The sequence below is a fragment of the Coregonus lavaretus genome, assembly GCF_964263955.1.
Source record: "Coregonus lavaretus genome assembly, chromosome: 6".
NCBI classification, from domain to species: Eukaryota; Metazoa; Chordata; class Actinopteri; order Salmoniformes; family Salmonidae; genus Coregonus; species Coregonus lavaretus.
The window spans coordinates 50,801,084-51,063,583 of NC_139993.1; the positions used below are offsets into that span (position 1 = coordinate 50,801,084).

General features: G+C 43.7%; 4 protein-coding genes across 4 annotated transcripts in view; 2 read left to right on the top strand and 2 right to left on the bottom strand.

Moving 5' to 3' along the window:
• LOC311130496 (pre-B-cell leukemia transcription factor 1-like) overlaps positions 1-43,644 on the top strand; it is a 112,182-nt gene extending 68,538 nt beyond the window's left edge. Inside the window, exons 3-8 of the mRNA XM_084163251.1 lie at positions 30,105-30,352; positions 34,655-34,845; positions 37,006-37,141; positions 38,092-38,251; positions 39,855-39,944; positions 42,691-43,644. Of these exons, the coding sequence (XP_084019377.1) occupies positions 30,105-30,352; positions 34,655-34,845; positions 37,006-37,141; positions 38,092-38,251; positions 39,855-39,901 (782 nt within the window). The 3' untranslated portion in view covers positions 39,902-39,944; positions 42,691-43,644. The remainder of the gene's footprint in view (positions 1-30,104; positions 30,353-34,654; positions 34,846-37,005; positions 37,142-38,091; positions 38,252-39,854; positions 39,945-42,690) is intronic.
• A 21,925-nt stretch (positions 43,645-65,569) lies between these two features.
• LOC311130498 (mediator of RNA polymerase II transcription subunit 8-like) lies at positions 65,570-71,562 on the bottom strand. Its single transcript, XM_084163253.1, has 7 exons — positions 71,009-71,562; positions 70,690-70,811; positions 70,201-70,345; positions 69,876-70,016; positions 69,267-69,354; positions 67,129-67,365; positions 65,570-66,889 (listed from the first exon to the last, which is right to left on the bottom strand). The coding sequence occupies exons 1-7, from the start codon at positions 71,012-71,014 to the stop codon at positions 66,822-66,824; spliced, it is 807 nt and encodes a 268-aa protein (XP_084019379.1). The 5' UTR covers positions 71,015-71,562; the 3' UTR covers positions 65,570-66,821.
• On the top strand, positions 71,397-191,963 carry LOC311130499 (KICSTOR complex protein SZT2-like; the record flags this gene model as incomplete). The annotated part of the gene is given in 79 exon segments (XM_084163254.1): positions 71,397-71,492; positions 72,478-72,603; positions 77,436-77,609; positions 79,458-79,628; positions 80,190-80,324; positions 85,683-85,848; positions 86,064-86,170; positions 86,579-86,789; positions 87,899-88,069; positions 91,728-91,959; positions 92,187-92,316; positions 92,632-92,777; positions 97,556-97,708; positions 100,314-100,428; positions 100,827-101,014; positions 101,414-101,650; positions 101,885-101,963; positions 102,283-102,371; positions 102,685-102,853; positions 103,102-103,324; positions 103,551-103,748; positions 104,021-104,118; positions 105,022-105,160; positions 105,501-105,788; positions 106,354-106,561; positions 107,013-107,060; positions 108,332-108,459; positions 110,403-110,661; positions 111,115-111,289; positions 111,407-111,499; positions 113,781-113,853; positions 114,263-114,435; positions 114,439-114,583; positions 114,891-115,029; positions 117,136-117,252; positions 118,605-118,674; positions 118,823-119,008; positions 119,256-119,531; positions 121,245-121,659; positions 122,489-122,563; positions 122,712-122,850; positions 123,069-123,099; positions 123,101-123,196; positions 126,005-126,125; positions 127,701-127,853; positions 128,665-128,767; positions 128,978-129,095; positions 129,444-129,531; positions 130,635-130,753; positions 130,991-131,155; positions 132,689-132,773; positions 140,032-140,082; positions 143,301-143,474; positions 144,828-145,025; positions 147,257-147,462; positions 148,017-148,525; positions 148,792-148,889; positions 149,153-149,285; positions 150,034-150,161; positions 151,157-151,204; positions 155,287-155,408; positions 155,664-155,846; positions 159,579-159,837; positions 162,045-162,124; positions 165,618-165,746; positions 167,252-167,457; positions 167,928-168,021; positions 168,223-168,303; positions 171,368-171,442; positions 173,613-173,636; positions 173,639-173,671; positions 176,583-176,796; positions 177,083-177,269; positions 177,339-177,461; positions 178,297-178,627; positions 178,904-179,113; positions 186,808-186,918; positions 189,388-189,456; positions 189,590-191,963. Coding segments are annotated over 79 exon segments (11,859 nt in total). The 3' UTR covers positions 189,734-191,963.
• An 89-nt stretch (positions 191,964-192,052) lies between these two features.
• Positions 192,053-206,063, bottom strand: hyi (hydroxypyruvate isomerase). Its single transcript, XM_084163252.1, has 8 exons — positions 205,600-206,063; positions 205,287-205,398; positions 197,667-197,781; positions 197,480-197,558; positions 193,838-193,887; positions 193,203-193,272; positions 192,860-192,994; positions 192,053-192,416 (listed from the first exon to the last, which is right to left on the bottom strand). The coding sequence occupies exons 1-8, from the start codon at positions 205,796-205,798 to the stop codon at positions 192,361-192,363; spliced, it is 816 nt and encodes a 271-aa protein (XP_084019378.1). The 5' UTR covers positions 205,799-206,063; the 3' UTR covers positions 192,053-192,360.
• Positions 206,064-262,500: the final 56,437 nt, after the last annotated feature.

The window sequence follows — 262,500 nt, forward strand, 5'->3', positions numbered from 1 at the left end:
GTCAAAGATTTCCTTTATTTTGGGTCAGTCTCAGTGGTCAGGTATTCTGCCACTGTGTACTCTCTGTTTAGGGCCAAATAGCATTCCAGTTTGCTTAGTTTTTTTGTAAATTCTTTCCAATGTGTCAAGTAATTATCTTTTTGTTTTCTAATGATTTGGTTGGGTCTAATTGTGTTGCTGTGCTGTCCTGGGGCTCTGTGGGGTCTGTTTGTGTATGTGAACAGAGCCCCAGGACCAGCTTGCTTAGGGGACTCTTATCTAGGTAAATTTCTCTGTAGGTGATGGCTTTGTTACAGAAGGTTAGGGAATCGCTTCCTTTTAGGTGGTTGTATAATAGAACGTCTCTTTTCTGGATTTTGATAATTAGCGGGTATCGGCCTAATTCTGCTCTGCATACATTATTGGGTGTTTTACATTGTACACAGAGGATGTTTTTGCAGAATTCTTCATGCAGAGTCTCAATTTGCGGTTTGTCCCATTTTGTGAATTCTTGGTTGGTGAGCGGACCCCAGACCTCACAACCATAACTGTTTCAAGTATTTTTTGCCAGATCCTAATTGGGATGCTGAATTTTATGTTCCTTTTGATGGCGTAGAAGCCCTTCTTCCCTTGTCTCTCAGATCGTTCAAAGCTTTGTGGAAGTTACCTGTGGTGCTGATGTTTAGGCCAAGGTAGGTATACTTTTTTGTGTGCTCTAGGGCAACGGTGTCTAGATGGAATTTGTATTTGTGGTACTGGTAACTGGACGTTTTTTGGAACACCATAATTTTTGTCTTACTGAGATTTACTGTCAGGGCCCAGGTCTGACAGAATCTGTGCAGAAGATCTAGGGGCTGCTGGAGACCCTCCTTGGTTGGGGACAGAAGCACCACATCATCAGCAAACAGTAGACATTTGACTTCAGATTCTAGTAGGGTGAGGCCAGGTGCTGCAGACTGTTCTGGTGCCCTCGCCAATATATATGTTGAAGAGGGTGGGGCTCAAGCTGCATCCCTGTCTCACCCCACGGCCCTGTGGAAAGAAATGTGTGTGTTTTTTGCCAATTTTGTTTGTGTACATGGATTTAATAATGTAATATGTTATTCCCCCAACACCGCTTTCCATCAATTTGTATAGCAGATACTCATGCAAAATTGACTCAAACCCTTTTTTGAAATCAACAAAGCATGAGAACACTTTTCCTTTGTTTTGGTTTGTTTGTTTGTCAATTAGGGTGTGCAGGGTCCCTACGTGGTCTGTCATACAGTAATTTCGTAAAAAGTCAATTTGACATTTGCTCAGTAAATTGTTTGGACTGAGGAAATGTACAAGTCTGCTGTTAATGTTAATGCAATGGATTTTCCCAAGGTTGCTGTTGACGCATATCCCATGGTAGTTATTGGGGTCAAATTTGTCTCCACTTTTGTGGATTGGGGTGATCAGTCCTTGGTTCCAAATATTGAGGAAGATGCCAAAGCTGAGGATGATTTTAAAGAGTTTAAGTATAGCCAATTGGAATTTGTGGTCCGTATATTTTATCATTTCATTTAGGATACCATCAACACCATACGCCTTTTTGGGTTGGAGGGTTTGTATTTTGTCCTGTAGTTCATTTAATGTAATTGGAGAATCCAGTGGGTTCTGGTAGTCTTTAATAGCTGATTCTAAGAATTGTAACTGATCATGTATATGTGGTTTATCCATACATCTCCGTTTTGGATAGATAACTCTTCATGTTGTTGTTTGTTTAGTGTGTTACAATTTTCCCAGAAGTGGTTAGATTCTATGAATTCTTCAATTACATTGAGCTGATTTCTGACGTGCTGTTTCTTCTTTTCCCGTAGTGTATTTCTGTATTGTTTTAGTGATTCACCATAGTGAGTAGACTCAGGTTTTCTGGGTCTCAATGTTTTTGGTTGGATAGGTTTCTCAATTTCTTTCTTAGGCTTTTGCATTCTTCATCAAACCCTTAGCCGTGGTATGTTGGCCATATATCACTAACCCCCGAGGAGCCTTATTGCTATTATAAACTGGTTACCAACGTAATTAGAGCAGTAAAAATACATGTTTTGTCATACCCGTGGTATACGGTCTGACATACCACGGCTGTCAGCCAATCAGCATTCAGGGCTTGAACCACCCAGTTTATAATGTACTGTATTCACTGTGACGTGGCTGAATAACATGCAGCGGTCCCAGCGGCAATGTGTTGTGTTGCTGTGTGATGTTTTAATGACAGAGAAATAGAGAGAGAGAGAGAGAGAGAGAGAGAGAGAGAGAGAGAGAGAGAGAGAGAGAGAGAGAGAGAGAGAGAGAGAGAGAGAGAGAGAGAGAGAGAGAGAGAGAGAGAGAGAGAGAGAGAGAGAGAGGGGAGAGAGGGAGAGAGAGAGAGAGAGAGAGAGAGAGAGAGAGAGAGAGAGAGAGAGAGAGAGAGAGAGAGAGAGAGAGAGTGAGAGATAGAGAGAGAAAGAGGAAGAGAGAGAGAAAGAGAGCTGCCTGGAAGGCCCTGCTGCCGTAGCGATGTGATGCTCATCACTGACTTCTCTCTTTCTCTAACGCCAAGTAAGAGACCCATTAATAATGCAGCTCATTAAAGTGTGTAATTAATCCGTGGCTGTGTAACAGGGAGAGACTGGGGAGCACCAGGGGAGAAGCAGGGAGGGAGCTGGAGTTGTGATCTCCAGGGGTGCAAGAGAGGGAGGAGAGGGAGGCACAAGGGAGGAGACAGGAGCTGTGTAACAGGGAGGGAATGGGGCGCACCAGGGGAGGAGGAGGAGGCACAGGGAGGAAGGCTCACCGGGGGAGCAGATTATATTACATGGGGAGGAGGGGGAGGCACAAGGGGGAGAGAGATGCAACACCCCCCACTGTGAGGGAGCCAGCCTCCACAGCAACACAACCATGCCTGATGCATCATTTATGTCTCAGAGCAATAATAAAGATAGATGGAGAAAGAGAAAGAGAGTGTGTGTGAGAGAGAAGGGGAGTGTGAGAAAGAGAGAGAGACAGCGAGAGAAAGAGAGAGAGAGAGAGAGAGAGAGAGAGAGAGAGAGAGAGAGAGAGAGAGAGAGAGAGAGAGAGAGAGAGAGAGAGAGACAGAGACAGAGACAGAGACAGAGACAGAGACAGAGAGACAGAGAGAGAGATACAGCAACAGAAAGAGAGAGAGAGAGGGAGACAGTGAGAGAAAGAGAGAGAGAGAGAGAGAGAGAGAGAGAGAGAGAGAGAGACAGAGACAGAGACAGAGACAGAGACAGAGACAGAGACAGAGACAGAGACAGAGACAGAGACAGAGACAGAGAGAGAGATACAGCAACAGAAAGAGAGAGAGAGAGGGAGACAGTGAGAGAAAGAGAGAGAGAGAGAGACAGGGGAAGCAGGAGGAGGAAAAGGGGGGAGAGAGGAGCTGCGTAACAGGGAGAGATTGTGGCGCACCAGGGAAGGAGGAGGCGAGGAGCAACACAATTAGACTCAACCAAATCATGAGAAAACAAAAAGAGAATTACTTGACACATTGGAAAGAATTAACAAAAAAACAGAGCAAACTGGAATGCTATTTGGCCCTAAACAGAGATTACACAGTGGCAGAATACCTGACCACCATGACTGACCCAAATTTAAGGAAAGCTTTGACTATGTGCAGACTCAGTGAGCATAGCCTTGCTATTGAGAGAGGCCACCGATGGCAGACCTGTCTCTCAAGAGAAGATAGGCTATGTGCACACTGCCCACAAAATGAGGTGGAAACTGAGCTGCACTTCCTAACTTCCTGCCAAATGTATGACCATATTAGTGACACATATTTCCCTCAGATTACACAGACCCACAAAGAATTCAAAAACAAACCCAATTTTGATAAACTCCCATATATATTGGGTGAAATACCACAGCGTGCCATCACAGCAGCAAGATTTGTGACCTGTTGCCACAAGAAAAGGGCAACCAGTGAAGAGCAAACACCATTGTAAATACAACCCATATTTATGTTTATTTATTTTCCCTTTTGTACTTTAACTATTTGCACATAATATGACATTTGAAATGTCTTTATTCTTTTGGAACTTTTGTGAGTGTAATGTTTACTGTCAATTGTTATTGTTTATATCACTTTTGTTTATTTTCTACTTCACTTGCTCTGGCAATGTTAACATATGTTTCCCATGCAAATAAAGCCCTTAAATTGAAGTTGAAATTGAATTGAAATTGAATTGAGAAATAGAGAGAAAGACAGCGAGACAGTGAGAGAAAGAGAGAGAGAGAGAGAGAGAGAGAGAGAGAAAGAGAAGAGAGAGAGAGAGAGAGAGAGAGAGAGAGAGAGAGAGAGAGAGAAAGAGAGAGATAGAGAGGGGCACTACTCTTCCAGTCTCAGCTCTAGTGATTAATCTTCAGCCTGCCCTAGCACCATGCTGTGCACATTTACATACTCACTCTTAAGGGGACTCTGGTGCAGCATGCACAGACACATCTTCAGTCATCACAGAAATCAAGAATGCAGCATGGGCATGACAGTGCAGAGAGTGAGGGGTGTGTTTGAAAGTCTGTGAGTGTGAATGCATGCGTATGCACAGGTTTGTGGCCTTGTTCAATAATGAATGTGGGGGAACATGCTTTGGTGTGTCTGTTTGTAATGCATGCTGAAGGTCAGTATATCATTTATAATGTGGATATGGATTTAAAAGTAGTTGGGTTAAGAAAAGGTGATGGGATCTCTGATGTTTTCTCACTTTAGAATCTCTAGAGATATGCTCTCTTGGGACACACAATTACAACATGTGATGTATGTACACTGAGTGTACAAAACATTAGGAACACCTTCATAATATTGAGTTGCACCCCCTTTGCCCTCAGAACAGCCTTAATTCGTCAGACATGGACTCTACAAGGTGTCGAAAGTATTCCAATGCTTCCCACAGTTGTGTCAAGTTGGCTGGATGTCCTTTGGGTGGTGGACCATTCTTGATACACTGTTGAGTGTGAAAAACCCAGAAGCGTTGCAGTTCTTGACACACTCAAACCGGTGCGCCTGGCACCTACTACCATACTCTGTTCAAAGGCACTTAAATCTTTTGTCTTGCCTATTCACCCTCTGAATGGCACACATACACAATCCATGTCTCAAGGCTTAAAAATCACTATTTAACCTGTCACCTACACTGATTGAAGTGGATTTAACAGGTGACATCAATAAGGGATCATAGCTTTCACCTGGTCAGTCTTTCATATAATTTTTTTTTTTTTAACATTTTTTAGTCATTCAGCAGACGCTCTTATCCAGAGCGACTTACAGTTAGTGAGTGCATACATTTTTCATACTGGCCCCCCGTGGGAATCGAACCCACAACCCTGGCGTTGCAAGTGCCATGCTCTACCAACTGAGCTACAGGAGGCCTGATAGTCACTTTACCTCTCCCTACATGTACATATTACCTCAATTACCTCGACTAACCTGTACCGCCGCACATTGACTCGATACTTGTGTCCCCTGTATATAGCCTCGTTATTGTTATTTTATTGTTACTTTTAATTTTTTTTACTTTAGTTAATTTAGTAAATATTTTCTTAACTCTTATTTTTCTTAAAACTGCATTGTTGGTTAAAGGCTTGTAAGTAAGCATTTCATGGTAAGGTCTACACCTGCTGTATTCGGCGCATGTGACAAATAAAATGTGATTTGATTTGATTTAGTGTATAGCCTATATATAGCTAGCAAGACAAGGGGATTACCTAATGCCAAAACCAATGTGTGTGATTATATACAGTATATGCACAATAGCTCATCAAAACGCAGCAACACTTCCAGTACTAGGTAGGCTTCATTTCAGTAAAGGCTGCAGGCTAGCCGGACTCAGACAGCATCCCAGCCTGCCTCTACTCTCAGACTCAGACAGCATCCCAGCCTGCCTCTACTCTCAGACTCAGACAGCATCCCAGCCTGCCTCTACTCTCAGACTCAGACAGCATCCCAGCCTGCCTCTACTCTAGGACTCAGACAGCATCCCAGCCTGCCTCTACTTTCGGACTCAGACAGCATCCCGGCCTGCCTCTACTCTCGGACTCAGACAACATCTCAGCCTGCCTCTACTCTCGGACTCAGACAGCATCCCAGCCTGCCTCTACTCTCAGACTCAGACAGCATCCCAGCCTGCCTCTACTCTAGGACTCAGACAGCATCCCAGCCTGCCTCTACTTTCGGACTCAGACAGCATCCCGGCCTGCCTCTACTCTCGGACTCAGACAACATCTCAGCCTGCCTCTACTCTCGGACTCAGACAGCATCCCAGCCTGCCTCTACTCTCTCTCACTCTCTTTCACTCACAGGCCCTCATCTGCTCCAGATGTGGACTAATTTATTGCGACTTGGCTAATCATGGTGATTAAGGATTAATTACTGTTAATCACTTTTACATAAACTGGTTGGCAGTAAGAGAGCTGTGCTGGATGAGAAATGCCACCCAAGTGAACACAGTCTGCATCCCAAATGGCACCCTATTCTCTTTATAGTGCAGTACTTTTGACCAGGGCCAATAGAGATCTGGTAAAAAATAGTGCACTACGTAACGGGAATAGGGTGCCATTTGGGACCCACCACAGTCAGATATATGGAATGGGCTGGAACAGAAGGAGGCGAGCAAGCCCTGCTCTGCTGCCGGCGTTTCAGAGAGAGGATAACGGTTTGTTTCCACTTTACCCATGAGCACTCCACTCACACTCGTGTGACATCTAAAAGACCCTACCCCACACATTCAGGATACCCTTGTAAACTTCATACTTTATGCAGCAGCACTGTCAGTCAGTCAGATATTGGTAATTATTCTGTATCATTAATTGCTTTCAATCCATTTATGGTGTATTCCTAAAGAAGGCTGATCCCAAAAGCACATCTGTCTCTGTCCTTCAGTCTCTGTCATTCTGGGTGGCCCAGGGTCAAAGGGACGTGTACAGTGCAAGGCTTTGTGACCGTCCACTCACCCTGAAGGACAGAGAGGAGAAAGAACCATTAACTCACACTGACAAGAGGATAACAGAGATCTGGTAGAGGCCAAACATTGGCTGAGTGCTCATCTCTCTGCTTGGTCTCTGTGCTCATGGTGGCAGTGTGCATGGTCACCTTTAGTGCTCTGGCCTGGTTTGGGGCATCAGTGACAGTAACAGTGACATGCTCGTCTGATCTCCTCAAAGAATGGCTTTAATAAGGGGCGGCGGTTAGGGAGTGGTGGGGAGGCCAACATGAATGACATGGCACAGTGACATGGCACAGTCCTAGTCAACATACCCCCTCAGGCTCTTAGATCAGGGCAGACGCCCCAGTCTGGTGCATGCTGCCTGGACGCTAACATGGAAAACACTACAGAGAGTTGACTGACTGGCTACTCTATTGACTGGCAACTGGGATATGTTGACATGTAGAAGAGAGTTGATGTATAATATCATCTGTCATCATCATCATCATCGTTCGGCTGCAGAACAGTCGACCAACTGTCAATATCAGCTACAATTGAAGTCGGAAGTTTACATACACCTTAGCCAACTACATTTAAACTCAGTTTTTCACAATTCCTGACATTTAATCCTAGTAAAAATTCCCTGTCTTAGGTCAGTTAGGATCACCACTTTATTTTAAGAATGTGAAATGTCAGAATAATAGTAGAGAGAATGATTTATTTCAGCTTTTATTTATTTCATCACATTCCCAGTGGATCAGAAGTTTACATACACTCAATTAGTATTTGGTAGCATTGCCTTTAAATTGTTTAACTTGGGTCAAATGTTTTGGGTAGCCTTCCACAAGCTTCCCACAATAACTTGGGTGAATTTTGGCCCATTCCTCCTGACAGAGCTGGTGTAACTGAATCAGGTTTGTAGGCCTCCTTGCTCGCACACGCTTTTTCAGTTCTGCCCACAAAATTTCTATAGGATTGAGGTCAGGGCTTTGTGATGGCCACTCCAATACCTTGACTTTGTTGTCCTTAAGCCATTTTGACACAACTTTGGAAGTATGCTTGGGGTCATTGTCCATTTGGAAGACTCATTTGCGACCAAGCTTTAACTTCCTGATTGATGTCTTGAGATGTTACTTCAAAATATCAACATAATTTTCCTTCCTCATGATGCCATCTATTTTGTGAAGTACCCCAGTCCCTCCTGCAGCAAAGCACCCCCACAGCATGATGCTGCCACCCCCGTGCTTCACGGTTGGGATGGTGTTCTTCGGCTTGCAAGCAACCCCCTTTTTCCTCCAAACATAACAATGGTCATTATGGCCAAACAGTTCTATTTTTGTTTCATCAGGCCAGAGGACATTTCTCAAAAAAGTATGATCTTTGTCCCCATGTGCAGTTGCAAACCGTAGTCTGTCTTTTTAATGGCGGTTTTGGAGCAGTGGCTTCTTCCTTGCTGAGCGGCCTTTCAGGTTATGTCGATATGGGACTCGTTTTACTGTGGATATAGATACTTTTGTACCTGTTTCCTCCAGCGTCTTCATAAGGTCCTTTGCTGTTGTTCTGGGATTGATTTGCACTTTTCGCACCAAAGTACGCTCATCTCTTGGAGACAGAACGCGTCTCCTTCCTGAGCGGTAGGTCTACAATATGTTTTCTGAGGTCTTGGCTGATTTCTTTAGATTTTCCCAAGATGTCAAGCAAAGAGGCACTGAGTTTGAAGGTAGGCCTTGAAATACATCCACAGGTACACCTCCAATTGACTCAAATGATGTCAATTAGCCTATCAAAAGTTTCTAAAGCCATGACATCATTTTCTGGAATTTTCCAAGATGTTTAAAGGCACAGTCAACTTAGTGTATGTAAACTTCTGACCCACTGGAATTGTGATACAGTGAATTATAAGTGAAATAATCTGTCTGTAAACAATTGTTGGAAAAATTACTTGTGTCATGCACAAAGTAGATGTCCTAACCGACTTTCCAAAACTATAGTTTGTTAACAAGAAATGTGTGGAGTGGTTGAAAAACAAGTTTTAATGACTCCAACCTAAGTGTATGTAAACTTACGACTTTAACTGTATTATGACTAATGAAAAATTATTTTCATGATGTTTTGAACAGCCCTTATTAAAGTGTACTGATCAGCCTTTAATTGCTTCTCACTGAAAACCAGTCAACAGGACTGATCGGATGGATAGAATAAATAGTGACTACCTGCTATTCCCTTGTTTCCTGAACAACGTTGTCACTCTTAAACATCGCTCCATAGATGTTAACATAGCAGGACTCTCCATGAAGCCTCAGGCTTCTTCTTATTGCATTAATGGCTTGTACTGATTCTAAATACCATTATTAGAGGTGGCTGGGCTGTAGGGAAAGATGAGGGTCAGCGGTCGCCCCTAACAAAGTGTAGGCATGCATCCCAAATGGCACCCTATTCCCTATATAGTGCATGACCTTGGTCAAAATAAGTGCTCTATGTAGGGAATAGGGTGCCATTTGGGATGCACACAAAGTGTAGCTAACGCTCGCTGCGATCCACTCACTTTGGAACTGCTGGTCACAAACTCGTGGGACCACGTTAAAGTACAAGAAGGCACCAAAGCTAATGGTTAATGCGACGCCTGTCAGCTCCTCTGCTGCGCCCTGTCACCTTCTGAAGAGCACATGGGATTATTATTTTAATTGAGCCTATATCTTATTGTAAATATCACCTTTAGTTCAATAGCCTTCATCTAGCATACCTTTAGTGTGTCTGCTCTAACATCGTCCTGGACTAATGGGCATTGAAGAGGCATGAGTAGGCTTTTTCTCTCACTGCTGTTACACTAGGTCTACTGTTTAGTATTTACCATTTAAAAAACGGTAGGCCTTTATGAATTTGAAATCCTCCTTAAGAAATCAAATGTGGTACCCTGTAAAAAAAAATGCTATTGACTTAGCATAATTGATCATGATCATGATCATAAATAGATAAGTGTTTTATATGTCTGTATATTTGTATTTTTCATGGATGTATTCTGACTAAATTATACTGATGATTAATGTTTTAATCTGTAGCTCAACTGGTAGAGCACGGCGCTTGTAACGCCAAGGTAGTGGGTTCGATCCCCGGGACCACCCATACACAAAAATGTATGCACGCATGACTGTAAGTCGCTTTGGATAAAAGCGTCTGCTAAATGGCATATTATTATTATTATTATTATAGACTATTGTCTGTATCACCCATGAGCTGCAGCCTCACCTCTGATAACTGGCTCAGTTTACATGCTTCAGCTTTGTAGGGAGAACAGACCACACTACTAAAGGGTTGGCCTGGCCTAGTTATAACAGGCCTGTTGTTGTCCTCCCGGTGTGTGTTGGTTCCCTTTCCGTTCCACTACCCTTGTGACTGTATAATGAATTATGCCGATGTTGAATTAGCATGTAGCTGTCGCTTCGGCTCTGCTGCCTGCCTTGTGACAGGACCACCATAGCACACACTCCTCGCTGGCGTCGGGAGAGAGGGCGGGGGCTGCTGTGATTTATTAACTGTTAAAGCCACAATGAAGTGTGCTCACTGAATCACCAATGCAAACACATAGGGCCAATGTTGTCACTGTAAATTAATCTAGACAGGCCCACCACACCACAGGCCCCCAACCACAAAGTGTTAATTATGCAAAAGCCCACAATGTTGTTGTTGTTGTTTGGTTTTTTATACTTAATGAAACAAAGTGATATTTTTATGAGTTGTCTTCAGGAGGGGGAGAAACATTAGGAAACATACACATTATGCCTTTCAATACAATTATTGGACAATGTTTTAATTGTAAGTGCTGATTTTTTTATTTATCTGATCCTACATACGTTTGTTTCTAAATGATGCTGAGCTTTTAAATATAGTTTATATTTTTTGATCTTATCTCTTTTAAACAATTAATATGATATATTATCAAATGGAGATAAAACATACTCTAAATCATTTGCATATGCAGTACAGTATCACTAATGTGTAGAAATGATGTGTATTTACTCTAGTGAACATGACCCCCATCCATCTCCCTAACTGCTTCTTAACACATCCTCACCCTGTTTTCATAATGCTATCCACAGCACTATGTATGCTAACTGTAATGTCAGATTCTGTGCCATACTATGCCCTAATCATTATTCAGTGTGAGTGGCAGAGCAGAGCATAGTCAGTGTTAAGCCCAGACCAGATTAGTATACAGTGCCTTCGGAAAGTATTCAGACCCATTGACTTTTTCCACATTTTGTTAGGTTACAGCCTTATTCTAAAATGTATAACATTTTAGAATCTACACACAATACCCCATAATGACAAAGCAAAAAATTACAGCCTCAAGTCTTCTTGGGTATGATGCTACAAGCTTGGCACACCTGTATTTTGGGAGTTTCTCCCATTCTTCTCTGCAGATCCTCTCAAGTTCTGTCAGGTTGGATGGGGAGCGTTGCTGCACAGCTATTTTCAGGTCTCTCCAGAGAAGTTCGATCAGGTTCAAGTCCTGGCTCTGGCTGGGCCACTCAAGGACATTCAGAGACTTGCCACTCCTGTGTTGTCTTGGCTGTGTGCTTAGGATCGTTGTCCTGTTGGAAGGTGAACCTTCGCCCCCAGTCTGAGGTCCTGAGCGCTCTGGAGCAGGTTTTCATCAAGGATCTCTCTGTACTTTGCTCCATTCATCTTTCCCTCAATCCTGACTAGTCTCCCAGTACCTGCCGCTGAAAAACATCCCAACAGCATGATGGTGCCACCACCATGCTTTCATCGTAGGGATGGTGCCAAGTTTCCTCCAGGCGTGACGCTTGGCATTCAGGCCAAAGAGTTCAATCTTGGTTTCATCAAACCAGAGAATCTTGTTTCTCACGGTCTGAGAGTCTTTAGGTGCCTTTTGGCAAACTCCAAGCGGGCTGTCATGTGAGGAGTGGCTTCCGTCTGGCCACTCTACCATAAAGGCCTGATTGGTGGAGTGCTGCAGAGATGGTTGTCCTTCTGGAAGGTTCTCCCATGTCCACAGAGGAACTCTAGAGCACTGTCAGAGTGACCATCAGGTTCTTGGTCACCTCCCTGACCAAGGCCCTTCTCCCCTGATTGCTCAGTTTGGCCAGGCGACCAGCTCTAGGAAGAGTCTTGGTGGTTCTAAATTTCTTCCATTTAAGAATGATGGAGGCCACTGTGTTCTTGGGGACCTTCAATGCTTCAGAAATGTTTTGGTACCCTTCTTCAGATCTGTGCCTCGACACAATCCTGCCTCGGAGCGCTACGGACAATTCCATCGACCTCATGGCTTGGTTTTTGGTCTGACATGCACTGTCAACTGTGGGACCTTACATAGACAGGTGTGTGCCTTTCCAAATCATGTCCAATCAATTGAGTTTACCACAGGTGGACTCCAATCAAGTTGTAGAAACATCTCAAGGATGATAGAATATGAAAAATGTATGCACTCACTAACTGTAAGTCGCTCTGGATAAGAGCGTCTGCTAAATGACTAAAATGTAAAATGTAAATGATCAATCGAAACAGGATGCACCTGAGCTCAGTTTCGAGTCTCATAGCAAAGTGTCTGAATACTTATGTAAATAAGGTATTTCTGTTTTTTATTTTTCATAAATGTGCACAAATGCATACAAACCTGTTTTTGCTTTGTCATAATGGGGTATTGTGTGTAGAATGCTGAGGAAATTGTTTTATTTAATCCATTTTAGAATAAGTCTGTAACGTAACAAAATGTGGAAAAAGTCAAGGGGTCTGAATACTTTCCAAGGACACTGAATATACTGTATAATTGTGTGTGTGTGTGTGTGTGTCCTTTGCATGGTGTCTGGTACGGGGCATATCTGGACCGTCACCTGACTGGCCGGATCCCCATGCTGCCGACCCTGACGTAACACAGCAGATCATGTTACAGTATCGCTATGTAAACTGGAGAGGCTCCAAAGGTGTCTGTCAGTCTGTCTGCCAGCTCACGCAGCTTGAGACCGCAGCACAGCGACTCATCATCTCTGTCAGAGGCACCCTGGTCCAGGGGGGGCCCTCTGTCACACACACTCACACGCACACACACACACACACACCCTCAGCTTGACCATACATCACTCTAACTGTGACAGAACGACCCAACATCATTAATTAAACATCAGCGTTTCCCATATCATCAGACTGCCATGGCAGGCTTCCACACCAACCTTCCCTGTTATCATGTTGGAGAAATCTAGAATGGGATTACATATGTTACAGTCTTTCTCCATTGGTTTGGCTCATTTCTTGAAACAGAAATTACATTCTCAAAACTCTAAGATCATTTGGCAAAACAGTCTTACAGTTCAGCACAACACTATAGCTCACTTGCAAAAGCTCATATCTCTCCTAAAACTGTTCACTCATGCTTCAAAACTAAATTCCTTTCCCATATAAGGAGTCAGTGCCACGAAAATGGCAAAGATCCTTCTCAATTGCTTTGGCTCATTTCTTGAAACAGACCGGACGTTCTCAACACTCTTGGTGCTTTAGCCAAAATAACGTGGATGGTTCGGCACAACACCATGGTTCACCTGCAAAAGCTCATACCTCTCCCAAAACAGTTCACGCATGTGTCAAAACTAAATTTCCTTCTCATTTAAACAGTCAGTGCCCCCAAAATTCTTCGTCCCTTTGGCATTGTGTAAGCACTGCAAGTCAAAATGTTTAGATGTTTTGTCACTATGGCAGAGGACCATTGAAATATCCCTCATGTCCACCTTTCAGTCTTAGCCCAGTCCTTCATTGACAATGGTTACTGTACTGTTTTTTGTCTAGCTAACAGAATACAATTGTGTATAAAACTGAAAAAAATAAATAGGATTTTAGGGTAAGAGTAGCCTCCAAGGTTTGACATCACACATTGCACTCATACTGCCAAGGAAATTGTAACCATTATCATTCACACACATAAAGTAACTTCCATACATCAGAGTAAAAAGAAAATGTATACAGCATAATATACTGTAATATAAACACACAAACAAAAAACAATGAAAATTATATGCAGCCTACAGTGCTGTAAATAAAGCTGGAGTTTCACAACTAACAGTTCTTCACTGGTCGCTGTCCTCACCCTCCTGGCCATCCACACGCTGCTGTCTGTCTGGCCACAGATTCTCGTCCACATCACAGCGTATATTCTCCCTTGCGATGCAACGAGGGAAGAAACGGCGTGCATGTCGCAACCATCCCCTACACTGATCTGCTGTAATATCCTCACACGCAGCGTCCATTGCATGGAGCAGGGACCTCTGATCTTGAGCCCGATGCTCATACACTCTCCACCTCCAAGCGGAGAAATACTCCTCAATAGGATTGAGGAAAGGAGAGTAAGGTGGTAGGAACACCATGACCATCCTTGGATGAGTAGTGAACCAGGCCCTGATGAGCGGGCCACGGTGGAAATTCACATTGTCCCATACAATGACATATTGTGGTAGGTGAGGCCCTACGAGACCGCTCTCATTTTCAGGGATCAAATCAACATGAAGGCGGTCCAAGAAGATGAGGAGCTTCTGTGTATTGTATGGGCCAAGACTGGGGATGTGAGTGGCCACACCATTCTCCGATATGGCAGCACACATAGTTATATTGCCCCCTCGCTGGCCTGGGACATCCACCATGGCCCGGTGGCCAATAATATTACGGCCACGTCTTCGGCCCTTGGCCAGGTTGAAGCCAGCTTCATCCACAAACACGAGGATGTGATGGGTCTCGTTTCCTTCCAATGCCATTATTCTCTACAATAGCGTAAAAAAAGAAAACATCAAATCAGTCATACAGAAGAGTCATACACTACAGTTACAGACAATTACATAGGAATGTTCTATGTTCTCCACAAGTTCAATATACTACTGGCCACTACTCCAGTGGTTCCAAACCTGGGGTACATGTACCCCTATGCAGAGGTACTACAGGGGGTATTTGACAGAAAGGGGAGGGGGGAAATCATCAATGACTAGACTTACTGAAATGTTACAGTAAAACCCACAGTATTAGATAGATTTACATGGGAGGCACTAATTGCAGCTCTTTGACCCCTTTTCTTATTGTATGTTATATTCTTCAAAATAAGGATTATAATGATAATTGCGTCATACAGTAAGCTGCAGTTTTTAGGCGAAATGTTGAAGTCAGATAAATCAAATACTTCCATACCTGGATTACCTGGATACACAAATCAGGTAAAGTGGGTACTGAAGCCAAAAAAGTTTGGGAACCACTGCTTAATTGTAAAAATGTTATAATGATGGACAACCAGTAACTGACTTACATGTACATACTGGTACCGCAGCTCTTTCACTCTATCAGAGTTCCTCTCAAATGGTACCCTGTAAATTTGCTTCATTGTCATCTGATGCTTCTTCAATATCCGGTCTATTGTGGAGATGCTTATAGAGTTGACATTTTGGAATATGGCATTGTCTTGTAGGATTGCAGCGCGGATCTGTCTCAATGTGATGGCATTATTTGCCATCACCATGTTACAGATCTCTTGTTCTTGTTGTTCATTGAGAAGTTTTCCTCTGCCACCTGTGCAAGGTTGTCGTCCAATCCTAGATATAGAAGTCAAAGGACAACACTCCATTCGTAATGTATACCTTATGTATTCCTTACAGAATGAGTTACCTATGTAATTGTATTGTTGTTTTACTTACAGTAACTTTACCACAATTCTAATGCATCACTGCACAGTGACTGGAATACTACTGTAAACTGTATCATCAATACTGTAGAAAATAAACTATTCCATAGTTTATTTTCTCCAATGTTTTTCTTGTCATTTTTAGTATCATAACATCCCATTGAGGTAAGATATTACTGTAGGCCTATCACACACACACACTAAATGAATAGGTAAATATGTAAATAAATATATTTCTTGCTCTATGCACAGTGTCCTGTCCTATACAACATATAATTCCATCATTGACTGACTACATACCTGTTTTCCCTGCGAAAGGTTTGGATGATGGAGGAGACTGTTGAGCGAGGCACATTAGGCTGCACTCGGCGACCTGCCTCCGCCATTGTGAGGCCATGGTTGATGACATGGTCTATAATTGTGGCCCGAATGTCATCCGGGACAGCATGGTGTCTTCGTGCTCCTCGGCCTCTTCCCCCTATTCCACCACCACGCACCCTTACTCCTCCTCCTCCTCTTCTTCTTCCTCTTCCTCGAGCAGGCAGTTGCCCTTGTTCATTTACTTGGCCAGGTGCCTCCATGTTCAGAAATTGTACTGGTCCTGCATGGTCAAGCTCTTTACATACATGTTTGGCAGCATTCACAGTCATGGACAGCACCTGTCAGGTAACTAAACATACTGTTTGATTGGTCATCTGAGATGTGTGAAACTCCTCCTTCGTTAGTCAAGTTCTAGTTTCACCTGACTGTCAATTGCTGTAATAAATTTATCAAATGTTCCAAGGGATTCATATATGGTATTCATGGTATTATGTTCTTGACTAATTTTGACAATTGAACAGACTATTGTGCATGTGATGACTTATACAATGAAATGACGCTGACACGTTTTGGAGCGAACAACCATTAGACTGAGAATCAACAATCAGTTTAGATCAACAAGATCTATTCACTTGGAAATTGTGCTAAATGTAGGCTACCTGTACTTAATCATTTGCAAAGATGTACTGAGACATTGAGACATGTACTTAGACATTTGCAATTTGATGAAATGAATGACAAATTCAATTCTGTTGTGAACAATTGCCAAGTGGTTTGGAGGTTTGTCCATGTAGTTTTGAGAATGTAATTTCTGTTTCAAGAAATGAGCCAAACCAATGGAGAAAAACTGTAATAGCTTTTGACAGCCCCGCTCGCTGTTATTGGTGTTGGTTTGCCTCCCTCCCCTAATCCGATGAATATGATATCTGGACCGCGGATGGCGGTAGGTACAGGGTGTACTGTGCTGTAACTACCAGGGCCGGGTATTGTTATGCCATTTAAAAAAAGAGCTGAATCAGTTGAAAAAGGACTGCAGGCACGCAGGCACGCAGGCAGGCAGGCAGGCAGGCAGGCAGGCAGGCAGGCAGGCAGGCAGGCAGGCAGGCAGGCACGCAGGCAGGCAGGCAGGCAGGCAGGCAGGCAGGCAGGCAGGCAGGCACGCAGGCAGGCAGGCAGGCAGGCAGGCACGCAGGCAGGCAGGCAGGCAGGCAGGCACGCAGGCAGGCAGGCAGGCGCTGTCCTGGAAGAGAGCTAGCTAGAGCTTAATCCCCCCTCCAGAAGGCTTTGATACACTCCCAAATATTGTCCAAACACTGACAGACACAAAGCTAGTATATTTTGGGAGGATGGAAGTTATAACCTCTATTATTCATATGTATTATATGTTTTTCAATCTAACTATTTTGGATGTCCATTATTGTTGTAACTGTGATAAAACACTTGGAGGATATTTATTTGGTCAATTACACATACAGTGGCCTATAGAGTCAAGTGAATATTTCCCTTACTGTACTAGCTGCCTGGTTATACCCTGCCTCATATGTCCTCCCACAGCTGATCCCCTCCTCTCCTCTTCTCCTCTCCTCTCTGACACACTTCAGTCTCTCTCAGAGAGAGGAGGGAGATTTGTTCCTTGTCCTTGCTCAATTAAGGCTGTCCCCAAACTCAGGGTTAAGCTGAAATGATCTACTGCTCCATTCTAGCAGTTCAATTAATATTTCGACATCCAACGACGGTGTCATCACAGAAAGCCACTAGCCAGTCTGCACCTGGGTAATTTATTAATGGAAAATACAGGGAAATGGAGAGAGTGTTACACGTCCTACTGTTCAAAACAAGGATAAGAAAGTCAGTGAGAGAGAGATAGAGAGAGAGAGAGACAGAGGGAGAGAGAGAGGGAGCGAGAGAGAGATAGAAAGAGGGTTTAGGGAAGCAGACCTCTCCAAATAAAGGTGTGTAAATCACCCCCATGCCTAATATTCCCAGCTTATACTCAAAGAATAAACCACCGTGCTTCTACATCTGCATTGCTTGCTGTTTGGGGTTTTAGGCTGGGTTTCTGTATAAGCACTTTGTGACACCTGCTTATGTAAAACGGGCTTTATAAATTAATTTGATTGAATTTGATTGAAAGAACATGGCTGTTTCCTGAGTGGCTTCTTAGAAAGGAAATAAATATTATCCAATAAATTACCAGACAGTCAAAAATCCATCTCCCCGAAAGCCAAGTGCTGCGAGAGGGTTGAATAAATGTCATGGTCTCCCATTGGTTTAGTTTTAGTTTAGTTTTAATTTATTTTCAACGGATGACATTTGCAGTGACGACAAAACCAACCGATGGTTGTCATCATTCTGGCCTTCCTGGCTTGATCCATTGATCCTCCGCTGCGAACAGAATGCATCCATCCACGCTGATGCCTGCCTGCTCACTGTCTATATAGGAAAACACAGAGACTATCTGCCAAGAGGGAATCGCTTAGACCTAAACACTGTAGACCTAAACACTGTAGACCTAAACACTGTAGACCTAAACACTGTAGACCTAAACAATGCTCTCTCACTGTTTTCTCTGACACTTTTCCTTTTCCTCTATCTCTCCAGAAAGAGAGCGATAGATAGAGAGAGATAGATAGAGAGAGCAAGAGAGATAGAGAGAGAAAAATAGAGAGAGAGATATATATAGATAGATAGATAGATAGATAGATAGATAGATAGATAGATAGATAGATAGATAGATAGATAGATAGATAGATAGATAGATAGATAGATAGATAGATAGATAGATAGATAGATAGATAGATAGATAGATAGATAGATAGATAGATAGATAGATAGATAGATAGATAGATAGATAGATAGATAGATAGATAGATAGATAGATAGATAGATAGATAGATAGATAGATAGATAGATAGATAGATAGATAGATAGATAGATAGATAGATAGATATATTACAGAGAGAGAGTGAGTTTGAGTTTTATAAAACCTTTATTTCATTTAATTCTTAACACAAATAATGGCACATTATGCCTTTTTAAAAATTAAACAACAAATGAGTCATTTCTAAATAAATAAATAAATAAAATTACATTAAATAAAAAATCTTATTTATACATTCAACTCATTTCATCGACAAAAAATAATTTATCATCCTCTACAAAGCACAACACTCCTTCATAAGCCCAACTTTTCCTCAAACAATTGGAGATATTTTACAGCCAAAGAAAACTTCAAATCTACTTTTATTCTTGCTTTGACTAATCCTTTAAGAACACTTCTTACATCCTGCCCATATCCCGTATCTATTTTATGTTTCCTACTCAGAAAAATCGACATCTTAGCTTGTCCCAAAATAAAATTTAACAGTTGACACTTTCTATTCTTTTGCTTACAATATTGAAACCCCAAAATAAAAACAGTTTTATTGAAAATCTCCCCTCCAGCTGTAAACAAAGAGTCTAGTAATTCAAAGAGAGGCTTAATCCTCTCACACTCCATAAAACAATGAAAAATGGTTTCTCTTATATTACAAAAATGACATCTCTAACATCTGAGTTAATAACAGAAACTAAAGCATTAACTGCAATGATGCCATTCAAAACCCTCCATTGCATGTGACCAGTGCCTTTTTGTAACGGTGGCTTGTACAGTGCTCTCCATGCTGGCTTCACCTTGTTACCAATGCCCAGTTTTACCCTCCAAGGAGTGTCTTTTCTATTCTTCAATTTATCTTTCTTCAAAACCTTGACACACCCCTATATAAATCTTTCCCATTCACCTCATCCAAACCCACCTCTTCCAACCTTCTCAAATCCAGTAATAACTCCTTTCTTTCTGACTCTGGGATATTGGGTGTAATCCTCAGTCTTGGAAATGGAACGTAAAGCAACCTTTGAATAAACTGAAACCGGAAAGAAGCAGCCCTACTAGCAAGATGTACAAGACCTTGTCCCCCCTCCTCTTTGGGCAATTACAAAACACTTTGTGGAACCCAATTATATCTATCCCAAAATATATCTACAATACTTGCCTGTATCTTAGCCAGAAGGCCAGATGGTGGCTCTAAACATGACAACCGATGCCACAGTGCAGAGGCAATCACATTGTTAACTATAATAGTGCGGTCCCTAAATGACATACGAGATAACAACCAATGCCATCTCCTCATCCTCCCTTCCACCATTTCAAGCACCCCATTAAATTTTTTTCCCATTGTCTCTTCATTCCCTAAGTACACTCCAAGATACTTAAAACCTCCCTTACACCATTCCAGCCCCCCTGGCAAAGCCATGATCCCTCCAGACCATTTTCCAAATTGTCAAGCACAACTTTTTTCCCAATTTACCTTTGCAGAGGATATTCCTTTAAACCTATCAACCATAAGACTCAAACTATCCACCTCTGCTTGATTTTTCACTAAAATAACAACATCATCAGCATATGCTGAGAGACGAATAGGAGGAATATCCTCTGAAAGGTGCACCCCTTCAATTCGACTTCTAATGCTATTTAGTAGTGGCTCTATAGCGATGGCATATAACATTCCTGACAAAGAACACCCCTGCCTGATACCTCTACACACTTTAAAAGGAGCACTCAAGCCACCGTTAACTTTCAATACACTCTCAATATTACCATACATCACCCTGATCATGGCAATAAAACTAGAGTTGAAACCAAACGCCTCAAAAGTGTGCCATAAGTATTGATGTTCAACTCAAATGCCTTTTCCTGATCAATTGAAATTAGACCAGCATCCAACCCAATAGCCCTAGAGACGTCCAAAAAATCTTGAATCAGAGAAATATTATCCCATATCTGCCTGCCGGGAACACAGTAGGACTGGTCCGTATGATTTGCCCCATCACCTTCCTCAGCCTGTTGGACAAAGCCTTTGAGAGGATCTTATAATCAGTGCACAATAAAGCCACTGGCCTCCAGTTCTTCACCTCCTTAGGGTCACCCTTTTTTGGAAACAGAGGAAGGACAGCCCTTCTACAGCTTATCGGTAGTAACCCTCCGGTCAAACTATCATTAACTACTGCTAGCCAATCCTCTCCCAACATAGCCCAAAATGACTTAAAAAAGTAAACGGGAAGCCCATCAATGCCTGGTGCTCTTCCATTTTCCATGTATTTTAATGCAGTGTATAGCTCCTGCAAAGACAATGGTTTCTCTAGCTCAACCTGAGCTTCTGCAGCCACCTGTGGGAGCCCATCAAGGAACTGCTGTGTCACTGTTGTATCCTCTTTGGACTCACACTTGTAGAGCTCAGCATAGAACTCTACTGCCCTTTTCAGAGTTTCACTAGGGCTAGTGAGCTCTTGTCCAACAGCTGATTTGAGGCAATTCATAATTCTTATTTACCCATTATTTTTCTCTAAACCAAATAACAATTAGGATGAGACATCCATTTCAGAGATTCCCTGAAACGTAGTTCTCACCAATGCCCCCTGTGCTCTAATACCCAGCAGGTCTGCCAATGCAGCTTTTCTTCTCCTGTGGGCCTGAGTATGGCCTCGATCTCCTGTGGTTTCAACTAACTTCAGGAGTTCTACTATTTCAGACTCTAGGGCTACCATTGGTCTGGTGATGTCTCTAGTAACATTCATTGTGTATTGATTACAGAATTGTTGAATCTGTTTTTCCCTATATCCCACCACTGTTGAAATGATACAAAACTGGCCTTTTGAGACTTCCACTTCTCCCAGAAAGAACATAAACATTCCCTGAAGTGAACATCACTCAATAAAGTTATATTAAAATGCCATTATGCGCTTTTGGGTTTACAGCGTTGATGAACACCACCTCTATTAAACAATGATCAGAAAATCCCACTGGGGTTATCACACTTGATTTGCAGACCTGAGATTGATGGTCAAAACAATAAAACCTATCTAACCTGGCCATAGAGATTATGTTCTCTCTCACTTGGGCACATGTATACTGTCTCCTGCCTCCATGTTGGCTCCACCAAATACCACACAGTTAATGTGTTACAATAAGACGTTTTAGAAAATTCCTTGAGGCTATATGAGGTTCTTTGTGGTTTCTATCTAAATCACTGACTGTACAGTTAAAATCTCCAGCAAGAAGTAAATAATCTTCTTTGTTACATTTCTCAATGGTGTTTGATAATGTCTCTAAGAAACCTACCCTCTCAACTGCCACCATTAGGGCATATACATTTATCAAACACATAGTGATGTCTTCAACCTCATTCGCCAAAGGCAAAAACCCTTTTGAGAACAGGATAGCTACACCCCCACTTGTTGGGCTTTTGTGACTACACACCACTGTACCCCCCCCCCACTCCTGTTGCCACAAAACTTCATTTTCAATATTACTATGCATTTCTTGTAGAAAACCTATGCCACTTCCCTTTCTCTTCATTAACTCATATACTACGTCTCTTTTTTTAACGTCTCTCCCCATTTACGTTTAAAGAAGAAATCTTAAAACTGCAGAAAACACATATCTTTACAGAGTTAAGGCTGCGACTGAACTCTTTCATTTCCATCAGAATTATCACTCTCGTGACAACTTTCTTAAGTCTAGCGATTTCAGGGCTTGTCAAACCTCCTCCGTTACTTTTGACATCAGAAAATTTGCTGACTTAATAAACAATTCACTTTCAACAAAAAAATATGTTACATTATAATCCTGCATATACTTCTTCCCTTTTGTCATTTTCAGAAATTGACGTACCTTCTCAAGCCCATACCTGCCTTCCACTCCATTTTTCTACCTATTTTGTTGTGACGCATCAGATGACTCACTCTCGCTATCCTCCCCAGAGGAAAACTCCACCATCTCTACAACCTGTTTATCCTCAACTAATTTATCAATCACTACCATCCTCTTAGAATTAGAACCTTCACCACCCCTTGCATTTTTCCTCTTGCTCCTTGGTACTTTGAAAACAGCTGCTTCATTTTCTATTGTTTCAGTCTCTTCTTGAACTTCAATTTCCTTTTCTAGTACCGACTCAGCGACCCCAATTGCAGTCTCACCAATTGTTTCCCCTCCCTCTTTGTTCTGATCTACCCTAATTGCCTCCATATCCACCCTTCTTTCCTTTCCTACTTTTCCAACCACATCTGCCCACCTTCTCCCTTACCCTGAACCCTTAGTATGTTCGTCCCTTCGCGGTGGTGCATTACCTGCACCAGTGCTTGAACTACTACCGGGCTCTGCACTCTCATTCTCGGGACAAAACCGTACCAAATGTCCCTCTCTTTCACAGCCAAAACATTTAATTGATTCAGTAGAAGCTTAGCACACATAATCAAATCCGTCAATCTTAAAACTGAATGCTAAAGTCAGTTCGTCAGTATCCTTCTTTAAAATCATATGCACTTGTCTCCTATGAGACACGACATGTTTCAGCAAAGGAGACTTGCATCCAAAAGGAATCTTTATTATTGTGGATACAATTTTACCATGACGAGCTAACTCTCGCTCCAACACTTCATCTCTAACAAATGGTGGCACGTTAGAAAGTATAACTTTCTTCTCCAGATTCATTAAAGGAAATAACGACACCTGCGTCTCTTTAAATACAACACCACTCTCAACTATCGTATTCACCTTTTCAATGGAATCTAAGAATATCACTACAGCGCTATTCATCCTTGAGGATGATTTTATGCTATCATACCCAATGATAGCGCCAACTGCTAAACTACATTCTTCCACCGAACACTCTGCCTAAGCAGGAATCTTTACTCCATGCCACCGACTAAGTTTTTCCAATCCCAAACCCTCCTGAGTGGCCATTGCAACCAGCCTCACCAGCTGGTTGCGCCCTCGAGAAAAACAACCTCAAAAGATCCCACCACCCCTATACATGTTTAGTGACAGTGAAACAAAATAACCTTAAAACAGCTTAATTAATCAATATATACAGTACCAGTCAAAAGTTTGGACACACCAAATCATTCAAGGGTTTTTCTTTATTTTTACTATTTTCTACATTGTAAAATAATAGTGAAGATATCAAAACTATGAAATAACACATCATGTATTAACCAAAAAAGTGTTAAACAAATCAAAATATATTTTATATTTGAGATTCTTCAAATAGCCACCCTTTGCCTTAATGACAGCTTTGCACACTCTTGGCATTCTCTCAACCAGTTTCACCTGGAATGCGTTTCCAACAGTCTTGAAGGAGTTCCCACATATGCTGAGCACTTGTTGGCTGCTTTTCCTTCACTCTCCGGTCCGACTCATCCCAAACCATCTCAATTGCGTTGAGGTTGGGGGCAGGTCATCTGATGCAGCACTCCATCACTCTCCTTCTTGGTCAAATAGCCCTTACACAGCCTGGAGGTGTGTTGGGTCATTGTCCTGTTGAAAAACAAATGATTGTCCCACTAAGCCCAAACAGGATGGGATGGCGTATCGCTGCAGAATGCTGTGGTAGCCATGCTGGTTAAGTGTGCCTTGAATTCTAAATAAATCACAGACAGTGTCACCAGCAATGCACCCCCACACCATAACACCACCTCCTTTACGGTGGGAAATACACATGCGGAGATCATCCATTCACCCACACCGCGTCTCACAAAGACACAGCGGTTGGAACCAAAATCTCCAATTTGGACTCCAGACCAAAGCACACATTTCCACCGGTCTAATGTCCATTGCTCGTGTATCTTGGCCCAAGCAAGTCTCTTCTTCTTATTGGTGTCCTTTAGTAGTGGTTTCTTTGCAGCAATTCGACCATGAAGGCCTGATTCAATCTCCTCTGAACAGTTGATGTTGAGATATGTCTATTACTTGAACTCTGTGAAGCATTTATTTGGGCTGCAATTTCTGAGGCTGGTAACTCTAATGAACTTATCCTCTGCAGCAGAGGTAACTCTGGGTCTTCCATTCCTGTGGCGGTCCTCATGAGAGCCAGTTTTATCATAGCACTTGATGGTTTTTGCGACTGTACTTGAAGAAACTTTCAAAGTTCTTGACATTTTCCATATTGATTGACCTTCATGTCTTACAGTAATGATGGACTGTCATTTCCCTTTGCTTATTTGAGCTGTTCTTGACATAATATGGACTTGGTCTTTTACCAAATAGGGCTGTCTTCTGTATACCCCCCCTACCTAGTCACAACACAACTGATTGGCTCAAACGCATTAAGAAGGAAAGAATAGATAGTTGTTTATCCCTGGGAGAACCCTCAATGTTTGTCTGCGGGTGGCTAAGTAAGTTCAGCAACACTATTGTACAGGGAGAGGAGAACAGAGCAGACCTGGGTTCAAATGCTATTTTAAATCTTTCAAATACTTTCAGTGTTTGCTTTAGCCTGCCGGGAGTTAGCAGTTTTGTGTTGGTCCATTGCGCCAGACAAGCTCAATCAAGCCCAGCTACATTATTTCAAATAGTATTTGAACCCAGGTCTAGAGCAGATCAGAACAGACCCATGGCTGGGAAACATTAGGATGAATCAATTAGCCTGCCATTAGCCAATAAAGTGGCTCTCATTGACTCGTGTAATTATGACCCACAGCAAAGACCATTTTACAGAAGCATGTTGTTGTCCCCCCCTCCCTTCTTTCTTTATTCATTTTATTTGTTTAAGATAATCCGTTCCATGGTTTTAATTATGTGCTTTAGGTTCAGGGCGGAATAAATAAATCATAATTTGCCTCCATCAGGGCAGCATCCTCTTCAGACCAGGCAGGGCAGCCAGACAAACAGCAGGTCCCAGCTCCCTGGTTCTGCCTGCTACTCCTATGGGCTTCCTGTCTGTGGAAACCAAATAGCCAAATAACTCCAATATTGTACATTATATTACACATACCTAAATATACTCCAATATCCTTGGAGGCAGACACACACTGCAGCAGGTTCTTTGGTTCTGTCTCTCATACTGCCTGATAATGCTCCTCTGGGGTTCCTGGCTGTGTAAAACAAATGGCCAAACAACTCCAAGGTGAAACCAGGAGACAGATATTAAGGGGGAATTAAGGGGTTGAACAGTGACAGCTTCTTGTAGCTATTGTTTTGCTCCAAAAACAATTATGTCTTTGCAGCACTTGTTTAAATACGCTAAGGGAATGTTCAGATTATGCTAACTAAATGACACATTTTATATTTATTCATACAAAAATATTATTATTCATGTATCCCTAGCCTATAACCTTCCACAAATAAATACTTTATTCTACAGTATCAACTACATCTTACATTTTTCTGCCGCATTTTGTAGCTGACCTTTTTTCTTAGTTCACTCTCTAAATGTGGATCAAGTATTTCCCCTCTCTCTGTTTTTTTCTCTGAGCAAGATCTTAGAAGCTCTGACCTGCAGTGGAACGGTCGCTCTCTTATAAGACTGATGGGGGAGGTACTTCAGGCCAAGTAAAATAAACACTTTGTGAATGTTAAGCTCGAGACTTGGCAGATGAGAATCGAATCATTGCGTGAACGCAGGAGGGAATTTTTGGTGTGTGTCCCAAATGGCCCCCTATTCCCTATATAGTACACTACTTGCTCTGGTCAAAATTTGTGCAGTATAAAGTGAATAGGGTGCCATTTGGGACACACACTTTATGTTCCATTTTCATTTGACAGTCTAGACATTTTATGACTTTGGGAAGAAATCCGTGAGCCTTAGTTTTCAGCTGCAAACATCTGAGAAGAGGAGAAGAGGCGAGGAGAAGAGGTTCCTCCCTAGCTTTTGTGTGCTCTTTGAGTCCCAAAATGCTGTTAAATGTGTGATTTAGTGGGAACTCTTTATCCCTGCCCTTTAACCAAGGGACAGGAAAGATCATGTGAACTGGCAGTAAACAAAAGACTTGGTTTAGTCATCCAGGTTTACTCATAGTCCAAAATGTAGTTTACCTTGCACAGTTACTAGTAAATGAATGAATGAATGAATGAATGAAATGAAGGACATTTTATTTTCGTGTCAAATCGCCAATTGGCAAGCAATCCCTTATGGGATTAATTGACACATAAACAAACATTACAATAATTCACTGTGGTAATTCAATTATAATTCTTCTTCCGGTGTTCTTCCAGTGTTGCGCATTGCATAAAGAGTGAAAAATATGTATGGTAAAAATCTATACATAATAGTAAATAAGGTTATCCAAACAATAATTATATCCCTAGAGCAGTAAAATAATATACATACATACATACATACATACATACATACACACTATCTGTTCTCTGAATCTTTCCCACTATTTTACAAATGTATTCCTGTGGTATTATCCTATGAACAATTATAGGTGATAACGATATTGTACAACACATTTTTCCACCGGGTTATTTTACAGTCTCTCAACCCTGTTTCACACTCACTTTACCCATTAGGTATTTATGAGGTGGTGGTCACCAGAGGAAATGTGTTGCTCTAGCACACTCCTCTGTGTTACTGTGGTAGGGGAGCAGGTCCTGCGGTAGGGGAACAGGCCCTGTGGTAGGGGAACAGGACCTGTGGTAGGGGAGCAGGCCCTGTGGTAGGGGAACAGGCCCTGTGGTAGGGGAGCAGGTCCTGCGGTAGGGGAACAGGACCTGTGGTAGGGGAGCAGGCCCTGTGGTAGGGGAACAGGCCCTGTGGTAGGGGAGCAGGTCCTGCGGTAGGGGAACAGGCCCTGGGGTAGGGGAACAGGACCTGTGGTAGGGGAGCAGGCCCTGTGGTAGGGGAACAGGCCCTGTGGTAGGGGAGTAGGACCTGTGGTAGGGGAACAGGACCTGTGGTAGGGGAGCAGGGCCTGTGGTAGGGGAGCAGGACCTGTGGTAGGGGAGCAGGGCCTGTGGTAGGGGAGCAGGACCTGTGGTAGGGGAACAGGCCCTGTGGTAGGGAAGTAGGACCTGTGGTAGGGGAGTAGGACCTGTGGTAGGGAAGTAGGCCCTGTGGTAGGGGAGCAGGGCCTGTGGTAGGGAAGTAGGACCTGTGGTAGGGGAGTAGGACCTTTGGTAGGGGAGCAGGGCCTGTGGTAAGGGAGCAGGACCTGTGGTAGGGGAGCAGGTCTTGTGGTAGGGGAGCAGAACTTCTACAGATATATGAACAAGTATGGACAGGCCTATTAGATTTTTGGATGACATCATTCCTGTTTAGAAATGCACCTGGCAGAAGTAGTCTAGCCAGGAGACAGAGAAACGTAGTGACCGTAAAAGACAATGGCTGCGTCTAAAATGGTACCCTATTCCCTATATAGTGCACTCCTTTTTACCAGGGCAAGGAGTGCACTATATAGGGAATAGGGTGCCATTCCAGATGCACACAGCCAGGGGGATTTCCCTCCCTCCATCTCATCCATACATTATCAGTGTGATGAAAGACGTTCTCTAATGAGACAGGGATGTTCCCTACATATTTCTGACACTGACAGGATGTTTGTACAGCAGTCCTGTTAGTCCCAGGATGATCCCCCCCCCCCCCTTAGACCAACACTCCCCAATGCTCCCCCCATCTACTCAATCTACTTGGCAACGCGACTCAATCTATCTCCCGCTGGGCCCACAGCCTGAACCCCTGACCTCTAGGTCGGGGGTACCCTCCCTCTGGCTGTACAGCTGGCCTCTTTCTCATCCCGCTGACCCCCCACACAGCCCAGCCACCCCCACCCTAGCCACCCCAGCCAACCAGTCAGCTAGCCAGCCCATCCCAGAGCTGGGGCAGTGGTCTAGTCTGGGGTTAATGTACCAAACTACTCCCATTGTCTCTGGATTAATGAAGTGTTCCCTGCCTGTCCCCTTTCATTCAGAGACAAGGAGACATGTAAGGAGTGTTACATTTTAAATGGCAATCGACACACATTGGCCTTCAAGTCAGTAAGTCATATACAGACACTGCATAAGTGGCTGTAGCCTTAGAAGTAATGACATTGTGTATGCTGCTTTTGATGCACTTGTCTTCCCTGTTATCCATTTCAATTCATGGACAGTGGGAGAAGGTGGCTCTTGAATAATAGGAGGAGGTAGCATCTGTGTCATTTCTGAAGATGGAAGGTCGGCCATGTCTACCCTAAAGAACAGCGAGGGAGACCTCTAGAGGAAGGAAATGGAACAGCATGAATATACCTTCTCTCTGCCGCTCCACACACAGTCCAGTGCTCTGTTTCTGACCTCACACTGTCCACTATTGCTCAATGACAGGCTTTAGTTGTTGCCCAGATCCTTACGCCTTACACAACATCACTGCTAGGGTATTGTAAGAACAGTAACCAACCACCACTGTAAGAGCATCAATAAGTGTGTGTTTGCAACGTTAAATTTACAGACTGAACTTGAAATTATTCAAGTACAAAACCACCATTATCCACAGTTCATTGTGTCCCAATACTGACATATGGCATCTAAGATACCAATGATGTCACCGACACTGAGTGTGTGTCCCACATGGCACCCTATTCCACAGGCGGCCGGTGGCACCTTAATTGGAAAGGATGTGCTCATAGTAATGGCTGGAACTGAATAAATTAAATGGTATCGGACACATCAAACATGTGGTTTCCATGTGTTTGATACCATTCCATTTATTATTGAAGTTGTATTTTAAGTTAATTAAATGATATAAAGTGAGTTTGATTATGTGCAGTCTTGCCAGAGTCTTTAGCTGCATAGCCTTTGTTCTGGCAGAGAGATGAGCAATAAAGAGGCAGGTGATTTATCAACTGGATGAACCCCGTCCAGACAGGGAGGTCCTACTGCCAGCTACACTTCAGCTACACTACGTACTGCTACTGCCATTTATACTACACACTGTACTCTAGTAGTCTCAGTCTGAGCCTGGTCGTTACTCGTTGCCAGTTGCTTTTACAGTCCACATGGATGCACCACCAGGTGTTACTGTGGTGAAAAGAAAACAATTCTGCTGCACCGTTGCTCTTCAGACCAGAGGAGGAGGGTGTGTTAGGCGTGGTGTGTGTGTGTGTTAGGCATGGTGTGTATGTGTGTTAGGCGTGGTGTGTGTGTGTGTTAGGCGTGTTGTGTGTGTGTGTTAGGCGTGGTGTGTGTGTGTGTGTGTTAGGCATGGTGTGTGTGTGTGTGTGTGTGTGTGTGTGTGTGTGTGTGTGTTAGGCATGGTGTGTGTGTTGCGTGTGTCAGGTGTGGAATCAGGCAGGGCGTGGAGCGCTGCCTACAGCCGACAGCTTGTTACGGTGTTACGATGCTGTGATTGGTGACCTGCGTAATTGACCTCTAACCTCTGACCCCTTCCTGTCGTTTGCAGTGCTGAGTATCCGTGGCGCCCAGGAGGAGGAGCCTCCAGATGCCCAGCTCATGCGATTGGACAACATGTTGCTGGCGGAGGGCGTGTCTGGACCGGAGAAGGGAGGCGGTTCTGCAGCGGCTGCGGCTGCAGCTGCAGCCTCAGGAGGCGGGGCAGGAGCGGATACTTCAGCGGAACACTCGGACTACAGAGCCAAGCTCTCTCAGATCAGACAGATCTACCACACAGAGCTGGAGAAATACGAACAGGTGAGGGTTGACAGGATGCACTCACCCTTCAGAGAACTACTGGTGCCTTTTACCATAATCACATACTCTAACCCTGTAACCCAAACACACCAGCTCCTCCCATCACAGTGATTATTTATTACATCACAACTTCAGGCTAAGGATTCCTTTAAACCCATCCAAGCCCTGCTAACCCCACTGCAGGAACACAGTGTTGTAACCCACTGACTCATGTCCATTCATGTTGACGACGCCTCACCAGAGTCGGTAGCTGAGAAACAATAGAAACTGCAAGGTCATTTCTGATATTTACATACCAAATTAGGAAACTTTCTACATTTATGGTGTCCATCTAAAGATGTGAAAAAAACATTGGACTGATTTTCTCTCATCCCCATGTAATGTGCAGTTTCCTTCTGTTCTCCATGTCATTATCTACCATGCCAATAAATCAGAGTGGATTTTACTGCATAGCGTTATGTCTACTTTCTAACCAATATTCACACAGTCAAACTGTGACTGGCTGGAATGAATGCATGCCCTGTTAGATGAAATGCAAATGTTTTTTCCGTATAGCCCTAGACACTGCTTACATTTTCATTCATATAAAAAAGCAAAGCCAAAGTGTTGTGATGTTAGTCTATAGACAGGGTTGCCATCCTGAAACATACATACAGTGGAGTAGGGTGAAGTTGCCTCTAGACGCTGATCTTGGGTCAGTTTTACATTTCCCCCACTATTCGTTAAGGTTAGGATTGGGGGAGGGGAAGCTGATCCTAGATCTGTACCTAGGGGAAACTTCACCCTGGAGCCACATATAATAGGCAGGGCTGTAGCAGTTAGGAGTAGTGTGGGAAACAGTCCTGTGACTATGCCACCATCACATGCTGACAATGTACTATATAATAATATATCATATGTAATATATATGTAATATACTGTATTTAAGATGGTATCCCATGGCGGATGGAGGGGGGAGAGTTACACAGGGAGTCATGGCAACGGAAACAAGGTACTCCTCCACTGCAGACCACTGCCCTCCCATACACTTTATAGAGAGATACTATATTTTATAGTCATAATATCATTAATTTAACAACATTATTATTTTACTTTGGTTAGGTTGTTTACCAAATAGACACCCTTTATTCAGGATGTCTTGAATCAAGTAAATATTTTCACATCTGACAAGTTTTAATAAAGCTGGGTTAGTAGTAACTGAATCTAGTCAGAATCCAATGTGAACTTGGCTCCTGTGATTTTATTTACAACCCAGAGCTTTCAAACCCAGCATTTTATACCACACTTCCCTCCCTTGCAATCTCAGCGATAGTGAACAGACTCCCACTGTCAGGATCAGGATTAGGAACTGGATGGCAACCCAGTCTTGTAAAGCAGTAGTGTTGCTTAAGGAGAAAAAATACTGTAACTCACTCATGATTTATTACCACAATTTATTAGTAGCTTTGCTAACAGCTTTACCAGGTTTTTTATTTATTATTTTTCTATTTATTTATTTCTATACGTTTATTTGTAATTTATGCAATGCGACAGGCCCTCAGGGAACAGAAAACGTCTGCAAGCTTTTAATACTTCCTGTAGAATCCCAAGCATTAGATTGTACTCCCTCTACCATGTTTGCATGTGTTTTGTTTCAGATAAGGCCCACATACACATGAACCATGATGTACGTTTCTGTGCTTGGTCTGCGTGTGTGTTAACCAATGTTGTAATGATGACATACAGTGCCTTCAGAAAGTAGTCACACCCCTTGACTTTTCCAAATGTTGTTGTGTTACAGCCTGAATTTAAAGTCACTGGCCTACACACAATACCCCACAATGTCAAAGTGGAATTATGTTTTTTGACATTTTTACAAAGAAATTAAAGCTGAAATGTCTTGAGTCAATAAATATTCAACCCCTTTGTTATGGCAAACCTAAATAAGTTCAGGAGTAAAAATGCACATAAGTTGCATGGACTCACTCTGTGTGCAATAATCGTGTTTAACGTGATTTTTGAATGACTGCCTCATCTCTGTTCCCCACACATACAATTGTAAGGTCCTTCAGTCGAGCAGTGAATTTCAAACACAGACTCAACTACAAATACCAGGGAGGTTACCCAATGCCTCGCAAAGAAGGGCACCTATTGGTAGATGGGTAAAAGAAAAAGCAGACATTGAATATCCCTTTGAGCATGGTGATGTTATTAATTACACTTTAAATGGTGTATCAATACACCAAGTCACTACAAAGATACAGGCGATCTTCCTAACTTAGTTGCCGGAGAGGAAGAAAACCGCTCAGGGATTTCACCATGAGGCCGATGGTGACTTTAAAACAGTTACAGAGTATAATGGCTGTGATAGGAGAAATGGATCAACAAAATTGTAGTTACTCCACAATACTAACCTAATTGAAAGAGTGAAAAGAAGGAAGCCTGTACAGAATACAAATATTCCAAAACATGCATCCTGTTTGCAACAAGGCACTAAAGTGATACTGCAAAAAAATGTGGCAAAGAAATTAACTTTTTGTCTTGAATACAAAGTGTTATGTTTGGGGCAAATCCAATACAGCACATTACTGAGTACCACTCTCCATATTTTCAAGCATAGTGGTGGATGCATCATGTTATGGGTATGCTTGTAATAGTTAACGACTGGATAAAGTTTTTCAGGATAAAAAAGAAACTGAGCACAGGGAAAATCCTAGAGGAAAATCTGGTTCAGTCTGCTTTCCACCAGACATTGGGAGATTCATTCATTTTCAGCAGGACAGTAACCTAAAACAAAAGGCCAAATCTACACTGGAGTTGCTTACCAAGAAGACAGTGAATGTTACTGAGTGGCCGAGTTACAGTTTTTACTTAAATCTGCTTGAAAATCTATGGCAAGACCTGAAAATGGTTGTCTAGCAAGTATCAACAACCAATTTGACAGAGCTTGAAGAATTAAAAAAATAATAATGTGCAAATATTGTACAATCCAGGTGTGGAAAGCTCTTAGAGACTTATCCAAAAGAACTCACATCTGTCATCGCTGCCAAAGGTGATTCTAACATGTATTGACTCAGGGGGTTGAATACTTATCTAATCAACATATACTGTATTAGTGTTTTATTTTTCATATATTTTTTTTTACAAATGTTATAATTTTTCTTCCACTTTGACATTAGAGTATTTTGTGTCGATCGCTGACAACAAATGACAATTAAATCAATTTTAATCCCACTTTGTAACACAACAGAATGTGGAAAAAGTCAAGGGGTGTGAATACTTTCTGAAGGCACTGTGCCAGATGGCTTCACTGTCATCCCCATGCATCACTGTATGACACCAACACCATGACCACTCTGCACCTTACCTCTCATATCATCACCACCTATTCACTGTCATTTACATTCATTGTACAGTCATGTTTGTGTTTATTGTCTCTCTTCATTCACATCCCTGCTGCTTTTATAACTATTGCTTTCGTGTCAATAAAGACCTTTGAGATGTGTGAATATGGCAGACATATTGTATAGTGACAGGGACAGAGAGAGAGAGAGAAAGAGAGAGAGAAAAAAAGAGAGTGGGAGAGAGAGCGATTAAAAGAAGGAGAATGAGAGAGACAAGGAAAGAGGGAGAGAGTTAGAGAGAAAGAGAAAAAGACAGGGAGCGAAAGAGGGAGCGAGACAGAGGTATACTGTAATATCATGTCAGGTTCACGCCTGGTGCCACACAGGAGGATGAGTATAACATCATGGCATGTTCATCTCTCAAACCTCTCGGCTGCGGTGAGAAGAGAAGGTGTGCTGCTCGTCAGCAGGGACTAGCAGCTGTCAGTTCCCCATGTCTCCTTTTTTTTAAAGACGACACTTACAGTTGCCATCGCCACTTCTGTTTAATATGAAAAATGTCACCACTTATATTCCCCCTTGGCTTCCCAACGTGGAAGCATTCCCCAGAACTGCATGCATTAAACACTGCTTGATTTCTATCTCATTTTTCCTTTCTGTGTATGTGCAAGACATTGATTCATTTAGAATACCATATATAATTTCCCTCTACATGCAGACACTGGCTTTAGTCTAACGGTAAAAGATATGGCCAGCTCTTACAATAGCCATGCAGTATTTCTCAACCATGGTGAGGCTGCTTTGGGCACTCTCACACACAACATTTATTTTGACTGTCTAGATAGAATAAACTGAAGTCACGCTGGATAACAGTGTCTGCTAAATTACTAAAATGTAAATGTAACAAACCACATTGTTCTATCTATCTATCTATCTGTTGACCTTCTCTCTCTGTTTGTCTCTTCCCCCCCCTCTGCAGGCTTGTAACGAGTTCACTACCCATGTGATGAACCTGCTGAGGGAGCAGAGTCGCACGCGGCCCATCTCTCCCAAGGAGATAGAGCGCATGGTGGGCATCATCCACCGCAAGTTCAGCTCCATCCAGATGCAGCTCAAACAGAGCACCTGCGAAGCCGTCATGATCCTGCGCTCACGCTTCCTCGACGCCAGGTGTGTGTCTCTGTGTGTGTGTGCTTACAGCTGTACAAATTACCACATACAAAGTCACTGTACCACTGCAATGTTTTGTTGACTTGCATAGCTAGCTACAGTATGTCCCTACCTGTAACTGCAATATTCACATTAAGTGTTTTTACAGTAGCATACAGAAAACAAGTAATATCCACAGCAGGTTATTCTACAGCTTACCACCACTCTATACAACATCATCACAACTGATCTTCCAAAATCTTCCAAGCCTTTGAGCCTACCTACAGTACATCTCTGGGTGCCATTTGGACCAGCACATACGAGGTTGCTGCTTGGCCACTGACAGTCCTCTCCTCTCTCCAGGCTCCATAACGCTAAATGTTGCCCTTTTTTAATATAATGGCTTGTTTCTTTTGATGCATGTTTTGGATTTGCATACATTTCTCCAAGGATAAATCTCACTCCGTGTCGGAGTTGGAGGCATAACATTTAAATGAGGCTTGTGCTCTTCTCACAAAGCGGCCCATCTATTATTTTGCAAATGGGGAAGGAGGGAAGGGCTTTCAGTGAGAGAGAGACAGAGAGAGAGACAGAGAGAGAGAGAGAGAGAAGAGAGAGAGAAGAGAGAGAGAGAGAGAGAGAGAGAGAGAGAGAGAGAGAGAGAGAGAGAGAGAGAGAGAGAGAGAGTGAGAGAGAGAGCGAGAGAGAGAGAGCGAGAGAGAGAGAGCGAGAGAGAGCGCAAGAGTGAGAGAGAGAGGGAGAGAGAGAGAGAGAGAGAGAGAGAGAGAGAGAGAGAGAGAGAGAGAGAGGGAGAGAGAGAGATAGAGTGAGAGAGAGAGGGAGAGAGAGAGAGAGAGACAGACAGACAGACAGACAGACAGACAGACAGACAGACAGACAGACAGACAGACAGACAGACAGACAGACAGACAGACAGACAGACAGAGAGAGAGAGAGAGAGAGAGAGAGAGAGAGAGAGAGGGAGAGAGAGAGAGAGACAGACAGACAGACAGACAGACAGACAGACAGACAGACAGACAGACAGACAGACAGACAGACAGACAGACAGACAGACAGACAGACAGACAGACAGACAGACAGACAGACAGACAGAGAGAGAGAGAGAGAGTGAGACAGAGAGAGAGACAGAGAGAGAGAGAGTGAGACAGAGAGACAGAGAGAGAGAGGGGCACTGCTCTACCAGGCTCAGCTCTAGTGATTAATCTGCAGCCTGCCCTAGCACCATGCTGTGCACATTTACATATTCTCATTCAGGCTTTTGGAGTGCGGGATGGAGATTTCAGCACAAATCTCTCTAACCAGTCAGTTGATGCGATGCATGGAGTCAAGCATTTTACAGGGTTCCCTTCCCAGCTTATGTAAAACCCTCTCATGAGACGTGGCACATGCAGACATAACCTAATAGAGGGTGGAGATGGAGAAGGAGGAAGAGATGGAGGGGTCAGTGAACTGAACGCGTCATGTTTACAGCACATTGTCTATCCTTTAATAAGGAAGTGTAGTGATCTGTTGTTTGTCAGGATTTGCAGGCAGTGTTCATTTCTATTTGTGAACCTCTGAAAACATATTTTATACCAGTTTAGGCAGCTGTATTTAATGTATAAATGTTATTTATTTTGCTCATTTGCACCCCAGTATCTCTATTTGCACATCATCTTCTGCACATCTATCACTCCAGTGTTAATACTAAATTGTAATTATTTTGCACTATGGCCTATTTATTGCCTTACCTCCATAACTTACTACATTTGCACACACTGTATATAGATTTTCTATTGTGTTATTGACTGTATGTTTTTGTTTATCCCATGTGTAACTCTGTGTTGTTGTTGTTTTTATCGCACTGCTTTGCTTTATCTTGGCCAGGTCGCAGTTGTAAATGAGAAATTGTTCTCAACTGGCTTACCTGGTTAAATAAAGGTGAAAAAAAAGAAGAAAAAAAAAAGAAAATGTTTTTTGTATTGAATTGGGTGGCAGTTGTATTGTTACTGTATGGGGTGCCCCAGTTTAGCTGTTTTACCGCAAGTGGCTTTGACGCATTTACTCTATGTAGGCATTAGATTTGTATATGCTTCTTTGACCAGGCCCTATGAACGGTATGTATTGTACATGGTGTTTCTTCTGGTCCTAACTAACCAATCTCTATCATTCTCCTTGCAGACGGAAAAGACGGAACTTCAACAAGCAGGCGACAGAGATCCTGAATGAGTACTTCTACTCCCACCTGTCTAACCCCTACCCTAGTGAAGAGGCCAAGGAAGAGCTGGCCAAGAAGTGCTCCATCACAGTTTCACAGGTACAGTACAGTACAGCACAGCACCAACTGTCTGAAGGAAGACCACACTACACCTAGAACAGGACTACAGAGAGTAGTGGATTATTTATTATAATTTTCTTCATTCAAAGGCTGCATCGCAGGGACTACATTGATAGTGTAATATGATGATTGATAATGTTATTAAGATTTCAATAACAATACCAAGGTAAACAGCAGTAAGGTTATGTGTTTTTCATCCATCATTCGGAAATGGGCAATCTCCTCAAACGGTTTCATGAAGTTTATGCAAAATTATTTTGAGGATGCATCTGGGCGTTGTTTGCTTCAGGGTCTGAATGATTAGTTGAGCGTCTGTGTCCCAAATGGCACCCTATTCCCTATAATGCACTACTTTTGACCAGAGCCTATAGAGAATAGGGGTCCATTTGGGACACAACCTCTGTGTTCCTGGGTCTGTAATAAAATAACCTACCTTCTGTCTGCGTTCGTTTCAAACTTTGCAACAGGATTGATTATTTTTTTCATTTTAATGTTGTTTATCATTAGTGCTAGCTGGCTTATCCCGGTAGCTTCATCGGGGAGTCCATTAGCTGTAATGGGTGTTAGCTAGCGGGTGTTGACTGATTGGTGCTAGCGTGAGCTCTGATTATAGCTGCAGTCATACTGACATAATTAGACTATTATTGGCAATCATTCCCTTCTGCCACTAATGTGGAATCACAGCACTGGTCTATGGAGCCATCGGTAGCACTCACTACTACCTCAAAGGCTGTCCCAAATGGCACCCTTTTCCCTTTATACTGGGACGCTGCCAAAGTCTTCCTTCACTGTCATATATTTGATATGCCAGACAGTGGAAGGCCATGCATGCAGAACTCATTCTGATTCTGATTTCACACTCACAATTAGAAATGTGGGAAATGATTTGTGTAACAAAATAATTAACAATTTGCACATTGTTTGTACAGGTTTCCAACTGGTTCGGAAACAAAAGAATCAGATACAAGAAAAATATTGGAAAGTTCCAGGAAGAAGCCAATATGTATGCTGCCAAAACTGCCGTCAACGCGACCAACGTATCCTCACATGGAAGCCAGGCTAACTCGCCCTCCACTCCAAATTCTGCAGGTAAAGAACCAATGGGTTACCCTTTTTACAGATAGGTTACACTATTTGGAAGGCTCTGAATAAACTCTCCATATCAAAGGACATTTTTCTTCAAAAGAGAAAAAGGAAAAAAGGCTTTGTCCAAGAGTAGGATACCTGGGCCCCATATCAAGTCACCCATTGCTTTCTGCCCTGTTGTTTTCTTTTCAATTAACACAGCTTTTCGCGTATTTTATCTCAATACTTACTCTTTTACACTGTCAGAACATTACATTTTTGTTGTACCATTTTCATTTACTAAATTCATTCATTCATTAATCTTGTTGACCATGAATAACATTTGTACAGAAACACATAATAACGTATCATGACGCTAAGCATTTTGACTGTAGAAACATACTATCATTCTACTTTCATATTGACAAATGGGCACAACAACAACAACAACAACAACAACAACAACAACAATAACCGCCCCTGGCGGCGGTGCTTGACTCACCTTTCCCTCAGCTTTATGCTGCCACTCTCTAATCTGTGCTCGCTCTGGCCCTAGCCCTAGCTCTATATTCTAACTCTAGCTCTATATTCTAACTCTAGCTCTATGTTCTAACTCTAGCTCTATATTCTAACTCTAGCTCTATGTTCTAACTCTAGCTCTATATTCTAACTCTAGCTCTATATTCTAACTCTAACTCTATGTTCTAACTCTAGCTCTATAATCTAACTCTAGCTCTATATTCTAACTCTAGCTCTATATTCTAACTCTAGCTCTATATTCTAACTCTAGCTCTATATTCTAACTCTAGCTCTATATTCTAACTCTAGCTCTATATTCTAACTCTAGCTCTATGTTCTACTTCTAGCTCTATATTCTAACTCTAGCTCTATATTCTAACTCTAGCTCTATGTTCTACTTCTAGCTCTAACTACAGCTCCAGCATTAGCTCTATTAACACTTTGCATGGTGCTTCTCCGGGTCTAACCCTGGACGGGGCCAAACGGCTGAATCCTGCTCTGCTCGCTCTCTTCTCTCGCTCTGCTCTATGATTCCAGTGCTCCCTCTCTCCTTTTCCAGGTTCTGCTGGCTCTTTTAACATGTCAAACTCCGGCGACTTGTTCATGAGCGTGCAGTCTCTCAATGGGGACTCGTACCAAGGTGCTCAGGTTGGAGCCAACGTGCAGTCACAGGTAGGGCCCTATAACTAAGCAGTGCAGAAGATACTACTATAGAAACAGACCCAGACCCACCTCCCTAAGAACAGGCCTTGTAATCTTAATCTTAATCACACCACAGGCATCTCAGTACTCCTCTAGTGTCTGGATCACTTTGGGCTCCTAATACCACCACTACATAGGGTTTTCAAGGTATCGTTTTCCACCATTGTTCCTAAAACATGCTTATAGTGAGTGTAGTGATGAAAATAATTAAATACTCTCTGCAGCTCTTTTTATATGTCACTAATTAATCCTTTCGACAGTCTTCTAAATACGTAATAACATGTTTTGGTTATCTTGCTTTTTCTTGTCCATAGCTGGATGTAGTTTATGTACGTTTTCTCTGCCTGTACTGTATTATAATACTACTCTGACCTTGCTTTGTCTGTGTTCCTGTGTTGTGTTTCAGGTGGATACCCTTCGCCATGTTATCAGTCAGACAGGCGGATACAGTGAGGGCCTCACAGCCAGCCAGATGTATAGTCAGCAGAGCATCAATGTAAGGAGAAGAAAACACACAACCTTTCTCTTCCCCTACCAATTATTTCAAAGCCATAGGGCTCAGAATGATACTTAGTAGGATTTGTCTCAGCTCCACCACAGTCACCTAGTTGATTGCTTCAGTATCGGTCACGCCACGAGCAACGCGCTGGCCAGCAGAACGGCGTCGGGCCGGCCACACACACACGGCGCGGCCGCCTGAGCCTGTCACGTTCAATCAGCTCTCCCGCAGCACCTGCAGCCACTCACGGCCATGTAGCCGTGCAGGGACCGCACAAACAGGTGACACCTCCTGCGACGCGTGGCTTGGGCACCTGACCCTGATTATCACTGCAGGTCCAGAGGCCCTGTTAAAATCCTATCAGAACAACCCCAGAGTAGTCACATAAAAAATACAAATAACCAAACCGCTAACCCCTAGATAAAGCACTGGGGGGCGTAACATGGGGGCATATTTCCATCATGTTATATTTAATTCTTATTTTTTAGGAGATGGGAAAGGAGTGTGTGTTTTGGGTGAGGGTGGGGGAAGAAGGGGGAGGTTAGCTGGCGGCTGCAAACAGCAGGGAAATTCACAGCGACAAGCCATGTCGTAAAAGGGGAAATCGATAAGACAGACACAAGGAGAGCGGAGTGTGGACTTAGGACAGCAATCCAAGCGCATTGCTCAGATCATGCTCCCACCACTCTAATGGCCCTGACAGCGAGCTGCGGCGGCGTGCCGCGGTGAAAGCTACGACGAGGACGAGAGAGGACGGTCACAGTCACACACAGACGCGTGGCTCGGCTGCTGGCTTCCTCTCCCGTCCCTACGCCTCGCTTGTCGTGCCTCAATGGCCGTATGATAATGAGATTAAATGTCTCCTGTGAAAAAAAACATGTATGTAGTGTATTCAAATCCCCCTCCCTGGCTCGCTCTCCGCTCGTCTCCCTCCCACAGAACAGGCTGTGATAACCCTGAGAGAGCACTACTAAAGTATTCAAGCCCTGTTCTCAGACAGCACTCTGACCTCATGGATATCGTTATCCTTGGACGCCTGCTTGCTCCACCATATCCTAAAATGCCACAATATGCTATTTTCCACACACTTTCATAGCCTTAAAAGAGACTCTTACTGCATAATAAGAGAAGGATATAATCTTATCTGTATGGTAAGCTGTTCTAACCAGTGATTTTTGGAATTAACATTTAAGAGCAGAGGAAATTTTTATATTAAATTTTTTCTAATAAAATAGTACATAAAATATGGTTCCCCGTTCTTAATATAGGATTTGGGGAGATATAATACATTGTATCATATCTTACAGAAATTATTTATACATTTTAGCATTCTGGAGTGGTGTTGTAGTTTATTTAATTGCCTCTGCAGCAATTTACTACTTATTTGTGTTAAAAATGACACATTTACCTCAGTATCAAACCTATTCACAAAGCAAAGTCCAAGAAAGCTGTCAGCTTAGAAACAGTGAATCACCTTTGTGCTCGTCCAGCTTTACAGACGGAGAAGAGAGAGAGAGAAAAAAAGAGAAAGAGAGGTCGGAAATATGTCCCATCTATCGGTTACACGATGAAAAGCCTCCCCTCTCTGTGTTGATAATGACTGAGCAGATGCATAATGTGATTTGTGGGAGACTAGAGCAGTAATTACAGTTTGGAAATAGACAAAGAGAGTGTCACCAAAGTCAGACATTTTAAGACTTTTCTTTTTCCTCCATTTTTTATTACAGATTTCCTTCTGCCTGAAATAACAGGCTTTGAAATTAAAGGCTGTCGAGGACCATTTTCATTTTTTCTGATGGCATAAAATGTGCTATTAATATCCCAAATGCTCTTTAGCAGGCTCGTCTCCACTGGAAATGGCCTACACGTCTCTCATTGTGTTTTTATTCAATCTCCCAATGTCATAATTTGCTACCACTGATTCCTCTTAGGACTGTTTCGTGACTTTTGTTTTAAGGTCCTTTCCAGACATTGTCACTGTTATTATGTGTGTCATTAAATGTGACAGGCATTTATATCAATCCCAGTGATACAAGATTGCAATCATATTGGTTTTGAAGTGAAGACAACATTTTTTCATTATAGAAATTGTACCATACTGTACGTGATCTGATAGTGATATTTGTGATTTACAGAATTTTCAGTTGCTTCAAACAAGTAAATTTTTTATGACAATTCCGTTCTGAAATATGAGGTCTAAGTTACAGTAATTTGAGTGAATTAGATGTTCGTCCAATGCAGATTTGGTTTGAGGCTGTAGTGGATTATAGGTTGAGTTGTTTAGGAATTGTTCTAGCATTAGGAGTAAAGCTCATACCGTAGCTACTACATGTGCCATCAGGACTTCACAGATACAGCATTCAATGCTGCAGATGAGATGATATAATGATCTTATTGAACTGTACAGTGAATATGTACAAGAGAGAAGAAAAAACACATAGAACACCTTTATTTAAAAATTGTATTTGATACTTTTACTCCTTTTTTTACTCCCTAATTTCGTGATGTCCAACTGGTAGTTACAGTCTTGTCCCATCGCTGCAACTCCCCTACGGACTCGGGAGAGGCGAAGGTCAAGAGCCATACATCCTCTGAAACACGACCCTGCCAAGCGCACTGCTTCTTGACACACTGCTCGCTTAACCCGGAATCCAGAGAAAATCTATGTTATGGGTACATGCCTGTGTCCTATGCCTGTGCTCATCTTTCCTCTCTCCTTCTGTCTCTTTTGTCTCTCTCTCAGGCAAACGGAGGCTGGCAGGATGCTACCACCCCCTCATCAGTGACATCACCCACAGAAGGACCCGGAAGTGTTCACTCTGACACGTCCAACTAATCCCTCCACCCTCCTCCTCCACCACTGTCCAGACACCCCCAACCTCAACCCTCGATCAGCCAGCTCGCCAGTCAGCTCCCCATCAGAACTGGAGATGACACTAGACTTGTCACAGGGCAGGAGACCTCTCTCTACAGGTGGGGACTACAGGATGAAACGCCATCATCACCACCACAGACAGTTCTTCACGTGTCATGTCCCGTCTCTACAACCAGCTATGACACAGTCAGTCAGTACCCTGAGTAGGGCTCTGTTCTCCCATCTATCTACGACCCCATTCACTGTCTGTTTGTACAGTTTTCTTCACCAGATATCCATGTTGCCTCTGTGTGATCATCTGACAAACAGGTACAACACGTATACACAGTATGGCCCGTATCTTGTAGATTGAAATGCTTTTCTCACTATCTCTATTGACGATAACAACAAAAAAACAACTGACAACAACGGAAAGTCTTCCAAAAAAGCGTAGTGTTTTGTTTTTTACTTTGTAATTACTGATATTGACAGTAGCTCCCAATCTCCCTTATACTGCCTCAAGGCTTGTTTCGAGGACAGTTTTGCCTTTGTGACAAGTTTTACCCTATATAATTACTTCATTCACAACATTTGTTTTGTCCATAGTGCCAAAGTTCAACACAGGAGGTTAATTTTTATAATATGACATTGTGCACTTGTAGAAAAATACATATCCATCTGACGTTTCACATCACATACCGTAGCTTAATTACATTTCTTGTTAGTAGCTAACAATGGGATGCTTTGAAAGGAGAACCTTGAGATTCAAATGTTCCTCCTCATTCTAGCCATTCTGTTTCAGAGCTTCTACAATGGGTAATAAAACATGACACATTTTTACTGCAACAATGGCGTGTGTTCTTGTTCATACTGAATGAGTGGTCAACAATGCATAAGCAAAACATATAAGAGTAACGGTATGCTCCAGAATGAATGGAAGGAATGGTTTTGAAGGTTATGAAGAAATGGATCATGGTGATTCTGGCTTCATGGTGATTATAGATTATAGCTTCATGGTGATTATAGATTAATGGTGATTATAGCTTCATGGTAATTCTATTTACTGGAATTCTAATACATTTCCTGCTCTTGACATATTGTTTGTAGTGTGGGCTGAGCATCAGTTTAAAAAATGTACCCGGAACACTTAATCAATGAGTACATTAGCATCAATTATAATAAGCTAATATGTCTTTAAGCACAGTACCTTCCAGTGATTACCCTATGAAGGGTAACATTTGTATTTGTCAAAGAGAAGAACAAAGTACAGAGAACATACATGAATAATATGCTTATATAGTTTTCATTCATGGAACATAATTTATGATGTGTGTACATACACATAAATACACTACCATCATCACTATCGATCAGTGTTATCATAATAGCCAAATACTGCTGGTAACCAAAACCACTTGTGTAAGGTGTAAGTGCAAAAAAGGCATTTTAATGTAAATGTTAATTCTGATGTTGTGGTACCAGGTGGTAGTCATGGAATACACAACTAAACACAATTATGAAATCTTTCTCAAAGTTACTCTTTTCCTCATAATTTCATGTTATTGGTACTAATTACAGTGGCTTGCGAAAGTATTCACCCCCCTTGGCATTTTCCTATTTTGTTGCCTTACAACCTGGAATTTAAACGGATTTACACAACATGCCTACCACTTTGAAGATGCAAAATATTTTTTTGGGTGAAACAAACAAGAAATAAGACCAAAAAAAAGAAAACTTGAGCATGCATAACTATTCACCCCCCCCCAAAGTCAATACTTTGTAGAGCCACCTTTTGCAGCAATTACAGCTGCAAGTCTCTTGGGGTATGTCTCTATAAGCTTGGCACATCTAGCCACTGGGATTTTTACCCATTCTTCAAGGCAAAACTGCTCCAGCTCCTTCAAGTTGGATGGGTTCCACTGGTGTACAGCAATCTTTAAGTCATTCCACAGATTCTCAATTGGATTGAGGTCTGGGCTTTGACTAGGCCATTCCAAGACATTTAAATGTTTCCCCTTAAACCACTCGAGTGTTGCTTTAGCAGTATGCTTAGGGTCATTGTCCTGCTGGAAGGTGAACCTCCGTCCCAGTCTCAAATCTCTGGAAGACTGAAACAGGTTTCCCTCATTAATTTCCCTGTATTTAGCACCATCCATCATTCCTTAAATTCTGACCAGTTTCCCAGTCCCTGCCGATGAAAAACATCCCCACAGCATGATGCTGCCACCACCATGCTTCACTGTCGGGATGGTGTTCTCGGGGTGATGAGAGGTGTTGGGTTTGCGCCAGACATAGCGTTTTATTTGATGGCCAAAAAGCTCAATTTTAGTCTCATCTGACCAGAGTACCTTCTTCCATATGTTTGGGGAGTCTCCCACATGCCTTTTGGCGAACACCAAACATTTTTATTATTTTTTATTTTATTATACATTTAGCAGACGCTCTTATCCAGAGCGACTTACAGGAGCAATTAGGGTTAAGTGCCTTGCTTAAGGGCACATCGACAGATTTTTCACCTAGTCGGCTCGGCGATTAGAACCAGCGACCTTTCGGCTACTGGCACAACGCTCTTACCCACTAAGCTACCTGCCGCCCTTAAACATGTTTGCTTATTTTTTTCTTTAAGCAATGGCTTTTTTCTGGCCACTCCTCTGTAAAGCCCAACTCTGTGGAGTGTATGGCTTAAAGTGGTCCTATGGACAGATACTCCAATCTCCGCTGTGGAGCTTTGCAGCTCCTTCAGGGTTATCTTTGGTCTCTTTGTTGCCTCTCTGATTAATGCCCTCCTTGCCTGGTCCATGAGTTTTGGTGGCGGCCCTCTCTTGGCAGGTTTGTTTTGGTGCCGTATTCTTTCACTTTTTTAATAATGGATTTAATGGTGCTCCGTGGGATGTTCAAAGTTTCTGATATTTTTTTATAACCCAACCCTGATCTGTACTTCTCCACAACTTTGTCCCTGACCTGTTTGGAGAGCTCCTTGGACTTATTGGTGCCGCTTGATTGGTGGTGCCCCTTGCTTAGTTGTGTTGCAGACTCTGGGGCCTTTCAGAACAGGTGTATATATACTGAGATCATGTGACACTTATATTTCACACAGGTGGACTTTATTTAACTAATTATGTGACTTCTGAAGGTAATTGGTTGCACCAGATCTTATTTAGGGGCTTCATAGCAAAGGGGGTGAATACATATGCACGCACCACTTTTCCATTATTTATTTTTTTGAATATTTTGAAACAAGTTATTTTTTTAATTTCACCACCACCAATTTGAACTATTTTGTGTATGTCCATTACATGAAATCCAAATAAAAATCAATTTAAATTACAGGTTGTAATGCAACAAAATAGGAAAAACTCCAAGGGGGATGAATACTTTTTTTTTTTCAATAGTATATTTCTGTCCATTTATTATTGTCACCGAGTTTGAACATCCGTCATATCATCCTGTTTTTACATTTTGTTTATCAAGGTTGGTCTCTACTCACTCTTATATTTCAGTTTTCCCCTAGCATATGACTTGAGTCTAAATTACGCAAATAAATATAAAATGTGAAATTAGATGTATTCATTTTGTTGTAGCTACAGTATTTGCTTACACACAATTACACATTGCCTTCTTGGGCAATTCAACATATATACCCTACAATTACCTTGATACCAAAAAATAACTGCAGAAGCTTCAGCTCTATAGATTGGAATCAGCTTTACCAACTTTGCTTTGTTTGTTTTGTAAAATGGTGTATTATCTGAAGTATTCATGAACACCTCATAGGAATGTTCAGGTACTCTCTCTGTACTACAAAACCAAAAATACAGTAGTGTTTGTTTATAGATATGAAATGGAAAAGACTAACCCTGATGGCACACAGACAGATACAGAAGATGTTTGGATATATTTGTATGTCCTTGTGTTGTGAATAACTTGCATCATCATTGTTTTCTCTATCATTTTGCTTTTATTTTGCGTGGTTACAGGATTTCCAGTACGTTATATTTACTTTTCTTGCTAGCATAATGTGAATTTGCAGAAGAATGCTCTATAGAGTATATGTAGATGTGCACCTTTATTCTTATTTTGCATTTTTTGGGGGGAATTAGACAATATCCATTTAAAAAACAAAGCAGCTACAGTAAATGTTTGACAGACACAGACAGATAGTAGGAAAGAGTTCCTCTCACATTACGGATAGAATCCACTCACAGTTCACTTTGTACTTTCAGTCTAAAGCATTGACACACAAGCTTGCTTCTAAAATGTTTACTGTCTTGTTAATTAAAGGTGATGTGAAAAGTTAGTGTCCAACCATATCCTCATACCATGGTAATAGATAAACATTATACAGTGTAACTACAATACCACACAGCTGAATCCACCATAGACTGAATATCACAGAATGTAGATAGCCCTTCTTTCACAAACAGTATATCTTATAGTTTTTGGAGACGTGGACGTGTACTATGATTTTTTTTTTTTTATAACTACAAATTGCTTCATTTTCTCCCACACCCGACAGTCCAGTTGACGGACAACACGTGTACCCTATGAGTGGACTATGTTTGAGTGGTGTACCCTGGCCTTTCGATCCAGATGTATATATATTTTTTTGAACATTTTAGCCATGTGGCCAGCAGAACAATAGCTTTTGTGATGCAGTGCCCCCCCCCAAAAAAAGTTACTCTACATTTCACAATGCCTGTCCAGTATCACCGTATTATTGAAAGCTTCATGTAATGATGCTTTAAGTTTTTGAATATAAAAGGAAAAGATTACTATAAAAAAAGAAAGAAGAAACTGTAAAATTTGTCAAACATAACATGTTTTCTTTGTTGCATGTATTTTGTTCTTTAATAAAATACCGTACTGCAGTGTTTTTGAATGTTACTTCTTTTTTTATAAAGATTTCAGAGTGAAATCGTGGAGCCTTTTTCTTGACAGGTTTTATCTTTTAAGATCTCTGCATATGTAAAAAAGGTATAAAAATGGAAACCGCAAAACTATTGTCTTTTTAATTCCTATTTAAAACCTGTTTTCGGTGGAGAAAAAAATAGCTAACAAGGTGTAGGTTTTATGGTCTCTTTCTTTGTACTAATAATACATATTCCAAATAAATTGTTTCTTTTGCTGCATAATTTTGTATTGTCCTCATTGATTTTCCTTGTCACACACATACTATGGATATTTCCATACATTAAAAGGCACAATCCTTAATTCATTTCTCCAGTTCCATCCCTCAGCTTTATAGCAAAACCAAGTAGTGGGGCTGCAGTTGACCGAGAAACAAATCAAAGATTGTGGATTTAAGACATGCCAAGAAAAAAGTTAACTGTCTTTTTTTTACATTATGTTTTGGTGTGGTTTCTCCTCCAGACTTCAGTAAAAGAGTCATGGTCATGAGTTACTGTAGGACACAAGTTTACATGTCTCAGACGTGTCAGTCCTTCACCTCTGGATAGCATCGCACATCACACTTCAAAAACATGGTAAAGCATCAGGCATTTTCTCACTATTGACATAGCATCAGAGCTGGGGTGAGCTAGAGAGGGTGTGAAGGGGACATTTTCTCCGTTTTCTAAGTGAGTGAAATCTGTGTGCTTATGGCCAGCAGACAGACACTCGCTCCCTTCCCCAGCTCCCTTCACTCATCCCCCTTCTCTTCTGCCCCTCCTCCCTCCACACATAGCAGAGGGAGCCTTCAAGGCACGGTTAATGTGCGTTCCCTGAGAGAGGCGGGGTGCTCACTTATCGCTCTCTTCCAGATAAATGAGACAGGATGTCTGATTCTACTCTTCCAATGCATCTATTTCTACATACTGAAAAAAGGAAAGAGAGAAAAGGGGTTGAAATCAACTTTTGGATTAGGAACTAGGAAGGTTTTCCAAAACGATCAGAGAGAGCAGCCAAATCGCAGAGCGTGACGGAGACTGTGGGAGTGACATATGCAAACATGATCAAATATAATTACATGTGGATGTCTCCTTGCTTCTATCAAAGGGTTTCTTGTAGGCTCTGTTAGGAGGATGAAAGAGAGGAACTGTTGGACGTGTACTGTATGCTTTAATATATTCACCATGGCTTTACAAACCAAAAAGGCATTGTGAGTTTAAGTAATTACTGTAGGTTCTCAGCAGCCTCTTGAAAAGGCATAAATTCCATACTGAGTAGCAAATCGGTTGAACTTTCTATTCTGTTTAATCATTAGCAAATAGCCTGGTTAATGGTTTTCACCTGTACTAAGCCAGTAACGAATACTGAGTATACGAAGAGGCAGACGCAGGAATTAACAAGGTAAAGGTTTACTTAACAATAAAAAAAAGAGAATAACAAAGAGAGTAAATGACACAACGCTAACAATTACACACAACAATGAACGAACAGTCCAGGGCTATATAGTGGTTGTGATGAGATGATGAGGTGCAGGTGTGCTGTAGGTGATTAGGGTGTGTTGGGTTTCCATTCCTGAGTTTTCCGAGGTGGTGCGCTCAGACCGGTGGCTCAGTAGACTGGCAAATCAGAGCGCTGGAGGGGAGCAAAGGGAGGAGACGTGACAGTACCCCCCGGGACGTCGCCGGCCAGGAGGACGACCCCGAGGACGAGGAGCGGGCCGGTCAGGGCGGCGACGGTAGAAGTCCCGAATTAGGTTGGGGTCCAGAATGTCCCCAGCCGGAACCCAGCTCCTCTCTTCAGGGCCATACCCCTCCCAGTCCACTAGGTAACGGAGCCATCCTCCACGGAACCTGGAGTCCAGCAGATCCCTCACGGCATACGCCGGACTCCCGTCAATGTCCAGGGGCGGAGGGGGCATACCCCGGAGGACGGCATCCACCAGAGGACCAGGAACCACCGACCTGAGGAGAGACACATGAAAAGTGGGTGAGACACGGTAGTGAGGGGGAAGGAGCAGCCGGTACGACACCTGATTAATCCGCCGGAGGACCTTAAACGGCCCCACAAACCTGGGGCTCAGTTTCTTGCAGGGCAGGCGGAGAGGGAGGTTTCGAGTAGACTGCCAGACGCGATCACCAGGCTGGAATATGGGAGCCTCACTGCGGTGGCGGTCAGCTTGGTCCTTCTGCCGATGAATGGCCCTCTGGAGACGGACATGGGCGGTGTCCCAGACCTGTCTGGCCCTGCGGAACCACTCGTCGACAGCGGGCGCATCGGTCTGGCTGGGTGTCCAAGGGGCCAGGGCCGGCTGGTACCCCAGGACGCATTGGAAGGGAGTGAGCCCTGTGGAGGAGTGAACAAGGGAGTTCTGGGCATATTCTGCCCAGGGATGAAACCTCGCCAACTCACCCTGCCGGTCCTGACAGTGGCAACGAAGAAACCTCCCCAGCTCCTGTTTCATGCGCTCCACCTGCCCATTTGACTGAGGCCTATACCTGGAAGTGAGGCTGGCTGTGGCCCCGATCTTCTCCAGGAAAGCTTTCCACACTCGGGAGGTGAATTGGGGGCCATGGTGCGAGACGATGTCCTCCGGAAGTCCATAGTGCCGGAAGACCTGTTGGAACAGGAGCTCAGCGACCTGGAGAGCAAAAGGAAGACCAGTTAGTGGCAAAAAACGGCATGATTTTGAGAACCGATCTACGACCACCATGACTGTGGTGAAGCCGTCAGAACGTGGGAGGTCGGTGACAAAGTCTATGGACGGGTGTGACCAAGGTCGCTGAGGCACTGGTAGAGGAACTAGTTTGCCTGCCGGGGCGTTCCGAGGTGTCTTCGTTTGGGCACATACGGAACAGGAGTTGACATAGCGAGAGACATCAGAAGCCAAGATGGGCCACCAGTATTTTTGTGCTAGAGAATGCAGGGTGTGCGTAATACCGGAGTGCCCTGCATAAGGATAAAGTGCGCCCAGATCAGCAGGCGGTCACGGACACTGGTGGGTACATACACGCACTCCGGAGGGGCGTTGGCAGGTGCTGGTCCTCCTGAGCCGCCAGGCGGATGTCTTCGTCCAAATCCCAAACAACAGGTGCAATGATGAGAGATGGGGGCAGGATAGGACCCCCCAGATCCTTCCTCTCTCCGGTATGGTGCATCCTGGAGAGTGCGTCGGCATTCACATTCTGGGATCCTGTGCGGTAGGACAGAATGAATTGAAAGCGAGTAAGAAATTGGGACCACCTGGCTTGACGAGAGTTAATCCGTGTCGCTGCCCGTATGTGCTCCAAATGCCGGTGGTCAGTAAGAATCCGGAATGGATGGACTGCACCCTCCAGCCAGTGTCTCCATTCCTCCAGAGCGAGGACCACCGCCAACAGCTCCCTGTCTCCAACTCCATAGTTTCTCTCTGCGGGGGGTAAGCTTTTTAGAGAAAAAGGCACAGGGATAAAAAATGTTTGGCTTACCGTGCCACTGGGAGAGGACAGCACCCACGCACTCCTACAATGCGTCCACCTCCAGGATGAAAGGACAAGATGGATCTGGGTGTTTTAGGATGGGCGCTGTGGTGAACCTGTCCTTCAGCCTCTTGAAGGCAGCGTCAGCCTCAGGGTTCCAGGCCAGCTTCTGAGGCCCACCCTTAAGGATAGAGGTGAGCGGGGCGGCTATGGAGCTGAAGGACCTGATGAAATGCCGGTAGAAATTGGCGAAGCCCAGGAAGCTCTGTAGGCCCTTGATGGTGGTGGGGACTGGCCATGACCTGACAGCGTCCGTCTTCGCTCTTCCCATGAACACCCCCTGAGGACTGATCCTGTATCCCAGGAAGGAGATGGCCTGTTGGTGGAATTCGCATTTCTCCCCCTTCACCAACAGGCTGTGTTCCCGGAGGCGGTGTAGGACAGCTCTGACGTCCCTGACGTGCTCCTCGAACGTAGCCGAGTAGATCAGGATATCGTCGATGTACACCATCACATGTCTACTCAGCATGTCTCAGAACACGTCATTGACAAAGGACTGGAACACAGAAGGTGCTTTGGCGAGGCCGCAGGGCATGACGCAGTATTCATAGTGGCCTGAGGTAGTGCTGAATGCCATCTTCCACTCGTCTCCTTCCCGGATTCGGATCAGGTTGTAGGCACTCCTCAGGTCCAACTTGGTAAAGTACAGGGCCCCTCGTAGCTGCTCAATGGCACCAGAGGGAGAAGGGGTACCGGTACTTGGTGGTGACTGCGTTCAGCCCCCTGTAATCAATGCACGGCCTCAGTCCTCCGTCTTTTTTGGCCACGAAGAAGCTGGCGGAGGCAGGAGAGGTAGAGCGTCAGATGAACCCCTGTTTCAGGGTCTCCGCCACATACTTCTCCATGGCCTCAGTCTCCGCCATGGAAAGGGAGTAAATGCGACTCTCCGGGGGGTGTTGTCCCTCCAGCAGGTCAATGGCGCAGTCCCAGGGCCTGTGAGAAGGGAGACACATAGCCTTTGATGAAGAGAAGACGTCGGAGAGATCTGCGTACTCACGTTGAATGTTGGGCTGGAGGGCGGACTCCGGACTCGCCACTGACGTGGAACAACAAACCACCGGCAGGCAGGTCTTCCAGGCTGTGATCCTCTTGGTGATCCAATTGATGGTGGGGTTGTGTAGTCTGAGTCCCAAGACGATCCAGTGAATGGGTGATGTGACGATGTGGAATGACAGCTCCTCGTGCTGCTCCGGTAGTGTGGGAATGGTGATGGGGAGAGTGATGTGCGTAATGGTGCCTGATCCAAGTGGTTTATTGTCCAGCGAGGTGACGTGTAGCGGAGAAGGCAGTGGCATGGTGGGTAACCCCCATTCAGAGACCAGCTCCCTATCTATAAGGTTCCCCGCTGATCCGGAATCTATAATTGCAGTGGAAATGGTAGAGAAGGCATAACCAGTCACCGTTATGGAAACTAAAAACAATGGTTTTGTGATAGTAGATCACATAACACTCATGGAGCGGCTACGGGAGTCATAACGCCTAGATTGGGAGCCACCAGGAGATCTGTGGTCCGTGGTGGTGGTGTAGGGGGTGCTGCCCACCTCCATTGGTGAGGACTCGGAGGCAGGGCGGCTTCAACAGCTCAGATGGGGTGAGCGTCGAGGCTCCGGGAGGTGTTGGGAACGCCGTCTGTCTTTCAACATGTCGTCAAGATGGATGGATGTGGCGTTGAGGGTAGCAAGGTCCATCTCGTCGTCCCGACATGCAAGTTCCGTCTTGATGTCCTCCCGTAAGCCTCTCCTGAAGGCCGTGCACCGCCACTGTGCGAAAACTCAGAGCATACTCGGACACCTCTCCCTGTTGTAGCTGGATGAGACGCTCACCCCCGTCCTTTCCCTCCATAGGATGATCAAACACCGCCCTGAACCAAGCGAGGAAGGTGGAGTAGGGAAGCGCCACGGCCTCAGCTCCTTCCCAGACTGCCGTGGACAATCCAGCGCCTTTCCTTTAAGTAGCGAAATCACCAGCGCTATCCTGGCTTGGTCAGATGGATATGCCCCAGGCTGGCGCACCAGATGAAGTGAAACCTGTAGCAGGAAGCCCCTACATATAGTAGTTTTACCGTCATAGCGCTCCGGTAGAGCGAGGGTTCCCTCAGAAGTGGGTGATAGCACGGGAACAGGTGGATTGGGTGCACTCGCCGCTCCCTGAGGTGGAACCAGAGCGCTGGGCAGATTATGCAGTGTTTGGAGCACTTCCTGCATGGTGGCGTTCAACTGGGCAAGCTGCTGCTGGTGCTGGTCGAGGCACTGAGAAACTCCTGCTGCATCCATTTTCGTGAGTGGTGTGTAATTCTGTGACGAATACTGAGTATAAGAAGAGGCAGGACGCAGACACAGGAATTAAGTAAAGGTTTACTTAACAATAAGGAAGAGAATAACAAAGAGCGAGTAAACGACACAACACTAACAATTACACACAACAATGAACGAACAGTCCAGGGATATATAGTGGTGGTGATGAGATTATGAGGTGCAGGTGCGCTGGAGGTGATTTGGGTGCGTTGGGTTTCCATTCCAGTGTTTGTGAGGTGGTGCGCTCAGATCGGTGGCTCAGTAGACCGGCGAATCAGAGCGCCGGAGGGGAGCAATGGGAGGAGACGTGACAGTGCCATCCATATTCATTCACTTGTTGTGCAATAATGTGTAGTGACTAAGCAAAGCCTACTGAATTAACCAGAGGTGCAGAGGTATCAATATTCTTTATTCTAATAAGAGTAAAATGTCTTATAAATATTCAGTAGGTATAATCCCCTTGATGATCACTTGGTTTTGAGGTGGTACTTAGATTTACAGTATCTAAGAGGGGCAGACGCTTGTCATAGTATCTTTGGCAAATTGAAGGGACATATAGTGTAAAAAGCATGGCATTCCTCTAGTTCTGGTGTCTGGGAACATATTAAGTTAGGAAGAAGAACAATGCAAATCAAAGTGGTGCTGTTTATTGCTGGCCAGTATTTAAAATCCCTCACGATCCATCCCAGCAATTCAGAGATAACAAAATATTTATATTTTTCCAAAAATGTTTCTAAATGACATATCCTTGGAATGTTCTCCTGACATTCACTAAAATGTTGTGCACAACATCTTTAACAACCACCACAGAACATTCCCCAAAGGTTCTCATTAGGTTTACAGGTAATGTAATAACACAATGTTCCAGTAATATTTTCCCAGCAAACCAAAATTGGTTCTGTGAAAGTTCCCAGAATATTTGTTAGTTCGCGGCAAATGTTCTCATAACACAAAAACTCACCATTCGTGGTGATGATTATATAACGTTTGTTTAAAACATTTGCCTGCTGTTGCAAGAACGTTCCTATAAGACATTTAATCTGTTCTTTAAAGGTTCCCAGAATGTTTCATTAGGTTGTGGGAACAGTCTGGTGAGGAACAGGAAGGCTGTTTATACTCCCAATTCACTGCTGTACTGAAAACGTTTTGATCTGAAACAGATCTTCGTTAGGTCAAACAGACTGAGTGCTCACATCAAAATATACACATTTCACCTCACATAACCATTACGCACATGATGCATGGTGGGTGTGGAAACAATTCAATTCACTTTTGCGCATAGTCAATCATAATTAACCACAGAGGCACATATGATCATAAAGGATTATATACATACAAATCTAGGCAATGGTAAAAAAGATTACCTTGGAAACTGTTGGAATAACCACCCATATGACCATTATGTGCAGGATGCGCAGTGGCCGTAGACATAATTACAGTGACCTATTTCAAAAACGTCTTAATCATTTGATATCAATGAGCAGTTACAGAAAATCTAATATATATGTACAAAATGACCAAGACAAATCAACGTAACATATTCATGTAAGAAATTATTTGATATCAAACACTTGGTTCAGATCTTTAGGAGACATGGCAGACAAACAGTAATTCCAATACAATTCTCTTCTCAGTAATATATTATCAGTATCTCCCTACCTCCTAGGAATATTAACATGTTCGATACCAATATATCTCAGAGAGCTGATGTTGTGACGAGCCTCTGTCTGATGAGAACATTTTGGGGACATCACAAAAGATTTTCCCAAAACACAAAAACTGTCCAGTTGTGCAGATTATTCTACAATGTTTCTTTTAGGATGCAAAATACATTCACCTGATGCTAAAATCATGTTCCCAGAACACATTTAGGCTGTTCTTTAAAGGTTCCCAGAATGTTTCATTAGGTTGTGGTAACATTGTGGGGACATAAATGTAAATGTAAATGTAAATGACAAGAGATATGTTCCCAAAACACAAAAACTGTCCAGTTGTGCTGACATTCAGATAATGTTTGTATCAGGGTGCACAAAACATTCCTTTTATGTTGCAAGAATGTTTACAGAACAGCCTTTCAACGTTCTTTAAAGGTTACCAGAACATGTAATTAGGTTGTGGGAACAGTGTGGGTACATTAGAAGAGATAGGATCCCAAAACACAAAATATGCTCAGTTGTGATGGCATTCATACAATGTTTAAGTTAAGTTGCACCGGACATTTCTATAATGTTGTAAGAATGAAATAAGGACGTTTTTATGATGTTCAATTTCATAGCTTATTTGTTTTAGGTTTAACATAATGATGTTCACACAATATACATTTGACCTTGTCTTAGAGGTCCTCAGAACAATTCAAGAACATAAAAAAATATATATATTGAAGTTTGACCTAATATTACCACAACATTCTCAGCATGCAAATGAAAGCATATTAGAATATATCTGTCACGTATACTCCCTCTCCGGTGCTCGAGGTCGCCAGTCTGCTGATTATTATGCACACCTGTCACCATCGTTACGCGCAACTGCGCCTCATCAGACTCACCTGGACTCCATCACCTTCCTGATTACTTTCCCTATATATCTCACTCCCTTTGGATCTTTCCCTAGGCATTATTGATTCTGTTCCTGTGTTTATGTCTGTACTCGTGTTTCTTGTTTTGTTCCTTGTGTTATTTATCATTAAATGCACTCCCTGTACTTGCTTAGAGACACATGCCATTTTAATTTAATCATACAAACAGAACCATATATTTTATGCTTCACATGTTGACAGTCTGCACATGTGGGTTTGAACCTGTAACGTTTGGGTCCCAAGCCAGGTCTTTTATCCTCTGTGCCACCAGGGAAGCTCTCTTACAATTATTGTAATTATAAGTTTGGACACACCTACTCATTCAAGGTTGTTTTTTTTAAACTATTTTCTACATTGTAGAATAATAGTGAAGACATCAAAACTATGAAATAACACATAAGGTGTTAAACAAATCAAAATATATTTTATATTTGAGATTCTTCAAATAGCCACCCTTTGCCTTGATGACAGCTTTGCACACTCTTGGCATTCTCTCAACCAGCTTCACCTGGAATGCTTTTCCAACAGTCTTGAAGGAGTTCCCACATGTGCTTAGCCCTTGTTGGCTGCTTTTCCTTCACACTGCGGTCCAACTCATCCCAAACCATCTCAATTGAGTTGAAGTCGGGGGATTGTGGAGGCCAGGTCATCTGATGCAGCACTCCATCACTCTCCTTCTTGGTCAAATAGCCCTTACACAGCCTGGAGAAGTGTTGGGTCATTGTCCTGTTAAAAAACAAATGATAGTCCCACTAAGCCCAAACCAGATGGGATGGCATATCACTTCAGAATGCTGTGGTAGCCATTCTGGTTAAGTGTGCCTTGAATTCTAAATAAATCACAAACAGTGTCACCAGCAAAGCACCCCCACACCATAACACCTCCTCCTCCATGCTTTACGGTGGGAAATACACATGCGGAGATCATCCGTTCACCCACACCGTGTCTCACAAAGACACGGCTGTTGGAACCAAAAATCTCAAATTTGGACTCCAGACCAAAAGGACAAATGTCCACCGGTCTAATGTTCATTGGTCGTGTTTCTTGGCCCAAGCAGGTCTCTTCTTATTATTGGTGTCCTTTGCAGCAATTCGACCATGAAGGCCTGATTCACACAGTCCCTTCTGAACAGTTGATGTTGAGATGTGTCTGTGACTTGAACTCTGTGAAGCATTTATTTGGGCTGCAATTTCTGAGGCTGGTAACTCTAATGAACTTATCCTTTGCAGGAGAGGTAACTCTGGGTCTTCCATTCCTGTGGCGGTCCTCATGAGAGCCAGTTTCATCATAGCGCTTGATGGGTTTTGCGACTGCACTTGAAGAAACGTTCAAAGTTCTAGAAATGTTCCGTATTGACTGACCTTCATGTCTTAAAGTAATGATGGACTGTCATTTCTCTTTGCTTATTTGAGCTGTTCTTGCCATAATATGGACTTGGTATTTTACCAAATAGGGCTGTCTTCTGTATACCCACCCCTACCTCGTCACAACACAACTGATTGGCTCAAACACATTAAGAAGGAAAGATATTCCACAAATTAACTTTTAAGAAGGCACACCTGTTAATTGAAATGCATTCCAGGTGACTACGTCATGAAGCTGCTTGAGAGAATGCCAAGAGTGTGCAAAGCTGTCATCAAGGTAAAGGGTGGCTATTTGAAGAATCTCATATATAAAATATATTTTAATTTGTTTTGATGTCTTCACTATTATTCTACAATGTAGAAAATAGTAAAAATAAAGAAAATCCCTTGAATGAGTAGGTGTGTCCAAACATTTGACTGGTACTGTATATAGCCATGGCAGTATGGTCAATCAGGAATTCCATGCTTCCTTTTTAGCCTTAGACATACAGTAACTAATCCAGGGAAATACTGGTAACTGGGTTATTCACCATCCTCTTTACAGTGAGGGAAAAAAGTATTTGATCCCCTGCTGATTTTGTACATTTGCCCACTGACAAAGAAATGATCAGTCTATAATTTTAATGGTAGGTTTATTTGAACAGTGAGAGACAGAATAACAACAAAGAAATCCAGAAAAACGCATGTCAAATATGTTATAAATTGATTTGCATTTTAATGTGGGAAATAAGTATTTGACCCCTCTGCAAAACATGACTTAGTACTTGGTGGAAAAACCCTTGTTGGCAATCACAGAGGTCAGACGTTTCTTGTAGTTGGCCACCAGGTTTGCACACATCTCAGGAGGGATTTTGTCCTATTCCTCTTTGCAGATCTTCTCCAAGTCATTAAGGTTTCGAGGCTGACGTTTGGCATCTCGAACCTTCAGCTCCCTCCACAGATTTTCTATGGGATTAAGGTCTGGAGACTGGCTAGGCCACTCCAGGACCTTAATGTGCTTCTTCTTGAGCCACTCCTTTGTTGCCTTGGCCGTGTGTTTTGGGTCATTGTCATACTGGAATACCCATCCACAACCCCTTTTCAATGCCCTGGCTGAGGGAAGGAGGTTCTCACCCAAGATTTGACAGTACATGGCCCCGTCCATCGTCCCTTTGATGCAGTGAAGTTGTCCTGTCCCCTTAGCAGAAAAACACCCCCAAAGCATAATGTTTCCACCTCCATGTTTGACGGTGGGGATGGTGTTCTTGGGGTCATAGGCAGCATTCCTCCTCCTCCAAACATGGCGAGTTGAGTTGATGCCAAAGAGCTCGATTTTGGTCTCATCTGACCACAACACTTTCACCCAGTTCTCCTCTGAATCATTCAGATGTTCATTGGCAAATTTTAGACGGGCCTGTATACAGTGGGGAAAAAAGGATTTAGTCAGCCACCAATTGTGCAAGTTCTCCCACTTAAAAAGATGAGAGAGGCCTGTAATTTTCATCATAGGTACACGTCAACTATGACAGACAAAATGAGAAAAAAAATCCAGAAAATCACAGGATTTTTAATGAATTTATTTGCAAATTATGGTGGAAAAGAAGTATTTGGTCAATAACAAAAGTTTCTCAATACTTTGTTATATACCCTTTGTTGGCAATGACACAGGTCAAACGTTTTCTGTAAGTCTTCACAAGGTTTTCACACACTGTTGCTGGTATTTTGGCCCATTCCTCCATGCAGATCTCCTCTAGAGCAGTGATGTTTTGGGGCTGTCGCTGGGCAACATGGACTTTCAACTCCCTCCAAAGATTTTCTATGGGGTTGAGATCTGGAGACTGGCTAGGCCACTCCAGGACCTTGAAATGCTTCTTACGAAGCCACTCCTTCGTTGCCCGGGCGGTGTGTTTGGGATCATTGTCATGCTGAAAGACCCAGCCACGTTTCATCTTCAATGCCCTTGCTGATGGAAGGAGGTTTTCAGTCAAAATCTCACGATACATGGCCCCATTCATTGTTTCCTTTACACGGATCAGTTGTCCTGGTCTCTTTGTAGAAAAAAGAGTTTTTACCAAAAAGTTCTATTTTGGTTTCATCTGACCATATGACATTCTCCCAATCCTCTTCTGGATCATCCAAATGCACTCTAGCAAACTTCAGACGGGCCTGGACATGTAGTGGCTTAAGCAGGGGGACACGTCTGGCACTGCAGGATTTGAGTCCCTGGCGGCGTAATGTGTTACTGATGGTTGGCTTTGTTACTTTGGTCCCAGCTCTCTGCAGGTCATTCACTAGGTCCCCCCGTGTGGTTCTGGGATTTTTGCTCACCGTTCTTGTGATCATTTTGACCCCACGGGGTGAGATCTTGCGTGGAGCCCCAGATCGAGGGAGATTATCAGTGGTCTTGTATGTCTTCCATTTCCTAATAATTGCTCCCACAGTTGATTTCTTCAAACCAAGCTGCTTACCTATTGCAGATTCAGTCTTCACAGTCTGGTGCAGGTCTACAATTTTGTTTCTGGTGTCCTTTGACAGCTCTTTGGTCTTGGCCATAGTGGAGTTTGGAGTGTGACTGTTGGAGGTTGTGGACAGGTGTATTTTATACTGATAACAAGTTCAAACAGGTGCCATTAATACAGGTAACGAGTGGAGGACAGAGGAGCCTCTTAAAGAAGAAGTTACAGGTCTGTGAGAGCCAGAAATCTTGCTTGTTTGTAGGTGACCAAATACTTATTTTCCACCATAATTTGCAAATAAATTCATTTAAAATCCTACAATGTGATTTTCTGGATTTTTTTTCCTCATTTTGTCTGTCATAGTTGACATGTACCTATGATGAAAATTACAGGCCTCTCTCATCTTTTTAAGTGGGAGAACTTGCACAATTGGTGGCTGACTAAATACTTTTTTTCCCCACTGTATGTGCTTTCTTGAGTAGGGGGACCTTGCGGGCGCTGCAGGATTTCAGTCCTTCACGGCGTAGTGTGTTACCAATTGTTTTCTTGGTGACTATGGTCCCAGCTGCCTTGAGATCATTGACAAGATCCTCCCGTGTAGTTCTGGGCTGATTCCTCTTCGTTCTCATGATCATTGCAACTCCACGAGGTGAGATCTTGCATGGAGCCCCAGGCCAAGGGAGATTGACAGGTCTTTTGTGTTTCTTCCATTTGCGAATAATCGCACCAACTGTTGTCACCTTCTCACCAAGCTGCTTGGCGATGGTCTTGTAGCCCATTCCAGCCTTGTGTAGGTCTACAATCTTGTTTCTGACATCCTTGGAGAGCTCTTTGGTCTTGGCCATGGTGGAGAGTTTGGAATCTGATTGATTGATTGCTTCTGTGGACAGGTGTATTTTATACAGGTAACAAACTGAGATTAGGAGCACTCCCTTTAAGAGTGTGCTCCTAATCTCAGCTCGTTACCTGTATAAAAGACACCTGGGAGCCAGAAATCATTCTGATTGAAAGGGGGTCAAATACTTATTTCCCTCATTAAAATGCAAATCAATTTATAACATTTTTGCGTCTTTCTGGATTTTTTTGTTGTTATTCTGTCTCTCACTGTTCAAATAAACCTACCATTAAAATTATAGACTGATCATATCTTTGTCAGTGGGCAAACGTACAAAATCAGCAGGGGATCAAATACTTTTTTCCCTCACTGTATATGCTGAGTACTTCTGAGCCCATATATAAAAGGTATCCAAGACAATGAGTGCTGATCTAGGATAACTTTTGCTTTACAGATCATGTAAAATAAGCAAGAGGGGACCATATCAAGCGTCTTAATGTAGGAATTATATCGGGTGCGTTGTTTAAAAAGTTGAACAGTCCATTTTTACACAATGTTTAATTTTTTACAGATACTCTAAATTCTGCATTTGTTACTGTTATACATCTAGACAAAATAAATACATTGTATCTTTTAATAGAGTCGATGTCCGCACCCCGCGGAAATCAAATTAGCATAATACAAAATCCCCATAAACATCTGTCAATTTAAACTAGAGATATGTCCACCGCATCCGCCTAAAGACTTCCGCATTTGCGGTGAAAGGTGACAGAGCTAGAGTGGTGTTTTGTCAGAGCACGAGAAATCTCAAAAATTGTGCAATTGTTTTTGCAAATGTGTTACAAATAAAAAACTGAAATACCTTATTCACATAAGTATTCAGACCATTTGCTATGAGACTCGAAATAGAGCTCAGGTGCATCCTGTTTCCATTGATCATCCTTTAATTTTCTCTTGAAATAATGTCTCTGGGCACAGTTTTGAAGAAGAGGATAAGGTCCATATCTGGCTCATTAAGAAAGCTTTAGGCTAACATCATAAAGCAACATTATAGCCTACAGTACAATATCAAACTCCCACACCAGAAAACAAGCCAAAAGGAAAAGGTTTCATCCTTGAGATATTTCTATAACTTGATTGGAGTCCACCTGTGGTAAATTCAATTGATTGGACATGATTTGGAAAGGCACACACCGGTCTATATAAGGTCCCACAGTTGACAGTGCATGGTCAGGCAAAAACCAAGCCATGAGGTCGAAGGAATTGTCTGTAGAGCTCCGACTCAGGATTGTGTCGAGGCACAGATCTGGGGAACGGTACCAACATGTTTATTGAAGGTCCCCAAGAACACATTGGCCTCCATCATTCTTAAATGGAAAAAGTTTGGAACCACCAAGACTCTTCCTAGAGCTGGCCGCCCAGCCAAATTGAGCAATCGGGGGTGAAGGGCCTTGGTCAGGGAGGTGACCAAGAACCCGATGGTCACTCTGACAGTGCTCCAGAGTTCCTCTGTGGAGATGGGAGAACCTTCCAGAAGGACAACCATCTCTGCAGCACTCCACCAATCAGGCTTTTATGGTAGAGTGGCCAGATGGAAGCCACTCCTCAGTAAAAGGCACATGACAGCCCGCTTGGAGTTTGCCAAAAGGCACCTCCAAACAAGATTCTCTGGTCTGATGAAACCAAGATTGAACTATTTCACCTGAATGCCAAGCGTCACTTCTGTAGGAAACCTGGCACCATCCCTACAGTGAAGCATGGTGGTAGCATCATCATGCTGTTGGGATGTTTTTCAGTGGCAGGGATTGGGAGACTAGTCAGGATCGAGGGAAAGATGAACGGAGCAATGTACAGAGAGATCCTTGATGAAAACCTGCTCCAGAGCGCTCAGGACCTCAGAAGGTTCACCTTCCAACAGGACAATGACCCTAAGCACACAGCCAAGGCAACGCAGGAGTGGCTTTGGGACAAGTCTCTGAATGACCTTGAGTGGCACAGCCAGAGCCCGGACTTGAACCCAATCTAACATCTCTTGAGAGACCTGTAAATAGCTGTGCAGCGACGCTCCACATCCAACCTGACAGAGCTTGAGAGGATCTGCAGAGAAGAATGGGAGAAACTCCCCAAATACAGGTATGCCAAGCTTGTAGCGTCATACCCAAGAAGACTCAAGGCTGTAATCACTGCCAAAGGAGCTTCAAAGTACAGAGTAAAGGGTCTGAATACTTGTGTAAATTTTTTACTTCTTTATAAATTTGCAAAAAAATCTAAAAACCTGTTTTTGCTTTGTCATTATGGGGTATTGTATGTAGATTGATGAGGGGAAAAAAAACAATTTCATCCATTTTAGAATAAGGCTGTAACGTAACAAAATGCGGAAAAAGGGGTCTGAATACTTTCCGAATGCACTGTATATATACTTCCAACCTAGTATAATGCACGTTGCACACAAATATCCCTTGCCAATGCCCACACTGACTGTATCAATGGCAAAACAATACACAATGCACACTCCTCATATCAAGGTTAGTGTTATTCACAGTGCATAATGTGTGTTAACAAAACCAATGCCTGCCAGTATAACTGACATACACTGTATGAATACAATAACCCTCATACACCGTATGAAGGGCTGCAATGAAAGCCTGAGGAAATGGCTGAGGAAGCAGAGACATGGCAGGCTCTGAGGGGCTGGGGTCTGATTACAGGGACTGAGGGGCTGAAGGGTTGTGGTCCTGGAGGGCAGGAGATAATAGAGCCCCTTTGTTTCTAGGAGAGGGGATCGCTATGGGAAGGGCCTTTCTCTGGGTCCTGCTGGGCAGGGGGTGATATGATGATGGGCAGTTGGAGATGGACACCTCATGGTGAGGGAGATACTGCAGTGTTGACCAGGGTTGGGGTCGATGCCATTTCAATTCAGTCAATTTAGGAAGTAAGCTGAAATTCAAAATGTTTTCCTCCTGAATTAACTGGACTGAAATTGAATAAACTCTGGTCTAAGTTTTTGTGTATTCAAATTGGTTTAGGTCTACAGTTTTCATATCTGGAAATTGTTCAGTTTGGCAAAGGCACTAATTCTTGTTCGAAGGAATGCTTACGTCTTTCCTTTTCCTCCCACAGATCTGTAATAAATTATTCTGATCCCTCTGGTACTCAAAGTTTCATAAAGGAGACATGTTGGAAGCATTTTAATCAGATTTCACAGCTCAGTGTGTGTCATCATGGTCTTTCATGTGACTTAAACCTTTTCCTTTTGGCTTGTTTTCTGGTGTGAGAGTTTGATATTGTACTGTAGGCTATAATGTTGCTTTATGATGTTAGCCTAAAGCTTTCTTAATGAGCCAGATATGGACCTTATCCTCTTCTTCAAAGAATGAAGAGCCTATATTTCCCTCCAAAACTGTGCCCAGAGACATTATTTCAAGAGAAAATTCAAAGCCAAAATTCAAAGCCAACCCATAAGAAAAACCATCAATCTTCTCCAGAACATAAATCCAAATCGAACCGAGAAATTCTAAACATTCTCCTCTCTAGATGATCAAGGACATAGATATACTGGCATTGCAATCACCTCGCAGACAAAGTCAGAACCAAGTGAGCATTGCAAGACTATCTTGCTAGGCTAACTACATACATTCACAAAAATGGCCTTTGTATCTACAGAGGTGTTTTCGAGGGAAACTGTGATTTTCAGAGAGGATCATGGATATGGAGGAAGCTGTCACGTTGAGTTACCCTGCCGTCCCAAACACAACTATCCCTATGCTCAGAGGCTAACACCACAGGATGTCTCCTACCCCCCATTGAGTCTATAGGAGAGATGCTCTGTTTGGGTCCATAAGTATTTATGCACAAACCTCGGGGAGAATAAATGTGTAATTATCATGTAACATATGTAAGTATCATGATAATTGTCAGAGAAAAGGCAACAAAATCTCTAAAATATCGCAGTCACAGAGTGTATGTTTGGACCATGAACTTGCATCCTAAAGACTGAAGGATTTACTGTAGATTGTGGAATATTGTCACAAGACACAGCTGTGAAACACTGCTGACCCCTTATGGTCAGTTCAAAGTTCAACACCACATTTATGAAGACTAATCCAAAGAGAGATGGCCTGACGGACACACCAGCAGCGCGACATACATTTACATATTAGTAATTTAGTAGACGCTCTTATCCAGAGTGATTTACAGGAGCAATTAGGATTAACTGTCTTGCTCAACGACAGATTTTTCACCTAGTCGGATCGGGGATTCGATCCAGCGATCTTTTGGTTCCTGCTCCAACTCTATTAACCGCTAGGCTACCTGCCACTACCTAGAGATAATGGGTTTATGTTAGGTGGCATTCAGTGATGTCCTGAAGCTCATTGTATCCTAGAAAATATTGAACACTTTCTCTTAAATGTAAATTGCAGATCTCACCCTATCAATAAAGATAAGAATCAAATATCTGAGGGTGAATCCGAATCAGATGGAGCATGTGATTGAGGAAATATGAGCAAATCATGAATGTAAAAACAATCAATAGGAGAATAATAACAACAATGCACCTCTCTCTAAATTCACCACAAGACCATTTCATTGCTTATTTTCCACACGAAGGCACTTCTGGTGCACCATGCAATTAATCTTGTGACACATTTTCTGTACACATTATTAATGAAATATTTAACAGGAGAATTAATCTTTACACATAATATTATCCTCCAGTAAGTGCTAATTGAATGTGGGTAGAGGTCAGCCCAACCCTCAACCCACTTCATTATCACCACGTTTCTCACGCTCTACCGGGACAAACAAAAAAAAAGGGGAAAGAAGAGAAAGTGCAAATATGTAATTTGACAAGGAACTCACATCTCCGGGAAACACTTTCTTTATTGAATAAAGAGTTGTAGCCCTACATTTCTTTCATATAAAGAGGGAGCTGCAGTAGGATCAAAACAAGGTAGTAACAGCCTGTTCAGGAGTCTCTCTCAGAGTTAGGCCAATTGGACACAGGCTGGACAATGTCCATCTGCCTGTAGTCCATTGTTTATAAGACATCTATAGACACAGTCTGACCCTGTGCATCTTCTAGCTGTCTCAGCAGACTCTCCTTTCCTACCACGGCATTGAGGCTGACACAGCGAGATGTCAGGCCGGCAGAGGACATTGTGTGTGTGTGTATGTAGGTCACCCAGCGACCTGTGTCATATCGTGTGACAGCCACAACGGTCATTGTCCCTGTGCTGTGGTGCCGGCCGCCCAGCAGGAGGTGGGATAGGGATTGGAGTGGACAGACCACGGTGGGGCAGAGCACAGAGGCCCCCAACACGTCAGCGTGAACTTTCTCATCTCCTCCCTTAACGACTTTGACGTTATCAGGCCAGACAGTGCAATGTCCAGCCACATTACTCTCACTGGTCCTACATTATTCATAATGGCCGGAATGGTGAAGGGATAGGAGGCATTGCTAGGTTTCACAAGACTGGAGAGACAACATGGTGAAGCAGTTTTGAAATATATTCATTTTCTGACTGACCCTAAACCCCACAATTGTATTATATATTTCTGAAAGACATAACTCAACACAATGCAGACTTGCTTACATTTACATTTTAGTTATTTAGCAGACACTCTTATCCAGAGCGACTTACAGGAGCAATTAGGGTTAAGTGCCTTGCTCAAGGGCACGACAGATTTTCACCTAGCCGGCTCGGGGATTGGATCCAGCAACCTTTCCGTTACTGGCCCAACGCTCTTAACCAGCAGATTTTATTTGTGTGACAAATTAACATATTAGGATAAAGATAAATCTTAAAATAAATGCCCTTTATTCAATATTAATATCAAATCTCAATTCAATTTTCTGCAACAATGACCATGTTCTCAAACTGTCTCTCGAATATAAATGGTAAGACAGTGCACTCTAGTGTTCACTAATGGAAGTACACATCTCTTTCACTACATTCTGCACTTTCACTGACACATTGATACTTTCTTTTCAAAATGATTTATTTAATCAAAAGATAACATAGCATATATCATATGAATACTTGCATTGCTTTGCACTCACTCACTCTCCAGGCCTCCTAAAGGCTTTCTATCAGTATGGGATAGAGAGAGGATCTTATCGGTTGTAAGGATGCATTGAGGAGGCAGCCTTGATGTTTGTCTTGATGTTGCTTGGCATTTTCCCTGAAAAATAAAATGTAAAAAATCTGTCAGTTACAGAGCAGTCATTTGCTCAATACCTTAAGGGCCGGGTCCATTTAAACTTATTTTTTGTCCAGGACTAGGTATAATCTGTGTCTGAGAAACCAACTGCCCTTCTTATTCTGGTCTATAGAACCTTGAGTTATGGCCTTCAAGTGAATAAAACACTTAAAAATGTAGCAAATCAAGACTCAGGTCTATGTCATTTAGGATCTTCATACCTGGCTGTCCCTGCTGCTGAGGAGCACCAGGCCCCATGCCTTGCTGCTGGCCTGAACCCCCACCGATGGTGACCTGCTGTAAGGTGGGACCTCCGCTCATCATGGGCCCTTGTCCTGTGTGTCCCGGGGCCACAGGCCCAGGGGGCCTGCACTTCGAAAGCCCCTTCCCAAATCCCACCGCTGCTACGAGTGCATTGGTGTCAGCAGGGTTGAAAGATGGTTTGGTCTGCCGTATAGCTAAAAACAGAGAGCATAAGTATAAACTCCATAACATGGATTTTAGGTTAGACCATTTTTATTTTTTATTTTTTTTATTTAACCAGGTAAGCCAGTTGAGAACAAGTTCTCATTTACAACTGCGACCTGGCCAAGATAAAGCAAAGCAGTGCGATAAAAACAACAACACAGAGTTACATATGGGGTAAACAAAACATAAAGTCAAAAATACAACAGAAAATATATATACAGTGTGTGCAAATGTAGTAAGTTATGGAGGTAAGGCAATAAATAGGCCATAGTGCAAAATAGTTAAAATTTCGTATTGACACTGAAATGATAGATGTGCAAAAGATGATGTGCAAATAGAGATACTGGGGTGCAAATTAGCAAAATAAATAACAATATGGGGATGAGGTAGTTGGGTGGGCTAATTTCAGAAAGGCTGTGTACAGGTGCAGTGATCGGTAAGCTGCTCTGACAACTGACGCTTAAAGTTAGTGAGGGAGATAAGAGTCTCCAGCTTCAGAGATTTTTGCAGTTCGTTCCAGTCATTGGCAGCAGAGAACTGGAAGGAATGGCGGCCAAAGGAGGTGTTGGCTTTGGGGATGACCAGTGAGATATACCTGCTGGAGCGCAGACTACGGGGTGGGTGTTGCTATGGTGACCAGTGAGCTAAGATAAGACGGGGATTTGCCTAGCAGTGATTTATAGATGACCTGGAGCCAGTGGGTTTGGCGACGAATATGTAGTGAGGGCCAGCCAACAAGAGCGTACAGGTCACAATGGTGGGTAGTATATGGGGCTTTGGTGACAAAACGGATGGCACTGTGATAGACTACATCCAATTTGCAGAGTAGAGTGTTGGAGGCTATTTTGTAAATGACATCGCCGAAGTCAAGGATCGGTAGGATAGTCAGTTTTACGAGGGCATGTTTGGCAGCATGAGTGAAGGAGGCTTTGTTGCGAAATAGGAAGCCGATTCTAGATTTAACTTTTGATTGGAGATGCTTAATGTGAGTCTGGAAGGAGAGTTTACAGTCTAACCAAACACCTAGGTATTTGTAGTTGTCCACATACTCTAGGTCAGACCCGCCGAGAGTAGTGATTCTAGTCGGGTGGGCGGGTGCAAGCAGCGTTCGGTTGAAGAGCATGCATTTAGTTTTACTAGTGTTTAAGAGCAGTTGGAGGCTACGGAAGGAGTGTTGTATGGCGTTGAAGCTCGTTTGGAGGTTTGTTAACACAGTGTCCAATGAAGGGCCAGATGTATACAAAATAGTGTCGTCCGCATAGAGGTGGATCCGAGCGTCACCAGCAGCAAGAGCGACATCATTGATATACACAGAGAATAGAGTCTGCCCGAGAATTGAACCCTGTGGCACCCCCATAGAGACGGCCAGAGGTCCAGACAACAGGCCCTCCGATTTGACACATTGAACTCTATCTGAGAAGTAGTTGGTGAACCAGGCGAGGCAGTCATTAGAGAAACCAAGGCTATTTAGTCTGCCAATAAGAATGCGGTGGTTGACAGAGTCGAAAGCCTTGGCCAGGTCGATGAAGACGGCTGCGCAGTACTGTCTTTTATCGATCGCGTTTATAATATCGTTTAGGACCTTGAGCGTGGCTGAGGTGCACCCATGACCAGCTCGGAAACCGGATTGCATAGCGGAGAAGGTACGGTGGGATTCGAAATGGTCGGTGATCTGTTTGTTAACTTGGCTTTCAAATACTTTCGAAAGGCAGGGCAGGATGGATATAGGTCTATAACAGTTTGGATCTAGAGTGTCACCCCCTTTGAAGAGGGGGATGACCATCTGTACATCTTGAGTACATAAGCATCAATAAACTCCATATCAGTTCTTAGGTTAGCTTATCTGTAAATGTTCTCAAGTAAAAAGGGAATCTTGGTTCAATCAGTGTACCTGCACTGTCCGCATCCCTGTCATCGCGAGGATTGTTCAGTTTCTCCAGTAGATTTGAACATAGCTTGTTTAGTGTCTGGATTTGTTTCTGTTGGGAGAAAAACAAGGCATTATTTTGTTACTCATTGCTTCCAACTTGAGATGTGGGATAGATAGACTCCAATGTGCATGGGTGCATTACATGACAAGCACCATTTTACTTGGAATTGCGTCTTCTCACCACACACCATGGGGTCGTGTTCATTAGGGCATATGTAACAAACTGTTATCGTACCGTAAACTCACTCCACAGCTTGAAATGTATGCACAAGCGATCACAAACAGTCACGTGTGTTTGAGAGGCAGATGATCTTGGTATGAGCCGTTGTACGGCCATTGTGCCGAGATAGAGAGGTAGCTTACCTGCTAAGCAAGCACAGTGACGTCCGTCACGCTGGCATGAAGTGGCGTCAATATTTTATTATCCTTTCCAGCAACGGGTGGATGTATAATTTCACTCAGTAGTATGAAAATGATACAGGTTTCCTTATGTGAACCAGGGAGCTGCTTTCCTCTCAGACTGCTGCCATAAAGAACCTGTATGAATAGATGAAGACCAAGTCGGTTTACCTGTGCCACCTCAGGTCCTATCCGGGCAGCTTCCGCACTCAGCTGTTTCTCCTGCTCCTCCACCTCAGGATCAGGCTTGGTGCGCAGGTGATCCGGCACAATCTCATGGCTGAACACAGGCACGCGTTGCTCTGTCAGTTTCTGGAGAGTGGGGGCAGTGTGTATGGAGGTAAGCAAAGAATAGGGTATGTGTGTCTGTAAAACTATCCTCCTCTAGCCTGGTTAAACCAGACTCAATGCTGTTCTCACTGTTGTTTCACTGGCTGAGTACAGCATTCAGTCTGGTTTACCCAGGCTAATCCTCATCCACGGAAAAGATACTCACAGCTAATTCCTCATCCCTGTCTGGAGACAACAGCAGGGGGATGATGATCTGCTGGCGGAAAGATGGCGTCTTCTCATTCCTCAACAGTTTATTGATGGTGTTCAACTGACCGGACAAGAGGGCAAAGTTGTCCAACACAGAGGGCCTGTTGTCCAATTACAGAGAGACAACAACTTCATGAATTAACTGGTAGAGTACATTTGTTTTCATACAATGATATTAATTTATCCAAATAGTTAACCAAGTCTCGCAGATTGCATTCAGTGATGCCATCCAAAAGCAACACTGGGACCTAGCTAGCTTACTCCAAACGTATCATATGCAAAGTGGTGTAAGCCGAATACGAACTAACGTTAGTGTTTAGCTCGTCACTTACTAGTTAGCAGATTGTAACGGGCTAATGTGATGCTGTATCAGCCAGCTGGGAACAGAGTGGCTAATGGTCTGACTAGGCGATATTTTTAATAGCTAGCTAAGTTAGACACTTACCATGTCAGTCGTTCATACTCGTTTTCCAACTTGTAGATGAAACTGTGAAGAGCATTTTTGAGATGAGCTACGTGGGAAATAAGCGATTCCACGGATGCTTCCAGCAATTTTTCTTCCCGTTGCTTGACAGAAACAAAAAAGATAGATTTGATTAACGCGTTAACTTAGCTACATTTGGCTGTTAGCGAGTCGCTAGCAGTGACCTGGGGGCAACGTTAGCTGAATACAAATAATTATTTCATCCGCTATGGTGAACTGTATTTAATTTAAGACAATCGACTGGTTGAGAATTTTACATTTTGTAGAAAAGCCACCTTACCTGCATTTTTATTATGGTTGCGAACCTGCCAGCTAGCGAAATAAATCTTTACCGGAAGTAAACAATGAGTGCAACAGTGGGCGTGCTCCGGTCAGAATCATTTTGCTTTATGTTTCACACCTTTCTAATCAGACAGATAATCGTGTCTTACTTTGAGTCATTATGCCGTAAAATTCTCAATCAAATATTTTATATCACTTATCTGCACTCTTTTTCAGAACGCTGGCATATCGGAAACAAAAATAGAACTACAAAACCGTCGATGGCCTAGCTGTTGTACTCCGGTGGAGAGACGTAGACATCCAGGTCACGTGTGGCTTATAACCAAAGAAACAAAATACAACAACGACTAGTCAGTAGTCGTGCATGAAAATGAACAAGTCGTTATATGTCAGCCGGGGCCTGCAGATACCCACGGACTTTCATAGAACCCGCTAACGTTAGTTATGCCATACAAGGCATGGCAGACAGACAGGACAATGAGGTAATTAACTGAGGTTCATGTTTTTGTAGCCCTGAGCTGTCACTAGTGCTAGCTTGTTATGCTAACTAACTAACTTCTCCAATGAATTTCAAGTAATTTGAGCTGGGGGTGTTGCAAAGCGCTCGCGCATGAGCTGACCTAGCAGACTATGGTGAAGGAAGTGGAGTTTAGTCCGCTAGAAGTGAGCATACCAAAGATAATGGACACACATATGCTGTCGAATACAGGGGACAATTACAACAATTAGCTAGCCATATCAAACATATCTTATGCATTAGCTTGACAGGCCATATTAAGCAATAGACAGGGTGTTTTGCCAGTGTCATGCCGTGCGTCACATGATTCGAATTGGAATCAGATTGCTGCTCATTCAGCTTTGCAGTGATGTCACCCACCGTATGGCATATGATATTGTCAGGAAGACTTCACACCCAGAATATGCAAATTATTTTAATGTAGTAATGTAGTTTAATGTGATTAAGACACGTTATAACATAAGTCAAGTCTCTTCTTGCTAATATGTAGGCTATTAAACCACAATACTGCACAAAGGGCACAGAGTCCATCCCTTGCAGACGAGATACATACATTTCCATTTTAGTCATTTAGCAGACGCTCTTATCCAGAGCGATTTACAGTTAGTGAGTGCATACATTTTCATACCCCCGTGGGAAACGAACCCACAAACCTGGCGTTGCAAGCGCCATGCTCTACCAACTGAGCTACAGGGGACTGACTACCTGTCTGTAGTCAGAACTGTCTGTGACCTCTGTACTCATTAACACAATTTATTATTTTTGTTCATGAGAATGTCAAAGTTCATCAATATGTTAGCAGAAGCAGGGGCCAGGACAACATCCTGACTCTTCTCAAAGGGCTCTGTCATTTTTTCACAAGACAACACCATCTTTTTCTTCTTCTTCTTCTTCTTCTTCTTCTTCTTCTTCTTCTTCTTCTTCTTCTTCTTCTTCTTCTTCTTCTTCAGGTGGAGGAGGCAGACCAGGTGTACCTGCTGATGAAGGAGGAGTACCGTATCTCACGCAACGTACGTCTGGCCTGGTTCCTGGGAAAGCTCAACCAGGTCATCTGGCCTGCCCCAAAGTCTGAACTGGTGGGTTAACTAGCTCTACTGGAGGAGATGTAGCTAGACTGGTCCTAGATCTGTCGTGCTGTCGCTCCAATGACAACGACTATAAGTGTTGGCAAAACAGCGTAAACAGATCTGGGACCAGACCAGAGGAGATGGTCTAATCACAATAATATGCCAATATTATGATGTTTCTGCATGGGCCACAGCACATATGGGCCTTTCTATAAATAATGGAGCCAATGTGTGACATTGGGATTAAAGTTTCAAAATGGTTTGAAACAAACTAACAAAATATTTGTATGCAGTTCCACATGTGTACTTAGAGGAATATATATATATATATTGGCCCATAACTCCACCTATACAACAACGTAAGCCTAGGACTATACACCCTTTAAGCAGGGTTCATACAGACATTGGGAAGTCAAATTCAAGGCATTTCAGGGACTTTTTCAATCACTTAATTGTAATTTTCAAGGACTCAATGTTATACAATTGTATAATTTATATAATTGTACATAATGGGGCCTAATATAGTAAAAAAAAGTAGGCCTTTACCACTTTAAGAATAATACATATTTTAGGCCTTGCCAATGCATTGATATTCAAATTATTATTACATTCTACAATACTGTATGTGAGAATAATGTGGACTTGCCTGACTAAATAGATTGGATGCATGCATGGTGATTCTTCTGTAGCCTATGTGGCAGACACAGGCACACATAATAAAGCCATGAATAGCGGTAACATTAATCTCACCATTTGAATCACACCATTGCTGTTTTTATAATCAGAAAGCAACCAAAAAACAGGTTTCTTTTGTAATGGATGGATTTGTATGGAAAGCCAAGTTGAAGCAAGCATTAGATATATTGTCGTCCTCATAATAACCACATGTGGTTTTACTGCAACAGAGTAGCGGAGGGAAACAAACAAAAGTGGCCACATCTCTCACAAAAACAGATAAAAAATGAAATCACAGATAATTACAAGGGAGCAGGAGAACTTATAAATTGCTTACAATAATTACAAGGACTTTTCAAGCACCAAATTGAGTAAATGTCTGATTTTCAATGTAAGCCTATACCAGTACTTGAATTTCTGAGCTCCATATTCAAGTTCAAGTAGGCTACTTCAAGCCCCGTGTATTGTTTAAAATTGCAGGTGTAACCAGGGGTGAAAGTAAGGTGGTACGGTCCAGTACAGCGTCCCTGCAAAATACAGTGCCTTGCAAAAGTGTTCATCCCCCTTAGCGTTTTTCCTATTTTGTTGCATTACAGCATGTAATTTAAATTGATTTTTATTTGGATTTCATGTAATGGACATACACAAAATAGTCCAAATTGGTGAAGTGAAATGAAAAAAATAACTTGCTTCAAAAAATTCTAAAAAATAAATAATGGAAAAGTGGTGCGTGCATATGTATTCACCCCCTTTGCTATGAAGCCCCTAAATAATATCTGATGCAACCAATTACCTTCAGAAGTCACATAATTAGTTAGATTGCACACAGGTGGACTTTATTTAAGTGTCACATGATCTCAGTATATATACACCTATTCTGAAAGGCCCCAGAGACTGCAAGACCGCTAAGCAAGGGGCACCACCAGACCAAGGAGCTCTCCAAACAGGTCAGGGACAAAGTTGTGGAGAAGTACAAATCAGGGTTGGGTTATAAAAAAAGATCAGAAACTTTGAACATCCCACAGAGCACCATTAAATCCATTATTAAAAAAATTGAAAGAATATGGCACCACAACAAACCTGCCAAGAGAGGGCCGCCCACCAAAACTCACGGACCAGGCAAGGAGGGCATTAATCAGAGAGGCAACAAAGAGACCAAAGATAACCCTGAAGGAGCTGCAAAGCTCCACAGCGGAGATTGGAGTATCTGTCCATAGGACCACTTTAAGCCGTACGCTCCACAGAGCTGGGCTTTACGGAAGAGTGGCCAGAAAAAAGCCATTGTTTAAAGAAAAAAATAAGCAAATACGTTTGGTGTTCGCCAAAAGGCATGTGGGAGACTCCCCAAACATATGGAAGAAGGTACTCTGGTCAGATGAGACTAAAATTGAGCTTTTTGGCCATCAAGGAAAACACTATGTCTGGCGCAAACCAAACACCTCTCATCACCCTGAGAACACCAGCCCCACAGTGAAGCATGGTGGTGGAAGCATCATGGGGGGTGAATAGTTATGCACGCTCAAGTTTTCTGTTTTTTTTTTGTCTCATTTCTTGTTTGTTTCACACACAAAAAATATTTTGCATCTTCAAAGTGGTAGGCATGTTGTGTAAATCAAATGATACAAACCCACCAAAAATCAATTTTAATTCCAGGTTGTAAGGCAACAAAATAGGGAAAATGCCAAGGGGGGTGAATACTTTCGCAAAACACTGTAGACTATTGCAGTATAGATACAGGAGGCTGAGACAGGGGAGATCGGGGGACACTGTGGCCCCGTCCGACGATACCCCCGGACAGGGCCAACCATGCAGATATAACCCCACCCACTTGGCCAAAGCACAGCCCTCACACCACCCGAGGGATATCAACAGACCACCAACTTACTACCCTGAGACAAGGCGGAGGATAGCCCACGAAGATCTCCATAAAAATGTAGCTCTATAGGAGAAAGCCCTGCCTCCAGGTGTTTGCTTATAAATTCTAGGAACAATAAGGAGGCATGAGTCTTGTGACCGTAGCGGACGGGACAACGATCCTAAGCACACTGCCTAGACAATGCAGGAGTGGCTTCGGGACAAGTCTCTGAATGTTCTTGAGTGGCCCAGCCAGAGCCCGGACTTGAGCCAGAGCCCGGACTTGAACCCGATCTAACATCTCTGGAGAGACCTGAAACTGGCTGTGCAGCGATGCTCCCCATCCAACCTGACAGAGCTTGAGAGGATATGCAGAGAAGAATGGGAGAAACTCCCCAAATACAGGTGTGCCAAGCTTGTAGCATCATACCCAAGAAGACTTGAGGCTGTAATCACTGCCAAAGGTGCTTCAACAAAGTACTGAGTAAAGGGTCTGTAAAATGTGATATTTTAGTTTTTTATTTAAAATACATTTGCAAACATTTAGAAAAACCTGTTTTTTGGGGGGTATTGTGTGTAGATTAATGACGGGAAAAAAACTATTTCATTCATTTTAGAATAAGGCTGTAACATAATAAAATGTGGAAATAGTCAAGGGGTCTGAATACTTTCCGAATGCACTGTATGTACGGCAGGACTAAATCGGAGAGATGGGTAGGAGCATGTCCATCTAATGCTTTGTAGGTTAGCAGTAAAACCTTGGAATCAGCCCTAACCTTAACAGCAAGCCATTGTAGAGAGGCTAGCACTGGAGTAATATGATCAAACCTTTTGGTTCTAGTCAAGATTCTAGCAGCTGTATTTAGCACTAGCTGAAGTTTATTTAGTGCTTTATCTGGGTAGCTGGAGAATAGAGCATTGCAGTAGGCTAATCTTGAAGTGACAAAAGCATGGATGATCTTTTCTGTATAATTTCTGGTCAAAAAGTTTCCGATTTTTGCAATGTTACGAAGATGAAGAGGCGACTCCGGGATGCTGACCTTCTAGACAGAGTTGCAAAGATAAAGCCATATCTCAGACTGCCCATCTTAATATTTTATTTTTATTGGCCAGTCTGAGATAAGGCTTTTTCTTTGCAACATCCCGGAATCGCCTCTTCACTGTTGACGTTGAGACTGGTGTTTTGTGGGTACTATTTAATTAAGCTGCCAGCATGGAATAGCCTTCATTTCTCAGAACAAGAATAGACTGACGAGTTTCAGGAGAAAGTTTATTGTTTCTGGCCATTTTGAGCCTGTAATCGAACCCACAATTGCTGATGCTCCAGATACTCAACTAGTCTCAAGAAGGCCAGTTTTATTGCTTTTTTAATCAGCACAACAGTTTTCAGCTGTGCTAACATAATTGCAAAAGGGTTTTCTGATGATCAATTAGCCTTTTAAATTGATAAACTTGGTTTAGCAAACTCAACGTGCCATTGGAACACAGGACTGATGGTTGCTGATAATGGGCCTCTGTACGTCTATGTAGATATTCCATAGAAAATCAGCCGTTTCCAGCTACAATAGCCATTTACAACATTAACAATGTCTACACTGTATTTCTGATCAATTTGATGTTATTTTAATGGACAAAAAAATTGCTTTTCTTTCAAAAACAAAGACATTTCAAAGTGACCCCTAACTTTTGAACAGTAGTGTACATTTTTGGGGATTTGTGTGCCCATGAAAACAGTTTTCACCCCGTAACATAAGGACACATGAAATGTTACGTAGTTACACTGTGTTTCTGAGATCTCTATACAAAAAAATGCCCGACAGCTAGATCCAGGATTCTTACAGGGTTCAAATTCAATGTCTAATTTAACTGATTAATGCTTAATAAATTATATAAGGACAATTTACACTGACATAAATGCAAGGACAGAAAGGTAATGTTTTATGTCACAAGATTTTGGACAAATCCGTCAACACACCAACCGTGATAAAGGTTGATCTAAAACATAGGTTTTAGATCAACTCGTGAATTTTATTGAATATAGCTATGTTCCCCCCTTATATGTTAATGTAATGACATGAAAGAAATTAGCAGATTATTATCAATGACTTATCAACAGCTGTAACAAGTTGTCCAGCGTAGGAAATCCTCACTGGTACCCTAGTTTATAAAAAAGACCAACATACTGAATTTATGTGTCACTGGCAATGCTGACACATTTTTATATTGCTTTGGATGAAACATAGCATCTGTTAAATTACCATATTTCCATGAGGTTGTTGATGATGATTGTTGTGGTTCCACCTCTTGTGTAGCTGAACTCTGAGAATGAGCTGGACCTGCTCAGCATCCTTCCCAAGGGATGGCAGACAGATTTCTCCCCCTCCACCCTGCCGTACCTGCTGGTACCCTCCACCCGGGTCACCTTCCTGGCCCGCAGGTACCGCTTCATCATCGAGCTGGACCTCAGCCCCTCCACTGGCATTGTGGTAAGTAAAGAGGCTTCTTCAGCAAGATATCTAGTACTACACAATATACCTGGCAAAACAGTATGACCACCAGTTCAATGCACTGACTGTAAGTAGCTCTGGATAAGAGCGTCTGCTAAATGACCAAAATGTAAACATATAAATATAGCACCAGACCCAAATGATAATGTGTGCTTTATAAGTATTTAACAAGCATCTATGAAGGAATACTTTTATTTTGTGGATACTTTTTTTATGGCAATAATTAGGCTAACAACAAGAGGAAGTTTACAATCCCTTGTGAAAATCATGCGCTACATATCACACTTTCATAACACTGCTATTTTGGTAGACTGTCAAGACCCTACCAAGCTACTAATTGTTCTTCCTCCTGATGTGTTGTTTGATGTGTTAACTATATCAGGTTAGTTTTGCCCATAGAAATCAAATTACTATAACAGACATCCCCAATGTTCAGTGATGGGTGGACCGGCGGCCATATTGAGTGTGCTCATGAGTGTTCCAGTTAAACTTGGGCTTCTTCCCTTCTAGGAATTCCATGTACACTACCAGTCAAAAGTTTGGACACACCTACTCATTCAAGGGATTTTCTTTATTTTAACTATTTTTTACATTGTAGAATAATAATGAAGATATCAAAACTATGAAATAACACACATGGAATCATGTAGTAAACAAAAAAGTGTTAAACAAATAAAAGTATATTTTGTATTAGAGAATCTTCAAATAGCCACCCTTTGCCTTGATAACAGCTTTGCACACTCTTGGCATTCTCTCAACCAGCTTCACCTGGAATGCTTTTCCAACAGTCTTGAAGGAGTTCCCACATATGCTGAGCACTTGTTGGCTGCTTTTCCTTCACTCTGCGGTCCGACTCATCCCAAACCATCTCAATTGGGTTGATGTCGGGGGATTGTGGAGGCCAGGTCATCTGATGCAGCACTCCATCACTCTCCTTCTTGGTCAAATAGCCCTTACATAGCCTGGTGGTGTGTTGGGTCATTGTCCTGTTGAAAAACAAATGATAGTCCCACTAAGCCCAAACCAGATGGTATGGCGTATCGCTGTAGAATGCTGTGGTAGCCATGCTGGTTAAGTGTGCCTTGAATTCTAAACAAATCACAGACAGTGTCACCAGTAAAGCACCCCCACACCATAACACCTCCTCTTCCATGCTTTATGGTGGGAAATACACATGCGGAGATCATCCGTTCACCCACACCGCGTCTCACAAAGACACGGCGGTTGGAACCTAAAATCTCAAATTTGGACTCCAGACCAAAGGACAGATTTCCACCGGTGTAATGTCTATTGCTCGTGTTTCTTGGCCCAAGCAGGTCTCTTCATCTTATTGGTGTCCTTTAGTAGTGGTTTCTTTGCAGCAATCCGACCATGAAGGCCTGATTCACACAGTCACCTCTGAAAAGTTGATGTTGAGATGTGTCTGTTACTTGAACTCTGTGAAGCATTTATTTGGGCTGCAATTTCTGAGGCTGGTAACTCTAATGAACTTATCCTCTGCAGCAGAGGTAACTCTGCGTCTTCCATTCTTGTCGCGGTCCTCATGAGAGCCAGTTTCATCATAGCGCTTGATGGTTTTTGCGGCTGCACTTGAAGAAACGTTCAAAGTTCTTGAAACTTTGAAAGTTAAAATTATATAAAATATATTTGGATTTGTTTAACACTTTTTTGGTTACTACATGATTCCATATGTGTTATTTCATAGTTTTGATGACTTCACTATTATTCTACAATGTAGAAAATAGTAAAAATAAACAAAAACCCTGGAATGAGTAGGTGTGTCCAAACTTTTAACTGGTACTGTATATGTTTTCCCTTTGTTCACAGGATGACAGCACAGGCAAGATTATATTTGACGAGGTGTTCCATGCCTTGTCACGATGCTTAGCTGGACTTGTCCGACGCTTCAAAGTTCCAGGAACAGATCTATTATTTCAGTCGGAAATCTTCGTCACTATCCTGGCTTATTCCTCCATCATAGGGCTCAATACACACCAGGTGATCATAATAATAGTATTCATATGAATATTAATGTATTTCTTGTTTAGTTAAGCGTCTTTGTCAAGCTTCTTATAATCGTATGTAGTGGATCTTTCTTAGACCATTCTTGTTGATTGAATGATGGAAAGACGAGGCCGTTCTGATTCATGTGCAGTAGACAGTACCACCACATTGATGGTTGGACACTCACTGAGCAGTTGAAACAATAACAAAGCGTTCTCCATGTTTCTGTAAAAAAGCTGAGGGGTGTGGCTGGAGAAATGCAACCACTCTCAAATTCATAGATAGCACTATGGATGCAAAGACTGACCATCCATGTTTTCAGGCAATATAGTGTTTGTTTACATTAACTTATTTTGATGGGGTATGACAGTTGAATTAAGCTCATGAGGCATGTATAAGTTATATTCTTCAAGAATCAATGGGTACATATAATTAATTTATAAGTCAAAAAATTGATGTAGCAACTACAGATTGTCCCTTTAAGGGAAAGGAAACTGTACATTCTAATTATATGTGCCTCTAATGAGACTGTGTTGTGTCTGCTCTGCTGTGTAGGTGTTGGTGCAGGGTTGTCAGCTGGATCGTACAGACATGGACAGTTTCCTACACCAGATCTATCAGCAGCTTCGGGCAGTGGAGAACAACATAGCAGAGGTCCTACAACAACAGCACGGCCATCTTCAACGGCAACATGACCTTCTGCAGCAGCACGGCCATCTTCAGCAGCCCGACCAGGCAAGAGAACGCATGCTTATTACAGTACTGTGACCATCACTTGAACTAGTGACAACCTTTAGGTCATCTGTCAATCTTTTTGCACTTGACCAGAACCATACAGTGCCTTCAGAAAGTATTCACACCCCATGACTTATTCCACATTTTGTTGTGTTACAGCCTGAATTTAAAATCGATTACATATGGGATAAACAAAATGTACAGTCAATAACACAATAGAAAATCTATATACAGTGTGTGGAAATGTAGTAAGTTATGGAGGTAAGGCAATAAATAGGCCATAGTGCAAAATAATTACAATTTAGTATTAACACTGGAGTGATAGATGTGCAGAAGATGATGAGCAAATAGAGATACTAGGGTGCAAATGAGCAAAATAAATAACAATATGGGGATGAGGTAGTTGGGTGGGCTAATTACAGATGGGCTGTGTACAGGTGCAGTGATCGGTAAGCTAATTCGTTTTCAAAAGTCATTGTGGAAGGTTTTGAAAACGAATTAATAAAGTATTCAACTCCTTTGTCATTGCAAGCCTAAATAAGTTCAGGAGTAAAAATGTGCTTAAAAAGTCACTTAAGTTGCATGGACTCACTCTGTGTGCAATAATAGTGTTCAACATTATTTTTTAATGACTACCTCATCTCTGTACCCCAAACATACAATTATCTGTAAGGTCCCTCAGTCGAGCAGTGAATCTTTCAAACACAGATTCAACCACAAGGACCAGGGAGGCTTTCTAATGACTCGCAAAGAAGGGCACCTATTGGTAGATGGGTAAAAAAAAAAGCAGACATTAAAAATCCCTTTGAACATGGTGAAGTTATTAATTACACTTTGGATGGTGTATCAATACACCCAGTCACTACAAAGATACAGGCGTCCTTCCTAACTCATTTGCCGGAGAGGAAGGAAACCGCTCAGGGATTTCACAATGAGGCCAATGGTGTCTTTAAAACAGTTACATAATTTAATGGCTGTGATAGGAGAAAGCTGAGGATGGATCAACAACATTGTAGTTACTCCACAATACTAACCTAATTGACAGAGTGAAAAGAAGGAAGCCTGTACAGAATAAAAATATTCCAAAAAATGCATCCTGTTTGCAACAAGGCACTAAAGTAATACTGCAAAAAATGTGGCAAAGCAATTCACTTTTTGTCCTGAATACAAAGTGTTATTATTGGGGCAAATGCAATAAAACACATTACTGAGTACCACTTTCCATATTTTCCATATAGTGGTGGCTGCATCATGTTATGGGATTGCTTTTAATGGTTAAGGACTGGGCAGTTTTTCAGGGTAAAAAATTAATGAAATGGAGCTAAGCACAGGGAAAATCCTAGAGGAAAACCTGGTTCAGTCTGCTTTCCACCAGACACTGGGAGATGAATTCACCTTTTACCAGGACAATAACCTAAAACACAAGGCCAAATCTGCACTGGAGTTGTTTACCAAGAAGCCGAGTTTCAGTTTTGACTTAAATCTACTTGAAAATCTATGGCAAGACATGGGAATGGTTGTATAGCAATGATCAATACTTTTTTACATAATAATGGGCAAATATTGCACAATCCAGGTTAGAGACTTACCCAGAAAGATTCACAGCTGTAATCGCTGGCAAAAGTGCTTCTACAATGTATTTGACTCAACATTTTCTCCCAAATTTTGTGATATCCAATTGATAGTTACAGTCTTGTCCCATCGCTGCAACTCCCGTACGGATTCGGGAGAGGCGACGGTCGAGAGCCATGCGTCCTCTGAAACATGACCCTGCCAAGCCGCACTGCTTCTTGACACATTGCTCGCTTAACCCGGAAGCCAGCCGCACCAATGACCAAAGTCAGCGTGCATGCGCCCGGTCCGCCACAAGGAGTCGCTAGAGCGCAATGGGACAAGGACAAACTAGCAAAAGAGTGGGTGGAATGTACAGTAACATCCTCAGAAAAAAGGTTTTTGAACATGCCCGAACCAAGGCGCATTTGGTGGCAGCAAGCCTTGTAGACAAGGCTAAAGAGGAAACCCAGGTTATAGTTAACACTCAAAATGAAAAAATAGAATCTACAGACAGTCTTCCCAACAGCCTTCGAAGGAGGCTAAACATCACAGCCACAGGCCCAAGAAATTGACTGTCAGGAGTTAATTGGGTTTGACATGGGAAAGTAAATTTGGGAGGTTTTGAAAACTAAGGTAGGATTTGTAATTTTATTTAAAGTTAATGTGAATATGTGCGTCATATTATCACATAGGCAGGAGGCCTAAATATTCTCATATGTGTGTTCTGCTGTAGCCTACATTGATTTATTTTATTTGAAGTTATCTTCCAATATTGTGATCTACTGCTGCATGATGTCTTGAAAATTATATGAAATTCGGGTCTTGTAACCCCCACAGCTGAGTATGTGTGCATATACATATGGCCGGTGTTCTGCAGTGACATCTAAAAATGTTGTTGTACATTGATGTCTAGAAATGTAGGCTATAAGAAAGTCTGACTTGTGTAAACCCCGCAGCTATACTCAAGTTTGTGGGCATACTGCAGTGACATCTAAAATGCTTTGAATTAATCAGCACCTTGGAGAGCGCTGTCCGTTTCACCACCATAGATAGTAGGCTACTTGGAGAGTGCTGTCCGTTTCACCACCATAGACGGTAGGCTACTTGGAGAGTGCTGTCCGTTTCACCACCATAGATGGTAGGCTACTTGGAGAGTGCTGTCCGTTTCACCACCATAGATAGTAGGCTACTTGGAGAGTGCTGTCCGTTTCACCACCATAGATAGTAGGCTACTTGGAGAGTGCTGTCAGTTTCACCACCATAGACAGTAGGCTACTTGGAGAGTGCTGTCCGTTTCACCACCATAGACAGTAGGCTACTTGGAGAGTGCTGTCCGTTTCACCACCATAGATAGTAGGCTACTTGGAGAGTGCTGTCCGTTTCACCACCATAGATAGTAGGCTACTTGGAGAGTGCTGTCCGTTTCACCACCATAGATAGTAGGCTACTTGGAGAGTGCTGTCCGTTTCACCACCATAGATAGTAGGCTACTTGGAGAGTGCTGTCCGTTTCACCACCATAGATAGTAGGCTACTTGGAGAGTGCTGTCCGTTTCACCACCATATATAGTAGGCTACTTGGAGAGTGCTGTCCGTTTCACCACCATAGATACAGTGGGGAGAACAAGTATTTGATACACTGCCGATTTTGCAGGTTTTCCTACTTACAAAGCATGTAGAGGTCTTTTTAATTTTTTATCATAGGTACACTTCAACTGTGAGAGACGGAATCTTAAACAAAAATCCAGAAAATCACATTGTATGATTTTTAAGTAATTAATTTGCATTTTATTGCATGATGTAAGTATTTGATCACCTACCAACCAGTAAGAATTCCGGCTCTCACAGACCTGTTAGTTTTTCTTTAAGAAGCCCTCCTGTTCTCCACTCATTACCTGTATTAACTACACCTGTTTGAACTCGTTACCTGTATAAAAGACACCTGTCCACACACTCAATCAAACAGACTCCAACCTCTCCACAATGGCCAAGACCAGAGAGCTGTGTAAGGACATCAGGGATAAAATTGTAGACCTGCACAAGGCTGGGATGGGCTACAGGACAATAGGCAAGCAGCTTGGTGAGAAGGCAACAACTGTTGGCGCAATTATTAGAAAATGGAAGAAGTTCAAGATGAAGGTCAATCTCCCTCGGTCTGGGGCTCCATGCAAGATCTCACCTTGTGGGGCATCAATGATCATGAGGAAGGTGAGGGATCAGCCCAGAACTACACGGCAGGACCTGGTCAATGACCTGAAGAGAGCTGGGACGACAGTCTCCAAGAAAACCATTAGTAACACACTATGCCGTCATGGATTAAAATCCTGCAGCGCACGCAAGGTCCCCCTGCTCAAGCCAGCGCATGTCCAGGCCCGTCTGAAGTTTGCCAATGACCATCTGGATGATCCAGAGGAGGAATGGGAGAAGGTCATGTGGTCTGATGAGACAAAAATAGAGCTTTTTGGTCTAAACTCCACTCGCCGTGTTTGGAGGAAGAAGAAGGATGAGTACAACCCCAAGAACACCACCCCAACCGTGAAGCATGGAGGTGGAAACATCATTCTTTGGGGATGCTTTTCTGCAAAGGGGACAGGACGACTGCACCTTATTGAGGGGAGGATGGATGGGGCCATGTATCGTGAGATCTTGGCCAACAACCTCCTTCCCTCAGTAAGAGCATTGAAGATGGGTCGTGGCTGGGTCTTCCAGCATGACAACGACCCGAAACACACAGCCAGGGCAACTAAGGAGTGGCTCCGTAAGAAGCCTCTCAAGGTTCTGGAGTGGCCTAGCCAGTCTCCAGACCTGAACCCAATAGAAAAGCTTTGGAGGGAGCTGAAAGTCAGTTTTGCCCAGCGACAGCCCCGAAACCTGAAGGATCTGGAGAAGGTCTGTATGGAGGAGTGGGCCAAAATCCCTGCTGCAGTGTGTGCAAACCTGGTCAAGACCTACAGGAAATGTATGATCTCTGTAATTGCAAACAAAGGTTTCTGTACCAAATATTAAGTTCTGCTTTTCTGATGTATCAAATACTTATGTCATGCAATAAAATGCAAATTAATTACTTAAAAATCATACAATGTGATTTTCTAGATTTTTGTTTTAGATTCCGTCTCTCACAGTTGAAGTGTACCTATGATAAAAATTACAGACCTCTACATGCTTTGTAAGTAGGAAAACCTGCAAAATCGGCAGTGTATCAAATACTTGTTCTCCCCACTGTAGTAGGCTACTTGGAGAGTGCTGTCCGTTTCACCACCATAGACAGTAGGCTACTTGGAGAGTGCTGTCAGTTTCACCACCATAGATAGTAGGCTACTTGGAGAGTGCTGTCAGTTTCACCACCATAGATAGTAGGCTACTTGGAGAGTGCTGTCAGTTTCACCACCATAGATAGTAGGCTACTTGGAGAGTGCTGTCCGTTTCACCACCATATATAGTAGGCTACTTGGAGAGTGCTGTCAGTTTCACCACCATAGATAGTAGGCTACTTGGCTGTTTACTCTGTCTGCTGCGCTGCTATGTTGTGTTTTGACACTTTTAAGTGGCGAGGAGTGAGAAAAACATATATTTAATCCATTTTGAATTCGGGCTGTAACACAACAAAATGTGGAATAAGTCGAGGGGTGTGGATACTTTCTGAGGGCACTGTATATTTATGTATCTATGGCTCTAGACTCGACCATCATTATGAATCAAGATGTTGTTTGATATCATTTTCAGGTTGATCTCAGTTGATCATTAATTTTCTCTCTCATAGTTTGATGGGCCAATCCCATGCCCCGGGTTCGGCAGTGACATCATCGTGGAGGAGGTGCCTGTGAGGAAACATGGCATTTCCATGGTGACTGCAGATGTAGGGCTGGTCAGCATGGTGCGACAGGGCATCCTAGCTCTACAGCTGCTGCCCCCCAACTCCAGCGCAGGTTGGTTTAGACTGTCCATACTTACTGCATTCCTCTGTTCAATCGAACAATCAAGGTTGGCTTTCCACACTGTGCCTATTTGCCTTTGAAAGCTTTTTAACGCTGCTCCCTAGAGAAGAATGCCATTTGTTTCAGTCAGTTTTACCTGCCTTAACCTGAGATGATCCTGTTTTGTTGTAACCCATTAAACTGAACTCTCAATCAAACTTCTCCAGGCTTAATCATAATTACAGATGGGGTGACCAGTGTGCCTGATGTGGCTGTGTGTGAGACCCTTCTGAACCAGCTCAGGAGTGGAACCATCACCTGCTCCTTCATTCAGGTACTGAAACATGCCACATCATAGCCCAGTGGGTCAAACTGCTGTGTATATTCAGTGTACATAGCAACATACTGACACACCATGAGAGCTTCTGTCTGTCGTCTACTGTATGGATTGTTGTATCTTCTCAACTGAGGCAGACAACTAGCCTGGAAACCAAACTGAATCCATGCTCTGTTTAACTAAGTGAAACTCAGCATGGATTCAGTTTGGATTTCAGGCCAGCAGGCAACTGCCCTTCAGAAAAGTCAATCTACTAAATACTGTCTATCTCTCATTCAATAACAGTATTTTTGTAATCAAAGTTTGTTCTGAATATATCTTTATGTAATTTACATATTGTGGATAATATATGGTTATGATTGGTTTCATATTTTGTTTCCATTCTCTGTGTCTGTCTGCTGTCAGGTGGGCGGGGCCTACTCGTACGACTGTAGTTTTGGGTACATCCCTAACGTTGAGCTGATGAAGTTCATCTCCCTGGCGACCTTTGGCTCCTACCTGTCCAGCTGTCCTGAGCCTGACCTGGCCAGTCAGGATATGAATACCTACCACAAGGCCTTCCTCACATACTCTTTCCTCAAGACCAGCGAGTCCATGAACCCTGAGTACTACTGTGGTAATAAACAGCATGGTATTTGTTTGTTGTTTTGTTCATTCATTCACTCTAGGATTGTTGTTTGCCATTACAGTTTGGCTCAATGTCCTGAGCCAAAACAGGATTTGAGTAGATCACTTTCATATTCTCAGATTTTTTTAATATCCCGCCATCAGCTTTTAAATTACACGGCACATTGGAACATTATGTAGGCCTGCATCATGTTAATACAGACATGTCATTACCCTTGTCACATAGTTATGCTGGCATTGTTATGCCGGAAGTTAAACATTAGTCATTTGAATACTTTAGTTGGTGTCATCCACTTAGTGGTCACTGATTATCAATTACAGATTGCGCTATGACTATGCTAATCAATGTCTCTATAGCAGCTCTGCTGTCTGTTTTGCTGCACACAATAGTCTGAGAGCTGAGGACATTATCTGTTCTCTTTATTTGAAACAGTTTCCGGAACATGTCTATGATCATTTAGTTGTCTGTCGTCTGCTGTGTCCCCGATCCCCATCAGAGTGCAATTTAGGCTGAAACAAGTTATTTTATAGATAGTGTTCTTGATTGAACTCCTTAGTGCTCTCTGTGACAGTCCAAACACAGTGGCTTTTGTACGATTCTCTTGTCATTTCCAAACACCCTGTCATTATCTGTGTGAATCATGATGTGTTGAAGACACCCACAGAGATGTCTGGCTGCTCTCTGAATAGAAGTCCATCTTTATAATGTGAGGTTTAACATAAAGAGATGCTGATGAAAGAACAGGCTTTAATGGCTGGCTAGACTTCACATAGACAAGATAAAAATTGGTTGTATTTTTGTCTGTTTCTGCTGCTTTTCAAAGTCGGGGAGACCAGAGTTTTGGTTGAGCAGAGTTAGTCACAGTGGATATTGCAACATGGAAAGTGAAAACACATGATGTTGATAATAGTACTTTCTTTACTTTGTCCATTCACTGCTTCTAAATAATAACATAAGCTACTGTATATTGAATCACACGTCAGGGCCTTTTTGTTGGTGTTTCTTTAACACTGTATGAATGAATGCATGCATGAATTAATTAATGATGTATGAATTAATGAATTAACTTACTATTTATTTGTATGTGTGCTTCACAGTGTCTCAGCACAAGCTGTTCAACGAGCACCTAGTGTCAGCCAGTGGGAACCCTGCGTTAGTGATGAGGAGGAAGAAGCACACAGAGAAGGAGGTGCGCGCCCACCTGGTCAGTGTGGTGTCGGTCAGACTGAGAGAGGGATACACCATCCGGGAGATCAACCTCACCAAAGGTACAGGACTCTCTCAGACGAGTCACATTACCTCACAGCAGTATTGTAGTCGCGTCACTAAACCTTGAGGTCGAGTCCCTTGTGCCCAAGTCCGAGTCGAGTCACGAGTCATCCATTTTTAATAGGTCTTATTATTTTACCAAACAAATGTGCTATAGGTATAATGACACCAATATTTCATTTAGTGAAAACCCCTGGAATTAGACCTTTAAGGTTGGGGTTGGAGAGTAGACCTTTAGGGTTGGGGTTGCAGAAGCTTGTGCAGTAAAACAGTTGCAGTAAATGTGGTGTGGATGCTAGATGGTGACTTTGAGTTATCACAGGTTTAAGAGTGTACCTTTTGAGGTACTGGTGAGGTACTGTGAGGTAGTGTTGTAGTACTCGAGTCCAGGACTTTTTCATGACTTGTGACTCAACTTGGGCTCGGCCATTGGTAACTCGGACTCACTTTCTCGTGACTTGGACTGGATAGGCTGCTATGATAAGCAGAATATTAGCAGCACTGGGTGTGCAGAGCAGCAAGGGTTCTGTTCTCTAGCAGTGGGAAGGATGCGCCACACCGGCACACACAGCCTACATCAGCTGGTGAGCTGCAGGGGAGCAAGCCATGATTGTGGGCAGGCAGGCTCCGCTCCGCCTCCGATCAGAGGCTACACATCGCGTAAGCGACTCTCTTGCTTCCCCGTAACAACCAGTCACCAGCCTACCTGAGTCCGAGTCGAGTCCTCGTTAAGAAACACAAACTGCTTTAAGAAATTGAAAACAATACTAGTATTGAGTGTAATAGTAATACAACAGTCTTAGCTATTTGTCTCTCGCACCCCTTGAGTATAAAAAAGTAGGTGCGGAACAGAACAGGGTACTGTCTACACTTGGTTTGTTGTTTTTATGAAATCGTTTTCATTAAATGGTTTTAATCATAGCTAAAGTTTTTATTGCTACGGATTCTGCGACGCGGTTAGCCTTTTTACGGCTGGGACCGCAAGTTTGTGTTCCAAATTCCTATTAAGTAGCAGTGAGCTGCTAGCCGTCATGAAAACAGAGCAGGCTAACGCTAGCAGTGCTAGCCCACCTGTGTTTTTATCCACGTCTGGGCACAAATGCTTTAGGCGTGAGATTATTTCCACACAATCATAAGATGGAACTGAAAAATGGAAAGGGATTTGTCTGCCCTAAATGCACCACCATCAAGCAGCTTAGGGAAGAGAACCTCTGGCTGCTCGCTCGGCTGTGAGAAAAAGCTAACCTGCTTTCTAAGTACGCCGACTTTGCTGTAGCCCAGGCAAACTGAATCTCAGTTATAAATGCCACCTATAGCAAAGCTGTCGGTGAGTCGGGCGGCGTTGATCTGTCCCAATCCAACAGACAGATGTTAAGCTCAACTCCGCGGCCCATTGGAAACTGGACACTCGCAAGGCGTAGGAGATCGGGAGGCAGTCTGGCAACCCTTCATCTATCCGAGAAGATCCGATCCAGCTATCAAACAGCTTTGGCTCGCTTGAGACGGACCTACCAGCCCTGGAGTCAGCACGGATCCTGGTAGTATACCACCAGCCGGCAGCAGCCCAGTGGCACCCTCCCCCACGCCCACCACAGTTCAGCAGGTTGCTGACTCAAGACAGAAGGGTCTCGGGCCATCTTCCACCTTCCTGGGGTTTCCAACGCCATCCGTTGTTGCTGGTGTGAAGAGTCAGGCTAGTCTGTCTCGAAGCCTCCATCCCCCCTCCCCGAGGCAGTCCCATCCCGCTCCCCCTCTTCCTTCACCATCGGATTCCATCACAACCACCATCATTGAGGGCAGCTCGATGGTGAGAAAGTTTGGCCTGCCTACGGTCCGTGGAACGACCAAGGTCACACCATCACCTATTCTGCCTTCCTCTTGTGATGATTTAGTTGATCACTTTAATAGTTACAGTAAGGTTGGAAAGAAACATCCAAACGGAGAGCCCCTTGGAGTAGTGAGGAAATAAATAAATTAGACAAATTGCAGAAAGGCAGAGCGGAAGTGGAGAAAGTAAAAGTTGCAGGTCCATTATGATATTCTGAGGCAGCAACTTGGCACGTATAAGAAGTCAGAATAATTTGAGAGTGCTCTTCTCGACCATTGATGGCCTGATAAATCCTACCCCCGTAAACCTATGTGAACTTTGTTCCACATCTAAATGTGATGAGTTTACTGCATTTTTTTTTTTTGAGATAAGATAACAAACATGAGGCTGGGTATCAGTCAAGCAAGACCTGATGAGAAGTTTGATATGTTCCCTAGCCTTCCATGCAAAGACACTATGGAGTTATTTTCCCTAGTTGACACAGACATGCTCAGGAAAGTGATATCACTACTTAAGCCTTCTAACTGCCTTCTCGATTCTATCCCCACCAACTTCTTCAAAACAGTTTTTAATTGCATATCTGAAGAAGTGTAAGCTATTGTTAATCACTCCCTGTTTACAGGCACTTTCCCCACTGCTCTAAAAACTGCTATGGTGAAACTCCTTCTGAAGAAAAATAATCTAGATTCTTCAGCTATTAGCCATTTTTGGCCAATCTCCAACCTTCCATACTTAAGCAAAATACTGGAGAAACTGTTTTTCAAACATCTAAAAAAATGTTGGTGCCAACTTTCTTTTTGAAAAATTCAGATCTGGTTTTTGTGCCCACCACATCACAGAGACAGCCTTAGTTAAAGTGGTAAATGATCTTAGAGCCAACAGATGCCAAACAGCTCTCTGTCCTTGTACTCTTGGATTTAAGGGCTGCATTCGACACTGTTGACCATTATGTCCTTCTGGAGAGGTGGGTTGACCTTTCCGGTCCAGTTCTAAATTGGTTTAGGACCTATTTAACCGGTCGAGAGTTTTTTGTCACCCGTGGTGAACATAGCTCAGAGAAAATAGATATCACAAGTGGCTTTCCACAAGGTTCGATTTTGGGTCCGGTACTGTTCAGTTTATATATGTTACCCCTTGGCAGCGTTATCAGAAAGCACAGAATAGATTTTCACTGCTACGCTGACGATACACAACTTTACATTTCTGTGTCACCAGAGGATTTTAGCCAAACTGTGGACATATTTACAAAAGATCTTAAAACACCTTTTTAGCTTTGCTTTTCCTTAGGGTGCTTTTTTAGTCTTTCAGTTTTTGTTATTATTTTGTTTTTTTATCCTCTTATGTTTGTGTAGGAAATATTTCTGTTTTTATTGTCCTAGTTTTTTTATTTTATGTTTTTTCCTTTAAAGCGCATTGCGTTGCATTCATGTCTGAAATGTGCTATATAAATAAAGTGTGATTGAGGGCAAAATGTGTAGAATAGCAGGATTACTGCTGGTTGTCATTGCGCAGCTCGTGAGCTGCATGTGGCTCTCAGGAACTTAATTGGCAGCTTGCGAAAATATTAATTTTTTAGTAGGGGGTCCTCGCCCAGGGGCTCAAAATATTTGGGGGTACTTGAAGTTAAAAAGGTTGAAAACCCCTGTACTATCCATCCCCCAAGTAACCTCAAGTTACCATCTACTATTCACTTAAAACCCACCATATAGATCTGTTTTACTGCAAAAGCATTCACAAGACCAACTTTTCCCCCCCAGTTTTCCCGACTAACTGTATACATTTCTAAAAATGCTGTGTTTCAGTGTCCGTTCTGCTCACTTTCCCCCTAGGTGGCACGCAGCTGGAGGTGAAGCTGGTGTTGCTGTGGAAACACAACATGCGTATAGAGTACCTAGCGGTGGCCCCATGGCCCCTGGACCCTGCCAAGAGGACCACCTGGGTAGAGGTCACCATGGAGGGAAGCTACGACATCCTCCATGATATCAGCTGTACTCTGAGGAAACCCATCACCTCCCCATACCGCACCTCCATCATACGACGCTTCTGGAACACACTGCAGAGGTCAATAGAATAGATAGTCTATTGGCAATTTTGTAAGTGTGAGAAAATGAGATTTGTCTTCTGCTTATCTCAACCTCCCTCAACTACACACGTTGAGAGGCACAGGGTCAGCCACGGAGCAGTACCTCAGGATAGAGGGTCGTTTAAAGTGCCTTGCTCCAAACAATTTTGTGAGCATATACTGTGCATTTCTCTTGTTAACACACATGTTATTCTGCCCTCTGTAGTATAAACCAGACAGATCAGATGCTGGTCCACATGCAGTCCTTTAACTCTCTCCCAGAGAACTACACCATCCCTGAGAGCACCAAGAACGGAGTTCCTCTCTTCTACATCCCACCTGGATCCACCATGCCGGTATGTACTCTGTCTGGCTTTCACATAATGCATTGTCACAGGAGGGACTGAACCTAGTTGGTTTATTTAGCCTTTATTTTACCAGGTTGTAGGTACTCTGCCTGCTCTTAGTAGCACTGATTCAATAGCGGCTATTTTGAAGGTTTTACTTGCAAATATTGTAATTGTGATCGTGATTTCCTGTACTGCGTTGTCACAGGCCTCACCGACTCTATTTACCTCAGGACAGGTAGTCAGTCACAGCCTGTGTCCCAAATGCCATCCTATTCCCTACATAGTGCACTACTTTGACCAGAGCCCTGTTCTGTCCTCCAGGTTCTCTCCCTCCAGCACAGCGGCTCTAAAGACTCCTCCCAGTCCCAGTTTGCGTCATATTGGAAGCCCATCCTGTCCATGGATGCCAACTTCTGGCAGAGATGGCTTCACATGCACCGCATCGCCATCATCCTGGAGCACGACATGTGAGAGATGCCTTACAGTTATTGTACCTTTTTCGATTTCAATAGAGTTGTCAATTTATCAATATCATCACTGGGAGCAGTCTTTATGGTCGTCTCCCAGTCAATAGTAGAGAAAGAGAACTGGGTTCCTTCTTTGTTCCGCTACTGACTGTCTACGCACCAACTATTGTATACTGAACAAAAATATAAACGCAACAAGTGTTGGTTTCATGAGCTGAAATAAAAAATCCCCGAAATCTTCCATATGTACAAAAAGCTTATTTCTCTCAAATTTTGTGCACAAATTTGGTAACATCCGTGTTGCCAGAGAATTTAATGTTAATTTCTCTACCATAAGCCGCCTCCAACGTTGTTGTAAAGAATTTGGCAGTACGTCCAACCGGCCTCACAACAGCAGACCACGTGTAACCATGCCAGCCCAGGACCTCCACGTCCGGCTTCTTCACCTGCGGGATCGTCTGAGACCAGCCATCTGGACAGCTGATGAAACTGTGGGTTTGCACAAGCAAAGAATTTCTGCACAAACTGTCAGAAACCGTCTCAGGGAAGCTCATCTGTGTGCTCATTGTCCTCACCAGAGTCTTGACCTGACTGCAGTTCTGCGTTGTAAAATATTTCAGTTGGCAAATGCTCACTTTCGATGGCCACTGGCACGCTGGAGAAGTGTGCTTTTCACAGATGAATTCCGGTTTCAACTGTACTGGGCAGATGACAGACAGCATGTATGGCGTTGTGTGGGCGAGCGGTTTGCTGATGTCAACATTGTGAACAGAGTGCCCCATGGTGGCGATGGGGTTATGGTATGGGCAGGCATAAGCTACGGACAACGAACACAATTCCATTTTATCGATGGCAATTTGAATGCACAGAGATACTGTGACGAGATCCTGAGGCCCATTGTTGTGCCATTCATCCACCGCCATCACCTTATGCTTCAGCATGATAATGCACAGCCCCATGTTGCGAGGATATGTACACAATTCCTGAAGCTGAAAATGTCCCAGTTTTTCCATGGCCTGCATACTCACCAGACATTGAGCATGTTTGGGATGCTCTGGATCGACGTGTACAACAGCATGTTCCAGTACCGGCCAATATCCAGCAACTTCACACAGCCATTGAAGAGGACTGGGACAACATTCCACAGGCCACAATCAACAGACTGATCAACTCTAGGTGAAAGAGATCTGTCGCGCTGCATGAGGCAAATGGTGGTCACACCAGATACTGACTGGTTTTCTGATCCACACCCCTACCTTAAAAAAAAAAAAGTTATCTGTGACTAGGGCTGTGGCGGTCATTACATTTTGTCATACGGTTACTGTCATGCAAAAGACTGTCGGTCTCACGGTAATTGACCATTAATTAACATAAACATGTTTAGCATCTCCAGGCCTCCACACATACAAGCCGCTAATGCGTGCCTTTTGGAACATCTACATTTAAAAAGTCGAATAAATCAATTTAATATATACCATCACAATAAATCCGTCATAGGAGACCACCTAGACCACAATTCTAAGATCACCATGCGCAATGCCAAGCGTTGGCTGGAGTGGTGTAAAGCCTGCTGCCATTGGACTCTGGAGCAGTGGAAACGTGTTCTCTGGCGTGATGAATCACGCTTCACCATCTGGCAGTCTGAAGGACGAATCTGGGTTTGGCGGATGCCAGGAGAACGCTACCTGCCTGAATGCATAGTGCCAACTGTAAAGTTTGGTGGAGGAGGAATAATGGTCTGGGGCTGTTTTTCATGGTTCAGGCTAGGAAGCTTAGTTTCAGTAAAGGGAAATCTTAACACTACATTATACAATGACATTCTAAAGGATTCTGTGCTCTAGAATGTTTGGGGAAGGCCCTTTCCTGTTTCAGCATGACAATGCCCCCGTGCACAAAGCAAGGTCCATACAGAAATGGTTTGTCGAGATCGGTGTGGAAGAACTTGACTGGCCTGTACAGAGCCCTGACCTCAACCCCATCGAACACCCTTGGGATGAATTGGAACGCCGACTGCGAGCCAGGCCTAATCGCCCAACAGTACCGACCTGACTAATGCTCTTGTGGCTGAATGGATGCAAGTCCCCGCAGCAATGTTCCAACATCTAGTGGAAGCCTTTCCAGATTAATGCCCATGATTTTTGGAATGAGATGTTCGACAAGCAGGTGTCCACCTTTTGGCCATGTAGTGTATTTCACTGAACTGTTGACAGCCTGTCTTCATGCTCGAGAAAGAAATAAAGGAGAGAGAGGAGGAGATGGAAATGCATGGTGGTGAGATATTCTGTATAGCTTAAGGTAAGGTGTCCCCCAATTACTTATGAAAATAAATAAAAATCCCTATTACTAGGCTATTCAAAATCATATACAATTCACTATTTGTAAGCTAACTGTAAGCCACCCTGCACAATCAATGAACCAACAGCATCACCTAGGGCTATACGTTCTCTCCCAGACTCATGGATATACATTTTGGAGCATAGCATAAGGTAACCAGTCCATCCATTATGCATAATAATACAGTCCACACTCAAAGGCCATTACTCGAATTTGTGTAATTTTATAGGCTAGCCCAATTATGTACCAAAGACATCTTAACTCAGTTTTGTTATATGTTTTTCTGCCATGTGTAATATGCCGTAGGCTATACAGTGCATTCCGGAAGTATTCAGACCCCTTCCCTTTTTCCACATTTTGTTACATTACAACCTTATTCTAAAATTGATTAGATAATTTTTTTTCCTCATCAATCAATTTTTTTAAAAGAAAGAAAGAAAGACCTTATTTACATAAGTATTCAGACCCTTTGCTATGAGACTCAATTGAGCTCAGGTGCATCCTGTTTCCATTGATCATCCTTGAGATGTTTCTACAATTTGATTGGAGTCCACCTGTGGTAAATTTAATTGATTGGACATGATTTGGAAAGGCACACACCGGTCTATATAAGGTCCCACAGTTGACAGTGCATGTCAGAGCAAAAACCAAGCCATGAGGTCAAAGGAATTGTCCATAGAGTTCCGAGACAGGATTGTGTCGAGGCACAGATCTGGGGAAGGGTACCAAAACATTTCAGCAGCATTGAAGGTCCCCAAGAACACAGTGGCCTCCATCATTCTTAAATGGAAGAAGTTTAGAACCACCAAGACTCTTCCTAGAGCTGGCTGCCCGGCCAAACTGAGCAATCGGGGGAGAAGGGCCTTGGTCAGGGAGGTGACCAAGAACCCGATGGTCACTCTGACAGAGGTCCAGAGTTCCTCTGTGGAGATGGGAGAACCTTCCAGAAGGACAACCATCTCTGCAGCACTCCACCAATCAGGCCTTTATTGTAGAGTGGCGAGACGGCACATGACAGCCCGCTTGGAGTTTGCCAAAAGGCACCTAAACGACTCTCAGACCATGAGAAACAAGATTCTCTGATTCCCTACAGTGAAGCATGGTGGTGGCACCTTCCAACAGCACATCGACCCTAAGCACACAGCCAAGACAACGCAGGAGTGGCTTCGAGACAAGTTTCTGAATGTACTTGAGTGGCCCAGCCAGAGCCCTGACTTGAACCCGATCTAACATCTCTGGAGAGGCCTGAAAATAGCTGTGCAGCGACGCTCCCCATCCAACCTGACAGAGCTTGAGAGGATCTTTTTTTATTTATTTTTTTACCCCCCTTTTTCTCCCCAATTTCGTGGTATCCAGTTGGTAGTTACAGTCTTGTCCCATCGCTGCAACTCCCGTACGGACTCGGGAGAGGCGAAGGTCGAGAGACGTGCGTCCTCCGAAACACAACCCAACCGAGCCGCACTGCTGCTTGACACAATGCCCGCTTAACCCGGAAGCCAGCCGCACCAATGTGTCGGAGGAAACACCGTACACCTGCCGACCGTGTCAGCGTTCACTGCGCCGGCCCGCCACAGGAGTCGCTAGTGCGCGATGGGAGAACATCCCTGCCGGCCAAACCCTCCCCTAACCTGGACGGCGATTGTGTGTGTATCTTGATGAGGGGGGGAAAAACTATTTAATCAATTTTAGAATAAGGTTGTAACGTAACAAAATGTGGAAAAACTGAAGGGGTCTGAATACTTTCCGAATGCACTGTAATTTTCAATCATAATTTTGATTTAGTTATTTATTTATTTTTTTATTTTTTTTGGGGGGGGGGGGGGGTTTGGGCTCATAAGCCTTTGCATATGCATAAGCTCTAATATGCATATTCAAGTTTTTTATGAATCATCACCTTAGAAAGCGCTGTCCATTCAGTTGTGTTAAGCTTTGAAACAACACCCACAATGACCATGTTTTACACTCAGTTTCAACGTGCTGTTGAACTTCGTTCTTCAAATTCATCATCACAGTGAGGTGATTTTTGAAAGTAGGATAGGCCTACTGTTTTGATGATGTGATTTTCGATAGCATTTGCATTGATGTCAAAGTGGTTAGAGGGACAATAGAGCAATGAGTACCAGGCCATTAGGACCTGATGGTAGTTATCAAGTTGGGTAAGCATGTCCAGAGTACATAAAAGGAGATTAGTATGACCACAACAGCCCTATCTGTGATCAACAGATGCGTATCTGTATTCCCAGTCATTTGAAATCCATAGATTAGGGCCTAATGAATTTATTTAAATTGACTGATTTCCTTATATGAACTGTAACTCAGAAAAGTATTTGCAATTGTTGCATGTTGCATTTCCCCCCCCCCCCAGTGTAGAATACTATGTACAGGGATTTTACATAAAAAAATGTTCTCACAGTCATTATAATAGTGATATTTTCTCTCTGCAGGCCTGTGCCCAAGCACCTCCACACTGCCGGTAGTAACGGGCGTTTCAGCACCATCCAGTGTCGTATCTCTCACTCAGCCCTTACCTCCCTACTGAGGGACTGGAGCAGCTTCGTACTGGTGGAGGGATACTCATACGTCAAGCTCATATACAGGTAAGGAGGAATAGAGACTCATGGGAAATGTAGTTCACAATGTGGAATGAGACAGACCTGAGTTCAAATAGTATTTGTTTTTTCTTTGAAATACTTAAAGGGATACTTCGAGATTTTGGCAATGAAGCCCTTTAGCTACTTCCCCAGAGTCAGCTAAACTCGTAGATACCATTTTTATGTCTCTGCTTGCAGTTTGAAGGAAGTTGCTAACTAGCGTTAGCGCAATTGCTAACTAGCGTTAGCGCAATGACTGGAAGTCTACAGCATTGGCACACGAAACTACCTCTAACTTCTGTACAACCATTGAAATATCTAAGTTTGACATATTATTTTACTACACTGATTCCACAATTGAATGTCAGTATGTCATAAATATCTTTATTTTATTAGGAACATTTTTCATACACAAATCAAAATCTATGTTGAAAAAAGCTCTTATTTTTTTACTGATTTGGGAAAATATTTAGAATCATTAAAACGTATGCAAAACAAAATGTCTCAAAAATGTATTTGCTACATGTGTCTATTTGATTTGATATATAATACCGTTCAAAAGTTTGGGGTCACTTAGAAATGTCCTTGTTTTCCATGAAATGAGTTTGAATAGGAAATATAGCAAAATGCATAGGAAATGTAGTCATCGACAAGGTTAGAAATAATGATTGTGTCCTTCAAACTTTGCTTTTGTCAAAGAATCCTCAATTTGCAGCAATTACAGCCTTGCAGACCTTTGGCATTCTAGTTGTCAATTTGTTGAGGTAATCTGAAGAGATTTCACCCCATGCTTCCTGAAGCACCTCCCACAAGTTGGATTGGCTTGATGGGCACTTCTTACGTACCATACGGTCAAGCTGCTCCCACAACAGCTCAATAGGGTTGAGATCTGGTGACTGTGCTGGTCACTCCATTATAAACAGAATACCAGCTGACTGCTTCTGCCCTAAATAGTTATTGCGTAGTTTGGAGCTGTGCTTTGGGTCATTGTCCTGTTGTAGGAGGAAATTGGCTCCAATCAAGCGCCGTCCACAGGGTATGGCATGGCGTTGCAAAATGGAGTGATAGCCTTCCTTTTTCAAGATCCCTTTTACCCTGTACCAATCTCCCACTTTACCACCACCAAAGCACCCCCAGACCATCACATTGCCTCCACCATGCTTGACAGATGGCATCAAGCACTCCTCCAGCATCTTTTCATTTGGTCTGCGTCTCACAAATCTTCTTCTTTGTGATCCGAACACCTCAAACTTCGATTCGTCTGTCCATAACACTTTTTTCCAATCTTCCTCTGTCCAGTGTCTGTGTTCTTTTACCCATCTTAATCTTTTATTTTTATTGGCCAGTCTGAGATATGGCTTTTTCTTTGCAACTCTGCCTAGAAGGTCAGCATCACGGAGTCGTCTCTTCACTGTTGACGTTGAGACTGGTGTATTGCGGGTACTATTTAAAAAAGCTGCCAGTTGAGGACCTGTGAGGCGTCTGTTTCTCAAACTAGACACTAATTTATTTGTCCTCTTGCTCAGTTGTGCACCGGGGCCTCCCACTCCTCTTTCTTTTCTGGTTAGAGTCAGTTTGCGCTGTTCTGTGAAGGGAGTAGTACTCAGCGTTGTACGAGATCTTCAGTTTCTTGGCAATTTCTCGCATGGAATAGCCTTCATTTCTCAGAACAAGAATAGATTGACGAGTTTCAGAAGGAAGTTCTTTGTTTCTGGCCATTTTGAGCCTGTAATCGAACCTGCAATTGCTGATGCTCCAGATACTCAAATCATCTAAAGAAGGCCAGTTTTATTGCTTTTTTAATCAGTACAACAGTTTTCAGCTGTGCTAACATAATTGCAAAAGGGTTTTCTAATGATCAATTAGCTTTTTAAAATGTTAAACTTTGATTGGCAAACACAACGTGCCATTGGAACACAGGACTGATGGTTTCTGATAATGGGCCTCTGTACACCTATGTAGATATTCCATAAAAAATCAGCCATTTCCAGCTACAATAGCCATTTACAACATTAACAATGTCTATGCTGTATTTCTGATCAAAAAATTGTTTATCTTTCAAAAACAAGGACATTTCGAAGTGACCCCAAACTTTTGAACGGTAGTGTAATGTGGATTTGTTTAGTTTTTTTCCTCTTCATTATTTCTTTATGTAATCCCTCTGGCTGTTCAGTTTTTTTGTGTTTTGCATGTTACTGTTGTTTAAAATTGTTTTAAAAATTATACAAAAATATATATAACCTCTTAACTTCTTTCATACTTGGCGCAGAGACATAAAAATGGTATCCACGAGTTCATCTGACTCTGGGGAAGTAGATAAAGGGCTTCATTGCCAGCATCTCAAAGTATTCCTTTAAGTATTTGAAAGAAAAAAACAAATACTATTTGAACCCAGGTCTGTCTCACTCCTTCATTGCCAAAATCTCGATGTATCCCGTTAAACTGTGATTGAATGACCCAATGGAATAGTCTCAAAAAGGCAATCCCACTTGAGGCATATTCAATCACTTGCACAAAGTATTTGAAAGAAAACATATTCTATTTGAACCCAGGACTGGATTGAGATACAGTACATGACTGGAGTAAGGTTTAATGAATGTCCTGTCCCCAGTTCCTCTGACCAGCCCCCCAACTCCTTCTATCTGGTGCGTCTGATCTCCAAGGTCCCCTGTATAGTTCTGAGGCTGGGCTTTCCTATCGGCACCCTGGCCCACACCAGGAACAAGGTACTGGACATGGTCGACACACCAAAAATACTTTTAACCATTGTTGAATAGAGAATATATTTTTAATCTCAAGAGCAAGAGCTGTGCTATTTCTCCTCACTGTAAACGGAACTAACAAGCAGGGAGAAGTATTCAGTAAAAACTTGTGTGAATAGTAAAAGATGTCACTCACTAAGTGAAAACATGTCACCTTTTCCTCAGAATGTGTTGGTATGACCTTTTGTTGCCATTTGTGTCGATGTTGTCTGTAAATGTTGATTGTTAACTCATGGCTGAATATGCAAGACTAATTCCTGAAAAGGGCCAATAAAGGGAAGTGAACTAAAGTGAACTGTCTGTGTGGAAACTAACCCATCCTATTCTTCAGCTCCACCTTTTCTCTGCCCTCCATCTTCCAGATAGTGGATGAGCTGCGGGAGCAGATCCTGAGGCTTCACTTCCCTCAGCGCATCCAGAACAAGGAGGCTACGCCCAAGACCAAGAGGAAGATTCTGGGGTCCCCTCCTCTCCCTGCTCCCAAACCTGCGTTATCTGACCGGCCATGTGTGGTGGTCCTCAACAAACCTCTGGAGAAACTGCTCATCAGGTCAGTGGAATGTATTCAGATTTGTGCCTTGAGCATGGAAGCTACCCAGCAGGCACAACTGGTTGAAATAATGCTGGGTAACTTGCCATACCAAAGCAATTGGATGGTAGCATTTAATTTTACCGTACTGTTCAAAGAAACAAATAAGGTTATTGATTTACTTATTGCTGTGTAATTACCATTTTACCATGTCATTTCTCAGGAAATATCTGGTTTCTGTACTGTAAAATTAAGTGATTCCAATTGATATTTTTTCAGTCACGTGGCTTATTACTGTAGATGACAATTATTGAGGTCATGAGACATAAGGCATCAGACTTTTGTTTGGATTATGAAGGCGTTTTGTCCTTTATAAACGTGAGTGCTCTGAATCTAACAGTGTCCAATCTCTCCCTGTAGCTACAATAAGCTCCCGTCAGACTTCCGGACGCCCTTCATTCTGAACATGGAGAACTTCCCCCAGCCCCCCAGCATGACCGCGCCACTCAGTATGGCAGCCAATCGGACGGCTTCGTCCACCCTAGCGTCTCTTTCGCGCTACTTTCTCCACCAACGGTGGGTGTGGGCGGTGCAGGGCGGCCTGGGATCTACCGTTCCGCTGCAGGCTGTGGCTCATATACTGTCCATGCTGTCTGAGTGAGTCCCCCTGGCATGTCTGTTACCTGAATCATGCACTGTGAAGGTAATGTTTTTGATGTGCTTTACACCTGTTTACCTGAATATCTATATGCTGGCATGCTTTATGACACAGAAAGACTTTCCTGATGGATACAAGTCATCATTGTCATATCAGGGAGCTGTTAGGAAGTTCTTAGGGGTACTAACGTCTTGTGACTTGTTGCCTGAAAGTGTGTTTTGATGTTCCCCCAGGATTCGCCTCTCTGAGGGCTTTCATTTTGCTGCCAGTGGAGATGGCATAGTCAACATGGTGACTGAACTACCAATGAAGGTGAGAGTAGAATGCTGACTGGCTGGGGCAGTTAGGGACAAAAAATATTTACTAAACCCATATGAATTCATTACATAAACCCTCATGGTCCTTCGAGCTGGATAAGAACAATTTTACACACATTTTACAGAATATGAAGTAAAATTGTTAAATCTAAACCAAACAAAACTCATATAACATTATCTACATTTACACTGCAAAGATTAGGCCGCACACATACACATATTTTAATCTGGAAATATTTAGGCCAGACAGTTTATTACTGTACAGTGTTTGCATTGAATTCCTATACAAATCCAATAGTAAGAATTACTTGTAGGGGATGCCAGAGGCGGTGGACAGAGAGATCCACACCTGTATTGTCCAGTATATCCTGTTTCCACCTCACTCCACCTCTACCAAGGACAGGTAAGACTGAATTCCATTAAGTATTTGGCCACTGGTTCTATTGCTTTATTCCACACGTTCCATAAATTCAACACATTCTCCAACATTATCTTCATATATTATCCAACAGTTACATTTATAAGAACAGTTACTTTTATTTATAAGAACAGTTACATTTACAATAACTGTTTTTTAAACCTTTTGAGCACTTTGTTGCACATTGCTATTGGGTATATTTTGCTGGTTATTTAGTCAGTAAATTGTGCTATTGCTGAATAGGCTTCCATATGTCTCCTCCTGTCCTGACCCCTTGTCTTCCATCATGGGTCTCCAGTTTCTCCACAGACGATGACAACGATACAGAGGTGGAAGCCATCGATGTGGACACCGAGCTCAACCTGGTGACCGAGTGTTGGGTAGAGCCTCAGAGTAGGACAGTATGGAGCACCAGAGACCAACACAGACACTTCCAGGAGCTCACCTACCAGGAGATACCCCAGGCGGTCAGTAGCAATCGACCAATTGCTCAATCAATCAATGAAATTCGTTTTCTTATATTAGCAGTTGTCAGCTGTTGTCAAAGGTAGCTATTCATTAGTACAATCGCTGATAGTTCCAATTCATGCATTTGTATAGTATTACAATACTTATAAATAGATGAGGTGAAGTTGAAATGTGTGTACAGATACAGCCAGAGGACTGGTTTCTCCCTCATCATTTGATTGTAATAGTGAGTTAACTTTGTCCACAGATTTTTCCCCGGGATCTGGCCTGTATGTCCACCATGATGACGTTTGAGTACCTGAGCCAGCTGTGCCAGAACAAGGAGCAGGTGTACCCTCCCATCGGGGCCGCTGCAGGGGGACCCCTAGCCTCTGAGGACTGCATCCACACCGTTCCCTTCCAGTTTGACCTCATTGAGCTGCTGCCCAAGTGCCAACAGATAGAGATCTTCTTCCTCACACTCAGCAGAGGTGAATGTTATCATGTGATAATGTCCTCAAGACCTAATTGTTTTTTTAAACATTAATTGATCAATTGTAGTAAATTCAGGCAATAGTCCAAACCTGGGTCCCTCCTATTCTTAGTCCAACACCTTAGCCATTTTTACCCCAAGAGGTCCAAACCTCTTGACATGGTCACTACAATATTATGAAGATGGCGACTGAAGTAATGAAAATGTATTTGTGTTTATTGCAGTGGAGAATGAGGTGTCCCAGGGCGCCCCCTACTCGGCCAACGAGCTCCTGCTTAGTCTGTTTCACAGCAGCTTGCAAAACGAGCTCAGTGACCGCGAGATCACATTGGCTGATTATGAGAACGTCACCTTCATGCATCACATCCTAGACAGGGAACGAGATGGACATGTTGCACCCTTCTCTCTACCTGTCATCAGAGGTAGGCATTCTAAATGTGTGCTTCTGCTGTACATCTGCTTGTTCTTTGGAGTCTTGACTGAGTTAATGTAAAGCATTTTGTGACAACTGTTGATGTAAAAAGGGCGTTATAAACACATGACTGACTGAAAACAACAAAATCCTGCTAAAGATTGTTTTAATTATGTAACATTTTATACTCCTGCACAAAATGACTTTTTTCTTTGTCTTTGCCAATGTGGTTCCTTTCAATGTTTTGATTGATTGATTGGTATTGTTACTTTCCCTTGACAGAAGAGTGCCTGAAACCTCCAGAGAGACAGGACACAGTGATGTCATTCCAAACTATAGGGAGCAGTAAAGAAGTGACGGGGTCCACCTGTACCCTACAGGTAATAACCAGTACCCTTCAGGTAATAACAGTACCCTACAGGTAATAACCAGTACCCTACAGGTAATAACCAGTACCCTTCAGGTAATAACCAGTACCCTACAGGTAATAACCAGCACCCTACAGGTAATAACCAGCACCCTACAGGTAATAACCAGCACCCTACAGGTAATAACCAGCACCCTACAGGTAATAACCAGCACCCTACAGGTAATAACCAGCACCCTACAGGTAATAACCAGCACCCTACAGGTAATAACCAGCACCCTACAGGTAATAACCAGCACCCTACAGGTAATAACCAGCACCCTACAGGTAATAACCAGCACCCTACAGGTAATAACCAGCACCCTTCAGGTAATAACCAGCACCCTTCAGGTAATAACCAGCACCCTATAGGTAATGACCAGCACCCTACAGGTAATGACCTGCACCCTATAGGTAATGACCTGCACCCTATAGGTAATGACCTGCACCCTATAGGTAATAACCAGTACCCTACAGGTAATAACCTGCACCCTATAGGTAATGACCTGCACCCTATAGGTAATGACCTGCACCCTATAGGTAATGACCTGCACCCTATAGGTAATAACCAGTACCCTACAGGTAATAACCTGCACCCTATAGGTAATAACCAGTACCCTACAGGTAAACCTTTTAACCAGTATGTGTTCTCTCTTCGGGAAGAGAGATCCAGAAGGTTCCTCCTTGGCATTGATATCAGTTTTATGCAATGTAAAACCACCAATGGGCCAGAGGTTCTGCTTTTGGTGTCCAGGCATGGTTTACACTACCCTCTTGTTCCTCTCATTATTGAAGCTTTGTCCACCTTGGGCAATACTCCTTTTGTCTATTTTGTAACACTTGTCATCTCTGTACGTTTGTCCCCTCTTTTTCTCAGAGTTTCAGCAATGCTGACCTGGTGGACGAGGAGTCAGTCCCAGTTGAGAGGGATGGGTCTACCCCTCAGTGGAAGTGTTACGCCAAGTACATCAGCCCCCAACAGATCCTCCTCACCTTCCTCCCTGACACCTTCACAGGTAGGCCTGGTATACTATACCCCCTTCTCCTTTCTGGGATCTGGTCTAGTAACAGGTCAAATCCACTTCTGTTCTCTGTGCTCTGCTGTAGTTTCTGATGTGCAAATAGGACAGAACTACAGCTCTTTCTACTCATTACTCAAGTGGGGGCTCTGCTCTAGTAATAGTAATCCTATGTATTTAGGCTAGCTACCAGCCTAGTATCATGTGCTAGTTTTAACTGATTGTGACATGCTTATCATCATAAAGTTGTATTGCTACAGTGATGTGTATTTTATAGATGTTGGTAATGTTACTATGTTAATAAAGATCTTTGAACATTGTTGTGTGTTATCTGCAGATGTCCAGATGTTGATGTCATCTGGGCTGGACACAGAGCCCCAGGGTAACGGAGAGGATGATGACACCCTGACAACCAGCAACAAATCACAGGCCGATTCTCACTCTGTCTCCACCAATGGGCTGGATGGTGGGTTGACTGGCGATCTGATGTCCCCCCTGCTCTCCCCTGGTGGTGGTGGTCCTGTGGGACCCAGGTCGCGCCTGCTCTCCCCTGGATCTGGGAGCTCCATGGTGGAGCAGGACAACTGGGAGAGCCGGCCCTGTGAGCCAGAAAATGGCACCAAAGGTGCAGTTAAGTACTATAGGATTATTGTATTCTTAGTCTGTTGCTACCAACATACCTTCTCACCAACCCTCTCTGTCTCTCTGTCTCTCTGTCTCTCTGTCTCTCTGTCTCTCTCTCTCTCTCTCTCTCTCTCTCTCTCTCTCTCTCTCTCTCTCTCTCTCTCTCTCTCTCTCTCTCTCTCTCTCTCTCTCTCTCTCTCTCTCTCTCTCTCTCTCTCTCTCTCTCTCTCTCTCAGCAACAAAATAATATTACTGTTTTGGAAGGGATGGGGCTCCCAGAACAAATTCTCTTTATTTTGCTGGCTGGCGTCACGCTGAAATGTATCCCCTATCTAGTTGTGCTTGTAAATTATTCTCTCTACCAATTTATCTCTCTACCCCTCTCTCTCTCTCAGCAATAACATAATATAACTGTTGTGGAAGGGATGGGGCTTCCAGAACAAATTGTGTTTATTTTGCTGGCTGGCGTCATGGTGTAATGCATCCCCCTCTCTAGTTGTGGTTGTAAGTTATTCTCTCTCTCTTTCTCCCTCCTTTCTCACTCTCTCTTTCTCTCCCTCTCTCAGGTGTGGATGAGAGGGATGGGGTGCAGTTTGCTGAGCCCCAGAAGGGAGACTTCCACATCACGTTCAGTCGCCAGGTGTGCCAGCAGAGCTCAGGGGACTTGTCCCGTCCGTGCTTCCCTGTATACGTCTATAACTGTTCCCTGGACTCTCTGAAGAACCAGCTAGTCCATCCCCATTTCAACAGGCAGCCAAGGGACATCTTCTTCAGGTATCCAGTAACACACACACACACACACACACTTGGGCTACTGATTGGGAGCACATCTAGGTTCAATAGTATTGGTTTTCTTTCAAGTACTTTATCTGCACTTGATTGTGGATTGAGCTTGCCTGACACCATGGAACTAATGGAATATTCTCAGCAGTGGAAATCTAGCCATCTGGGACACCGGGCAGGCTCAATCAAAATCTCCCAAGTATTATGAGGAACAGATACAATTTAAACCCAGGTCTGGGGAGGGGAATAGGGCAGATCCAAGGCCCTGTTTATGTGACTGACTCTTGAAACTCTCTCAGTCAAAAGTCCTACCATGTCATACCTGATTATACCCTTCATACCCTTCATAAGTTTACCCTTCACTCAACATTGGTTGCCAGCAAGGTCATTGTGGTTACCTGAGCCCCATGCTAATGTTTTCCTTTACTATGGTGATAAATAGGCCTCAAGACGCTGACTCCTGGGAGATGCATCAGCAGATGAAGTTCAGGTAGCACAGCACTGCTAGCTTACTACTGCTTCCATCCTCCTGCTGCTCACCTCCTCCTCCCCCCTCCTCCTCTGGTGAGATCCATCTCAATTCATCTTTCCTAAATTCCTTGCATCTTTGCTCTGAGGGAATGGGGGATGGGACCAATACGGTTGAGAAGGAGGTGAGGGGAAAGCATGCAAGGAGTCATGGAAAGATTAACTGAGCCGTGGTGTTTCGGATCGGCGCATGTGGGAGGAGCTTAGGCCTGATTACATGCTCCTATCTCCTCTTTTTTCAGACCAGGGAAAGGATCCTCCTCCTCTCTAAGTGGGTGGGGTTGAGGAAATCACTCTCTCACTCATTCCTTCCATGCTTGTGTTGCTATGGGGATGTTGGTATCTGCCTCCAGAGAAGACTGTCGCCTCTAGACATTTTGACTTGAAATTCATTAACATACTTGAAGGCTTGACTCCACAAAGCATGACCCTTATATTTGCTAGAGCTCATAGCTTCTTGTAGGAGGCCGTCTCTCTGTCTGCAGTCAGATACTAATGGGTGAAACTGTCAAAAATCAACATGTCTGCTGTGTGAACTGACAATATCTTACTTATTGTATGTTCCCAGTAAACCAAATTTGGTTCATGCAGTTAGGGTAGTTCGTTCAAGCTTCTCTGAGTTTTGTATACCCTACTTGATGTCCTGAACATTGTGCTATGAAAATCTCTCCTCTTAGCCTATGATTTTTAAAAGAAATGTAATGGATAAACAAGTTTCTTGGTACTCTTTTTTTCATCTGTGAAATATGGGAATTATACACTTGTGTATCATGGTACAGGACTGACTATGTTGACACATAGTTTTGACATATTGGATACATTTTCTGAACTGCTTATTTACCCCCTTAAAACTCATGCTTTGGAGCTCTAATGTTGTGGAGTGTTACCTTATCCTCAAGCTAATAGACTTTAACAGCAGCCTCCTCACCTCAATGCATAATGCAGCATTACATGGAGCTGGACCGTGTGTTTATTTTCTAACAGAGATTAAAGATCATCAGAGATTTGTGTTTTTTATGACATGAGATTAGAGACTGTGTTTGTAAAGGAGATATGCAGCATGTTAATATCGCCATGTTATATTTGAGGATGAGTCTATGCTCCTTCCTTTCTATGGCTTGTATGGTTCTCTGACAGATCTACTGCCGGGCTGAGTGTGGTTCTCTTCCTCCTCTTCTGTAACAGTGTTGGGGTGTTTGTCTGTCTGATGTCTGTCTCCTTCCCTCCCTACAGGTCCCTATCTCAGGAACGCAGCAGCACCTCCTCCTGGACAGACCTGATGTCGCAGCCTCATAAATACAAGGAGCTGGCCAACTACTGCAGCCTGCTACAGGAGCACTACCACCACAGCTACGTCAAAGGTAATGCACTACCACCACAGCTACGTCAAAGGTAATGCACTACCACCACAGCTACGTCAAAGGTAATGCACCACCACCACAGCTACGTCAAAGGTAATGCACTACCACCACAGCTACGTCAAAGGTAATGCACTACCACCACAGCTACGTCAAAGGTAATGCACTACCACCACAGCTACGTCAAAGCTAATGCACTACCACCACAGCTACTCAAAGGTAATGCACTACCACCACAGCTACGTCAAAGGTAATGCACTACCACCACAGCTACGTCAAAGGTAATGCACTACCACCACAGCTACTCAAAGGTAATGCACTACCACCACAGCTACGTCAAAGGTAATGCACTACCACCACAGCTACGTCAAAGGTAATGTACTACCACCACAGCTACGTCAAAGGTAATGCACTACCACCACAGCTACGTCAGAGGTAATGCAATACCACCACAGCTACGTCAAAGGTAATGCACTACCACCACAGCTACGTCAAAGGTAATGCACTACCACCACAGCTACGTCAGAGGTAATGCAATACCACCACAGCTACGTCAAAGGTAATGCACTACCACCACAGCTACTCAAAGGTAATGCACTACCACCACAGCTACGTCAAAGGTAATCTTGATTTGAACCAAATCTATATTCAAATCAAATCTTGATTTGATTCTGGGGGCGGAAGTTTTCAAATTTGAACTAAAGGAAACCGGAAAGGAAGTCTCCATCCCTCTCAAAGCCTCTGCCAAAGACTGTCTCCAGTCCCTTCCTTTTCCCGTATGTCAGATTATGCAAGTACAGTGAGGGGGAAAAGTATTTAATCCCCGAGGGAGATTGACAGTTCTTTTGTGTTTCAGCTAGTAGCTGGTTATCTTTCACCCTCTCTGTGTGTCCCAAATGGCACCATATTCCCTATATAGTACACTACTTTTGACCAGAACTTTATTCCCTATATAGTACACTACTTTTGACCAGAACTTTATTCCCTATATAGTACACTACTTTTGACCAGAACTTTATTCCCTGTATAGTGCCGTACTTTTGACCAGAACTTTATTCCCTATATAGTGCACTACTTTTGACCAGAGCCCTATATGCCTGTGAGGTATTGACGCACACACACACAGGCAGGCCCTTCGATAGCGCCTCCACTTCTACCGAGGCGTGTTCATGGCAAACGCAAAGACAGACCGATCTCTCACCTGTGTCATCTCAGTGAAGGAAAAATCAATTAGAGGAGTGTTTAAGCTGTCATTTCAGGATTGGCTGTTCTGCTGCGTCGCAGAAGCATCTGTAAACACACACATACACACACACACACACACACACACACACACACTAGAAGACTCTGCTGAGGAAAAATATCTTCTCCCCTCTGACAAGCCTGATGGATTTACATTGATGCACATTTCAGGTGCTGACTGTCTGTCATGCAGATATAGTCATGCCATGTCAGCATCTTTTCTCTCACTGATGACTTAGTCGAAAGGTTAACACAAAATCTATACCCTGTGGTACTGAAAATGCATAATTCAAGATACATTTTATATAAACTACATCCAGATAAAAGTATTGACTAATTTGTTATGGTTTATTATTTCCAAATGTTTTAAATAAAATATAGACGTGTTGGATTTATGTGCTGTACTTGACTGAACTAAACGTAGAATAGTTTGCCAGATTCATATTTGAGAATGTAGGGGAAGGTTGTGATGATGTAGTAGCTCTTTCTCAATTAATCTTTCCTCAATTCCTCACATCCTCTCTCCTCGCCTCCTATTCAGATCACATTGGAGAAGGTCCACTTGTAAGTTCTCCTTTAATACAGTTGAGAAGGAGGCGAGGAGATAAGATGAGAGGAATCTTGGAAAGATTAATTAAGACACAGCAGGCGTGTATATGAAGTGTGTGTGTGTGTGCGTGTGATGTGTTCTCTCCGTTCCTCAGGTGTGTACCGCAGCCTACAGCAGTCCTACAACATCAGTTCCCAGGACGTGCTGACAGCCATGGACTACTGTGAGGAGTCTCTCCAGGAGATAGACATCACTTCCTTCCTCCAGACACTCTGCGGACACATCCGGGAGTTCCGGGAGAGCCATGGAGACGGAGGGGTCAGGGGTCACAGCAGCACCCCCTCCACCATCACCTTCGGAGAGGCAGAGGAGGAAGGGCTTGCCGAGAGGGGACCCATGGCCTCCTCATCCAGGTACTACTGGGACCTACAGAGCTTTTACCCGTTTCAAATATTTGAAATACTTGAGGTGTGTTTTGACTGGTGTGCTTGACTGGCATGTTATCTCCAGCTGGAGCAGCCTTCTACTTGTAATTATCAAATAAATTCCATCAGTCAAACAATCTGGAGTTTGCACTTTTGGGACTATCCCTGACAAATTAAATCAAGGTCACCTGAAGTATTTAAAATATTTGAAACATATTTGACCCAGGTCTGCTACAAAATTATCCTCATGGACACATGGGGAAAGAGCATGTTATCTGACCTTGGTCCAGAGCTTAATTTCCCACAAAGTGGGTACATACAAGACCTTTGGGACAAAAATAAACATTTTTGTTTTGTTTTGGTACGTGTTGGGTTCAGACCATTGATTGCCAGTAGTGAATGGTGCTCTATAAGTAAACATGATGACCTTGTATCTGCAAGTATTGAGATGGAGGATGTGAATGAGGCAGAGTCCAGATGGAAGACCTCGGCCCCCACCTCCCGGCTCGGCCTGGATGAAACCCCCAGGACCACCAGGATACCAGAGTTCCCTCTGTCCCTTCTCCACCTGCAGCAGAAGTGTGAGGTCTACCCTGACCTGCACAAAATCATACAGGTAAACAACCGAAGAATAGATGATGTTGGAATGTAAAGAAAGTAGAAATGGATTGTTACAATTTGATATTCTTGTTATAGAACCGTTTTAAAGATAGCTAATGCCTGTATTCAACAGGACAAATTCATGCAAATTGGGGCTCAGTACTTCAAGACCGTGCCTTCCAATCCCCACTACTTCTACTACTGCCCACCATCATCTAAGAAAGTGGTATGTGTATGTTATAGTGTTGTCACGATACCAAGATTTTATTAATGATACAATACCAGGCCAAGTATCGTGATACCCAGTAGTGTCGCGATACCACGGAGGGAAAAAATTCAGAGTGGCCTAGCATCCTGTTCACTCTGTCCCCCGGACGCTTGTTCCCGTTTTCTATGCAAAAAACCTGTCACTGATATTCACACTTCTACTCAATACAACACATATTGAATTAACTTCACACTGTTCACTATATAATAGAATACTTCAAAGGGTGGCTGATTTGCTCATATTTGCGAAGACCTACCTGTGATTTGGCTGGGGGAATGGGAGCAAGGAATATATACTGTACATGCATAATGATCTGCATGTCATTGTGAAAACACTGCATGAAACCTTCTTTACTCTTCAGTTAACCCTCCCTCCCTCCCATAAACACACACACTCGCACACCACTCTCGCTTTCCCACAAACACATACACACACTGCTCCCAACTTAAAAAAAGTTAGGCACCAAACAGAATTTAAGGAGCACCAGAAAGAGTATTCCCCCCTGCCCCCCAAAATAAAAACTTTCCTGAACCAACACTGGCACAAGACCCCCCTCCCTCCCCCCTCCCCCCTCCCCTTTCTAACTCTGACTTTGCTGATACCTACTTTATTGAGGAAAAGTGTACTTACTATGCCTGTGATATGTGGTTGTCCCACCTAGCTATCTTAAGATGAATGCACTAATCTGAGCGTCTGGTAATAAAAATAAAAAAATGACGATGTAGTTTAGGCTTACATTAAGCCTATATGGATCCTACCTTTGAAACACATCTCATGAGTTAGCAGCCTCTTTTCCTTCCACTACCAATCAAATTTGCCTGCTGTCAAGTTACCAGGTTGTTAGCTAGCTAGGTAACATGACTGAACAACGTTGTTTGTTATCAAAACAATTATTAGCGACCCGGGGTTAGTTTAAAACAGCCCACGACATGTTTTGTGAAATTATATACAATTCGCTCAGGAAGAGAAATGGTAGCTCTGGTAATACACTGAGTATACCAAACATTAGGAACACCTTCCTAACATTGAGTTGGCTGGATGTCCTTTGGGTGGTGGACAATTCTTGATACACACGGGAAACTGTTGAGCGTAAAAAACCTGTGCGCCTGGCACCTACTACCATACCCCGTTCAAAGGCACTTAAAAAATTTAAAAAATACCCTCTAAATAGCACACATACTCAATCCATGTCAAAATCCTTCTTTAACTTGTCTCCTCCCCTTCATCTACACTGATTGAAGTGGATTTAACAAGTGACATCAATAAGGGATCATAGCTTTCACCTGGATTCACCTGGTCAGTCTATGTCATGTTTTGTATACTCAGTGTATGTCGCTCAGGGGCTGTGCGACAGCGGACTTGTGATTGCAAAGCCTACTCAGACTGGCCTGTGCTCTTGGTGCTCAGGGATGTAGTTCAGTTGGTAGAGCATGGCGTTTGCAACGCCAGGGTTGTGGGTTCGTTTCCCACGGGGGGCCAGTATGAAAATGTATGCACTCACTAACTGTAAGTCGCTCTGGATAAGAGCGTCTGCTAAATGACTAAAATGTAAAAAATGTAAAATGTAAATGTAATGGTTATACCAGGCGATGATGAAATTATACCATATATCAAATTTTTCTTGCTCTGCGCGCTGCTCCAATGTAACAAATGTGCAAATGTAATAACAGAAGATTAATCAGGGTCTGCATCCCCGCTCACCATCACGGCTCAAATTATATTTAAAAAACTGAGGAATAGATGCGCAGGAAGAGCGGACGGAGAGAAGCAGGTAAGTGAGGGCTGGTAGGGGATGTGGCAGGGCTGATTACAGCTGCCACACATGAGATGCGCATGAAAGTAGATATTTTTGGACTGGGGTATACAAGAGACTAGTTGCTGTTGCTTAAAAAATTTAACTGAATTCATAAACAAAACTGACTGTATAAACAGGCACCAGCTGGTTATTTAGATTGGTAGGGCTGAAGAATGTGGTAGTGTCATATGAAACGGTACTACGGTATTCTAAAATGTTGGGATCATGACGTTTTAGTACTGTGATATTACCGTGGTACCGGCATACCGTTCAACACTAGTATGTTATTTTCTATCAATTGCTCTGTCTCTGCAGTATGTGTGTATCCACTCTCCAGGATACTGAAGAAAGCACTTGGTGCCGACACGTTGGTTCAGCACTAAATAACTTGGATTGGGAATAACACGGTGCTCTTCCTCCTTTATTTATTGTTCTCCTCATGAGGACTCTGATGGGGAAGAGAAGAGACAACCTAGTGAAGAGGTTGTATCAGAGGCTGAGCCTGCTACAGAGGACGGTGAGGATCCTTGTATTTTAGTTGCTTGGATTGCTTGGTGTAACCCCCACCTAATATCATCTACTTAACAATACATCAGATACTCTATACTCATCCTGTGGACCACAGAGTACATGTAGTTAAGGATACATCATAAATCCTGTGTGCTATGTCATAATACTGTGTACTATCTCACCCTTATGTGGGCAGCAGGTAGCCTAGCGATTAAGAGCATTGGGCCAGTAACCGAAAGGTCATTGGTTTGAATCCCAGAGCTGACTAGGTGAAAAATATGTTGATGTGCCCTTGAGCAAGGCACTTAACCCTAATTGCTCCTGTAAGTTGCTCTGGATAAGAGCGGCTGCTAAATGACTATTATTATTATTATTATTTTTATTTGTAAAAATTGTAATCCACCTGTGCACCTCAGAGTACATGTCGGGCTGTTGCATCGTGACAGAGAGCGACACAGACCTGGAGGTAGAGTACCAGGAGAGGCCTGGAGGCCGGAGATCCCTAGGGGCAGACGGAGAGGGGGAGGCAGACGGAGAGGGGGAGGATGAGTCCCTGTCTGACTCCAACACCGTGAACCAGGACGAGGACTAATTCAGCATCCTAGAGGGAGACAGCCTGTTGGAGCCAGAGGGGCCACAGCCTGAGATGCCCCCACTGTTCATCCACCTCACCTGCTCTGTTAACATGAAGAGCTGCCATGGATCCATGCCCATAACCACGCTACCCACCTGCCTGGGTGAGTACACACTGCCTCTGCTCTGTACCTGGCACCCCTCACAGCCCTCACAGAATAGACTCAAGACAATAGACAGCATGTGAATCAGACCTGGGTTGAAATAGCTGCACTTTATTGAGTTTGTCTGGCACAATGGAACCAGTGGACTAGTACCAAAAGTGCTAACCCTTCCCATCTGGCAATACAGGCAGGCTCACTCCTACGGTCAAAGTATTTGAAAGACAAAAAATACTATTTGAACCCAGGTCTGGTGTAAAAAGTCTATATTAAATGTCCTGCAGTTTATGTTGAGACCGTGTTATTGCAGGTGAGGTGATCACGTGTCTGGAGAATGCAGAGACCCTGCAGGCTGTGAATCTGAATAATCTGTCTGTCACACTGGACATCTTTGTCCTCACCTTACCCCTGGAGATAGAGGACATGCAATCAGACTTGAGACCCAACAGGTTAGATCCTACTTAAAAATTATGTGGAACGAAAATAGCCCTTTACACTCATACCCGTACAAGGGTTGAAAATGACAGATTTGGCCAATGATAAGCGCCTAAATTGGAACACAGTGGCTGTACAGTAACATGCTATAAGTGACATCAGAGCTCAGGCTCTGCGCTGTATGTGTCTTTTGTTGTTGTTTTTCTATGGTACTTTTACCCCTTTTTCTCCCCAATTTCGTGATATCCAATTGGTAGTTACAGTCTTGTCGCATCGCTGCAACTCCCGTACGGACTCGGCAGAGGCGAAGGTCGAGAGCCATGCATCCTCTGAAAGACGACCCTGCCAAGCCGCACTGCTTCTTGACACACTGGTCTCTTAACCCGGAAGCCAGCCGCACCAATGTGTCGGAGGAAACACAGTACAACTAGCGACCGAAATCAGCTTGCAGGTGCCCGGCCTGCCACAAGGATTCGCTAGAGCGCGATGGGACAAGGACATCCTGGCCGGCCAAACCCTCCCCTAACCTGGACGGTGCTGGGCCAATTGTGCGCCGCCTCATGGGTCTCCCGGTCACGGCCGGCTGCGACACAGCCTGGGATCGAACCCGGGTCTGTAGTGACGCCTCAAGCACTGCCTTAGACTGCTGCGCCACTCGGGAGGCCCCACTGTATGGGTTTTGACTGACGGACATTCTGAACTTGAGCACTGCTTGCGACAAGAAGTTGCCCCCATCCCTCCCGCTAATTAGGCAACTTTTGCAAATGTTTTGTTGTCCAAGTGAGGGAAATGTTGTAAATTAAGAGGACTCGATGCATTACAAAAGATGAGACGTTGAGGATTATAATAAATACTGTTTTGATGTCATACAACAAGCAAAACGCACATGAGTCCAAATGTGCACTTCACATTTCCATGTCATAAAACTAATGTCATATACAGTGTCAACGTTTATGATCACTATGTTTGATGTATAGTTACAAGATGATATAGCGTTATACCTGTTGTTCTGAACAGAATGAGCCTATGTTTGTCTATTGTGAAGAACATTTGCTGTGGAACACGCACCTGAATGCACACGTCTCCTTTCTATGCGCACCAAAATTACAATCTGTTTCTCTGAATTGCACTGTGAAAGCCTAACACTGTAAGATCGTATATAACTTAGCTAGTCATGTTGGCAATAGAACAAGTTTTCAAATGATTCACACCTGACCCAGATTGCGATTTATAACGGGCCGTTTTTGGATTGCGTAAACAACAACAGTAACTGTTATGACGGGGATGCAGGGCTGTGTTCCAAAGAAAACAACTACAAGTGTGCATGCTTTAGTTCCTACAACGCACAACTAGGAAAGCTCAAAAAACACCTTATAGTTTAAGACTGTTCTTTGAGTCATAAAAGTGCATTGAAATGACTTAGGAACTGTGCCCACTTTGGAGAGGTGTGTGGCCACTTGGAGCCACCAGTTAGTCCTCTCACTTAAACCCTTCTAAGTTTTTGGCCTTATGTTGCACCTACCCCACATTTTCCACGAATATTCTTATCATGTTACTGAATGTATCCTGAGTATTTTCAGATTTCGTTATCAACAAATGCAGTGGAAAGTACAGTAAATGTAAAATGCACAAAATCAACAATGTAATAATGTTTGGATTCAGTCTTGTGTCAGGTGAACTGATGTGTCCTCAGTTTTGGTCTAATCATTTTCACATAATCTCCAAACAGTTCCCTTTCAATTTCTACCATGCCAATGCATATGATTTTCATATTTATTTTGTAAGAAACATTTCAATTTAGCCCTATCCATATAGGCCAAATCCAATGAGTGTAAAGGGTTAAATGACAAAACCAAAAATAATTAGGATTAATTAGTGTTCATATGGGAAGGTGCTCTTTGGTTCACTAGGTTTGTGAATAAAATTGAAAAGAACTTGGAGCTTAAACTTGTAGGATATCACTCATCCAAACACACAAAGGTGCTCTTACCGGATACATTATCATTGGATTGATAAGGTGCAATGTGGATGAGCATAACCCTGTGCTGTATACGTTGATCAAACTGCATTTCTTTCACTAGAAGGTGATCATGTTAACTAACGGCCTGCACTCTCTCCAGGTACACGTCAGAGAGCAGTGTCTCTCTGAACCGTTCTCCAGGTCAGCCCTCCTCCTACTGCTCTGATGAGGATGTGATGGGCAACCTGGACAGCCTCAGAGGAGGAGGGTTCGACGGGTGAGTCATTGGGAAGGATGAGAAGAGGAGAAGCCTGGTCCTATATCTGTTTGTGCTGTATAGCCATTGTCAGTTGGCTTTACAGCACAAACAGATCTGGGACCAGGCTAAAGGAGTAGGTGTTGACGGGTGAGTGATCTAAAGCGGCAAAATTTTCCTGAGTCAAGATCACTTGCAGTAGGCCTAATACATTATCACAGCATATTGGCTACATGCCTGGCCTGCCAATATTGTTCTTCTCGGACCATATTATATTTAACAACTTTTTTTTGGGCGAGGCACAGCTGAGCATAAATGGAAATAATGTAGTTTTTCATTTTACTGGACTGATGGTCATGGGGCTTTCAAGACAACTGGGACTCTGAAAAAACAAGGTCAAATCATGACGTCAGTGATCTTCAGGTCTGAAAGTCAGAGGTCCGACTTGGAATTCTGAGTTGGGTGACCGTTCAAAATATTTTCTCCATGTCGGATCTTGTTTTTGTCAGAGTTCCCAGTTGTCTTGAACGCACTGAAGTCGGAAGTCAGAGATTTCCTAGTTCCCTGTTGTTTTGAACACGGCATTAGTCTCCCCGCTCTATCGTTCCTTTCCTCCGGTGAGGCTGACCAGAGAAAGGGGACACCCTCTTCCGCCTGATGGCGAAACTCGAGTCGCACCGCATCTGCATCATGCACAAATTCATGTTGTTCCAATGAGCAGAGAAAGTTAATTATTCCTTGATATTAAAATAGACACGATGAGCTGCTAATAATAAAGTGTTGACAGTGCTGAATATTATTTTTCACGTGAACTCACTCATAAAAACAGCAGCTCTTTGCTGTATTCTTTGACGGTCTCTCTGTGGTCATGGTTTTAAATCTTATGTAAGCTACTATCAAACTTTGCTGTGGCCGGTGTCGTGGAAGCTCTGTAGGCACAGTGATTTGAGCTATCCGATTGGCCAGTACAGTAGGCGCACTTGATTTGGCCACAGATCTCTCGGTCCGCCGGGTAGGTGGAGTTTGTCTTTTCAGACAAATTCAATTCTTAAAAATGGGAACACTTTACTTACCCGGTGCGCAGGGCTTCTGAATCAAGGGCACCTACCGCCAACAGCACAACACTAATAAGAAAAAAGGAGCGCAAGCCTTTGTCACAGACTTTATCGTTGGCTTTTCTACAGAAATGATAGGTGTTCGACTAGGAATGCCTTGAAGGTCGACCAGTCAATCGCAATCGACCGGTTGGTGACCACTGATCTAAAGGGTAGATTAAAGCATGTTGAGGAGGGTTTGGCTGATGATGACATTTGTCAGCCTGCATGACGATTTCTCTGACCTTACAGTAGTTCATTACTTCTTTATTTCAATAGGGTTGGAGGAGACCCTTTGTCCAAACTCCCAATTCCCCATAAACTTGCCGTGTTAGCCACCATGGATGAGGTAAGTTCAGTCTCTGTACTCTCGATCTTGGAACTCGATCTTGATATGATTTGAGCTAGTCGACCGCTAAATAGCCGGAATTCCTCTGTCACTGAGCTACAGATTTCAGGCCCATTCACTCAGCTCTCCCTGTTGCCTCTCGCTTTAGATCCGTTGGCTCCTGGAGGATGAGATCGTGTCAGCTCTGCGTCACTCCCGGGTCATCAGCTCGTCCACGCTACAGAAGGTGGCGGATCACGTGTTTCGCTCAGGCGGGCGACCACGCTGTCACTGTGAGGTCGTTCCCCTGCAGTTTGTTTTCGGCCCTGAGCAGTCCCTGGAAAAGTTCAAAGAGGTAGGCTGGGAGGGTGACCAGGAGGTGTGACAACTGTTCTTCTTTCATATGAGAGATGAATTTCTGTCGTTTTTTCTAGTGGGGTCAATACGTTTTTCCCATCATTAGGAACCTTGCATGTTTGTTGCACACCCAAGTTCTACTCTGTCAATTGCTTTTAAATAAGGAAAATTGGTATTGGAATTTCAGTTTACTTCCTGGATTGAGATGGAACTGATCCTTAACCCTTGAATCTTACCCTGAACAGGAGTTCCATAGCATGTCATTCTCAGGTTACCTGCTGAACAGAGAGCAGGACAACTTCCACTACATGTCTCAGAGTAGGCTCCACCCACAGAGGATCCAGGCTGCTAAGAGGCTGTCTGAGAGCACTGTTAACACTGAGGGGGCAGGACAGGCCTCCCAACCCACCAATCACTGTGCTGATGTGGATGACAGTACCAGGGCTCTGTCCAATCATGGTGCACCAGGAAGAAGACCTGACCACGAAGCAGAGGTGGAGAGGGTGGAGCTAGACAGTGAGGTTTGTCAAACTTTTGGGGGGGAGGTTCAACCTAACCAACTAAACTCAGCAAAAAAAGAAATGTCCCCTTTTCAGGACCCTGTCTTTCAAAGATAATTCGTAAAAATCCAAATAACTTCACAGATCTTCATTGTAAAGGGTTTAAACACTGTTTCCCATGCTTGTTCAATGAACCATAAACAATTAATGAACATGCACCTGTGGAACGGTTGTTAAGACACTAACAGCTTACAGACGGTAGGCAATTAAGGTCACAGTTATGAAAACGTAGGACACTAAAGAGGCCTTTCTACTGACAAAAGAAAGATGCCCAGGGTCCCTACTCATCTGCGTGAACGTGCCTTAGGCATGTTGCAAGGAGGCATGAGGACTGCAGATGTGGCCAGGGCAATAAATTGCAATGTCCGTACTGTGAGACGCCTAAGACAGTGCTACAGGGAGACAGGACGGACAGCTGATCGTCCTCGCAGTGGCAGACCACGTGTAACAACACCTGCACAGGATCGGTACATCCGAACATCACACCTGCGGGACAGGTACAGGATGGCAACAACAACTGCCTGAGTTACACCAGGAACGCACAATCCCTCCATCAGTGCTCAGACTGTCCGCAATAGGCTGAGAGAGGCTGGACTGAGGGCTTATAGGTCTGTTGTAAGGCAGGTCCTCACCAGACATCACCGGCAACAACGTGGCCTATGGGCACAAACCCACCGTCGCTGGACCAGACAGGACTGGCAAAAAGTGCTCTTCACTGATGAGTCGCGGTTTTGTCTCGCCAGGGGTGATGGTCGTGTCAGTCGTTCGCGTTTATCGTCGAAGGAATGAGCATTACACCGAGGCCTGTACTCTGGAGCGGGATCGATTTGGAGGTGGAGGGTCCGTCATGGTCTGGGGCGGTGTGTCACAGCATCATCGGACTGAGCTTGTTGTCATTGCAGGCAATCTCAACGCTGTGCGTTACAGGGAAGACATCCTCCTCCCTCATGTGGTGCCCTTCCTGCAGGCTCATCCTGACATGACCCTCCAGCATTACAATGCCACCAGCCATACTGCTCGTTCTGTGCGTGATTTCCTGCAAGACAGGAATGTCAGTGTTCTGCCATGGCCAGCGAAGAGCCCGGATCTCAATCCCATTGAGCACGTCTGGGACCTGTTGGATCGGAGGGTGAGGTCTAGGGCCATTCCCCCCAGAAATGTCTGGGAACTTGCAGGTGCCTTGGTGGAAGAGTGGGGTAACATCTCACAGCAAGAACTGGCAAATCTGGTGCAGTCCATGAGGAGGAGATGCACTGCAGTACTTAATGCAGCTGGTGGCCACACCAGATACTGACTGTTACTTTTGATTTTGACTCCCCCTTTGTTCAGGGACACATTATTCAATTTCTGTTAGTCACAAGTCTGTGGAACTTGTTCAGTTTATGTCTCAGTTGTTGAATCTTGGTATGTTCATACAAATATTTACACATGTTAAGTTTGCTGAAAATAAACGCAGTTGACAGTGAGGGGACGTTTCTTTTTTTGCTGAGTTTAGTTTATTTCCATGCATCCTCTTTTATGGTCTTTCGAGCTAGATTAAGGTTTCCTATCTTTTTAATGTTTTATTTTTGAATAAATGCAATTTGTATGATTTAATGAATGGATGGATGAATGTGTATGAGTTTGAACTGAATTCATTATTCTATATGTTACCTTCTTTCCCTCCATGTGCAGGGAGAAGAGAAGACGCCTGCCGTCGGGGCTCTTAGTGAATCTGGTAGTGACCCAGCCCAGGACCCCAGCAACCCTCCCGCCAAACCCACCCGGGCTGATTCAGAAGAGGGCCCCAGACCTCGGTTGAGCTCAGTCGGTGCCACCTCCACAGCGGCGGGGGATAGACCCCGGGTGAGTTCTGTTGGTGCCTCCACCGGCCGACCCCGACTGAGCTCTGTAGGCAGAGGAGGAGAGGTGATGGGACCTCAGCTGAGCTCTGTAGGCTCCTCCTTCACGGCCATGGGGGATCGAGGCCAGCTCACCACCCCTCAACTCCAGCCCAGCACCAGCACCGACCGCTCCTCAGAATACACCACGTCCCCCAAGACCCCCTCCACAGTCAGCCTGGCCGAGTCGGTGCAGTCCACCACCCACAGTGAGTGTTCCTGTCCCCCAGAGCCCAGACCCAGACAACATCTAGGACCTTTAGTATTGAGATGTTACAGCTACACTGCTGGGTGGTGTTCAGTAGGGAGGATTTTTTTTTTAAACAAAGTGCAACAGGGAGGCTCGCTGTTTTGCAACGGTGTGATACTGAATACAAACCTGTGGTGTAGAATGACAGAAACTAATGATACATAATGACAGAAACCATTCACATGGTGGCTTCCTACAGTCCTGTATGTTTGCCCATACTGTGTTTTAATGGAACCATGCTGTGACCTGCCATATCTCCCTGCAGAGGAGAGATTACTATTTCAGTGATCATCAGCTCTTTGACTGTGTGTGTAAGTGTGTATATATGTGTATATGTGTGTGTCTGTGTGGAGTGTCTCTTACGAGGCTGGCTGTGTGACAGATACTGACACACCAATGAGGAGTGTGTGAGTGAGTGAATCTTCGGCAGTCTCTTAAGTCTGTTGGCTGAGCTGGCAGCTTTACCACGTGTCTACCCCTAAGGCTGTTTTTTCCCTCTCCCTCTCCATTCCCAAATCAACAGGCTGAGCTGACAGACATAATATTACTTGAGATGACCCCCCCCCCCCCCCCCCCCCCACTCTCTTCTCTCTAGGGTACGTGTTCCAACACTGAGGTGGGGAGACTCCGAGGGCCTTCCAGAGTAGAGGCGGAGGGAGGAGGAGAAAGCCCTGAGGGTCTTAGTCATGTCTCTGACAGTCTAAGATAGTGGGCTTCTGGAGATGAATGTCTGCTACCTCAGGTGAATTTGTTGTGGTGTAAAACTGTAAAACCTGTCTCCTCCTCAGGTAGTGGGAAGCTGAGGCCCAGCAGAGTACAGAGTGTGGTCTCCAGTCAAGGCAGCCTGGACTCTGACATGCTGGGTAAGAGATGGACATTATAGTGATGATGATGATGATAGTGATGATCTTTATCACAATGATGATAATAATACCGATGGTGGTGACAATCATGATGATGATGATGCTGCTAATGAAAGCTAATAAAACATTTGTACCTGTATATTTGTAGGTTATGATGGTGGCAGCAGTGACTCAGAGTGTGAGAGCCCCACTATGGAAGAACAAGAGTCCCAGTCCCCCCTGGTGCCTGACTTCTGGCTCATCGTTAAGATCCACCAGGACAGAGTAGAGGTGTACTCCCACTCCAGGTGAGAGAGGGGAGGGGCTTAGAGAGGACACTGATCCAGATCATAACTGCTGCTCACCTTCAGCCATTTAGAATGTTCAGTGTGCCATCTTACATGACACGATTGTTACATAATGATTCCATAATTTATTTATACAGGTTATTCTCATTGAGATAAAAATCTATTTAGTAAAAGAGACCTGTAAGATATATATATTCGTCATGGAATATTGTTTACAGGAGCTTCAACGAAGGGAAGGAGGACGGAGTAGGGGGGGGGGGAGGAAGAAGAGGAGGTGCCAGAGTACTTACGGTTGCATCAGATGGTGGTGAGGAAGATTGGGGAGATCTGCCGTATAGTCAATCAGGTAGGTTACACTCCTTTATGTGATTGTGATCCTCTGTTTGTTTGACCTTAATAAAAACGTTTCAATTGTTCGAAAAAGGTAGGTTACACTCTCACCCATGAAGACATTTCTGCCATTTTAATGCTTATATATAGAGTGTCCACCCATTCTGCCCAGAGTGGGTGAAAACGTGCTTTGGTGATGAAATGTTACTTCCTTATGTTATCAAATACATTTTACCAAGACAAATATGATTATTCATGTTCTGAATCGTTCGTCTTTCTCTAACATATCATTATCGGATTTCATAACCTAATGCATCTGATAATAAACACCAAACTCGGTTGACATAGCAGTGCAGGTTTCTCGTAAAAACTTTTGAGGATTTTACATCTTGTGGTGGTCGTCTTCAAAGTTGTTTCCGTGGGTCGCAAAAAGCTAAATTAGCATGACACAAGCTGAATAAAATAAAATAAAAATGTAAATAAAAAGCTTGGTATAAGCTCAGTGCTCCGTTGACATTTCAGAGATACATTTGTTTTTGTGAGAAATCTTTCAACTTAATATGAAAAGCGTATACTAAAATATGAAAATACTACATGTCATGTCTGGAAATCAATATACATCTTACATCTTACCTCTATTGTTTTATGTCCTGTTGATTCGAGAAGAAAGATGACGAGTTCAATGGGAAAGTGAGCCTGTCAGCTAGCCATGCAGCCTTAATTCTTGCAGAGAATCCACCTAGATGATGCGATGCAATTTTTCAGATTTTTGAACATCTTTTTTTTCTTTGACCTCCATTGATTTAGTCACCCTAATTCTGGCCATCCTACAAGGGTAAAACCACCAATAACTTTTGAACTGATTATGATAGAGACATGAGGTTTGCACCATTGGCTTTCTTAGAGGATTCTCAAAATTAACATAGTATTTTACCCATTGGTCAAAAAAATATTTTTGATTGGACACCCTATTACAGTGGGGAAAAAAAGTATTTAGTCAGCCACCAATTGTGCAAGTTCTCCCACTTCAAAAGTTGAGAGAGGCCTGTAATTTTCATCATAGGTACACGTCAACTATGACAGACAAAATGAGAAAAAAAATCCAGAAAATCACATTGTAGGATTTGTAATGAATTTATTTGCAAATTATGGTGGAAAATAAGTATTTGTTCAATAACAAAAGTCTCTCAATACTTTGTTATATACCCATTGTTGGCAATGACACAGGTTAAACGTTTTCTGTAAGTCTCACAAGGTTTTCACACACTGTTGCTGGTATTTTGGCCCATTCCTGCATGCAGATCTCCTCTAGAGCAGTGATGTTTTGGGGCTGTCGCTGGGCAACACGGACTTTCAACTCCCTCCAAAGATTTTCTATGGGGTTGAGATCTGGAGATGGCTAGGCCACTCCAGGACCTTGAAATGCTTCTTACGAAGCCACTCCTTCGTTGCCCGGGCGGTGTGTTTGGGATCATTGTCATGCTGAAAGACCCAGCCACGTTTCATCTTCAATGCCCTTGCTGATGGAAGGAGGTTTTCACTCAAAATCTCACGATACATGGCCCCATTCATTCTTTCCTTTACACGGATCAGTCGTCCTGGTCCCTTTGCAGAAAAACAGCCCCAAAGCATGATGTTTCCACCCCCATGCTTCACAGTAGGTATGGTGTTCTTTGGATGCAACTCATCATTCTTTGTCCTCCAAACACGACGAGTTGAGTTTTTACCAAAAAGTTCTATTTTGGTTTCATCTGACCATATGACATTCTCCCAATCCTCTTCTGGATCATCCAAATGCACTCTAGCAAACTTCAGACGGGCCTGGACATGTACTGGCTTAAGCAGGGGGACAAGTCTGGCACTGCAGGATTTGAGTCCCTGGCGGCGTAGTGTGTTACTGATGGTAGGCTTTGTTACTTTGGTCCCAGCTCTCTGCAGGTCATTCACTAGGCCCCCCCGTGTGGTTCTGGGATTTTTGCTCACTGTTCTTGTGATAATTTTGACCCCACGGGGTGAGATCTTGCGTGGAGCCCCAGATCGAGGGAGATTATCAGTGGTCTTGTATGTCTTCCATTTCCTAATAATTGCTCCCACAGTTGATTTCTTCAAACCAAGCTGCTTATCTATTGCAGATTCAGTCTTCCCAGCCTGGTGCAGGTCTACAATTTTGTTTCTGGTGTCCTTTGACAGCTCTTTGGTCTTGGCCATAGTGGAGTTTGGAGTGTGACTGTTTGAGGTTGTGGACAGGTGTATTTTATACTGATAACAAGTTCAAACAGGTGCCATTAATACAGGTAACGAGTGGAGGACAGAGGAGCCTCTTAAAAGAAGAAGTTACATGTCTGTGAGAGCCAGAAATCTTGCTTGTTTGTAGGTGACCAAATACTTATTTTCCACCATAATTTGCAAATAAATTCATAAAAAATCCTACAATGTGATTTTCTGGATTTTCTTTTCTCAATTTGTCTGTCATAGTTGACGTGTACCTATGATGAAAATTATAGGCCTCTCTCATCTTTTTAAGTGGGAGAACATGCACAATTGGTGGCTGACTAAATACTTTTTTCCCCCACTGTATATAGCAACAATAAAGTGCAGTCCTAGCCATTAGACCTCCCTCTCTCTGTCTAGTTGGCGCTGTTCAACCTCTAAAGCTATTCAAATGTCCACAGTAGCATACCACTTATAACAAAGCAATCACATTCTAAGTAGTATGCTAGTGTGGATATTCGAACAGGCACGAACTCTCTCCTCTATCTGTCTCTCCTCTATCTATCTATCTCTCCTCTCCTCTGTCTCTCCTCTCTGCTCTGTTTCTCCACAGCGTCTGCTACTCCAAGACCTTAATGACAGCCACGTGTGTAACTCTCTCCTGGTGGCAGAGAGTGAAGAGGATATCTGGAAGAACGAGTCCCTGCACAGACTGAGACTGGCAAACTCTGACGGTTAGTCAGTCAACACTCACGATCACTATTATCTGCACACACTTATACACATGCTACAGACACACTTGCCAACTCTGACAGTCAGTTAGTTAGTCAACACTCACCAACACACACATACATAGTTCACCCTCCCCCCCAAAAAAAAATATTATGGTAAGGAAACAAATGTCATTTAGAAATTTGGTCTAACTTTCTTTAGGACAGGGGTGGGCAACATATGGCCCACGGGCCGGATCCGGTCCACTGGCCATTCAATCTGGCACACAGGAAGTTTGAGTAAATTTTTTAAATATATTTTGGGTTTTTAAAAAACACCAGGCCACTTTTGAACGTCTAAACTAGATTTAAAGTATGTAGAAATTATAATGGATCTATATATTTACAAATAACTGTATTTGTCTGGCCCGCAAATTGCCCCTAAAATACTTGTACCCCCCTTTTTCTCCCCAATTTCGTCATATCCAATTTCGATCTTGTCTCATCGCTGCAACTCCCCAACGGGCTCGGGAGAGACGAAGGTCGAGTCATGCGTCCTCCGAAACATGACCCGCCAATCCGCGCTCCGTAACACCCGCCCGCTTAACCCGGAAGCCAGCCGCACCAATGTGTCGGAGGAAACACCCTTCAACTGACAACCGAGGTCAGCCTGCAGGCGCCCGGCCCGCCACAAAGAGTCACTAGAGCACGATGAGCCAAGTAAAGCCCCCCCGGCCAAACCCTCCCCCTCCCCCGGACAACGCTGGGCCAATTGTGCGCCGCCCTATGGGACTTTCGGTCACGGCCGGTTGTGACACAGCCTGGGATGGAACCCAGGTCTGTAGTGACCCCCCAAAGCACTGCGATGCAATGCCTTAGACTGCTGCGCCACTCGGGAGGCCCGCTGAATTTTGTTTATCCCGATATGGCCCTCGAGCCAAAATGATTTCCCATCCCTGCTTTAGAAGGGCTCTCCAATAAATTTTTGCAAACACCATAAACTTAATGTGCATCATATGTATGCCCTTGATGGCACCAAGTTTGTCATTGTACAGTACACAAGTTAATAATGCATTGCACTTTCTTGGCCCTGTGAGCTCCAAACTGTCACAGTGATAATGGAGCACAATCAATACAGGGCCAAGGAGAAGGAAACTCACTCACACTCTCTCTCTCTAACGTACGCAAGGTTACAGGGAAGAGCATCAGTGACAGGCCAGTGAAGTATGCTTGGAGAGGGGAGCAGTGGGAACGCTCATTAGATTCACTTTATATTTTATGGCAGCCGTTAAGCCAGAATTACCAACTGTAATTTCCTAATATCGCTGATTGTTTTGCTCCAGTGTGTGTAAATGAATTGGATCCTGTAGAGGGTATAGACATCAGAGAGGGCTTGTTGTTTGTGACTGCAGTGCAATAACATAATGTTACTGGGGAAGGGAAGAGGCTCCCAGAACAAATTGTGCTGTTTCTTTTCCTGGCTGGCGTCACACTGAAATGCGTCCTCCCTCTCTCCTCTGCAGTTGTGGTTGTAAATTATTTTATCTCTCTCTCTCTGTCGCTCGCTCGCTCGCTCCCCTCTTCTCCACCCACCAGCAGATTACAATGCAGAGGAGACCTACCAGCCGCGGGACTACCTTGCTGCCACCATGCAGTTCATCCCAGGTCACTTTGCCTGTGAGGTGGTGTGGAGCACTGTCATCCACATCCACCCTCGCCTCAAGATGGGACCCAACATGGGTGTGTCCAGGGGTAAGTCAGTGCCACTCGCAAAATATAGAACAAAAATGTGTTTGGGCATGCAGAGAAATAAAGACCACTGACAGAGTAAGACGTAATGTCTTCATGACCATTAACAATAACATGTTGATCCTGAATTGTACTTTAAATATGCCAAAATTACTATACATATGACAATTATGTGGAAATGATGATGAATAGGAAAATTAATGAGTTCCTTTACTTAAAGGAGCAGTGTGGTCAAAAACATGATTTTTCTGTGTTTTATTTATATTTCCACACTATGAGGTTGGAATAATACTGTGAAATTGTAAAAATGTTGATAATGCCCTTTTAGTGTAAGAACTGTTTGAAAATACCTCCTGAAATTTCAGCCTGTTTGCATGGGTGGGGGTTTTGGACGGCCTGGTGACGTCACCAGGCAATATAAGTTAATAGACTAATAACGAAGAGAGTTTGCCCTCCTCTCTGCCAATAACAGTTAGTTTTCAGGTTACATATCCCTCCCATTACGCTCCTCCAATTAGGCCCTTAACTCAGGCCACTCCTACACAGTCCTAGCAATATTTTTGCTTGAGAAATTGCTTTTTGCTAAGAAGCTATTTTTGTTTCTTTTTGACCATTTTAATTGGAAGAAAATCACAGTACTTAATTGTTACCCACAAATAATTTGAAATTGAGATAACTGCTGCGTTGGTCCTTTTTAAAATACTTATCATTTTAATATGATGGATTCAATACAATCAGTGTCAGTATAATTGAGATGGTTTGCTCAGTAACTTTATTTGTGTTGAAAGACTCTCTTCTCCTCTCCATATCCCAGCTATCCAGGCTCTGCGGTCAGTGCTCAACGCCATGTGTGTGGTTAACAGGAAGAGCATGTTTGTCTATCAGGAGCGCACCACCAAATCAGTCTTCTACCTCCGGTTAGCCCTGGTGCCCCCCTTATTCTTACGCCACTGCCTCCCCTCTCATTGTAGAACAGTCCCACCTCTTCATAGGCACTTATCTCTGCTGCATCCAACCCTGCACCCAAAGACTTGTTGAAAGAATTGAGTTGAGCATGCCAATTCTTGATTATGCATCTTAAAGTTCCCTCACCCCCAACATATTCCCATGATCTCTCTTCTTCCCAGACTTTCTGAGACGTCACAAACAGGGAAGTACTCTGACCTGGATGGCAACCTGCGCCCCATGTCTCGCTGTGTCGGCCTCGCCCGGAGCCAGGAGCCCCTCTTCTCTGAGGACCTCACGGTACAGTAGCACACTTACAGAGGGTTTCTCTATTGGTCAACAAGAAACTGTGGCCCTGAAGAACCATTAGGGCTCTATACTCTGAGGATCCCAATATACAGTAGCTCATAGTGGATTTCTCTATTGAAGTGTAGGCAGCTGTGGCCCTGAGAAACCATGAGGGCTCTGAAGTGGTGTCACCACTACATGATTTATCTGCTGTTCCCGGAACTGTGGTAACCTGCCCTTGGGTTAGAGAGGATTGTGGGTTGTTACTGTCAAATATCTGCAGTGGTCTGACGTGTGTCTGCGTGTGTGTCTTTCTGTGCGTGCGTGCGTGTGTCTGTGTTTTACTCCGTCCGTCAACAGGGCTCCCGGTCATTTCTGGAAGGTGCTCGGCCAGTGGGACAGGTGGACAAACACATCCTGTTGCTGGTGCATGGAGTGGGAAGTGCTGGTAAGACAGGGATTTGGAGAGAGAGGGGAAGAGAGGGGCTCAGGGGGCTCGGGGAACATTGGGACAGAATCCTGCAGTGTATGGATTGTGAGCAGAGGTAGCATAATGAGAGATTGACTGAAGGAAAGGGCTGAGGCTGGAGTTAAAAACTGAAGTTAGGACTAAGAAACCTCTCAGTGCACCTCTGTGTCACCTCTCAGTGCATTCCCACTCTGAGATAAATGTGCCCACACTACTGTCCTCCTGACAAACTTAAGAGTAAAATATATTAATTGTGGGTTGCAAATAGTGTGAACATTCTGTACGCTGTGCTGCAGTACCTCTAACAGCGTGCTAGATGGCACTGTTGATCTTGCTCCATCTAGCTCTGCCCAGGCTTCATCTATGACGTCAGCTGTTTCTCTCTGAAAGTCTTTCTGAGCTTCAACAACAAGAGTGACTTATTAAAATCTGCCCAAGTTTTTTTTCTCTCCCCCACAACTGTTCATACAGCTCAACTTCTTTATTTATGAATTCCTTTGTTTACAGAGAGTTGAACATTTCTTGAAGTGTGTGTATGTGTTTCTATGCAACGTTTGTTTCTAAGGCTCCAGATACCATTTGGATGTCTCAGTGTCCAGAATGAAGGAAGTTAGCGGTAGTTTCGCGAGCCAATGCTAACTAGCGTTAGCGAAATGACTGGAAGTCTATGGGTATCTTCTAGCATGCGCTAGCGCTTCAAACTGCACGCAGAGACCCACAAGTTCATATGACGCTGGGGAAGTAGATAAAGGGCCTCATTGCCAAAATCCCGAAGTATCCCTTTAAAGAAGCAGCTGTTGTAGAGCTGAAAAGAGGCAGCCGAGTCAGGTCTGAGGCCAGGGTGACAGGCTTTAAAATCTGACCTCTCCTCATCTCCTCCCCATCATCTGCACTGATGGGAAAAAGACTTGACAGGTGAAAACAGTATGGTGGACGCTCATCATTAGGCTGGCTTTCACCTGGTCAGAGCGATGAAGCAGAGGAGGTGAGGAGAGGATGGGTTTTTTGGGGGGCAATTGGAAAAGAGCCATGGTTTGAGGTCTATTCTCCTGACCCCTGCCTCTGCCTGGTCTGCAACACAGGTCCGGAGATCACAGATGAGCTGGTGAAGGTTCTGAAGAAGCGTCTGGATGAGACAACCCTGGACATCATCACCATCATGCTGGGCAGGAACTGCAAACTCACCCCCGCTGACGTGGAGGTAAATTATTTGGTGCATTAGCGTCACTTATTCCTTTGATGAATCAAGTTTGGGTCATTCTGTGGTGGGGAGGGGCTAGTTCAAATCTAGCTACTTCCAACCCCAGAAGTAGAGTTGACTTGTACACATGCGATGTGGTTCTGAATCTCTCGTGGAAAGACCACGTAGCATTACACAGTATTTAGTAGGAATGGGAGAGACATGGTGGTTGATTATGTGTTGATGTTCTCCCCTCAGTTTATCCAGCCGTCAGGCTCTCCAGCCACTGAGGTGATGGAGTTTACTCTACCGCAGTGCTTCATTCCCTGGACCCATGCTGTGGCCCACTACCTCAGGCAGAACCTGCTGATCTTCCGCCACATCCCCAAGTACACAGACAGCTACGTAGAACACCACTTCAAGGTAGGCTACACCACTAGTATACTATACTACACTAGTACACAGACAGCTACGTAGAACACCACTTCAAGGTAGGCTACACCACTAGTATACTACACTACACTAGTACACAGACAGCTACGTAGAACACCACTTCAAGGTAGGCTACACCACTAGTATACTACACTGCACTAGTACACAGACAGCTACATCGAACACTACCACAAGGAAGGCTACAGCCAAGCCTACAGACAGTAGGGGCAAAATCCAGAAGTGAAGGTGTGTATATAATGTCCCACCTCAATCTAAACCGACTTCTGTCCCTCCAACATTTTCTGGTGGGCTCGGGTTGGCTGGGCAAAGCAGAACACGTTACCAGATTCAGAGAAAATAGATTTGGCCGGAATAGGAATGCCCGTTTGCCATGGTAGTCAACGCAGATTCCGCCGCTGTAATAAGTGCGACTGAAAAATGTTTTGGTGCAAGTGTCCGAATGCAGGGTAACATTACTCACAGCACAGTGTCTAAGATTGCCTTAGGATGCAGCTTTAGACTCATATCGGAATGGTCTGACCTACAGTTTATGGCAGTACTGTAGCTACTAGGTGAAAAATTATTGTTTTACAGAGATGTATCTGTCAGTTTAAAGGATGGTAGAAGAGGACCATTCAAATTATTCAAGTGTGACATTTTGATGTATGAAATCAGCTCTCCCCAAAATGTGCTGACTTCTTCCTTCTCTTTTGTTTTGTCGTTGGGGCTAATTATCTTTCTCTGTCTCTCTCTCTCTGTCTGTCTGTGTGTGTGTCTCTCTCTCTCTTTCGCTCTCTGTCTCTCTCTCACTCTGTCTGTGTGTGTCTCTCTTTCTCTCTATCTCACTCTGTCTCTCTTTCTCTCTTTGTCTCTCTCTCTCTCTCTCTCTCTCTCTCTCTCTCTCTCTCTCTCTGTGTCTCTCTCTCTCTCTCTCTCTCGCTCTCTCTTTCTCTCTTTCTCTCTTCTCTCTCTCTCTCTCTCTCTCTCTCTCTCTCTCTCTCTCTCTCTCTCTCTCTCTCTCTCTCTCTGTCTGTGTCTCTCTTTCTCTCTATCTCACTCTGTCTGTGTGTCTCTCTTTCTCTCTTTGTCTCTCTCTCTCTCTCTCTCTCTCTTTCTCTCTCAATTTCAATTCAATTCAATTCGCTTTATTGGCATGACGTAACAATGTACATATTGCCAAAGCTTACTTTGGATATTTACAATATAAAAAATAAATAAAAATGAGAATCAAAAATCTCTCTCTCTCTCTCTCTCTCTCTCTGTGTGTGTGTGTCTCTCTTTCTCTCACTCTGTCTGTGTGTCTCTCTTTCTCTCTTTGTCTCTCTTTCTCACTCTGTCTGTGTGTCTCTCTCTCTCTCTCTCTCTCTCTCGCTCTCTCTGTCTGTGTCTCTCTCTCTCTCTCGCTCTCTCTCTCTCTCTGTCTGTGTCTCTCTCTCTCTCTCTGTATGCGTGTGTCTCTCTTTCTCTCTCTGTCTCTCTCTCTCTGTCTGTGTGTGTGTCTGTGTGTGTGTCTCTCTCTCTCAGCACTACTTCAATCAGAGCAGTGAGCTTCCTGACTCTGATATCTACCTCTACAATAAGCCTGGGGGCCAGGGGACCGGAGGTAAAGGTAATGACGTTTTCTCTCTCTCTTTCTCGTTCTCTCATGTCAGCTATTCCTGCACACACACGTCTCTCTCTCTCACTCTCCATGTTTTCAGTGTGCGTGCACATGTTTTTTTAAGCTGCTGACTTAGGGGGAGGGATATCACGTGTTGTGCTGACAGCCTCTTTCCCTATTTCTACCTCCCACCACATTAAATAAATGCACAGCAAATGATCACTGCCTTGCCTTGCATAGCTAATAAACACTAAGCTGATTTATCCTGTTCTGCTAAAATGCTAGGGGTACAGAATGTTCATTTCTCTGGTTACTGCTACAGTCATTCTCCAAAGGTGACTGGACAGTCAGACTCTCCAGCTTCCATATGCAGTGTGTGTTGGTGTGTCGTGGTAACTTGGCTTGCAAAAAACTAGTCTGAATAAGAATGATCACCTGTTGTGTTTTGCATTACTCTGTTCGAGGATCAGATATTATTTATCTGTTGACAGGCAGCACATACTATTGTCACGTGTGTGTGTGATATGTTCTCCTGTCAGTTATGATTAGCCTATAGTAAGACAATACTCCAGTTATGATTAGCCTATAGTAAAACAATACTCCAGTTATGATTAGCCTATAGTAAGACAATACTCCAGTTATGATTAGCCTATAGTAAGATAGTTATCCTGTTCCTTATATAGTGTGTTGACAGCTACAGTATAATGAATTACATTTTCTACCTATATTATCCCCACCGCATTCCTGTTGTTATAAATCATGTTTAAAAACCGGTGGAATTTAATAGTTGCTGATATTTCACTTAAACTGACCTCTTTCTGTAGTGTCAGAATCAAAGTACCAAGGCTGATGTTCGTTCAAGAGGCTTTTTTCTCTCCAGGGTACGTCCCAAATGTCAACCTATTTCCTATAAAGTGCACTACTTTCGACCAGAGTCCATCAAAACTAGTGCACTATAAAGGGAATAGGGTGCCATTTGGGACGAACACAAACCAGGCCTTGCATTCATTTCCCATGCAGTCTAACTACTTTTTAATTGCTGCGAAGGGAAGCTCTGACTTCATCTCATTAATTTGAAGAGTTGCACAACAAGGTGCTTAAGGTATTTGATATTAGTTGATCCCTGCCCGGCGTGAGATAATTATGTCAGGTGCAGACTGCTGCTCAGGCAGTTAGAGCAGTTTTTAGTCTTGCACTGTTCTATTCCACTGCCAGCTAATTAAGAAACTGTTTTCTAATGTTTGCCACATTAATCTTGTCAAAAACTCAGAGCCTAAAATACACATGTCTACTGTGCTTGAATACCAAGGACTGCATCAGTGATTCCATCTCAGAGAGCTAATAGACAGTTTTATTGCAGAATGCAGACAGAGACATTTTCCTCTTACTAATAGCTGTGCACAAAGGCCCTGTGACAAATAACTCCTATTATAACTCATTACATTTACATTTTTGTAATTTAGCAGACGCTCTTATCCAGAGCGACTTACAGTTAGTGAGTGCATACATTTTCATACTGGCCCCCCGTGGGAAACGAACCCACAACCCTGGCGTTGCAAGCGCCATGCTCTACCAAATGAGCTACACTGTATGTGCTAAAATAGTAGCAATGTCCATGGATAAAGGATAAAGTAAAAGAGTGGAGTGCCAGGCTAGCTCTGGTCCAGGGCATAAGTGCGGATCGTTAATGCTGAGCCTTCCTTCAAGCCTCACTAACGCCCTAGACCAGAGCTAGTGGAGGCCCAGCAGAGGGTCTCCTGGACATTTGAGTTTAATTGGTAGATCAATTAGAGATAGGGTTGCAAAAACAGCTGGGAATCTGAAATCCTCTGACCAGTATTTTGGGAAAGTTAGCGGAACCCTTTGCAACCCTAATTAGAGATGATGTTATGATGCTGTTCCACTGACTCCCTGTCAGTCACTCCTCATCATTTTTTTTCCAGTTTGCACTACTTTGTACACAGTTTGCAACTTTCCATACATTTCATTAGCAGTTGATGCACCATCTGGTTTTCAGAAGGAGCTGATGAGAAACACCTCTCATAGCATACAGTGCCTTCAGAAAGTATTAACACCCCTTCACTTTTTCCACATTTTGTTGTGTTAAAGCCAGAATTTAAAATTGATTAAATTGAGATTTTTTGTCACTGGCCTACACACAATACCCCATCATGTGAAAGTGGAATTATGTTTTTAGAAATCTTTACAAATTAATAAAAAAATGAAAAGCTGAAATGTCTTGACTCAATAAGTATTCAACCACTTTTTTTATGGCAAACCTAAATGAGGTCAGGAGTAAACATTTGCTTAACAAGTCACATAAAAAGTTGCATTGACTCTCTCTGTGTGCAATAATAGTGTTTAACATGATTTTTTCATGACTACCCCAGTTGAGCAGTGAATTTCAAACACAGATTCAACCACAAAGACCAGGGAGGTTTTCCAATGCCTCACAAAGAAGGGCACCTATTGGTAGATGGGTAAAAAAAAAAAAAAAAAACAGACATTGAATATCCCTTTAAGCATGGTGAAGTTATTAATTACGCTTTGGGTGGTGTATCAAGACACCCAGTTACTACAAAGATACAGGCGTCCTTCCTAACTCAGTTGGCGGAGAGGAAGGAAACCGCTCAGGGATTTCACCTTGAGGCCAATGGGGATTTTAAAACAGTTACAGAGTTTAATGGCTGTGATGGGAGAAAACTGAGGCTGGATCAACAACATTGTAGTTCATCTACAATATTAACCTAATTGACAGAGTGAAAAGAAGGAAGCCTGTACACAATAAAAATATTCCACAACATGCATCCTGTTTGCAACAAGGCACTAAAGTAATACTGCAAAAAATGTGGCAAAGCAATTAACTTTTTGTCCTGAATACAAAGTGTTAGGTTTGGGGGCAAATCCAATACAACCCATTACTGAGTACCACTTTCCATATTTTCAAGCATGGTGGTGGCTGCATCATGTTATGGGTATGCTTGTAATCGTTAAGGACTGGGGAGTTTTTCAGGATAAAAAAGAAACTGAATGGACCTAAGCACAGGCACAATCCTAGAGGAAAACCTGGTTCAGTCTGCTTTCCACCAGACACTGGGAGATGAGTTCACCTTTCGGCAGGACAATAACCCTAAAAGACGAAGCCAAATCTACACTGGAGTTGCTTACCAAGAAGACAGTGAAAATCTATGGCAAGACCTGAAAATGGATGTCTAGCAATGATCAACAACCAATTTGACAGAGCTTGAAGAATTTTGAAAAGATAATGGGCAAATGTTGCACAATCCAGGTGTGGAAAGCTCTTAGGGCCCGATTCCGATTTAGGAAATTATGCCTTTCTTACGCATGCCTTTCCTACGCACTTCTCAGTGGTTGGTATTCAGAGTTACCTTATGAAGGTGTGTAACAGGCTTCGCAGGCGTGGTTCCCTTGCGCATGCTGAATAAATGTAATTCAACCACTGAAAAAACCCTCCCACTTGCTGACGAACAGATTTTCTCGTGGAGTTTTCATTCAATAGGGTTTTCAGTACATTTATCTTAAGCCATCCCTTTAAATACGGTGTACCTTTGAGTTAGAATTTTGTCGACAGACTCAATAAAATATATCAAGAGAACAGGTTCAGAATATTAGGGATCAATGAAAGAAAGCCATCTAAATATATGCATATTCGTCTCCGTTTCAGCACCAATAGGTAGATTTTAAAAAAGTATATACTCTGATCTTGTAGATTATTTAGGGTTAGAAAAGTATTTATGAATAATAAAAAAAACAGGTTTGAGAGCCTTTACGCATGAAAGAAAGAAAAGGGTGGTTTGAGTCATTCTGAAAATTGCAACGTTCAGTTCTTTAACCCATGGTAATGTTGGAAGATTAGTGTACATATAATTATAATAGGGAGACTAGTGTACAATAGTAGGCTATACCCTCGTCTATTGCCAGCACTAACCATGGAACTGTGTGATGAAACAGCTAAGTATTGGATATGTGTTGTTATTAGGCCTGTTGACGGTCAATACTGAGTGGCGCAGTGGTCTAAGGCACTGCATCGCAGTGCTAGCTGTGCCACTAGTGATCCGGGTTCGAATCCAGTCTCTGTCGTAGCCGACCGCGACCGGGAGACCCATGGGGCGGCGCACAATTGGCCCGGCGTCGTCCAGGGTATGGGAGGGAATGGCCGGCAGGGATGTAGCTCAGTTGGTAGAGCATGGCGTTTGCAACGCCAGGGTTGTGGGTTTGATTCCCACGGGGGGCCAGTAAAAAATAAATAAATAATGTATGCACTCACTAACTGTATGTCGCTCTGGATAAGAGCGTCTGCTAAATGACTAAAATGTAAATGTGTATTGGCTAATATTTAACATGATAGAAACAGGAGAGAGCATGTCTGGGTAGCCTATAATTAAGACATTCGAGAGTGCCCATCCCTGCAAGTTAAAAGGCTGTACAATTTAAATGATGCGTAATGGCACAGCATTTCATAAACTTTACTGTGGGAAAGTTGATGTGATTCAGTTTGCTGCCATATGACTGGTTTCACCTTTGTCTCCAGCGATTATAAGGTAAAATATTTCTAAAACAAGTGTAATTTTATATTAGCAATTCCCTTATCCAAACAGATTACTAATTTACCTAGCTCTTATCAAGTTTTAAATGAATGCATGGAGAATGGTGTTATTTATATCGAAAAAAAATAAAGTAGATGCTTTTTCCACTTGGAACTGGTAGGAACACTAGACCTTATTCATAATTTCCTTGCACGTAAAGGTGGTGGAATTATGAGGGAGTGAAGTCAAGGTCAGAATACGGCGTATCTGTAGACACACCTCCGCCACACGTTCATTTATTCCATCTCCACCCAAAACGAATAGCAAGTGAATAGCACGCTATTCTCATGCTTAAGTTCAATGTCAGAATAGAGAGAAAAGTGCATAAAAAGGAATTCCATTCCATTTACGCCGGCTAAACTCGGGTCATAATCGTGCTCTTAGAGATTTACCCAGAAAGACTCACAGCTGTAATCGCTGCCAAAGGTGCTTCTACAAATTATTGACTCAGGGGTGTGAATACTTATGTAAGTTAGATATTTCTGTATTTCATTTTCAATAAATTAGATACAGTGAGGGAAAAAAGTATTTGATCCCCTGCTGATTTTGTACGTTTGCCCACTGACAAAGAAATGATCAGTCTATAATTTTAATGGTAGGTTTATTTGAACAGTGAGAGACAGAATAACAACAAAAAAATCCAGAAAAACGCATGTCAAAAATGTTATACATTTATTTGCATTTTATTGAGGGAAAAAAGTATTTGACCCCTCTGCAAAACATGACTTAGTACTTGGTGGCAAAACCCTTGTTGGCAATCACAGAGGTCAGACGTTTCTTGTAGTTGGCCACCAGGTTTGCACACATCTCAGGAGGGATTTTGTTCCACTCCTCTTTGCAGATCTTCTCCAAGTCATTAAGGTTTCGAGCCTGACGTTTGGCAACTCGAACCTTCAGCTCCCTTCAGATTTTCTATGGGATTAAGGTCTGGAGACTGGCTAGGCCACTCCAGGACCTTAATGTGTTTCTTCTTGAGCCACTCATTTGTTGCCTTGGCCGTGTGTTTTGGGTCATTGTCATGCTGGAATACCCATCCACGACCCATTTTCAATGCCCTGGCTGAGGGAAGGAGGTTCTCACCCAAGATTTGACGGTACATGGCGCCGTCCATCGTCCCTTTGATGCGTTGAAGTTGTCCTGTCCCCTTAGCAGAAAAACACCCCCAAAGCATAATGTTTCCACCTCCATGTTTGACAGTGGGGATGGTGTTCTTGGGGTCATAGGCAGCATTCCTCCGTCTCCAAACACGGCGAGTTGAGTTGATGCCAAAGAGCTCGATTTTGGTCTCATCTGACCACAACACTTTCACCCAGTTCTCTGAATCATTCAGATGTTCATTGGCAAACTTCAGATGGGCCTGTAAATGTGCTTTCTTGAGCAGGGGGATGTTGTGGGCGCTGCAGGATTTCAGTCCTTCATGGCGTAGTGTGTTACCAATTGTTTTCTTGGTGACTATGGTCCCAGCTGCCTTGAGATCATTGACAAGATCCTCCCGTGTAGTTCTGAGCTGATTCCTCACCGTTCTCATGATCATTGCAACTCCACAAGGTGAGATCTTGCATGGAGCCCCAGGCCGAGGGAGATTGACAGTTATTTTGTGTTTCTTCCATTTGCGAATAATCGCACCAACTGTTGTCACCTTCTCACCAAGCTGCTTGGCGATGGTCTTGTAGCCCAATCCAGCCTTGTGTAGGTCTACAATCTTGTCCCTGACATCCTTGGAGAGTTCTTTAGTCTTGGCCATGGTGGAGAGTTTAGAATCTGATTGATTGATTGCTTCTGTGGACAGGTGTCTTTTATACAGGTAACAAGCTGAGATTAGGAGCACTCCCTTTAAGGGTGTGCTCCTAATCTCAGCTCGTTAGCTGTATAAAAGACACCTGGGAGCCAGAAATCTTTCTGATTTGAGAGGGTGTCAAATACTTATTTCCCTCATAAAAATGCAAATCAATTTATAACATTTTTGACATGCGTTTTTCTTGAGTTTTATCTGGGGGGGGGGTAGAAGGATTACTTTTATACTATCCCAGGTATTCCTTAAAGAGGTAGGGTTTCAAATGTCTCCGGAAGATGGTCTGTAATTAAAATTATAGACTGATCATTTCTTTGTCAGTGGGCAAACGTACAAAATCAGCAGGGGGTGAAATACTTTTTTCCCTCACTGTATATATATTTTTTTGTTTTCTTGTTTTCACTTTGTCATTATGGGGTGAGAAATAAAATATATTTAATCAATTTTGAAATCAGGCTGTAACACAACAAAATGTGGAATAAGTCAAGGGGTATACTTTCTGAAGGCACTGTATCTGATGATAGCAGAAGGTAATTACATTTACATTTTAGTCATTTAGCAGATGCTCTTATCCAGAGCGACTTACAGTTAGTGAGTGCATACATTTTCATACTGGCCCCCCGTGGGAATCGAACCCACAACCCTGGCGTTGCAAACGCCATGCTCTACCAACTGAGCTACATCCCTGCCGGCCATTCCCTCCCCTACCCTGGACGACGCTGGCTAATTGTGCTCCCGGTCGCGGCCAGCTACGACAGAGTCTGGATTCGAACCAGGATCTCTAGTGGCACAGCCTTAGACCACTGCGCCACTCGGGAGATGTATTAAGGGTATGTCTGTCTATCTGTCTCTCTGTCTGTTGACTCAGGTACGATGTCGGACCTTGTTCAGCACCTCTTCCCGCCCTCTCAGTTCCAAGGTATCACGTGTCATTAACCTTTAGCTACCTTGGCTCCCATTCCGCAGCCCTGCCCTGTGTACAATAGTGCCATCTACTGGCCTGGCTGGCTGGGTGTGCTTCTTGCTCTTGCCTCATCTTACCTATGGCTTTATTTGGCAGTGCTTTACTCTTTAGGTAGATTGGCTCTTTACAAGTAAATTGGCTGTACTTCAACAGCAGTAGTCTTTAATGTGGACCGGATTGCTTATTGGAGTTGCGCTTTGCTCTCCCTGCATGACTTTTTAAGTGGCATGCAGAGTGATGTGTTCTCTCTCTCTCTCTCTCTCTCTCTCTCTCTCTCTCTCTCTCTCTCTCTCTCTCTCTCTCTCTCTCTCTCTCTCTCTCTCTCTCTCTCTCTCTCTCTCTCTCTCTCTCTCTCTCTCTCTCTCTCTCTCTCTCTCTCTCTCTCTCTCTCTCTCTCTCTCTCTCTCTCTCTCTCTCTCTCTCTCTCTCTCTCTCTCTCTCTCTCTCTCTCTCTCTCTCTCTCTAACCCCTGACATTTCATGAGTCACTCACACACTTCATAAGGATGACTTCCACTTCGGCTGGTTACTGTACGTGTGGCATGGTCTTTCTTTCTTTCATGTAGTCCAGTAGTAGTACGTTGCTGCATTAAAGCTTAAATGTGTGTGTTTAACTGGCTTTGGTCTCGGTTATAATGGCTTCTCTAGCCTATCAAGAGATGCTGCTCAATGAGAAATTGAATGGAAAATAATCTAGCATTTGTATGTATACAAATTTTATTTGTCACATACACGTGTTTAGCAGATGTTATAGCGGGTGTAGCGAAATGCTTGTGCTTCTAGCTCCGACAGTGCAGTAATATCTAACAATTTTACAACATATACCCAATACACACAAAAAAGTAAGGAATGGGATTTAAGAATATATACATAGATGGACAAGCAATGACAGAGCGGCATGGACTAAGATACAGAATAATATTATAGAATAGAATGCAGTATATACATATGAGATGAGTAGTGCAAGATATGTAAACATTATTAAAGTGACTAGTGTTCCATTTCTTAAATTGGCCAGTGATTTCAATAGGCAGCAGCAGCCTCTAATGTGCTAGTGATGGCTATTTAACAGTCTGATGGCCTTGAGATAGAAGCTGTTTTTCATTCTCACGGTCCCAGCTTTGATGCACCTGTACTGACCTCGCCTTCTGGATGATAGCGGGGTGAACAGGCAGTTGCTCGGGTGGTTGATGTCCTTGATGATCTTTTTGGCCTTCCTGTGACATCAGGTGTTGTATGTGTCTTGGAGGGCGGGTAGTTTGCCCCCGGTAATGCGTTCGGCAGACCGCACCACCCTCTGGAGAGCCCTGCGGTTGTGGGTGGTGCAGTTGCCGTACCAGGTAGTGATACAGCCCGACAGGATGCTCTCAATTGTGCATCTGTAAAAGTTTGTGAGGGTTTTAGGTGCTAAGCCAAATTTCTTCAGCCTCCTGAACATGTGTGCATTACTTTAATAGCATCCAGTTCATTTAATGGTTTTCCAATTAGGCAGTGATATTTACGGCTGATGAGACTTGTCCCATGAGAGATATATGCTGGCTAAACACAGAGCTACTGCAATGTACTCATGCATAGTGGAATAACTCTGTTGAGCAGAGTTAAAGAATAGTCTTATATTACCCATCTTTACAAAAAAATAAAAATAAAGGTTATCTTTAGAACTGTGGAGTTCTATTCGTTCTGAGAAAGGCTATGATTTGTAATTTCTGTAAAATGTAATTTTTCGATGCCTCCTTTTTAATTACAGTTTGAAAATGTCACTCCGGTCCTGTCTTTTCGGTCTAGTACAGTGGTTCCCAACCTTTTATGATTACTGTACCACCAATTGAATTATGCTCTGCCCGGAGTACCCCTGAAGTACCCCCTCATGGATTTTACCAGTAGGCCTATGGTCTTATGAGTCTTATCAAGTACCCCTTGTGGGCAGCCGTCACGGAACCTGGACAGCTTGTCAGATGTTCGTCCCAAATGGAACCCTATACCCTATATAGTACACTACCAGAGCCCTATGGGCCATTTGGGACACAGCCTGTCAGAGTAAAGCTGCCGTGGAGGGACGGATAGAGAGACTGCTGAGCCCAAATGGACTCTTGCTGAGGTGTGTGTGTGTGTGTGTGTGTGTGTGAGTGAGTGTGACTCGCAAGCGACGGCCTGTCAGACCCTGCTAAAGTAACCATAGCAAAATGGACGCAAAACACAAAGGGCAAACACATCAAGTCACTCGCTCCGACTGACTCGTTCAGTCATCAGAATGCACAACCACGTAGTATTACCAGTAGCCAAACCTTCTGGAGAGAATCAGTAACATGATAAGTGGGTTTAGTGGTTTGAGAATGACATGTGGCGGCTTTGTTGACTGGCTGACTGCAATAAGCAGATACACACACACACACACACACACACACACACAGGCACAGGCACAGGCAGGCAGTGTGAAGCCCAGCCCAGCACAGGGTATTGTAGAAGAGATGGTTGTGTGTCTGTTTTGCTGATTTATTTCAGGTGATTTCTGTAATGCATCTCTGTCTTCCACACGCCTGCCTGCCAGGCTTCCAGGTACACCAGCACATCCATCACTACTCCATGCATGCCTCTATCCCCACTAATGGTGCATGCTAATAGCCATATCAAACCAAATATGGGCCCGGGCGGATCGACGGTGATATTATTAAACGCAGGTGTCCTGTACAGTTGAGGAATGCCTGCCTATATGGTGCAGGGTTTATGAGGTGATTAGCTGAAGCAAGGCTTTGGTGAGAATCAGAAGACAAGGCGGTCTGGGTTTATGTGTTGGGATGGAACATCAACTGTGTTGTAGTAGGAAGGTCATGGTTTGTCTGTTTGGATTTATACTGTCGTTTCTCTGATGTTGATGCAGAACAATATCAGACAGAATCTATGGAGAATATTTGTATGTTTTATAATGGCACACAAAAGCATTGTCGTTTCAAAACTGCACTTAATTGCACTTGAAAAATATGTTTAGAGTTTAGATAAAAACATAATCCACAATAATCAAAGTTATTGTTAATGAACAAAAAATACTATCTGGCTCGAAGGACCGTTAGCACCACCTTGTTGTTGGAGGACTCAGTTAAACCTGATCATGTCTTCTCTATTCATCCTCTAGTAAGTCTATCACCCTGTCCTCCACATTTCACCTGTTCCCTTCAGGTATTGCCTCTATCGCCCTGTCGTTCGTGGACCCTCAAGGATTCCCCCTGCAGGTTCTTGCCCAGGACTGCACTACACCACCCAGAGGAGACCCCTCCACCATCCTCCTACAGCCAGAACAGTTTGACGCCCTGACAACTGTCATCAAGGTGGACTCCAACAACCTCAGCTCAGGTAAAGCCCAGTAGGGTTTCTCTAGAGATCCGGGTCCGGATCCGGTTTCTTATTGGACTTTCAGACTATACCTCTCTGTTTTGTACCTATGAACATGACCCAGCCAGGGTAGCCAGAGCAACCATTGGTGGAGTTGTTGCTGTGTATTTTTCTTGTTGAAGAGTGTCATAAAATGTGTTTTCTATTGTGTGCTGCATTGTCTATTTCTTCTATTAAAAGTGCACTATGCAGTAATCACTCCGCCATTTCCTGGTTGCAAAAATTCTAATCGTTCGCCTAATTTCAGTTTATGTGACAAAACAACAAAGTATAGTGTAGTGCCTGCATCATTGTACCATCTAAACTGCTGTGAAATATATTTTCCATAACCAAAGATATTGTATTTTCAGTTGTTTGAAGATGGTGTACAAAACCGAAAGTAAAAGGCGCAAAAACTAAACTTCAGAACGGGAAGCATAGAAATAGTGCACGTTCTTAGACTTGCTCTCAATGAGAATGACAGATCTATAACTCCCATTTCTATGTGAATTTGGTCAGGTCGCCCAAAAAGTGACACATTGCAGCTTTAAGCGATTTAATTAAATCAATTGTTGACAAACTCAAACTTCTTAAAGCACCATTTCACAAGATGGATTCGTTAATAAACAGAGCAATAAGTCCTACGTAATGGTCTCACTCTGGAATTAAAATGCGAAGTCACCTTGAGCAGGACAGCTACATCTGTCTGCATAATGATGGTCATTGCATAATGTTACAAAGAGTTTTAATTCCCTCTTTCTTTTGATACAGGGATTGTTTTTTGTCAATGTGACATTGAATACATTTAAATTACACTTTTTTTTGTTTAAAGAACTTCAGCAAAATAATTCAGTGCATAAAACATTTCTTATTTGCATATAGCTAACGATTTTAATTGGAAAATATGATTTCTGCTTCCTAGTTTGTTTGAGAAAATTAAATGAGTTCTGAAAGTAAAAATAGCCTCCTCTCTCGTGTGGTAATCTAGTGAATCATCATGTGTTTGTGTAGGGTTAGCAATCAGAGGCCCACTACCTGAACTGTTTAAATCTGCTGGGCCTTGCTCTACAGGGCTGTCATCATTAATCAGGTGTGTTCTTCGGTCTGCACTAGCCTGGTCCCAGATCTGTTTGTGCTGTATAGCCAACTCCTATGGTCATAGTCACAATGTGCTCATTGCCAAGACAGCACAAACATAATTGGGACCAGGCTAGTTCAATGACCATAGGAGTTGGCAAGACAGCACAAACAGATCTGGGACCAGACTAGTTATACACATGCTCAGTGCTATGTTCATCAGTCCGTTGATCATCTGTTCTTCCTTTTTCCTGACAGGGTCAGAGATGAGGGTACGATTTGACATCTGGGAGCAAGATAACGTTTCCCCCCTCCAGCTGACTGACAAGCTGCGAGGAGTCCTGCGCCATGCCCTCTGTGATGTCATCATGGAACTGAGGGTCCTGCCTAATCCGCTGTGTCTGGAGACTTTCTATACCACACCTGGGAGAGATCAGAGAGAAGACACAACTAACGGTGAGGAATTACTACTTTTACAGTACCTGCACAACAAATGTGAATGCATTATTGTGAATTCAAATTGTTGTTTAAAATGGTAGTCTATGTTATTAATCAATCAATCAATCAATCAATGTTATCGGGCAGCCGAGCGGAAATGGAAGAAAACTAGACTCCCTGCGTACCTGTCATCTTTCCACTCCCTCCTCTCTACATTCTCTTCCTCCGTTTCTGCTGCTAAAGCCACTTTCTACCACTCTAAATTTCAAGCCTCTGCCTCTAACCCTAGGAAGCTCTTTGCCACCTTCTCCTCCCTGCTGAATCCTCCTCCTCCTCCCCCTCCCTCCTCCCTCTCTGTGGATGACTTCGTCAACCATTTTGAAAAGAAGGTTGACGACATCCGATCCTCATTTATTAAGTCAAATGACACCGCTGGTCCTGCTTACACTACCCTACCCTATGCTTTGACTTCTTTCTCCCCTCTCTCTCCAGATGAAATCTTGCGACTTGTGACGGCCGGCCGCCCAACAACCTGCCCGCTTGACCCTATCCCCTCCTCTCTTCTCCAGACCATTTCCGGAGACCTTCTCCCTTACCTCACCTCGCTCATCAACTCATCCTTGTCCGCTGGCTATGTCCCTTCCATCTTCAAGAAAGCGAGAGTTGCACCCCTCCTCAAAAAACCTACACTCGATCCCTCCGATGTCAACAACTACAGACCAGTATCCCTTCTTTCTTTTCTCTCCAAAACTCTTGAGCATGCCGTCTATAGCCAACTCTCCTGCTATCTCTCACAGAATGACCTTCTTGATCCAAACCAGTCAGGTTTCAAGACTGGTCATTCAACTGAGACTGCTCTTCTCTGTGTCACAGAGGCTCTCCGCACTACTAAAGCTAACTCTCTCTCCTCTGCTCTCATCCTTCTAGACCTATCTGCTGCCTTTGATACTGTGAAACATCAGAACCTCCTCTCCACCCTCTCCGAGTTGGGCATCTCCGGCGCGGCTCACTCTTGGATTGCGTCCTACCTGACAGGTCGCTCCTACCAGGTGGCATGGCGAGAATCTGTCTCCGCACCATGTTCTCTCACCACTGGTGTTCCCCAGGGCTCAGTTCTAGGCCCTCTCCTATTCTCTCTATACACCAAGTCACTTGGCTCTGTCATATCCTCACATGGTCTCTCCTATCATTGCTACGCAGACGACACACAATTCATCTTCTCCTTTCCCCCTTCTGATAACCAGGTGGCGAATCGCATCTCTGCATGTCTGGCAGACATATCAGTGTGGATGTCGGATCACCACCTCAAGCTGAACCTCGGCAAGACGGAGCTGCTCTTCCTCCCGGGGAAGGACTGCCCGCTCCATGATCTCGCCATCACGGTTGACAACTCCATTGTGTCCTCCTCCCAGAGTGCAAAGAACCTTGGCATGACCCTGGACAACACCCTGTCGTTCTCTGCTAACATCAAAGCGGTGACCCGATCCTGTAGGTTCATGCTCTACAACATTCGCAGAGTACGACCATACCTTACACAGGAAGCGGCACAGGTCCTAATCCAGGCTCTTGTCATCTCCCGTCTGGATTACTGCAATTCGCTGTTGGCTGGGCTCCCTACAACTCATCCAGAACGCTGCAGCCCGTCTGGTGTTCAACCTTCCCAAGTTCTCTCACGTCACCCCGCTCCTCCGCACACTCCACTGGCTTCCAGTTGAAGGTTGCATCTGCTACAAGACCATGGTGCTTGCCTATGGAGCTGTGAGGGGAACGGCACCTCCTTACCTTCAGGCTCTGATCAGTCCCTACACCCAAACGAGGACATTGCGTTCTTCCACCTCTGGCCTGCTGGTCCCCCTACCTCTGCGGAAGCACAGTTCCCGCTCAGCCCAGTCAAAACTGTTCGCTGCTCTGGCACCCCAATGGTGGAACAAGCTCCCTCACGACGCCAGGACAGCGGAGTCAGTGACCACCTTCTGGAGACACTTGAAACCCTACCTCTTTAAGGAATACCTGGGATAGGATAAAAGTAATCCTTCTAACCCCCCCCCCCCCACACAAAATATATTTTATAATAATAATAATAATAATAATAATAATAATAAAAAGATTGTAAAGTGGTTGTCCCACTGGCTATCATAAGGTGAACGCACCAATTTGTAAGTCGCTCTGGATAAGAGCGTCTGCTAAATGACGTAAATGTAAATGTAAATCAGGTTCATCCTTTGTCTATCTCCACATCTTCTCTTTAGGTCGTTTAAGTTCTCCTCCATTGGAAGTGAAGGAATTTAAGCACAGCTTCCTGCCTCGTAGTGGCATTAGGAGTGTTAAGAACAGCCCCTCCCCAATCACTCTGATCCCTCCCCCCTCTGGGACCAGCCGCAACACCGGACCAAGCACCCCCGAGTCTACCACACCCACCGGCAAAACCACCCGCCGAAGCTTCTGGGAAATACTGGTGAGTTCTCTTTCATTGAAAGTGTGACGTGTAGTCTCCCGAGTGGCGCAGTGGTCTAAGGCACTGCATCGCAGTGCTAGCTGAGCCACTAGAGACCCATGGGGCGGCGCACAATTGGCCCAGCGTTGTCCAGGGTAGGGGAGGGAATGGCCGGCAGGGATGTAGCTCAGCTGGTAGAGCATGGCGTTTGCAACGCCAGGGTTGTGGGTTCGATTCCCAGTATGAAAAATAAAAAAAATAATGTATGCACTCACTAACTGTAAGTCGCGTCTGCCAAATTACTTAAATGTAAATGTAAATGTAAAAGAGGATTGTGTCAGAAATGGCACTCTATTTCCTAATTAATAACTTTTCTATTTCTGGTAGTAGTGTACTGTATAGGGAATAGAGTTCAGAATATTTCATCAAACATGTCTGTTTCTCAACTGAGTTGGTTCTGTCAGTGCTACATCCATCCGAGATCAACATTATATCGATATTTGGATTATGAACCACCATGTTGCTGTTTGATTCACTAGTAAAGAGTGATGACGAAATGTTGATCCTCCCTGCAGAGCAAGCCAGATTCATCTGAGCTGGGGATCCCTAAGACGACTGAGGACATCGTTCAGGAGAAGGGGGAGGAGGGTCGGACACGTAGGAGACACAAGACAGAGAACATGAAGCAGCAGTGGAGCCAGGAGAAGGGGGAGGAGGGTCGGACACGTAGGAGACACAAGACAGAGAACATGAAGCAGCAGTGGAGCCAGGAGAAGGGGGAGGAGGGTCGGACACGTAGGAGACACAAGACAGAGAACATGAAGCAGCAGTGGAGCCAGGAGAAGGGGGAGGAGGGTCGGACACGTAGGAGACACAAGACAGAGAACATGAAGCAGCAGTGGAGCCAGGAGAAGGGGGAGGAGGGTCGGACACGTAGGAGACACAAGACAGAGAACATGAAGCAGCAGTGGAGCCAGGAGAAGGGGGAGGAGGGTCGGATACGTAGGAGACACAAGACAGAGAACATGAAGCAGCAGTGGAGCCAGGAGAAGGCCATGGCTGTAGAACTGGAGCAGGCCCAGAGGTTAGCAGAGACACAGAAGAACACAGGCTGGATTTAGATCTGGGTTAAAATAGGATCTGTTTTCTTCCAAATACTTAGAGCGTTTTATTTGGGCAGAGTTTGAACTATTCTATTGGTTAAATTGCGACAGGCAAGCTCAATCAAGTGCAGCTGAAGTATTTGAAAGACAGAAAATACCACTTGAACCTAAGTCTGGTCACCACTGTTAAATGTGGAGTTTGTCAGCAGTATTGCACTGTTTAATGGGTGTGTGTATGTTCCAACAGGAGACACGTGTCCCAGCTAGAGGAGGGGAACGTTGGGACCCTACACCCTCTGTACCAGGTCACCTGTCAGCCCTGGATCACCTTCATGGCTAAACTTGGTGAGTGGCTGCTCTGCCCTCTCCTTACCCCTCTCCTTATTTCTGCTGGAGTGGAGAGGAGACAGGAGAGGAGGTAATATAAAGGATTGTCTGCTTCCCAAACTGATTGTCTGCGTCCCTTGATGGGCTCTGGTCAAAAGTTGTGCACTGTAAAGGGAATAGGGTGCCATTTGGGACAAAGCCATCATCTGCTATCTCTTCTCAGTGAGAGGCTTTCCATTTTCTCTATTTCTTCTCCTTTTCTCTCGCTCTGGTGTAAACAGGATGCCCGTCCATTCAGCAGTGCACCGCTGAGATTGCCTCCCAGTTCCTGCTTCCTCCCATCCTGACAGATATTGTCAATTTGGTCAGCTCCCTGGCCAGTGACACCACAGTCAAGGTGTTCGAGAGGATGAGGTGGGTCATTTTAAAGAATCAAGTCAATCACTGGAAAGAATCACGCATACGAATATGTGTGCATTATTTTAAAAGCTTCCAGCTAGTTTGGAAAGACTGTATATCAGGAATGCATGTAATATACATACCGTATTTTCCGCACTATAAGGCGCACCGGAGTATAAGCCGCAGCAGCGAAATTGAATGATATTGAATGATGTGTACATATATAAGCCGCACTGGACTATAAGCCGCAGGTGTTTTAATGTTTAATTACCATATGTAAGGGTTCATGCACAGAGGGGATTGTCGGTAAAGAGACAAACTGTCTCGCTCTCGTAATGTCTGTCTGTCTTGCTCTCGTTCTGTCTCTCGTACCACTCTCGGTTCCACTTTTACTTTTGCGCGCTACCTGTCTCACTCTTTTCCGGGCTCCAGCTTTTCCTGCTGGAGCCCGCCGCTTAAAGGTGGGGGGCGCAGACCGGTCATAGAGCCCATAGAGTTAAAGTTGGTGGACTGTAACCTGTAAAATCCATAGATTTAGGAGGTCTTCTAGTGGCCGTTAGCTGTAAAAGTCCATAGATTAGCCGCACCGTTATATAAGCTGCAGGGTCGAAAAATTGGAAAAAAGGCGCGGCTTATAGTCCGAAAATTACGGTACATAAGCTCATAAACAGATTTTACAAACTTTATCTTTCAAGCCAGTTTTGTAAGGATATGTTTTTATATATAATTACTTTATCATTTGTGTTTTTGTTTGGTCCCCTAGTTGTCCCCAAGGAGACATCTTTGTTCCCCTGCCTCTGAGCCAACACCTCAGCCAACCACCTGCCACCTCTAGAACCTTCATCCTCATTGGACGGAACTTCCACCAGTGGCATTGCAGCACAGAGCAAGGTACCTGCGGTAGCCAGAGTTCTATTATCCCTGTGCTCTGAAAGAAGTCACTGTTAACTGCTTGCTTGATCCATGATTTTGTTTGCTTATTTGATTCATGGAGTTAAACATAATCATTGCCCTTTTAAAGTATTTGATGCTCATTTTATTCACCTTAAATTATTTTAGAAAGAAAAAAATGTGGAGGTACCTTTTTCCTCTCTGTAACTTTGGAACGTGTAGTTAAAAATCTGGATTGTGTGGTCAAACATGCTTTACTAAATTACTTTATGAAAGCACCAAATTGAGAAATGAAAGTAATAATACATCAGTATAATAGAGAGATATTATTATGATGCTAACAGCTAACATGCAGACCATAGCAGAACTGGGCACAAACCCAAATACTCTATTCTAACCCAACCTGGAACATTTCTAGCCATTTCCAAATTACTCGTCTCATCAACTAATTTCTTTACACTTCAGAAACCGCATGCATTTCAATGGCATGTTTCTAATAACTATTGCTAATTATTAACTGTAGATGAGGGTAGAAGTACATTATATACACACAGGCAGCATTGTTTCTAAGCTTAGTGTGACATGACATGCTTTCTCTGCTACTGTTCTGCACTTGGGTTTTCTCTCTCTGTCACTCTGACAATCAAAGCAACCCATTTCAAACTTTTAACTGTCTAACATTTCTTTATTTTGAAAGCTTCTTTGTGTCTGTAGCTTTAGCTTAGTGTGTCTGTGTAGCTAGCACCTATAGAGCTGTCTGTTGTCAGTGCCTGCATCCTGTCAGTGCCTGCATCCTGCCAGTGCCTGCATCCTGCCAGTGCCTGCATCCTGCCAGTGCCTGCATCCTGTCAGTGCCTGCATCCTGCCAGTGCCTGCATCCTGCCAGTGCCTGCATCCTGCCAGTGCCTGCATCCTGTCAGTGCCTGCATCCTGTCAGTGCCTGCATCCTGCCAGTGCCATGCTGTTTGTTTGTGCTCATCTCTATTTGCCCACAGAAGACTGTTCAGATGATGAGAACACCCCTGTGCTTAGTAGGTTCACACGTAAGTCTGACTCTGCCCCCCTCCTCATAGTAGGTTCACACGTACAGTTGAAGTCGGAAGTTTACATGCACCTTAGCCAAATACATTTAAACTCAGTTTTTCACAATTCCTGACATTTAATCCTAGTAAAAATTCCCTGTCTTAGGTCAGTTAGGATCACCACTTTATTTTAAGAATGTGAAATGTCAGAATAATAGTAGAGAGAATTATTTATTTCAGCTTTTATTTATTTCATCACATTCCCAGTAGGTCAGAAGTTTACATACACTCAATTAGTATTTGGTAGCATTGCCTTTAAATTGTTTAACTTGGGTCAAACGTTTCGGGTAGACTTCCACAAGCTTCCCACAATAGGTTGGGTGAATTTTGGCCCATTCCTCTTGACAGAGCTGGTGTAACTGAGTCAGGTTTGTAGGCCTCCTTGCTCGCACACACTTTTTCAGTTCTGCCCACAAATGTTCTATAGGCTTGAGGTCAGGGATTTGTGATGGCCACTCCAATACCATGACTTTGTTGTCCTTAAGCCATTTTGCCACAACTTTGGAAGTATGCTTGGGGTTATTGTCCATTTGGAAGACCCATTTGCGACCAAGGTTTAACTTCCTGACTGATGTCTTGAGATGTTGCTTCAATATATCCACATACATTTCCTTCCTCATGATGCCATCTATTTTGTGAAGTGCACCAGTCCCTCCTGCAGCAAAGCACCCCCACAGCATGATGCTGCCACCCCTGTGCTTCACGGTTGGGATGGTGTTCTTCGGCTTGCAAGCAACCCCCTTTTTCCTCCAAACATAAAGATGGTCATTATGGCCAAACAGTTCTATTTTTGTTTCATCAGACCAGAGGACATTTCTCCAAAAAGTACGATCTTTGTCCCCATGTGCAGTTGCCAACCGTAGTCTGACTTTTTTATGGCGGTTTTGGAGCAGTGGCTTCTTCCTTGCTGAGCGGCCTTTCAGGTTATGTCGATATAGGACACGTTTTACTGTGGATATAGATACTTTTGTACCTGTTTCCTTCAGCATCTTCACAAGGTCCTTTGCTGTTGTTCTAGGATTGATTTGTACTTTTCGCACCAAAGTACGTTAATCTCTAGGAGACAGAACGCGTCTCCTTCCTGAGCGGTATGACGGCTGCGTGGTCCCATGATGTTTATACTTGCGTACTATTGTTTGTACAGATGAACGTGGTACCTTCAGGCGTTTGGAAAATGCTACCAAGGATGAACCAGACTTGTGGAGGTCTACAAAAAAAAGGAGCATTTTTTTTTTCTGATTTATTTTGATTTTCCCATGATGTCAAGCAAAGAGGCACTGAGTTTGAAGGTAGGCCTTGAAATACATCCACAGGTACACCTCCAATTGACTCAAATGATGTCAATTAGCTTATCAGAAGCTTCTAAAGCCATGACATCATTTTCTGGAATTTTCCAAGCTGTTTAAAGGCACAGTCAACTTAGTGTATGTAAACTTCTGACCCACTGGAATTGTGATACAGTGAATTCTAAGTGAAACAATCTGTCCGTAAACAATTGTAGGAAAAATTACTTGTGTCATGCACAAAGTAGATGTTCTAACCAACTTGCCAAAACCATAGTTTGTTAACAAGAAATGTGTGGAGTGGTTGAAAAACGAGTTTTAATGACTCCAACCGAAGTGTATGTAAACTTCCGACTTCTACTGTAAGTTTACCCGCAGCCAGCCCCAACCAAGCAACACTAGCTCTGGGCTATTCTGGTTTCATTGAGATTATTTACCTGTTGAGCCTCATAGAATTTGCCCAAAACATAATGGTGAAAAAACGGAATCTCTGAATCAGAAAGTATTCATACCCCTTGACTTATTCCACATTTTGTTGTGTTACAGCCGGAATTCTAAATTGATTCAATAAATAAAAAATCTCACCCATCTACACACAATAACCCATAATGACAAAGTGAAAACATGTTTTTAGATTTTTTTCAAATTGATTGAAAATGAAATTCAGAATGATCTAATTTACATAAGTATTCACACCCCTTTGCTATTACACTACAACTTGAGCTCAGGTGCATCCAATTTCCTTTTGATAATCCTTGATGTCACTACAACTTGATTGAAGTCTGCCTGTGGCCAATTCAATTGTTTGAACATGATTTAGAAAGAAACACACCTGTCTATGTAAGGTCCCACAGTTGACAGTGCATGTCAGAGCAGAAACTATACCATAAAGTCCAAGGAACTGTCCGTAGATCTCAGAGATACAGTAATAATTGAGAAATAATTAATCTGAGAAAGGGTATAAAAAAATGTCTAGAGTGTTGAAAGTTTCTAAGAGCACAGTGGTCTCCATCATTGGGAAATTGAAAAAATATGGAACTACCCAGACTGCCTAGAGCTGGCCGTCCGACCAAGCTGAGCAACCGGGCAAGAAGGAGCTTGGTCAGGGAGGTGACCAAGAACCCAATGACCACTCTGACAGAACTACAGAGTTCCTTGGCTGAGTTGTGAGAACCTGCCAGAAGGACAACAGTCTCTACAGCACTTCACCAATCTGGGCTGTATGGGAGAGTGGCCAGACGGAAGCCACTCCAGAATAAAAGGCACATGACAGGACGCCTGGTGTTGCAAAAAGGCACGTGAAAGACTCTGAGAGCATAAGGCAAAATATTCTGTGGTCTGATGAGACAGAAAATCAGGCACAACTCATCACCCAAGTCCTTGAGTGACCCAACCAAAGCCCAGACTTAAATCCCATTGAAAAACTGTGGAAAGACTTGAACATTGCTGTTCCCCATCTAACTTAACAGAGCTTGAGAAAATCTACAGGGAAGAATGGGAGTGAATCCCCAAATCCAGATGTGCAAATCCGATACAGACATACCCAAGACGACTCAAAGCTGTAATCACCGCCAAAGGTGATTCTACAAAGTATTGACTCAGGGGTGTGAATACTTATTTAAATGAGAGTTCTGTATTTCATTTTCAATAAATTAGCAAAAATTTATAAAAACATGTTTTCACTTTGTCATAATTTGGCATTGTGTGTAGATGGGTGAGAAAAATAATCTATTTCATCCATTTTGAATTCAGGCTGTAACACAACAAAATGTGGAATAAGTCAAGGGGTATGAATACTTTCTGAAGACACTGTAGGTCATTTTTGGAATGTAAAGCTTTGTACTCAATGCTTAGCTGTATACATGGTGTGAGCTGTGCATCATATCATGTTGCTTAATACGGATGACCTTATACCTGTGAATATGAAGAGTTCACAGTTTCCTCTGTCTCTTCTCCCTCAAACTGACTTCATATTTAAATTCCAAATATCAAATCAAATCTCACAATTTCTGCTTTCATAAATGGCTGCATTTTATCTTAAAGCTTAACTCTCTGGCTGTCTGGAAAAGTAATTTTTTCTGCGACACTAAGTCTATTTCTTAGAAAATGAAAGGTTTTCTTCTTCTCCTGCTCTAAAAGCAGTAGCAGACTAGCCCCATGCACGCCTCTCAGGGTGGCTCGGTGAATAATTTTATGCAACTAGCCCTGGAGGCTTAGAAAACCTTAATGAGATATTTTGCTGACTATGTCCTAAATGGCACCCTATTCCTTACCTAGTACACTACTTTTGACCACAGCCCATAGCCTCTGTCTGCTAGGATGTAATGAGAACCGTTTATGATTTGAATTTTAATAGCTTCATATTTAAAATTCACTTTCCCACCATAGGGTAGCTGACTATCCGTTTAGTCATATACTCTATGGTAAATAAGATATGAAATATTCTGATGCAAGGCATTAAGGTCCCCTTGTTAAATTGATTCTCAGCCTGTCTTATCTTAGAGACAGGGTTTGGCTCCGCTCAGGTCTCTCCTGTCCACTGTCTGTATGCTCCAGGGTTGGTTATGGTCAATTATATTTAAATTAAGAAGTTAAATGGAAATTCCAATTCCAATTGTCCTCATTGCTTTTCGATGAAGAACATTTGGAAATTAAATGTTGGTTGATTTCCTGAATTGAAATGGAATTGACCCCAACCCTGGTCTGCGTTCCCCCTTGTGGCCCACTCTCACTGTCTTCCCTCCCTGTATGTCCAATCAGCTCATAAAGGCTTCCAGCGCTTCGAGGCCTTGGATCAGTCTGATTGGTTCAGCCCAGGGCAGTCCTGGAGGGGCGTGGCCCCAAGGCAGAGGATTCTCCTAATACACATCCTGAAGAAGAAGGTGAGGAGAAGAGGCGTGTGGGGGAAGTGTGTTATTATTATAATTATTATAATTTTTGTTATTATAATTTTTTATTTTATTCGGATCCCCATTAGCTTTTGCCGAAGCAGCAGCTATTCTTCCTGGTGTGTGTGTGTTCCTGGTGTGTTCGTGGGAGTTGCCTATAACAAGAGATGGCACAATTTATCGGGATGTTGCTCCATTTTCACTCAAAGGCTGTATGGGGTGGGTTGATCTCTCTCTCGCCTTCTCCAGGTGACCCTGTACACCTATAACTGGTCAATGGACCTAGGAGCCTCTCTGAATCGTGGGCTGGTGAGGCTGGTCCAGTGGCAGAACGCCAGGGCCCACGTTCTCCACTGTCTCCTCAACCAGAAGATGGGTCTCTTCCACCACTGCTGCTTCTCTGACACACCGGCCCACGAAGACCTCAAACAGGTCAACTTTTCTCACTCTCGTGATCAGAATCACCTTTACTCACCAAGTACAATTAAATGTACCAGAAATTTGAAGTGGTTCTGACATCACCTTACAATCCACTGTCAATCTCACACACAACAATCATACTTGAATGAGTGTTAGATTGTAACCACAGTCTAACACTCATACACACACACCAAGACTATCACTTAAATCAGACACACCTGCCCACGAAGACCTGATAAGGTAAACGCTCAATCTCACGCACGGCACAGCCATCTGCTTTAATTCATCACAGTCTAACACCCTTTGATGCACCATAACTGTGGCCTATAAGTATACATTATATTAAAGTTATGCCACACACAATCTATGGATGGTACAATGTTAGGATTGGGACCATTGTCCTGGTGGCTTATAAAGGTTAGGTCAGTCAAGGGGAATCAGTCTGTTAGTTATGGTGCATCATGCAGGATTTACCCCAGTGTTTTAACCAAAATGCTCAGACTCTTTCCATCTACGCGGGCCAGCACCCTTGTCTCACTGGGCCATGGCTCCGGAGGACCTGCTTTCACCTGGGGCCAAAGCCAGGCCACTGGTACATTTCAGCTTGCATTTACATAACAATGGCCAACTGTGAACTTTAACACCTTTTCACAAAGCAACTGTCTTGGCGTTGTTGATTCTGCTCTCCCGAAGTTCTTAGTGTCACACGCCTAATGGTAACACAATTACCAGAGTTTAGGTTAACATAAAACACTGGCAACACACTGGTGTCGAGGTAAGTCTCCATGGAAATACGGCATTAGTGTTAGTGGAGCATCTGGTGGTACAGCAGGTATAGCCCAGGCCACTCCCGAGGCAGGTTACACACAGCTGTCAGCTCCTGATGGTGGGACGGGGATTCCTTCCACACTAGCATGTACTGTACCTGCTCATTGCTTTTCTTTTATGTCCCCTTCTCACTCTCCTCTGCTTTGTCGCTTCTCCTCATAGCTAAACTTGGGAGGCAGGGTGTCTTGTCACTAAATCCCCTCCTTCATCTCTGTTTCTCTCTGAGTTTTAAACAGCAGTAGTTTAAAACCTCTGCTATCAATAGTTTGTCACTTCTTTTCTTTGTACTTTACATTCAGTTCTTTCAGCCCTCATTGGAATTGCATTGCAAGGAGCTGCAGTGTTAAGCTAAATGTGGAACTACAGTTACAATATGTACAATATCATATACTTGGAATCTCCAAGACGTATGCATCTGATCTTCCTGAATCCATTTGCACTGTTTTAATATTCATAGTGCACTACTTTTGACCAGAGCCTTTGATCCCTGGTTAAAAGTAGTGCACTAAATAGGGAATAAGGTTCCATTTGGGATGTTAATTGTACTGAGTAGATTCCCCTTGGTCTTTAATACAGAACATCACCATGACCTAGTTTCCCCCCTCTCTCTGATCATCTCCCTCCCTCCCTCCCTCCCTCCCTTCCTTCCAAGGTATGACATGTGAGCACCGAGGCCTTCATTCCATCTTCTATTCCACTTTTTCACCTTTTCAGCAAACATCCCCGTCAGCCTTGTATCTCTGAATCATTTTGATAAGCTCCAGGAGAGGAGTGGAGAGAATGACTGTTTCCCAAATAGCACCCTATTCCCCTATGTAGTGCACTGCTTTTGACCCGGACCCATAGGGAATGGGGTGTCATTTGGGACACAGTTGAGGAGCGGAGAGAATCACTCAGCTCTCTGACTTCACGGCCCGTGTTTTTAGTTCCGTAGCTCTAGGGTCAAAAACAAAGAATGCCTATAATTTCTGAGCAGTCTGCCTGAATACAAGAGACGAAAGATAGGAGAGAGGTATTTTTAGGGCTTTTAGATGATTTTTCTAAAAGAATAGGCACTGTTCTCTGCCACGTTACTTTTCCCTGGGAACATAAGAGGATACACATATTGCATTTTTGTTTAACAACAGTGTTTTTGAGGTCATAACTGTGATATATGGGAGAAACATCCTTCCAACATTTTGTCAGTAAATAAGTGCAAGACAACCAATTACAGTGTAAAAAAGTCAACTAAAATGAAAAGAAAGGAAATGTCCCAAACTTTTTCTCTATTTCCCTCTCGATGCCCTCACTCTTAATCGCCTCTCCACTAATGAATGAGGACAGAAGGCAGAGTCAGAGCGGTGGAAAATTTGCCCGCGCAGACCGTCATCTGTCACTGTCCTGATGAGGAGCACAGTGGGCACCAGTGCCCAGTTCAACCCCCCTCACCCCCTGGGCACGAGACAGACACTGGACAGAGGGCTCTGCCCATAGAGATCCTATTAAATTATTATTCTAATTTCTAATTCTATGGCTTTGCCACACTGGGGCATCTGGGCCGGGCCCTCTTCTTCCTCCTAGGCCATTGCCCCGGTCCTGCCCAGCAGCCATTAAGCTGCTCTCTTGAGCTAACTTGCCCAAAAGTTCCCTTTAGTAGAGGGGGGGGGGGCATGGGGATGAGAGCATATTAGCTGTGCAGTGTAAATCAGGACATGCTGTCCATGAGTCCATGCACCATCACCAAAGCGTCACCACTCCTTTGGGTTAAGTATAATCCCTGCTACAGTTTGAGTCAAGGGCTCAGTCCAGTTTTATAAGGCTTTTAAAGTAGATCATGGTTTCAGCCCTACCAGAGTTGGTCTGTACATTTGATGTTGATAAACAGATACTGTAGTTTATAAAAATATGGGTTTATGGTGTGTTGTTCTACCTTTAGGTTTATCTAATATGTATGTACAACTTGTCTTCTGATTAGTTAATTTATTACACAGAGGAATATGGAGTTGGAATTCGGATTTGTCAGATATGAGTTTGAAACCCAATGGCTTTGGCTCATTGTGTGTGTTTAATACAAAAATAATGTTCATGGTATGTTCACCAGAAAGTTACTTGTTCAGTAACTTGTAGAAAACCTCACAGCTTCTCCGCCTCCCTCACTCACTCCATCTCTTTCATTTCGCCTCTCATTTTCTTCTTTCTTGCTCTCCCTCTTTCTCATCTCTCCATCTCTATCGCTCCCTCTCTAATCTCCTCCTTCTTTCTATCAATTCCTCTCTGCCTCTCCCTCCATCTCTCTGCCTCTCCCTCCATCTCTCTGCCTCTCCCTCCATCTCTCTGCCTCTCCCTCCATCTCTCTGCCTCTCCCTCCATCTCTCTGGCACCCTCTAGTCGTCTTCTCCTTTTCTTCTCTCCCTCTCTCCATCTACAGTATCTCTCCCTCTCTCCATCTACAGTATCTCTCCCTCTCTCCATCTACAGTATCTCTCCCTCTCTCCATCTACAGTATCTCTCCCTCTCTCCATCTACAGTATCTCGCCCTCTCTCCATCTACAGTATCTCGCCCTCTCTCCATCTACAGTATCTCTCCCTCTCTCCATCTCTCTTCATCTACAGTATCTCTCTCTCTCTCTCTCTCCCTCTCACCATCTCTCTCCATCTACAGTATCTCTCCCTCTCTCTCCCCCTCTGTCTCTCTTGCTCCTTTCTCTCTGCTTCTCTTTACATCTCCCTCTCATCGAGATGTAGTTGTCCCCGATTGCACTGACTTTGCTCACAACTGCTTGTTTGAAGAAGTGTACTTACTGTGATCAAGATGTGGTTGTCCCACTGGCTATCCTAAGTTGAATGCACCAATTTGTAAATCGCTCTGGATAAGAGCGTCTGCTAAATGACTTAAATGTAAATGTAAATCTACTTCCTCACTCTCTCTCCCAGCAGGAGCCCAACCCGTTCCTGAACCCGACCATGGAGGCGGATGCCCTGCTGAGGAGCCCGGTGCCTAGCAAGGACCAGGGCAAGCTGTTTAGCGCCGTCCGCTCCCTGGCCCCACTCCACTTCCACTCGGAGCTGGTGCCCTTTGACGAGGCCCTCAGGGACTTGGGGACGGGCCTCCCCCTGGCCAGTGCTCAGGACGGGGCTGACGTGGTGGCTCGGCATGGGACCCAGCTACAAGAGGTCAAGGCTTCAGAACGCAGAGGTCAGATATAGTCCCTGTATATGAACACTAATGATGTACACTACCAGTCAAAAGTTTGGACACACCTACTCATTCAAGGGTTTTTCTTTATTTTTACTATTTTTTAGATTGTAGAATAATAGTGAAGACATCAAATCTATGAAATAGCACATATGGAATCATGTAGTAACCAACAAAGTGTTAAACAAATTTTAATATATTTTATATTTGAGATTCTTCAAATAGCCACCCTTTGCCTTGATGGCAGGTTTGCACACTCTTGGCATTCTCTCAACCAGCTTCATGAGGTAGTCACCTGGAATGTAATTCATTTAACAGGTGTGCCTTCTTAAAAGTTAATTTGTGGAATTTCTTTCCTTCTTAATGCATTTGAGCCAATTGTGTTGTGACAAGGTAACGGGGTATACAGAAGATAGCCCTATTTGGTAAAAGACCAAGTCCATATTATGGCAAGAACAGCTCAAATAAGCAAAGAAAAACAACAGTCCATCATTACTTTAAGACATGAAGGTCAGTCAATCCGGAAAATTTCAAGAACTTTGAAAGTTTCTTCAAGTGCAATCGCAAAAACCATCAAGTGCTATGATGACACTGGCTCTCATGAGGACCGCCACAGGAATGGAAAACCCAGAGTTACCTCTGCTGCAGAGGATAAGTTCATTAGAGTTACCAGCCTCAGAAATTGCAGCCCAAATAAATGCTTCACAGAGTTCAAGTTACAGACACATCTCAACATCAACTGTTCAGAGGATACTGTGTGAATCAGGCCTTCATGGTCAAATTGCTGCAAAGAAACCACTACTAAAGGACACCAATAAGAAGAAGAGACTTGCTTGGGCCAAGAAACACGAGCAATGGACATTAGGCCGGTGGAAATTTGTCCTTTGGTCTGGAGTCCAAATTGGAGATTTTTGGTTCCAACCGCCGTGGCTTTGTGAGACGCGGTGTGGGTGAACGGATGATCTCCGCATGTGCAGTTTCCACCGTAAAGCATGGAGGAGGAGGTTTATTTAGAATTCAAGGCACACTTTACCAGCATGGCTACCACAGCATTCTGCAGCGATACGCCATACCATCTGGTTTGGGCTTAGTGGGACTATCATTTGTTTTTCAACAGGACAATGACCCAACACACCTCCAGGCTATGTAAGGGCTATTTGACCAAGAAGGAGAGTGATGGAGTGCTGCATCAGATTACCTGCCCTCCACAATCCCCCGACCTCAATCCAATTGAGATGGTTTGGGATGAGTCGGACCATAGAGTGAAGGAAAAGCAGCCAACAAGTGCTCAGCATATGTGCAAACTCCTTCAAGAGTGTTGGAAAAGCATTCCAGGTGAAGCTGGTTGAGAGAATGCCAAGAGTGTAGGGTGGTATTTGAAGAATCTCCAATATAAAATACATTTGGATTTTTTAAACACTTTTTTGGTTACTACATGATTCCATATGTGTTATTTCATAGTTTTGATGTCTTCACTCTTATTCTACAATGTAGAAAATAGTAAAAATAAAGAAAAAGTCCAAACTTTTGACTGGTACTGTATATGAGGTCAGATATGGTCCACTCCACTCCATACCCACCTACCGCTCTGAATAGTACATACTGTACTGTCTAATAAATTATAATGTACATTATCATGTAGTAAATTGATTTCTTTGTAATGGTTGTCTTGTATGTTTCATTAATGAAACCTTATTTGTGAATTAAGGTTAATGTTTTTCTAACACCCAATGTCAATGTGTTGTTAAAGGTTTAAGGAGGGTGCTTAAAGCACAGGATGCACTAGCTATGTTCATTTGATACAAGGTGAGCCACAGCAGTCCATCCGCAGCCAGGCAGGCAGTAACCGAGATGAAGTAGCCAGCTATACTGATTGAGGAGATGTGGGTAGTCAGTCCTTGGCTCTAACAGAGACAGACAGTGCCATGCAGATCCAGGCAGGAGGCTCACGGCCTGGCTGATAGCTGTTAGCTGCTGGCTCTGAGCTTTGAGGGATGGTTACACGTGCTACATGGCCCTGGGTACACTAGGTGTCCTAAATGGTACCCTATTCCCTTTATAGTGCACTACATTTGACCAGATCCCTATGTGTAGTGCCCTATAGGGAATAGGGTGCCATTTCTGACGCATGCATACTTATCCCCATTCCCCACCGCTGTGCTGTGTGACTGAAGAGTGTTTGTGTGGTTTAATCTCCATGTTGACAGAGATGGAGAAGCAGATGAAGATTGAGAACCTGTTTGTGACTTGGCAGCAGAGGTCAGCGCAGTCCAACATGCCCATCTCAGTAAGTACCACAGCCATTTTACACACACCAGAGTACTACAGCCATTTAGCCATTTCCCTCCCCCATCAAACGCCTATGGACACACACACACACACACACACACACGCGCACACACACACACACACACACACACACACACACACACACACACACACACACACACACACACACACACACACACACACACACACACACACACACACACACACACACACACACACACTAAGCATCTGAGCTATCTATCTTGCAAATACATAGTTCACACATGCTGGCGGAGTACACACACAGCGACTCTCATTCAAATCTCAGAAAATGGCATCTCTCCATCTCAAACACATTTACACACATTTGCATGTGGGCGCAAGTGCTTGTGTGAAATTGGTAAGAGATGTATCGAAGAGCTGCTATGCTGTCAGGAATATGGGGGTTTTATGCACTGTAGCTAATTGATGTATATTTCACTCTTGCCATGTTGTACTAGTCTGGGACTTTGGCACAGAGAAATAAATAGGAGATTATTTTTAAGTAGTCCCCATTTTAAATATTCCAACTAATTCACAAAGGTTGCAAGCTGGCAAGGAGCATTTGAAGAGCTTTAAAGGAGAGACGTTAACTTTTAAGTTGATATTACAGCAGGCATCATGGGACTGTAGAGTTGATATTACAGCAGGCATCATGGGACTGTAGAGTTGATATTACAACAGGCATCATGGGACTGTAGAGTTGATATTACAGCAGGCATCATGGGACTGTAGAGTTAAATTACAGCAGGCATCGTGGAACTGTAGAGTTGACATTATTGTAGGATTCCTAGGACTCAGAAACACAAGCCCACCAGTGGTTTCACCAGAGGCACTGCAGCTGTAGATGTTTTTAAAACACTACATTAATTTCACAAAAATGCAATGGCTACCTTCATCATAAAAGAAAGATTGATGAAAACAACAGTCTCTTTCGTCCCTAAATAACCACTAGTTACAGTATAGACCCCTCAAACTCAACTCTGGACCTCGAAGCCAGTTCCACTGCTTTTTTTCATTATTGCTCTCTAATCAGGGGGACACCAGGTGGATGCAATTCATTATCAGATAGAACAGAAAACCAGCAGGCTACGGACCTCGTAGTGTAAGTGTTGAATACCCCTGGTATAGACAGTCAAGAAAACACCACCAGTAGGCCTCATAAGTCACTCACACACCAGTCAGTCCCACTCAGACTCAGTCTAATGAGCTAGTGGTGGATGATGACATCGTCTATGTTCCATTTGTGTGCTCCTGCTCCCTCTCTCATTATGTCACCGCTCACCAGAGCAGGCTCATCCATTACTGGTCAGTCAGATGACTGTCTGGCTGCCTGACTTGGCCCCTCCACAGTGGGGGACCCCTCTCCCTTCACTGGCCCCTCAGGTTCCCAAGCATTATGGCCGTTGATCCCTGACTCAATCCCTGACTTAGATACAGTGAGGGAAAAAAGTATTTGATCCCCTGCTGATTTTGTACGTTTGCCCACTGACAAAGAAATGATCAGTCTATAATTTTAATGGTAGGTTTATTTGAACAGTGAGAGACAGAATAACAACAAAAAATTCCAGAAAAACGCATGTCAAAAATGTTATAAATTAATTTGCATTTTAATGAGGGAAATAAGTATTTGACCCCCTCTCAATCAGAAAGATTTCTGGCTCCCAGGTGTCTTTTATACAGGTAAAGAGCTGAGATTAGGAGAACACTCTTAAAGGGAGTGCTCCTAATCTCAGATTGTTACTTGTATAAAAGACACCTGTCCACAGAAGCAATCAATCAATCAGATTCCAAACTCTCCACCATGACCAAGACCAAAGAGCTCTCCAAGGATGTCAGGGACAAGATTGTAGACCTACACAAGGCTGGAATGGGCTACAAGACCGTCGCCAAGCAGCTTGGTGAGAAGGTGACAACAGTTGGTGCGATATTTCGCAAATGGAAGAAACACAAAATAACTGTTAATCTCCCTCGGCCTGGGGCTCCATGCAAGATCTCACCTCGTGGAGTTGCAATGATCATGAGAACGGTGAGGAATCAGCCCAGAACTACACGGGAGGATCTGGTCAATGATCTCAAGGCAGCTGGGACCATAGTCACCAAGAAAACAATTGGTAACACACTACGCCGTGAAGGACTGAAATCCTGCAGCGCCCGCAAGGTCCCCCTGCTCAAGAAAGCACATATACATGCCCGTCTGAAGTTTGCCAATGAACATCTGAATGATTCAGAGGAGAACTGGGTGAAAGTGTTGTGGTCAGATGAGACCAAAATGGAGCTCTTTGGTATCAACTCAACTCGCCGTGTTTGGAGGAGAAGGAATGCTGCCTATGACCCCAAGAACACCATCCCCACCGTCAAACATGGAGGTGGAAACATTATGGTTTGGGGGTGTTTTTCTGCTAAGGGGACAGGACAGCTTCACCGCATCAAAGGGACGATGGACGGGGCCATGTACTGTCAAATCTTGGGTGAGAACCTCCTTCCCTCAGCCAGGGCATTGAAAAAGGGTCGTGGATGGGTATTCCAGCATGACAATGACGCAAAACACACGGCCAAGGCAACAAAGGAGTGGCTCAAGAAGAAGCACATTAAGGTCCTGGAGTGGCCTAGCCAGTCTCCAGACCTTAATCCCATAGAAAATCTGTGGAGGGAGCTGAAGGTTCGAGTTGCCAAACATCAGCCTCGAAACCTTAATAACTTGGAGAAGATCTGCAAAGAGGAGTGGAACAAAATCGCTCCTGAGATGTGTGCAAACCTGGTGGCCAACTACAAGAAACGTCTGACCTGATTGCCAACAAGGGTTTTGCCACCAAGTACTAAGTCATGTTTTGCAGAGGGGTCAAATACTTATTTCCCTCATTAAAATACAAATCAATTTATAACATTTTTGACATGCGTTTTTCTGGATTGTGTTGTTGTTATTCTGTCTCTCACTGTTCAAATAAACCTACCATTAAAATTATAGACTGATCATGTCTTTGTCAGTGGGCAATTGTACAAAATCAGCAGGGGATCAAATACTTTTTTCCCTCACTGTATGAGAGGAGGTCACATCAGCACAGCAGACAGTGTTGTGTTCTGTCTGTCTCCCACTGCCTCCTCTAACACACACAGTCCTATCTACATCTCTGTCTGCCTGTCTATCTCCAGGCTGCACAGGGACGATAGATGATAGATGTGTCAATAAGAGTGATTTATAAGAGAGCAACAGATTAAAGACCGGATGAGATGAGCCATAACATTTAATCAGTCCTATTACTCTGTAGTATGCCCTGTCTGTATAGTGTTTAGTAGACGGTTTGATTGTGTCATTAGGAAACCGGTCATTGATTCTCGGTGGTTGTGACGGTGGGTGGGTGTTTGTGTGTGTATTTACATGCTGGGGCTTTTGGTATCATTAACTAGAAGAATTCTCATTCGGCTCCAAGGACCATTAAATAAATAAAGAGATGTTTCCTTACTTTCCACAGGTGGTGGACTTGGACACTCTGAAGCAGTCATCCAGACTAGTGCACTATTGCGTCACCCCTCTGCTCTTTGACCCCGTGTTCAGGAAGCAGATCCAGGAAGAGCAGATTGTCCAACCTCAACAGGTCAAGGTACAGAAACCATGGCTGCTTTCCCTTGGGGCCTAACTAAACAAAGCTTTCTTAGTGTCGAACAAGCTTTCTCTGCCCTTAACCTTGTTCTGAACACCTCCAAAACAATGGTCATGTGGTTTGGTAAGAAGAATGCCCCTCTCCCCAATGGTGTGAATACTACGTCTGAGGGTTTAGAGCTTGAGGTAGTCACCTCATACAAGTACTTGGGAGTATGGCTAGACGGTACAATGTCCTTCTCTCAGCACAAATCCAAGCTACAGGCTAAGGTTAAATCTAGACTTGGTTTCCTCTATTGTAATCGCTCCTCTTTCACCCCAGCTGCCAAACTAACCCTGATTCAGATGACCATCCTACCCATGCTAGATTACGGAGACGTAATTTATAGATCGGCAGGTAAGGGCGCTCTCGAGCGGCTAGATGTTCTTTACCATTCGGCCATCAGATTTGCCACCAATGCTCCTTATAGGACACATCACTGCACTCTATACTCCTCTGTGAACTGGTTATCTCTGTATACCCATCGCAAGACCCACTGGTTGATGCTTATTTATAGAATCCTCGTAGGCCTCAGTCCCCCCTATCTGAGATACCTACTGCAGCCCTCATCCTCCACATACAACACCCATTCTGCCAGTCACATTCTGTTAAAGGTCCCCAAAGCACACACATCCGTGGGTCGCTCCTCTTTTCAGTTCACTGCAGCTAGCGACTGGAACGAGCTGCAAAAAAACACTCAAATGGACAGTTTTATCTCCATCTCTTCATTCAAAGACTCAATCATGGACACTCTTACTGACAGTTGTGGCTGCTTCGCGTGATGTATTGTTGTCTCTACCTTCATGCCTTTGTGCTGTTGTCTGTGCCTAATAATGTTTGTACCATGTTTTGTGCTTCTACCATGTTGTGCTACTGCCATGTTGTGTTGCTACCATGTTGTTGTAATGTGGTGTTGCTACCATTCTGTGTTGTCATGTGTTGCTGCCATGCTATGTTGTTGTCTTAGGTCTCTCTTTATGTAGTGTTGTGGTGTCTCTCTTGTTGTGATGTGTGTTTTGTCTTATATTTATATTTTTAATCCAAGCCCCCGTCCCCGCAGGAGGCCTTTTGGTAGGCCGTCATTGTAAATAAGAATTTGTTCTTAAGTGACTTATCTAGTTAAATAAAGGTTAAATCAAATTTAAAATAAATACAACTCAAACATCTCCTCATATGGTTGTTCACTTCTCTCTTACTTAGAAAGATGCCCTTAGTTGCAAAATGGAAACCATCCCAAACTTCCCAAGTTTTTGAGAAATCCTGGTAGGAGAATTTCCGTAATCAGGATGGAACAATCAGCAATCTTCCAACAGTCTTTCAACCAGAACCTCTGAAAAACCTGGGAACTTTGGAAAAGGTTTCGGTATTTTGCAACTTTAGACAAAGGTGGTCACAGTCTGATGAAACACCCCAGTTCACCTCTCCACTCCCGCTCTCCTCTCTCCTCTCCCCTCCCTCCTCTCCAGAAGCCTCATCGCTCCAGTGACTCCACGGCGTCTGGCAGGGACCGTAGCTACAGCACAGACTCAGCTGACATGCTGCCCAGCCGGCTGAGAGAGGAGCCCTGGCTGCAGGACATCTCTAACACCTTCCTCCAGCAGTATGTTCAGTACCTCCAGAGTATGGGCTTCATCCTGGTCCAGGTCCGGCCACAGTCCCCCGCAGCAGGTACGTCTTACTGACAGTCCATTGGTCCTCAACTCTCTAAACTATACTAGTAACCTATCTTTCTACACCATACTAGTTCAAGTTTATTTACCATGTTTAATGAATACATTGGAAATCTAACTCACCCGATCTCTCACCCCAAAAAAACACAGTGAAAACACAATACAACTCAGGGCAAATGTCCTCTTTCTCTGAGTTTCCCTCCCATGATCCTCTATGTGACTGTGAGCAGAACTGTGAGCACTATTCATCCATTAGTCATCAGATGTGTTGTGATCCCCTCCTAGCCCCCAATAGCCACATCCCTCTGGTCATGCATGTGATATAACTACAGTAGACACTGGGCAGACACACGCGGACGGACGGACGGACGGACAGACACACACACAGACAGTACACTCTCTCTCTCTCTCACGTTGGTCTCTCCATCCCTGCCTAACCCTGCCTGTCTCTCTCTCTCCTCTCTCCCTGTAGCATCGCCAGGGCCCGGGCAGCCATGTTCAGCTCATTGTCGTCAGAGAGGCAGTCCTTCTCCTATAACAAGACCAGGAGCGAGGACAGCCCTAAGGTAAGTAGTGTTGATGAAAGGGATGAGGATATTCACACACACACTCTTTCTGGCGAAAGGCACATAGGGATATATTTACTCCAACTCTCTCTGTCTGACACACATACTCTCTCTCTCTGACAAACACTCTCTCTCTCTCTCACACACACACACACATCCCTTCATCATCAACTCTTGAGGTAATGTTGTATTTCTCCGCAGAGCACAGGGTCGGGCACTACCGCATACCACCTCCAGAGGGCGATAACAGGGGGCATCGTATTGATGGAGCTTGCCTTTCAGGTGAGACTCTTGTTCTCTCTCTTTCCCTGTCTCTTGCTCTTTCTATCTCTCTCTTTCTCTCTCGCTCTCTATTTCTCTTTCAAAGGGGCTTTATTGGCATGGATTTTTTTTTGCCAAAGTAATGAAATAAACAAAAGTGAGTATACACAAAACAACATCAACAAAAAACTATACAAATGTAACCTTAAATATTGCACTCAAAAATGTTTTTTTTTAAATCGACATTTCAAGTGTTATATTATCAGCTATGTACAGCTTTAATATTGCAGATAGATTGTAGTTTCCATCAATGTAATTGTCTGCATCATTTCCAATCCCCCATATATATATATATTTTTAAATATCATTTTTACATTTACATTTTAGTCATTTAGCAGACGCTCTTATCCAGAGCGACTTACAGTTAGTGAATACATGTTTTTTTTTTTTTATACTGGCCCCCCGTGGGAATCGAACCCACAACCCTGGCATTGCAAATGCCATGCTCTATCAACTGAGCTACATCCCTGCCGGCCATTCCCTCCCCTACCCTGGACGACGCTGGGCCAATTGTGCGCCGCCCATGAGTCTCCCGGTCATGGCCGGCTGCGACAGAGCCTGGATTCGAACCAGGATCTCTAGTGGCACAGTTAGCACTGCGATGCAGTGCCTTAGACCACTGCGCCACTCAGGAGACAAATATATACACTACCGTTCAAAAGTATAGGGTCACTTAGAAATGTCCTTGTTTTCGAAATATATATATATTTTTTGTCCATTAAAAGAACATCAAATTGATCAGAAATACAGTGTAGACATTGTTAATGTTGTAAATGGCTATTATAGCTGGAAACGGCTGATTTTTAATGGAAGATCTACATAGGCGTACAAAGGCCCATTATCAGCAACCATCAGTCCTGTGTTCCAATGGCATGTTGTGTTTGCTAATCCAAGTTTATCATTTTAAAAAGCTAATTGATCATTAGAAAACCCTTTTGCAATTATGTTAGCACATCTGAAAACTGTTGTGCTGATTAAAGAAGCAATAAAACTGGCCTTCTTGAGACTATTTGAGTATCTGGAGCATCAGCAATTGTGGGTTCGATTACAGGCTCAAAATGGGCAGAAACAAATAACTTTCTTCTGAAACTCGTCAGTCTATTCTTGTTCTGAGAAATGAAGGCTATTCCATGCGAGAAATTTCCAAGAAACTGAAGATCTCGTGCAACGCTGTGTACTACTCCCTTCACAGAACAGCGCAAACTGGCTCTAACCAGAATAGAAAGAGGAGTGGGAGGCCCCGGTGCACAACTGAGCAAGAGGACAAATACATTAGAGTGTCTAGTTTGAGAAACAGACGCCTCACAGGTCCTCAACTGGCAGCTTCATTAAATAGTACCCGCAAAACACCAGCCTCAACGTCAACAGTGAAGAGGCGATTCCGGGATGCTGACCTTCTAGGCAGAGTTGCAAAGAAAAAGCCATATCTCAGACTGCACATCTTAATCTTTTCTTTTTATTGGCCAGTCTGAGATATGGCTTTTTCTTTGCAACTCCAACTAGAAGGTCATTTATTTAATGAAGCTGCCAGCATTAATGATGCTGGAGGAAACAGGTACAAATGTATCTATATCCACAGTAAAAACGAGTCCTATATCGACATAACCTGAAAGGCCGCTCAGCAAGGAAGAAGCCACTGCTCCAAAACCGCCATAAAAAGCCAGACTACGGTTTGCAACTGCACATGGGGACAAAGATCGTACTTTTTGGAGAAATGTCCTCTGGTCTGATGAAACAAATATAGAACTGTTTGGCCATAATGACCAATGTTATGTTTGGAGGAAAAAGGGGGTGGCTTGCAAGCAGAAGAACACCATCACAACCGTGAAGCACGGGGGTGGCAGCATCATGCTGTGGGGGTGCTTTGCTGCAGGAGGGACTGGTGCACTTCGCAAAATAGATGGCATCATGAGGAAGGAAAATTATGTGGATATATTGAAGCAACATCTCAAGACATCAGTCAAGAAGTTAAAGCTTGGTTGCAAATGGGTCCTCCAAATGGACAATGACCACAAGCATACTTCCAAAGTTGTGGGAAAATGGCTTAAGGACAACGAAGTCAAGGTATTGGAGTGGCCATCACAAAGCCCTGACCTCAATCCTATAGAAAATGTGTGGTGCAGAACTGAAAAAGCGTGTGCGAGCAAGGAGGCCTACAAACCTGACTCAGTTACACCAGCTCTGTCAGGAGGAATGGGCCAAAATTCACCTTATTGTGGGAAGCTTGTGGAAGGCTACCCGAAACGTTTGACCCAAGTTAAACACTTTAAAGGCAATGCTACCAAATACTAATTGAGTGTATGTAAACATCTGACCCACTGGGAATGTGATGAAAGAAATAAAAGCTGAAATAAATCATTCTCTCTACTATTATTCTGACATTTCACATTCTTTAAATAAAGTGGTGATCCTAACTGACCAAAGACAGGGAGTTTTTACTAGGATTAAATTGTCAGGAATTGTGAAAAACTGAGTTTAAATGTATTTGGCTAAGGTTTATGTAAACTTCCGACTTCAACTGTATATATGTTTCTTAATATATATATGGGGCTCAAGCTGCATCCCTGTGTCACCCCTCATTCTCTCGCCCTCTTTCTCTCTCTCCCTATCTCTTTGTCGCTCTCTTTGTCACTCTCTCTGTCTCTCTCTCGCTCTCACTCTTACTCCATATTACACATTAACCCTTCCTACTCCATTAGCTTAACATGGGCCTCTGGATTAGATTGTGTAATCATTATGTGTAATCTGTCTCAAGGCCTTAAAGACAGAAGAGTTTAGTTGAAATGGGTCTTTCCTACTGAGTATTTTATGCATCATCATTCTCACCGTGTAGGAGATGTGTTTAGAACAGTTTCAGTCATTGTAACCACACACCCACCACATTATTATTCATGACTAATATTATCTGTTGAGCCCTGAGTAGTATAGTAGCACATTGTATGATATTCTATTCTATCCAGTATATGATATCTCTCTCTCCTTCTTCCCTCCATATTTTGTTTTTCTCTCTCTCTCTCTCTCTCAGGGTTGTTACTTCTGTGTGAAGCAGTATGCTCTGGAGTGTTCACGCATCCCCATGGGACAGACCGTCAACTCTCAGGTAACATTATGGCATCTCTATCTCTGGTGCTGTGAGTTAGACCACAGAGCTGGGCCCAATGAACCAGGCCATAGCGCTCTCTCTCTCTCTCTCTCTCTCTCTCTCTCTCTCTGTCTCTCTCTGTCTCTCTCTCTGTCTCTCTGTCTCTCTCTCTGTCTCTGTCTCTCTCTCTCTGTATATATAAAGCTGGAGTGTCCAGGTTTTGCTCTAAACAAGGTTTAATTCAGTGTAAAGATGTGTAAATGACTGCTGTGTGTTTGCTGAGCGTCTCCAGATGTTGTCTCTCAGCTGGGAGGGAGGGTAAGCCCCAACAGATGCCTCACTCTCTTCAGCAGCTGGCCATCTACAACTATAAAGCCATCTGAAGATTATTATTTTTTGGCCATTTATTTGTTTGTAAATGTGTGTGCTAGAAGCGTGTGTGTGCTAGAAGCGGGAAGCGAAATAATGAGTGATTGGTGTAGTGCTAAACACTCATTTTAATGTCTGACTCTTTCAGTTGTAACATTTTTGTTGAAATTACATACAACACATACAACTAGATTGCCAAGAGAGGAGATTTGAAACAGTCTTTCCTCCATTTCCTTCTCAAGCCGAACTGTCATATTATATGAAAGAAATCAATGGACTCACTTCGCAAAACATCCTTTTCTCTTTTATTACAATTATTCATAATGATTGCCTGCCATATATGGTGTTCTAATTGGAAAAAAACATTATTGTACTCATAACCCGTATATTTCAGTCTGGTAATTGCTTTGCCATGTAAACTATTGGGCAGAGTGTAGTGTGTATGTGGGGTGAGTGTTTAGCTACTACAGCAGTCTGCCCAATCTTTAAACAGAGCTAATGGACTGTGGTGTGGACTAGGGAGATGGCGAGATGGAGCGAGCAGCGGTAGGTCTGTTCTGAACTCTTATGTACTAGACTAATGGCTGTGCTCAGCTCAGCGCTGCATACAGCGTACAGACTGACCCTGTGTTGTTAAAGATCGAGAGAGCTGTTCACCATGTAGCCTTTCTCTGGCTCTGGTTCTCTATCTTTCTCTCTCCCTATATTTCTTTCTCCTCTCTCTTTTTCTCTCTTTCTTTCTTCATCTCTCTCCCATTCTCTTTCTCATTTTCCTCTTTCTTTCTTTCTCTCATCTCCTCTCCTCCTTGGGACGGATCAGTTTTCAGGTTGTGAGTTGACTGTTATTGAATATGATACAGACAGGCAGGCAGAGGACAAGATGTCACTGTCATGCTCACCGTTTCCCCTCAATGTGTTGGAAACTGTATCAAAGTGACGTATGTTAGTCTGAGCAGACAGAGTGAGAGAGTATTCTCTTTAATCACAATGATTAGAGTTTGAGAAGAGCCATGGCAGTTGCAGAGTTCATCTCGATGCACAGCAGGGTGGTAGACGTCTGTCAATCACTGGAGTGGATGAGTGAGTGGCGCGAGAGATGGAGGGTGTGTGTGTGTGTGTGTGTGTGTGTGTGTGTGGTTTATAATTGGACGCTGTCGCCAGTCAGCCTCAGTTCTCCTCAGCGTTGACTGTTGTCTTTGTGGCCTGTCTGACCTGCTCATGCTTGGTGCTCACACACACTAGTTTGTCACCTCGTGTCACCTCCTATCTGTTCAATATCACTCTAATCTTATTAATATGAGTGTGTAGCAACACAATGAGTTTGTAGGTGTCTTTGCGCGTGTAATAGGGTGTATATCTATAGGCACTAACTCCACCATGGCTATTTGACCTATGGAGAAATGGATGGGATTTTGGGAGGGGTTTTGGATAACGTATAAGATCTCTTAAGCCTGTGTTAACCTCAGACCTTATTTTCTGCGTTTATCCCAAAACCCCATTCTTTCCCCATCCATAGGCCAAAGAGCCATGGCGGAGTTAGTGCCTATAAAAATACGCTCTATTACACATGCAAATACACGTTTTTTAGGACTACAAGCTGGCGAGCTCCATTCTGACAATTGTCTTTTGTCTGTCTCTGTCTTTATGTTCTGTGTTTGTCCATTTCCTTTCCTTCTCTGTGTGTGTGTGTGTGTGTGTGTGTGTGTGTGTGTGTGTGTGTGTGTGTGTGTGTGTGTGTGCATACCTCTGTGTATGTTTCTGTGTGTATCTTTCTCTGTCTGTGTCTGTCTAGTCCCATCTCATGTCCTCTCTCCATCAGGGCTCCTTCCTCACCTCAAAACCTCTCGGTCTCAAGCCATTCCGGTCTCTGACTCTGCGGTATGTCCCAGAACCCTTAGGGGCAGGGTGTCTCCCCTCCTCTCTGCTTGCTGCAATGGCCCCTGATCCCTCTATCTCTCTCTTCTCTCTGTCTAAATCTCTCTCTTCTCTATCTATCTCTATCTACCTGTCTAAATCTCTCTCTTCTCTATCTATCTCGATCTACTGTGTCTCTCTTCTCTTTCACACTCTCTCTACATCTCTCTCTCTCTTACACTCTGTCTCTTTCCCTCTCTATCTCATGCTCTTGTTCTGTCTCTATCTTTTCTTCTCTCTCTCTCTCTTTTTTCTTTCTTTCTTTCTTTCTTTCTTTCTTTCTTTCTTTCTTTCTTTCTTTCTTTCTTTCTTTCTTTCTTTCTTTCTTTCTTTCTTTCTTTCTTTCTTTCTTTCTTTCTTTCTTTCTTTCTCGCTCTCTCGCTCTGAGGAATGGTGATGGCTTCCTCTGTCTGATTGAATCTCTCTTCAGTGCAGCCTGGTGGAGCTCTGGGCTCCAATGTTGTACTTCCCTACATGTCTGTTCTGCTGTGACTTTTGGGTTCATGTCAGTCCTCTAGACTCTGTCTCAGTCTACATCTTCATCTTGCTGCTGGGCCAAACAGGCCTGAATGATGCTGAGCTGTGATTCGCTGTCTGTCTATGGGTCATTGTGACCCTCCCTCCAAGCTCTTCCTGTATCAATCTGTGTTTGTCATGCAGCTGGTGAATAAACTAGCCTAAATGCTGCTCTTTTTGTAGAACACTTACTGTTACTGTCTTTCTTTGTACAGCTCAAATCTGGAATGAGCAATCTTCTGACTTCCCCTGTCTTATTCAAGCATCTGTCTATGATTTCTTGAGTACATTTATGAGGCCTCTGATTAAGTATCCTCTATAGTATCGATTTTTGCATCACTAGTCCACTGTCATCCTCTGTCGTTGTTGTAATGTAAAGTGTCTCTCTATAGTAGAAAATAGCTTTGATATACTGATAATTGACTTTTGAACAAAGTTATATACGTTTAACCTACTCTTTGCTAGCACCTGTGAACAGTTTGAAAAGGGGTTTAGCATAAATATTAGTACGTTAAAGATACAAGTAAGTTTGAAAGGTATACCCAAAATAGTTTTTAGATCAGAATGGCAGTTGGTAAATGCCTGAGCAATTAATTCACAGTGTTGACCCAGCAGTTAACATGTCCCTAATAAATGTGTTGGATTAAATATTAACACAATTATATACTATTAATAGTGTATCTCTGTGGTTTCACTGCTAAAGGGCCGTTTGTACCCCTAATCGCTTCAGCGGTCTTGTGGACTTAGAGGTCAGAGGTTACAGTAAATTAGGCTCCAGATCTCTCCATCTCCACTGGGGAACACTGACCAACAGAACCATTAAAGCGCTTTGTACCAGCCTGTTCTGACTTCTGACATTACACTACTACAATGTTCTAGCCTTCAATCTCTTCTACAGTCTGTACCACTGGAGAAATGTACTCTCTATTTTTTTTATTTTTTTTTAAGGTGTCTGCCCTAGCACAAACTAAAATGGCTAAGTCTGGTACAAAACATTCACTTCTTCAGAGAGGTGGTGAAAGGTTCAACTTGTTACGTTGACTTTAAAAGGAAAGGAAAATAGCTTTTTCTTGATGTGTAATGAATGGCTCTCGACTAGTACTGGCATTAAATGAACACTTGAGGGTTGTTTTTTCCCTGACTCTTTGATTTGATAAGACCTATTTACATTTGTTCCAAGCAAAGGGTCAAGATGAAAGCAGCAGCAGTAGTAATGGCATTTACCCTCCATCCCCCTCCGAACACCCCTCTCCGAACCTCAGTTCCTGGTATTGTGTCGTAATCACTGCATGCTCCAGTCTTTCACCTCAATCATTAGCATTTTGCCATTCATGCTTTTGTAAGCCTCCGCTTTGATGTTGGATTTAATTAAATAAGATACAATAATGAAGTTGATTGATATCACAGTTGCTTACAAAAGCCTATCACAAAGGAGGGGTGGTAGTAGCAGAGCATAATCACTTTAATTGGGTGGTAGTAGCAGAGCATAATCACTTTAATTGGGTGGTAGTAGCAGAGCATAATCACTTTAATTGGGTGGTAGTAGCAGAGCATAATCACTTTAATTGGGTGGTAGTAGCAGAGCATAATCACTTTAATTGGGTGGTAGTAGCAGAGCATAATCACTTTAATTGGGTGGTAGTAGCAGAGCATAATCACTTTAATTGGGTGGTAGTAGCAGAGCATAATCACTTTAATTGGGTGGTAGTAGCAGAGCATAACCACTTTAATTGGGTGGTAGTAGCAGAGCATAATCACTTTAATTGGGTGGTAGTAGCAGAGCATAATCACTTTAATTGGGTGATAGTAGCAGAGCATAATCACTTCAATTGGGTGGTAGTAGCAGAGCATAATCACTTTAATTGGGTGGTAGTAGTAGAGCATAATCCCTTTAATTGGGTGGTAGTAGCAGAGCATAATCCCTTTAATTGGGTGGTAGTAGCAGAGCATAATCCCTTTAATTGGGTGGATACAATAGACAGACAGTGAGAACGGCTGAAACAGCTGGGAGGTTTTCCTACCGATGTAGACACGAGTTTAATGGGTCTGTTATTACTATTAGACACTAGATGGATAGCAGTGCAGAGCGAGGGAGAGGAGCTAGGCCTAACTTCAGAAACGTTATTATTAAACATTGAATTGTGCATATGATACTGCCAATACTGGCTTGATATTAGTCCAGGAGAATTCAGATGATTGTGTGAATGGTAGGTCATGGGGATCCTCTTCCTCTGTATGAGGTGATTGGTTGGTTGCGTGGTGTGTGTGTGTGTGTGTGTGTGTCCTATCCCATTCCCACAGCCCTTACAGAACTCTGTAGTGAGTGTCTACATTGTGTCGGCCCCTCTCTCTCCTCCAGCTCTCCATGCTTTTCACAGAGGAGTGTGATAAGGTGCGTGACCTGATACATGTGCACTCGTTCAGCTATGACTTCCACTTGCGGGTGGTGCACCAGTACCTGGTGGGCTGTCACATGACCCTGTGGCAAGGATACCAGCTGACCGGCTTCCTGGAGGACTTCATAGCCCATCACCCTGACATCCCCAAGTTCGGACGAAACCACGTCTTCCAGGGTGAGTCTGACTCAACCCACCTAAACAACTAAATCCTGAAATGAGTCCCAGCAGTATGTTTAAGGCTAAGGCCAGAATTAAAACCAACACAGATCAACAACCTGTGCTTTGCGTTTGACTTTTAAATGTGATTTCTGCTTGAGCCGAACAGTGAGCATGATCTCCGTGGACATCTGGGAAATTGCCTTTGAAAGTCTATCGCTGTGCGTAGGACGGCTAATCTGTGTTGGGTTGAATCCAGGCCTGTCAGTGAGCTCATGCTTCTGTCTGTTCGTCTGTCCATCAGGGAGTTTCTCCATCTCTACAGGGATGATCACAGCTCACCAGCTGTATAACTACATCACTGACCACGCTGGCACCTACGGCATGAAGCCCCTTCGCATGTCCAAGGCTGCAATGACCAGCGATGGCAAGAAGGGAGCACCACCCAGCAGTGACTTGCATGAGTACGGTCTGGTGGCACTGTGGAACAGGTATGCTATGGACACACACACCTCTGTGAATTAAACATACATCATTCATGACCTATTCTTCTCATCTAGCTCGGGCTCTTACAAGGACCTTGAAGGCCTGCGTCACCATGACGATTTTGACGTGTCCCTGCTGGTGTGTCACAATGCCGCTCCGTTTGAGGAGCAGTCGGATGGAGAGAGACATCTTCTGAGGTACAGAGATGTGAAAGGAGGGATTATATATCACACAATGGAAGGTGGGAATCATTTGGGAAAGGTTACATTTTCTAGGTTACAATTTCATACAGTAGGTTGCTATTGAAAACAGTAGGATAGTATTCTATACAGTAGGTTGCTATTGAAAACAGTAGGATAGTATTCTATACAGTAGGTTGCTATTGAAAACAATAGGATAGTATTCTATACAGTAGGTTGCTATTGAAAACAATAGGATAGTATTCTATACAGTAGTTTGCTATTGAAAACAATAGGATAGTATTCTATACAGTAGGTTGCTATTGAAAACAATAGGATAGTATTCTGTACAGTAGGTTGCTATTGAAAACAATAGGATAGTATTCTGTACAGTAGGTTGCTATTGAAAACAATAGGATAGTATTCTATACAGTAGGTTGCTATTGAAAACAATAGGATAGTATTCTAAACAGTAGGTTGCTATTGAAAACAATAGGATAGTATTCTATACAGAAGGTTGCTATTGAAAACAATAGGATAGTATTCTATACAGTAGGTTGCTATTGAAAACAATAGGATAGTATTCTGTACAGTAGGTTGCTATTGAAAACAATAGGATAGTATTCTATACAGTAGGTTGCTATTGAAAACAATAGGATAGTATTCTATACAGTAGGTTGCTATTGAAAACAATAGGATAGTATTCTATACAGTAGGTTACATAAGATGAAACGGTGTGCTGTACCAATACCTCTATGTATGAAGTTGCATTGCCATGGCAGTGACTTATCTGTCTTCTCAATCTATGTGTATGTGATGTGATGTGACGTGTCCTTGCGTGTTTATGTTTCAGGCTGCGTTACTACGTGATAATGACCAGCCAGAGAGAGCTGTTCCCCCGGCTGACGGCTGACATGCGCCGCTTCAAAAAGCTTCCCCAGATACACCGTGAGGTCAGCGACCTGGCAGGAAGGGTTCCCCTTGAGAGAGGTACAGAACCAGGCGGGGCACTGGAACTTGAACTGGACCTCTGGGAGGAGACCCCACCTGCAGCCTCAGCCCCAGACACCTTCATCTCTACCCCCAGCGATGGGAACGAGTTCTATCCTCTGACTGGCCCCCAGGGGTCTGGGGCCCAGGGTCTCCTCTACCCCTCTCCTCTGTTCTCCCTGCTCAATCAGGAGGTTGGGTTCTCCAGGACCGCTAGGACTTCATTGTGTTTTTAATCTTCAACTATTTAATGCGTGTATTGTTGTATTAACATGGATGAGGCATTTGTAGGTTACCATTTCATACGAGGTTCATTTCTATACAATAGTTTACTATGTTAGTATTGCAAAATAAATCAGGTTACCAATATCTGTATGTAGGAGTTATTGCAGTTATTGCATATATATGAAATTATAGGCTGTGTATTTTAAATTAGTCAAAAAAATGTATTGATTCAATCATCAATCCAGGTGGGCTGTGCGCGGAGGCAGATCCAGGCGAGCGTGGAGCAGGCCATGGGCCACTGTCGCAGGGACAACCTGTGGAGGAGGCTGCTCCATGGAGAACACCAGCACCTGGCCATGGACAAGCTCAAGTTGAGCAAACTGTCCTTCAGCGAACTGGAGGAGCTCCTCAACGCCGTGCAGAGTCGATCTGTAGGGGAGATAGACCCCCAGCTGGTAAAGGACACACTCTACCCTACTCCTACACTTCACTACTACAGACCACACCACCTCACCTCACTACTACAGACCACACCACCTCACCTCACTACTACAGACCACACCACCTCACCTCACTACTACAGACCACACCACCTCACCTCACTACTACAGACCACACCACCTCACCTCACTACTACAGACCACACCACACCAACTCACTACTACAGCAACCTTACCCCAAAATAGTTCATAGTGACCATATCTTTCCTGCAGGGTTGGGGTCCATTCTATTTCAATTCAGTAAATTTAGGAAATAAATTGACATTTCAGTTCCCAAATTTCCTCATGGCTTTTCAGTGATTGACCCTGACCTTGCTTTCCTGTTTACGCACCAACTCTCCTCAGATGTGCTACTCCTGTTTGTCCTGCTGCTATGTTGATTTGACAGCAGGCACTACTATAGCATGCTGCTCTGTTCGCTGGTCTCTCAAACGCCAATCAGCACTCTACTGTACACATACAGCATCATTATTGAGCTAGCTACACCTATTATTAAAACACATCCGGGCACTGATTGGATTGTGCCCCCATTCAGAGAGATTGGATGGTTCCAGTCAGGTGTACACATGTATTAGATGCAATAGCCTAATTTCCAGTATCATGCCATGTCAATATTAGGTTATTGTGTTTCAATCGTGATTGGATTTGGATAAGTACCTCTGCAGGTAGACAAGCATGTATTGTGTCAGTGCTGTATCCTTGACTAGAGTTTCCTGTTAGTCTTGTATCCTCTTAAATGACTACCATTAAAGTTGTGCTTGTTAGATGGATACATTTTATTTAGTTAACACCAGTAAGTCACTGAGAACAGATGATCCCTTCTACAATAATTAAACACCACTTCAATCCAGAGAATCATGACAAGGGCTTACCAAGAAAAATTTCCAAAAAGACTAATTCAGGTAGAAAGGAGTTGGAGCACTCAACAAAGTAAAATACATCAATCTCTGCCTTTTTTGTTGAATGCTCCAACTCCTTTCTACCTTGAATTAGTCCTTTTGGAAGTTTTTCTTGGGAAGCCATTCTCATGATTGTTGTCATTGTTGTTGAGCACCCCTCCTTTCCTTTGTTTTCTGAAGCGTGAAGGCCCACCTGAACTCTGGCCACTTCAATCCAATAGTTTGTTACTGATATAGCCTCCACTTGTTGGTTTTGTAAAATAAAGGTCCCTATGGCATTTCTTGAGCGCTCCAATCATTTCAATTATTCTTCATTATACTCAGTTTAAAGTACCCTGCTCCAATTACACGATGGTTGGAGCAACTATGCGTGTGTGATTTTCCAAATGGCTGGCGGGCGGCTTCTCGTGGAGATGGTATTCAAGGTTAATGCCCTCTCAGTCAGTAGAGAAGGAGGGTGGGCCAGGCCTCCTCACTCCTGCCTTTTCAAGGAGACCTAGAGCCTCATAATCACAGAGGCTTGCATATGTGTGTGTTGGAGAGGAGAGAAACAAAGCATCCTTGGACGATGGTGATAATCACAGAGGTGTGTGCATTTTCGTGTGTGTGTGTGCCTCTGCGTGTGTGCGCACATTTGTTGTGCGCGTCAGAGAGGAGAGAAACGCGGCACGTCATCCATGTAGAAAGGAATCGTGATAATCACAAGCTCCCTCTAAAAGCCCTCATACCGTTCCCTGAGCCAGTGGTTGTGGGCTCCTGGGCTGCTCACTGTGTGACTGACAGCTCCTCCAGGTCTAAGAGCCTTCCCACAGTGCACCGCAGCAGCTCATCCCATCAGCCCTTACGGTGAGGCAGGTAGAGAATAGAGCCGTATCCTCCCTATAATAACCACGCAGGCATTATCCTGACAGCAACATAAGGATAGTGGTGCCGTCGTATCCCCCAGCAGAGCTGGGAAACATGTCTATGCATACAGTATATCTGAATTGTGATCATGTGTAGTAGGATTAGGCTATGTGCAGTATGAGGTGTTACATAGATATGTGCTGCGTGCTTTGGATTGGGTTTTTCTTGATCCCCTGTCATATCTCTCTTGTGTTGCTTTGTTTTGATGATTCCCATAGGTTTCATCCATAACAAACTGTTGTGTCATCCACTCTATTTCTAGCTTGAAATCATCTTCTGAAGGCGATAGATACGTACCACCATGCTGTGCTACTCCGCCATGCTGTGCTACTCCACTGTACTGTGCTACTCCGCCATGCTGTGCTACTCCACTGTGCTGTGCTACTCCTCTGTACTGTGCTACTCCACTGTGCTGTGCTACTCCACTGTGCTGTGCTACTCCTCTGTGCTGTGCTACTCCTCTGTACTGTGCTACTCCACTGTGCTGTGCTACTCCACTGTGTTGTGCTACTCCTCTGTGCTGTGCTACTCCACTGTGCTGTGCTACTCCTCTGTACTGTGCTACTCCACTGTACTGTGCTACTCCACTGTACTGTGCTACTCCACTGTGCTGTGCTACTCCTCTGTACTGTGCTACTCCACTGTACTGTGCTACTCCACTGTGCTGTGCTACTCCTCTGTACTGTGCTACTCCACTGTACTGTGCTACTCCTCTGTGCTGTGCTACTCCTCTGTGCTGTGCTACTCCACTGTACTGTGCTACTCCACTGTGCTGTGCTACTCCTCTGTGCTGTGCTACTCCACTGTACTGTGCTACTCCACTGTGCTGTGCTACTCCTCTGTGCTGTGCTACTCCACTGTGCTGTGCTACTCCACTGTACTGTGCTACTCCTCTGTACTGTGCTACTCCTCTCTGCTGTACTACTCCACTGTACTGTGCTACTCCTCTCTGCTGTACTACTCCACTGTACTGTGCTACTCCTCTCTGCTGTACTACTCCACTGTACTGTGCTACTGTGCTGTGCTACTGTGCTGTGCTACTCCACTGTGCTGTGCTACTCCACTGTGCCAATGTCTTGTTACTGTATATCTTCTATTCTGTGGTTACGTCCCTATTCCCTATACAGTGCACTACTTTTGACCATGGCCCATAGGCTCTGATCAAAAGTAGTGCACAATGTAGGGAATAGGGTACCATTTGGGATGCAGCCTGTGAGTTAGTTCCATACCCCTTCCCCTGTGGGCACGTCAGAGGTGTACATGCTGCTCACACCGAGGGGATAGCTCTCAGCTCCCAGAGGTCTACTCTGCCTACATGTGATAAGCAAATCTAGAAAATCCACAGCTTCAAATTAAATTTCTAACCAAATTGAACTACATATGGAATGTGCAATGTGTCTGATGATACCCTTTGTTAGTGACTAATTTCATTTAAATGATGTCTCTTTCATGATTAAATTTAAAATGATCAAATCTACCATGAGTTTGAAGCTTCTCTATGCTCAGAAGCTCAAAGTACAGAAGGTCTATATTCAGAGTAGGATGTTAGCATGGGATGCTTCCCAAATGGCACCCTATTTCATATATAGTGCACACATTTTTAACAGGGCCCATAGGGCTCTGGTCAAAAGTAGTGCACTACAGTGGCTTGCGAAAGTATTCACCCCCCTTGGCATTTTTCCTATTTTGTTGCCTTACAACCTGGAATTAAAAAAATGTTGGGGGTTTGTATCATTTCATTTACACAACATGCCTACCACTTTGAAGATGCAAAATATGTTTTTATTGTGAAACAAGCAAGAAATAAGACAAATAAACTGAAAACTTGAGCATGCATAACTATACAACTAAACAACACTGGGATTTTTGCCCATTCTTCAAGGCAAAACTGCTCCAGCTCCTTCAAGTTGGATGGGTTCCGCTGGTGTACAGCAATCTTTAAGTCATACCACAGATTCTCAATTGGATTGAGGTCTGGGCTTTGACTAGGCCATTCCAAGACATTTAAATGTTTCCCCTTAAACCACTTGAGTGTTGCTTTAGCAGTATGCTTAGGGTCATTGTCCTGCTGGAAGGTGAACCTCCGTCCCAGTCTCAAATCTCAGGAAGACTGAAACAGGTTTCCCTCAAGAATGTCCCTGTATTTAGCGCCATCCATCATTCCTTCAATTCTGACCAGTTTCCCAGTCACTGCTGATGGAAAAACATCCCCGCAGAATGATGCTTCCACCACCATGCTTCACTGTGGGGATGGTGTTCTCGGGGTGATGAGAGGTGTTGGGTTTGCGCCAGACAGCGTTTTCCTTGATGGCCATTAAGCTACATTTTAGTCTCATCTGACCAGAATACCTTCTTCCATATGTTAGGGGAGTCTCCCACATGGCTTCTGGCAAACACCAAACGTGTTTGCTTATTTTTTTCTTTAAGCAATGGCTTTAATCTGGCCACTCTTCCGTAAAGCCCAGCTCTGTGAAGTGTACGGCTTAAAGTGGTCCTATGGACAGATACTCCAATCTCCGCTGTGGAGCTTTGCAGCTCCTTCAGGGTTATCTTTGGTCTCTTTGTTGCCTCTCTGATTAATGCCCTCCTTGCCTGGTCTGTACGTTTTGGTGGGCGGCCCTCTCTTTGCAGGTTTGTTGTGGTGCCATATTCTTTCCATTTTTTAATAATGGATTTAATGGTGCTCCGTGGGATGTTCAAAGTTTTGGATATTTTTTTATAACCCAACCCTGATCTGTACTTCTCTACAACTTTGTCCCTGACCTTTTTGGAGAGCTCATTGGTCTTCATGGTGCCGCTTTATTTGACTAATTATGTGACTTCTGAAGGTAATTGGTTGCACCAGATCTTATTTAGGGGCTTCATAGCAAAAGGGGTGAATACATATGCACGCACCACTTTTCCGTTATTTATTTTCTAGAATTTTTTGAAACAAGTTATTTTTTTCATTTCACTTCACCAATTTGGACTATTTTGTGTTTGTCCATTACATGAAATCCAAATAAAAATCAATTTTAAATTACAGGTTGTAATGCAACAAAATAGGTAAAACACCAAGGGGGATGAATACTTTTGCAAGGCACTGTATATAGGGAATAGGGTGCCATGTGGGATTCAGCTGTATCTAAATGCTGCTTTGCTTCACAACATTTCTCAGTAGTCTTCCAATGTTTGGAATTTCAAGAACAAGTAAAGGATGGCAGTTACTATTTAGAATTATTATTGAGATGAATTTCAAAGCAAGAGTGCTTAGAAGCATAGAGATCAGAAAGCTCTAGCATTAGGCTATATACACTACCAGTCCAAAGTCAGGACACACCTACTCATTCCAGGGTTTTTCTTTACTTTTACAATTTTCTACATTGTAGAATAATAGTGAAGACATCAAAACTATGAAAAAACACATATGGAATCATGTAGTAACCAAAAAAAAGTGTTAAACACCTGTTGGCTGCTTTTCCTTCACTCTGCGGTCCAACTCATCACAAACCATCTCAATTGGGTTGAGGTCGGGTGATTGTGGAGGCCAGGTCATTTGATGCAGCACTCCATCACTCTCCTTCTTGGTCAAATAGCCCTTACACAGCCTGGAGGTGTGTTGGGATATTGTCCTGTTAAAAACAAATGATAGTCACACTAAGCACAAACCAGATGGGATGGCGTATCGCTGCAGAATGCTGTGGTAGCCATACTGGTTAAGTGTGCCTTGAATTCTAAATAAATCACCGACAGTGACACCAGCAAAGCACCATCACACCACCTCCTCCATGCTTCACGGTGGGAACCACACATGCGGAGATCATCCGTTCACCTACTCTGCGTCTCACAAAGACATGGTGGTTGGAACCAAAAATCTCAAATTTGGACTCATCAGACCAAAGGACAGATTTCCACCGGTCTAATGTCCATTGCTCGTGTTTCTTGGCCCATGCAAGTCTCTTCTTATTATTGGTGTCCTATAGTAGTGGTTTCTTTGCAGCAATTCGGGCTCCCGAGTGGCGCAGCGTTCTAAGCACTGCATCTACAGACCCTGGTTCGATTCAAGGCTGAATCACAATCCGGCCATGATTGGGAGTCCCATAGGGCGGCGCACAATTGGCCCAGCGTCGTCCGGGTTTGGCCGGGGTAGGCCATCATTGTAAATAAGAATTTGTTCTTAACTGACTTGCCTAGTTAAATAAAGGTTAAATAAATAAAAAATAAAGGCCTGATTCACAAAGTCTCCTCTGAACAGTTGATGTTGAGATGTGTCTGTTACTTGAACTCTGTGAAGCATTTATTTGGGGCTGCAATTTCTGAGGCTGGTAACTCTAATGAACTTATCCTCTGCAGCAGAGGTAACTCTGGGTCTTCCTTTCTTGTGGCGTTTCTCATGAGAGCCAGTTTCATCATAGCGCTTGATGGTTTTTGCGACTGCACTTGAAGAAACTTTCAAAGTTCTTGAAATGTTCCGTATTGACTGACCTTCATGTCTTAAAGTAATGATGGACTGTCGTTTCTCTTTGCTTATTTGAGCTGTTCTTGGTCTTTTACCAAATAGGGCTATCTTCTGTATACCACCCCTACCTTGTCACAACACAACTGATTGGCTAAAACGAATTAAGAAGGAAAGAAATTCCACAAATTAACTTTTAACAAGGCACACCTGTTAATTGAAATGCATTCCAGGTGACTACCTCATGAAGCTGGTTGAGAGAATGCCAAGAATGTGCAAAACTGTCATCAAGGCAAATGTTGGCTTTGAAGAAAATATATTTTGATTTGTTTAACACTTTTTTGGTTACTACATGATTCCATATGTGTTATATCATAGTTTTGATGTCTTCACTATTATTCTACAAAAATCCTGGAATGAGTAGGTGTGTCCAAACTTTGGACTGGTACTGTATATAGGAAAAAGGGTGCCATTTGGGACATGGCCATGGTTTATAGTAGAGAGCTGCCCTTTTTCTAAGATAGTTATATGCCTTATTATTCTTTAATCAAAGATGTGCTCTTTATTTTAGTGTGGTGGTATAGCTACAGTAGAGAGCTGCTGTAGCTTAATCAACGCTGTGCTCTTCAAACTAGCTGTGTCTTTCCCACAGGGATCTCAGCATTTATCAACAGAAAAGTCCTAATTAAAAACCCAAACATCCTATTTATATGTCCGTGTTAAAGAAGAAGTAGAATGGAAACTTCACAGCCAGTGATCTGAACACAGATTAAGAATGTACTGAAGTATGGACTGTGAGAACTGAGTAGGCTCTACAGCATTGCAGGGGTCGCCGTTGGGAAGCTCCCTACAGCTCACCCCCTGCCTCGTCTTCCCTTCAGATCCTCTTCTCTAGTCATTTTCTGCTATTCATAGATGTATGCCAGGGAATCACTGATGATTCTCAGCCAAGCAATGTTTTATACATTTTAGATTCAAAGCCAATTGTGGAATTGGCGTGTACTATTTTGGCATTTTTAATTTGCAAAATAATATCTAGAAGAGGACTTTGAAAGATTTTGAAAGATCTTTACTCTTAACTTAGGCTAATTGTGTGTAGGCTAATTGTTCTTCCAATAGTAGGTCTTATGTAGCTAGTGCTAGTTAAAAAATGTGGGTGGTAACTGGTCAGGGTCAAGCATTTGTTTGTCTCTAGTTCAGACCTTCGGCTCGAAACGTTGTACAATCAAACTTTGGGTGTTTTCAACAGTGTGCGGCCCAGGTGTCTATCATTCTTTCAGGGCTTCCTATCCTCTGTTCCTATAGGGTCAAAACATTGCACAATAACACTGTGGGATCATTCAGCATTGTGTGGCCCGGGCATCCATCTTTCTTTCAAGGCTTTGTGTCCTCTATCTCTGTTATTACAGGACTGTTTCTTGACCATGAGTCCCAGCTGGTACCAGAGTCTGATCAAAGTGCTGCTGACTCGCTTCCCTCAGAGCTGCCGACACTTTGACGAGAGTGGCATTCAGTATCTGGTAAGAACAAAACCACTAATATAACATATACAGATATAAACACTACAAAAACATATATACTGAACAAAAATATAAAGACAACATGCAACAATTTCAAACATTTTACTGAGTTACAGTTCATATAAGGAAATCGGTCAATTAAAATAAATAAATTAGGCCTAATCTATGGATTTCACATGACTGGGAATACAGATATGCATCTGTTGGTCGCAGATACCTTAACAAAAGGTAGGGGCGTGGATCAGAAAACCTGTCAGTATCTGGTGTGACCACCATTTGCCTCATGCAGCGCGGCACATCTCCTTCGCATAGCGCTGATCAGGCTGTTGATTGTGGAATGTTGTCCCACACCTCTTCAATGGCTGTGCGAAGTTGCTAGATATTGACGGGAACTGGAACATGCTGTCGTACACGTTGATCCAGAGCATCCCAAACATGTTCAATGGGTGACATGTCTGGTGAGTATGCAGGCCATGGAAGAACTGGGAAATGTTCAGCTTCCAGGAATTGTGTACAGATCCTTGTGACATGGGGCCGTGCATTATCAATCTGAAACATGAGGTGATGGTGGCAGATGAATGGCACGACAATGGGCCTCAGGATCTCGTCACAGTATCTCTGTGCATTCAAATTGCCATCAATAAAATGCAATTGTTCGTTGTCCATAGCTTATGCCTGCCCATACCATAACTCCACTGCCACCTTGGCACTCTGTTCACAACATTGACATCAGCAAACCACTCGCCCACACAACGCCATACACATAGTCTGCGGTTGTGAGGCCGGTTGGACGTACTGCCTCAAAAACGGCTTATAGTAAAGAAATTAACACTTACTTCTCTGGCAACAGTTCTAGTGGACATTCCTGCAGTCAGCATGCCAATTGCATGCTCCCTTAAAACTTGAGACATATGTGGCATTGTGTTGTGTTACAAAACTGCACATTTTAGAGTGTCCTTTTATTATCCCCAGCACAAGATGCACCTGTGTAATGATCATGCTGTTTAATCAGCTTCTTTGATATGCCACACCTGTCAGGTGGATAGATTAACTTGGCAAAGGAGAAATGCTCACTAACAGGGATGTAAACAAATTTATACACAACATTTGAGAGAAATAAGCTTTTTGTGCGTATGGAACATTTCTGGGATCTTTTATTTCAGCTCATGAAACATGGGAACAACACTTTACATGTTCCGTTTATATTCTTGTTCAGTGTAAAAACTACAACTCTCTACAGCACTTTGTCCGCATTTACACTACAATTAAAATTGCTCGTCAAAATGGGTTCCAGAGTGCGGCCTTCAGTGCTCAACCACCACTAAATCAAGGTCATGTTCAGTAGAGCACACGTAGCAAAATCTGCAATGGAAAAGGTAGCAAAACCTTTCTCCCTACTGAACACTACCCGTCCCAGTATATTATGAGGTGCTTTGTTCACTAAAATAGAGCTGTCCTCTCCATATGGAGTATGTACGCACTTGCATACATAGGAATACAGCAGAGCACAACCAGCTGCTGTACCTCCAGCAGAATATAATGTAGAGAAACAGGGGAAAGCACCCCGCTAAGCAAATTAATTATCCCCTGTTCTCTCCTCCACATGCAATGTGATTGCATCCGCTTCAAGCCAAACTGTATCTTGACACTGCATGCAACAACATCAAAACCAGCTCCTTGAGCTGCAGACGTTGTTATTAGCATGGGTGCCTGTATCAAAGTTCCCATAGCTCTGTCATTGGACTCCACTGTTTATATATGATATGAATTCAAGACAAATAGTACATCACTCTATATTTGTAATATCCTATAATTATTTCCCTCCCTCAACCCCTATTTGATTTCAATGAATTTTGGAGGTGATCTTGTTAAGTTCTTATGGACTAATCCACTATCAGGAACTGCCTCAAGTACCCTTGAACTTTTCTAAATTAAACTCAGCAGTTTCTCTCAGGCTTCTAACTTTTATATGTAACGGGAGAACAAGAACAATTGAATGTGAAGAAGGAAAAAATTAGTATATTAAAAAATCTAAAATTGAGAGACCTCTGCAGTTTGGAAGAAGGGTTTTAGCGTTGTGTAAAAATGTGAAAAGCGGCTCTCAAGGGGGATTATGGGAGTCTTATGGGGAATAATTGTCAGTGTCAGGAGGTTAGTCACTACTTAATTTGGTAATTGAGACTTGAGATCAAAAGAACATCCCCCTCACTTCTTCTCTTCTGAAGATGTTCTGCCCTAGTACTGTAGCTGGTGACATAAACTTCCCTCCCTAGCAAACATCACAGTCACACACTATTCCTTTTTTGTCCCAGAGGGCAAAAGACTATAAACAGTTCAAACACAAGATCCCATTAACTGTAGTCAGTCACCTATTTTTGTTTAAAGTTATACTGTGTGGAATAGGGGGGATGGAATTGTAAGTCATTATAGCTTGAAATGAACAGTTGTCCTGCCTTTCCTTTCTTTCAGGCTGTCCTGAACCAGAAATTCACTGACTGCTTTGTTCTGGTCTTCCTTGACACTCAGGCAGGAAAAACAGTGAGTCATTGTGATGTCTGCCCCTTGTTATGCTCATTATAGCATTTTATAGCTACAGTATATGAATTCCTTATAAGCTGTAACGTGAGATGACGTTGTTTTCAATTGACCTTTATTGTCCCCCTCCCTCCAGAGCCTCAAGGTTGTATTTAGGGAGCCATTGCCATCCCAACTGCAGCCTAGCAACAGCCCCCCGCCCCAGCTGGTGTCCATGTATCATCACCTGGAATCTGTGATCAACACAGCCTGCTTCAACCTGTGGACAGGCCTGCTGTAGGCCTGGAGGGCCAATCAGGGCCAGGTGGGCCACAGAGAAACAGGCTGCTGGGAGGTGTAGTTCCAGACAGGCGACTTCATTTATAGGCCGTCTTGGCATGTGGGACACCAAAAAAGGATGTTATTGTTGAAAAGTGCTAAATTAGCGAATCAGAGAGAGTTCACATGTCAAAGCTTCCTGTGTAATTTATCAGTGGTTTACTCATTCTACCACTGGGAGAAAAGATACACACTATTGTTAAAGGGATAGTGCTAGATTTTGGCAATGGCTGTACCTGTAGACTTCCAGTCATTGCGCTAATGCTAGTTAGGCTCGCAAAACTACCTTAAACTTCTTTCAAACTGCACGCAGAGACATACAAATGGTATCCATGAGTTCATCTGACATTGAAAATATCTTGCACCATCCCTTTAAAGCTACAATCGTTAATTGAAACAATAACAAAGCGGTCACCCGGCCTGTGTTTTGGTAAAAAGCTGAGGGATGTGCCTGGAGGAATTTAAGGACTGACCATCCATGGTATCAAAATTATAGTTTTAACTATGTTTTGAGGCTGTACAGTGTTTGTTTACATTTACATTGTTTACAAACATTGGAGTAAAATAAGCTTATATTTTGGGTTCTGATGGGGTACAGCAGTTGAACTAAGCCCGTGAGGCATTTGTAAGTTATATTCTTCAAGAATCAATGGGTATACATAATTAATTTAGAAGTCCAAAAATAGCTGTAGCAGCTAACTAGCTTTAAAGCACATAAAGGGCTATATTCAATCAGATTCGCTTTAGCCGACATCCACATAGCGGTTGTTTTGGTGGTGTCGGAGGTGGAACTGCATTAGATCTGTCAAATCCACAAGCAGCTCCTGGCATTATACCTAAAGCGGACATTGCCATTGGCTGCACGGCGTTGCATTAAGAGAAATTCCACGGAGCCTTGTTTACAAGTTTGAACACTGGAATGTGAGATGTAAAATACACTTCAATTAGGCTGATAGAAATCCTCATTATTTAGTTGAATGATTTTCAAATTGAGTGTCATTATTTCTATGTAGCTACACTTTCTCTTTCTGAACTTCTAATGTGAGTGGGACGGGTGTGGATTCGTGACAATGATCAAGAGCAGCTGCTCACCGATTTGACTTCTCCAACGTACATGCCTTACTCAAGGGCACATCGGCAGATTTTGTCACCTAGTCGGCTCGGGGATTCGAAACAGCACCCGTTCAGTTACTGGACCAACGCTCTTAACTGCTAGGCTACCTTCCCATTCAGCTTGTCGTTTGGCAGATGCCTCTCTTTACTTCAGATCAGAGAACATCCACCATACATGTGCATTAGAGATCTTACCTGAAGTGGATTTCATTCCCTACCCTGTGAATTGTAATGTAAACAAGTCAGTATTGTGCAACCAAGTGTTGGTAAATTAGACCCTATTCTCCAACTCGTAAACCATTTATCATTGTAGGTGTTCAAATCATATGAACATGAAGGAGTATCTCTCTTGGATACTGTGCCATGCCAAGGTTTAGGACTAGATTCTCAAGATCAACACAGCACACAATTCAGTGAATCCAGTCTTGAGTATTCTGCAGAGGGGAAAGATTGCTGCCATTTCAGCAATATTGGGTAATATATTTTTTCTTCCCATTGTATCCTAGAAGTGTCAAACCTGCTACCCAATTTGCCCAAGTGCCATGTCTTCATCCAAGTGCCTTAGTCTTTTGTTTTATTTCTTAATGATGCGATCAGGGCAGTGTTATTGCATCAACATTGCAAGTGGAATCTCTGGGGAATGCAATTGGACTACTGACTAGCTACAGTCTGACAGGGTTGAGGGTATAGCTGGTCTCTGTTGAGCATTGGATGGGCATAGGATCCAGCTTGTGTACAACATTAATAACACACCCACACATCAGTTTAGAAATGTCATTACAATACCTTAAGACTTTAAATAAGCCTTAAAAGTTTGTACACATTTAAGTTTAAGGAACCAAATATTTAAATATTGTAGGAAGTTCCTTATTAAAAAGTAATGAAGGATTTGGATATGCATAATGGATTTCTGAGCAAGGCGATGTGTCTTTAGAAATGTTTTGAAGGTAAGAACACTGGATATTGAATAATGCAAGATGTCAACAGTTAGGCTAGCTGGCAACAGTATAGGCATTCTGAAACTTGTACATTATGGATGTGTGTATGATATGCTACATTAAACCTTATGGTATACTCAAGTGTGTTTTAACTGTAACTTGACAGATGTGAGTATGGTACTACTGTATATACGTGGGCATTGTGCAACATTGGGAGTGGAGCAAGAGAGTGGAACAACAGGACTTTATTGTACAAAAAGTTAATGAAAAAGACTGTTGCAAAAAAAAGGATCCAATCATACTGCTGCTCACCACACAATCTTAGTCGAAACATCAATAAGAGCTATATGTCAGTCAAGTGTTTAGGCTGCTGTTTTAATAAGCACATTTCAGGTTCATTATTTGGCATATTCTGAGTTGATAGAATACAGGCAGTAGATGACACCCTGTAGTAAGGTGACTTTATTCCCCATGAATATTACAGTTCCATGGAAAAGCTGGTACTGGCAACTGTTTGTGCGCGTGGTCCTCTCAGCCATCACTTGTTGCGCTTCAAGTAATCTTTCACCCAACCAAGACCTTCATTTGTAGAGCCTGAAATGACAGTTGATACTTAATACACACACACTGCCATTATCATGCCCCTAGCACACTCTGAATTATACATATGATGTATGAAGTGAGGCAAGAACCAGTTTAACCTACAATTTTGTAACAATGAATCGAACTGTAGTCCATTCTGATCTTTTTTTTTCACTAATTGGTCTTTTGACCAATCAGGTCAGCTCTTTAAAAGATCTAATGTGATTGGTCAAAATACCAAGTAGTGGATAAAATATCAGAATTGGGCTGCCTGTGTAAACGCAGCTTAAAGGTAGTTTAGTTAATTAAGACACCCATTAGTCCACCATTAAATGTGAGGGAGTACAGGGCAGAGTGCCAAATGGCATCCTATTCCCTATGGGCCCTGGTAAAAAGTTGTGCACTATACTTTTATAAGGAATAGTGTACCATTTGGGATGGATCCCAGCTCTCACCTAGTGGTTTGTATTCACAGCCAATGTATCCCTGGTAACCCATCTCCTCCAGTAGACTGAAGAGGTATGGGAAGTTCAGTTCTCCTGCACTGTCTGGCTCGTTCCTGCTGGGCACCTGGGCTATCTGGATGTGACCTGTAAAAGAGAATGAGGGAAGAAAATTGATATTTCATTACCATTACAGAAATAACATTTTATACTACTATCATAGGTCAATCATGTGGACATGGATGCTTGGACACAATCTGATGTGCCCGATTTGCTGCTGATGGTATGGGACTAATACGTTATGTTTCCTGTGTAACTTGCTATCTGCACTAGTATCACAAACAACACCACTAACCAATGAGCGGGAAATATTTATGTATGTTCTGTGTCAAGTTGCCGTCCATTATCTGCCAGTGGAAGACGTCCTGCAGCACAGAGGGACACAAGATGGCTTCTGTCAGTAAGATTTAAGCAGTAGAATTTACAGGGATATGAAGAACCTCTCCACATTAAACTGCCTTAAAAAGCTGAGGGAATTCTCAGGTTATTGAATACAAACTAGGATAGGTTCTCCCAAGAGACAGACAGACTTTGCAAAGGCAAGTCCCTTCCTAGAACAAAATACTATGTCTAGTGGGACAAAAACAAACAAGATGTTTTGTTCTGTCTTCTGGCTATATGTTTGTCTGGCTCAGCCACTGGCTAAAAGTTTAACTCAACAACCAACTCAATAATTGCTCGGTGTGTATCTGAATCAACCATTAGTTCCAAACAGAGGAAAGATCTGTTTAGCCTGAGTGCCAGTCTGTTTCTGCCATCATGCCAAATCCTTGTTACACCAAACAATGAGCAATGATGTTGACAAGAACAGAAAGAGATCTTGGACCACTGACCAGGCTAGGATTTGTTGGCAGTAGACTAGGTAATAAAATATTACCTAGCACTATTAATGGCATTGTTCATCATCAAGATAAACTGACAGATACTTACCATCTGCAGTTTGATATTTGGCTGGCCAACTTTCTGCAGGATAGCAGCCGCTAGGGTGAAAGATTATACGAATAGGTTATAAACAGTATTAGTAATACAAATCCACTTGTGCAGTGAATGTTAACATTGGTTCACAGGTACACATTTAAATACTTATTCTAAACTGTAAGTCTTCATTTTGATTGCTTGTCTTTATAGGGCTAAGCCTAATACTATAGCCTGGAAATCATGCCATGTTTCAATATTGTTTCATTCAATCAGTTTTGATTCCCAGGCCACCTTGCCATGGAAAAGCATCACAAGCTGTTGAATTATCAAATCAAATTGTATTTGCCACATGTGCCAAATACAACAGGTGTAGACATTACAGTGAAATGTTTACTTACAAGCCCTTAACCAACAATGCATTTTATTTAATTGTTTTGTGTTAAGAAAAAATTATAAAAAGCAAATAACTAAAGAGCAGCAGTAAAATAAAATAACAGTAGGTAGGCTATATACAGGGGGGGTACAGGTGCAGAGTCAATGTGCGGGGGCACCGGGTAGTCCAGGTAAGAGGTAATATGTACATGTGGGTAGAGTTAGTGACTATGCATAAATAATAGACAGAGTAGCAGCAGCGTAAAAGAGGGGGGTGAGGGTGGGGGGGGCAGTGCAAATAGTCCAGGTAGCAATGATTAGCTGTTCAGGAGTCTTATGGCTTGGGGGTAGAAGCTGTTGAGAAGCCTTTTGGACCTAGACTTGGAGCTCCGGTACCGCTTGCCGTGCGGTAGCAGAGAGAACAGTCTATGACTAGGGTGGCTGGAGTTTGACAATTTTGAGGGCCTTCCTCTGACACTGCCTGGTATAGAGGTCCTGGATGGCAGGAAGCTTGGCCCCAGTGATGTACTGGGCCGTACGCACTACCCTCTGTAGTGCCTTGCGGTCGGAGGCCGAGCAGTTGCCATACCAGGCGGTGATGCAACCAGTCAGGATGCTCTCGATGGTGCAGCTGTAGAACTTTTTGAGGATCTGAGGACCCATGCCAAATCTTTTCAGTCTCCTGAGGGGGAATAGGCTTTGTCGTGCCCTCTTCACGACTGTCTTGGTGTGTTTGGACCATGATAGTTCGTTGGTGATGTGGACACCAAGGAACTTGAAGCTCTCAACCTGTTCCACTACAGCCCCGTCGATGAGAATGGGGGCGTGCTCAGTCCTCTTTTTTCCTGTAAACCACAATCATCTCCTTTGTCTTGATCACGTTGAGGGAGAGGTTGTTATCCTGGCACCACACGGCCAGGTCTCGGACCTCCTCCCTATAGGCTGTCTCATCGTTGTTGGTGATCAGGCCTACCACTGTTGTCGTCAGCAAACTTAATGATGGTGTTGGAGTCGTGCCTGGCCATGCAGTCATGGGTGAACAGGGAGTACAGGAGGGGACTGAGCACGCACCACTGAGGGGCCCCCGTGTTGAGGATCAGCGTGGCAAATGTGTTGTTACCTACCCTTACCACCTGGGGGTGACCCGTCAGGAAGTCCAGGATCCAGTTGCAGAGGGAGGTGTTTAGTCCCAGGATCCTTAGCTTAGTGATGAGCTTTGAGGGCACTATGGTGTTGAACGCTCAGCTGTAGTCAATGAACAGCATTCTCACGTAGGTGTTCCTCTTGTCCAGTTGGAAAAGGGCAGTGTGGAGTGCAATAGAGATTGCATCATCTGTGGATCTGTTGGGGCGGTATGCAAATTGGAGTGGGTCTAGGGTTTCTGGGATAATGGTGTTGATGTGAGCCATGACCAGCCTTTCAAAGCACTTCATGGCTACATACGTGAGTGCTACGGGTCGGTAGTCATTTAGGCAGGTTATCTTAGTGTCCTTGGGCACAGGGACTATTGGTGGTCTGCTTGAAACATGTTGGTATGACAGACTCAGTCAGGGACATGTTGAAAATGTCAGTGAAGACACTTGCCAGTTAGTCAGCACATGCTCGGAGTACACGTCCTTGTAATCCGTCTGGCCCTGCAGCCTTGTGAATGTTGACCTGCTTAAAAGTCTTACTCACATAGTCATCCGGAACAGCTGGTGCTGTCATGCATGCTTCAGTGTTGCTTGCCTCGAAGCAAGCATAGAAGTGATTTAGCTCGTCTGGTAGGCTTGTGTCACTGGGCAGCTCGCGGCTGTGCTTCCTTTTGTAGTCTGTAATAGTTTTCAAGCCCTGCCACATCCGACGAGTGTCAGAGCCGGTGTAGTACGATTTAATCTTAGTCCGGTATTGACTCTTTGCCTGTTTGATGGTTCGTCGGAGGACATAGTGGGATTTCTTATAAGCGTCCGGGTTAGAGTCCCGCTCCTTGAAAGCGGCAGCTCTACCCTTTAGCTCAGTGCGGATGTTGCCTGTAATCCATGGCTTCTGGTTGGGGTATGTACGTACGGTCACTGTGGGGACGACGTCATGTACGTACGGTCACTGTGGGGACGACGTCATCGATGTGCTTATTGATGAAGCCAGTGACTGATGTGGTGTACTCCTCAATGCTATCTGAAGAATCCCGGAACATATTCCAGTCTGTGCAAGTCCTGTAGCTTAGCATCTGCATCATCTGACCACTTCTTTATTAACCGAGTCACTGGTGCTTCCTGCTTTAGTTTTTGCTATAAGCAGAAATCAGGAGGATAGAGTTATGGTCAGATTTGCCAAATGGAGGGCGAGGGAGAGCTTTGTATGTGTCTCTGTGTGTGGAGTAAAGGTGGTCTAGAGTTTTTTTTTCCTCTGGTTGCACATTTAATATGCTGGTAGAAATTAGGTAGAACGGATTTAAGTTTCCCTGCATTAAAGTCCCCGGCCACTTGGAGCGCTGCTTCTGGATGAGCGTTTTCCTGTTTACTTATGGCCTTATACAGCTCATTGAGTGCAATCTTAATGCCAGCATTGGTTTGTGGTGGTAGATAGACAGGCACGAAAAATATAGATGAAAAGTATCTTGGTAAATAGTGTGGTCTACAGCTTATCAGTAGATACTCTACCTCAGGCGAGCAAAACCTAGAGACTTCCTTAGTATTAGATTTTGTGCACCAACTGTTGTTTACAAATATACACAGACCGCCACCCCTTGTCTTACCGGAGTCAGCCGTTCTATCCTGCCGATGTATATCCCATCAGCTGTATGCTGTCCATGTCGTCGTTCAGCCACGACTCGGTGAAACATAAGAGATTACAGTTTTTAATGTCCCGTTGGTAGGATAACCGTAATCTTAGGTCATCCAATTTGTTCTCAAATGATTGAAGATTGGCTAATAGGATTGATGGAAGAGGCAGTTTTACTCGCTCGCCGTCAGATCTTTACAAGGCACCCCGACCTACGTCCACGATATCTCTGTCTCTTTCTCATGCGAATGACGGGGATTTGGGCCTTGTCGGGTGTCTGTAGGATATCCTTCGCGTCCGGCTCATTGAATAAAAAATCTTCGTCCAATACGAGGTGAGTAATCGCTGTCCTGATATCCAGAAGCTCTTTTTGGTCATAAGAGACAGTAGCAGAAACATTATGTACATAATAAATTACAAATAACGCGAAAAAACATACATAATAGTACAATTGGTTAGAGGGCTGTAAAATGGCAGCCATCTTCTCCGGCGCCACTTCTTCAATTAGGACCAGCGCCTTACCCTGATGTGGACTGTCCAGGAAATATCTGGGATCTGTTATCCGTGTGTTGATGGGCTCAATCAGGCCAGTGATGCCTTCCTGAGAAAAAAGCACAACACAAAATGGGACTCCTTATTACAAACACTATGGGCCGGACACACATTAAACCTAGTCCTGGACTAAAAAGCCCCTTTAATGGAGATTCACATTTGAGAGGACATCGGCAGCATGTTTCAGGTTTTGAACAAAGGTGTCCTCCATTTCCACGGCAATGGTACCTCGGTCCGCCCCCACAGGTACCCTCCCAGCCATCAAGTGGATCCTGAGGAAACATTTAATTTATGAAAGGGTATAAATACCAACACACTTTACTTTATGGCAGGGTCCCCCAATAGGCGGCCCACTTAAAAATATATGCACACTGAACAAAAATATAAATCACAATATGCAACAATTTCAATGATTTTACTGAGTTACAGTTCATTAAGAAATCAGTCAATTGAAATAAATTCAAGGCCCTAGGCTATGGATTTCGCATGACTGGGCAGGGGCGCACTCACTTGGGAGCCAGTTTGACCCACTGGGGAGCCAGGCCCAGCCAATCAAAATTAGTTTTTCCCCACAAAAGGGCTTTATTACAGACAGAAATACTCCTCAGTTTCATAAGCTGTCTGGGTGGCTGGTCTCAGACGATCCCGCAGGTGAAGAAGCCGGATGTGGAGGTCCTGCGCTGGCGTGGTTACACGTGGTCTCCGGTTCTGAGGCCAGTTGGACGTACTGCCAAATTCTCTGAAACTACGTTGGAGGCAGCTTATGGTAAAGAAATGAGCATTCACTTCTCTGGCAAGAGCTCTGGTGGACAGTCCTGCAGTCAGCATGCCAACTGCACACTCCCTCAAAACTTGAGACATCAGTGGCATTGTGTGACAAAACTGCACATTTTAGAGTGGCCTTTTATTGTCCCCAGCACAAGGTGCACCTGTGTAATGATCATGCTGTTTAATCAGCTTCTTGATATGCCACACCTGTCAGGTGTATGGATTATCTTGGCAAAGGATAAATGCTCACTAACAGGGATGTAAACAAATTTGTGCACAATAAGCTTTATTTGTGTATGGAACATTTCGGGGATCTTTTTGTCCGGCTCATGAAACATGGTACAAACACTTTACATGTTGCATATAGATATGCAGTGCATTTTTCCTTCATCAATCTACACACAATACCCCATAATGACAAAGCAAAAACTGTTGACATTTTTGCTAATTTATCAAATAAAATAAAACTGAAATATCACATTTACATAAGTATTCAGACCCTTTACTCACTACTTTGTTAAAGCACATTTGGCAACGATTACAGCCTCGAGCCTTCTTGGGTATGATGCTACAAGCTTAGCACACCTGTATTTGGGGAGTTTCTCCCATTCTTCTCTGCAGATCTCTCAAGGGGTCTGAATACTTCCGAATGCACTGTGTGTGTGTTTGTATATATATATATATACAGTGGGGAGAACAAGTATTTGATACACTGCCGATTTTGCAGGTTTTCCTACTTACAAAGCATGTAGAGGTCTGTAATTTTTTATCATAGGTACACTTCAACTGTGAGAGATGGAATCTAAAACAAAAATCCTGAAAATCACATTGTATGATTTTTAAGTAATGAATTAGCATTTTATTGCATGACATAAGTATTTGATCACCTACCAACCAGTGGTCCTCTGCAGCTCAGCTGGTAGAGCACGGCGCTTGTAACGCCAAGGTAGTGGGTTCGATCCCCGGGACCACCCATACACAAAAAAATGTATGCACGCATGACTGTAAGTCGCTTTGGATAAAAGCGTCTGCTAAATGGCATATTATTATTTATTATTATCAGTAAGAATTCCTGCTCTCACAGACCTGTTAGTTTTTCTTTAAGAAGCCCTCCTGTTCTCCACTCATTACCTGTATTAACTGCACCTGTTTGAACTTGTTACCAGTATAAAAGACACCTGTCCACACACTCAAACAGACTCCAACCTCTCCACAATGGCCAAGACCAGAGAGCTGTGTAAGGACATCAGGGATAAAATTGTAGACCTGCACAAGGCTGGGATGGGCTACAGGACAATAGGCAAGCAGCTTGGTGAGAAGGCAACAACTGTTGGTGCAATTATTAGAAAATGGAAGAAGTTCAAGATGACGGTCAATCACCCTCGGTCTGGGGCTCCATGCAAGATCTCACCTCGTGGGGCATCAATGATCATGAGGAAGGTGAGGGATCAGCCCAGAACTACACGGCAGGACCTGGTCAATGACCTGAAGAGAGCTGGGACCACAGTCTCAAAGAAAACCATTAGTAACACACTACGCCGTCATGGATTAAAATCCTGCAGCGCACGCAATGTCCCCCTGCTCAAGCCAGCGCATGTCCAGGTCCGTCTGAAGTTTGCCAATGACCATCTGGATGATCCATAGGAGGAATGGGAGAAGGTCATGTGGTCTGATGAGACAAAAAGAGAGCTTTTTGGTCTAAACTCCACTCGCTGTGTTTGGAGGAAGAAGAAGGATGAGTACAACCCCAAGAACACCATCCCAACCGTGAAGCATGGAGGTGGAAACATCATTCTTTGGGGATGCTTTTCTGCAAAGGGGACAGGACGACTGCACCATACTGAGGGGAGGATGGATGGGGCCATGTATCGCGAGATATTGGCCAACAACCTCCTTCCTTCAGTAAGAGCATTGAAGATGGGTCGTGGCTGGGTCTTCCAGCATGACAACGACCCGAAACACACAGCCAGGGCAACTAAGTAGTGGCTCCGTAAGAAGCATCTCAAGGTCCTGGAGTGGCCTAGCCAGTCTCCAGACCTGAACCCAATAGAAAATCTTTGGAGGGAGCTGAAAGTCCGTATTGCCCAGCGACAGCCCCGAAACCTGAAGGATCTGGAGAAGGTCTGTATGGAGGAGTGGGCCAAAATCCCTGCTGCAGTGTGTACAAACCTGGTCAAGACCTACAGGAAACGTATGATCTCTGTAATTGCAAACAAAGGTTTCTGTACCTAATATTAAGTTCTGCTTTTCTGATGTATCAAATACTTATGTCATGCAATAAAATGCAAATTAATTACTTCGAACAATGTGATTTTCTGGATTTTTGTTTTAGATTCCGTCTCTCACGGTTGAAGTGTACCTATGATAAAAATTAGACCTCTACATGCTTTGTAAGTAGGAAAACCTGCAACATGGGCAGTGTATCAAATACTTGTTCTCCCCACTGTGTGTGTGTGTGTGTATGTGTATATATATATATATATATATATATATATATATATATATATATATATATGGGCCTCTGTATGCCTATGTAGATATTCCATTTAAAAAAATAAGCAGTTTCCAGCTACAATAGCCATTTACAATATTAACAATGTCTACACTGTATTTCTGATCAATTTGATGTTATTTTAATGGAATATTTTTTTTTTGCTTTTCTTTTGAAAAAGGACATTTCTAAGTGACCCCAAACTTTTGAACGGTAGTCGGTAGTGTGTGTGTGTGTGTGTATGTATGTATGTATGTATGTATACACACTACCAGTCAAAAGTTTGGACACCTACTCATTCATGGGTTTTTCTTTATGTTTACTATTTTTTACGTTGTAGAATTATAGTGAAGACATCAAAACTATGAAATAACACATATGGAATCATGTAGTAAACAAAAAAAGTGTTAAATCAAACTATATTTTATATTTGAGATTCTTCAAATAGCCACCCTTTGCCTTGATTACTTTTCCCTTATTTTGTTACGTTACAGCCTCATTCTAAAATGGATTAAATAAATACAAACCCTCATCAATCTACACACAATACCCCATAATGACAAAGTGAAAACTGTTTTTTTAGACATTTTTGCACATTTATTAAAAATGTATTTATTTACATAGGTATTCAGACCCTTTGCTCTGAGACTCGATAATTGAGCTCAGGTGCATCCTGTTTCTATTGATCATCCTTGTTGTTTCTACAACTTGACTGGAGTCCACCTGTGGTAAATTCAATTGAGTGGACATGATTTGGAAAGGCACACACCTGTTTATATAAGGTCCCACAGTTGACAGTGCATGTCAGAGTAAAAACCAAGCCATGAGGTCGAAGGAATTGTCCGTAGAGCTCCCAGACAGGATTGTGTCGAGGCACAGATCTGGGGAAGGGTACCAAAAAATGTCTGCAGCATTGAAGGTCCCCAAGAACACAGTGGCCTCCATCATGCTTAAATGGAAGAAGTTTGGAACCACCAAGACTCTTCCTAGAGCTAGCTGCCCGGCCAAACTGAGCAGTTGGGGGAGAAGGGCCTTGGTCAGGGAGGTGACCAAGAACCCGATGGTCACTGACAGAGCTCCAGAGTTCCTCTGTGGAGATGGGAGAACCTTCCAGATGGACAACCATCTCTGCAGCACTCAACCAATCACGTCTTTATGTTAGAGTGGCCAGATGGACGCCAACCCTCAGTAAAAGGCACATGACAGCCTGCTTGGAGTTTGCCAAAAGAAACCAAGAATTAACTCTTTGGCCTGAATGCCAAGCGTCATGTCTGGAGGAAACCTGGCACCATCTCTACGGTGAAGCATGGTGGTAGCAGCATCATCATGCTGTGGGGATGTTTTTCAGTGTCAGGGACTGGGAGACTAGTCAGGATCGAGGGAAAGATTAACGGCGCAAAGCACGGAGAGATCCTTGATGAAAACCTGCACCAGTGCGCTCAGGACCTCAGACTGGGCGAAGTTTCAACTTCCAACAGGACAACGACCCTAAGCACACAGCCAAGACAACGCAGGAGTGGCTTCGGGACAAGTCTCAATGTCCTTGAGTGGCCCAGCCAGAGCCCGGACTTGACCCCCGATTGAACATCTCTGGAGAGACCTGAAAATAGCTGTGTAGCGACGCTCCCCATCCAACCTGACAGAGCTTGAGAGGATCTGCAGAGAAGAACAGGAGAAACTCCACAAATACAGGTGTGCCAAGTATGTAGCGTTATACCCAAGAAGACACAAGGCTGTAATCGCTGCCAAAGTATTGAATAAAGGGTCTGAATATTTATGTAAATGTGATAGCAAATGTATACATTTTTAAAAAGCTAACATTTCTAAAAACCTGTTTTTGCTTTGTTATTTTTTGGGTAGTGTGTAGATTGATGAGCAAAAAAAATAAAAGTTATACATTTTAGAATAAGGCTGTATCGTAACAAAATTTGGAAAAAGTCAAGGGGTCTGAATACTTTCCGAATGCACTGTATTCTGTTCTATTTGTTTATTATTTTGTTATTTTCTCTGTCTTGTTTCGTTTTTTTTTTTTACACAGAAACCTTTAATGCATGGCATTTCTCAGTTGACTAGCTTTTGCTGATAAGTCCCTCTACCCCCACATCAATAGACAACGGGTCCCTATAACAAACTGCACCACCATGACTGGATATAGTTGCGCGGTGTAGGGAAATGGTGCGTTTTGTTTGGGCTCAAATCAGAGGAGAAACTAAATGTATTTTTAAAAGAAGTCAGTTTTTCAATAGTGTCAATAACGGTTTTATCCTTCCCCTGTAGTCCCAAATTAAGTCCCTTCAATTGATTGAAGATGTCACAAAAAATAAAAACATCTGATATGAACTCCTCATCAAGCATTTTCGCTAGATAGTGCCTTCAGAAAGTTCATGCCCCTTGACTTGTTCCACATTTTGTTGTGTTACAGCCTGAATTCAAAATTGATTAAATCAAATGTTTTTTTCTCACCCACCTACACACAATACCCCATGATGACAAAGTGAAAACATGTTTGCTAATTTATTGAAAATGAAATAAATACATATCTAATTTACATAAGTATTCACACCCCTGAGTCAATACTTTGTAGAAGCGCCTTTGACAGCAATTACAGCTGTAAGTCTTTCTGGGTAAGTCTAAGAGCTTTCCACACCTGTATTGTGCAACATTTGCCCATTATTATTTTCAAAATTCTTCAAGCTCTGTCAAATTGGTTGTAGATCATTGCTAGACAACCATTTTTAGGTCTTGCCATAGTTTTGACTTAAATCTGCTTGAAAATCTAACTCAGCCACTCAGGAACATTCACAGTCTTCTTGTAAGCAACTCCAGTGTAGATTTGACCTTGTATTTTAGGTTATTGTCCTGCTGAAAGGTGAATTAATCTCCCAGTGTCTGGTGGAAAGCAAACTGAACCAGGTTTTCTTCTAGGATTTTGCCTGTGCTTTGCTCCATTCCGTAAATATTTTATCCTGAAAAACTTCCCAGTCCTTAACGATTACAAGCATACCCATAACATGATGCAGCCACCACTATGCTTGAAAATATGCAGAGTGGTACTCAGTAATGTCTTGTATTGGATTTGCCCCAAACATAACACTTTGTATTCAGGACAAAAAGTGAATTGCTTTGCCACATTTGTTGCAGTATTACTTTAGTGCCTTGTTGCAAACAGGATGCATGTTTTGGAATATTTAATTCTGTACAGTCTTCCTTCTTTTCACTCTGTCAATTAGGTTATTATTGTGGAGTAACTACAATGTTGATCCATCCTCAGTTTTCTCCTATCACAGCCATTAAACTCTAACTATTTTAAAGTCCCATTGGCCTCATGGTGAAATCCCTCAGTGGTTTCCTTCCTCTCCGGCAACTGAGTTATGAAAGACACCATCCAAAGTGTAATTAATAACTTTACCATGCTCAAAGGGATATTAAATGTCAGTATTTTTTTTTTTTACCCATCTACCAGTAGTTGCCCTTTGTGAGGCATTGGAAAACCTCCCTGGTCTTTGTGGTTGAATCTGTGTTTGAAATTCAATGCTCGACTGAGGGACCTTACAGATAATTGTATGTGTGGGGTAAAGAGATGAGGCAGTCATTTAAAAATCATGTTAAATACTATTATTGTCCATGCAACGTATGTGACTTGTTAAGCAAATGTTTACTCCTGAACTTATTTAGGCTTGCCATAACAAAGGGGTTGAATACTTATTGACTCAAGACATTTCAGCTTTTCATTTTTTTTAATGTCTAAAAACATAATTCCACTGACATTATGGGGTATTATCTGTAGGCCAGTGACAAAAATCTAAATTTAATCAATTTTAAGGGTGTAACAACAAAATGTGGGAAAAGGGGTATGATTACTTTCTGAAGGCAATCGCAGAGAAAAGCAACCATCTCCACCCTAAGCTCACATACAGGCTGCTCTCTTGACAGCATTATTACCCTTGCTTAGCCACCGAACATCATTATGTAAAAGTAGATCATGATGCTCAGCAGACTACGAAACAAGTGATGTTGCAGGCAAGATGTTGATCAGATAAAGTTTATGATAGCCATAACTGAGTCCATGGTGTTTTAACGTATCGCTGAGTTAAGCGCAAAGCACACACTATCAGGCAGTGTAGTGATCTCATCTGCAGTGACAGCGCCGATAGGCGGGCAAACAGACAGTGTACCCATTAGTAGCTTTGATTGGCTGTAACTGGTATGTTGGGTGATATTGATTGACAGCCCTTAATGGGCAGGACTACAGGAACACAGATTCTCCCATTGGAGAATATTGAACAAGGGCTCCCTTTGGCACTAAACATCACATTTCTGCAGGGATAAATAAAAATGTTCAGAATTTATCAAAGTGCCATTCTACAATTGATAAACGGGCCAGATCTGGCCCACAGTCGCCAGTTGAATAGCCCTGGCATACAGTGAAGCTGTTTGTCACCTGATGCATTGTATAGTGGGCTACAGATGAGCTGTGCTGTCAATCAATGTGTGCGTGACTGTGTGTTTCGCTCTCACCTCCTGCAGTCCAGAGCCTTGGCGTACTGCATGGCCAGATCCAGACCCTTTCTGAAGTCCTCCTCTCTGCCAGGAACAGCACCCAGACCAAGATCACCTGCCTTAGCATCGCCTACAAAACACAGTTATGTCAAGTCAATGTTCAGAATAAATAGTAGCACATTCTTGTGGATCAGTGGGTTGAGTTTCCTTCCAAATGGCAACATATTTATTGATTTTGTATCGTATATAGTTAGTACAGTAGCCTGGGCTGCTGTCAACACTAACATGAAAATAGCTAGCTGTTTACACCAGTACCACCTCTCTGTCTTACCAAGAGGTGTGTTGATCAGCACCACATCAACCCCAGTAGCATTCTTGACTCTCTGGAGCTCCTGTAAGTCAGAGTCATACAGCCATGCTGCCTCCACAGCCTGAAACCCAGCCGACGCTGCAGCGTAGATTCTCTGGGTAAACTCTGGCAGGTCCGTAAACAACCACGAAAGATTCGCGCAGAATTTTAATGGGGGCATTTTTCTTGTGGGGTAAGTTAGCAAGCTAACGTTAGTCCGCTAGCTAATGTTCGATGGGTCAACCGCTCTAAATAGCTAGCTAGCTAGCTACCTCGCTAGCTATAATAGCTGTGTTAAAACTCAAGGTCCATTGGTTCAGCTGTCACCTGATGTTATTTGTTTCTCATGTGATGTCAAATATTGATATAACCGAGGTGCCAGAGTGGAGCGCTAGCTAGCCAGAAAAGTCCCTGCTTCTCTGTACTGATACTCACATGTTGCGCATGCGCACAACGAAACAAATCGTTTAACGACGCGCGTGCAGTTTGGTGGTCAATTACCAAATCAGTGATTTTGATTTACAGCCAGGGTTGCCAAGTTCGCTGTTTTCCAGTGAATTGGGTTCTTTGAAAACAATGTGGTGTGTGAAAATGTATTTGTTGCAGGTAGCGTTTTTTTTGTCTACTTCTAAATTGCACGGCGGCCACCATGGACATTTCTTACAAATATATATTTCACTGTGACCTACTGCTGCCTACTATCAGGCAGTGAGGCAACCATGGACATTTCTTTAAAATATATATTTCACTGTGACCGGCTGTTGCCTACTATCAGGCAGTGAGGCAGCCAGTTTCTGAGCGAGCGAGTGAGAACAGCACGCACGTCTTGACAACGTTTTACCAGTTATTTAGATTGTCATTATGGAGATACCTATTTCCAACCCTTTTTCCATAAAACATATTAATGCACTAGCACTGTTGTACATCAAGATATAACGGTGACAGAGCACAGGAAAACTACTTTAGGCGCTCTAGAGCACATTAGATAAATTCGCTCAGAGGTGGTTTAAACTGCATTTTAATGTCTGCTTAGCTTATGGAAAACCATACGAAGCGAAGTGTTTTACTCATGCTCAGTTCTTAGGTCTCGAGCAATTGGAAATTTGAAATGGAAGTTATGTAACTTCCTCGTGTGCTTCTGTTATGGGTAAAATACCACAATGAAACTGACATTAAATGTGGAGAATGATACATTTGCATCTGTTGGCCATCAATTAGCCTGTTAATTTCTATGCCATTTTATACAGTAAATATGTTGAAATGACGATATCACTGGAGTTATTGCAAATCAATTTGTGCCTCTTTTGTAACCTACCTGGAGCTGGCAAACGGATTTAATAAATAGCTTATAACTTCAGTTTATTGTTGTTGTAGCGTTGTGTTATTATACATTATTAATGGACATGTTTAGTTAATGAAATTGGAAGTTATTGTGATCATGGTCACAGTTCTATCGCAACTGCGGACAGACACTTCAGAAGAAACTTCCTTTTGAATTTGTTTTGGGGGACTATATGTTGTTCCATGTAGTGAATATGTTATTCAATGCGTTTGTATGGGCTAATAGCAGTAAGGCCAAAAATAATTTTTTCATTAAATACTTTTTATATATATTTTGTTTTATACTTCAAGGGTTCATAAAATTCAAAATTCAATATCAAAATGATTATTGGGATGGCCTTCTTAAATCAGTGCTTAATTTGAGCCGCACCTCTCAGATTTTACTGTATTTTCCGGCACATTACATCTCGCGGCATAATTTATTAATTATTTAACTGTTCGCACTGTAGACATTCTAATAAAAGCGATCAGCATTAAATCAATTTGCCTCCTCGTTATTGCTCCCGCCCCCCAGAAAGACCATCATGTAAAAGCCCAGTGATCCTTCTATGGCATCATCTAATCCTGCCACACTGATTCCAGACCTGCTCTCTTATTTGTAGACAGGTTATTGGGAGGTAGTGGTGGTCAGCTAGTGAAGAGATCCCTATGGAATCACGTCACGTAGCCTAGTCTAGTCGTCTCCCTACTGAATTTGAATCTTGGGAAAGCCACACATTTTTTTTGATACAAAGGCAATCGAGTTTGACATTTTTGAAGTCCAAAAATCTGAGCAAGATGGTGAATCGAAACCAGAACGAGCCAGATAACTATCAGTGCCGGAGGAGAGTAGTGAGGGGCAAACTGTTCCTGATGCCGATCCTAATCCCGCCAGTTCAGCATCACCACCTGCAGCTCCACATGACGAAGTGCTCGGAGCTGGTGCAATTTGCAGTTCAAGAACAAGCAAACGTATAACCCCTGGCTTGTCATGAAACGACTGAATGGATTAAACTATCAAAAGAGTGTGTGGAATGTACAGTAAATTAACATCCTATGCACCAGACATAAAAAACAACAACAAAGAGCCCTCAGAAAAAAGGTTTTTGAACATGTCTGAACCAAGGCGTTTTTGGTGGCAGCAAGCCTTGTAGACAAGGCTAAAGAGGACACCCAGGTTAACACTCAAAATGAAAATAAAATAGACACTAGAGCCAGAGTACAGAACAGCCTTAGAGGGAGGCTAAACATTACAGCCACATGCCCGCTCATGGCTTTGAGCAAGAAGTTGACTATCAGGAGTTAAATGGACTTGACATGGGGAGAGTCATTGTGGGAGGTTTTGAAAACTAAGGTAGGATTTTTTTTCCCTTTACAGCACAAATTTGTAATCCAATTGACATTTTAGTCATTTAGCAGATGCTCTTATCCAGAGCGACTTCCAATTAGTTAGTGCATACATTTTTCATACGGGCCCCCCGTGGGAAACGAACCCACAACCCTTGCGTTGCAAGCACCATGCTCTACCAACTGAGCTACAGGAGGGCCACATAGTCAGAATATGTGCTTCATATTATAACATAGGCAGGAGGCCTATATATTCTCATATGTGTGTTCTAATGTAGCCTACACTGATTTATTTTATTTGAAGTTATATTCCGATATTGTGATATTTGTTCTACTGCTACATTGATGTCTTGTAAGCCCCACAGCTGAGTATGTGTGCATATGGTGGGTGTTCTGCAGTGTCGTCTTAAAATGTTGCTGTACATTGATGTCTAGGAAATTAGGCTATCCTTTTTTTTATTTTTTATTATGTAACAGTGTTACTTCCGTCCCTCTCCTCGCCCCTACCTGGGCTTGAACCAGGGACCCTTTGCACACATCGACAACAGTCACCCTCGAAGCACATTTACCCGTCGCTCCACAAAAGCCGCGGCCCTTGCAGAGCAAGGGAAACAACTACTTCAAGGTCTCAGAGCGAGTGACGTCACCGATTGAAATGCTACTAGCACGCACCGCTAACTAGCTAGCCATTTCACACCGGTTACACTCACCCCCCTTTTGACCTCCTCCTTTTCCGCAGCAACCAGTGATCCGGGTCACGGCACCAATGTAACAGTGTTGCTTTCTTCCCTCTCCTCGCCCCTACCTGGGCTTGACCCAGGGACTCTCTGTACACATTGACAACAGTCACCCTCGAAGCACCGTTACCCGTCGCTCCACAAAAGCAGCGGCCCTTGCAGAGCAAGAGAAACAACTACTTCAAGGTCTCAGAGCGAGTGACGTCACCGATTGAAATGCTACTAGCGCGTACCGCTAACTAGCTAGCCATTTCACACCGGTTACAATTATACAAAATTATCAACAACGAAAAAAGTGTTAAACAAATCCAAATATATTTTATATTTGAGATTCTTCAAAGTAGCACACTTTGCCTTGATGACAGTTTTGCATACTCTTGGCATTCTCTCAACCAGCTTCATGAGGTAGTCACCTGGAATGCATTTAAGTTAACAGGTGTGCCTTGTTAAAATGTGTTTGAGCCAATCAGTTGTGTTGTGACAAGGTATGGGTGGTATACAGAAGAGAGCCATATTTGGTAAAAGACCAAGTCCATATTATGGCAAGAACAGCTCAAATAAGCAAAGAGAAACCACAGTCCATCATTACCTTAAGACATGAAGGTCAGTCAATCCGGAAAATGTCAAGAACTTTGAAAGATTCTTAAATTGCAGTCGCAAAAACCATCAAACGCTATGATGAAACTGTCTCTCATGAGCACCGCCACAGGAAAGGAAGACCCAGAGTTACCTCTGCTGCAGAGGATAAGTTCATTAGAGTTACCAGCCTCAGAAATTGAAGCCCAAATAAATGCTTCACAGAATTCAAGTAACAGACACATCTCAACATCAATAGTTCAGATGAGACTGCGTGAATCAGGCCTTCATGGTCGAATTGCTGCAAAGAAACCAATACTAAAGGACACCAATAATAAGAAGAGACTTGCTTGGGCCAAGAAACACAAGCAATGGACATTAGACCGGTGTAAATCTGTCCTTTGGTCTGATGAGTCCAAATTTGAGATTTTTGGTTCCAACCGCTGTGTCTTTGTGAGACGCAGAGTAGGTGAACAGATGATTTCCGCATGTGGTTCACACCGTGAAGCATGGAGGAGGAGGTGTGGGGTACTTTGCTTGTGACACTGTCTGTGATTTATAATATAATATGCCATTTAGCAGACGCTTTTATCCAAAGCGACTTACAGTCATGCGTGCATACATTTTTGTGTATGGGTGGTCCCGGGGATCGAACCCACTACCTTGGCGTTACAAGCACCGTGCTCTACCAGCTGAGCTACAGAGGACCACATTTATTTAGAATTCAAAGCACACTTAACCAGCATGGCTACCACAGCGTTCTGCAGCGATATGCCATCATCATCTGGTTTGCGCTTTGTGGGACTATCATTTGTTTTTCAACAGGACAATGACCCAACACACCTCCAGGCTGTGTAAGGGCTATTTCACCAAGAAGGAGAGTGATGGAGTACTGCATCAGATGACCTGGCCTCCACAATCACCCAACCTCAACCCAATTAAGATGGTTTGGGATGAGTTGGACCGCAGTGTGAAGGAAAAGCAGCCAACAGGTGCTCAGCATATGTGGGAACACCTTCAAGACTGTTGGAAAAGCATTCCAGGTGAAGCTGGTTGAGAGAATGCCAAGAGTGTGCAAAGCTGTCATGAAGGCAAAGGGTGGTTACTTTGAATGGGTATTGTGTGTAGATTGATGAGGGTTTGTATTTATTTAATCAATTTTAGAATGAGGCTGTAACGTAACAAAATAAGGGAAAAGTAATCAAGGCAAAGGGTGGCTATTTGAACAATCTCAAATATAAAATATATTTTGATTTAACACTTTTTTTGGTTACTACATGATTCCATATGTGTTATTTCATAGTTTTGATGTCTTCACTATTATTCTACAATGTAGAAAATAGTACATTTCAGCAGACGCTCTTATCCAGAGCAACTTACAGTTAGTGAGTGCATACATCATTGTTTTTTCATACTAGCCCCCCGTGCGAATTGAACCCACAATCCTGGTGTTGCAAGCACCATGCTCTACCAACTGAGCTACACAGGACTACAAATAAAGAAAAACCCTTGAATGAGTAGGTGTTCTAAAACTTTTGACCGGTAGTGTATATATAAAATAAAAAAATATTTTAAAAAATACAATTCTTTGTATTTAAAAAATACAAATCTCATTATAATGATTCAGGAAGATGTTATTCTTTTTGTAAGTCACTATGGATAATGTCTTAACAAGATGATTAAATTCAATCAAAAATAATTGTAATTTGGTATAGAATTCTGGAATTTTTGTTTGTGAATAAAGTAGTTGGCAACAAGAATTTAAAAAATCACAATCATTTCAGTGGACTTGTTATCATTGCAATAGTAACATATTATATCCTTCATGTGAAAAAATGGGTAGTGTTCAAAAAGGTAAATAAGTATTCTGCAAGGTTTTTCCAAAAATCTATCACAGATTTACATTCATAGAACAAGTGAGTCAGATTTGGACAACAGAATTACATTTGATGTAGAATCTTAAAGTGCACTTCCTTAAATCTGTTTGGTATACAATATTTGTAAGGCATCAACCAAGCTTTTTTCCAGACAATGTCACGAATAAACATGTTCCAGAACATTCTTCCTCTAGGCGTTCTCCCCACTATGTGTTCCGGGACCTCCTTGCTTAATGTTAATTCCATATACAGTGGGGAGAACAAGTATTTGATACACTGCCGATTTGCAGGTTTTCCTACTTACAACGCATGTAGAGGTCTGTAATTTTTTACTACTTTGTTAAAGCACCTTTGGCAACGATTACAGCCTCGAGCCTTCTTGGGTATGATGCTACAAGCTTAGCACACCTGTATTTGGGGAGTTTCTCCCATTCTTCTCTGCAGATCTCTCAAGGGGTCTGAATACTTCCGAATGCACTGTCTGTGTGTGTGTGTGTGTGTGTGTGTGTGTGTGTGTGTGTGTGTGTGTGTGTGTGTGTGTATGTATATATATATACAGTGGGGAGAACAAGTATTTGATACACTGCCGATTTTGCAGGTTTTCCTACTTACAAAGCATCCTGAAAAAGCAGCACAAAAAATCCTGAAAATCACATTGTATGAGTTTTAAGTAATTAATTAGCATTTTATTGCATGACATAAGTATTTGATAACCTACCAACCAGTAAGAATTCCAGCTCTCACAGACCTGTTAGTTTTTCTTTAAGAAGCCCTCCTGTTCTCCACTCATTACCTGTATTAACTGCACCTGTTTGAACTCGTTACCTGTATGAAAGACACCTGTCCACACACTCAATCAAACAGACTCCAACCTCTCCACAATGGCCAAGACCAGAGAGCTGTGTAAGGACATCAGGGATAAAATTGTAGACCTGCACAAGGCTGGGATGGGCTACAGGACAATAGGCAAGCAGCTTGGTGAGAAGGCAACAACTGTTGGCGCAATTATTAGAAAATGTAAGAAGTTCAAGATGACGGTCAATCACCCTCAGTCTGGGGCTCCATGCAAGATCTCACCTCGTGGGGCATCAATGATCATGAGGAAGGTGAGGGATCAGCCCAGAACTACACGGCAGGACCTGGTCAATGACCTGAAGAGAGCTGGGACCACAGTCTCGAAGAAAACCATTAGTATCACACTACGCTGTCATGGATTAAAATCCTGCAGCGCACGCAAGGTCCCCCTGCTCAAGCCAGCGCATGTCCAGGCCTGTCTGAAGTTTGCCAATGACCATCTGGATGATCCAGAGGAGGAATGGGAGAAGGTCATGTGGTCTGATGAGACAAAAATAGAGCTTTTTGGTCTAAACTCCACTCGCCGTGTTTGGAGGAAGTAAAAGGATGAGTACAACCCCAAGAACACCATCCCAACCGTGAAGCATGGAGGTGGAAACATAATTCTTTGGGGATGCTTTTCTGCAAAGGGGACAGGACGACTGCACCGTATTGAGTGGACGATGGATGGGGCCATGTATCGCGAGATCTTGGCCAACAACCTCCTTCCCTCAGTAAGAGCATTGCAGATGGGTCGTCGCTGGGTCTTTCAGCATGACAATGACCCAAAACACACAGCCAGGGCAACTAAGGAGTGGCTCCGTAAGAAGCATCTCAAGGTCCTGTAGTGGCCTAGGCAGTCTCCAGATCTGAACCCAATAGAACATCTTTGGAGGGAGCTGAAAGTCCGTATTGCTCAGCGACAGCCCCGAAACCTGAAGGATCTGGAGAAGGTCTGTATGGAGGAGTGGGCCAAAATCCCTGTTGCAGTGTGTACAAACCTGGTCAAGACCTACAGGAAACGTATGATCTCTGTAATTGCAAACAAAGGTTTCTGTACCAAATATTAAGTTCTGCTTTTCTGATGTATCAAATACTCATGTCATGCAATAAAATGCAAATTAATTACTTAAAAATCATACAATGTCATACACTTCTTACCTCGAAATCGCCTCGCTGTTCATGTTGAATAAATTCAATTTGAACAAAGCAAGCTGCTAAATTGTTCATCTTACATCTTGCCTAGGCTACTGTAGGCTATCTGAAATTAAATGTAGGCCTGTCAGGGGCTATAGGCTGCCTGCATCTAGCTAACCAAACCATGGCAAAGTTTAATTACAATCATCAACCCAGATTTTAGTCAGTAGACCTAGCCTATACGTATTGAAATGACAAGGCAATCTCGCAAATAGGCCATTTATAATGGTTTGTTGTCTTAACATCTGGAACATAATAACGGCACAATTGCCAGAAAATAGCCTTCGTTTTTTAAAGTTTAATAAGGGCGAATTATCTTTTCACTTGCGACATATTAAAATTCCTTTATTAGTCACATTATCTGGCAATAATTATTTAGCTTCTTAGGTCGTTAGAAGTTAAGTTGAGATTCCTTCTTAAATCACTTGAAAACGTTATGGAAAAATATTTTTCAGGCCTTGTGGGCGGGTTTTGAGTAGTCATTGAGGTTAGCTAGACCTGGCAACACTGTTGACAGCAGTAGTTGTCACCAATAAATATGTGTCGCTCACTACGAACTGTACTTGGCTATACACTGTGACAAAAATTGTCAGACTTTTTTTTTGTAATAACTTACTTGAGTCTTGATTGTTTTGGCATCAGCAGCATCCCTTTCCCTCAAATGGTGGGATCCACTGTGGTCTATGAAGTGGCTAGGGATGCTATATGTACAGTGCATTCGGAAAGTATTCAGAACCCTTGACTTTTTCCACATTTTGTTACGTTACAGCCTTATTCTGAAATGGATTAAGTTGTTGTTTTCTCACATCAATCTACACACAATACCCCATAATGACAAAGCAAAAACTGCTTTTTTTGCAAATGTATTAAAAATAAAAACGGAAATATCCAATTTACATAAGTATTCAGACCATTTACTCAGTATTTTGTTGACGCACCTTTGGCAGCGATGACAGCCTCGAGTCTTCTTGGGTATGACGCTACAAGCTTGGCACACCTGTATTTGGGGAGTTTCTCCTATTCTTCTCTGCAGATCCTCTCAAGCTCTGCCAGGTTGGATGGGGAGCGTCACTGCACAGCTATTTTCAGGTCTCTCCAGAGATGTTCGATCAGGTTCAAGTCCGGGCTCTGGCTGGGCCACTCAAGGACATTCAGAGACTTGTCCCGAAGCCACTCCTGCATTGTCTTGGCTGTGTGCTTAGGGTCGTTGTCCTGTTGGAAGGTGAACCTTCGCCCCTGTCTGAGGTCCTGAGCGCTCTGGAGCAGGTTTTCATGAAGGATCTCTCTGTACTTTGCTCCGTTCATCTTTCTCTCTATCCTGACTAGGCTCCCAGTCCCTGCCGCTGAAAAACATCACCACCATGCTTCACCGTAGGGATGGTGCCAGGTTTCTTCCAGATGTGACACTTGGCATTCAGGCCAAAGAGTTCAATATTGGTTTCATCAGACCAGATAATCTTGTTTCTCATGGTCTGAGAGTCTTTAGGTGCCTTTTGGCAAAGGAGTGGCTTCCTTCTGGCCACTCTACCATAAAGGCCTGATTGGTGGAGTGCTGCAGAGATGGTGGTCCTTCTGGAAGGTTCTCCCATCTCCACAGAGGAACTCCTGAGCTCTGTCAGAGTTACCATCGGGTTCTTGGTCACCTCCCTGACCAAGGCCCTTCTCCCCCGATTGCTCTGTTTGCCAGCTCTAGGAAGACTCTTGGTGGTTCCAAACTTCTTCCATTTAAGAATGATGGAGGCCACTGTGTTCTTGGGGGCCTTCAATGCTGCAGACCTTTTTTGGTACCCTTCCCCAGATCTGTGCCTCGACACAAGCCTGTCTTGGACTCTACAGACAATTCCTTCGACCACATGGCTTGGTTTTTGCTCTGACATGCATTGTCAACTGTGGGACCTTAAATAGACAGGTGTGTGCCTTCCAAATCATGTCCAATCAATTGAATTTACCATAGGTGGACAACAATCAAGTTGTAGAAAGATCTCAATGATGATCAATGTAAACAGGACGCACCTGAGCTCAATTTCGAGTCTCATATCAATGGGTCTGAATACTTATGTAAATAAGGTATTTCAGTTTTAATATTTTTAACATTTGCAAAATTTTCTAAAAACCTGTTTTTGCTTTGTAATTATGGGGTATTGTGTGTAGATTGATGAGGATTTCTATTTATTTAATCAATTTTAGAATAAGGCTGGAACGTAACAAAATGTGGAAAAAGTCAAGGGGTCTGAATACTTTCCGAATGCTATGAGGTAGAGCGATGCTTGAGTAAATCTCTCTATTTTCAACTCAAGTGGTGTGAAGTAGCTCTCGGGTCTGCGTACCCACATCCACAGCAGTCAAAGCTGACCCTAGCCATTTTAGAGCCACCCCTCTTGACAGCGGAAAAGAAAAATGTTTTAAGAGTTAATTTCCTGCAATTCTAGACATTTTGCCATGGGGCTTCATAACGAGAAAAACTGCTGATTCACAACAAAATGTAGAAATGTTGCCTTGTATTCTCCTATTCTAACTCTCAACAGTAAGTTGAGACCTGTACTGAGTTCCTAATTTTTGGGGGATATTTGTCCGCACCGCCAGTTGCCCATCCCTGAGCAAGATGATCCATATGGCATCAAAACACACTTTGCATTGACCTGTTCTACTGTACACAGTGAATGCAATAAGCTTGATTCATTTTTCCAGTCATGTGACAAATTGACTTCTCAGTCCCCTCTGTGGCTTCGTCAGTCAGTCCCTCTCTGATCTCCAGCCTCTATGTTTTCTCTCTGTCATCCATTTAGCGCTATAGTGGCAGCAGGGTTTGTTGCTAAGCAATAGAATCTGCTTCCTAATTGCAGACATTGTTATGCTCCACAACTGAGCCTTTGTTTGTTTCCCCTCTCTAAAGGCTTGACTAGTGGAATTGGCAGAGGTGCTGACTCCTTCTGACATAGAAAAGCTGCATTTAAATTAGAGACACCCTTCCTCCCTCTCTCAGACACAAATTAACTGCCAGAAAACCTGGGCAGTATTCTACAGCCTGATTGCTCAAATAAGGTAACTTACATTGACATTTTAGTCATTTAGCAGACGCTCTTATCCAGAGTGACTTACAATTAGTGCGTTCATATAGCTAGGTGAGACAACCACATATCACAGTCTTATTAAGTACATTTTCCATCAATAAAGGTCCCGTGGAGCTCAGTTGGTAGAGCATGGTGCTTGCAACGCCAGGGTTGCCAGGGTTGGTAGATCAGCTTTAATATTGCAGAAAGATTGTAACTTCCATATGTTTTTTCTCGCAAATACATATACATACAGTGGGGGAAAAAAGTATTTAGTCAGCCACCAATTGTGCAAGTTCTCCCACTTAAAAAGATGAGAGAGGCCTGTAATTTTCGTCATAGGTACACGTCAACTATGACAGACAAATTGAGAAAAAAAATCCTGAAAATCACATTGTAGGATTTTTTATGAATTTATTTGCAAATTATGGTGGAAAATAAGTATTTGGTCAATAACAAAAGTTTCTCAATACTTTGTTATATACGTCTGGCACTGCAGGATTTGAGTCCCTGGCGGCGTAGTGTGTTACTGATGGTAGGCTTTGTTACTTTGGTCCCAGCTCTCTGCAGGTCATTCACTAGGTCCCCCCGTGTGGTTCTGGGATTTTTGCTCACCGTTCTTGTGATCATTTTGACCCCACGGCGTGAGATCTTGCGTGGAGCCTCAGATCGAGGGAGATTATCAGTGGTCTTGTATGTCTTCCATTTCCTAATAATTGCTCCCACAGTTGATTTCTTCAAACCAAGCTGCTTACCTATTGCAGATTCAGTCTTCCCAGCCTGGTGCAGGTCTAAAATTTTGTTTCTGGTGTCCTTTGACAGCTCTTTGGTCTTGGCCATATTGGAGTTTGGAGTGTGACTGTTTGAGGTTGTGGACAGGTGTCTTTTATACTGATAACAAGTTCAAACAGGTGCCATTAATACAGGTAACGAGTGGAGGACAGAGGAGCCTCTTAAAGAAGAAGTTACAGGTCTGTGAGAGCCAGAAATCTTGCTTGTTTGTAGGTGACCAAATACTTATTTTCCACCATAATTTGCAAATAAATTCATAAAAAATCCTACAATGTGATTTTCAGGATTTTTTTTCTCAATTTGTCTGTCATAGTTGACGTGTACCTATGATGAAAATTACAGGCCTCTCTCATCTTTTTAAGTGGGAGAACTTGCACAATTGGTGGCTGACTAAATACTTTTTTTCCCCACTGTACATATATATATACATATCCTTAAAAAAATATATTTCCCTTTATTACTTTCCAACCCCACCACCCCTCCCATAATTGGAGTAAACTAGTGAACAACAACGCAGTGTTTTTTGGTTACACCCATACGCCCCAGTGACGGCGTCATTCTATGGCCACTGCCACCTTAGGCTGTAGGTAGCCTAACAAACAGGCCTCCTCCCAAGACGGTTTTAATAAAACCACCTCCATCTGCGTCCCACATGGCACCCTATTCCCTATATATTGCACTAAGATATATTGCACTAAGAGCTCTGGTCAAAAGTAGTGCAGTATATAGGGAAAAGGATGCCATTTGGGATGCAGCCCCAGAGAAGAGGGCTAGCGCTGCCCTGAGCCCTGGGCCCAGTAGAGGCCACTGGTGCAGGAAACTGACAAGCGGACCACACAGACCTCATCCATCCTAGCACTAAGAAGCCTACTTTGGGGTGACAAAAAGAAACCTAGGGCCATTATTGATTTCATTCTTCAGGCTGATGTTTCTAACGGTGATAGATGTTTACAACATTACTGCAGCAGTGGAGAAAGGGGAGCGGGGGATGATTTAGGGTTCAGGTAGAGAGAGGAATGTACAGTTCTATTATGTTGATTAGCTTCTATATGTAGCCTACGAGATCTTCTCTTGTCCCTTGCTTGTGTTAGGTGGCCTATGTTAAGCATAGGCTATTGTTCACATTTCCAAGTAAGACAAAATGCACATGCATTATCATTTGGAGTGTTCATAACAATCTTGGTTCAGAGTACTTACAGAGTTTATTCTGTAGATTTGTGTATCTTTTGTTTCCACATCAATGGCATCAATGTCAAGTTAAGGTCATATGCCTACCCTGTGGTCCTCTGTAGCTCAATTGGTAGAGCATGGCGCTTGTAACGCCAGGGTAGTGGGTTCGATCCCCGGGACCACCCATACGAAATAAAATTATGCACACATGACTGTAAGTCGCTTTGGATAAAAGCATCTGCTAAATGACATATTTATTTTATTTATATTTACCCATCACATGCTAATGGAGTATGCAGCTGACTTCTACTAATCATACGATCCTACGATACAATCCAGATTTCATCAATTAATGCATAATTTCATTGATATGTGTTTTATTGATAGAAAACCTTTGTTACATTTTGAGGGAATTGTATGACTTTTTCATCCAAAATAACACCGCTATTACACCTGTGCTGTGCTGTTGGTAATAGCGTCCTATATTTCACATTCATTGTTGTTCCATGGACACCTTCTGTGGTTTGTAATACAACAATGCATTGTGCTCCCAGTGAGCACCTGATCATTCATAATAAGGCAGCCCTCAAATGATATTTCCGTCCGTGTAGCTGCTGGAAGAGAAAACGCTCTCCCATCTTATTACATTCAGGGTCTGCAGAGAGAGAGAGAGAGACAGTATATGGGCTCCCTTCCTAGGTCGAGTCCCAAATGGCACCCTATTTCCTACATAGTGCACAAAAGGCTCTGGTCAAAAGTAGTGCACTATATAGGGAATAGGGTGGCAATTGGGACGCAGGCCTAACAACCATTCCTGCTGCAACCTAACCTGAATTATAAACAGGGCTATGGAACTCAGCCACCGACCGAACCAAATAGGTGAATAATAATATCCCAAGCAACAATTAAATTAATCATGGTAGGAAATGGATTTGCCCTGTAGGGGAGGGGAGGGGGGGTGAAGCTAATCCTGGGCCATATTTGATGCATGGCAAATGTCACCAGGAGCGAAACAACGAGCAGCAATAGAATTGTCCCTCATAGCATTTAATAGGGGAACAATCTGCACCTTGCAGTTATGCAAAACACTGTGTCTAAAGACGAGGTGTTCATATTCATTTTGGTTACTAATGATGATTATTATTGCCAAAGGTCATTCAAGATTCATCTTGTTGTTTTGCAAATGTCCTGTCCTATCCTAGGTCACTAGTAATGCGAAGTGTGTATGATTACAGAGTGATTCTCTCTTTCCTCCAAATCAATTTATTTTTAATAACAAAAGCAGATAATACAGTGGGGAAAAAAGTATTTAGTCAGCCACCAATTGTGCAAGTTCTCCCACTTAAAAATATGAGAGAGGCCTGTAATTTTCATCATAGGTACACATCAACTATGACAGACAAAATGAGAAGAAAAAAAATCCAGAAAATCACATTGTAGGATTTTTAATGAATTTATTTGCAAATTATGGTGGAAAATAAGTATTTGGTCAATAACAAAAGTTTCTCAATAATTTGTTATATACCCTTTGTTGGCAATGACACAGGTCAAATGTTTTCTGTAAGTCTTCACAAGGTTTTCACACACTGTTGCTGGTATTTTGGCCCATTCCTCCATGCAGATCTCCTCTAGAGCAGTGATGTTTTGGGGCTGTCGCTGGGCAACACAGACTTTCAACTCCCTCCAAAGATTTTCTATGGGGTTGAGATCTGGAGACTGGCTAGGCCACTCCAGGACCTTGAAATGCTTCTTACGAAGCCACTACTTCGTTGCCCGGGCGGTGTGTTTGGTATCATTGTCATGCTGAAAGACCCAGCCACGTTTCAACTTCAATGCCCTTGCTGATGGAAGGAGGTTTTCACTCAAAATCTCACGATACATGGCCCCATTCATTCTTTCCTTTACACGGATCAGTCGTCCTGGTCCCTTTGCAGAAAAACAGCCCCAAAGCATGATGTTTCCACCCCCATGCTTCACAGTAGGTATGTGTTCTTTGGATGCAACTCAGCATTCTTTGTCCTCCAAACACGACGAGTTGAGTTTTTACCAAAAAGTTATATTTTGGTTTCATCTGACCATATGACATTCTCCCAATCCTCTTCTGGATCATCCAAATGCACTCTAGCAAACTTCAGACGGGCCTGGACATGTACTGGCTTAAGCAGGGGGACACGTCTGGCACTGCAGGATTTGAGTCCCTGGCGGCGTAGTGTGTTACTGATGGTAGGCTTTGTTACTTTGGTCCCAGCTCTCTGCAGGTCATTCACTAGGTCCCCCCGTGTGGTTCTGGGATTTTTGCTCACCGTTCTTGTGATCATTTTGACCCCACGGGGTGAGATCTTGCGTGGAGCCCCAGATCGAGGGAGATTATCAGTGGTCTTGTATGTCTTCCATTTTCTAATAATTACTCCCACAGTTGATTTCTTCAAACCAAGCTGCTTACCTATTTCAGATTCGGTCTTCCCAGCCTGGTGCAGGTCTACAATTTTGTTTCTGGTGTCCTTTGACAGCTCTTTGGTCTTGGCCATTGTGGAGTTTGGAGTGTGACTGTTTGAGGTTGTGGACAGGTGTCTTTTATACTGATAACAAGTTCAAACAGGTGCCATTAATACAGGTAACGAGTGGAGGACAGAGGAGCCTCTTAAAGAAGAAGTTACAGGTCTGTGAGAGCCAGAAATCTTGCTTGTTTGTAGGTGACCAAATACTTATTTTCCACCATAATTTGCAAATAAATTCATAAAAAATCCTACAATGTGATTTTCTGGAAAAAAAATTCTCTATTTGTCTGTCATAGTTGACGTGTACCTATGATGAAAATTACAGGCCTCTCTCATCTTTTTAAGTGGGAGAACTTGCACAATTGGTGGCTGACTAAATACTTTTTTTCCCCACTGTACCCTTTTTGGTAACACTTATAAGTACAATGATGTTTTATAAATCAACTGATTATGTGTTAGGCCTATGTCTTTTTCTGTTTAATGTTGTATTCTCTTCGCCATGCACTCTACCAATTATCCAAGCACGTTCCCAATACAACACTTACTGTATGACGCCTATTATTGATGCTCCACACTGTAAAACCCTCAGATGTAAATTACATGGTGATGAGGTCACAGAAGGAGGTAATAGCAGGTGAGACACTAGACAAAATTGCATGTATCAGTGAGTGCCTCGTTTCATCAACCATTTTGGCTCTCAGCACCGTCTGCATCCCAAATGGCATCCTATTCCCTATATAGTGCACTACTTTGGGCCCATAGGGGTCTGATCAAAAGTAGTGCACTATATAGGGGAAGAAGTCTCATCTGTGATTCATCACTCACAATGACTTGATTTAGAATGAGTACAGCTGTGGTGGGACCAACACTGATCCTCCGGGCTTGCTGGTTTCTCTGAACACCCTGATAGGGTTAGGCTGTCTTAGCATAGTGTGTTTTCATTAGTGAGACTCACATAGAGATCCCTGCAGAGAATGACTGGATGATATCACATTATCCATGAATGGAGTGTTCAATAAAATCCTGATACTTAATTTACCAGGTAGTGAATGGTAGCCTACAATACTAATTACAATGTAATAACTTAGTATTCATTAAACAAGCATACAACAAAAGCATAAAACAAAGTGCAAACATCCTTCTTTATTGCTGCCAGAGCATTCTGTAAAGTCATTTTATGATTTCACAATGTTGACTCAGTCACCAACAAATGTGAGTTGACAATAGCATGTCTGTCTGCTGTGGCTAGGGTCTTTCCAGGTGACATGTTGTTTCCAGCTACTGTCAGGTAGGGTAAATTATTGCTTCAGGCTGAACCGCTGTTGAATAAGTTGTTTGATGGAAATTCAAAAGGTTAGAGTCAGTCTGATGTCAGCAAGGTGACTCGTTTCAAGTTTCTTAGAATTCCTCCCCCACCTTTACACACACACACACACACACACACACACACACACACACACACACACACACACACACACACACACACACACACACACACACACACACACACTCTCTCGCTTTCTCTCTCTCTCTCTCTCCCTCCCCACCTTTACAGGTGCTCGGTCAGGCCGATCTCGTGGTCCTTCTGCCTTCATTATCTCTGAGGAGACAGACAGCTGTGCTGAGGTAAATATATGCTAATACAAACATGTCTGCCCCTCTGACAACAGCTGATAATAGCCGTGTCACTGGGCTGTGGCACTTACATAGCAACCTGAACCTGCAGCTGAGGTAGAAAACCTTTGAACTACTTTAGGAATGGTTCTCTGCAGACAGAAATACTGTATAATCCATATTTTATGTTTTACTATGTTAATATAGATGTTTTTAAATGTGTTATTCTTAGTACGCTATCCTTGTGCCATTGTGTGCTCCAAGAATGATGGTATAAAAAAGACTTACATTTATTCACAGAATGATATAAGTTTAGCATATTCCCATAAATTCTCATGATGCATGAAGAGTATGGGGAATTAATGGATCAGTCTGACTCCGATAGCATATAGACCCTTTAACCTCCTCTATTTTTTCAACTGAAATGTTTTCAACTGAAAAATCAGAAGTGAAGAGCTACCCACCCTATGATCAGAGGAACCATCCCACCCAGACCCTGACTAACATACACACACGCACACACTAGGATCAGAGAGGAACCATCCTACCCAGACTCAGGCTGGGGGATTAGTATTCTGGCGACACACAAAGTTGTCGTTGTACCACCCAAACAACCCTTACATCGCTCTTTCACCCACTGGCTTTTACAAGGGATAGAAATGATGTGGTTCTCGCAGCAAGCATTGTGGCCTCCCTCCCTCCCTGATAGGGTCCCTCTGCAGGGAAACAGTGGTGCCAGCTTGACTTTAATAATCTTGGCCAAGTGATGATCTGGGAAACAGTCCTTCTCTTCTTATCTGATGTTTCTCTGTTCCAATCCCCATTCTGTTTTGGTCCCTATCATCAAAGTCCTTTGTTAATGTTGAGTGTTTATATAAAGTAAAGTTTTACTATCTGGGCTGTGGTTCGTCGTAGAATATCTTTGTTTTCTGTTTGCGAGTACTGATCAGTGCTGGGCTCTTTTTTGTTGCTTTTGTGCTGCTACAAAATCATTATAGTTGTATTGTAATCCTATATCAAGGGAGGACAGAAAAGCCTTTTACAGTAGTAATCATTCTAACCTCATTCCTATACTTCTGTATAATGTAAAGTATATTTGTCCTGAGCAGTCAAAATAATGTATTGAATGTCTCTTATTTGACACCCAAACTATTTGCTTCTAAATGGCAGTATTACTTTTCGAGTTTCAGAGTTGGGTGAAGGGAAAAAGAGTGTGTTCTGTCTCTGCAAAGAACAGAGCGATGTTTTCATGGGTTGCTTTGAATTCCACTTGATCCTTCAGATGTGTGTGTAGGTTACGTGCATGTGCGTGTGTGTGTGTGTGTGTGTGTTGCAGACTTCAGATCAATGGGTCTAGTGTTGAAAGGAAGCAGCTGCTGTTTTCTCATTAGCCACTTAAGAAAAACAGTGCACATCAGGCCAGCCAACACACACACAGACACACATCCTGGCTGCCCAGATCTCTAGTCCAAAGTGAAGAGTAATTTGTGTAGCATCTTCAACAACACAAAGCAGACCGTCAGAGAATATTTCCAGTGTGATTCTGATTTGAGGAGGCAACATTACTCTCTTGGTATCCATTATCTATTGAAGTGCAAAACAAGCTGTCACCTTGTAGTTGATCCCATTTCTATCTGAATCACAGCAGATGTGCAGACAGACAGAGGATAGCTAACAAAGATGGAAACATGTTAACACTCCCAAACACTAGAAGAACAGATCCTCTCTTTTACTGAAGGTGATACGAATCTACAACTATACATACACACAGTTACCGCCAACACAATGACACCATAGTGAAACACCTCATTGTGTATCTGGCCTGTGTATCAGTAACCTAATCTAACAAAACACGTATTTGAGATTTTCTGGAGACCAGACCTGTAGAAGATTGGCTATACTCAAGGCTATTTCCAACCTGATAGCATTCTGTGTAAATCTACAGAATGATTGGCTGGTACTGCAGGTCCTTTGGCATGGTGTAACTGTAGTGTGTTTAATCGATGGTGCTGGCCACTTTGACCATTGATTACTGAGTTAAAGATTGTCTGTAGCACTCACATCTGTAGCCATGAAATGCTTTGAAAGGCTGGTCATGGCTCACATCAACACCATCATCCCAGACACCCTGGACCCACTCCAATTCGCATACCGCCCCCAACAGATCCATATTCGACGCAATCTCTATTGCACTCCACACTGCCCTCTTCCTGACGGACCACCCCCAGGTGGTGAGGGTAGGCAACAACACATCCGCCACGCTAACCCTCAACACGGGGACCCTCAAGGGTGCGTGCTTAGTCCCCTCCTGTACTCCCTGTTCACCTGACTGCATGGCCGTGCACGACTCCAACACCATCATTAAGTTTGCTGAGGACACAACAGTGGTAAGCCTGATCACCGACAACGATGAGAAAGCCTATAGGGAGGAGGTCAGAGACCTGGCAGTTTGGTGCCAGGACAACAACCTCTCCCTCAACGTCAGCCAGACAAAGGAGCTGATCTTGGACTACAGGAAACGGAGGGCCGAGCACACCCCATTCACATCGACAGGGCTGTAGTGGAGCGGGTCGAGAGCTTCAAGTTCCTCAGTGTCCACATCACTAAGGATCTATCATGGTCCACACACACCAACACAGTAGTGAAAAGGGCACGACAACGCCTCTTCCCCCTCAGGAAACTGAAAACATTTGGCATGGGTACTCAGATCCTCAAAGTTCTACAGCTGCACCATTGAGAGCATCTTGACTGGCTGCTTCACCACTTGATATGGCCACTGCTTGGCATCCGACCATAAGGCGCTACAGAGGGTAGTGCGTATGGCTCAGTACATCACTGGGGTCGAGCTCCCTCTCATCTAGGACCTCTATACCAGGCGGTGTCAGAGAAGGCCCTAAACATTTTCAAAAACTCCAGCCACCCAAGTCATAGACTGTTCTCTCTGCTACCGCACGGCAAGCGGTACCGATGCACCAAGTCTGTAACCAACAGGACCCTGAACAGTTTCTACCCTCAAGCCATAAGAATGCTAAATAGTTAAGCAAATAGCTACCCGGACTATCTACATTGACCCTTTTTGCACTAACTAAAATTGTTTTGACTCATCACATATGCTGCTGCTACTGTTTATTATCTATCCTGTTGCTTAGTCCCTCCCTGCTAGGGTCCCTCTGCAGGGAAACAGTGGTACCAGCTTGACTTTAATGATTTTGGCCAAGTGATGATCTGGGAAACAGTCCTTCTCTTCTTATCTGATGTTTCTCTGTTCCAATCCCCATTCTGTTTTGGTCCCTATCATCAAAGTCCTTTGTTAATGTTGAGTGTTTATATAAAGTACAGTTTTACTATCTGGGCTGTGGTTCGTCGTAGAATATCTTTGTTTTCTGTTTGCGAGTACTGATCAGTGCTGGGCTCTTTTTTGTTGCTTTTGTGCTGCTACAAAATCATTATAGTTGTATTGTAATCCTATTGTCACGTTCGTTCATAGACGGGTCAGACCAAGGCGCAGCGTGATATGCATACATGTTTATTTTAAACTTAATAAACAACGACAAAACAATAAACCAACTAAACGTGACGTCCAAAGGTAACACACAACAAACCTCACACGGAACAAGATCCCACAACCCACTAGTGCCAATAGGCTGCCTAAGTATGGTCCCCAATCAGAGATAACGAGTGACAGCTGCCTCTGATTGGGAACCACACCGGCCAATATAGATCTAGACATACTAGATCCTATAACATAGCACAAGCACAACAAGGAATATACACACCCTGACTCAACATATAAGCGTCCCCTGAGTCAGGGCGTGACAGTACCCCCCCCAAAGGTGCGGACTCCGACCGCACAACATAAACATAACAGGGTAGGGGCCGGGTGGGCATTCCGCCTCGGAGGCGGATCCGGCTCAGGGCGTGACGACCTCTCACTCTTCGCCTCCATGTTGTGCCCCTGGTCTGGTCTAGGGTCGACGCGCACCACTGGCTTGGTGCGAGGAGCAGGAACAGGCCGGACCGGGCTGGCGACGCGCACCACTGGCTTGGTGCGAGGAGCAGGAACAGGCCGGGCCGGGCTGGCGACCCGCACCACTGGCTTGGTGCGAGGAGCAGGAACAGGCCGGGCCAGGCTGGCGACACGCACCACTGGCTTGGTGCGAGGATCAGGAACAGGCCGGGCCGGACTGGCGATGCGCACCACTGGCTTGGTGCGAGGAGCAGGAACGGGTCGGGCCGTACTGGGAACACGCACCACTGGCTTAGTGCGGGGAGCAGGAACGGGCCGGACCGGACTGGCGACACGCACCACTTGCTTGGTGCGAGGAGCGGGACTGGGTTCCTTTATTAACCCCCGCTCCTTCTGCTGCCTAACCAGCTCCTCTCGCCGTGCCTCTACACTTTCCTTCTCCCTTTTAGCCTCCCTCTGACCGAATAACTCCTGCTCCCTCTGAACCAATAGCCCCCGTAAAATGGTGGCCTCCTCTCCTAACCTGCAGATTCGCCCTTCCACGGCCTCCTGCTGCCTCGTCATCCACCCCGTGTGCCCCCCCCCCCCAACATTTTCTTGGGGTTGCCTCTCGGGTCTCCGTCGTCGGCACGGTTGGCGCCGTTTCTCCTCTCCTACCTGGGCATCAACCTTCATCGCCTCCTGATAACAGACGGCCTCCTCCTCAGTAATTCTCCCCCAACCGAGGAGGACATCTACTAAAGTTACCTCCCGTTGAATCCCCGGCGTTTGCTCCTTCTGGGCACGCTGCTTGGTCCTTGTTTGGTGGGATCTTCTGTCACGTTCGTTCATAGACGGGTCAGACCAAGGCGCAGCGTGATATGCATACATGTTTATTTTAAACGTAATAAACAACGACAAAACAATAAACCAAGGAAACGTGACGTCCAAAGGTAACACACAACAACCCTCACACGGAACAAGATCCCACAACCCACTAGTGCCAATAGGCTGCCTAAGTATGGTCCCCAATCAGAGACAACGAGCGACAGCTGCCTCTGATTGGGAACCACACCGGCCAACATAGATCTAGACATACTAGATCCTATAACATAGAACAAGCACAACAAGGAATATACACACCCTGACTCAACATATAAGTGTCCCCTGAGTCAGGGCGTGACACCTATATCAAGGGAGGACAGAAAAGCCTTTTACAGTAGTAATCATTCTAACCTCATTCCTATACTTCTGTATAATGTCAAGTATATTTGTCCTGAGCAGTCAAAATAATGTATTGAATGTCTCTTATTTGACACCCAAACTATTTGCTTCTAAATGGCAGTATTACTTTTCGAGTTTCAGAGGTGGGTTAAGGAAAAAGAGTGTGTTCTGTCTCTGCAAAGAACAGAGTGATGTTTTCATGGGTTGCTTTGAATTCCACTTGATCCTTCAGATGTGTGTGTAGGTTACGTGCATGTGCGTGTGTGTGTGTGTGTGTTGCAGACTTCAGATCAATGGGTCTGGTGTTGAAAGGAAGCAGTTATATGTACATATCTACCTCAATTGTCACGATTCTCTAAAGCAGAACCCAAAAGCAGACCAGGACAAGGTGAGTAGAACGAAGGTGAGTATTTATTTACAGATTCAAATGTAGAAGCAGAATAATCCAGGAGACGGAGCGGGCAGCGGAGGTGAGTTGGTGGGAGTGAATAGGCAGATCTAATGATGGCACAGAAGCCACCGACGACCAGGCAGGGGTGGGGTGAATGTTCCGGGAGAATGACTGTAGACAGAGTAAACGAAGGTAAGTACACGGGAAGCAAAAAGTACAAAACAACAAAACTAACTCTAGTAACTTTGAGGCTGATACGCTGACACAACATACTGTTCATGGCTAACGATCCGGCAGGGAATGGATGTCAGCTCAGAGCTTATGAAGAGGTGATGATCAGGACCAGGTGTGCAGATAGCTGATGAGATGCAGGTGCGGGTAATCGAGAGATCTCCCGCCTAGCTTCGTCGCCCGGCAACCAGACAGGGTGCGTTCAGGAACCTTCAGGAAACAGACTCCAAGACAGAAAACAGGCAACTCAGGCAGAAACAGACTCAGGAAGCGGGATTCATGACATCAATACCCCCTGCACGTCGACTCGGTACTGGTACCCAGTGTATATAGCCAAGTTATTGTTACTCATTGTGTATTTATTATTACTTTTATTATTACGTGTATTACTTTTCTATTATTTCTCTATTTTCTTTCTCTCTGCATTGTTGGGAAGGGCCCGTAAGTAAGCATTTCACTGTTAGTCTACACCTGTTGTTTACGAAGCATGTGACAACATTTTATTTTATTTTATTTGGTCTATAGCAACAAATACGCCCTCTGGTCAATACTGATTTGTTTACAACAATTCGAAATACCATCGATACTGTAAACATGTTGATGTAAGTTCACGTAAGATTGTCAGGTGCTTATGAGAGGCTCTCATGTTAAAAACAGCAAGAAAAGAAAACCCGTAAGAAAGTTCAGGACAAATGTGTACAAATAGAACAACCAGCTACGAAAAGCTGATATGCAGTGAAACTCACTGGGACCACCTCAGACAGCAGCCGCCCTAACTCGAGTCTCTCGCTAGCTAATTAACCGCACCAGCATGCTTTTGGAAAACCCATAAAACCCTGTATCATTTTCCGTTCTTTTACACCTGTCATCATTTTGCTATATTATGACAATGACACAGTGAAAGGTGAAACTATGTAATCATTCTAATAAGGCTTTACTTACACGTGAGACCTTCCTCTCAGGGTGGGCATCAATGACCCGTTCTCGACACAACATGATGTAGTCTAGTAACTGTAGCTGGCGAGGAGGGTGAGAATCGGGCGAGGAGAGGAGGCCACCTTGACATGTCTTTTTAATTAGGCCAGATCAAAGGGTCCACAAATTCTAATTGCAGTTCCTAGTCCCTGCTGGCTCCACTCCCAGGGCAGCTGTACAGTCATACAGTACAACTACTACAATTGCAATAACAGAATCCAAACCAGGTTCTGAGAAATCAATATTATAATCATCAGACCACTAGCCAGCCAGCCCAGAGAGGAAACCAGGAAGGATACTTGTGGTTGTAACAATATTCTCTGACAGAGAACAGTGAACAGTTTGTTCAGGATGGTGTTGCTAGGAGTCTGGAGATCATAGTGTCAACAACAGAGGTATATCTGCCTCATTTTGGAAACCTGAGTCCTGTGTGGTGGTGTTGCGTTTGGGATTTTAAAAACCTCTGGATGATGACAATAGCATCAAAGGATATCTTTGTAGTTAAGAAGTGAGGTGACATCATGTGAATTATTATAGTATGTTGAAAAGTGTAGGATGATATTACAGAATGTCTTGATAAAAAGATATTCAGCAACTGGTAGGACAATGGAAGCTTGCATCAAAAATCTATATTTTATTATTAAAATGCTTTCATCAAGGTCTTACTGGATGTAATACTGTTCTTGTTAATGCCAGAGCGATTACTTATTTTTCACTTCCTAATCAACACTGCTGCCCTTTCCAGGTTGTTCTGTGGAGAGCATTGTTTATTACATAATGGGGAAATCTGTCTGAAAGACCTCCCATCATGTCTGAAATGTATCTGTGTATTATCCATCTGTTTCCCCCTGTTTTATCAAGTATCAGGACTGACGTCATTGCTTTGTTTTTTGTGTCCTCCATCTCTGTACAATATGTCTGTGAATCCCTTTGGCAACAATCAGATTCAGAAAAATGTAGGCCTCTATTGAATGAAAGGTTCTATAGATAAAGTATGTCATCATTATCATTCCTGATATTATTATGTAACTAATCAAAAGAGAACCATTGCGCTCTCCCAGAAGCTTGGCTTGTGCGTTAAACCCTCAAATGATTATTATATGTCCACTTTGGTAAACATTATTATATGTCCACTTTGGTATAAACCCAACAATTAACAGTCAGTATTGGATGGGTTTCCATGTATGAGCACAATGAATAATGGATTGAAATGTCGTCATCGTCTTCTGCAGGTTGCGTCCCAAATGGCACCCTATTCCCTACGTAGTGCACTACTTTTGACCAGAGTCCTAGGGAACAGGGTGCCATTTGGGACACTGCCATGGTATGGAGTTACAGTGCTCTTGCAATACCAGACAGGTAGTGTGTTATTTCACATGACTCTCCTCTATAATAGAAGGCACTGCACTGCCATGGGAATGACAGGAAGAGCTTGAGAAAACATTAATTGGGAGCCTGTCAGTGTGAGCCAGAGAAAAAGTCAGTCTCCTATTCTATCGCTGCCTTATCAACCAGAAGGAAGGAAGATTTGTCTGAGGCCTATCATTGGAATAGGCTCAGTTTTTTATTAAAGATTGTTGTGTGCTATATCTCACGGTCTAGTCAATGGCAGCAGAGACATGACATGAAAAGATACTCCTGGCCCATCTTCAGTCTGGCCCATCTTAAACCTTCCTCTCTCTGCAGTACAACAAGTGTTTATAAGGGGAACATCATGCATCATCTGTAGGCTCCTGTGTCCCAAATGGCACCCTATTTCCTATATAGTGCATTACTTTTGACCAGAGCCCTATTGGCCCTGATCAAAAATAGTGCACTATATAGGGAATAGGGTGCCATTTGGGAACCAGACCTGGAGGTGTGTTTGACATCAATCTGTGTTTCACATCACTGGGTTTTACCTATTTAAATTACCTTTACATTTTAACGCAGATCTTCTGCGATACTTCTGCAATATGGATTGTATCCAGTCCTTACAGTGCATTCACAATATTCAGCTACATCGCGCAGTGAAATATCGGAAGCCATTGGGCGTGTTCGAGCGGATCACTTTTGTCAAGTCAGTGACCAATCATCGTTGGTCACCGCCTTTCAAAGTGTGTTGCATTATGGGGATAAGAAATGTCCAATTTGCGGCTACATGTCGATTGCATGAACTTTACAAAATAATTTAATCAAAGGTCATGAAGTTTTGATTGCAAGTTTCTGCAGTTGATCTTCACCAAGTTTATCCTGTAGCCATTGCCTGCATTGTTGGAGGCTCTATTGTCAACCAATCATTAGGGTGTTTTTATTTGACCCACGCGAACGTGACCAAAGACATGACTGAAACAGGAAACAATTTTGCCACAATTCATTTATACAGTGGTTATGTACAAATTAATGTGATATTTGAGGCTCTCTCTCTCACCAATTGATTGTACAATGTAGACACACATTTTCCATTTGAGTGTGTGATATGGTGTTTGGAGACATGTAGACATTGTACGATGTAATGCCTTTTTTGCAAGCTCTTTCCCAACAATGCAGTAATCAATATCAGTAGTGCTATAAAATCAAGAAAGGTAGAACAAAACCCCACGAGAAATAGAAATAAGAAGAACACGAGAAAGTAAGTAAGCTATATACAGGGTCAGTTCAAGGTTCAGTGGCAATACCATATTTACATGTGAAGGGATACTGGAGTGGTAGGGGTAGATACACTACCAGTCAAAATTTTGGACACACCTCCTCATTGAAGGATTTTTCTTTATTTTTAGAAATTTTTATATTGTAGATTAATAGTGAAGACATCAAAACTATGAAATAACATGTAGTAACCAAAATCATGTAGTAACCAAAAAAGTGTTAAACAAATCAAAATATATTTTATATTTGAGATTCTTCAAATAGTCACCCTTTGCCTTGATGACAGCTTTGCACACTCTTGGCATTCTCTCAACCAGCTTCATGAGGTAGTCACCAGGAATGCATTTCAATTAACAGGTGTAGCTTCTTAAAAGTTATGCATTTGAGCCAATCAGTTGTGTTGTGACAAGGTAGGGGGGGTATACAGAAGATAGTCCATATTATGGCAAGAACAGCTCAAATAAGCAAACAGAAACGACAGTCCATCATTACTTTAAGACATGAAGGTCAGTCAATACGGAACATTTCAAGAACTTTGAAAGTTTATTCAAGTGCAATCGCAAAAACCATCAAGCGCTATGATGAAACTGGCTCTCATGAGAAACGCCACAAGAAAGGAAGACCCAGAGTTACCTCTGCTGCAGAGGATAAGTTCATTAGAGTTACCAGCCTCAGAAATTGCAGCCCAAATAAATGCTTCACAGAGTTCAAGTAACAGACACATCTCAACATCAACTGTTCAGAGGGGACTGTGAGAATCAGGCCTTCATGGTTGAATTGCTGCAAAGAAACCACTACTAAAGGACACCAATAATAAGAAGAGACCTGCTTGGGCCAAGAAACACGAGCAATGAACATTAGACCGGTGGAAATCTGCCCTTTGGTCTGGAGTCCAAATAGGAGATTTATGGTTCAAACAACCGTGTCTTGAACGGATGGTCTCCGCATGTGTAGTTCCCACCGTAAAGCATGGAGGAGGAGGTGTTATGGTGTGGGGGTGCTTTGCTGGTGACACTGTGATTTATTTAGAATTCAAGGCACACTGAACCAGCATGGCTACCACATAATTCTGGAGCGATACGCCATCCCATCTGGTTTGGGCTTAGTGGGACTATCATTTGTTTTTCAACAGGACAATGACCCAACACACCTCCAGGCTGTGTAAGGGCTATTTTACCAAGAAGGAGAGTGATGGAGTGCTGCATCAGATGACCTGGCCTCCACAATCCCCCGACCTCAACCCAATTGAGATGGTTTGGGATGAGTCGGACGGCAGAGTGAAGGAGAAGCAGCCAACAAGTGCTTAGCAAATGTGGGAACTCCTTCAAGACTGTTGGAAAAGCATTCCAGGTGAAGCTGGTTGAGAGAATGCCAAGAGTGTGCAAAGCTGTCATCAAGGCAAAGGGTGGCTATTTGAAGAATCTCAAATATAAAATATGTTTTGATTTTTTTAACCCTTTTTTGGTTACTACATGATTCCATATGTGTTATTTCATCGTTTTGATGCCTTCACTATTATTCTACAATGTAAAAAATAGTACAAATAAAGGAAAACCCTTGAATAAGTAGGTGTGTCCAAACTTTTGACTGGTAGTGTATGCGTGTGTCTGTACCTTTGTGTGTGTCTCTTCACAGTCCCCGCTGTTCGATAAGGTGTATTTTTACCTGGTTTTTAAATCTGATTCTACTGCTTGCATCAGTTACCTGATGTGGAATAGAGTTCCATGTAGTCATGGCTCTATATAGTACTGTGCGCCTCCCATAGTCTGTTCTGGACTTGGGGATTGTGAAGAGACCTCTGGTGACATGTCTTGTGGGGTATGCATGGGTGTCCGAGCTGTGTGCTAGTAGTTTAATCCGACAGCTCGGTACATTCAGCATGTCAACACTTCTTAGAAAAACAAGCGCTATGACAGTAAAACTACTAAATGTAGCGGCTTCCTGCTACAGATTTCACTTTATCTGGCGCGTCAGCCTGGGGCATATCCATCTGACCAAGCCAGGATAGCGCTGGTGATATCGCTACTTAAAGGAAAGGTGCTGGATTGGGCCACGGCAGTCTGGGAAGGAGGTGAGGCAGTGGCGCTTCCCTACTCCACCTTCCTCGCTCGGTTCAGGGCGGTGTTTGATCATCCCACAGAGGGAAAGGACGGGGGTGAGCGTCACCTTCCTCGCTCGGTTCAGGGCAGTGTTTGATCATCCCACGGGGGGAAAGGACGGGGGTGAGCGTCTCCTCAAGCTACAACAGGGAGAGGGGCCCGTGTCCGAGTACACTCTGAGCTTTCGCATGGTGGCGGTGTCTTCCGGCTGGAATGAGCGTGCTCTGCGCACGGCCTTCAGGAGAGGCTTACGGGAGGACAAGTTGAGAGACAGACGGCGTTCCCAACACCTCCTGGAGCCTCGACACTCACCTCATCTGAGCTATGGAAGCCGCCCTGCCTCCGAGTCCTCACCCATGGAGGTGGGCAGCACCCCCTACACCACCACGGACTACAGATCTCCTGGCGGTTCCTAATCTAGGCGGTATGACTCCTTTAGCCGCTCCGTGAGTGTTACGTCATCTCCTATCACAAAACCATTGTATTTAGTTCCCATAACGGTGGCTGGTTATTCCTTCTCTTCCATTTCCACTGCAATGATAGATTCCGGATCGGCGGGGAACCTTGTAGATAGGAAGCTGGTCTCTGAATGGGGGTTGCCCACCGTGCCACTGCCTTCTCTGCTACACGTCACCTCGCTGGACAATAAACCACTTGGATCAGGTACCATTACGCACGTCACTCTCCCCATCACCATCACCATTCCCACACTACCGGAGCACCACGAGGAGCAGTCATTCCACATCGTCAAGTCACCCCTTCACCGGATCGTCTTGGGATTGCCCTGGCTCAGATTACACAACCCCACCATCAATTGGATCACCAAGAGGATCACAGCCTGGTTCACCTCATGCCGGAAGACCTGCCTGCCGGTGGAGAGTCCATAGTCCGCCCTCCAGCCCAACATTCCATGTGAGTACGCAGATCTGTCCGATGTCTTCTCTTCATCAAAGGCTACGTGTCTCCCTCCTCACAGGCCCTGGGACTGTGCCATTGACCTGCTGGAGGGACAACACCCCCCGAAGAGTCGAATTTACCCCCTTTCCATGGCGGAGGCCATGGAGAAGTATGTGGCGGAGACCCTGAAACAGGGGTTCATCAGATGCTCTACCTCTCCTGCCTCCGCCAGTTTCTTCTTCGTGGCCAAAAAAGACGGAGGACTGAGGCCGTGCATTGACTACAGGGTGCTGAACGCAGTCACCACCAAGTACCGGTACCTCCTCCCTCTGGTTCCGTTGGCCATCAAGCTGATCCGAATCCGGGAAGGAGACGAGTGGAAGACGACATTTAGCACTACCTCAGGCCACTATGAATACTGCGTCATGCCCTACGGCCTCGCCAACTTACCTTCTGTGTTCCAGTCCTTCGTCAATGACGTGTTCCGAGACATGTTGAGTAGACAGGTGGTGGTGTACATCGACGATATCCTGATCTACTCGGCTATGTTCGAGGAGCATGTCAGGGACGTCAGAGCTGTCCTACTCCGCCTCCGGGAACACAGCCTGTTGGTGAAGGGGGAGAATGGTACTGTCACGGCTTCTCCCATTGCACCCCTCCGGCGCTCTGATTCGCCGGTCTACTGTGCCACCGGTCTGAGCGCAACACCTCGGCAAACACAGGAATGGAAACCCAACGCACCCTAAACACCTCCAGCGCACCTGCACCTCATCATCTCATCACCACCACTATATAGCCCTGGACTGTTTGTTCATTGTTGTGTGTAATTGTTAGCGTCGTGTCGTTTACTTGCTCTTTGTTATTCTCTTTCTCATTGTGAAGTAAACCTTTACCTTGTTAATTCCTGCGTCTGCGTCCTGCCTCTTCGTATACTCAGTACTCGTCACACAGCTATTTCAGGACACCTCCGATGAAGACACCTGCGAAGGGTTGCGCACGACGGAGGAAGGAAGGAGCGACCAGAGGGTAAGGGATATGTTTGAAGCACCATCAGAGGAGGGAACATGGAAGGGATTTTCCTCGGGCAACCCCAACGTGGATTGGGAACAACCTCCACCCCCCTCTACAGAGGTCGACCGGCACCAAGAATTAAAGTGACAGTTCGGCACCGCTCAACATATAGACCCAGACCTGCGGGACGCCATGAGGAAGGTTAAGGTGATCAATGGGAGAAACGTCGACGGATCAGGTGAGCCCTCTCTTCCCTACTATGCGGTCAGGCGGTGTCTCTTGTATTGGGTCGAGCAACGAACGGGGGAAAAACAGGAATTACTAATGGTGCCTAGACCATATAGGGATACTGTCCTACAGCTAGCCCATTCCCACGTCCTAGGAGGACACCTGGCACGGGACAAAACGATCGACAGAATCATGCAGAGGTTCTATTGGCCACGTGTCACCCAAGATGGGGCCAGGTATTGTAGGATGTGTGATCAATGTCAGCGTACGGCCCCACGGCCACACCTGCGTAATCCTTTGATTCCCCTTCCCATTATGGAGACCCCCTTCGAACGCGTAGCTATGGACCTCATGGGACCCTCCCAAAATCCACCAGAGGGCACGAGTACATCCTGGTTGTCGTAGATTACGCTACCAAGTTCCCGGAGGCCATACCCCTTTGCAACATGTCATCAAAGGGAATCGCCAAGGAATTGGGTGGGCCTTCCCAAGACGATACTGACCGACCAGGGAACCCCATTCATGTCCCGGTTGATGAAGGACCTGTGTCGGTTATACCAGGTTCAACAGATACGCACAAGCATATTTCACCCACAGACATGAACGGGGTGTGGACGCCTGAACAAGACGATTAAAAGCATGTTGAGAAGAGTTGTGTCCAGAGACGGGAAAAACTGGGACATGCTTTTGCCCCACTTAATGTTCGCCCTGCGAGAAGTACCACAGGCGTCCACAGGGTTTTCCCCATTCTAATTGCTGTACGGCACACCATGTCGAAGGATCCTTGACTTAGCCAAGGAGACCTGGGAAGCCCAACCCTGCCCATTCCGGTCGACGATAGAACATGTTACCCTGATGCGGGACCGACTGTCGGCAATCTGGCCCATAGTAAAGGAACATATGGAGAAGCCGCAACAGACTCAAGTCCGAGCCTACGATTAGTCGGCGACACCCAGGGAGTTCGCCGTGGGAGAGAAAGTGATGGTACTCGTGCCCACAGCCGAACACCGCTTGCTGGCTCAGTGGAGGGGGCCCTACGAGGTAACAGAGAGGGTCTCACTGTTCAATTACCGCATCAAGCAACCCGACAGGAGGAAGAAGAACCAACTCTATCATGTCAACCCGCTGAAGAAGTACCATGAAAGAGAGGAGCGTGTGGCTTTAATGGCACTGGAGGGCGAGGGGAAAAAAGGAGGCCCTTCTACAGGTACGCCGTGGCCGAAATCTCCTGCCGGAGCAGTCGAGACAGCTAGACAAGCTGATTATGCAATTCGGCAGGGTATTCTCTTCCTCCCCAGGACAAACAGAGGTCCTGTTTCACCATATCCACACCGAGCCAGGCAAAAAGGTGCATATCCGGCCATACCGGATTCCCGAGGCCCACCGAGCCATCGCTAAGAACGAGGTAAGTGAGATAATAATAATAATAATAATATGCCATTTAGCAGACGCTTTTATCCAAAGCGACTTACAGTCATGCGTGCATGCATTTTTTGTGTATGGGTGGTCCCGGGGATCGAACCCACTACCTTGGCGTTACAAGCGCCGTGCTCTTCCAGTTGAGCTACAGAGGACCACCTGATCAAATCAAATCAAATCAAATTTTATTGGCCACATGCGCCGAATACAACAGGTGCAGACATTACAGTGAAATGCTTACTTACAGCCCTTAACCAACAATGCACTTCTTTTTTGGGGTGGGGGGGGCAGTGCAAATAGTCCGGGTAGCCATGATTAGCTGTTCAGGAGTCTTATGGCTTGGGGGTAGAAGCTGTTGAGAAGTCTTTTGGACCTAGACTTGGCACTCCGGTACCGCTTGCCGTGCGGTAGCAGAGAGAACAGTCTATGACTAGGGTGGCTGGAGTCTTTGACAATTTTGAGGGCCTTCCTCTGACACCGCCTGGTATAGAGGTCCTGGATGGCAGGAAGCTTGGCCCCAGTGATGTACTGGGCCGTACGCATTACCCTCTGTAGTGCCTTGCGGTTGGAGGCCAAGCAGTTGCCATACCAGGCGGTGATGCAACCAGTCAGGATGCTCTCGATGGTGCAGCTGTAGAATTTTTTGAGGATCTGAGGACCCATGCCAAATCTTTTCAGTCTCCTGAAGGGGAATAGGCTTTGTCGTGCCCTCTTCACGACTGTCTTGGTGTGTTTGGACCATGATAGTTCGTTGGTGATGTGGACACCAACGAACTTGAAGCTCTCAACCTGTTCCACTACAGCCCCGTCGATGAGAATGGGGGCGTGCTCAGTCCTCTTTTTTTTCCTGTAGTCCACAATCATCTCCTTTGTCTTGGTCACGTTGAGGGAGAGGTTGTTGTCCTGGCACCACATGGCCAGGTCTCTGACCTCCTCCCTATAGGCTGTCTCATCGTTGTCGGTGATCAGGCCTACCACTGTTGTGTCGTCGGCAAACTTAATGATTGTGTTGGAGTCGTGCCTGGCCATGCAGTCATGGGTGAACAGGGAGTACAGGAGGGGACTGAGCACGCACCCCTGAGGGGCCCCCGTGTTGAGGATCAGTGTGGCAGATGTGTTGTTACCTACCCTTACCACCTGGGGGCGGCCCGTCAGGAAGTCCAGGATCCAGTTGCAGAGGGAGGTGTTTAGTCCCAGGATCCTTAACTTAGTGATGAGCTTAGAGGGCACTATGGTGTTGAATGCTGAGCTGTAGTCAATGAATAGCATTCTCACGTAGGTGTTCCTCTTGTCCAGGTTGGAAAGGGCAGTGTGGAATGCAATAGAGATTGCATCATCTGTGGATCTGTTGGGGCGGTATGCAAATTGGAGTGGGTCTAGGGTTTCTGGGATAATGCTGTTGATGTGAGCCATGACCAGCCTTTCAAAGCTCTTCATGGCTACAGACGTCAGTGCTACGGGTCGGTAGTCATTTACGCAGGTTATCTTAGAGTCCTTGGGCACGGGGACTATGGTGGTCTGCTTGAAACATGTTGGTATTACAGACTCAGTCAGGGACATGTTGAAAATGTCAGTGAAGACGCTTGCCAGTTGGTCAGCACATGCTCGGAGTACACGTCCTGGTAATCCGTCTGGCCCTGCGGCCTTGTGAATGTTGACCTGCTTAAAAGTCTTACTCACATCGGCTACGGAGAGCGTGATCACATAGTCATCCGGAACAGCTGGTGCTCTCATGCATGCTTCAGTGTTGCTTGCCTCGAAGCGAGCATAGAAGTGGTTTAGCTCGTCTGGTAGGCTTGTGTCACTGGGCAGCTCGCGGCTGTGCTTCCCTTTGTAGTCTGTAATAGTTTTCAAGCCCTGCCACATCCGACGAGCGTCAGAGCCAGTGTAGTACGATTCAATCTTAGTCCTGTATTGACTCTTTGCCTGTTTGATGGTTCGTCGGAGGGCATAGCGGGATTTCTTATAAGCGTCCGGGTTAGAGTCCCGCTCCTTGAAAGCGGCAGCTCTACGCTTTAGCTCAGTGCGGATGTTTCCTGTAATCCATGGCTTCTGGTTGGGGTATGTACGTACGGTCACTGTGGGGACGACATCATCGATGTACTTATTGATGAAGCCAGTGACTGATGTGGTGTACTCCTCAATGCTGTCTGAAGAATCCCGGAACATGTTCCAGTCTGTGCTAGCAAAACAGTCCTGTAGCTTAGCATCTGCGTCATCTGACCACTTTTTTTATTAACCGAGTCACTGGTGCTTCCTGCTTTAGTTTTTGCTTATAAGCAGGAATCAGGAGGATAGAGATATGGTCAGATTTGCCAAATGGAGGGCGAGGGAGAGCTTTGTATGCGTCTCTGTGTGTGGAGTAAAGGTGGTCCAAAGTTTTTTTTCCTCTGGTTGCACATTTAACATGCTGGTAGAAATTAGGTAGAACGGATTTAAGTTTCCCTGCATTAAAGTCCCCGGCCACTAGGAGCGCTGCATCTGGATGAGCGTTTTCCTGTTGATTTATGGCCTTATACAACTCATTCAGTGCAATCTTAATGCCAGCATTGGTTTGTGGTGGTAAATAGACAGCTATGAAAAATATAGATGAAAACTCTCTTGGTAAATAGTGTGGTCTACAGCTTATCATAAGATACTCTACCTCAGGCGAGCAAAACCTAGAGACTTCCTTAGTATTTGATTTTGTGCACCAGCTGTTGTTTACAAATATACACAGACCGCCACCCCTTGTCTTACCGGAGTCAGCCGTTCTATCCTGCCGATGTAGCGTATAGCCCGCTAGCTGTATGTTATCCATGTCGTCGTTCAGCCACGACTCGGTGAAACATAATATATTACAGTTTTTAATGTCCCGTTGGTAGGATAACCGTAATCTTAGGTCATCCAATTTGTTCTCCAATGATTGAACATTGGCTAATAGGATTGATGGAAGCGGCAGTTTACTCGCTCGTCGTCGGATCCTTACAAGGCACCCCGACCTACGTCCACGATATCTCCGTCTCTTCCTCATGCGAATGATGGGGATTTGGGCCTTGTCGGGTGTCTGTATGATATCCTTCGCGGCCGCCTCGTTGAAGAAAAAATCTTCGTCCAATACGAGGTGAGTAATCGCTGTCCTGATATCCAGAAGCTCTTTTTGGTTATAAGAGACGATGGCAGAAACATTATGTATAAAATTAATTACAAATAACGCGCAAAAACACACATAATAGTACAATTGGTTAGAGGGCTGTAAAACGGCAGCCATCTTCTCCGGCGCTGTTCGTCATGTCTGAGGATGAGGGTGATCGAGCCATCTACGAGCGAGTGGTCCAGTCCCATAGTCCTGGTCCCCAAACCCGACGGTAGTATGAGGCTCTGCAACGACTTTAGGGGCTTAAACGCCATCTCTACTTTCGACGCGTATCCCATGCCCCGTGTGGATGAACTCTTGGAGCACTTGGGAAAGGCCAAGTTCATCACCACCCTGGATCTGACAAAGGGATATTGGCAAGTGCTGGTGGCTCCGGAGGACCTCCCAAAGACTGCCTTCGCCATACAGGAGGGGCTTTTTCAGTATGTGAGGATGTCCTTCGGACTACATGGCGCCGCTGTGACTTTCCATCGCCTCATGGATGCCATTCTACAACCCCATCAAGAGTACACAGCGGCGTACATAGACGTTGTGGTCATCCACAGCGAGGACTGGGATAGCCACCTCTGACACTGCGGGCGGTGCTCGTGAACTTGGAGGCTACAGGGCTAACAGCCAATCCCCAAAAAATGCTGCCTGGTTCTTTCCGAAGTGGAATACCTGGGATACACCGTGGGGAACGGAAAAATACGTCCACAGGCAGAAAGACCAGGGCTATTTGGGACTGGCCTCAGCCCCAGACGAAGCGGGACGTCCAAGCCTTCTTGGGAATAACGGGATATTATCGTTGTTTCATCCCTGGATATGCCACCATTGCCACATCCCTCAGAAATCTCATCAAGAAAAACCTGCCAAACCGTGTAGCGTGGAAGAAGGAGACGGACAACGCCTTTCAGTCGCCTTTCAGTCGCTCTGATCCCGTCCTGCAGGCTCCCAACTTCTCCCGAGAATTCATTGTGCAGGTAGACGCCTCGGATATGGGGCTCGGGGCCATCCTGGCTCAGGGTGAAGGCGAAGCTGAGAGACCTATTCTCTTCATAAGTAGGATGCTCAGTGACCGGGAACAGAGATATGCTACCGTAGAGAAAGAGGCCCTAGCCATTAAGTGGGCCCTCGATTATCTCCGGTACTACCTACTCGGGCGTAGGTTCGCCCTCATTACTGACCACGCTCCCATCACGTGGATGGCCGGTAAGAGAAACAATAACAACAGAATAGTTGTTTTCATTGCAACCATTCTCTTTTCGTGTTTCTTGCATTGCAACCATTCTCTTTTCGTGTCATCCACAGGGCCGGATCGAGGAACGGGAATGCGGACGCGCTGTCCCGATGCGACCAAGACGGCACGGCTGGAGTCCTGAGGGGGGAGGTATGTGGGAGGACCACCAGGGGGCAGGCTGGGCCCACTGATAGTAGCCCAGCCCGGCATGTAAGTAGAGGGGATCAGAGGCAGTTAAGCACACCTGGCGGCACTAATCACCTATTATCTTCCTCCTACATAAGATACGGGAGAACCAGTAGTGGGGGGGAGCTCGGTTGAAAAAGGGCGTGTTGATTCTCCAAATGGATTACTTACCTGACAGACGACAGAAGAAAATAACAGACTACCTCTTGGGAATGGCAAACACTGATTCTCACCACCACCAGAAATTAGCTCCTCACGAACGTATAGTTAAGACGGTGACACACCCATGATTTATGTTATAGTTAAAAGTTACTCACCTTGTTGTCCTTATTCCTGTAAAGAAGAAGATTTGTGTTATCCTTTTGAGATCATCCTTGGTTGTGTGGGCATGTTTGAGAAGAAAAGATACCTCAATAGAGAACTTTGTTCTATGTAAAAAACCTGCTCCCGACTCGTTTATTCCACCTTTCCGCTTTAGAGCAACCGACAGAATACTTTGTCCGCTCACATTATGGACAGACTTCTCCCCATCTTAGCTACTGTTGTATCAGTATGTTTTGACCATGACAGTTTGCAATCCAGGGTTACTCCAAGCAGTTTAGTCACCTCAACTTGCTCAATTTCCACATTGCCAGTCTAGATGTACATCATATTAATTTTACAATATGTGTCTCCCCTTTTCATAGGCCTAGATTAGATGGCTGCATTCAAGACAAGGTCATTTTCATTGATCTCAGGATTGTCAGTGTTAGGAGAGTAGGCCTACCCTGTCATTTTTGTAGTAAGCCTATAGCCTATTATTAAAGATTCTGATAATGTCTCCAAAGTGTTGTAAATTTAGGAGCCTCCTCAAACATTTTAATCTAGCTGGGGCTGAGCTGTTTCCCCAAACATGAAACTCACGCGTCACCTATGATGTTGTGTATTTCATTATGTTTGTTTACAGTCTGCCTGTTTTGTCAGTGTTGTTGTTGTTGTTGTAATCGGTTGTAACTTGTGTAGTTGCGCTGCCGGCTTGGCAATAGGCCTAATAAACAGGCTTGTTTGCCAAGGGAAATTTGTGGTGTTATTGGAATTATTTTCACTTAAATATGTTTGGGTATTTTTGCTGGAAAATGTTGTCCCAGACACTTTTATTCACGCCCAAACACACATGAATTTCTGCGTACGCTGCTGGTGGAGCTGGGACAAAAATATATATGTGTTACATCTTTTAAGGTCCCCTGTGTGTGAATATGGGCAGGATGTTGTTAGGGTGTCCGGACTCGGAGTGGGGGAATTCTCAAAGCGACAATGTGTGTGTGTTCCAGAGCTGTGATTTGATTTTACATTTAATTTGTCTTCATCAGGCTTCCCTAAACTGAGAACATTGTGTAGAGATTGTTTTGGAGTCTGTGGGAGCTTTTGCTGTTATTCTCTCGCCTAAAGACAAATATGAGGGAAATGGCAAGGAACGTCTGCAGGCTCGCTTTCTCGCTTTCTACATCTCAGCATTCCTCTGAGATTATCCATAGTTTCCTCCTTCCCTTTCTCCTTTCTTCTCAACTCCTCCTACCCTCTCTCTTCCACAGTCTTTTCAGAGTCTCTGGAAAGTTTGAACGGTCATGATTAAGACTTGGCAGCCCTTTTAGAGCAGCCTAATGAAAAATATAATTAACAGCTAGTTGTGTTTTTCCCATACCTGCCAAGAGTACAGAAGACGTAGATAAGGGAAATAGAGGATGCGTCCCAAATGGCACCCTTTTCCCCTATGGGCCCTGGTCAAAAGTAGTGCACTATATAGGGAATAGGGTGCCATTTGGGACACAGCCAGAGCATACGTTCCGGTCTTACACCCGTCCGTTCAGCCAGATGCACATTCCCTCAGAGCAGCTAATCCATTGTGGGAATGAGGCTGGTTGTTTCTGGATTGATGTTTTAAGGCTCTTGCTAACGCCGTGCCTCTGTGCAGAATGTCAACGCTTTCGCACAGAAAGAAGCTCATTATCACAAACTTGTGTATGGAGAAAGGGTGCATCCGAAATGGGAGCCTATTCCCTATATAGTGCACTACTTTTGATCCGGGCCCATAGGGCTCTGGCCAAAAGTAGTGCGCTATATAAGGAATAGTGTGCCATTTGGGACACAGAGTAAGACAGTGTTAGATCCACCGAAACCCTATTGAAGAGCAACATAAAATAAAAGTTATCATATGGAATTAGCAGGTGTATGCCTGAACTATCTCCTCTCCAGTTGCTGTGTTAGGGAGCGTATGGCTGTGTCCCAAATGGCACCCTATTCCATATGTAGTTCACTACTTTTGACCAGAGCCTTATGGACCCCGGTCAAAAGTAGTGCACTGTAAAGGGTGCCATTTGCGACGTAAGCTATGAGAATGCAGAGTCTTGTTAGGGGTTAGGATGGGAGGAGAGTAGGAGAGTGCAGGTTACCATTTGAAAGCTACAGGGTTGCGAAATGGAACTAATAACCATGTGTGTTCTTTGGATATAATCTAGTCTGCTTTGCTTAATGGATTCTATTAACAAACTGTAGCTACTGTATGTATGTATGCCACCTATGGTATTAAATTCTGTGTTTTTACAAAGTGCTAATTTTGCCATTTCGTATTGATATGAAAGGGCAACATATAGTTATTTGTGATGTTGTTTGTACCTACCAGTGACTTGCAGTATTATTCTACGAAAAGGACAACAAGTTTGCCCAGTAGTGTTTAAGGTCTATGCTGGTGTCTGGAGGTCAGGGCTGGTAGCGTATGGTTACAGGTGGTCCTGTGAAAGAGCTTGACTCTAGCAACTGCAAGGTAATGGGTTTAATTCCTGCAGGGATCATCAACACATCAAACGTATGCACTCCCTCTACTCTAAGTCAGTTCGGATAGAAAACGCCAGCTAAGTGGAATATACACTGCTCAAAAAAATAAAGGGAACACTAAAATAACACATCCTAGATCTGAATGAATGAAATAATCTTATTAAATACTTTTTTCTTTACATAGTTGAATGTGCTGACAACAAAATCACACAAAAATTATCAATGGAAATCAAATTTATCAACCCATGGGAGGTCTGGATTTGGAGTCACCCTCAAAATTAAAGTGGAAAACCACACTACAGGCTGATCCAACTTTGATGTAATGTCCTTAAAACAAGTCAAAATGAGGCTCAGTAGTGTGTGTGGCCTCCACGTGCCTGTATGACCTCCCTACAACGCCTGGGCATGCTCCTGATGAGGTGGCGGATGGTCTCCTGAGGGATCTCCTCCCAGACCTGGACTAAAGCATCCGCCAACTCCTGGACAGTGGTGCAACGTGGCATTGGTGGATGGAGCGAGACATGATGTCCCAGATGTGCTCAATTGGATTCAGGTCTGGGGAACGGGCGGGCCAGTCCATAGCATCAATGCCTTCCTCTTGCAGGAACTGCTGACACACTCCAGCCACATGAGGTCTAGCATTGTCTTGCATTAGGAGGAACCCAGGGCCAACCGCACCAGCATATGGTCTCACAAGGGGTCTGAGGATCTCATCTCGGTACCTAATGGCAGTCAGGCTACCTCTGGCGAGCACATGGAGGGCTGTGTGGCCCCCCAAAGAAATGCCACCCCACACCATGACTGACCCACCGCCAAACCGGTCATGCTGGAGGATGTTGCAGACAGCAGAACGTTCTCTACGGCGTCTCCAGACTCTGTCACGTCTGTCACGTGCTCAGTGTGAACCTGCTTTCATCTGTGAAGAGCACAGGGCGCCAGTGGCGAATTTGCCAATCTTGGTGTTCTCTGGCAAATGCCAAACATCCTGCACGGTGTTGGGCTGTAAGCACAACCCCCACCTGTGGACGTCGGGCCCTCATACCACCCTCATGGAGTCTGTTTCTGACCGTTTGAGCAGACACATGCACATTTGTGGCCTGCTGGAGGTCATTTTGCAGGGCTCTGGCAGTGCTCCGCCTGCTCCTCCTTGCACAAAGGCGGAGGTAGCAGTCCTGCTGCTGGGTTGTTGCCCTCCTACGGCCTCCTCCACGTCTCCTGATGTACTGGCCTGTCTCCTGGTAGCGCCTCCATGCTCTGGACACTACGCTGACAGACACAGCAAACCTTCTTGCCACAGCTCGCATTGATGTGCCATCCTGGATGAGCTGCACTACCTGAGCCACTTGTGTGGGTTGTAGACTCCGTCTCATGCTACCACTAGAGTGAAAGCACCGCCAGCATTCAAAAGTGACCAAAACATCAGCCAGGAAGCATAGGAACTGAGAAGTGGTCTGTGGTCACCACCTGCAAGACCTTTATTGGGGGTGTCTTGCTAATTGCCTATAATTTCCACCTGTTGTCTATTCCATTTGCACAACAGCATGTGACATTTATTGTCAATCAGTGTTGCTTCCTAAGTCGACAGTTTGATGTCACAGAAGTGTGATTGACTTGGAGTTACATTGTGTTGTTGATAGATTAATTTGTATTTTAAGAATAATGACTAAAGGATTTCACCCCAAATACAGTATAAATGTGTGAACGGTGTTAGAGTTATAATGTAGTGGCAACCCACTAACAGAGGGGGGCGGGACTAAACATTCCAGGGTGAAGGGGCCTGAGAAAACGGGTTAAAAAAAGCCTCCTAAAGGTGGGCGGAGCAAAGTGCCTTTGTGTGTCAAGGGGTATAAAGCTGTATGTATGTGTTTTTTGGCGGAGAGCTCTCCATGATTAAAAATACAGATCATTCTTGCTGGTTGTGGACCTTGAATCATTTATGATTAAAACCAGAGCCTTACAACCCCTGGTAATGATTCAAGCTTAGGTTGAATTAGAGATATACATTCTCATGACAGTTGTTTAAGTGTTCCCTTTATTTTTTTGAGCAGTGTATATAGATGACCACAAGCAAACACCTGATGTTTGAACTTGAGTTTGTCTGATAGGAGAAATCAAGTTAATATATTTAACAGCATTGTAATTTACAGTAGGTAGAAAATACTATAGTGAATGCAAATATCCTCAGTTGTTCAAAAAGGTCCACTCTTCAGATACTGAAAAAGCTTCACATCAATGTCTGAATAGCAGTTCCATAGCAACCTGCAACCTGGGGAAACTTTCTATAGAAAGCAAAACAATTCACATATTGTCTATGGAGGTGATATTTGCTATCTGCGATTAATCCATATTTATAAAGTGACTGAGGTGACCCTGTTGGATCAATAATGAATAACCTGTGGCAACAATTCAATCCCATTTCAAAGACAGCATTGACAGCTACAGTAGATCCATAAATACGTATAAGCCTCTCCTTTGGGTCTCATAATTCATTAAAACTATGTGGGGTGGCAGGTAGCTTAGTGGTTAAGAGCGTTGTGCCAGTAATCGAAAAGTTGCTGGTTCTAATCCCCGAGCGGACTAGGTGAAAAATCTGTCGATGTGCCCTTGAGCAAGGCACTTAACCCTAATTGCTCATGTAAGTCGCTCTGCTAAATGACTAAAATGTGAAAAATCCAGCTGAGCCGCTTAACGGCTCTGCTGCTACATTACTAAAATTAGTTCTGACTCATACAGATGTTTTTTTCATAGAATGGGGGGAGAGAGAGAGGGGGGAGATGGGGAGAGAGAGGGAGATGGAGAGACAGAGGATTGAGGGGAGAGGACAGAGAGGTGAGAGAAAGAGAGAGAGATGGGGGAGATGGAGAGAGGAGGGAGAGATGGAGAGACAGGGGATTGAGGGGAGAGGAGAGAGAGAGAGGTAGAGAGAGAGAGGAGGAAGAGATGGGGGGAGATGGAGAGACAGAGGAAGGAGGGGAGAGGAGAAGAGAGAGAGGAGGGAGAGCCAGAGACAGAAACAAGAGGAAGAGAGAGTCAACGGCTCCACACTCCATCCACAGGCCAATAGACACATCCTCCAACATGAGTCAGTCAGCGTCTGTCAGGTCCAGACAACCTGGTGTGTGTCGTGTCATGGCCCCATCGTCACATCGGTCCTGCGTATAGAAGCCACCAGCCACCAGCAGCAGTAGGGCTAATTAGTGTTCATTGTGAGGAGAGAGATTGGAGATTGAACCGCAAGGAGGAGGAAGATGAGGAAGAAGAGGGGGAAGAGGAAGTAGAAGATGGGAGGAAGAGGAGGAATGAGGAGGATGAAGAAGAGGAAGTGGGGGGTAGGAGGAAAAGGAAGAGGAGGAGGAAGTCACCAAACCCATTAGGGCTAGTCTCTCTCTCTTTATCTGGGCCCTGACCTTAGAGTCTCAGAGACTGATTAATTACATACAGCAGCAGAGGGGCATCGGGGGGCAGCAGGGTTGCGGTGCAAACTAATGAAGGAAGAGCTGCAGGGAGGAAAGAAAACACACATTGGTGCTTTTCCAATGATATTACCCCCACACCAGGATGTCACCCGTGTTTTATGTTAATTTAAGCTCTATTGTTATTGTGTTTCCATCAGGAGTATGACACTAAAGACTTGTGGTGAGCAGAATCAACAATCTCAGCATTATTCAAGACTGTTGCTTTGTGAGAAGGTGTTCAAGTTCACAGCTAGCCATTGTTATGTAAATGCAAGCTGAAAAGTATCAAGGGGCTTGCCTAGGCTCCAAGTCAGAGCAGGTCTGCTGGAGCCATGGCACAGAGAGACACAGGTGCTGGCCCATGTAGATGGAAACAGACAAGTCTGAGCCTTTTAGGTGAAACACTGGGGTAAATCCTCAAGTGGAAATGAGGCAACAGAGACAGACTGGGACCTGACACAGAGAGACACCTAGAGAGTCCTGCAGGCCTGACAGGACCTGACATTATGACATTGTGGACCTCTGAGCACAGCCTTGCCCTCTGCCACAGACCCTTGCTCTCCCTCTTCCCCCTAGCTCTCCCTCTTCCCCTAGCTCTCCCCCTTCCCCCTAGCTCCCCCCTTCCCCCTAGCTGCCCCCTTCCCCCTAGCTCCCCCCTTCCCCCTAGCCATCCCCTTCCCCCTAGCTCTCTCTCTTCCCCCTAGCTCTCTCTTCCCCCTAGCTCCCCCCCTTCCCCCTAGCTCCCCCCCTTCCCCCTAGCGCTCTCTCTTCCCCCTTGCTCTCCCTCTTCCCCCTAGCTCCCCCCTTCCCCCTAGCTCCCCCTTCCCCCTAGCCCTCCCTTCCCCCTAGCTCTCCCTCTTCCCCCTAGCTCTCTCTCTTCCCCCTAGCTCCCCCCTTCCCCCTAGCTCTCCCTCTTCCCCCTAGCTCTCTCTCTTCCCCCTAGCTCCCCCCTTCCCCCTAGCTCTCCCTCTTCCCCCTAGCTCTCCCTCTTCCCCCTAGCTCTCCCTCTTCTCCCTATCTCTCCCTCTTCCCCCTAGCTCTCCCTCTTCCCCCTAGCTCTCCCTCTTCCCCCTAGCTCACCCTCTTCCCCCTAGCTCTCCCTCTTCCCCTTAGCTCTCTCTCTTCCCCCTTGCTCTCCCTCTTCCCCCTAGCTCCCCCTCTTCCCCCTTGCTCTCCCTCTTCCCCCTTGCTCTCCCTCTTCCCCCTAGCTCTCCCTCTTCCCTCTTGCTCTCCTTCTTCCCCCTTGCGCTCCTTCTTCCCCCTAGCTCTCCCTCTTCCCTCTTGCTCTCCTTCTTCCCCCTTGTGCTCCTTCTTCCCCCTAGCTCTCCCTCTTGTTCCTTGCTCTCCCTCTCTGTGCCCCTCTGCCCTCTTGGCTCTAGATCTCTAGTTTCTAAGATCGAAGATCTGGAACCACTGGAATGCTGACTCTCAGTCCGCCCGGATGACAAGGCTTTAAGACGAGGTCTTGGGTTGGGAGAGATCTGGACAGGTCTAATATCACCAATATCAAGGCGATGTTCCTGGAGGAACGGTACAGCAATATGCTGAACTGTCTATCTGCAATCCATCACTGTCCCTCGGCTCTCTCTACTCTCCACTGCCAGCAGAAGATTAAGGGTGAGGGGGTTTAACGATGGCTGCCGTGGCTGAAATACAATGTGCTGCGTGAACCACAAGCATAAATGTTTTTTGAAGACTCTCTAGCAGTTGAATCTAATTCATTTCTCCCGTGATAAACTGTGAGGGAAGCCAGTCATGTCTGGTAATTTCTTCCCCACTGCAGATCCATCTAACCTTCAACAGGCCTCTATTGTTTCCCTGGGCCTTGGATGGGTTTCAGCTGCAGAGAGACAGCCAGGGCAGATTTTGACAACATTTGGAGCCAAGACCATGAGATCTGTAGTACTAGTAACTTTAACTATGGAGAAGTTAACATTTTATTCTAATAAGAGCAATAATGAGTCGTTAGCAATCGCTGTGCTCCTATCATGTACACTCCCTTACGCATAAACCTTTCATTTGTCTCTATACTCACGCATTTTGGATTTGAGATCAAATGTTTCATATGAGGTGACAGTACAGAATTTCACCTTTTATCTGAAGGTGTTTTCATACATATGTTTTCATTTCAGTTTAGAAATGAAAGCACTTCATGTATCTAGTCCCCCCATCTGAAGGTGTCACAAGTATTTGGACAAATTCACTTAAAGTGCATTAAAGTAGTCAAAAGTTTTAGTATAAAAGCCAAGAGGACAGTAGATGAACTAATCATTTCAGTGATTATTTTATCACCTAACCTATATTTAAACTATTTTCTGTTGTCTTGCGCTGTCAGACATCACACCATATTCTTGTCAAATCTAGAACGGCTTGGATAGAGGCTATATTTTCTGTGACTTGGATTGAAAAATAAGTTATTGAGAAGATTAGTTTAATCTAAGCTCTGCATATTGTCATACATTCATGATTTACCTGTTACCTTGAATATGATGACCGACTCACAGTTACTTCTTGTAATCCAGGTTACAGTATATTATTACTTTTATTGTGTCCAATATGATTAAAACGACTTTCTTTTCCCATCTTAGTCTTTCCTCAGTCTGGAATCCCTCAGTGGGGCTCTCTCCACTAGCATTAGACACCAGATAGCACGGTGCTTACAGTAATTGCTATAATTGATTATTTAGGGCTTGGCTGTGTACCTTTTAGAGATTTAATTAAAAGAATGCCACTTGTGGATTTGACAGTGCATGGTCTTTACACAGGCAATTTGCATAAATATCACACTACATTTTATATCCATAACACCCAGGGCCCTTCCCAAATGGCACCCAATTCCCTATATAGAGCACTACTTTTGACCTGAGCCGATAGGGTTCTGGTCAAAATGGGTGCAGTATATAGGAAACAGGATCTCAGCCCCAACACCCTTTAAAAACAGAGTATACACATTTGAAAATTGTCTTGACAAAATAAAAATAAATGTCGTAATGGGAAAATTGGACCTCATGCCCTACTAAAAGCACTGCTGCATAGAGGTTGTAAAATATTGAATGTAGGCCCACAGACAATTAATAAATACACATTATAATAGCTCAAGGCCTTTTTCCCTGAACGAGGCTGTAAAATTAGCAATGGGAAAACTACAACTAATGATACAGTAAGTAAGGTTATCAAATACATACAGTAAATGTCCCTTAGGGCTTCAGGGAAAAACTACACATTCTATAACAGCTGATCCACTCTTAGAAAATGTTTACACAATTGTATCCAGACTCCTTAGGCAGCGTTTACACAGGCAGCCCAATTCAGATTTTTCCCCCCACTATTGGTCTTTTGACCAATCACATCAGATCTTTTCACATCAGATCTTTTTCAGAGCTGATCTGATTGGTCAAAATACCAATTAGATTACTGAAATCTGAATTGAGCTGCCTGTGTAAATGCAGCCATTGTACCTCCATGTACCAGATTTTTTTGGGACGAGATTTAATTAAATCTTCCATAGCAATGTTTGAGAAATTGTTACAAACTACTGCCTGCTGTGCATACGCGTATGTAGCTCTTTTTGCAAACATAGCTGACAGCAGGTGTGGAAAAATGGTAAGTAAAAACCTGTCTTCTCATCATCCACCAAATTGAACATGCAAATTGCCAGGCAATGCATCAATATATCCCTCTGTGTGTTCACATCATTGTCAATCAAAGACAATATAAAGATGAGAATGTGCTACATCTTTATTGACTGTGAAAGGCAATCAAAGTGCCCAATATATTTAAATACATGCCTGCAAATGGAACATCTCTTAGAGACATTGACTGCGTCCCAAATGGCACCCTGTTCCCTATGTAGTGCACTACTTTTGACTGGGGACCCAAATAGGGTGCCATTTGGGACACCGCCACACACATACCTGCAAATGGAGAGAGACATTGTTAAAACAATCTTTTGGTTTGGGGGAGGAATCATTTAAAAATGATTATCCCAAAACAGGAAGATTTAGCTTCAGCTCTTGAAAGGCCTCTTCTAATTTGGTGTGTGATAGTGTTATACCCATTCTACCTTTTTCAGCTCTATTACTGGAGATGTATAATTTAGAAGATAAGAGGAATAATTTGGCATTTATTGGTGATAGGTTTGAAAGTAGTTCTCCCAGGGGAAAGATTCTCTCTAAAATGTCTTCAAAGCGTTTGCTGTCACAGGGTTGGATAGGGTGATATTGAGATAGACAACTTTGTTGACTTTCACTGAGACTAATATCTTACTAATATCTATGTACAAAAAGCTTCAATGTCACTGAGGAAAGTCATGTTCATTATCATTTTAGTTGAGGTGAATACATTTGTAGGGTCGGGACTGTATCTGGTAAATAAGAACAGTGGGGGATTCTTGAGAATATTGTCAGCCACATACAAGAAGGTCAGCTGTGTAGGTCTTTCTTTTCTTCAAGCTAAGGTAGACTAAAAACCTAGGAAGGTTATTTTTTATGAAATATTATATACAGAAAAAAAAGGTTTGTAGTTTTGTGTGAGGGGGCAATCAAAATATAATCTATGTTCAAGGCATGTAGTGTCACAAAGCTACAGTATGTATGCACCTATAAATGATTTTGTCCATGTGTTTGTACATATCATTATCCATCCTGTAATTGCATTTGCTGTTGACCATGTGTACATCCTTGTGTATGGACATGTTCATGTGATCTTGCGTTCCTATCTATCTAATTCCATTGGAGGCGGTCGCTGGTGTGAAGTGTAATCTTGTCAGGCAGTGATTTCTCTGAACTGGGGAGTCAGATTGAGACATCAATCAGTATGAACAAGCAGACACAGCTTTGGTGCAATCACAGTGTGACAGCTTCAACACATACAGACTACAAAAATGTAACCACTCCTGCTAGCCTTGCCTTGCCTTGTGGGTAGTGGATACCTTCGGGGACCCAGGGAATTGAGGCAGTGGTTTGTGTCCCAAATGACACCCTATTCCCTATATAGTGCACTACTTTTGACCAGGGCCCATATGGCTCTGGGCAAAAGTAGTGCACTATTTAAGGAATAGGGTGCCATTTGGGACATAAATTAGTGTGGCCGGGAGCCGAATCCAAATCAAGGGAAGGGAGAGAAGGGAGAGAACGATGGAGGAATAGAAGATGAGGGCATAGCCAGAGAAGAAAGGAATGGAGAAATGAAAACACTAAAGTGAGAGTTGGTGGACTCTTCTTTGTTCTTGAGAGATCAAAAAGTTTAGGTTTTTTATTATCACATTGATCATTTAAAGCAGTGGTCACCAACCAGTCGATCACGATCAACTGGTTGATCTTTAAGGCATTCCTAGTCGATCACCAAACATTTCTGTAGAAAAGCCAATGATAAAGGCTTGCGCTCCTGCTTTTTTGTTGTTGTTGCTGTTGGCGGTAGGTGCACTTGATTCAAAATCCCTGTGCACCGGGTAAGCACAGTTTTCCCATTTTGAACCATTTCATTTGTCTGAAAGGACAAACGCCGCCTACCCGGCTGACATGGATATCTGTAGGTAAATCGAGTGTGTCTACTGTGCTGGCCAATCAGATAGCTCAAATCACCGTGCCTACAGAGCTTCCACGACCCAGGCCACAGCAAAGTTTAATACATGGTTTTAAAAGATTTCATAACTTTTAAAACCATGAACACAGAGAGACTGTCAAAGAATACTGCAAAGAGCTGCTGTTTTTATGAGTGAGTTTATATTTAAGTTTTTATTCAGCAATGTCAACACTGGTTTTATTCAACCCTATTACAAAACATAAAATGCGCTTCTCCCTTATTCCACTCGAACTGCAGCTGCAACGAATGAGTAACCGAGTGTATCGATAGCCCTGCGTTTTTATTATTATTAGGTTTGTGTCTATTTTAATATCAAGGAATGTTTCACTTTCTCTGGTCGTAGGAACAACATGAATTTGTGCATGAGGCAGATGCGGTGCGACTGGGAAAAAAAGTTTTGAACGGTCATCCAACTCGGAATTCCACGTCGGAAACTGCCATATTTCATATTTCTCCAACTTTCCGACCTGAAGATCACCGACATCATGATTTGACCTCATTTTATTTTCAAGTTCCCAGTTGTCTTGAAAGCACCATGGCCACCACATGCAGATACCATAAATCCAGTAAAATAAAAAAGCTAATTATTTGCATATGATTTACATTTATGCTCAGCTGTGCCTTGCAAGTGCTACACCAACTGATCTATTTTGTTATCAAAGGTCGAGTTTTGAAAAATAATACGGTCTGCGAAGAACAATATTGGCAGACCAGGCATATAGCCAATATGCTGTGATAATGAATCAGGCCTACTGCACAAACCTCATTCCTAAATAACTGTTTTCATTAGGGTAATGTTAAATTCTTTAAGTCATGTAAAAAAATATATATATACATTCTGAGCGTTAGATCTCAGCTTGCTTTTTGAACGAGAAAGTGATCTTGACTCAGAAAAGTTGGTGACCACTATTTAAAGAGTAGCGAATAGTTTAAAGGGTAGTAATTATGGTGAATGTTGGGGCATTCGTCAGAATACTGGAACGTTTAAAGCGGCAATCAGCAGTTGAAACAATAACAAAGTGTACACCCTGCTACTGATTTGGTAAACAGCTGAGGCACGGGGCTGGAGAAATGTAACCACTCTCAAATTCATAGATAGACCTATGGGTGCAAGGACTGACCATCCATGAGATAAAAAAAACATAGTTTCAACCATGTTTTAAGGCTATTACTTTGTTTGCAAACAAAATAATAAAACAAGCTTATATTTTGGGTTCTGATGGGGTACGACAATTGAACTATGCTCATGAGGCATTTTATAAGTTATATATTTTTCAAGAATCAATGGGGATATAGAGTATATGTCATGAATTTAACAATCCAAAAAGGGATACAGTGGGGAAAAAAAGTATTTAGTCAGCCACCAATTGTGCAAGTTCTCCCACTTAAAAAGATGAGAGAGGCCTGTAATTTTCATCATAGGTACACATCAACTATGACAGACAAAATGAGATTTGTTTTCTCCAGAAAATCACATTGTAGGATTTTTAATGAATTTATTTGCAAATTATGGTGGAAAATAAGTATTTGGTCAATAACAAAAGTTTCTCAATACTTTGTTATATACCCTTTGTTGGCAATGACACAGGTCAAACGTTTTCTGTAAGTCTTCACAAGGTTTTCACACACTGTTGCTGGTATTTTGGCCCATTCCTCCATGCAGATCTCCTCTAGAGCAGTGATGTTTTGGGTCTGTCGCTGGGCAACACGGACTTTCAACTCCCTCCAAAGATTTTCTATGGGGTTGAGATCTGGAGACTGGCTAGGCCACTCCAGGACCTTGAAATGCTTCTTACGAAGCCACTCCTTCGTTGCCCGGGCGGTGTGTTTGGGATCATTGTCATGCTGAAAGACCCAGCCACGTTTCATCTTCAATGCTCTTGCTGATGGAAGGAGGTTTTCACTCAAAATCTCACGATACATGGCCCCATTCATTCTTTCCTTTACACGGATCAGTCATCCTGGTCCCTTTGCAGAAAAACAGCCCCAAAGCATGATGTTTCCACCCCCATGCTTCACAGTAGGTATGGTGTTCTTTGGATGCAACTCAGCATTCTTTGTCCTCCAAACACGACGAGTTGAGTTTTTACCAAAAAGTTTATTTTGGTTTCATCTGACCCTATGACATACTCCCAATCCTCTTCTGGATCATCCAAATGCACTCTAGCAAACTTCAGACGGGCCTGGACATGTACTGGCTTAAGCAGGGGGACACGTCTGGCACTGCAGGATTTGAGTCCCTGGCGGCGTAGTGTGTTACTGATGGTAGGCTTTGTTACTTTGGTCCCAGCTTTCTGCAGGTCATTCACTAGGTCCCCCCGTGTGGTTCTGGGATTTTTGCTCACCGTTCTTGTGATCATTTTGACCCCACGGGGTGAGATCTTGCGTGGAGCCCCAGATCGAGGGAGATTATCAGTGGTCTTGTATGTCTTCCATTTCCTAATAATTGCTCCCACAGTTGATTTCTTCAAACCAGGCTGCTTACCTATTGCAGATTCAGTCTTCCCAGCCTGGTGCAGGTCTACAATTTTGTTTCTGGTGTCCTTTGACAGCTCTTTGGTCTTGGCCATAGTGGAGTTTGGAGTGTGACTGTTTGAGGTTGTGGACAGGTGTCTTTTATACTGATAACAAGTTCAAACAGGTGCCATTAATACAGGTAACGAGTGGAGTTTGAGTTATTCACTGTGTTAGCACACTCTGCCAACCCGGATGTTCTAGCAGTGTCTGAATCCTGGCTTAGGAAGAAGAAAATTCAGAAATGTTCATCCCGAATTACAACATTTTCCGTGTAGATAGAACTGCCAAAGGGGGCGGAGTTGCAATCGACTGTAGAGAGAGCCTGCAGAGCTCTATCATACTATCCAGGTCTGTGCCCAAACAGTTTGAGCTTGTACTTCTAAAAATCCACCTATCCAGAAATAAGTCTCTCACTGTTGCTACTTGCCCCTCAGCCCCCAGTTGTGCCCTGGACACGCGGTCAAACGACCACCCCTCATCACTGTCAAACGCTCCCTAAAACACTTCAGCGAGCAGGCCTTTCTAATTGACCTGGCCCGGGTATCCTGGATGGATATTGACCTCATTCCGTCAGAAGAGGATGCCTGGATGTTCTTCAAAAGTGCTTTCCTCTCCATCTTAAATAAGCATGCCCCATTCAAAAAATGCAGGACTAAGAACAGAAATAGCCCCTGGTTCACCCCAGACTTGACTGCCCTTGACCAGCACAAAAACATCCTGTGGCGTACTGCATTAGCATCGAACAGCCCCCGCGATATGCAACTTTTCAGGGAAGTCAGGAACCAATATACACAATTAGTTAGGAAAGCAAAGGCTAGCTTTTTCAAACAGAAATTTGCATCCTGTAGCACTAACTCCAAAAAGTTTTGGGACACTGTAAAGTCTATGGAGAATAAGAGCACCTCCTCCCAGCTACCCACTGCACTGAGAATAGGAAACACTGTCACCACCGATAAATCTACGATAATCGAGAATTTCAATAAGTATTTTGCTACGGCTGGCCATGCTTTCCACCTGGCTACCCCTACCCCGGCCACCAGCTCTGCACCCTCTGCTGCAACTTGCCCATGCCCCCCCCGCTTCTCCTTCACCCAAATTCAGATAGCTGATGTCCTGAAAGAGCTGCAAAATCTGGACCCCTATAAATCAGCTGGACTAGACAATCTGGACCCTTTCTTTCTAAAATTAGCCGCCGAAATTGTCGCAACCCTTATTACTAGCCTGTTCAACCTCTCTTTCGTATCGTCTGAGATCCCCAGAGATTGGAAAGCTGCCGCGGTCATCCCCCTCTTCAAAGGGGGTGACACTCTAGATCCAAACTGTTACAGACCTATATCCATCCTGCCCTGCCTTTCGAAAGTATTTGAAAGCCAAGTTAACAAACAAATCACCGAACATTTCGAATCCCACCGTACCTTCTCCGCTATGCAATCTGGTTTCCGAGCTGGTCATGGGTGCACCTCAGCCACGCTCAAGGTCCTAAATGATATAAAGACAGTACTGTGCAGCCGTCTTTATCGACCTGGCCAAGGCTTTTGACTCTGTCAATCACCGCATTCTTATTGGCAGACTAAATAGCCTTGGTTTCTCAAATGACTGCCTCGCCTGGTTCACCAACTACTTCTCAGATAGAGTTCAATGTGTCAAATCGGAGGGCCTGTTGTCTGGACCTCTGGCAGTCTCTATCAATTCTCGGGCCGACTCTATTTTCTGTGTATATCAATGATGTCGCTCTTGCTGCTGGTTACTCTCAGATCCACCTCTACGTAGACAACACCATTTTGTATACATCTGGCCCTTCATTGGACACTGTGTTAACAAACCTCCAAACGAGCTTCAATGCCATACAACACTCCTTCCGTGGCCTCCAACTGCTCTTAAACGCTAGTAAAACTAAATGCATGCTCTTCAATCGAACGCTGCTTGCACCCGCCTGCCCAACTAGAATCACTACTCTCGGCGGATCTGACTTAGAATATGTGGACAACTACAAATACCTAGGTGTCTGGTTAGACCGTAAACTCTCCTTCCAGACTCACATTAAGCATCTCCAATCCAAAGTTAAATCTAGAATCGGCTTCCTATTTCGCAACAAAGCCTCCTTCACTCATGCTGCTAAACATGCCCTCGTAAAACTGACTATCCTACCAATCCTTGACTTCGGCGATGTCATTTACAAAATAGCTTCCAACACTCTACTCAGCAAATTGGATGTAGTCTATCACAGTGCCATCCGTTTTGTCACCAAAGCCCCATATACTACCCACCATTGTTACCTGTACGCTCTCGTTGGCTGGCCCTCACTACATATTCGTCGCCAAACCCACTGGCTCCAGGTCATCTATAAATCTCTTCTAGGCAAATCCCTGCCTTATCTTAGCTCATTGGTCATCATAGCAACACCCACCCGTAGTATGCGTTCCAGCAGGTATATCTCACTGGTCATCCCCAAAGCCAACACCTCCTTTGGCCGCCATTCCTTCCAGTTCTCTGCTGCAAATGACTGGAACGAACTGCAAAAATCTCTGAAGCTGGAGACATCCCCATATTGTTATTTACATTGTTATCTCTGTTTGCACATCATCTTCTGCATGTCTATCACTCCAGTGTTAATACTAAATTGTAATTCGTTTTCACTATGGCCTATTTATTGCCTTACCTCCATAACTTACTACATTTGCACACACTGTATATAGATTTTCTATTGTGTTATTGACTGTATGTTTTTGTTTATCCCATGTGGAACTCTGTGTTTGTTGTTTTTATCGCACTGCTTTGCTTTATCTTGGCCAGGTCGCAGTTGTAAATGAGAACTTGTTCTCAACTGGCTTACCTGGTTAAATAAAATAAAATAAGAGGAATACAATGGCAATTACAGTTCTATTGCTTGTGGAATTGAAAACGATTGGCATATCTTCCTTCTTCCTGACCTTAATAGAAGATCATGGCTTTCAGTGTCCACACACACATCATTCAGACATTCTCTCATGTTATAGAGAAAGAATAAAGGTAGAAGTTGAGTATCATCGCCAAAGTTATCAATGCTATTCTGCCTAATAATGATCTCATAGAACTATATTCACCTGAGTATAACAGGTTAGTCTTAGAGTGAATGTTGAATATTGAAGTGCAGAGTGCAGACCATCCCAACTAACCTTCATAAAATACAGTTTGAACAAACCAACTGTTCATCAACTGTGAAGAGGGAGAAGGATAATCAGCTTAAAAACGACAGTATGCTTGAAAGGACTGCCAACGTGAACCATGTGACCCTCCAGGGTGCGTCGAGGCCACTGAGAGATGGATCTAAAGCTACTGAACTGTATCAAACATGTCATCTGGTGGCGCTGGCACTGACATGTCGATGTCGCCTTGAAGGAAAATGAAAAAAAAAATGCACGGATGGCTAGACTTGGCGCCCTATGTGCCCTGGTCAAAAGTAGTGTACTATATAGGGAATAGGATGCCATTTGGGGCGCACTGCTGTCTTATTATACTTGGAAGTATTACATCTCATTAGATTGGGTATGGATCCCTGCGAGGCGACGTCGGGTCATGTTCATTAAATATTCTGCTTGCTCACACAACGAGCCTACTAATGAACAAGAAGAGAATTCACTTTTAAACCACCAGACTCCCTCCCCACCCACCCACACAGTGCCCTGCTCTCCCCTCCCCGTGCCAGCCCTCCTGCCAGCCGTGGTTCAACCATCAACACATCCACCACTTTGCGTGTGAGATTTGATTGTGTGTCCAGTTGACTGCTGGCTGACAGTCTGTTGCCTGCCTTGCTGGAGCATTGCTCAAGGGGTTTTCAGGGTTAGGGAGTCCATGGTCAATGAAGCAAACTAAACAGGGGGCGATGGTCTTTCTGGTGGTTCTGTGTTGTGCACAGCTGTAAAATACATCTGCCAATTAGTCCGCGATGGCAGAGCAGCTCGTCTGGCAGCGCAGTGGGTGGATGGAGCATCTCCGTATGGCTGTCTTTATGTGCTGATATGGATATACTGATATATACATACCGTTGAAGTTGGAAGTTTACATACACTTACAGTGAGGGAAAAAAGTATTTGATCCCCTGCTGATTTTGTACGTTTGCCCACTGACAAAGAAATGATCAGTCTATGATCAGGTGTCTTTTATACAGGTAACGAGCTGAGATTAGGAGCACACTCTTAAAGGGAGTGCTCCTAATCTCAGCTTGTTACCTGTATAAAAGACACCTGTCCACAGAAGCAATCAATCAATCAGATTCCAAACTCTCCACCATGGCCAAGACCAAAGAACTCTCCAAGGATGTCAGGGACAAGATTGTAGACCTACACAAGGCTGGAATGGGCTACAAGACCATCGCCAAGCAGCTTGGTGAGGAGGTGACAACAGTTGGTGCGATTATTCGCAAATGGAAGAAACACAAAAGTACTGTCAATCTCCCTCGGCCTGGGGCTCCATGCAAGATCTCACCTCGTGGAGTTGCAATGATCATGAGAACGGTGAAGAATCAGCCCAGAACTACACGGGAGGATCTTGTCAATGAGCTCAAGGCAGCTGGGACCATAGTCACCAAGAAAACAATTGGTAACACACTACGCCGTGAAGGACTGAAATCCTGCAGCGCCCGCAAGGTCCCCCTGCTCAAGAAAGCACATATACATGCCCGTCTGAAGTTTGCCAATGAACATCTGAATGATTCAGAGGAGAACTGGGTGAAAGTGTTGTGGTCAGATGAGACCAAAATCGAGCTCTTTGGCATCAACTCAACTCGCCGTGTTTGGAGGAAGAGGAATGCTGCCTATTACCCCAAGAACACCATCCCCACCGTCAAACATGAAGGTGGAAACATTATGCTTTGGGGGTGTTTTTCTGCTAAGGGGACAGGACAACTTCACTGCATCAAAGGGACGATGGACGGGGCCATGTACCGTCAAATCTTGGGTGAGAACCTCCTTCCCTCAGCCAGGGCATTGAAAAAGGGTCGTGGATGGGTATTCCAGCATGACAATGACCCAAAACACACGGCCAAGGCAACAAAGGAGTGGCTGAAGAAGAAGCACATTAAGGTCCTGGAGTGGCCTAGCCAGTCTCCACACCTTAATCCCATAGAAAATCTGTGGAGGGAGCAGAAGGTTCGAGTTGCCAAACGAAAACTTAATGACTTGGAGAAGATCTGCAAAGAGGAGTGGGACAAAATCTCTTCTGAGATGTGTGCAAACCTGGTGGCCATCTACAAGAAATGTCTGACCTCTGTGATTGCCAACAAGGGTTTTGCCACCAAGTACTAAGTCATGTTTTGCAGAGGGGTCAAATACTTATTTCCCTCATTAAAATGCAAATCAATTTATAACATTTTTGACATGCGTTTTTCTGGATGTTTGTTGTTGTTATTCTGTTTCTCACTGTTCAAACAAACCTACCATTAAAATTATAGACTGATCATTTCTTTGTCAGTGGGCAAACGTACAAATACTTTTTTCCCTCACTATAGGTTGGAATCATTAAAACTCGTTGTTCAACCACTCCACAAATTTCTTGTTAACAAACTATAGTTTTGGCAAGTCGGTTAGGACCTCTACTTTGTGCATGACACAAGTAATTTTTCCAACATTTGTTTACAGACCGATTATTTCACTTATAATTCACTGTATCACAATTCCAGTGGGTCAGAAGTTTACAAACACTAAGTTGACTGTGCTTTTAAACTGCTTGGAAAAATACCACGCTCATCTGTATAAACAATAGTATGCAAGTATAAACACCATTGGACCACGCAGCCGTCATACCGCTCAGGAAGGAGACGCGTTCTGTGTCTTAGAGATGAACGTACTTTGGTGCGAAAAGTGCAACTCAATGCCAGAACAACAGCAAATGACCTTGTGAAGATGCTGGAGGAAACAGGTACAAAAGTATCTATATCC

Excerpts from the sequence above, each read along its gene's own strand:
- LOC311130498 (XM_084163253.1), bottom strand. Across the intron at positions 70,017-70,200 it reads ACAGGGATGAGGAATTAGCT|AAACTGACAGAGCAACGCGT; the intron begins GTGAGTATCTTT and ends CCCACTCTCCAG. Across the intron at positions 66,890-67,128 it reads TCAGCAGCAGGGACAGCCAG|GGAAAATGCCAAGCAACATC; the intron begins GTATGAAGATCC and ends TTTATTTTTCAG.
- hyi (XM_084163252.1), bottom strand. The coding sequence starts at position 205,798 with ATGCCCCCATTAAAATTCTGCGCGAATCTTTCGTGGTTGTTTACGGAC. Across the intron at positions 193,888-197,479 it reads CCTGGACAGTCCACATCAGG|CGGCTGCTATCCTGCAGAAA; the intron begins GTAAGGCGCTGG and ends CTTTCACCCTAG. Across the intron at positions 192,417-192,859 it reads CTGTGAATACAAACCACTAG|GCTCTACAAATGAAGGTCTT; the intron begins GTGAGAGCTGGG and ends CTGTCATTTCAG.